Here is a 279,500-nt window from a genome sequence, read left to right as displayed (position 1 = left end):
CAAAACCTCCCAAAAAATCCCCCAAAAAATCCCAAAAAAATCCCAAAAAAATCCCAAAAAATTCCCCAACCCCCCTAAAATCCCCCCCAAAAATCCCCAAAAATTCCCCAAAAAATCCAAAAAATTCCCCAACCCCCCTAAAATCCCCCCCAAAAATCCCAAAAAATTCCCCAAAAAAATCCCAAAATTTCCCAACCCCCCCCAAATTCCCCCAAAACTCCCCCAAATCGCCCAAAAATCCCCCAAAAATTCCTCCAAATCCAACATAGAGCCCCCAAAACCCCTCCAAAAAATCCCCCAAAAATCCCCAAAAATCCCCAAAAATTCCCAAAAATCCCCAAAATCCCCAAAAAATCCCCAAGACCCCCCAAATCTCACCTGGGCCTCCCCCTTTGTTGCCTCCTGGTGTCCTCGGGGTGCCTCCCCCGGGAGGGGGACCTGGCCCGGGCCCCCAAATACCCCCAGACCCCCCAAAAATCCCCCAAAATTCCTGCAAAATTTACCTGGGCCACCCCTGGGCTCCTCCAGGTGCCTTTTCTGGGGGTCCCAGCCCCACAAATCCCAAAAAATCCCCAAAAATCCCCCCAAATCTCCCCCAAACCCCCCAAAATTCCCCCCAAATCCTCCAAAATCCAACCTAGACCCCCCAAACCCCCCAAATGACCCCAAGATCCCCCCAAATCTCCCTTAATCACCCCCTAAACCCCCCAAAATCCAACCTGGACTCCCCCAAACCTTCAAAAATCCCCAAAAAATCCCCCCCCAAAAAATCCCAAAAAATTCCCCAAAAAATCCCAAAAAATTCCCAAACCCCCCCAAATCCCCCCAAATCCTCCAAAATCCCCCCAAAAACTCCACCAAAATCCCCCCAATTCTCCATCAAACTCCCCCCAAAAATCCCCCAATATCCAACAGAGACCCCCCAAAACCTCCCAAAAAATCCCCCAAAAAATCCCAAAAAAATCCCAAAAAAATCCCCAAAAATTCCCCAACCCCCCTAAAATCCCCCCCAAAAATCCCAAAAAATTCCCCAAAAAAATCCCAAAAATTCCCAACCCCCCAAATTCCCCCAAAACTCCCCCAAATCGCCCAAAAATCCCCCAAAAATTCCTCCAAATCCAACATAGAGCCCCCAAAAACCCCTCCAAAAATCCCCAAAAAATCCCCAAAAATCCCCAAAAATTCCCAAAAATCCCCAAAATCCCCAAAAAATCCCCAAGACCCCCCAGATCTCACCTGGGCCTCCCCCTTTGTTGTCTCCGGGTGTCCTCGGGGTGCCTCCCCCGGGAGGGGGACCTGGCCCGGGCCCCCCGGGGGGAGCTGGAGCTCCGCAGGGTCCCCGAGGGGGGTCTGGGGGGTCCCGGGGGGGCTCCGGGGGGGCCCCGCAGGAGCCACTCGGGGAGCGCCCCCCCCGCCCCTCCCCCCCCCCCGCTGTCGCTGTTGGCCCGGAGGAGGCGCTGGGGGGGGAGGGGCAGCCCCCGGAGGGGCTCCCGCCGCCGACCCGCGAACTGGGGGCTCTCCTGGAACGGCACTGGGGGGGGAAAATTTGGGGTTTTTTGGGGTTTTGGGGATTTGGGAAGGTTTGAGGGGGTTGGGGATTTTTTGGGAATTTTTTGGGATTTTTTTGGGATTTTTTTGGGATTTTTTGAGGATTTTTTGGGGATTTTTTGAGATTTTTTAGGAATTTTTTGGGTATTTTTGGAGGATTTTTTTGGGGTTTTTTTGGAATTTTTGGGGAGGGTTTGGTGGGGATTTGGGGGATTTTTTGGGGGGGTTTTGGGGTATTTGGGGTGTCTGGGGGGGGAGGGGCAGCCCCCGGAGGGGCTCCCGCCGCCGACCCGCGAACTGGGGGCTCTCCTGGAACGGGACTGGGGGGGAAAATTGAGAGAAAATTGGGGTTTTTGGGGTTTTTTGGGGTTTTTGGAGGTGTTTGGGATTTTTGGGATTTTTTTTGGGATTTTTTGGGGGGGGGGGTTGGGGGGTTTTGGGGGATTTTTTGGGGGGTTTGGGGGGGTTTTGGGGGGTGTTTGGGGATTTTTTTTGGGGGGATTTTTTAGGGATTTTTTGGGATTTATTTGAGATTTTTTGGGAATTTTTTGGGGATTTATTTGGGATTTTTTGGGGAATTTTTTGGGGATTTTGGGGGGGTTTTGGGATTTTTTTTGAGATTTTTTGGGGATTTTTGGGGATTTTTTGAGGATTTTTTAGGAATTTTTTGGGGATTTATTTGAGATTTTTTGGGGAATTTTTTGGGGATTTTGGGGTTTTTTTGGGATTTTTTTTTGAGATTTTTTGGGGATTTTTTGGGATTTTTTTGGGATTTTTTGGGGATTTTTTAGGAAATTTTTTGGATTTTTTGGGGATTTTTTTAGGATTTTTTGGGGATCTTTTGGGGATCTTTTGAGGGTTTTTTGGGATTTTTGGGGAATTTTTGGGGATTTTTTGAGGATTTTTTGGTGATTTTTGGGGGATTTTTTGGGAATTTTTTGGAGGGGTTGGGGGTCATTTGTGGGGATTTTTGGGAATTTTTTTGTGATTTTTTGGGGATTTTTTTGGGGATTTTTTTGGGGGGATTTGGGTGGGATTTTGGGGATTTTTTGGGGGATTTTTGAGGATGATTTTAGTGTGTTGGGGGATTTTTTGGGGGGGTTTGGTGGGGATTTGGGGGATTTTTGAGGAGATTTTTGGGGGGATTTGGGGTATTTGGGGCATCTGGGGGGGGAGGGGCAGCCCCCGGAGGGGCTCCCGCCGCCGACCCGCGAACTGGGGGCTCTCCTGGAACGGGACTGGGAAAAAAATTTGGGGTTTTTTGGGGTTTTGGGGATTTGGGAAGGTTTGAGGGGGTTGGGGATTTTTTGGGAATTTTTTGGGATTTTTTTGGGATTTTTTGAGGATTTTTTGGGGATTTTTTGAGATTTTTTTTGGGATTTTTTAGGAATTTTTTGGGTATTTTTGGGGGATTTTTTTGGGGTTTTTTTGGAATTTTTTGGGAGGGTTTGGTGGGGATTTGGGGGATTTTTTGGGGGGATTTGGGGTATTTGGGGTGTCTGGGGGGGGAGGGGCAGCCCCCGGAGGGGCTCCCGCCGCCGACCCGCGAACTGGGGGCTCTCCTGGAAAGGGACTGGGGGAGAAAATTGAGAGAAAATTGGGGTTTTTGGGGTTTTTTGGGGTTTTTGGAGGTGTTTGGGATTTTTGGGATTTTTTGGGGGGGGGTTGGGGGGTTTTGGGGGATTTTTTGGGGGGTTTGGGGGGGGTTTGGGGGGTGTTTGGGGATTTTTTTGGGGGGATTTTTTAGGGATTTTTTGGGATTTATTTGAGATTTTTTGGGAATTTTTTGGGGATTTTGGGGTTTTTTTGGGATTTTTTTTTTTTGAGATTTTTTGGGGATTTTTTGGGATTTTTTTGGGATTTTTGGGGGATTTTTAGGAATTTTTTTGGGTTTTTTGGGGATTTTTTTAGGATTTTTTGGGGATCTTTTGGGGATCTTTTGAGGGTTTTTTGGGATTTTTGGGGAATTTTTGGGGATTTTTTGAGGATTTTTTGGTGATTTTTGGGGGATTTTTTGGGAATTTTTTGGAGGGGTTGGGGCTCATTTGTGGGGATTTTTGGGAATTTTTTTGTGATTTTTTGGGGATTTTTTGGGGATTTTTTGGGGGGGATTTGGGTGGGATTTTGGGGATTTTTTTGGGGATTTTTGAGGATGATTTTAGTGTGTTGGGGGATTTTTTGGGGGGTTTGGTGGGGATTTGGGGGATTTTTGAGGAGATTTTTGGGGGGATTTGGGGTATTTGGGGTGTCTGGGGGGGGAGGGGCAGCCCCCGGAGGGGCTCCCGGCGCCGACCCGCGAACTGGGGGCTCTCCTGGAATGGGACTGGGGGGGAAAATTGAGAGAAAATTGGGGGTTTTTGGGGTTTTTTGGGGTTTTTGGAGGTGTTTGGGATTTTTGGGATTTTTTTTGGGATTTTTTGGGGGGGGGTTGGGGGGTTTTGGGGGATTTTTTGGGGGGTTTGGGGGGGTTTTGGGGGGTGTTTGGGGATTTTTTTGGGGGGATTTTTTAGGGATTTTTTGGGATTTATTTGAGATTTTTTGGGAATTTTTTGGGGATTTATTTGGGATTTTTTTGGGGAATTTTTTGGGGATTTTGGGGTTTTTTTGGGATTTTTTTTTTGAGATTTTTTGGGGATTTTTTGGGATTTTTTTGGGATTTTTTGGGGATTTTTTAGGAATTTTTTTGGGGATTTTTTGGGGATTTTTTGGGTTTTTTTGGGATTTTGGGGGGATTTTTTTTTTTTTTTTGAGGATTTCTTAGGGGATTTTTGGGGGTGTTTGCGATGATTTTGGGGGGATTCTTTGGGGAATTTGGTGGGGATTTGGGGGGATTTTTTGGGGGGCTCTGGGGGGATTTTGGGGTATTTCGGGTGTCTGGGGGGGGAGGGGCAGCCCCCGGAGGGGCTCCCGCCGCCGACCCGCGAACTGGGGGCTCTCCTGGAACGGCACTGGGGGAGAAATTGGGGATAAAAATGGGTTTTTTGGGGTTTTGGGGTCTGGGAACGTTGCGAGGGGTTGGGGATTTTTTTTTTGGAATTTTTTGGGGATTTTTTTTTAGATTTTTCAGGGATTTTGGGGGGATTTTTTGGGATATTTTTAGGGGGGATTTAGAGGGAATTTGGGAGATTTTTGGGATTTTTATGGGACTTTTTTGGAATTTTTTTGGAAGGTTTTTGGGGATTTTTTGGAGATTTATTTGGGATTTTTGGGGGGATTTTTGGGGTGATTGGGAGGGATTTTGGGGTCTGGGGGCATTTAGGGAGGATTTGGAGAAAGGAGGGGCCAGACCCCACCCCCAATTTCCTCACATTCCCCCGCCCCCGGTGTCCCCAATGTCCCCTCAGTGTCCCCAATGTCCCCAATGTCCCCCCAGGTGTCCCCAGTGTCCCCAATGTCCCCCCAGTGTCCCCCCAGTGTCCCCAATGCCCCCAATGTCCCCAATGTCCCCAGTGTCCCCTCAATGTCCCCAGTGTCCCCAACGTCCCTCCCCAATGTCCCCAGTGTCCCCAGTGTCCCCAGTGTCCCCAATGTCCCCAGTGTCCCCAGTGTCCCCAATGTCCCCATTAATGTCCCCAGTGTCCCCAATGTCCCCCCAGTGTCCCCAGTGTCCCCTCAATGTCCCCAGTGTCCCCAATGTCCCCAGTGTCCCCAATGTCCCCAATGTCCCCATTAATGTCCCCAATGTCCCCGATGTCCCCAGTGTCCCCAGTGTCCCCAGTGTCCCCAGTGTCCCCATTAATGTCCCCAGTGTCCCCAGGCTCACCCACGTCACTGTCCCGGTGGTTCTTGATGAGCTCCCCCAGCTCGAAGTTCCCGGCGATGACGGCGACCTGTGACAGGGACAGGGGACATTGGGGACAGCCAGGGGACAGTGAGGGACATTGGGGACATTGAGAGTATTGTGGACATTGGGGACATCAGGGACATTGGGGACATTGGAGACAGAGGGGACAGAGGGGACAGAGGGGACAGAGGAAACAATGAAGAGACATTGGGGACAGAAGAGACATTGGGGACATTGGGGACAGTGACAGAGAGGGTAGAGTGACAGGAAAGGACAAGGGACAGAGGGGACAGAGGGGGACAGTGAGGGGACAGCAGGGACAGGAGGGGACAGTCACATGGGGATCACCCCCACCACAGTGTCCCCAGTGTCCCCCAGTGTCCCCCTACTGTCCCCAATGTTCCCAATGTCCCCAGTGTCCCCATTGTCACCTGGAACGGGGTCTGTCCCCATTGTCCCCGTGTCCCCAATGTCCCCAATCCTCTCAATCCCCCAATGTCCCCCCAGTGTCCCCCCAGTGTCCCCTGTGTCCCTAGTGTCCTCAATTCCCCCAATGTCTCCAATGTCCCCATGTCCCCAGTGTCCCCAATCCCCCCAATCCCCCCAGTCCCCCCAGTGTCCCCAATCCCCCCAGTGTCCCCCCAGTCCCCCCAGTCCCCCCAGTGTCCCCATGTCCCCATGTCACCTGGAAGGGGGTCTGCCCCCAGTGTCCCCAATCCCCCAGTGTCCCCAGTCCCCCCAGTGTCCCCAGTCCCCCCAGTGTCCCCATGTCCCCATGTCACCTGGAAGGGGGTCTGCCCCCAGTGTCCCCAATCCCCCCAGTGTCCTCAGTGTCCCCAGTGTCCCCATGTCCCCTCAGTGTCCCCGTGTCACCTGGAAGGGGGTCTGCCCCCAGTGTCCCCAATGTCCCCCCAATGTCCCCCCAATCCCCCCAGTCCCCCCAGTGTCCCCAGTGTCCCCTCAGTGTCCCCGTGTCACCTGGAAGGGGGTCTGCCCGCTGTTGTTCTTCACCTCCTTGTTGGCCCTCGGTACAGGAGGATGCGGGCGCAGCTCTCCTGGGGACACCCACGGCACTGATGTCACCCAGGTGGCACCCGGGTGGCACCGAGGTCCCCACGGCATCACCAAATCCATCAGACCCTCACTGTCCCCACAATGTCACCGTAATGTCACCGATGTCCCCATTGTCCCCAATCCCCCCCGATGTCCCCATAGCCCCTATTGTCCCCATAATGTCTCTACAATTGTCCCCAATATCCCCGTAATGTCCCCAAATCCCCCACAGTCCCCATAATGTCCCCATAATGTCACCAATGTCCCCATTGTCCCACTAATGGCCCCAAATCTCCCATAGTCCCCATAATGTCCCCACAATGTCCCCATTGTCCCCATAATGTCACCAATATCCCCATTGTCCCCATAATGTCCCCGCAATGTCCCCATAATATCACCAAGGTCCCCACTGTCCCCATAACATGCCCATGATGTTCCCAAATTCCCCATTGTCCTTGTAATGTCCCCAAGCTCAGATGTTCTTGATGCCCCCAATGTCCCCACTGTCCCCAATGTCCCCAATCCCCTCAATCCCCCAATGTCCCCATAATGTCCCCAATGACTTCAATGTCCCCGATGTCCCCAATGCCCCCGATGCCTCCGATGTCCTCCATGTCCCCAGTGTCTCCATTGTCCCCAATGTCCCCATTGTCCCCAATGCCCCAATGTCCCCAATGTCCCCACTGTCCCCATGTCACCTTGTTGTAGAGGGCACAGATGTGCAGGGCCGTGTTGCCAGATGCGTTCTGAGCCCCCAATGTCCCCATGTCCCCACTGTCCCCAATGTCCCCCAATATCCCCACTGTCCCCAATGTCCCCATTGTCCCCAATCCCCCAATGTCCCCGCTGTCCCCAATGTCACCTTGTTGTAGAGGGCACAGATGTGCAGGGCCGTGTTGCCCGACGCGTTCTGAGCCCCCAATGTCCCCATTGTCCCCACTGTCCCCAATGTCCCCCAATATCCCCACTGTCCCCAATGTCCCCAATGTCCCCATTGTCCCCAATCCCCCCAATGTCCCCGCTGTCCCCATGTCACCTTGTTGTAGAGGGCACAGATGTGCAGGGCCGTGTTGCCCGACGCGTTTCTGAGCCGCCGCCTCGGCCCCGTAGAACAGCAAATGCTCCAAGTGCTGCGAGTGCCCGTGCTGGCAGGCCTGGGGACAGCGGGGACGCGGGGACAGCGCGCGGTGTTGGGGACAGTGGGGGGACATTGGGGGCATTGGGGACATTGGGAGCATTGGGGACTCTGGGGACATTGTGGGGACATTGGGAACATTGGGGGCATTGGGGACATTGGGGGTGTTGAGGACATTGTGGGGACATTGAGGGTGTTGGGGTCATTGGGGGTGTTGGGGACATTGGGGATGTTGTCAGGATATTGGGGACATCGGGAGCGTTGGGGCTTTGAGGACATTGTGGGGACATTGGGGACATTGTTGGTGTTGGGGACATTGGGGGTGTTGGGGACATTGTGGGGACATTGGAGGTGTTGGGGACATTGTGGGGACTTTCAGTGTGTTGGCAGCATTGGGGGCATTGGGGACATTGGGGACGTTGGGGACATTGGGAACATTGTGGGGACATTGGAGGCATTGGGGACATTGGAGGCGTTGGGGACATTGGGGACATTGTGGGGACATTGGAGGCGTTGGGGACATTGGGGACATTGTGGGGACATTGGAGGTGTTGGGGGCATTGGGGACATCGAGGACTTTGGGGGCATTGGGAGCATTGGGGACATTGGGGGACATCGGGGACATTGAGGGCATTGGGGACATTGGGGACGTTGGGGACGTTGGGGGTGTTGGGGACATTGTGTGGACATTGTGTGTGTTGGGGACATTGGGGGTGTTGGGGACATTGTAGGTGTTGAGGACATTGGGGACGTTGAGGGTGTTGGGGACATTGTGAGGACATTGGGGACATTGTGGGGATGTTGGGGGCATTGGGAGTGTTGGGGACATTGTGGGGACATTGAGGGTGTTGGGGCTGTTTGGGACATTTCGGACATTGTGGGGACTTTGAGTGTCTCAGGGGCGTTGGGGCTGTTGGGGACATTGGGGACGTTGGGGCCATTGGGGTGTTGGGGACACTGTGGACATCTGGGATATTGGGGGCACTGGTGCCATGTAGGGCTGATGGGGTGACACGGTGACACAGCAGAGTGACACAGTGACACGGTGACAGGTGTGAGCACAGAAGCAGTTGGGTGACAGCATGACAGGGTGACACGGTGGCACTGCTCCTGTCACCCAGGGGGTGATGTGGTGACAACCGGATCAAACAGCAACAGGGTGAACACAGGTGACAGAGGTGACACAGGTGACACAGGTGAGTCACCCGCTGGATCTCCTGCCACCCGTTCTCATCGGCCGTCCCGATGTGGGCGCGGTTGTGACACAGTGACACAGGGACACAGGGTGACAATGGGATGACACAATGATGAGATGATGGGGTCACACAGGTGACACAGTGACACAGGTGACACAGGTGACTCACCTGGTGTATCTCCTGCCACCCGTTCTCATCGGCCGTCCCGATGTGGGCGCGGTTGTGACACAGTGACACAGTGATAACAGGATGATGGGGTGACACAATGATGAGGTAACACAGGTGACACAGTGACACAGGTGACACAGGTGACTCACCTGGTGTATCTCCTGCCAGCCGTTCTCGTCCGCAGTCCCGACGTGTGCGCGGTTGTGACACAGGGACACAGGGTGACAATGGGATGACACAATGATGGGGTCACACAATGATGGGATGATGGGGTCACACAGGTGACACAGTGACACAGGTGACACAGGTGACTCACCTGGTGTATCTCCTGCCATCCGTTCTCGTCGGCCGTCCCGATGTGTGCGCAGTTGTGACACAGGGACACAGGGTGACAATGGGATGACACAATGATGAGATGATGGGGTCACACAGGTGACACAGGTGACACAGGTCACACAGGTGACTCACCTGGTGGATCTCCTGCCAGCCGTTCTCGTCCGCCGTCCCGATGTGTGCGCGGTTGTGACACAGGGACACGGGGACACAGGGACACAATGATAACAGGATGATGGGCTCACACAGGTGACACAGGTGACACAGTGACACAGGTGGCACAGTGACACAGGTGGCACAGGTGACTCGCCTGGTGGATCTCCTGCCATCCGTTCTCGTCGGCCGTCCCGATGTGTGCGCGGTTGTGACACGGGGATAAGATGATAACGGGATGATGGGGTCACACAGTGATGGGATGATGAGATGATGGGGTCACACAGGTGACACAGGTGACACAGGTGACACAGGTGACTCACCTGGTGGATCTCCTGCCATCCGTTCTCATCCGCCGTCCCGATGTGTGCGCGGTTGTGACACAGGGACACAGGGACACAGGGACACAGGGTGACAATGGGGTAACACAGTGATGGGATGATGGGGTCACACAGGTGACACAGGTGGCACAGGTGACACAGTGACACAGGTGGCACAGGTGACTCACCTGGTGGATCTCCTGCCATCCATTCTCATTGGCTGTCCCGACGTGTGCGCAGTTGTGACACAGGGATAAGATGATAACGGGATGATGAGCTCACACAATGATGGGATGATGAGATGATGGGCTCACACAGGTGACACAGGTGACACAGTGACACAGGTGACTTACCTGGTGTATCTCCTGCCAGCCGTTCTCGTCCGCCGTCCCGATGTGTGCGCGGTTGTGACACAGGGACACAGGGACACAGGGACACAATGATAACAGGATGATGGGCTCACACAGGTGACACAGGTGACACAGTGACACAGGTGACACAGGTGACTCACCTGGTGGATCTCCTGCCAGCCGTTCTCGTCGGCCGTCCCGATGTGTGCGCGGTTGTGACACAGGGTGACAATGGGATGACACAGTGATGGGATGATGGGGTCACACAGGTGACACAGGTGACACAGTGACACAGGTGGCACAGGTGACTCACCTGGTGGATCTCCTGCCAGCCGTTCTCGTCGGCCGTCCCGATGTGTGCGCGGTTGTGACACGGGGATAAGATGATAACGGGATGATGGGGTCACACAGTGATGGGATGATGGGGTCACACAGGTGACACAGGTGACACAGGTGACACAGTGACCCAGGTGACACAGGTGACTCACCTGGTGGATCTCCTGCCAGCCGTTCTCATCCGCCGTCCCGATGTGTGCGCGGTTGTAGAGCAGCAGCTCGCAGCACCGCGGGTCCCCCCCCACCATGGCCGTGTGGTACAGGGGGGTCAGACCCCGACGGTCCTTGTAGTTCGGGGACCCCCCCAGGTCCAGCAGCGCCTGCGGGGGGGGACAGAGGTGACATCCCTGTGACATCCATGGGACAACCATGGGACATCCCTGTGACACTCCCAGGCCCTCCATGGGGTGCCACTCTCTTAATTTGGGGACGCCCCCAGGTCCAGCAGCGCCTGTGGGTGGGGGACAGTGATGACACCCCTGTGACACCCATGGGGACATCCCCGTGACACCCATGGGACCTCCTGTGACACCCATGGGACACACAGAGGTGTCACCCCAACTTGTCCCCTTGGTTTGGGGACCCCTCCAGGTCCAGCAGTGCCTGTGGGGGGGGGGACAGAGGTGACATCCCTGTGACACCCATGTGACAACCACAGGGTGTTGTCCCCAGGTGTCCCCAGGTGTCCCCAGGTGTCCCTAGGTGCGTCCAGGTGTGTCTCGAGGTGTCCCCAGGTGTGTCCCAGGTGTGTCCCAGGTGTGTCCCCAGGTGTGCCCAGGTGTCCCCAGGTGTGTGTTTAACCCTTCCCAGGTGTGTCCCCAGGTGTGTCCCAGGTGTGTCCCAGGTGTGTCCCCAGGTGTGTCCCAGGTGTGTTCCCAGGTGTGTCCCAGGTGTCCCCAGGTGTGTCCCCAGGTGTGTCCCCAGGTGTGTCCCCAGGTGTGTCCCAGGTGTGTCCCCAGGTGTGTCCCAGGTGTGTCCCAGGTGTGTCCCCAGGTGTGTCCCCAGGTGTGTCCCAGGTGTGTCCCAGGTGTGTCCCCAGGTGTCCCCTGGTGTGTCCCCAGGTGTGTCCCAGGTGTGTCCCCAGGTGTCCCCGGGTGTCCCAGGTGTGTGTTTAACCCCTCCCAGGTGTACCCAGGTGTGTCCCCAGGTGTCCCAGGTGTGTCCCCAGGTGTCCCAGGTGTGCTCACCAGCAGAGCCGGGTACCTCCAGGTGCACACGGCGCGGTGCAGGGCGGTGTCCCCATGTCCCCAGGTGTGCCCAGGTGTCCCAGGTGTGTCCCAGGTGTGCCCAGGTGTGCCCAGGTGTCCCCAGATGTCCCAGGTGTCCCCAGGTGTGTCCCCAGGTGTGTCCCAGGTGTGTCCCCAGGTGTGTCCCCAGGTGTGTCCCAGGTGTCCCCAGGTGTGCCCAGGTGTCCCCAGGTGTGTCCCCAGGTGTGTCCCAGGTGTGTCCCAGCTGTCCCCAGGTGTCCCCAGGTGTCCCCAGGTGTGTCCCCAGGTGTCCCAGGTGTGCTCACCAGCAGGGCGGGGTACCGGCGGGTGCACACGGCGCGGTGCAGGGCGGTGTCCCCATGTCCCCAGGTGTGCCCAGGTGTGTGTTTAACCCCTCACAGGTGTCCCCAGGTGTACCCCCATGTCCCCAGGTGTCCCCAGGTGTCCCAGGTGTCCCCAGGTGTCCCCAGGTGTCCCCAGGTGTCCCAGGTGTGCTCACCAGCAGGGCGGGGTACCGGCGGGTGCACACGGCGCGGTGCAGGGCGGTGGCCCCGTCGCGGGCCCGGAAATCCAGGTGGGCCCCGCCCAGGCAGAGCAGGCGGATGATCTCCACCTCACCTGGGCCCTCGCGCTGCGCCGCCAGCGTCAGCGGGGTCTCTGCGCAAAGGGGACAACGGCGACAACGGGGATGTCACCGGGGACATGGGGACAGTGGGGACATTGGGAGAGATTGGGGACATTGGGGACATTGGGGACATTTGGGATTTTGAGGATGCTGGGGACACTGGGGACATTGGGGACATTGGGGACATTGAGGACATTGGGGGATTGGGGACACTGGGGACACTGGGGACACTGGGGACATTGGGGCGTTGGGGAGATTTGGGACATCGGGTACGTTGGGGACATTGGGGACATTGGGGACGTTGGGGACATTGGGGGCGTTGGGGACACTGTGGGGATTGGAGACATTGGGGAGATTTGGGGGATTTTGGAGTATTTGGGGACATTGGGATATTGGGGACATCGGGGGTGTTGGGGATATTGGGGACATTGAGGGCGTTGGGGACACTGGGGAGATTTGGGGGATTTGAGGATATTTAGGGACATTCGGATATTGGGGACATTGGGGACATTGAGGGGATTGGGGGAATTTGAGGCATTGGGGGGTTTGGGATATTGGGGACATTGGGGACATTGGGGGGGGGTTGGGATATTGGGGACATTGGGGACATTGTGGGCATTGGGGAGATTTGGGGGATTTTGGGATATTTGGGGACACTGGGGACAACAGGGACGTTGGAGACATCAGGGGTCCTTGGGGACATTGGGGACATCTGGGGACATTGAGGGGATTGGGGGCATTTGAGGCATTGGAGGGTTTGGGGACACTGGGGGGACTCTGCAGGGACTTGGTGACATTGGGGGACATGAGAACACTGTGGGGACATTGCCAATATCCCCAAGGATTTTGGGGGTGTCCTGGTGGGGGATTTGGGGGGTCCCAGGGGATATTTTTTGGGATCCCAGAGGAATTTTTGGGGTCCCAGGGGATATTTTTGGGGTGTCCCAGGGATATTTTGGGTCTATTTTCGGGGTCCCAGGGGTATTTTTGGGGGTCCCTGTGGGATATTTTAGGGGTGTCCCAGGGATATTTTGGGGTGTTTTTTTGGGGGTCCCAGGGGGTATTTTTGGGGGTCCCTGTGGGGTATTTTTTGGATTTATTTTTGGCGTGTCCCAGGGATATTTTGGGGTGTTTTTTTGGGGGTCCCAGGAGATATTTTTGGATTTATTTTTGGCGTGTCCCAGGGATATTTTGGGGTGTTTTTTTGGGGGTCCCAGGAGATATTTTTGGGATCCCTGTGGAAAATTTTTGGGGTGTATTTTTGGGGTCCCAGGGGATACTTTTGGGGTCCCTGTGGGATATTTTTGGGGTGTCCCTGTGGATATTTTTGGGGTGTCCCAGGAATATTTTTGGGGTTTTTTGGGGTATCCCAGAGATATTTTTGGGTTTATTTTTGGGGTGTCCCAGGAGATATTTTTGGGGTGTCCCAGGGATATTTTGGGGTGTTTTTTGGGGGTCCCAGGGGGTATTTTTGGGGTGTCCCAGGCATATTTTGGGGTGTATTTTTGGGATCCCAGGAGATATTTTTGGGATCCCTGTGGAATATTTTGGGGTGTATTTTTGGGATCCCAGGGGATACTTTTGGGGTCCCTGTGGATATTTTTGGGGTGTCCCAGGAGATATTTTTGGGGTTTTTGGGGTATCCCAGGAATATTTTTGGGAGTCCCAGGGAATATTTTGGGGTATTTTTGGGGTGTCCCTGTGGGGTATTTTTGGGGTCCCCCAGGAATATTTTTGGGGTGTCCCAGGAATGTTTTTGGGTTTTTTTGGGGTATCCCAGAGATATTTTTGGGTTTATTTTTGGGGTGTCCCAGGTGATATTTTTGGATTTATTTTTGGCGTGTCCCAGGGATATTTTGGGGTGTTTTTTTGGGGGTTCCAGGAGATATTTTTGGGATCCCTGTGGAGTATTTTTGGGGTGTATTTTTGGGATCCCAGGGGATATTTTTGGGGTTCCCGTAGGGTAATTTTGGGGTGCCCCAGGGGATATTTTTGGGGTATCCCAGGAATATTTTTGGGGGTCCCAGGGGATATTTTGGGCTCTTTTTGGGGTGTCCCAGGGGTATTTTTGGGGTATTTTTGGGGTATTTTTGGGATGTCCCAGGGATAGTTTTGAGGTTATTTTTGGGGTCCCTGTGGGATATTTTGGGGTGCATTTTGGAGTGCCTCAGTGGATATTTTTAGGGTGTCCCAGCAGATATTTTTGGGGTGTCCCAGGGATATTTTGAGGTTCATTTTCGGGCTCTCAGGGTGTATTTTGGGGGTATTTTGGGGGTATTTTTGGGGTCCCTGTGGGATATTTTTGGGGTGTATTTTTGGGGTGTCCCAGGGATATTTTTAGGGTGTCCCAGGAGATATTTTTGGGGTGTCCCAGGGGTATTTTGAGGTTTATTTTGGGGGTCCCAGGGTGTATTTTGGGGGTATTTTGGGGGTATTTTGGGGTCCCTCACCGCCCGAGTCGGAGTCGTGGTAGTTGGGGTCCAGCCCCCGCTCCAGCAGCCGCGCCACCTTCTCTGCAGAGCCGTGCTGGACGTAATCCAGAAACTTCCGCAGCCCCGTCTGGGGACAGGGGACAGTGGGGACACATTGGGGACACATGGAGGACATTGGGGGACACTGGGGACAGTGGGGACACTGGGGACAGCCAGGGGACATTGGGGACATTGGGGGCAATGGGGGGATTGGGGGACATTGGGGACATTTTGGACATTGGGGACATGGGGGACATTGGGGACAGTGGTGACATTGGGGACATTGGGGACATTGGGGACACTGGGGACAACCAGGAGACAGCCAGGGGACATTGCAGACACTGGGGACATTGAGGTGACACTGGGGACATTTGGGACATTGGGGACATTGGGGACACATTGGGGACACCAGAGAGGGGCGTGGCCATGCAGGGTTTGGGGGGGGCGTGGCCTCAGAGCAGAGAGGCGTGGCCAGGTGAATGGGCGTGGCCAAAGGGAAGGGGCCTTGTGATAGTGTAGGGGGCGTGGCCACCATAAAGGGGGCGTGGCCAGGGCGGGCATGGCTGCGAACAAATGGGCGTGGCCAAAACACAGGGGGCGTGGCCTGCACATGGGGGCGTGGCCAGTGGGTGGGCAAGGCCAGGGGGGTTGTGTGGTTTAGGGGGCGTGGCCAGAAAATCAGGGGGCGTGGCCACAGGGACCAGGAGGCGTGTCCAATGGATGAGGGCGTGGTCATCGTGAAAAGGGGGCGTGGCCACTGCGGGGTGCCACAGGTGAGTTGTTGGGAGGAAGGGGCGTGGCCAGACCATGCAGGGGGCGTGGTCAGTGCACAAAGGGGGCGTGGCCAGGGCCGGGGGGCGTGTCCCACCCACCTTGGTGTGGAGCTTGGCCAGTTGTTTCTCGTCCAGGTTGGTTTGTTTGTACACCCGGGTCTTGTACCGGAACTGGGGGCGGGGTCAGCACGGGGACACGCCCCCCACACGGGGGACACGCCCCGCGCCCTGCCCAGACCACGCCCACCCCACTGGACACACCCCAGAGCTGTCCCTGGCCACGCCCACCCCACGGGACACACCCCAGAGCTGTCCCTGGCCACGCCCACCCCACTGGACACACCCAGGGCTGTCCCTGGCCACGCCCACCCCACTGGACACACCCCAGAGCTGTCTCTGGCCACGCCCACCCCACTGGACACACCCCAGAGCTGTCCCTGGCCACGCCCACCCCACTGGACACACCCAGGGCTGTCCCTGGCCACGCCCACCCCACTGGACACACCCCAGAGCTGTCTCTGGCCACGCCCACCCTACTGGACACACCCCAGAGCTGTCTCTGGCCACGCCCACCCTACTGGACACACCCCAGAGCTGTCTCTGGCCATGCCCACCCCACTGGACACACCCAGAGCTGTCCCTGGCCACGCCCACCCCACTGGACACACCCCAGAGCTGTCCCTGGCCACGCCCACCCCACTGGACACACCCCAGAGCTGTCCCTGGCCACGCCCACCCCACTGGACACACCCCACACCTGTCCCTGGCCACGCCCACCCTGGGGGACACACCCCAGAGATGTCCCTGGCCACGCCCACCCCACAGAACCTGCCTTAGGCCACACCCACCCTTAGGGACACGCCCTAAAGCTGATTAAGGCCACGCCCACTGTGACCACACCCCCAGAGCCACACCCACGCCCTGACTACGCCCACTCAATCATAATTTTAACCCCCAAATTGCCAGTTTAGCCCAATCCCTGCCCAGCTAACCCCACCCCCAAATATAATCCACGCCCACTGTGGCCACGCCCACTGTGACCACGCCCCCAATGGCCACACCCAAACTCTGACCACACCCACTCACCATCATTTTAACCCCATATTTACCATTTTAACCCAATTTTTTCCCCCTCAAGCCCATCTTGAATCAATACCATGCCCCCTGTGACCACACCCACTGTGACCACACCCACTGTGACCACACCCACTGTGACCACACCCACCAAATCCCATTTTTAACCCCAATTTTGCCATTCCACATCAAATCCCCCACTTTTAATTTAAATTTTTTTCCCTCCAACCCCACCCCAAACTAACACCACACCCTCCCCACATCCCACCACGCCCATTCTGACCACGCCCACTATGACCACGCCCCCAATGACCACACCCACTGTGACCACACCCACCAAATCCCATTTTTGACCCTGAATTTCCCATTTCAACCCAAATTTCCCCATCAAACCCACCCCAAACTGACACCACACCCCACCCCACATCCCACCACGCCCATTCTGACCACGCCCACCATGACCACACCCCCAATGGCCACACCCATACACTGACCACACCCATCCACCATCATTTTAACCCCATATTTACCATTTTAACCCAAAATTTTCCCCCTCAACCTCATCTTGAATCGATACCACGCCCCCTGTGACCACACCCACTGTGACCACGCCCCCAAGACCACACCCAAACCTCACTTAACATCATTTTAACCCCAAATTTTCCCACTTTAACCCAAATTTCTCCCCTCAACCCCACCCCAAACTGACACCACACCCTCATATGACCACACCCATACTCTGACCACGCCCCATGACCACACCCACTCTGACCACACCCACCAAATACCAATTTTATCCCTGAATTTCCCACTTTAACCCAATTTTTCCACCTCAACCCCACCCCAAACGAACACCACACCCCACCCCACATCCCACCACACCCCCTGTGACCACGCCCACCATGACCACGCCCCTTTTTAGCCCCGCCCACCTCGAGGTAGGGCACGCCCTGGTCGAAGCTCTGGGGGTAGTCGCGCAGGGGCCGCTCCTCGTCCAGGAATTTGGCGTCGCGCCCGGCGGCCGCGGGCTGGAAGAGGCCGTAGTTGAGGCCGTCGTGGAGCCCCTCGGTCAGCGCACACAGCAGCTGCTGCTTGGCCGCCCACACCGCCGCCGCGGGGTCGAAACGCAGGCACTTCTGGGGTGGGGGGACAGAAAAATGGGGGGTCAGAATGAGGGGAGCCCCCCCAAAAAAAATAGAGATTAAAAAATCCCCGGATTTGGGGGGTCCAGGGTGAAAAAATGGCTTAAAATGTTCTCAAAATTGGCCCAAAATTGATGGGAGCAGCCCCAAAAAATCACTTTTTGGAGGGAAAAATGGGGGGGTCAGGGTGGGGGGAGTCATGAAAATTAAATTCCAGAAATTTTGGGATAAGGGGACCCAAAAAAATCCCAATTTTGAGGGAGATCGAGTGAAAAAATTGACCCAAATGTGCTGTAAATGACCCAAAATTGATGGGACGAGTCTCAAAAAATTGGTTTTGGGGGTAAAAATGGGGAGTCAGGATGGGGGGAGACACCAAAATTAAATTTGGGAGAGTTTGGGGTGAGGGGACCCAAAAAAATCCCGAGTTTGAAGGAGGTCGGTTGAAGGAATTGACCCAAATTTCCTGAAAATGCCCCAAAATTGATGGGATGAGACCCCAAAAATGGGAGTCACAAAGATTTTTTGGGGGGTCAGAATGAGGGAAACCCCAAAAAGGGAATTTGGGAGGTTTGGGATATGGGGGGTCAAAAAAATCCCAATTTTGGGGAGTTTGGGGTGAAGAAACGGCTTCAAATGTGTCAAAAATGCCCCAAAATTGATGGGATGAGTCTTAAAAATGGGATCCCCAAAAGTTCTGGGGGGATCAGAATGGGGGGGACCCCAAAAATGGAATTTGGGAGGTTTGGGATAAAGAGAGAAAAAAAAATCCCGATTTTGAAGGAGATCGAGTGAAGGAATTGACCAGAATCTCATCAAAACGCCCCAAAGTTGATGGGATCAGTCCCAAAAAATCACTTTTGGATGGAAAAATGGGGAGTCAGGATTGGGGGAGACACCAAAATTAAAACTGGGATGTTTGGGAAGAGGGGAGTAAAAAAATTCCCAATTTTGGGGTGTCTAAGGTGGGGAAATTGTCCTCAAAATGGCCCAAAATTGATGGGATGGGACCCCAAAAAATCCCTTTTTGGATGGAGAAAAGGAGGTTGGAATGGGGGGAAACCCTGAAAATGGAATTTTGGGAGGTTTGGGATGAGGAGAGCCAAAAATTCCCAGATTTGGGGAGCCCTGGGTGAAAAAATGGCTTAAAATGTCCTCAAAATTGGCCCAAAATTGATGGGATGAGCCCCAAAAAATCCATTTTTGGAGGGAAAAAAGGGGGATTAGAACGGGGGGACTCCAGAAATTAAATTCAAGAAGTTTTGGGATGAGGGGAGTCAAAAAAAATCCCAATTTTGGGGTGTCTGGGGTGAAGAAACGGCTTCAAATGTGTTAAAAATGTCCTAAAATTGATGGGATGAGTCTTAAAAATGGGATCCCCAAAAGTTCTGGGGGGTCAGAATGAGGGGAACCCCAAAAATGGAATTTGGGAGGTTTGGGATAAAGAGAGAAAAAAAAATCCCAATTTTGAGGGAGATCGAGTGAAGGAATTGACCAGAATCTCATCAAAACGCCCCAAAGTTGATGGGATGAGACCCCAAAAAATCACTTTTGGATGAAAAAATGGGGAGTCAGGATTGGGGGAGACACCAAAATTAAAACTGGGATGTTTGGGAAGAGAGGAGTAAAAAAAATCCCAATTTTGGGGTGTCTAAGGTGGGGAAATTGTCCTCAAAATGGCCCAAAATTGATGGGATGGGCCCCAAAAAATCCATTTTTGGAGGGAAAAATGGGGGATTAGAACGGGGGGACTCCAGAAATTAAATTCAAGAAGTTTTGGGATGAGGGGAGTCAAAAAAAATCCCAATTTTGGGGTGTCTGGGGTGAAGAAACGGTTTAAAATGTGTTAAAAATGGCCCAAAATTGATGGGATGGGACCCAAAAAATCCATTTTTGGATGGAGAAAAGGAGGTTGGAATGGGGGGAACCACGAGAATTAAATTCAGGAGGTTTGGGATGAGGAGAGTCAAAAAAATTCCCAATTTTGGGGTGTCTGGGGTGAAGAAATTGCCCCAAAATCTCCTGAAAATGCCCCAAAATTGATCCCCAAAAATGGAGGATTTTTGGGAATTTTTTTTGAATATTTTTGGGTTTTTTTTGGGGGGTTGAGAAATATTTTTGGGAATATTTTCAGGAATATTTTTGGGATTTTTTTTTTGGGAATATTTTTGGGATATTTTGGGGAAAATTTTTGGGGTTTTTTTTGGGAAGATTTTATTTTTTTTAAATTTATTTTTGGAGGGGATTTTTTCTGGATTTTTTGGGGGGAATTTTTTTGGAATTTTTTTTGGGGGGTTGGGAATATTTTTGGGATTTTTTTGGGAATATTTTTGGGAATATTTTTGGGATTTTTGGGGAATTTTTGGGTTTTTTTTTTTATATTTTGGGGAATTTTTTGGGGTTTTTTTTAATATTTTTGGGATATTTTGGGGAATTTTTGGGGTTTTTTTTGGAATATTTTTGGGGATTTTATGGAATATTTTTTTTATTTTTTTGGAATTTTTTGGGGAATATTTTTGTGATTTTTTTGGGAATATTTTTGGGAATTTTTTGGGGGATTTTGGAAAATTTTTTAAAATATTTTTGGGATTTTTTTGGGGAAGATTTTTAGGAATATTTTTGGGATATTTTTGGGAATATTTTTGGGAATTTTTTGGGAATATTTTTGGGATTTTTTGGGAGTATTTTTGGAATACTTTTGGAATATTTTTAGGAATATTTTTGGGATTTTTGGGGGGATTTTTGGGGGTTTTTTTAATATTTTTGGGATTTTGGGGGGCAATTTTTTGGGATTTTTTGGGGAATTTTTGGGGTGATTTTTTTGGGAATATTTTTGGGATTTTTGGGGGATTTTTGGGGGGATTTTTTGGGAATATTTTTCGGGATTTTTTGGGGATTTTTGGGGGGATTTTTTGGGGAATATTTTCAGGAATATTTTTGGGATTTTTGGGGGAATTTTTTTTGGAAGGGGAATATTTTTGGGAATATATTTGGGATTTTTGGGAGTATTTTTGGGATTTTTTTGGAATATTTTTAGGAATATTTTTGGAATATTTTCAGGAATATTTTTGGGATTTTTGGGGGAATTTTTTTTATTATTTTTTGGGAATTTTTTTGGGAATTTTTGGGGGAATATTTTTTGAGATTTTGGGGGGAATTTTTTGGGATTTTTGGGAGTATTTTGGGGATTTTTTTGGAATATTTTTAGGAATATTTTTGGGATTTTTTGGGAATATTTTTGGGAATTTTTGGGGAGATTTTGGAATTTTTTTTTAATATTTTTGGGATTTTTGGGGGGATTTTTTGGGGAATACTTTTGTGATTTTTTTGGGAATATTTTTGGGATTTTTGGGGGGTTTTGGATTTTTTTTTTTTTTTTTTTGAATATTTTTGGGATTTTTTGGGGAATTTTTTTTTGAGGGGGAATATTTTTGGGAATATTTTTGGGGGAATTTTTTTTGGAATTTTTTTTTTGAAGGGCACATTTTTGGGAATATTTTCAGGAATATTTTTGGGATTTTTTTGAGAATATTTTTAGGAATTTTTTTGGGATTTTTTGGGGGGAATATTTCTGGGGAGAATTTTGGGATTTTTGGGGGCAATTTTTTGGGATTTTTTGGGAGTATTTTTGGGATTTTTTAATGGAATTTTTTTTTTGATTTTTTGGGAATTTTTTGGGGAAATTTTTTGGAATATTTTTAGGAATATTTTTGGGATTTTTTTGAATATTTTTAGGAATATTTTTGGGATTTTTGGGGGATTTTTTTTGGAAATTTTTTTTTTGAATGGGACATTTTTGGGAATATTTTCAGGAATATTTTTGGGATTTTTTGGGGATTTTTGGGGCATTTTTTGGGGAATATTTTTGGGAATTATTTTGTAATTTTTTCTGGGGGAGGGGAATATTTATGGGATTTTTGCAGGGGTTTTTTTAATATATTTTTGGGATTTTTGGGGGTTTTTTTTAGGAATATATTTGGGAATATTTTTGGGATTTTTTTTGTAATATTTTCAGGAATATTTTTGGGGGAATATTTTTGGGATTTTTTTGGAATGTTTTTGGGGGAATTTTTTTTGGAGGGGGAATATTTTCAGGAATATTTTTGGGGGGGATTTTTTTGGAATTTTTTTTTTTTTGCAAGGGAATATTTTTTTGATTTTTCGGTTGAAAATCCCCCTTTATTCCCCCTTTTCTCACCGTCTGGTGCAGGTTGGGGATCCCGATCCTGAAGACCATCCTGCTGAACTGAGAATATTCTGGGGATTTTTGGAAACTTTTGGGGATTTTTTGGGGGGATTTTTTTTGGGTGGGAGGAATATTTTGGGGAATATTTTTGGGAATATTTTTAGGGATAATTTTGGGATTTTTTGGGGATTTTTTGGGGGGGAATTTTATTATGGGGGGGAATATTTTAGGGAATATTCTTGGGATTTTTGGGGGGTTATTTTGGGGATTTTTGGGAGTATTTTTGGGATTTTTTGGGAATATTTTTGGAATATTTTGGGATTTTTTTTGGGGGGGGGGTTTTTTGAATATTTTTGGGACTTTTGGGGAGATTTTGGAATATTTTTTTGGAAATTTTTTTTTGGAATATTTTTGGTATTTTTGGGGGGATTTTTGGGGTTTTTTTTGGGAATATTTTCAGGAATATTTTTTTGATTTTTTTGGGTGAAAATCCCCTTTATTCCTCCCTTTTCTCACCGTCTGGTGCAGATCAGGAATCCCGATCCTGAAGATCATCCTGCTGAACTGAGAATATTCTGGGGATTTTTTAGGGGAAATTTTTGGGATTTTTCGGTAATATTTTTTTGAATATTTTGGGATTTTTGGGGGGATTTTGGTTTGTTTTTTTTTTAATATTTTTGGGGGCAATTTTTTGGGACTTTTTGGGGAAATTTTTTGGAATATTTTTAGGAATATTTTTGGGATTTTTTTGGAGAATATTTTTAGGAATATTTTTGGGATTTTTGGGGTGATTTTTTGGGGTGATTTTTTTGGGAATATTTTTGGGATTTTTTGGGGGATTTTTGGGGGGATTTTTTTGGGAATATTTTCAGGAATATTTTTGGGATTTTTGGGGGAATTTTTTTTGGAAGGGGAATATTTTTGGGATTTTTTTTTAATATTTTTGGGATTTTTGGGGAATATTTTTATGAATATTTTTTTGCTTTTTTTTGTGAAAATCCCCCCTTTTCTGACCGTCTGGTGCAGGTCGGGGATGCCGATCCTGAAGACCATCCTGCTGAACTGCGCGTCCTCGGGGGGTCTCTTGGGGCCCCGGGGGGGTCCTGGGGGTCCGTCCCGGGAACTCCCCGAGTCCGAATCCCCCTCGGGGAACTCGGGGCCCCCCCGGGGACCCTCCGACTCCTCCTCGCTGGAGCCCACGGAGCGACGCATCCCCTCGGCATCACAGGCTGGGGAAAAACAGAGAAAAAATTACAAAATTAATGAAATTCAGAGTGAAATATTGAAATTCAGAGCGACGCATCCCCTCGGCATCACAGGCTGGGAAAACAGAGAGAAAAAATTACAAAATTAATGAAATTCTGAGTGAAATTACAGAAATTCAGAGCGACGCATCCCCAGAGCATCACAGGCTGGAAAAAAATACAGAATTCATTAAATTCTCAGTGAAATTAAAGAAATTCAGAGTGAAATATTGAAATTCAGAGCAAAATTCCCAAAATTCGGAGTGAAATTCGCAAATTCGGAGCAAAATTCCCAAAATTCTGAGCAAAATTCAGAGTGAAAGTCACTAAATTCATGAGATTCGGAGTGAAATTCACGAAATTCACAAAGTTCAGAGGGAAATTCCAGAAATTCAGATTTAAATTAATGAAATTCAGAGCGACGCATCCCCAGAGCATCACAGGCTGGGGAAAAAATAGAGAAAAAAATTACAAAATTCATTAAATTCTCAGTGAAATTACAGAAATTCAGAGCAACGCATCCCCTCGGCATCACAGGCTGGAAAAAGAGAGAGAAAAAAGGGGAAATTACACAATTCTGAGTGAAATTAATGAAATTCTGAGGGAAATTACAGAAATTCAGAGTGAAATTCGCAAATTCAGAGCAAAACTCGCAAAATTTGCACCAAAATTCCTGAAATTCGGAGTGAAATTCCCAAAATTCGGAGCAAAATTCACAAAATTTGCACCAAAATTCCTGAAATTCGGAGTGAAATTCACAAAATTCGGAGCAAAAATTCGCAAAATTCCTGAAATTTGGAGCGAAATTCATGAACTTCCCAAAATTCAAAGCGAAATTCAGAGTAAAAATTCACAAAGTTCAGAGGGAAATTCATGAAATTCGGAGTGAAATTACAGAAATTCAGAGTGAAATTCATGAAATTCCCAAAACTCTGAGGGGAAATTCCCAAAATTCCCAAAATTTGGAGCAAAATTTGGGAAATTCAGAGCAAAATTCACAAAATTCTGAGGGGAATTAATGAAATTCGGAGTGAAATTTGCAAATTTGGAGCAAAATTCACGTAATTTGGAGTGAAATTTTGAAATTCAGAGTGAAATTCATGAAATTCCCAAAATTCGGAGCGAAAGTCACGAAATTTGGAGTGAAATTCCTGAAATTCGGAGCAAAATTCACAAAATCTGGAATGAAATTCCCAAAGATCCCAAAATTCGGAGCGAAATTCATGAAATTCAGAGCGAAATTCCCAAAATTTGGAGCAAAATTCCCAAAATTCGGAGTGAAATTCATGAAATTCACAAAGTTCAGAGTGAAATAATTTTGAAATTCAGAGCAAAATTCACAAAATTCGGAGCAAAGTTCACAAAATTTGGAGTGAAATTCACAAAATTCATGAAATTCAGAGTGAATTTCACAAAATTCAGAACAAAATTCCCAGAATTTGGAGTGAAATTCACAAAATTCGGAGCAAAATTCAGAGTGAAAGTCACTAAATTCCCAAAATTCAGAGTGAAATTCATGAAATTCACAAAGTTCAGAGGGAAATCCGTGAAATTCAAAGTGAAATCCATGAAATTCAGATTGAAATTCATGAAATTCGGAGTGAAATTCCCAAAATTTGGAGCAAAATTCACAAAATTTGCACCAAAATCCCTGAAATTCAGAGCGAAATTCAGAGTCAAAGTCACTAAATTCACAAAATCCGGAGCAAAATTCAGAGTGAAATTCAAGAAATTCAGAGCGAAATTCGCAAAATTCCCAAAATTCGGAGTGAAATTCCCAAATTTGGAGCAAAATTCACAAAATTCTGAACAAAATTCAGAATGAAATTCATTAAATTCATGAAATTCACGAAATTCAGAGTGAAATTCACAAAATTTGGGGTGAAATTCCAGAAATTCGGAGCAAAATTCACAGAATTCGGAGTGAAATTAATGAAATTCATGAAATTCCCAAAATTCAGAGCAAAATTCACGAAATTCGGAGTGAAATTAATGAAATTCAGAGTGAAATATTGAAATTCAGAGCGACGCATCCCCTCGGCATCACAGGCTGAAAAAAACCCAGAAAATTCATTAATTCAGAGTGAAATTCATGAAATTCACAAAATTTGGAGCGAAATTCCCAAAGTTCCTGAAATTCAGAGCGAAATTCCCAAAATTCGGAGCAAAGTTCACAAAATTTGGAGCAAAATTCACAAAATTCATGAAATTCAGAGTGAATTTCACAAAATTCAGAACAAAATTCCCAGAATTTGGAGTGAAATTCACAAAATTCGGAGCAAAATTCAGAGTGAAAGTCACTAAATTCACAAAATTCAGAGTGAAATTCATGAAATTCACAAAGTTCAGAGTGAAATTCCCAAAATTTGCACCAAAATCCCTGAAATTCAGAGCGAAATTCAGAGTCAAAGTCACTAAATTCACAAAATCCGGAGCAAAATTCAGAGTGAAATTCAAGAAATTCAGAGCGAAATTCAGAAAATTCCCAAAATTCAGAGTGAAATTCCCAAATTTGGAGCAAAATTCACAAAATTCTGAACAAAATTCAGAATGAAATTCATTAAATTCATGAAATTCATGAAATTCAGAGTGAAATTCACAAAATTCGGAGCGAAATTCACAAAATTTGGGGTGAAATTCCAGAAATTCGGAGCAAAATTCACAAAATTCGGAGTGAAATTCATGAAATTCCCAAAATTCGGAGCAAAATTCACGAAATTTGGAGTGAAATTCCTGAAATTCGGAGCAAAATTCACAAAATCTGGAATGAAATTCCCAAAGATCCCAAAATTCGGAGCGAAATTCATGAAATTCAGAGCGAAATTCCCAAAATTTGGAGCAAAATTCCCAAAATTCAGAGTGAAATTCATGAAATTCACAAAGTTCAGAGGGAAATTCCAGAAATTCAGATTTAAATTAATGAAATTCAGAGCGACGCATCCCCTCGGCATCACAGGCTGGGAAAAGAGAGAGAAAAAAGGGGAAATTACACAATTCTGAGTGAAATTAATGAAATTCTGAGGGAAATTACAGAAATTCAGAGTGAAATTCGCAAATTCAGAGCAAAACTCACAAAATTTGCACCAAAATTCCTGAACTTCGGAGTGAAATTCCCAAAATTCGGAGCAAAAATTCCTGAAATTTGCACCAAAATTCCTGAAATTCGGAGTGAAATTCACAAAATTCGGAGCAAAAATTCGCAAAATTCCTGAAATTTGGAGCGAAATTCATGAACTTCCCAAAATTCAAAGCGAAATTCAGAGTAAAAATTCACAAAGTTCAGAGGGAAATTCATGAAATTCTGAGTGAAATTCCAGAAATTCAGAGTGAAATTCATGAAATTCGCAAAATTTGGAGCAAAATTCCCAAAGTTTGCACCAAAATTCCTGAAATTCGGTGTGAAATTACAGAAACTCGCAGTGAAAGTGATGAAATTCAGAGTGAAATTCATGAAATTCCCAAAACTCTGAGGGAAATTCCCAAAATTCCCAAAATTTGGAGCAAAATTTGTGAAATTCAGAGCAAAATTCACAAAATTCTGAGGGAAATTAATGAAATTCGGAGTGAAATTTGCAAATTTGGAGCAAAATTCACGTAATTTGGAGTGAAATTTTGAAATTCAGAGTGAAATTAATGAAATTCCCGAAATTTGGAGCAAAATTCACAAAATTCGGAGCAAAATTCAGAGTGAAATTCATGAAATTCCTGAAATTCGGAGCGAAATTCCCAAAATTCAGAGTGAAATTCATGAAATTCACAAAGTTCAGAGGGAAATCCGTGAAATTCAAAGTGAAATTCCCGAAATTCGGAGTGAAATTCATGAAATTTGGAGCAAAATTCCTGAAATTCGGAGTGAAATTCCCAAAATTTGGAGCAAAATTCACAAAATTTGCACCAAAATCCCTGAAATTCGGAGCGAAATTCAGAGTCAAAGTCACTAAATTCCCAAAATCCGGAGCGAAATTCAGAGTGAAATTCAAGAAATTCAGAGCAAAATTCACAAAATTCCCAAAATTCGGAGTGAAATTCGCAAATTTGGAGCAAAATTCACAAAATTCTGAACAAAATTCAGAATGAAATTCATTAAATTCATGAAATTCATGAAATTCAGAGCAAAATTCACAAAATTTGGAGTGAAATTCCAGAAATTCGGAGCAAAATTCCCAAAATTCAGAGCAAAATTCACGAAATTCAGAGTGAAATTCATGAAATTCACAAAATTTGGAGCGAAATTCCCAAAGTTCCTGAAATTCAGAGCGAAATTCCCAAAATTCGGAGCAAAGTTCCCAAAATTCGGAGCGAAATTCATGAAATTCACAAAGTTCAGAGTGAAATAATTTTGAAATTCAGAGCAAAATTCCCAAACTTCGGAGCAAAGTTCCCAAAATTTGGAGTGAAATTCACAAAATTCATGAAATTCAGAGTGAATTCCACAAAATTCAGAGCAAAATTCCCAAAATTTGGAGTGAAATTCACAAAATTCGGAGCAAAATTCAGAGTGAAAGTCACTAAATTCCCAAAATTCAGAGTGAAATTCATGAAATTCACAAAGTTCAGAGGGAAATCCGTGAAATTCAAAGTGAAATTCATGAAATTCAGATTGAAATTCATGAAATTTGGAGCAAAATTCACAAAATTCGGAGTGAAATTCCCAAATTTGGAGCAAAATTCACAAAATTCTGAACAAAATTCAGAATGAAATTCATTAAATTCATGAAATTCACGAAATTCAGAGCGAAATTCACAAAATTCAGGTTGAAATTCATGAAATTCGGAGCAAAATTCACAAAATTCGGAGTGAAATTCCCAAAATTTGGAGCAAAATTCACAAAATTTGCACCAAAATCCCTGAAATTCAGAGCGAAATTCAGAGTCAAAGTCACTAAATTCACAAAATCCGGAGCAAAATTCAGAGTGAAATTCAAGAAATTCAGAGCAAAATTCACAAAATTCCCAAAATTCGGAGTGAAATTCCCAAATTTGGAGCAAAAATTCACAAAATTCTGAACAAAATTCAGAATGAAATTCATTAAATTCATGAAATTCACGAAATTCAGAGCGAAATTCACAAAATTTGGAGTGAAATTCCAGAAATTCGGAGCAAAATTCCCAAAATTCAGAGCAAAATTCATGAAATTCTGAGTGAAATTCATGAAATTCCCAAAATTTGGAGCGAAATTCCCAAAGTTCCTGAAATTCAGAGCGAAATTCCCAAAATTCGGAGCAAAATTCCCAAAATTCGGAGTGAAATTCCCAAAATTCGGAGTGAAATTCATGAAATTTGGAGCAAATTCCCAAAATTCTGAGCAAAAGTCACGAAATTCGGAGCAAAATTCAGAGTGAAATTCATTAAATTCACGAAATTCGGAGTGAAATTTACAACATTTGGAGTAAAATTCCCAAAATTCCTGAAAATTCAGAGGAAAATTCACAAAATTTGGAGCGAAATTCACAAAATTTCTGAAATTCGGAGCAAAAAATCGCAAAATTCAGAACAAAATTCCCAAAATTTGGAGTGAAATTCGTCAATTTGGAGCAAAATTCACAACATTTGTGCCAAAATTCCCAAAATTCATGAAATTCAAGAAATTCAGAGGAAAATTCCCGAAATTCAGAGTGAAATTCATGAAATTCAGAGCGAAATTCACGGAATTCGGAGTGAAAGTCACAAAATTTGGAGCAAAATTCACAAAATTCGGAGTGAAATTCATGAAATTCACAAAATTTGGAGCAAAATTCATGAAATTCGGAGCAAAATTCATAAAATTCTGAGTGAAATTCCCAAAATTCAGAATGAAAATCACAAAATTCGGAGCAAAATTCATGAAATTCGGATTAAAATCCCCAAATCTGGCCCCAAATCCCCAAAATCGGCACCAAATCCCTCAAATTTTTGCACGAAATCCCCAAATCAGGCCCCAAACCCCCAAAATTCAGCTCAAAATCCCCAAAATTTTGCACGAAATCCCCAAATCCGGCTCCAAATCCCTGAAATTCGTCTTGAAATCCCCAAAATCAGCCTCGAAATGCCAAAATTTGGCTCAAAATCCTCCAAATCTGGTTCAAATTTGCACAAAAACTTCTCAAAATCCTCCCAAAATGTCCCTAAAACCACCCAAAGCTCCTCAAAATCCCCCAAATTCCTCAAAATCCCCCAAAATTCCTCAAAAATCCCCAAAAATCGCCTCAAAATTTGCACAAAATTCCCCAAAATCTCATTAGAATCCCCCAAAAACCTCCATAAAATCCCCCAAAACGCCCAAATCCCCCAAAATCTCCTCAAAACTTCCCCAAATCTCCTTAAAATCCCCAAAAAATCCCTGAAAAAATCCCCCAAAATTCCCAAAATCCCCCAAATCTCATTAAAATCCCCCAAAAACCTCCATAAAATCCCCCAAAATCACCAAATCCCCACAAATCTCCTCAAAATGTGCCCAAAGCTCCTCAAAATCCCCCAAATCCCTCCAATAATCCCCCAAAATCCCCCAAATTTCCCCAAAACTCTCCAAAATCCCCTCAAAGCTCCTCAAAATCCACAAAAACCTCCTTAAAATCCCCCAAAATCTCCTTAAAATCCCCCAAATCTCCCTGAAACCTCCTCAAAATCCCCCCAAAGCTCCTCCAGATCCTCCAAATGATCAAAATCCCCCCAAATTCCTCAAAAATCCTCCAAAATCCCCCAAAATCTCCTCAAAACGTCCCCAAATTTCGTCAAAATCCCGCAAAATCCTTGAAAAAAATCCCCCAAAAATCACCAAATCCCCAGAAATCTCAAAATGTGCCCAAAGCTCCTCAAAAATCCCCAAAATCTCATCAAAAACTTCCCCAAAATCCCCCAAAATCTCCTCAAATCTCATTAAAATCCTCCCAAATCTCCCCAAAATCCCCCAAAAATTCTCAAAATCCCCAAAAATCGACTCAAAATTTGCACAAACTTCCCCAAAATCTCCTCAAAATCCCCCCAAATCCCCTCAAAGCTCCTCAAAATCCCCCCAAAAATCCCCCAAAATCTCCTCAAATCTCATTAAAATCCCCCAAATCTCACCAAAATCCCCCAAAATCACCCAAAATTCCCAAAAAAATTCCCCCAAATCCCCCAAAATTCCTCAAAATCCCCCTCAAAACCCCCAGACCCATTTTGGGAACGGGATTTGGGGTGAGGCTGTGGGGACACTGAGGGTGACATTGGGGTGACATTGGGGGTGACACTGAGGGTGACATTGGGGTGACATTGAGGTGACATTGGGGGTGACACTGGGGGTGACATTGGGGGTGACACTGGGGGTGACATTGGGGGTGACATTGGGGGTGACATTGGGGTGACACTGAGGTGACACTGTGGGTGACACCGGGACCCCCATATGACACCAGGGGTGACACTGGGGGTGACCCTGTGGGTGACACAGGGGGTGACACTGGGGGTGACACCGGGATCCCCGTGTGACTCTGGAGGTGACACTGGGACCCTCATGTGACACTGGGGGTGACACCAAGAATGACATTGGGGTGACACTGGTGATGACATTGGGGGTGACACTGGGGGTGACACTGGAGGTGACGTTGGGGTGACACTGGGACCCCTGTGTGACACCAGGAGTGACACTGGGGGTGACACTGAGAGTGACACCAAGAATGACATTGGGGTGACCCTGGGGGTGACATTGGGAGTGGCAACAGGACCCCCTGTGTGACACCAGAGGTGACACTGGGACCCTCGTGTGACACCGGGAGTGACACCAGAGGTGACACTGGGGGTGACATTGAAGGTGACACTGAGAGTGACATGGGTGTGACACCAAGAATGACATTGGGGTGACACTGGGGGTGGCACCGAGACCCCTGTGTGACCCTGGGGGTGACACTGGGGGTGACACTGGGGGTGACACCGAGACCCTGTGAGTGACACCAGAGGTGACACTAGGGGTGACACTGGGGGTGACACTGGGAGTGACACCAAGCCCCTGGTGTGACACAGGTGACCCTGTGGGTGACACTGAGGTGACACCAGAGGTGACACTGGGACCCTTGTGTGACACCAGAGGTGACACTGTGGGTGACACTGGGGGTGACACCAGGGTGACATTGGGACCTCTCGTGTCACACCAGAGGTGACACCAAGAATGACATTGGGATGACACTGGGACCCCTCGTGTGACAGCACAGGTGACACTGGGGGTGACACTGAGAGTGACACCAAGAATGACATTGGGGTGACACCGGAGGTGACACTGAGAGTGACACAGGTGTGACACTGGGTGACACTGGGTGACACTGGGTGACATTGGGAGTGGCACTGGAGGTGACACTGGGACCTCTCATGTGACATCAGAGGTGACACTGAGGGTGACACTGAGGGTGACACTGGGGGTGACATTTGGGATGACACTGGGGGTGACATCTGGGGGTGGCACTGGGACCCCTGTGTGACACCACAGGTGACACCAGAGGTGACACAAGAGGTGACACTGTGGGTGACACTGGGGGTGACATTGGGGTGACCATGGGAGTGACACTGAGGTGACACTGGGGGTGACACTGGGGGTGACATTGGGGTGACCATGGGAGTGACACTGAGGTGACGCTGGGGGTGACACTGGGGGTGACATTGGGGTGACCATGGGAGTGACACTGAGGTGACGCTGGGGGTGACACCAGGGGTGACACTGGGACCCTTGTGTGACACCAGGGGACCCTGTGGGTGACACCAGGGGTGACACCGAGCCCCCGGGGTGACACAGGTGACCCTGGTGTGACACTGAGGTGACACCAGGACCTCGGCATGACACTGAAGTGACACAGGTGACCCTGTGTGTGACCCCAGAGGTGACACCAGTGCCACCAGGATCCTGATGTGACACCGGTGTGACACAGGTGACCCCGTGTGTGACACGGGTGTGACACTGAGCACCTCCAGCCTCATGTGTGACACTGAGGGGACACAGGTGACACCAGAGGTGACATCAAGCTCCCTGTGTGACACAGGTGACCCTGTGGGTGACACTGAGGTGACACCAGGAATGACATTGGGGTGACACTGAGAGTGACACTGAGGTGACACTGGCGGTGACACTGAGAGTGACACAGGTGTGACACCAAGAATTACATTGGGTGACACCGGAGGTGACATTTGGGGTGGCACTGGGGGTGACACAGGTGTGACACTGGGGGTGACACCGGGACCCCCTTGTGACACCAGGGGACCCTGTGGGTGACACCAGAGGTGACACTGAGCCCCCGGGGTGACACAGGTGACCCTGGTGTGACACTGAGGGTGATATTAGAGGTGACACTGGGGGTGACAGTGTGACACCAGGGGACCGTGTGGGTGACACCAGAGGTGACACCAAGCCCCTGCTGTGACTCTGTGTGTGACACTGAGGTGACACAGGTGACCCTGCGGGTGACACTGAGGTGACACTGAGGGTGACACCAAGAATGACATTGGGGTGACACCAGAGGTGACTGTGGGGGTGACACTGGGACCCTTGTGTGACACTGGGGGGTGACACAAGAGGTGACACTGGGGGTGACATTGAGGGTGACACTGGGACCCCTGTGTGACATCAGAGGTGACACTGGGGGTGACCTTGGGAATGGCACCGGGACCCTCGTGTGACATCAGAGGTGACACTCTGGGTGATACTGGGGGTGACACTGGGGGTGACACCAGGGGTGGCACCAGGACCTCTCGTGTGACATTGAGAGTGACACTGGGGGTGACACCAAGAATGACATTGGGGTGACACTGGGGGTGACACTGGGACCTCTCTTGTGACATCAGAGGGGACACTGTGGGTGACCCTGGAGGTGACACTGAGGTGACGCTGGTGACACCAGAGGTGACACTGGGGTGACACAGGTGACCCTGTGTGTGACACTGAGGTGACACCGGAGGTGACATCGCCCCCTGTGTGACACAGGTGACCCCATGTGTGACACCTGAGGTGACACAGGTGACCCTGGGGGTGACACTGAGGTGACACCAGGACCCCATAGGTGACACTGAGGGGACACTGAGGTGACACAGGTGACCCTGGGGGTGACACCAGAGGTGACACTGAGGTGCCACCAGGATCCCAATGTGACACTGAGGTGACACAGGTGACACTGAGGTGACACTGAGGTGATACAGGTGACCCCAGAGGTGACACCAGTGCCACCAGGATCTCAATGTGACACTGTGGTGACCCTGGGGGTGACACAGGTGACACCAGAGGTGACACTGAGGTGACACTGGTGTGACACTGAGGTGACACAGGTGACCCCACAGGTGACCCCAGCTGCCCCCAGGCCACGCCCCCTCCGTTGCCATGACAACAACCGGCCGCTCCCATTGGACCCAACCTGGGGGGGGTCCCATACAGCCCCTCCCCCCTCCCAAAAACTGTCCCCAAAGTGTCCCCAAAGTGTCCCCAGGGTGTCCCCAATAATGACCCCAAACTGACCAAAAACTGACTCAAAACTGACCCCAGAGTGTCCCCAGGTGTCACCAGGTGTGTCCCCAGGTGTGTCCCCAGGTGTCCCCAGGTGTGTCCCAGGTGTGTCCCAGGTGTCCCCAGGTGTCCCAGGTGTCCCCAGGTGTGTCCCAGGTGTGTCCCCAGGTGTGTCCCAGGTGTGTCCCCAGGTGTGTCCCCAGGTGTGTCCCAGGTGTGTCCCAGGTGTGTCCCCAGGTGTCCCCAGGTGTGTCCCAGGTGTCCCCAGGTGTGTCCCCAGGTGTGACCCCAGGTGTCCCCAGGTGTCCCAGGTGTCCCAGGTGTGTCCCCAGGTGTGTCCCAGGTGCCCCCAGCTGTCCCCAGGTGTGTCCCAGGTGTGTCCCAGGTGTGTCCCAGGTGTGTCCCCAGGGGTGTCCCCAGGTGTCCCCAGGTGTGTCCCCAGGTGTGTCCCCAGGTGTGTCCCCTGTGTGTCCCAGGTGTGTCCCCAGGTGTGTCCCAGGTGTGTCCCAGGTGTGTCCCCAGGTGTGTCCCCAGGGGTGTCCCCAGCTGTCCCCAGGTGTGTCCCAGGTGTGTCCCAGGTGTCCCAGGTATCCCAGGTATCCCCAGGTGTGTCCCAGGTGTCCCCAGGTGTCCCCAGGTGTCTCCAGGTGTCCCAGGTGTCCCAGGTGTCCCCTCAATGTCACCCCTGTCCCCAATCGAGGCCGCACGAGGCAGAACGAGGCCGCGGGTCCCGCCTGGCCCGGCCCAGATATGGGACTGGGGTAATTAACACTGGGCTAATTAACACTGGGCTAATTAAGGATGGGGGGGGGAAATTAACGCTCTAATGCCCGGGGTTAATTAGCGATGGGGGGGTAATTAATGCCCAGTTAATTAGGGATGGGGGGGGGAATTAACACTGGGGTTAATTAGGGATGGGGGGAATTAACACTGGGGTTAATTAGGGATGGGGGGAATTAACACTGGGGTTAATTAGGGATGGGGGGGTAATTAATGCCCAGTTAATTAGGGATGGGGGGGGAATTAACACTGGGGTTAATTAGGGATGGGGGGGAATTAACACTGGGGTTAATTAGGGATGGGGGGAAATTAACACTGGGGTTAATTAGGGATGGGGGGAATTAACACTGGGTTAATTAGGGATGAGGGGAATTAACACTGGGTTAATTAGGGATGGGGGGAATTAACACTGGGGTTAATTAGGGATGGGGGGAATTAACACTGGGGTTAATTAGGGATGGAGGGGTAATTAATGCCCAGTTAATTAGGGATGGGGGGGAATTAACACTGGGGTTAATTAGGGATGGGGGGGATTAACACTGGGTTAATTAGGGATGGGGGTAATTAATGCCCAGTTAATTAGGGATGGGGGGAATTAACACTGGGGTTAATTAGGGATGGGGGGGAATTAACACTGGGGTTAATTAGGGATGGGGGGAATTAACACTGGGGTTAATTAGGGATGGGGGGGGAATTAACACTGGGGTTAATTAGGGATGGGGGGAATTAACACTGGGGTTAATTAGGGATGGGGGGAATTAACACTGGGGTTAATTAGGGATGGGAGGGGAATTAACACTGGGGTTAATTAGGGATGGGGAGGAATTAACACTGGGGTTAATTAGGGATGGGGGGGAATTAACACTGGGGTTAATTAGGGATGGGGGGGAATTAACACTGGGGTTAATTAGGGATGGGGGAGGTAATTAGGGACTGGGGGGGGAATGAAGATCAGGGGTTTAATTAGGGAGGGGGCGGTTAATTAGGGAGGGGTTCCTGAAATTGGGGAGGGGGCACTTAATTGGGATGAGGGGTCACTTAATTAGGGAAGGGGACATTAATTAGCATGGGGTCTTTAATTAGGAACAAGTGTCTTAATTAGGGAGGGGGTCCTGAAATTGAGGAGGGGACGCTTAATTAGGGAGGGGGAATTAATTGGGGAGGGGGTCACTTAATTAGGGAAGAGGGTGTTTAATTGGGGAGAGAATTTAATTGGGGAGGGGGTCCTGAAATTGGGGAGGGGGCGCTTAATTAGGGTGGGATGGTTAATTAGGGAGAGGTGTCTTAATTAGGGAGGGGGTGGTTAATTAGGGAGGGGGTCCCTTAATTAGGAGGAGGTTAATTGGGGAGAGGGGCGTTTAATTAAGGAGGGGGGGGTCACTTAATTAGGGAGAGGGTCCAGAAATTGGGGAGGGGGCGCTTAATTAGGGAAAGAGTCTTTAATTAGGGTGGGATGGTTAATTAGGGAAAGGCGTCTTAATTAGGGAGGGGGGTAATTAGGATGAGGGCTTTAATTGGGGAGGGGGTCACTTAATTAGTGAGGGGGTGTTAATTGGGATGGGGGGTTTGATTAGGGAGGGGGTCCTGAAATTGGGGAGGGGGCGCTTAATTAGGGAGGGGGTGGTTAATTGGGATGAGGGGTCACTTAATTAGGGAAGGGGACATTAATTAGGATGGGGTCCTTAATTAGCGACAAGTGTCTTAATTAGGGAGGGGCCCCTAATTAGGGAGGGGGTCCTGAAATTGGGGAGGGGGCGCTTAATTAGGAAAGGGGTCACTTAATTTGGGTGGGGGCTTAATTAGGGAGGGGGTGTTTAATTAGGGGAGGGGCCTTAATTAGGGAGGGGGACAATTAGGGGGAGTTTAATTGGGGAGGGGGTCACTTAATTGGGGAGGAGTCCTGAAATTGGGGAGGGGCGCTTAATTAGGAAAGGGGCCATTAATTAGGAAAGGGGCTATTAATTAGGAGAGGGGTCATTAATTAGGGAGGGGGTCCTGAAATAGGGCAGGGGGTCATTAATTAGGGAGGGGTCCCTTAATTAGAGAATGGGACCCTAAAGTGGGGAGGGGTCTCTTAATTGGGCGGGGTCCTTAATTAGGGAGGCGTCCTTAATTAGAGAGGGGTCCTTAATTAGGGAGGGGTCTGTAATTAGAGAGAGGGTCCTTAATTAGAGGGGAGGTCCTTAATTAGGGGTGGGGGTCTCTTAATTGAGAAGGGGTCTCTTAATTAGGGCTGGGGCCCTTAATTGGGGCGGGGTCCTTTAATTGGGCTGGGTCTCTTAATTGGGGAGGAGTCTTTAATTAGGGAGGGGTCGTTAATTAGGGGTGGGTTAATGAGGGGGGTTAATGAGGGGTGGGTTAATGAGGGGGGTTAATGAGGGGGGTTAATGGGGGGGTTAATGAGGGGGGGTTAATGAGGGGGGTTAATGAGGGGGGTTAATGAGGGGTGGGGTTAATGAGGGGGGTTAATGAGGGGGGTTAATGAGGGGGGTTAATGAGGGGGGTTAATGAGGGGGGTTAATGAGGGGTGGGTTAATGAGGGGGGTTAATGAGGGGTGGGTTAATGAGGGGGGTTAATGAGGGGGGTTAATGAGGGGGGTTAATGAGGGGGGTTAATGAGGGGGGGGTTAATGAGGGGGGGTTAATGAGGGGGGTTAATGAGGGGGGTTAATGAGGGGGGGTTAATGAGGGGGGTTAATGGGGGGGGTTAATGAGGGGGGGTTAATGAGGGGGGTTAATGAGGGGGGTTAATGAGGGGGGGTTAATGGGGGGGTTAATGAGGGGGGTTAATGAGGGGGGTTAATGAGGGGGGGTTAATGGGGGGGTTAATGGGGGGGGTTAATGAGGGGGGTTAATGAGGGGGGGTTAATGAGGGGGGTTAATGAGGGGGGTTAATGAGGGGGGGTTAATGAGGAGGGTTAATGAGGGGGTTAATGGGGGGGGTTAATGGGGGGGGTTAATGAGGGGGGGTTAATGAGGGGGGTTAATGAGGGGCGGGTTAATGAGGGGAGGGTTAATGAGGGGGGTTAATGAGGGGGGTTAATGAGGGGGGTTAATGAGGGGGGTTAATGTTAGAGGGGGGGTTAATGAGGGGAGGGTTACATAGGGGGGGTTAATGGGGGCGGGTTAATTAATGAAAAGGGGGGAGGGGTCCCTGTTTGGAGACCAAAGGGGGCGTGGCCTCTCCCTCCCCCCGCCCCTCCCCCCCCCACGTGTCACTGCAGGGACCCCTCCCCTCCCCCTCCCCCTCCCCCTCCCCCTTTTTGCACGCCCACCCCTCCCCCCCCCAAAAAACGGGCGCACGCCGCGACCCCTCCCCCATTTTTGCACGCCCACCCCCCATTTTTTTACACTCCCACCCCCCATTTTTACACTCCTACCCCTCCATTTTTTTTACACGCCCACCCCCCAAATTTAATTTTTTTTTCCCACGCCCCCTCCCCCCCCCCCCACCTTGCACACCCCTCCCCCCCCCCTCAATCCACGCGGCCCCGTTCCGCCCCTCCCCCACCCCCCTCCCTCCCTCCCCCGGCGCGCGGCCCCGATTCCACCACCCCTCCCCCCACCCCAAAAAAAAAACCCCCCACGAGGCGGCGGCGGCGACCCCTCCCCAAATTCCCCCCTCCCCCCGCCCCCACCTCATCTCCTCACGCCGCTTTTCCCCTCCCCCACCCTCCACACGCCTCCCCTCCCCCCTCAGACCGGGGGGCTCAGCCCCTCCCCCGCCCCCCAGGTGAGGTGGGACCCCCCCCCAGGTGAGCGGAGACCCCTCCCCCCCCCCCAGGTGTGGTACCTGCCCGGGGGCTCCGCCAGCGCCGGGGGCGGCCGGAGAGACCCGCCGAGATGGAGCGGATGGAGCCGGGACACGCCCACCCCGCCCCGGACACGCCCACACCGCCCGGGACACGCCCAAACCACGCCCACACCCGGCAAAGACACGCCCACCCCGCCCACAGCCAATGGGAAAAGGCGCTGCCCACTCGGAGGACACGCCCAAGGACACGCCCAGTGGAGGGGGGGAAGGGGGGGAAGGGGGGGAAGAGAAGCCACGCCCACTCAGGGAAAGACACGCCCCCCGAGGCGTGGCAGACACGCCCAGAATGGGACAGTAAGGCCACGCCCACCCAGGGAAAACCACGCCCCCCAGTGGTGGAGAGTACCCCCAGAATGGGGCTGTGAGGCCACGCCCACCCAGGGAAAACCACGCCCCCCGAGTGGTGGAGGGGAAGCCCAGAAAGGAGTGGAGAAGCCACGCCCACCCAGGGAAAGACACGCCCCCCGCCGGGGACACGCCCACCCGCCCACCGCCAATGGGAAAAAGCGCTGCCCCCTCGGAGGACACGCCCAATGGAACGGGGGGAAGGGGAGGCCACGCCCACAAGGGGAAAGACACGCCCCCTGAGTGGTGGAGGGCACGCCCAGAATGAGGACACTGAAGCCACGCCCACCCGGCAAAAGACACGCCCCCAGAGTGGTGGAGGGCACGCCCAGAACGGGGAGGAGTAGCCACGCCCACCCAGCAAAATACACGCCCACAATGGGGCAGTGAGGCCACGCCCACCCAGTGAAATACACGTCCAGAATAGGGGGCTGTGAGGCCACGCCCACTCAGGGAAAACCACGCCCACCGAGTAGTGGAGGGGAAGCCCAGAATGGGGACAGTGAGGCCACGCCCACCCGGCAAAAGACACGCCCCCCGCCGAGGACACGCCCACCCGGCCACAGCCAATGGGAAAAGGCGCTGCCCACTCGGAGGACACGCCCAGGGGAAGGGGGGAAGGGGGGAGGCCACGCCCACCCAGTGAAAACCACGCCCCCAAGTGGTGGAGGATACACCCAGAATGGGGGCACTGAGGCCACGCCCACTCAGGGAAAGACACGCCCCCAGTGGAGTGGCGGACATGCACAGAATGGGACAGTGAGGCCACGCCCACCCAGCAAAATACACGCCCAGAATGGGGGCAGTGAGGCCACGCCCACTGGGGAAAGACACGCCCCCATAGTAGTGGAGGGCAGGACCAGAATTGGGCCTTGAGGCCACGCCCACCCCAATGAAACCACGCCCCCAAATGGCTCAGACCACGCCCACCCCACTAAAGCCAAGCCCCACCTGAATGGATGAGGACACGCCCAGAATGGGGTGTGGAAGCCACGCCCACTGGCCAAAGCCACGCCCCCAAAATGGTTGAAATATGTCATGGAAGCCACGCCCACCCAGGAAAAGCCACGCCCACCACGCACCTGAGGATTGGCTCAGAATGATGTGGTAAAGCCACGCCCACACTGCGAGACACACCCCCTCTGTGCGGCTGAGGACACGCCCACTGCACCAAGCCACGCCCTCCAAACGTGAGGCCACGCCCATCCCACAAAGCCACGCCCCCAAAACTACAAAGGACACGCCCAGAATAAGGTGGTGACGCCACGCCCACCCCTCAAAGCCACGCCCATCTGTGGCAGGTGCCACGCCCATAATTGCAGTGCTACCATATAAGGACAAGCCACACCCACTACCACATAATTTGCATATACCACGCCTACCACATCCCAGACCACGCCCACTTTAACACAACCCCCCCCTGTTATATCAGACCACGCCCACTCCAGCCGGGACACGCCCCTTCCATCAGGCCACGCCCCCAAACTTAATGAGCGCCTGAGCCATATGAACATTAATTAGCAACACTTAAATGAGCTTTGTCTCATTAAGACTATTAACATCCTCTCATTAATATTCATAACTTGTTTTCCAATAAGACCCGGCCTATATTAAGAAAAGGAGGCCTGTGGCTCCGCCCCCTCATTAATATTAATGAGGGACAGCGCATGGGTGAGTGAAGTGGGTGGGCGGGGTCAGAGAAGGGGCGGGGTCTGTGGAATGGGCGGGGCTTCGTTGACCAATAGCGGCGTTGAATGGGCGGGGCTTTGTGGGCGAGGGCCAATGAAGGGGCGTGGTTTGAGTGAGGGGGCGTGGCCTGAGCGAGGGGGCGTGGCCTGAGCCAGGGGCGGTTCCCGCTGTTGGCGCCATCTGGCGGCGAGGCGGCGCCATTTTGCGCAGGCGCAGTGGCGCCGCTGCCCCCCGGGCCGCCAGGGGGCGCTGCCGGGTAGTGCCCTCCCCAAAAAAACCCCAAAATTTCCCAAAAATACCCCAAAAATACCCCTCCAAAATACCTCAATAATTCCAAAAAAATTCCCCAAAAATAAGAATAAAAAATCCTCTCAAAATTAAAACAAATCTCCAAAACGTTCCCCCCAAAAATCACCAAAATATCCCCCAAAATGCCAAAAATTTCCCCCAAAAAAACCTCAAAATAAAAAAAAATCCAAAAAAATTCCCCCAAAATCCCCCTGGATCCCCCAAATCCCCCCAAAAAACACCCGAGGACCCAATTTAGGACCCCCCACTCAAAAATCCACCCAGGACCCTTCCCCAAAATCCCCCCAAAATTCCCCTGGGACCCCCCAGTGCTCCCAGTTCACACCAGTGACCCCCCAGTTCACACCAGTGACCCCCCAGTGCCCCCAGTTCACACCAGTGACCCCCCAGTTCACACCAGTGCCCCCAGTTCACACCAGTGACCCCCCAGTGCCCCCAGTTCACACCAGTGCCCCCCCAGTGCCCTCCCAGTTCACACCAGTGACCCCCCAGTTCACACCAGTGACCCCCCAGTGCCCCCAGTTCACACCAGTGACCCCCCAGTTCACACCAGTGACCCCCCAATGCTCCCAGTTCACACCAGTGACCCCCCAGGGCCCCCCCAGTTCACACCAGTAACACCAGTAACCCAAATCCTGGTGGGTTCCAATGACTTTAATGCAGCACAAAAAAGGGGGGACAAAACCAGTCTGGGCTCCCAGTTTGGGGCTCCCAAACCAGTCTGGGCTCCCAATCCCAGTCTGGGCTCCCAGTTTGGGGCTCCCAGTCCCAGTTTGGGTTCCCAGTTTGAGCTCCCAGTCCCAGTTTAGGTCTGTCCCAATTCCCAGTTCAGGTTCCCAGTTCAGGTTCCCAGTCCCAGTTTGGGTTTCCATTCCCAGTTTAGATTCTCAGTCCCTGTCCCAGTCCCAGTTCCCAACCCCAGTCCAGGTTCCCATTCCCAGTTTAGATTCCCAGTCCCAGTTCAGGTTCCCAGTTCAAGTTCCCAGTCCCAATTTGGGTTCCCAGTCCCAGTTCAGGTTCCCATTCCCAGTCCAGGTTTCCATTCCCAGTCCAGGTTCCCAGTTCAGGTTCCCAGTCCCAGTTCAGGTTCCCAGTTTGGGTTTCCATTCCCAGCAGGTTCCCAGTTCAGGTTCCCAGTTCGGGGTCCCAGTCCCAGTTCAGGTTCCCATTCCCAGTTCAGGTTCCCAGTCCCAGTTTGGGTTCCCAGTTTAGATTTCCATTCCCAGCAGGTTCCCAGTTTGGGTTCCGAGTTCAGGTTCCCAGTTTGGGTTCAGGGTCCCAGTTTGGGGTCCCAGTTCAGGTTTGGGGTCTCAGTTCAGGTCTGGGATCCCAGTTTGGGGTCCCAGTTTGTGCTCCATTCCCAGTTCAGGTTCCCAGTTCGGGTCTGGGGTCCCAGTCTGGGGTCCCAGTTTGGGTCCAGTCCCAGTTCAGGTTCCCAGTCTCAGTTCAGGTTCCCAGTTTGGGGTCCATTCCCAGTCCAGTTTGGGGGTTGGTGTCGGGGGGCGGCTCCGGGGCCCCCCCCAGTCCCAGCAGCTCCTGCAGGGCCGGGGGCACGTCCTGGGGAGACATGGGTCAGTTATGGGGCAGTTATGGGGTCACTGTGGGGTCAGTTATGGGGCAGTTATGGGGCAGTTATGGGGCACGTCCTGGGGAGAACAGGGGCACTTATGGGGCAGTTATGGGGTCACTGTGGGGCACGTCCTGGGGAGAACAGGGGCAGCTATGGGGTCACCGTGGGGTCACTTGTGGGGTCACTTATGGGGTCAGTCACTTATGGAGTCAGCTGTGGGGCAGTTATGGGGTCACTTGTGGGGTCAGTTATGGGGTCAGTGGGGGGTCAGTTATGGGGCAGTTATGGGGTGAGTTATGGGGTCACTGTGGGGTCACTTATGGGGCAGGTCCTGGGGGAGGTGTGGGGTCACTGTAGGGTCAGTTATGGGGTCAGTTATGGGGTCAGTTATGGGTCAGTTATGGGGCACTCCTGGGGGAGGTCTGGGGTCAGTTGTGGGGTCACTGTGGGGTCACTAACGGGGTCACTTTGGGGAGACTTTTGGGGTCAGTTTGGGGTCATTTTTTGGGGTCACCTTGGGGTCACTCTGGGGACATCTTGAGGACACTTTAGGGACACTTCTGGGTTCACTTTGGGGACATTCTAGGGTTGCTCCGGGGACACTCTGGGGTCACTCTGGGGACACTTGGGGACACTCTGGGGACACTCTGGTGACACTTTGGGGACACTTGGGGACACTTTGGGGTCAGTTTTTGGGTCAGTTTTTGGTCAGTTTGGGGTCATTTCTGGGGACATCCTGCGGACACTTTGGGGACACCCTGGTGACACTTGGGGACACTTTGGGGACACTCTGGGGACAATTTGGGGACATTGGGGACTCACGGTGGCGGCCGCCAGCTGCAGGAACATCCCCTCGGCCCTGCTGAGAACATCCCCCACCTCCAGAGACACCGGGGACACCTGGGGACACACAGGGGACATTGGGGACACTGGGGACACAGGGGACACTGGGGACACTGGGGACACTGGGGACACAGGGGACACTGGGGACACTGGGGACACACCTGGGGACACTGGGGACACCTGGGACACACAGGGGACACTGGGGACACTGGGGACACTGGGGACACAGGGGACACTGGGGACACTGGGGACACTGGGGACACAGGGGACACTGGGGACACTGGGGACACTGGGGACACAGGGGACACTGGGGACACTGGGGACACCTGGGGACACTGGGGACATTGGGGACACTGGGGACACTGGGGACACTGGGGACATTGGGGACATTGGGGACACTGGGGACACTGGGGACACCTGGGACACACAGGGGACACTGGGGACACTGGGGACACCTGGGGACACTGGGGACACCTGGGACACACAGGGGACACTGGGGACACTGGGGACACCTGGGGACACCTGGGGACACTGGGGACACACAGGGGACACTGGGGACACACAGGGGACATTGGGGACACCTGGGGACACCTGGGGACACACAGGGGACACTGGGGACACTGGGGACACCTGGGGACACACAGGGGACATTGGGGACACTGGGGACACCTGGGGACACACAGGGGACATTGGGGACACTGGAGACACCTGGGGACACACAGGGGACATTGGGGACACTGGAGACACCTGGGGACACACAGGGGACATTGGGGACACCTGGGGACACCGGGGACACACAGGGGACATTGGGGACACTGGAGACACCTGGGGACACACAGGGGACATTGGGGACACTGGAGACACCTGGGGACACACAGGGGACATTGGGGACACCTGGGGACACCGGGGACAGCTGGGGACACACAGGAGACATTGGGGACATTGGGGACACAACGCCATCACAGGGTCCCCAACACTGTCTCCAACCCTATCCTGGTGTCCCCAGCCCGGTCCCCATGTCCCCAGTGCCCCCAGTGTCCCCAATCCCATCCCAATGTCCCCAAGCCCTGTCCCCGGTGTCCCCATCCCAATGTCCCCAGCCCTGTCCCCAATGTCCCCAGCCCTGTCCCCAGTGTCCCCAAGTCCCCAGTCCCATCCCAATGTCCCCCAATCCTGTCCTCAGTGTCCCCAGCCATGTCCCCAATGTCCCCAGTCCCATCCCCAAAGTCCCAGTCCTGTCCTCAACTTGTCCCCAAACCCATCCCAATGTCCCCAATGATGTCCCCAACCCTGTCCCCACCTTGTCCCCAAGTCCCTGATCCTATCCCAATGTCCCCAATGTCTCCAAACCTGTCCCCAATGTCCCCAATCCCATTCCAATGTCCCCAGTCCCATCCCCATGTCCCCAGTGTCCCAAACCCTGTCCCCATCCTGGTGTCCCCACTGTCCCCAATGTCCCCAGCCCTGTCCCCAATGTCCCCAGTCCCATGCCAATGTCCCCAATGACCCCAACCCTGTCCCCAATGTCCCCAATGTCCACAATGTCCTCGGCCGTGTCCTCACCTTGTCCCCAATGTCCCCAACCCCATCCCAATGTCTCCAGCCCTGTCCCCAATGTCCCCAGTCCAATCCCAGTGTCCCCAATGTCCCCAAGCCCATCCTGATGTCCCTATCCTTGTCCCCAAGTCCCCAATCCTATCCCAGTGTCCCCAATGTCCCCACTGTCCCCAATGTCCCCAAGCCCATCTCAATGTCCCCAATGTTCCTCAGTCCTGTCCCCACCTTGTCCCCACTGTCCCCAGTGTCCCCAGTGTCCCCAGCCCTGTCCCCAATGTCCCAAACCCTGTCCCCGCCTTGTCCCAGTGTCCCCAGTCCCATCCCAGTGTCCCCAGCCATGTCCCCAATGTCCCCAACCTCATCCCAGTGTCCCCAACCCTGTCTCTGGTGTCCCCAATGTCCCCACTGTCCCCAACTCTGTCTCCAAGTCCCCAATCCTATCCCAGTGTCCCCAATGTCCCCAACCCTGTCCCCAGCATCCCCAGTGTCCCCATTGTCCCCAGTGTCCCCACTGTCCCCAACCCCACCCCAGTGTCCCCAGTGTCCCCGGCCGTGTCCTCACCTTGTCCCCGTCGCTGTCCTCGCTGTCGCTGTCCCCGTCGCTGTCACTGTCCCCAATGGTGTCCCCAAAGGTGTCCCCGGGGCTGTCACTGTCCCCAGGGCTGTCACTGTCCCCAAAGGTGTCCCCGAGCAGCTCCAGGAGGGCACAGGTGACCAAGAGGTGGAAATTGGGGCAGGGGAGCCCCGTCCAGAGCACCTGGGGACACACAGGGGACACCTGGGGACACCTGGGGACACACCTGGGGACACACAGGGGACACCTGGGGACACCTGGGGACATACCTGGGACACACCTGGGACACACCTGGGGACACCTGGGGACACCTGGGACACCTGGGGACACCTGGGGACACCTGGGACACCTGGGGACACACCTGGGGACACCTGGGGACACACCTGGGGACACCTGGGGACAGGTGTGACACACCTGGGGACACACCTGGGGACACACCTGGGGACACACCTGGGGACACCTGGGGACACACCTGGGACACACCTGGGACACACCTGGGACACACCTGGGGACACACCTGGGGACACACCTGGGGACACCTGGGACACACCTGGGACACACCTGGGGACACCTGGGACACACCTGGGACACACCTGGGACACCTGGGGACACACCTGGGGACACCTGGGGACACCTGGGGGACACCTGGGGACACCTGGGGACACACCTGGGGACACACCTGGGACACACCTGGGGACACCTGGGGGACACCTGGGGACACCTGGGACACCTGGGGACACACCTGGGGACACACCTGGGGACACTTTGGTGACCATCTGGGGCCATTTTGTGCCATTTGGGGTCATTTAGGGGCATTTCGGTGACACTTGGTGACATTTTTTAGCCATTTTGTGACATTTTTGTGACAATTTGGGACATTTTGGGGTCATTTTGAGCCATTTCGGTGACATTTTGAGGCCATTTAGGGAAAATTTGTGACATTTTGGGTCCTTTTTGGCCATTTTTGGCCATTTTGTGCCATTTTTGGGGCCATTTGGTGACACTTTAGGGACAATTTGTGACAATTAGGGCCAATTTTTTGCCATTTTGTGCCATTTGGTAACACTTTTGGGGCCATTTTGAGCCATTTTTGGCCCATTTGGGTCCATTTTGGTGACACTTGGTGACATTTTTGAGGCATTTTGTGACATTTTTGTGACATTTTTGGCCCAATTTTGATCCATTTTGAACCATTTTTGTGCCATTTTTGTGATATTTTGGTACCTCCAGGAGTCGCCGCGTCCCCTCGAGCCCCAAATCTCGCAGGAACCTGAACTGGAGCCACCTGGAGACACACCTGAGAGCCCGGGGCACACCTGGACAGGTGAGACACGACAGGTGAGACACAACAGGGGACAGGTGGGACAGGTGGGGACAGGTGAGACAGGTGAGACAGGTGAGAGACAGGTGAGGACAAAGGGACAGGTGGGGACAGGTGAGACAGGTGGGGACAGGTGGGGACAGGTGGGACAGGTGGGGACAGGTGAGAGACAGGTGAGACAGGTGGGGACAGGTGAGATACAGGTGAGGACAGGTGGGGACAGGTGGGACAGGTGGGGACAGGTGAGAGACAGGTGAGACAGGTGGGGACAGGTGAGACAGGTGGGGACAAAGGGACAGGTGGGGACAGGTGAGGACAGGTGGGGACAGGTGGGGACAGGTGAGACAGGTGGGGACAAAGGGACAGGTGGGGACAGGTGGGGACAGGTGGGGACAGGTGAGACAGGTGGGGACAGGTGAGACAGGTGGGGACAGGTGGGGACAGGTGGGGACAGGTGAGACAGGTGGGGACAGGTGGGGACAAAGGGACAGGTGGGGACAGGTGAGGGACAACGGGACAGGTGGGGACAAAGGGACAGGTGGGGACAGGTGGGACAGGTGGGGACAGGTGGGGACAAAGGGACAGGTGGGGACAGGTGGGGACAGGTGGGGACAGGTGGGGACAGGTGAGGGACAGGTGGGGACAAAGGGACAGGTGGGACAGGTGGGACAGGTGGGGACAGGTGGGGACAGGTGGGGACAAAGGGACAGGTGGGGACAGGTGGGGACAGGTGGGGACAGGTGGGGACAGGTGAGGGACAGGTGGGGACAAAGGGACAGGTGGGACAGGTGAGGGACAGGTGGGGACAAAGGGACAGGTGGGGACAGGTGGGACAGGTGGGGACAGGTGGGGACAGGTGGGGACAGGTGAGGACAGGTGAGACAGGTGAGACAGGTGGGGACAAAGAGACAGGTGGGGACAGGTGGGGACAGGTGGGGACAGGTAGGGGACAGGTGGGGACAAAGGGACAGGTGGGGACAAAGGGACAGGTGGGGACAAAGGGACAGGTGGGGACAGGTGGGGACAGGTGGGGACAGGTGGGGACAGGTGGGACAGGTGGGGACAGGTGAGGAAAACGCCACCTTCAAACCCAATTTTTTGAGGGATTTTCCCAATTTTAGTTGATTTTTTTCCCCCCAATTTTTAATTTTTTTTGCCCAAATTTTTCATTTTTTTTATTTTTTCCCAATGTTTTATTTTTTCCCAAATTTATTTTTCTTTTTTTTCATATTTTTTAATTTTTTTTCCCAAATTTAATTTTTTTCACAATTTTTTAAATTTTTTCCCCAATTTTATTTTTTTAATTTTTTCACATTTTTTTAATTTTTTCCCAATTTTGTTTTTTTTTTAATTTTTTCACATTTTTTTTTATTTTTCCCATTTTTTTAAAATTTTTTCCCAATTGTTTTCAGGCATTTTCCCAATTTCGGGTGATTTTTTTCCCCCAATTTTTAATTTTTCTTCACCCAAATTTTATTTTTGATTTTTTTTTAATTTTTTCCCTTTTTTAAATTTTTTTTTTCCCAAATTTTTTTTTTAATTTTTTCACAATATTTTGATTTTTCCCCAATTTTTTTAAAAAATTTTTTCACAATCTTTTGATTTTTTCCCAATATTTTTCTTAATTTTTTTTCACAATTTTTTTGATTTTTCCCCAATTTTATTTTTAGTTTTTTCCCCAATTTTTTTATTTTTTCAGTTTTTCATTTTTAATTTTTCCACATTTTTTTGATTTTTTCCCATTTTTTTTACTTTTAATTTTTTCACAATTTTTTTATTCTTTCCCAATTTTTTAATAAATTTTTTCACAATTTTTTTGATTTTTTTCACAATTTTATTTTTAAATTTTCCACAATTTTTTTATTTTTTTCCAAAATTTTTTAAAAAATCTTTTCACAATTTTTTGGATTTTTTTCCCAAATTTATTTTTAATTTTTTCACATTTTCAAATTTTTTTCCCAAATTTAATTTTTTCACAATTTTTTTTGGTTTTTCCCAATTCTTTTTTTTTTTTTCACAATTTTTAAAATTTTTTCACATTTTTTTTTCCCAATTTTTTTATTTTTAATTTTTTCACAATTTTTTTTTTATTTTTCCTCCCAAATTTTGACTTTTTTCCCCAATTTTTTTTTAAATTTCTCCCCAAATTTCATATTTTCTCCCCCAAATTTCAGATTTTTCCCCCAAATTTTGATTTCTCCCCAAATTTTTTTATTTTTCCCCCAATTTTTGACGTTTTTTTCCCCAATTTTTTTATTTTCACCCAGTTTTTTTAAAATTTTTCCCCAAATTTTGTATTTTTCTCCCAAATTTTTGCATTTTCCCCCCAAATATTTTGATTTTTTCCCCAATTTTTGCATTTTCTCCCTGAAATTTTGATTTTCCTCCCACATTTTGATTTTTTTCCCCCAAATTTTTTGGATTTTTCCCCCAAATTTTTTGGATTTTTCCCCCAAAATTTTTAATTTTTCCTCAATTCTTTTTGCTTTTTTTTCCCCCAATTTTTGATTTTTCCCCCAAAATTTTTTTTGACTTTTCCCCCAATTTTTTTAATTTTTCCCCCAGTTTTTGACATTTTCCCTCCAATTTTTAAATTTTTTTCCCAATTTTTTTTTTATTTTTCCCCCAATTTTGATTTTTTTTGTCAAATTTTCACGCTTTTTCCCCCCAATTTTTTTTCCCCCCCAAATTTCATATTTTTCTCCCCAAATTTTTTTTATTTTTGCCCCCAAAATGTCATTTTTTCCCCCCGAATTTTTGATTTCTCACCGAGTGTGTTTGGTGTTGTTGTGGTGAGGATTTTCCCCAGCGCCCCCAGTTCTCCCAGTTTCCTCTTCAGCCCCGCCCGGCCCGGCCCAAAACTGCCCCCCTGCAACAAAAAAATCAAAATATTCATCAAATTCCACCCAAAAAATCAAATTTCCCAAAAAATTTCCGCCCAAAAAAATCAAATTTCCCAAAAAATTCCACCCGAAAAAATCAAATTTTCAAAAAATTCCGCCCAAAAAACCCCAAAATGCACAAAAATTCCGCCCAAAAAAATCATATTTCCAAAAAAATCCACCCAAAAAAATCAAAATTCACAAAAATTCCACCCAAAAAATCAAATTTCCCAAAAAATTCCACCCAAAAAAATCAAATTTTCAAAAAATTCCGCCCAAAAAATCCCAAAATGCACAAAAATTCCGCCCAAAAAAATCAAATTTCAAAAAAATTTCCACCTAAAAAACCCAAAATTCACAAAATTCTGCCGAAAAAACCCCAAAATTGACAAAAATTCCGCCCAAAAAATCAAATTTCCAAAATTCCACCCAAAAAATCAAATTTCAAAAAAATTTCCGCCCAAAAAAATCAAAATTCACAAAAATTCCACACAAAAAAATCAAGTTTTCCAAAAAAATCCACCCAAAAAAATCAAATTTCAAAAAAATTTCCGCCCAAAAAAATCAAATTTTCAAAAAATTCCGCCCAAAAAACCCCAAAATTCACAAAAATTTCCGCCCAAAAAAATCAAATTTCCAAAAAAATCCACCAAAAAAACCCCAAAATTCACAAAATTCCGCCCCAAAACCCGCAAAATTCACAAAAATTCTGCCCCAAAAAATCCAAAATTCACAAAATTCCACCAAAAAAATCAAATTTCAAAAAAATTCTGCCCAAAAAACCCCAAAATTCACAAAAATTCCACCCAAAAAATCAAATTTCCCAAAAAAATCCACCCAAAAAAATCAAATTTCAAAAAATTCCACCCAAAAAATCAAATTTCAAAAAAATTTCCGCCCAAAAAAATCAAATTTCCAAAATTCCACCCAAAAAATCAAAATTTCCAAAAAAAATTCCACCAAAAAAATTAAATTTCAAAAAAATTTCTGCCCAAAAAATCCAAAATTCACAAAAATTCCACCCAAAAAAATCAAATTCCCAAAAAATTCTGCCCAAAAAAATCAAATTCCCAAAAAATTCCGCCCAAAAAACCCCAAAATGCACAAAAATTCCACCCAAAAAATCAAATTTCAAAAAAATTTCCGCCCAAAAAAATCAAATTTTCAAAAAATTCCGCCCAAAAAACCCCAAAATTCACAAAAATTCCACCCAAAAAATCAAATTTCCAAAAAATTCTGCCCAAAAAATCCCAAAATGCACAAAAATTCCACCCAAAAAAATCATATTTCCAAAAAAATCCACCCAAAAAAATCAAAATTCACAAAAATTCCACCCAAAAAATCAAATTTCCCAAAAAATTCCACCAAAAAAATCAAATTTTCAAAAAATTCCGCCCAAAAAACCCAAAATTCACAAAATTCCGCCCAAAAAACCCCAAAATGCACAAAAATTCCACCCAAAAAAATCAAATTTCCAAAAAATTTCCACCTAAAAAACCCAAAATTCACAGAATTCTGCCGAAAAAACCCCAAAATTGACAAAAATTCCGCCCAAAAAATCAAATTCACAAAAATTCCACCAAAAAAATCAAATTTCAAAAAAAAATTCCGCCCCAAAAAAATCAAAATTCACAAAAATTCCACCCAAAAAATCAAATTTCCCAAAAAAATCCACCAAAAAAACCCAAAATTCACAAAAATTCTGCCCCAAAAAATCCAAAATTCACAAAATTCCACCAAAAAAATCAAATTTTCCAAAAAATTCTGCCCAAAAAAATCAAATTTCCAAAAAATTCCACCCAAAAAACCCCAAAATTCACAGAAATTCCACCCAAACCCCCAAAATTCACAAAAATTCCGCCAAAAATAACCCAAAATCCACAAAAATTCTGCCCAAAAAATCAAATTTCCAAAAAATTCCACTCAAAAAAATCAAAATTCACAAAAATTCCACCAAAAAAATCAAATTTCAAAAAAATTCCACTCAAAAAAATCAAAATTCACAAAAATTCTGCCCAAAAAATCAAATTTCAAAAAAATTTCTGCCCAAAAAATCCAAAATTCACAAAAATTCCACCCAAAAAAATCAAATTTCAAAAAAATTCTGCCCAAAAAAAAATCAAAATTCACAAAAATTCCACCCAAAAAATCAAATTTTCCAAAAAATTCCACCCAAAAAAATCAAATTTCAAAAAAATTTCCGCCCAAAAAAATCAAATTTCAAAAAAATTTCCGCCCAAAAAAATCAAATTTTCAAAAAATTCCGCCCAAAAAATCCAAAATTCACAAAAATTCCACCCAAAAAAATCAAATTCCCAAAAAATTCCGCCCAAAAAAAATCAAATTTTCCAAAAAATTCCACCCCAAAAAAATCAAAATTCACAAAAATTCTGCCCAAAAAAATCAAATTTCCAAAAAATTTCCACCCAAAAAACCCCCAAAATTCACAAAATTTCCCCAAATTTCCTCCCCAAAATCCCCCCAAAATTCCGATTTTTTTCTCCAAACTTTCAATTTTTTCCCCCAAATTCAATTTTTCCCAAATTTTCAAATTTTCCCCCCAATTTTTCCATCTTTTCTCCAAATTTCTGATTTTTCCCCAAAAATTCAATTTTTTCCCTCCAAAATTTCCTTTTTTTCCCCAAAATCTTCATTTTTCCTCAAAATCTTCATTTTTCCCCCAAAATTCCAATTTTTTCCCCCAAAATCTCCATTTTTCTCCAAAAATTCAAATTTTTTCCCCCAAAATCCAATTTCTCTCCAAAAAAATTCAAAATTTCTCCCCAAAAATTCAAATTTTTCGCCCCAAAATTTCAATTTTTCCCCAAAAATGCCCATTTTTTCTCCCAAAATTCCAGGTTTTTTCCCCCAAAATTAAATTTTTCCCCAAAAATTCAATTTCCCCTCAAAAATTCAAAATTTCTCCCCAAAAAAAATCAAAATTTCTCCCAAAAAAAATCAAAATTTCTCCCTAAAAATTCAAAATTTTCCCCCAAAATCCCAATTTTTCCCCCAAAATTTCCATTTTTTTCTCCAAATTTTGAGTTTTTTCCCTCCAAATTTTCCATTTTTTTCCTCCTCAAAATTTCTATTTTTTTTCCCCAAAAAATTCAAAATTTTCCCCAAAAAATTCAATTTTTTCCCCAAAAAATTCAATTTTTTCCCCCAAATTTCGAGATTTTCACCCCATTTTTTTTTATATTTTCCCCCCAAAATTCCCATTTTTTTCCCCAAATGTCGATTTTTTTCCCCAAAACCCCCCAAAATTCAGATTATTTTTGATTTTCTCACCACTTTTTCCATGACTCTGCAAAAGGCCCAAAAGGCCTCGACCTCCCCGGGGGTGACGGAGACGAGCGGGGCCAGCACCTCCCACATCCCCCCTACATAGCCTGAAAAATTAAAATTTTTAGGTCAAAAAATTAATTTAAGGGGTCAAAAAAATCCCAGTCAAAAATTCCCCAAAATTCCCAAAAAAATCCCCACGAAATTCCCCCAAAAAATCCAAAATTTCCAACCAAAAATCCCAAATTTCGCCCCAAAAATCCCAATTTTTTACCCAAAATCTCCCCGTGACCCACAAAAATCCCAAATATCTCCCCAAAATACCCCCACAACCCCAAAATCCCAAATTTCTCCCCAAAATTTACAAAAGAAATCCCAAAAAAAATCCCTCAAAAATCCCCCAAAATTCCCAAAAAATCCCCAAAAATTCCCAAAAAATCCCCCCAAAAATCCCCCAAAATTCCCAAAAAATCCCCAAAAATTCCCCCCAAAAAATCCCCCAAAATTCCCAAAAAATCCCCCCAAAAATCCCCCAAAATTCCCAAAAAATCCCCCCAAAAATCCCCCAAAATTCCCAAAAAATTCCCCCAAAAATCCCCCAAAAATCTCAAAAAATCCCCAAAAATTCCCCCCAAAAATCCCCCAAAATCCCCAAAAAATCCCCCCAAAAATCCCAAAAATCCCCTAAAATTCCCAAAAAATCCCCCCAAAATCCCCAAAAATTCCCCCCAAAAAAATCCCTCAAAATTCCCAAAAAATCCCCCCAAAAATCCCCCCAAAAATCCCCCAAAATTCCCAAAAAATCCCCAAAAATTCCCCCCAAAAAATCCCCCAAAATTCCCAAAAAATCCCCCCAAAAATCCCCCAAAATTCCCAAAAATCCCCTAAAATTCCCAAAAAATCCCCCAAAATCCCCAAAAATTCCCCCCAAAAAATCCCTCAAAATTCCCAAAAAATCACCCCAAAAATCCCCCAAAATTCCCAAAAAATTCCCCCAAAAATCCCCCAAAAATCTCAAAAAATCCCCAAAAATTCCCCCCAAAAATCCCCCAAAATCCCCAAAAATTCCCCCCAAAAATCCCCCAAAATCCCCAAAAAATCCCCCCAAAAATCCCCCCAAAATTCCCAAAAATCCCCTAAAATTCCCAAAAAATCCCCCCAAAATCCCCAAAAATTCCCCCCAAAAAAATCCCTCAAAATTCCCAAAAAATCACCCCAAAAATCCCCCCAAAAATCCCCAAAATTCCCAAAAAATCCCCCCAAAAATCCCCCCAAAATTCCCTCCAAAATTCCAAAATTTCCCCCCAGAATGGCCCATCCCCCACACGTAGCCTGGAAATTCAAATTTATGGGTCAAAAAATTAATTCAGGGGGTCAAAAAAAAGTCCCAAAATTCCTCAAAAAATCCCCCCAAAAATCCCAATAAAATCCCCCCAAAAATCCCAAAAAAATTTCAAAAAAAATTTAAAAAAAATTAAAAAAAATTCCCAAAAAATCCCCAAAAAATCCCAAAAATATCCCACCAAAAATCCCAAAAAATGCCCTCAAAAATCCCAAAAAATCTCCCAAAAATCTCCCAAAAATCCCCCAAAAAATCCCCCCCAAAATTCCAAAAAAAATCCAAAAAATCCCCCAAAAATCCCCCCAAAAATTCCAAAAAAATTCCAAAAAATTAAAAAAAAAATCCCCAAAAAAATTCCTAAAAAATCCCAAAAAATCCCCCAAAAAATCCCAAAAAATTCCAAAAAAATTCCAAAAAATCCCAAAAAAATCCCTAAAAAATCCCTAAAAAATTCCAAAAAAATTCCAAAAAAATTCTAAAAATATTCCAAAAAAATCCCAAAAAATCCAAAATTTCCCCAAAAAACTCCCCAAATTTCCAAATAAAAATTGAAAAAAATCCCAAAAAATCCCCAAAAAATCCCCCAAAAATCCCCAAAAAAATTCCAAAAAAATTCCAAAAAATTCCTAAAAATTCCCCAACCCCCCTAGAATCCCCAAAATTCCCAAATTTTCCCAAAATCCCTAATTTTTTACCCAAATCGAAGTGGAACATGCAGTGGGTCATGAGCACGTCCCGCAGCAGCTCCGGGGACACCCAGGGGGGGACTCGCCTCAGGTCACGATCTGGGAAAAAATTTGGGAATTTTCGGGAAAATTTGGGATTTTTGGGAAAATTTGGGGATTTTGGGGGAATTTGGGGATTTTTTTGGGATTTTTTGGGGGATTTTGGGGGATTTTTTGGGAATTTTTTTAGATTATTTTGGGGATTTTTAGGGATTTTTTGGGGAATTTTTTAGGGATATTTTGGGGATTTTTTGGGAATTTGGGTGATTTTGGTGTCGGTTTTTTGGTGATTTTGGGACATTTTTGGGGACATTTTTGGGGTCTATTTTTTGGTGGTTTTGGGGTTATTTTTGGGGTGATTTTGGGATATTTTTGGGGTGATTTTGGTGTCGGTTTTTTGGTGATTTTAGGCCATTTTTGGGGGGATTTTGGGGTTATTTTGGGCCATTTTGGGGGGATTTTGGGCCATTTTTGGGGTCAGTTTTTGGGCCATTTTTGAGGTGATTTTGGGCCATTTTTGGGGTGATTTCGGGGGATTTTTTGTGGGATTTTGGGGTTATTTTGCTCCATTTTTGGGGTGATTTTGGGCCATTTTTGGGGTCAGTTTTTGGGTGATTTTTGGGTGATTTTGGGCCATTTTTGGGGTCAGTTTTTGGGTGATTTTTGGGGTGATTTTGGGGGATTTTTGGGGTGATTTTGGGGGATTTTGGGGCTCTCACCCATCCTCTCCTGGTAGCCCCTGAGGGTTTTGTTCCTGCGGAGCTGCCCCGGGCTCAGCGAGCGCCACTGCAGCTTCATCCGGAAATAATCGTCCCTGCCACACAAAAACAGAACAAATCAGACCAAAAACACCCCAAAATCAGCCCAAATCAGCCCAAAACCACGACTGGCACCCAAAAAACACCCCAAAATCACACTTTGGCCCCCCCAAACCCCACCCCAAACCCACCCCTGATACCCCAAACCACCCCAAAACCAGATTCTGGCCCCCCAAACTCACCCCAAAACAACCCCTGACACCCCAAACCCACGTTTTGGGATCCCAACCCCCCCTCCCCCCAAACCCACCCCTGTCACTCCCAAAAAATGCCACAGTCCCAAAATCCATCCCTAAAACCACCCCTGGCATCCCAAAAACACCCTAAACTCACCCTAAACCCCCCAAACCATCCCCAAAACCACATTTTGGAGCCTCAAATCTGCTCCCGGCACCCCAAACCCACCCCTGACACCCCAGAAACACATTTTGGCCCCCTAAACCACCCCAGGCACCCCAAAATCACATTTTGGGACCCCAAACCCACCCCTGACACCCCAAACCCACATTTTGGCCCCCTAAACCACCCCAGGCATCCCAAAATCACATTTTGGGACCCCAAACCCACCCCTGACACCCCAAACCCACATTTTGGCCCCCTAACCCATCCCAGGCATCCCAAAAACACATTTAGAGACCCCCAAACCCACCCAAAACCATCCCAAAATCAGATTTTGTGACCCCAAACCCACCCCTGACACCCCAAACCCAGATTCTGGCACCCCAAAAACATCCCAAAAACACATTTTGAGACCCCAAATCCACTCCTGGCACCCCAAACTCAGATTTTGGGACCCCAAACCCACCCCTGGCACCCCAAAAACACATTTTGGCACCCCAAAACCACCCCAACCCCACCCCAAATCACCCCAAAATCACATTTTGAGACCCCAAACCCTCCCAAAACCAGATTTTAAGACCCCAGGCACCCCAAAAACACATTTTGAGACCCCCAAATCCTCCCCAAACCACCCCAAAATCAGATTTTGGCACCCCCAAAGGCCCCCAAACAACCCCAAAAACCACCTCAAACAACCCCAAAATCACATTTGGGCCCCCCAAATTTTCACCTCAGGCCCTTGGGGGTGTCCAGGGGGGTCTCTGGGGTGTCCAGGGGGGTCTCTGGGGTGTCCAGGGGGGTCTCTGGGGTGTCCAGGGGGGTCCCAGGGGTGCCCTGGGGGTCCCCCCAGTCCCCCAGCCCCAGCAGGAAACGCCAGCCCCGGGCCCGGAGCTCAGGGCTCAGACCCTGCGGGGGAAAACGGGACATTTTTGGGTCATTGAGAAAATATTTGGGGACATTTGGAGACATTTAGGAATGTTTGGGGGAGATTTGGGGACAATTGGGGACATTTTGGGGACATTGAGAGAAGATTTAGGGACAACTGGGGACATTTGGGGACACCTGGAGACATTTTGGGGACATTTTTGGGACATTGGGGACATTTGGGGACACTTAGGGGACGTTCAGGGGAGATTTGGGGAGATTTTTGGGACATTTTTGGGACATTGGGGACATTTGAGGACAATTAGGGGCAACTGGGGAGATTTGGGGAGATTTTGGGGACACCTGGAGACATTTTGGGGACATTTTTGGGACATTAAGGACATTTTGGGGACAATTAGGGGACAATTGGGGAGGTTTTTGGGACAATTGGGGAGGTTTGGGGGAGGTTTGGGGGACATTTGGGGACATTTGGGGACGTTTGGGGACATTTTGGGGAAATTTGGGAGCACTTGGGGACATTGGGGCACAATTAGAAGACAATTGGGGAGATTTCGGGGACATTTAAGGGAGATTCGGGGACATTAAAGAAACATTTGGGGACATTTTGGGGACATTTGGGGGAGATTTGGGGGAGATTTGGGACATTTGGGGACATTTTTGGGACATTTTGGGGATGCTTGGGGACATTTGGGGGACATTTGGAATGTTTTGGGGACAACTGGGGACATTTGGGGACATTTGGGGACATTTGGGGACATTTGGGGAGGTTTGAGGGAGATTTGGGGACAATTGGGGACATTTTGGAGACGTTTAGGGGAGATTTGGGGAGATTTTATGGGACAATTGGGGAGCTATTGGGGACATTTGGGGACATTTGGAGAGATTTGGGGACATTTGGGGACAATTGGGGAGGCTTGGGGGAGATTTGGGGACAATTGGGGACATTTTGGGGACATTTGAGGGAGATTTGGGGCCATTTGGGGACATTTTGGCGACATTTGGGGGACATTGGGGATGTTTGGGGACATTTTTGGGACATTTTGGTGATGCTTGGGGACATTTGGGGGACATTTGGAATGTTTTGGGGACAACTGGGGACATTTGGGGACATTTGGGGACATTTGGGGGACATTGGGGATGTTTGGGGATATTTTGGGGGTGTTTGGGGGATATTTAGGGACGTTTTGGGGACATTTGGGGACATTTAGAAAAGATTTGGGGACATTTGGGAACAATTGGGGACATTTTGGGGACATCTGGGGAAGTTTGGGGGAGATTTGGGGACATTTTGGGGACATTTGGGGACATTTTGGGGAGATTTAGGGATATTTGGGGACACTTTGGAAACATTTTGGAGACATTTCGAGAACATTTGGGGGCTCCACCCTCTGGCCACGCCCACTCAGGCCACGCCCCCTGGCCACGCCCCTCACCCCTCTGAAGATCCTCTCCCGCAGCTCCTCAGGGCTCAGGCCACGCCCCCAATCGGCTCCAGCCAATGGCGGCCCCCGGGCGGGGCAGGGACGGGGCCCCAGGCGCACCTGGAAAGGGGCGGGGTCAATCAGGCCCCTCCCTATTAAGCCCCACCCACTCCTGGCCCCATCACTGTCAATCACCCCGTTAGCTCCGCCCAATCAGCATCACCCCATTAAAGCCCCGCCCCCTTTCTGGCCCCCCATGTGCCCCACCCCGTTAAGCCCCGCCCACATTGACTCCTGCTAAGCCCCGCCCACTCCATCACCCACCCAAACCCCGCCCCTCCAGCTCCACCCCATCAAGCTCCGCCCACATTGACATCACCATCCACTAAGCCCCGCCCCTTTCCTGACCCCGCCCACCCAAACCTCGCCCCACCCACCCCATTAAGCCCCACCTCCTTTTCTGCCACACCCACCCAAAGCCCCGCCCCTCCAGCCCCTCCCTATTAAGCTCTTCCCACATTGACACCCCCACTAAGCCCCGCCCACTCAAACCACACCCCACCCATCCCATTAAGCTCCGCCCACATCTCCATCACCCACTAAGCCCCGCCCCTTTTCTGACCCCGCCCACCCACATTGACCCACTAAGCCCCGCCCACACCTCCATCATCCATACTAAGCCCCGCCCCTTTTATGACCCCACCCACTCAAACCCCGCCCATTTCTGACCCATCCCAGCTAAGCCCCGCCCAGGTCTCCATCACCTGTCCCACCCAAACCCCGCCCATTCCCAGCCCATCCCCTTTAAGCCCCGCCCACATTGACTCCCCCACTAAGCCCCGCCCACCCAACCCCGCCCCTCCACCCCACCCCATTAAGCTCCGCCCACACTGACCCGTCCCAGTTAAACCACGCCCCCTTTCTGACCCCGCCCACCCAAACTGGGCCCATTTCTGACCCATCCCAGCTAAGCCACGCCCACATCTCCATCACTCACTAAGCCCCGCCCCTTTCCTGACCACGCCCCATTAAGCTCCGCCCACATTGACATCCCCACTAAGCCCCGCCCACTCCTCAACCCACCCAAGCCCCGCCCCGCCCATCCCATTAAGCTCCGCCCACATCAACACATTTTCCCATTCTAAGCCCCGCCCCTTTTCTGCTCTACCCCACTAAGCCCCGCCCAGTCCCCCATCCATCCAATCCCCGGCCCACCCAGTTAAGCTCCGCCCACATCTCCATCACCCACACTTAGCCCCGCCCACACCCTATTCCACCCCATTAAGCTCCGCCCACATTGAGTCCCCTACTCTAAGCCCCGCCCACTCCTCCATCCAGCCAATCCCCGGCCCACCCTGTTAAGCTCCGCCCACATCTCCATCACCCACGCTAAGCCCCGCCCCCTTTTCTGACTCCGCCCGTTCCCATTTAAGCCACGCCCATTCACGCCTCATTGGTTTAAGCCCCGCCCATTTAAGCCCCGCCCATTCGATTTAAGCCCCGCCCACTCACGCAGGTGAGGAGCTCGAAGGGCGGTTCCGGTTCCGGTTCCGGTTCCGGGTCGGGGGGAGCCCCCCGGGGACCCCCCAGGAGGCGGCCCAGACCCCCCAGGGGGGCCCAGGGACCCGCCAGGAGCCGCTGGGTGGACAAAAACACACCTGAGATACCTGGGAACGCACCTGGGACAGCCCAAAATACCCCAAAATACCCCAAAATTTCCCCCAAAATTCCCGAAAAAAATCCCAAAAAAATTCCCCCAAAAATCCCCCCCAAATTCCCAAAAATTCCCCAAATATCCCCCCAAAATTCCCCCAAAAATTCCCAACAATTCCCCCAAAAATTCCCAAAAAATTCCCCCACAAATCCCCCCAAAAATCCCCCCCCAAATTCCCAAAAATGCCCCCAAAAAATCCCCAAAAAATCCCCCCAAAATTCCCCAAATATCCCCCCAAAAAACCCTAAAAAATTCCCAAAAATTCCCCCAAAAAATCCCCCAAAAATCCCCCCAAAAATTCTCAAAAATTCCCCAAAAATCCCCTAAAAAATCTCCAAAAAACCCCCCAAGAAATTCCAAAAAAATCCCCAAAATCCCAATAAAAATCCCAAAAAATCCCAAAAAAATCCCCTAAAAAATCCCCAAAAAACCCCAAAAAATCCAAAAAAAATCCAAAAAATCCCAAAAAAATCCCCCAAAATCCCCCCCAAAAAAACTCCCAAAAAAATCTCAAAAAATTCCAAAAAAAATCCCAAAAAATTCCCCAAAAAACCCCAAAAAATTAAAAAAAAAATCCAAAAAAATTCCCCAAACTCCCCCATATTTTGAGACCCCCCCTCCCATATTTTGGGACCCCCCCTCTCAATTTTGGGGTCCCCCGTCCCGTTTTCGGGGTGACTCACAGTGACCAGGCCGGGCTCGGGGGGCTCCGGGGGGTCCTCGGGCCTCACCACCAACAGCAGCCGCCGGTCCCGGGGACACCTGGGGGACAATTTGGGGAGGGGGCTCTGGGACACCTGGGGGGACAATTTGGGGAGGGGGCTCTGGGACACCTGGGGGGACAATTTGGGGAGGGGGCTCTGGGACACTTGGGGGACAATTTGGGGAGGGGGCTCTGGGACACTTGGGGGACAATTTGGGGAGGGGGCTCTGGGACACCTGGGGGGACAATTTGGGGAGGGGGCTCTGGGACACCTGGGGGGACAATTTGGGGAGGGGGCTCTGGGACACCTGGGGGACAATTTGGGGAGGGGGCTCTGGGACACCTGGGGGACAATTTGGGGAGGGGGACACCAAAATATGGGGAAGGGGATCCCAAAATATGGGGTGGGGGGGGCATAAGAATTTGGGGAGGGGGACACCAAAATTTGGGGGCAGAGGAATTTGGGGAGGGGTCCCAGGGAGATTTTGGGGGGGAATTTGGGGAGCAGTCCCCTAAAATTTGGGGAGAGAGGAATTTGGGGAGGGGTCTCAAAGGCATTTGGGAGAGGGGGGGTCCCAAAATTTGGGATGGGGGGCAGAATTTGGGGAGGGGTCCCCCAAAATTTGGGGGGAAGTGGGATTTGAGGGAGAGTCTCTGGAATTTGGAGTGAGGGGGCAGCAGATTTTGGGGAGGGGGATGCCAAAATTTGGGGGGAGAGGAATTTGGGGAGGGGTCTCAGAGATTTGGGGGGGGAGAATTTGGGGAGGGGGACACCAAAATTTGGGGGGGAGGGGGGAATTTGGGGAGGGGTCTCAGAGAGATTTTGGGGGGGGAATTTGGGGAGGGGTCCCCCAAAATTTGGGGGTGGAGGAATTTGGGGAGGGGTCTCAAAGGCATTTTGGGGAGGGGGGGTCCCAAAATTTGGGGTGGGGGTGGAATTTGGGGAGGGGTCTCGGGGACACCTGGGGGGCACAATTTGGGGAGGGGGACACCAAAATTTGGGTAGGGGGCTCCCAAAATTCGGAGTGGGGGGGGCAGCAGAATTTGGGGAGGGGGACACCAAAATTTGGGGGGGGGGGGAGGAATTTGGGGAGGGGTCTCATGGAGATTTTGGGGGTGGAATTTGGGGAGGGGTCCCCCAAAATTTGGGGGTGGAGGAATTTGGGGAGGGGTCTCATGGAGATTTTGGGGGGGAATCTGGGGAGGGGTCCCCCAAAATTTGGAGGGTGGAATTTGGGGAGGGGTCTCATGGAGATTTTGGGGTGGCAGAATTTGGGGAGGGGTCCCCCAAAATTTGGGGATGGAGGAATTTGGGGAGGGGTCTCAAAGGCATTTTGGGGAGGGGGGCCCCAAAATTGGAGTGGGGGAGGAATTTGGGGAGGGGTCTCATGAAGAATTTGGGGGGGAATTTGGGGAGGGGTCCCCCAAAATTTGGGGGTGGAGGAATTTGGGGAGGGGTCTCAAAGGCATTTTGGGGAGGGAGATTTTTAGGGGGATTTTTGGGATTTCAGGGTGAAGTTTTTGGGATTTTGGGGAGATTTTTTGGGGGATTTTGGGATTTTTTCAGGAGGAATTTTAGGAGAAATTTTTGGGATTTTTGGGGTTATTTCAGGAGGGATTTTTGGGGTGATTTTGGGGAGATTTTTGGGATTTTTGGGGTGATTTTTGGGGAGATTTTTGGGATATTTTTAGGGATTTTTGGGGTGATTTTTGGGGTGATTTTGGGGGAGATTTTTGGGATTTTTGGGGTGATTTTGGGGTGATTTTTGGGATTTTTGGGGTGATTTTGGGGGAGATTTTTGGGATTTTTGGGGTCATTTATGGGAAGATTTTCGGGATTTTTGGGGTGATTTTTGGGGTGATTTTGGGGAGATTTTTGGGATATTTTTAGGGATTTTTGGGATGATTTTTGGGGTGATTTTTGGGGTTATTTCGGGGGGGATCTATAGGATTTTTTGTGTGATTTTTGGGGGGATTTTTGGAATTTTTGGGGTGATTTTGGGGAGATTTTTGGGATTTTTGGGGTGATTTTTGGGGTTATTTCGGGGGGGATTTATAGGATTTTTTGTGTGATTTTTGGGGGGATTTTTGGGATTTTTGGGGTGATTTTTGGGATTTTTTTGGGGGTGATTTTTGGGGCATTTTCGGGATTTTTGGGGTGATTTTTGAGGTGATTTTTGGGGTGATTTTCGGGATTTTTGGGGGGATTTTTGGGGTGATTTTTGAGGTGATTTTTGGGTCGATTTTTGGGGTGATTTTTGGGTCGATTTTTGGGGTGATTTTTGGGGTGATTTTTGGTGTGATTTTTGGGGTGATTTTCGGGATTTTTGGGGTGATTTTTGTGGGATTTTTGGGGTGATTTTTGGGGAGATTTTTGGGATTTTTTTTGGTTATTTCGGAGGGGATTTTTGGGGTGATTTTTGGGGTGATTTTGGGGGAGATTTTTGGGATTTTTGGGGTGATTTTGGGGTGATTTTTGGGATTTTTGGGGTGATTTTGGGGGAGATTTTTGGGATTTTTGGGGTCATTTATGGGAAGATTTTCGGGATTTTTGGGGTGATTTTTGGGGTGATTTTTGGGGAGATTTTTGGGATTTTTGGGGGGGATTTTTGGGGTGATTTTTGGGATTTTTTGGGGTGATTTTTGGGGCATTTTCGGGATTTTTGGGGTGATTTTTGAGGTGATTTTTGGGGTGATTTTCGGGATTTTTGGGGTGATTTTTGGGGTGATTTTTGGGGCATTTTCGGGATTTTTGGGTCGATTTTTGGGGTGATTTTTGGGGTGATTTTCGGGGAGATTTTTGGGTCGATTTTTGGGGTGATTTTTGGGGCATTTTCGGGATTTTTGGGTCGATTTTTGGGGTGATTTTCGGGATTTTGGGAGGGATTTTTAGGGTGATTTTTGGGGTATTTTTGGGGTGACTTTTTGTGATTTTTGGGGTGATTTTTGGGGGGATTTTTGGAGGGATTTTTGGGATTTTGGGAGGAATTTTTGGGATTATTTTGGGGGGATTTTTAGGGGAACTTTTGGGATTTCAGGGTGTGATTCTTGTGATTTCGGGAGGAATTTTTGGGGTTATTCTGGGGGAGATTTTTGGGATTTGGGGAGGAATTTTAGGGGAAATTTTGGGGATTTTTGGGGTGATTTTTGGGGTATTTTTGGGGTGATTTTTGGGATACTTTTAGGGGATATTTTTGGGATTTTTGGGATGATTTTTGGGCTTTTTGGGGTTATTTTGGGAGGGATATTTGGGGCATTTTTGGGGTGATTTTTGGGATTTTGGGAGGGATTTTTGGGGTGATTTTTGGGGTGATTTTGGGGGGATTTTTAGGATTTTTGGGGTGATTTTTTGGGGGATTTTTTGGGAGGGATTTTTGGGGTGATTTTTGGGATTTTTGGGGTGATTTTTGGTGTGATTTTTGTGTGATTTTTGGGGTGATTTTCGGGATTTTTGGGGTGATTTTTGGGGTGATTTTTGGGATTTTTGGGGTGATTTTTGTGTGATTTTTGGGGTGATTTTTGGGATTTTTGGGGTGATTTTTGGGGTGATTTTTGGGATTTTTGGGGTGATTTTTGGGGTGATTTTCGGGATTTTTGGGGTGATTTTTGGGGTGATTTTTGTGTGATTTTTGGGGTGATTTTGGGGTGATTTTTGGGATTTTTGGGGTGATTTTTGGGGTGATTTTTGGGATTTTTGGTGTGATTTTTGTGTGATTTTTGGAGTGATTTTGGGGTGATTTTCGGGATTTTTGGTGTGATTTTTGGTGTGATTTTCGGGATTTTTGGGGTGATTTTTGGGGTGATTTTTGGGATTTTTGGGGTGATTTTTGGGGAGATTTTTGGGATTTTTTTTGGTTATTTCGGAGGGGATTTTTGGGATTTTTGGGGTGATTTTTGGTGTGATTTTTGGGTTTATTTTTGGGGAATTTTGGGGTGACTCACGGCCTGAGGTGGGAGCCCAGAACCCGCCGCAGTTTGCGGAGCCCCCCCCGGGGCAGGAGCAGGGGGGGAGGGGAGGGCGCCCCCCAGCGGGGCAGCAAAACCACCGGGGGGGGGCCCAGCCCGGGGGGGCCCCGGCGCAGCCCCCGGAGCTCAGACAGCGAGATGGAGAATCCCCCCGCCCAGCCTGGGAATAAACGCACCAAAAACATCCAAAATTAACCCAAAAATCACCCAAAAATCAGCAAAAAATTCCCCTAAAAATCCGCCCTGAAATGGCCCAAAAATCACCCAAAAATCACCCAAAAATAACCCAAAACTGACCCAAAAAACACTCCAAAATCACAGAAAATAAACCCCAAAATCACCCAAAATAGACCCCAAATAAACCCCAAATAAACCCCAAAATCACCCAAAATTACCCGAAAAATCATCCAAAATATCCCCAAAAATCACCCAAAAAACACCCCCAAAATCACCCAAAATGAACCCCCAAAATCACCAAAAACTACCCCAAAAATCACCCAAAATCCAGCAGAAATCCCCCGAAAAATCCCCCCTTAAACCACCCAAAATAAACCCCAAAATCACCCAAAATTAACCCAAAAATCACCCAGAAAGTCTCCAGAAATTCCCCTAAAAATCTGCACTAAAATAGCCCAAAAATCACCCCAAAAATAACTCAAAATTAACCCAAAATTAACCCCAAAATAATCCAAAATAAACCCCAAAATCGCCCAAAATAAATCCCAAAATCGCCCAAAAAAAAAATCACCCAAAAATCGCCCAAAGTCCCCCAAAAATCCCCAAAAAATCCCCAAATTTCCCCAAAATCCCCCCAAATTTCTCCAAAAATCGCCAAAAAATCCCCAAATTTTCCCCAATATCCCCAAAATCCCCAAATCCCCCCAATATCCCCAAAACTCCCCCAAATTTCTCCAAAAATCTCCCAAAATCCCCCCAAATTTCCCCCAAATTTCTCCAAAAATCCTCAAAAAAATCTCCAAATTTCCCCCAAATCCCCCAAAATCCCCCCCAAAATTCCCCCAAACTCCCCCCAAATTTCTCCAAAAATCCCCAAAAAATCCCCAAAAATCCCCCAAATCCCCCTAAAATCCCCCAAAAATCCCAATTTCCCCAAAAAATCCCCCAAATTTCTTCCAAAATCTCCAAAATCCCCAAATTTCCCCCCAAAATCCCCAAAATCCCCCCCAAATTTCCCCAAATTTCTCCAAAAATCCCCTCAAAATCCCCCAAATTTCCCCAAAAATCCCCCAAATCCCCCCAAATTTTCCCCAATATCCCCAAATTTCCACAAAAATTCCCCCAAATTTCTCAAAAAAATCCCAAAAAAATCCCCAAATTTTCCCCAAATCCCCCTAAAATCCCCCCAATATCCCCAAATTTCCCCAAAAATCCCCCCAAATCCCCCCAAAAACCCCCAAAATCCCCCAAATTTCTCCAAAAATCACCGAAAAATCCCCAAATTTCCCCCAATCCCCACAAAATCCCCTAAAATCCCCCAAAATCCCCCAAATTTCTCCAAAAATCCCCAAAAAATCCCCAAATCCCCCCAAATTTCCCCAATTTCCCCAAAATCCCCAAAATTTCTCCAAAAATCAAAAAAAAAAATCCCCAAATTTCCCCCAAAAATCCCCCAAATTTCTCCAAAAATCCCCCAAATCCCCCCCAAAAATTCCCCCAATCCCCCCAAATTTCCCAAAAATTCCCCCAATTTCCCCCCAAATCCCCAAAATTCCTCCAAAAATCCCCCAAAAATCCCCCAAATCCCCCCAAAAATCCTCAAAAATCCCCCCAAATTCCCCAAAACTCCTCCCAAAATTTCCGAAATTCCCCCAGACCCCCCAGAATTCCCTAAATTCCCCAAAAAATCCCCCAAATCCCCCCAAAAATCCCCCAAAATCCCCCCAAATTTCTCCAAAATCTCCCAAATTTCCCAAATTCTCCCAAATCCCCAAAATTCTCCCGAAAATCCCCCAAAATCCTCCAAAATATCCCCAAATTTCCCCAAAATTCCCCCAAATCCCCCCAAAAATCCTCAAAAGTCCCCCCGAACTCTCCCAAATCCCCCCAAATTTCTCCAAAAAATCCCCAAAATTCCCCCCAAAATCCCACGAAACTCTCCCCAAATTTCCCCAAAAATCCCCCAAATCCCCCAAAAATCCCCCAAATTTTCCCCAAAATCCCCCCAAATTTCCCCAAAAATCCCCCAAATCCCCCCAATATCCCCAAATTTCCCCCAAATCCCCCAAATCTCCCCCCAAATTCCCCAAAACTCCTCCCAAAATTTCCCAAACCCCCCGAAATCCCCCCAAATTTCCCCCAAAATCTGCCCCAAATCCCCCCAATTTCCCTCAAACTCCCCCAAATTTCTCCCAAAAATCCCCCAAATCCCCCCAAAATTCCCTAAATTTCCCAAAAATTCCCCAAAATGCCCCAAATTTGGTACCTGTTTGTGGCCGTGCCCGGGGCGGGCTCAGCACGGCCCAGTCGGGCTCGAACCCGGGGTCAGGGGGGTCCTGGGGGGAATTTTGGGGGTTTTTAGGAAATTTGGGGGATTTTTTGGGACTTTTGGGGATTTTTGGAGAAATTTTGGGGATTTTTGGAGAAATTTGGGGGATTTTGGGAGGAAATTGGGGGGATTTTGGGGGGATTTTTGGGGGTTTTGGGGAGATTTTGGGGGGATTTCAGGGGGATTTCAGGGGGATTTTGGGGAGATTTTGGAGAATTTTTTGGAGATTTGGGGGATTTGGGGGGATTTTTGGGAAATTTTGGGAGAATTGGGGGAATTTGGGGGGAATTTGGGGGGATTTTGGGGACTTTTGGAGAAATTTTGGGGATTTTGGGGAGAAATTGGGGGGGATTTGGGGGAGATTTTTTTGAGATTTGGGGGATTTGGGGGAAATTTGGGGAAATTTTCGGGAATTGATGGTTTTGGGGGAATTTTGGGGGGTTTGGGGGAATTTGGGGGAAATTTGGGGGGATTTTGGGGATTTTTGGAGAAAATTTGGGGGATTTTGGGAGGAAATTGGGGGGATTTGGGGGGATTTTGTGGGGGATTTGGGTTATTTTGGGGGAATTTGGGATTTTGGGGGGATTTGGGGGAAATTGGGGGAATTTTTGGGGAGATTTTGGGGGAAATTCGGGGGATTTTGGGGATTTTTGGAAAAATTGGGGGAATTTTTGGAGAAATTTGGGAGATTTTGGGGGGATTTTGGGGGGATTTTAGGGGGATTTTGGGAGATTTTTGGGGCATTTGGGGAGATTTTGGGGGGATTTGGGATATGGGGGGATTTTAGGGGGATTTAGGGGGGTTTGGGGGAAATTTGGGAGATTTGGGGGGATTTTTTGGGGGATTTTTGGGAAATTTGGGGGATTTTTGGGAAATTTGGGGGATATGTTGGAGAATTTTTTGGAGATTTGGGGGAAGTTTGGGGGATTTTGAGGGATTTGGGGGGATTTTGGGTTATTTCAGGGCGATTTGGGAGGATTTTTGGGGGGATTTGGGGCTATTTTGGGTAATTTTGGGTAATTTTGGGTTATTTTTGGGTATTTTTTGGGTGTTTTGGGCTCTCACCGTGTCCTCGGGGGGGTCCCAGGGCCCCTCCAGGGGTTCCCATTGCAGCACCAGGTCCTGCGGCTGCACACACCAGTATGGACCAGTATGGACCAGTACGGACCAGTATAAACCAGTATGGACCAGTATGGACCAGTATGGACCAGTATGGACCAGTATGGACCAGTATGGCCCAGTATAAACCAGTATGGACCAGTATGGACCAGTATAAACCAGTATGGACCAGTATGGACCAGTATGGACCAGCAGTGACCTCCTAGTCCATCCCAGTCCCCTCCCAGTATAACCCAGTTCCCTCCCAGTTTATCCCAGTATAACCCAGTCCCTCCCATTCCCCTCCCAGTTCATCCCAGTATATCCCAGTTTGATCCCAGTCCCTCCCAGCCCCTCCCAGTCCCCTCCAGTATAACCCAGTCCTCTCCCAGTTTATCCCAGTATATCCCAGTATAACCCAGTTCCCTCCCAATCTATCCCAGTATGTCCCAGTATAACCCAGTCCCTCCCAGTTCCCTCCCAGTATAACCCAGTGCCTCCCAGTCCCCCCCAGTCCCCCCCAGTCTCTCCCAGTATCACGCACAGTCTCCAGCAGTTGGAGCCGTCCCGGCAGCCGCCGCGGGGGGAGGGACACGGGGACAGAGACCCCGGACAGGGCCAGCAGCACCTGGGGACAGGACAGTGACACCTGGGACACCTGGGACACACCTGGGACACACCTGGGACACACCTGGGGACACACCTGGGGACACCTGGGGACACACCTGGGGACACACCTGGGGACACACCTGGGACACACCTGGGACACACCTGGGGACACCTGGGGACACACCTGGGGACACCTGGGACACACCTGGGGACACCTGGGGACACGGACAGTGACACCTGGGACACCTGGGGACAGGGACAGGGACATTGTCACCTGGGGACAGCTGGGGACACACCTGGGACACACCTGGGGACACACCTGGGGACACCTGGGGACACACCTGGGGACACTCACTGTCACCTCGGGGGCACCTGGGGGTCACTTCAGTGTCACCTCAGCGTCACTGTGTCACTGTCACCTGAAGTGTCACCACCACCGTCACAGTGTCACTGTCACCATTGCGTCATTGTCATCGTCATCTCATTGTCACTGTCACCGTGTCACCGTCACTGTCACTGTGTCACTGTCACTGTCACCGTGTCACTGTCACTGCCATTGTCACCACTGTGCCACTGTCACCAAAAGTGTCACCATCGTTGTCACCATTGTCATTGTCACTGTCACCGTGTCACTGTCACTGTCACCGTGTCATTGTCACTGCCATTGTCACCACTGTGCCACTGTCACCAAAAGTGTCATCATCATTGTCACCGTTGTCATTGTCACCACATCATTGACATTGTCACTGTGTCACTGTGTCACCATCATTGTCACTGTCGTTGTCACCATCGCTGTGTCTCCATCATTGTCACTGTCACTGTCACCAACACTGTCACCAACACCATCACCATTGTCATTGTCACCATGTCATAGACATTGTCACTGTGTCACTGTGTCACCATCCCTGCCACTGTCACTGTCACCATCACTGTCACCATAGTGTCACTGTCACCATGTCACTGTCACTCTGTCACTCTCATTGTCACCACGTCACTGTCACCAAAAGTGTCACCAACACTGTCACCACTGTGTCATCGTCACCATGTCATTGACACTGTCGCTGTCACTGTCACTGTCACCATCAGTCGCTGTCACCGTCACTGTCACCAACACTGTCACCATTGTGTCATTGTCACCATGCCATTGACATTGTCACTGTGTCACTGTGTCACCATCATTGTCACTGTCATTGTCACCATCACTGTGTCACCATCATTGTCACTGTCACCACCGCTGCCACCATCACTGTCACCATCACTGTCACCATCACTGTCACTGTGCCACCGTTGTGTCACTGACACTGTCACCTGTCACTTGTCACTGTGTCACTGTCCCTGCCACCCTCGTCACTGCCACCTGTTATTGTCACCTGTCCCTGTCTCTGTGCCCCTGTCCCTGTCACTGTCACCTGTCCCTGTCCCTGTGTCACTGTCACTGTGCCACTGTTACTGTCACTATCACTGCCACCCCCGTGCCACCCCTGTCACTGCCACTGTCATCCCTATGCCACCCTCATCACTGTCCCTGTCACCGTCACCGTGTCACTGTCACTGTCACCGTCATTGTGTCACTGTCACCTGTCCCTGTCATTGTCACTGTCATTGTCACTGTATCACTGTCACTGTCACTGCCATGCCACCCTCGTCACTGTCCCTTCCATTGTCACTGTCATTGTGTCACCTGTCCCTGTCACTGTTATTGTGTCACTGTCACTACCACCTGTCCCTGCCATTGTCACTGTCACTGCCATTGTCACTGTATCACTGTCACTGTCACCGCCATGCCACCCTCGTAACTGCCACTGTGTCACTGTGTCACTGTCACTACAACCCCTCTGCCACCCCTGTCACTGTCACTGTGTCACCGTCACTGTCACTGTGTCACCGTCACTGTCACTGTGTCACTGTGTCCCTGTCCCCCTGTCACTGTCACTGTGTCACTGTCACTACAACCCCTCTGCCACCCCTGTCACTGTGTCACCGTCACTGTCCTTGTCAATGTGCCACTGTCACCCCCCTGCCACCCTCGTCACTGTCACTGTCACTGTGCCACTGTCACTGTCACTGTCACTGCCACCCCTGTCACTGCCAGCTGTCCCTGTCCCTGTCACTGTGTCACTGTCACCGTGTCAGTGTCCCTGTCATTGTCACCACACTGTCCCCATCCCTGTGTCACTGTCCCTGTGTCACTGTCACCTGTCACTGCCACCCCCGTCACCCTCGTCACTGTCCCTTCCATTGTCACTGTCATTGTGTCACCTGTCCCTGTCACTGTGACACTGCCACTACCACCTGTCCCTGTCCCTTTCACTGCCACCTGTCACTGTCCCTGTCACTGTCCCTGTCACTGTGTCACTGCCACCTCCTGCCACCCTCGTCACTGTCACCTGTCATTGTCACCTCCCTGCCACCCCTGTCACTGTCCCTGTCACTGTGTCGCTGCCACTGTGTCCCTGTCTCCCCCGCGCTGTCCCCTCTGTCCCCCCCTCCCGCCTCCCGCGCTGTCCCCCCCTCACGGTGACACCCGGGGGTGGGGGAAGGTGACAATGGGGGAGGGAGGTGACATTGGGGGGGTCCCGGGGGGCGTGGGGGAGGGGCGGCCTCACCCTCCCTCCCGCCGCCTCCTCCATTGCCGCTCCCTCCGCTTCCGCTTCCGCCCGCGCGGCCACGCCCCTTCCGGCGCCTCCCCAGCGCCGCCGACTAATGAGAACCGCGGAAACGCGCGCACCGCCCCTCAAAAAACCCCGCCCATTCCGCTGAGTTTAGCCACGCCCACTCCGCCCCGCTGACCAATGGGAGTAGAGGGATTCACGTCATTCATGTATAAACCACGCCCCTTTCTTGACACGCCCCTCGTGTTGCTCGCGTTCCTATTGGTTGTTTTCTGGCTTTGGCCCCGCCTCTTCCGGCGCCGCCATCTTGGGGTGGCCCCGGGGCCGCCGAGCGGTTCCGGTGGTGCCGCGACCCCCAAAATCCGCCCCGGGACCCCCAAAAACTGCCCCGGGACCCCCAAAATCCGCCTCGGGACCCCCGAAATCCGCTCCGGGACCCCCCAAAACTCCCCGGGACCCTCGAAATCTGCCCCGGGACCCCCGAAATCCGCTCCGGGACCCCCAAAAACTCCCCCAAATCCCCCCCAAACCCTCCTAACCCCACCCAGGACCCCCCAAATCGCCCCTGAATCCTCCCAAACCCCCTTTAAACCCCCCAAATCCTGCCCAGGACCCCCCAAATTCTCCCCAAACCCCTTTAAATCCCCCCCAAATCTCTCCCAATCCCTTCCGGGACCCCCCCCAAGCCCTTTCCAAGATCCCCCAAATCTCCCCCAATCCGCTCCAGGACTCCGCAAACCCCCCAAATCTCCCTCAATCCCTTCTACGGCCTCCCAAATCTCCTCAAATCCCCTTTAAACCCTTCCAAGACCCCCTAAACCGCCTTTAACCTCCCCAAATCCCCCCGAAACGCCCCCAGGACCCCCCCAAATCCCCCCTGAATCCCCTTTAAGTCCCCCCAAGACCCCCCAAAACCCCTCCAGGACCCCCCCAGACCCCTTTAACTCTCCCTAAACCTTTTCCAGGATCCCCCAAATCCCCTTTAAACCCCCTTTAACCTCCCCAAACCCCCCCAAATCCCCTCCAGGACCCCCCAAGACCCCTCAACTCCCCTCAAATCTTCTCCAGGACCCCCCAAACCTCATTTAACCTCCCCAAATCCCCCCCAGATCCTTCCAGGACCCCCAAATTCCCCTTGAATCCCTCCCAAGCCCCTTTAACTCCCCCAAATCCCCTTTAAACCTCTCCAGCACCCCCAAACCCCCCTTTAACCCCCCCAAATTCCCCCCAGGACCCCCCAAATCCCCCCAACCCCCCCCCCCAATCCCCTTTAACCCCTTCAAACCTTCCCAAATCCCCTCCAGGACCCCCAACCCCCCCAGGACCCCCCAAATCCCCTTTAACCTCCCTAAATCCCCTTTAAACCCCCCAAATCCCTCCAATCCCCCCCAGGACCCCCCAAATCCCCTTTAAACCCCTCCAGGACCCCCCCCACCCCCTTTAACCCCCCCAAATCTCCCTCAATCCCCTCCAGGACCCCCCAAATCCTCCCCAAATCCCCTTTAACCCCCAAACCCCACCCAGGACCCCCCAAATCCCCTTTAACCTCCCCAAATCCCCTTTAAACCCCCCCAAATCCCCTCCAGGACCCCCCAAATCCCCCTGAAAACCCCTCAAATCCCCTCCAGAACCCCCAAACCCTTTCCAAGACCCCCCAAACCTCCCCAAATCTCCTTTAACCCCCCCTCCCCAATCCTCTCCAGGACCCCCCAAACTCCCTTTAAATCCCCCCAGGACCCCCCAGGCCCCCCCAATGTCAGTCCCCCCTCTCCCCCCGGGCTGGGGGTCTCTGCTGGCGGCGGCCGAGGGGCTCCGGGGGGGTCCCGGGGGTCCCGACGTGGCGATTTTGGGTTTTTTTGGGGCTCCCGGGGGGGTCCCCACCCTGCTGGAGCACGGCCCGGGACCCCTGGGGGCGGCCACGCGGAAATTCCTGCCCCAGATCGCGGCTGCGCACCGGGAGATGCTCCAGAATGGGCAGAATTGGGCTCAAAATCTGCCCCAAAATGGGGAAAATTTGACCCAAAATTTGGCACAAAATGAGCAAAATTTGGCCCAAAATGTGACCCAAAATCTGCCTGAAAATACTCAAAATTTGACCCAAAATTTGCCTGAAAATACTCAAAATTTGACCCAAAATTTGTCTCAAAATGGGGAAAATTTGACCCAAAATTTGTCTCAAAATGGGGAAAATTTGGCCGAAAATTTGACCCAAAACACGCGAAATTTGGCCCAAAATTTGCCTCAAAATTTGACCCAGAATCTGCCTCCAAATGAACAAAATTTGGCCCAAAATTTGCCTGAAAATACTCAAAATTTCAACCAAAATGGGCAAAATTTGGCCCAAAATTTGTCTCAAAATGGGCAAAATTTGACCCAAAATTTGTCACGAGACGCACAAAATTTGACCCAAAATTTGCCTGAAAAAGGTCAAAATTTGACCCAAAATTTGCCTCAAAATTTGCCACAAAATTTGTCTCAAAATGGGCAAAATTTGGCCCAAAATCTGCCTGAAAATACCCAAAAATTGGCCCAAAATTTGCCTGAAAATGGGCAAAATTTGACCCAAAATGCTCCAGATTTGACGCAAAATTTGACCCAAAATTTGACCCAAAATTTGACCCAAAATTTGACCCAAAATTTGACCCAAAATCCTCCAAGTTTGACTCAAAATTTACCTGAAAAAGGTCAAAATTTGACCCAAAATTTGACCCAAAATCCACCTCGGGACCCCCCAAACCCCCAAATTTCCCAAATTTTGCCCCAAATCCCCCAAAATCTTCCCCAAATTCCCCAAAACCTCCCCCAAAATCCCCAAATTTTCTCCCAAAATCTCCCCTGGGACTCCCCAAAATCCTTTAAAATCCCCCAAATTTCCCAAAGTTTGCCCCAAAATCCCCAAATTTCCCAATTTTCCCCCCAAATCTCCCAAATTTTGCCCCAAAATCCCCAAAATTTGCCCCCAAATCCCCAATTTTTGCCCCAAAATCCCCAAATTTTGCCCCCAAATCCCCAATTTTTGCCCCAAAATCCCCAAATTTTGCCCCCAAATCCCCAATTTTTGCCCCAAAATCCCCAATTTTTACCCCAAAATCCCCAATTTTTGCCCCAAAATCCCCAAAATTTGCCCCCAAATTTGGGGACCCCCCCCCAGAGGAGGAGGGGTGGGGGAGGGGCGGCTCCCAGTGAGGAAACAGGTGAGATTTTGGGTTTTTTTGGGGAAATTTTGGGGTTTTTTGGGGAAAATTTGGGGGTTTTTGGGGAAATTTTGGGGGTTTTGGGGAAAATTTGGGGTTTGGGGGAAAATTTTGGGGGAATTTTGGGGTTTGAGTGAAAAATTTTGGGGTTTTGGGGGGTTTTTTTGGGGAAATTTGGGGGGGAATTTGATGGTTTTGGGGGGAAATTGAAGAAATTTGGGGTTTTGGGTGGAAATTTTGGTGGAATTTTTGGGGTTTTGGGGGGAATTTTGTATTTTGGGGGAAATTTGGGGGTATTTGGAGGGAATTTTTGATTTTGGGGGATTTTGGGAGAATTTTGGGGTTCTGGGGGGAAATTTTGGGGGTTTTGGGTGGAATTTTGGGGGGATTTTGGGGAAAATTGGGGAATTTTTGGTCGAATTTTGGGAAGATTTGGGGGAATTTCAGGGTTTGGATGGAAATTTTGGTGGTTTGGGTGGATTTTTTAGGGAAATTTTGGGGGGATTTTTGATATTTGGGTGGAAATTTTGGGGGTTTGGGGGAAAATTTGGGGGTTTTGGGGAAAATTTGGGGGTTTCGGGGGAAAATTTTTGGAAAATTTTTGGGTTTTTGGGGGAAAAAATGGGGGAAACTTGGGAATTTGGGTGGAAATTTTGGGGGAATTTGGGAATTTTGGGGTGTTGGGGGTATTTGGTGGAAAATTTTGGGGGCATTTGGGGGGAAATTTTGGGGTTTGGGGGAAAATTTTGGGGTTTGGGAGGAAAATTGGGAAATTTTGGGGGAATTTGGGGAAAATTTTGGGGTTTGGGGAAAAACTTGGGGGTTTTGGGGAAAATTTTGGGAAAATTTTGCGGATTTGGGGGGAAATTTGGGGAATTTTGGGGGGTTTGGGTGGAAATTTTGGGGAAATTTGGGGGTTTGGGGGAGAAATTTTGGGGGGGAAAATTTGGGAATTTTGGGGGAATTTTGTGGGGGAATTTTGGTTTTCGGGTGGATTTTTTTTGGGGGGGAAATTTTTTTGGGGTAAAATTTTTGGGGGTTTTGACCCCCCTGAGCCTTTTGTGCCCCTCCCCCCCCCAGGGCTGTTCCTGATGGACGAGGAGTGGGGGAGGGGCCCCGAGGAGGAGCCGCCGTCGGACCCCGAGAGCCCCGACGGTGAATTGGGGGGTTTGGGGGAAATTTGGGGAAATTTGGGGGAAATTTGGGAAATTTGGAGGGTTTGGGGGGGATTTGGTGAGTTTTGGGGGAAATTTTGGGGGAATTTGGGGAAATTTGGGGGGTTTTGGGGGCTTGGGGGGCAAAAATTTGGGGTTTGGGGAGTAAAATTTGGGGGAATTTTGGGGAATTTTAGGGAGTTTTGGGGGAAATTTGGGAGAAATTTGGGGGATTTTGGGGAGTTTTGGGGGAATTTGGGGAGTTTTGGGGGAAATTTTGGGGGAATTCGGGGGGAAATTGGGGGAATTTGGGGGAAATTTGGAGAATTTGGGGGAAATTTGGGGGAAATTTGGGGTTAGGGAGTGAAATTTGGGGGGAAATTGTGGAAATTTGGAGGAAATTTGGGAATTTGGGGAAAATTTGGGGAATTTTGGGGAAAACTGGGGAAAATTTGGGAGAAATTTGGGGGATTTGGGGGAAATTGGGGGGATTTGGGGAAATTTGGGGAAAATTTGGAGGGAAATGGTGAATTTTGGGTCCCTGGGGGGGGAATTTGGGAGAAACTTGGAGGAATTTGGGGAAATTTGGGGAATTTTGTGGGAATTTGAGGAAATTTGGGGGAAATTTGAGGGAATTTGGGGAAATTTGGGAGAAATTTGGGGAAATTTGGGGAATTTGGGTGAATTTTGGGGAAATTTGAGGGAATTTTGGGGGGATTGTGGGGAAAATTGGGTGAATTTTGGGGAATTTGGGGAATTTTGGGGGGAATTTGTGGAAATTTGGGGAAATTTGGGAGAAACTTGGGGAATTTTGGGGGGAATTTGTGGAAATTTGGGGGATTTGGGGAGTTTTGGGGGAAATTTGGGGAAATTTGGGGGAATTTGGGGGAAATATGGGGAATTTGGGAGAAACTTGGGAGAATTTGGGGAAATTTGGGGGGTTTTGGGGCTTGGGGGGCAAAAATTTGGGGTTGGAGGGCAAAATTTGGGGTTTGGGGAGTAAAATTTGGGGAATTTTGGGAGGAATTTTGGGGAAATTTGGGAAACTTGAGGAATTTTGGGAAAATTTTGGGGGAAATTTGGGGGAATTTGGGGAATTTTTGGAAATTTCAGGGAATTTGGGAGAAATCTGGGGAAATTTTGGGGAAATTTGGGGGAATTTGGGGGAAAATTGAGGAGATTTGGGTGGAATTTTTCTGGAATTTCAGTGTTTTGGACCCTCCCCCCATTTTGGGGGTCCCTGATCTCGTTTTTCCCCCCAGAAACGCCCCCCGAGGGGGATTTGGGGCCCCCCCAGAGCCCCCCCGGGCCCCCCCTGGGCCGGTCCCTGCCCGTGGCCGTTCCCAGCTGGGCCCTGAGAGACCCCCCGGGACCCCCCACCCCGGGGGGGCAGCACAAGGTCAGAGTTTGGGGATTTTGGGGAGAAAATTGGGGATTTTTTGGGATTTTTGGGGGGTTTGGGGGGGATTTTGGGGGGTTTTGAGGGGGGGTTGGGGGATTTTGGGGAGTTTTGGGGAGGTTGAGGGGCATTTTTGGGGGGGCATTTTTGGATTTTGGGGGGATATTGGGGATTTTGGGTGGATTTGGGGGGATTTTGGGGAAATTTGGGGGATTTGGGGAGGTTTGGGTGATTCTGAGGGGTTTTAGGGGGGATTGTTGGGGGGTTTTAAGGGGGGTTTGAGGGGAACTTATGGGGGATTTTTGGATTTGGGGGGATTTAGGGGGGGGTTGGGGGAATTTTGGGGGGATTTGGGGGGATTTTTTAGGAATTTTGGAGGATTTGAGGGGAATTTTGGCGGATTTGGGGAGGTTTTAGGGGGATTTGGGGGGACTTTTGGGGGGTTTGGGGTGAAATTGGGGGATTTTGGGGGGATTTAGGGGGGATTGGGGGAGGTTTAGGGGGGATTTTGAGCCTCCCCCGGGAACCCCCACCCGGGAGAGCAGGAAAAGGTCAGAGTTTGGGGGAAATTTGGGATTTTTGGGGGATTTTTTGGGATTTTTTTGGGATTTTTGGGGGGTTTGGGGGGATTTAGAGGGGATTTGGGGGGAATTGGGGAGGATTTGGGGGGATTTTGGGGAAACTTGGGGGGATTTTGGGGGGCTTAGGGAAATTTTGGGGTTTTTTGGGGGATTGGGGAGGTTAGAGGGGGATTTTGGGGAGGATTTTGGAGGTTTTGGGGGATTTTCAGGGGGTTTGGGGGATTTTGGAGGGGGTTTAGGGGATTTGGGGGGATTTAGGAGGGTTTGGGGGAATTTTTGGGGGAGTTTGGGAAATTTTGGGGGATTTTTTTGGGGGGTTGGGGAGGTTTGAGGGGGATTTTTGAAGGATTTTTGGGGGGGGGGGATTTGGGTGGTTTTGGGGTGATTTTTGGGGGGGGTTGGAGAGGTTTGTGGGGGGATTTTGGGGGGTTTTAGGGGGATTTGGGGGGGATTTTGAGCCCCCGCGGGCCCCCTCACCCCGGGGCACCAGGAAAAGGTCAGAGCTGGGGGGAAATTTGGGATTTTGGGGAGAAAATTTGGGATTTTGGGAGGGTTTGGGGGGGTTTGGGAAATTTTGGGGGGTTTTTTGGGGAGGATTTTTTGATTTAGGGGGGAAATTGGGGGCAATTTTTAGGGGGATTTGGGGGGAAATTTGGGGGGGGTTGGGGGGGGTTTAGATTTTAGGGGGGTTGGGGGGGATTTTGAAGGGATTTAGGGGGGATTTTGGATTTTGGGGGGTTTTTTTGGGAGGGGTTTGGGTGGTTTTGGGGGGTTTTTGGGGGGTTTGGGGGAAATTGAGGGAATTTGGGGGGGTTTGGGGGATTTTTGGGGAGCTTTGTGGGAGAATTTTGGGGATTTGGGAGGATTTGGGGGGGTTTGGGGAGGATTTAGGGGGATTTGGGGGATTTTTGGGGGGTTTGGGGTGAAGCTGGGGGATTTTGGGGGGATTGGGGGAGGTTTTAGGGGGATTTGGGGGATTTTTGGGGGGTTTGGGGGGATTTTGGGGGATTTGGGGGGATTTTGGGGGGATTGGGGGAGGTTTAAGGGGGATTTTGAGGCCCCCCGGGACCCCCCACCCCAGGAGAGCAGGAAAAGGTCAGAGTTGGGGGGAAATTTGGAAATTTTGGGTGGTTTTGAGGGGTTTGGGAAATTTTGGGAGGTTTTAGGGCAGTTTTGGGGGGTTTTGGGGGATTTTTGGGGGTTTTTAGGGGAGGTTTTGGGGGGATTTTTGGGGGGTCTGGAGAGAATTTTGGGAGGATTTAGGGGGGGATTTTTTGAGGATTTTTGGGGGAATTTTTAGGGGGGGTTTGGGGGGAAATTTGGAGAATTTTTGGGGGGATTTGGGGAGGATTTGGGGGGATTTTGGGGATTTGGGGAGGTTTGAGGGGGATTTGGGGGGATTTTTGGGGGGTTTGGGGCATTTTTTGGGGGGATTTTTGGATTTTCGGGGGGTTTGGGGAGGTTTATAGGGGGATTTTGGGAGGATTTTGGTGGAATTTTCGGGGGATTTTGAGCCCTCCTGGGACCCCCCACCCCTGGACACCAGGAAAAGCCCCCCCTAAAACTCCAAATTTTGTTTATTTTTTTCCCTCCCAGGCCCCCCCAGACCTGGATTGCCCTGACTGCCCCAAAAACACCCCAAAAATCCCCAAAAAAAACCCCAATTCCCTCCAGAAAAATCCCCCCAAAACTGAAAAAAAAACCCTGTAAAAAACCCCAAAAAATTATAAAAAAAAAAAATTCCCCAAAACCCCCTAAAAATCCCAAAAAACTCCCCGAAAGAAAACCCAAAAAAGTCCCGAAAAAAAAAAAAAAAAAAAAAAGAACCCCAAAAATAAAAAAAAAACCCAAAACCTCCCCAAAAATTACTTAAAAATTCCCAAAAAATCCCAAAAAAACCCTCAAAAAATCCCCCAAAAATCCCCCATAAAATCCCAAAAACCTTCAAAAAAAAACCCCAAAAAAGCCCCTAAAAACCCCTAAACCCCCCCCCCAAAAAAAAAATTAAAACCCCCCCAAATAATCCCAAAAACCCTTCCCAAAACCTGCCTAAAAAGCCACAAAAAAATCCCCAAAAAATCCAAAATAATCCCATAAAAACCCCCAAAACCCCCTAAAAACCCCCTGAAAAAAACCCCAAAAAATCCCCAAAAATCCCCAAATCCCCCAAAACCCAAAAAACCCCAAATTTTTTGTATTTTTTCCCTCCCAGGCCCCCCCAGACCTGGATCGGATCGCGGCGTCGATGGGGGCCCTGACCCCTGAGACCCCCCTAAAAATACCCAAAAAACCTCCCAAAAAATCCTAAAAACCCCCTATAAAAACCCCATGTAAACTCTCAAAAACCTCCCTAAAAACCCATTAAAAAACCCAAAAAATCCCCCCCAAAACTCCTAAATTTCCCATAAAACTCCCTGAGGAAACCCCAGAAAAAGCCCCAAAAAATCCCCAAAAAATCCCAAACCTCCACCAAAAAAATTAAAAAAAAAAAACCATAAAAATCCCCAAAAAACCTCCAAAAAACCCACCAAAATCCAAAAAAAAATCCCAAATAACCCCTAAACCCCCCCCCAAAAAATTTAAAACCCCCCAAATAATCCCAAAAAACCCTCCCAAAACCTGCCCAAAAATCCCCCCAAAAAATCCAAAAATATCCCATAAAAACCCCCCAAAATTCAAAATAAACCTCAAAAAAAGCCCCCAAAAAACCCCAAAAAATTCCCAAAAAATTCCCAAAAATCCCCAAACCCTCCAAGAACCAAAAAACCCCCCAAACCCCCAAAAAATTCTGTATTTTTTCCCGTCCCAGGCCCCCCCAGACCTGGATCGGATCGCGGCGTCGATGGGGGCCCTGACCCCTGACAGCCCCAAAAACACCCCAAAAATCCCCAAAAAACCCCCAATAAAACCCCAAAATCCCCCCATAAAAATCCCCCCAGACCCCAAAAAACTCCATAAAAAATCCCAAGAAAATCCCCCCCAAAAATCCCCAAAAAAATCCCAAAAACACCCTCAAAAAAAAATCCCTAAAACTACCCAAATTCCTCCCAAAAAACTCCCAAAAAACCTGCCAAAAATCCTAAAAAAATCCTAAAAAATCCCAAAACCCCCCCCTAAAAATTCTTAAAAATTTCCCTAAAAAATCCCAAAAAAACCCCCAAAAAATCCCCCAAAATTCAAAAAAAATCCCATAAAAACCCCCCAAAAAATCCCAAAAAATCCCAAAAAATTCCTAAAAATCCCCAACACCCCAAATTCTCCCCAAAATAAAAAAAAACCCCAAAATTCTTTATTTTTTTCCCTCCCAGGCCCCCCCAGACCTGGAGCGGATCGCGGCGTCGATGCGCGCCCTGACCCTTCGCCGCGACAGCAGCGACACCTTTGGGGACCTTCCCCGGCCCCGAGTCCTGAGCGGGGACCCCCCGTGACCCCCAAAAAATCCCCCAAAAAATCAGGAATATCCCAAAAAAAACCCCGTCAAAATCCGCCCAAAAATAACCCCAAAAATGGGATTTTTGGGGGGTTAAAATGGGATTTTTTGGGGGGTTTTTTGGAGGCTGAAAATGGAAATTTTGGAGATTTAAAATGGGATTTTTCGGAGGTTTTTGGAATCCTTAAAATGGAATTTTTTGGGGTGGTTTTGGAGACTGAAAATGGAAATTTTGGGGGTTTTTCAAAGCCTTAAAATGGGATTTTTTGGGGTTTTTTCCAAGACTGAAAATGGAAATTTTGGAGATTTAAAATGGAATTTTTTTGGAGCCTTAAAATGGAATTTTTGGGGGGTTTTTTTGGAGCCTTAAAATGGGATTTTTGGGGGTTTTTTTTAAAGATTAAAATGGGATTTTTGGGGGGTTTTTTTGAAGCCTGAAAATGGAAATTTTGGAGATTTAAAATGGAATTTTTTTGGAGCCTTAAAATGGAATTTTTGGGGGTTTTTTGGAAGCCTTAAAATGGAAATTTTGGAGATTTAAAATGGAGTTTTTTTAGAGCCTTAAAATGGAATTTTTGGGGGTTTTTTGAAGCCTTAAAATGGAATTTTTGGGGTGTTTTTGAAGCCTGAAAATGGAAATTTTGGAGACTTAAAATGGAATTTTTTTGGAGCCTTAAAATGGAATTTTTTGGGGTTTTTTTGGAGCCTTAAAATTGGATTTTTTGAGCCTTAAAATGGATTTTTTGCAGGTTTTTTAAGCCTTAAAATGGGGTTTTTTTACTCCACGAAAATCGCCCCCAAAAAACCAAAAAAAATGGAATTTTTGGAGCCTTAAAATGGAATTTTTGGGTTTTTTTCGAAGCCTTAAAATGGAAATTTTTTGGGGTTTTTTGACCCCATGAAAATCACCCCCAAAAAACCCCAAAAAATCGAATTTTTGGAGCCTTAAAATGGAATTTTTGGGGGGTTTTTGACCCCAAGAAAATCACCACCAAAAAACCCCAAAAAATGGAATTTTTGAAGCCTTAAAATGGAATTTTTTGGCTTTTTTTGAGCCTTAAAATGGAATTTTTGGGGGGTTTTTGACCCCACAAAAATCACCCCCAAAAAAACCCAAAAAAATGGAATTTTTGGAGCCTTAAAATGGAATTTTTTGGCTTTTTTTGAAGCCTTAAAATGGAAATTTTTGGGGTTTTTCTGCTCTGAAAAATTGGGGTTTTTTTCCCTTAAAATCTGAGGATTTCCCCCCAAATTTTCAGTTTTCCCCAAAATTTGGGGGTTTCCTCCTAAAATTTGAGGCTTTTCAGCCCAAATTTGGGTTTTTTTCTGTAAAATTTGTGATTTTTTCCCCCTAAAATTTAGGGTTTTGAGGTTTTGGGTCCCCCCAAAAATCCCAAAGGGGATTTGGGGACCCCAAAAGGGGCGTGGCCTCCACAAGGGGGCGGAGCCACCGAAATTTGATTGACAGCCCCTCGTTTTGTACCAGAGTGGGCGGGGCCTCGAGAAAACCCCGCCCTCTTTATTTTTCTCCGAAGCTGATTGGGCGCCGCCCGCCGAGGGCACGCCCCCTTCGCCAATAAAACTGACGTTTGCGCTCTGAGCGTTGATTGGTTGGGGAGCAAAGGGGGCGTGGTTTGATCCTCTTAAAGCGGCAACGCGCGGGTGGGGCCCGCTGGGGGGGGGGGGGTTAAAAGGGCAACGCCGCCCCCCAAAAAATCCCAAATTTTGGGGAATTTTGGGGCGTCCCGAAAACTTCGGAGGGTTCAGAGAGTGAAGAGAAGTTTGTTTTTGGGGTGAAAACGGTTTATTTGGGGAGGGAAATGAGGTTTGGGGGGGATTAAAGGGAATTTTGGGGGGATAAAGGGGATTTTGGGGGGAATAAAGGGAATTTTGGGGTTTTTTTGGGGTCCGCCCTAGGCCTGCATGACCGGCCGGGATTTCTTGGCCTCCAGGGAGACCCCGGCCCCGGCAAAGCCCGTCCCGCCCTGGGGGGAGAGAGGGGTCAGGGGTACCCCAAATACACCCAAAACCCCCCAAATTTCCCTCCCCCGAGCCCCCAAAACCCCCCAAATCCTTCCCAAGGCCCCCAAATCCCCCCAGACCCCCCAAAATTCCCCCAAATTGCCCCAAAATCATCCAAACGTACCCCCAAACCCCTCCCAAAGTCCCTCCAGACCCCCGAAAATCCCCCAAAATCCACCCCAAATCCTCCCAAACCCCCCAAAATCCACCCCAAATCCCCCCCAGACCCTCCCAAACCTCCCCCAAATCCCCCCATGCCCCCCAAAATCCCCTCAAACCCCCCCAATATCCCCCCAGACCCCCCAAATTGCCCTCCCAGACTTCCCAAATGCCCCCAAAATCCAGCCCAGACCCCCCAAAATCCTCCCCAAAATCCCCCCAAACTCCCAAATATCCCCCAGATTCCCCAAAATCCCTCCCAGACCCCCCAAAATCCCCCCAAATCCTCTCAAATTGCCCTAAAATCCCCCAAATTTCCTCCCAAACTCCCCAAATATCCCCCAGACCCCCCAAACCCTCCCCAAATCCCCCAAATTTCCCCCCAGACCCCCCAAAACCCCCCAGACCCCTCCTGTACTCCCCCCAAATTGCCCTAAAACCCCCCAAATTTCCCCCCAAAATTCCCCCAAATCCCCCCCAGACCCCCCAAATCCCCGCCAAACCCCCCAAATTTGCCCCCAGACCCCCCAAATCCCCCCGAGCCCCCCGTACCCTCTGCAGGACGATGATGTCGGCCTCGCTCAGGGGGTCCCCGGTCAGGGGGTCCTTCATGTCCTTCCTGATGAGCCGCTCCACACAGGCCAGAGTGACCACTGAGCCCCTGCCGAGTGACCAGAGTGACCACAGTGACCACTGAGTGACCACTGAGCCCCTGCCGAGTGACCACAGTGACCACAGTGACCACTGAGTGACCACTGAGCCCCTGCCGAGTGACCACAGTGACCACAGTGACCACTGAGTGACCACAGTGACCACTGAGCCCCTGCCGAGTGACCACAGTGACCACAGTGACCACTGACCCCCTGCGGAGTGACCAGAGTGACCACTGAGCCCCCAGAGTGACCACAGTGACCACTGAGTGACCACTGACCCCCTGCCGAGTGACCAGAGTGACCACAGTGACCACTGACCCCCTGCCGAGTGACCACAGTGACCACAGTGACCACTGAGTGACCACTGAGCCCCTGCCGAGTGACCACAGTGACCACAGTGACCACTGAGTGACCACTGACCCCCTGCCGAGTGACCACAGTGACCACAGTGACCACTGACCCCCTGCAGAGTGACCACATTGACCACAGTGACCACTGAGCCCCCAGAGTGACCACAGTGGCCACTGACCCCCTGAAGAGTGACCACAGTGACCACTGAGTGACCACAGTGACCACTGACCCCCTGGACAGAGTGACCACAGAGACCACTGAGCCCCAGAGTGACCACTGACCCCCTGGACAGAGTGACCAGTGACCAGTGAGCCCTGGACAGAGTGACCACTGTGACCACAGTGACCACTGTGAGACCCCAGAGTGACCCCAGAGTGATCACTGACCCCCTGCAGAGTGACCACAGTGACCACTGAGCCCCCAGAGTGACCACTGTGCCCCTGAACACTGAGCCCCCCCCCCGGACATAGTGACCACTGTGAGCCCCCAGAGTGACCACAGTGACCACTGACCCCCTGCACAGAGTGACCAGAGTGACCAGAGTGACCACTGAGCCCCCCCCTGGACAGAGTGACCACTGTGAGCCCCAGAGGGACCACAGTGACCACTGAGCCCCTGCACAGAGTGACCAGAGTGACCAGTGAGACCTCAGTGACCCCAGAGTGACCACTGACCCCCTGCGGAGTGACCAGTGACCAGTGAGACCCCAGAGTGACCACAGTGGCCACTGACCCCCTGAAGAGTGACCACAGTGACCACTGAGTGACCACAGTGACCACTGACCCCCTGCAGAGTGACCACAGAGACCACTGAGCCCCAGAGTGACCACTGACCCCCTGGACAGAGTGACCACAGAGACCACTGAGCCCCAGAGTGACCACTGACCCCCTGGACAGAGTGACCAGTGACCAGTGAGCCCTGGACAGAGTGACCACTGTGACCACAGTGACCACTGTGAGACCCCAGAGTGACCCCAGAGTGATCACTGACCCCCTGCAGAGTGACCAGAGTGACCACTGAGCCCCCAGAGTGACCACTGTGCCCCTGAACACTGAGCCCCCCCCCCGGACATAGTGACCACTGTGAGCCCCCAGAGTGACCACAGTGACCACTGACCCCCTGCACAGAGTGACCAGAGTGACCAGTGAGCCCCCAGAGTGACCACTGCCCCCCTGGAAAGTGACCACAGTGACCAGTGAGCCCCCAGAGTGACCACTGTGAGCCCCCAGAGTGACCACAGTGACCACTGACCCCCTGCACAGAGTGACCAGAGTGACCAGTGAGACCCCAGAGTGACCACTGCCCCCCTGGAGAGTGACCACAGTGACCAGTGAGACCCCAGAGTGACCACTGTGAGCCCCAGAGGGACCACAGTGACCACTGCCCCCCTGCAGAATGACCACAGTGACCAGTGAGACCCCAGAGTGACCACTGACCCCCTGGAGAGTGACCACAGTGACCACTGAGCCCCTGCACAGAGTGACCAGAGTGACCAGTGAGACCCCAGTGACCCCAGAGTGACCACTGACCCCCTGCAGAGTGACCAGTGACCAGTGAGACCCCAGAGTGACCAGAGTGACCACTGACCCCCTGGACAGAGTGACCACAGTGACCACTGACCCCCTGGACAGAGTGACCACTGACCCCCTGCAGAGTGACCAGAGTGACCACAGTGACCACTGCCCCCCTGCAGAGTGACCACAGTGAGACCCCAGAGTGACCAGAGTGACCACTGCACCCCTGGACAGAATGACCAGTGACCACTGACCCCCGGACAGAGTGACCACTGAGCCCCTGGACATGGGGCGGGGGTCACCCAGGGGTCACTGAGGGGTCACTCATTAGTCACTGGTCACTCATTGGTCACTGGTCAGTCAGGGATCAGTCGGGTCAGTCAGGGGTCAGTCAGAGGTCACTGGTCACTCAGTGGTCACTCACGATGGCCGCAGCACAGCACAGGGCGTGGCGTTGCCCAGCGGGTCAGGGGTCACTCAGTGGTCAGGGGTCACTCAGAGGTCAGTGGTCAGTCAGTGGTCACTCAGTGGTCAGTGGTCACTCAGGGGTCACTCAGGGGTCACTCACGATGGCCGGAGCACGGCGCAGGGCGTGGCGTTGCCCAGCGGGTCAGGGGTCACTCAGGGGTCAGTGGTCACTCAGGGGTCACTCACGATGGCCGGAGCACGGCGCAGGGCGTGGCGTTGCCCAGCGGGTCGCGGGTCACGGCGCACACGTAGCGGTCACTCGGCTCTCGGGCCAGCAGCTGCCCGGGGCTCAGGCCGGGCTCGGCCGGAGTGAAGTGGACACTGACCAGCTGGGCCAGGCGCAGCTTCCGGCCGGACATCGGGCACCGGACACTGCTGTCCTGGGGGGAGGGACAGAACACACCCCAAATCAGCCAAAATAACCAAAAATAGACAAAAAATACACAAAATCCCACAAAAAATAACCCAAAATACACAAAATCCCCTTAAACTGACCCAAAATACCCCCAAAATACCCAAAAAATACCCCAAAATCACCCAAAAAATACCCCAGAAACAGCCCAAAAATACCCAAAATTCCACAGAAACACAAATATACCCAAAAAATGCCCCGAAATACACAAAAAATACCCCCAAAATACACAAAATCCCACAAAAAAATCCCAAAATACACAAAATCCCCTTAAACTGACCCAAAATACCCCAAAAATACCCCAAAATACCCCAAAATAGACAAAAAATACCCCAAAACCAGCCCAAAAATACCCAAAATTCCACAGAAACCCCCTAAAAACACCCCCAAAATACCTCCAAAACACCCAAAAAAATATCCCCAAAACACCCCAAAAATATCCCAAAACCAGCCCAAAACCACCCAAAATTCCACAAAAAACAACCCAAAACCACCCCAAAAATACCCAAAATTCCACAGAAACAGCCCCAAAATTCCCCAAAAACACCCAAAAAATACCCCAAATACCCCAAAATCCCAGAAAAAAACCCCAAAATTCCACAGAAACAACCCAAAACCACCCCAAAAATACCCAAAATTCCACAGAAACAGCTCAAAAATACCCCAAAAATGCCCCAAAATACCCCAAATTCCACAGAAACCCAAAAATACCCCAAGACCACCCCAAAAATACCCCAAAATCCCACAAAACTCCCCAAAATTCCACAGAAACAACAACAAAAAAATACCCCCAAATATCCCCCAAAACACCCCCAAAAATATCCCCAAAAATATCCCCAAAAATACCCCAAAAAATTCCCCAAAAATACCTCAAAAATATCCCCAAAAACACCCCAAAAATACCCCAAAAATATCCCCAAAAATACCCCAAAAATATCCCCAAAAATACCCCAAAAATATCCCCCACAAACACCCCAAAAATATCCCCAAAAATTTCCCCAAAAATACCCCAAAAATATCCCCAAAAACACCCCAAAAATACCCCAAAAACACCCCAAAAATACCCCAAAAATACCCCAAAAATATCCCCAAAAACACCCAAAAATATCCCCAAAAACACCCCAAAAATACCCCAAAAACACCCCAAAAATACCCCAAAAATACCCCAAAAATACCCCAAAAACACCCAAAAATATCCCCAAAAACACCCCAAAAATACCCCAAAAACACCCAAAATTCCACAGAAACCCCAAAATATCCCAAAATCAGCCCAAAAATACCAAAAATCCCACAAAACTCCCCAAAATTCCACAGAAACCTCCCCAAAACACCCCAAAAACACCCCAAAAACACCCCAAAAATACCCCAAAAATACCCCAAAAACACCCCAAAAATACCAAAAAATATCCCCAAAACACCCCAAAAATACCCCAAACCAGCCCAAAAATATCCCAAAAACACCCCAAAAATATCCCCAAAAACATCCAAAAATATCCCCAAACACCCAAAAAATACCCCCAAAAATACCCCAAAAATACCCCAAAAATATCCCCAAAAACACCCCAAAAATATCCCAAAACATCCAAAAAATACCCCAAAAACACCCAAAATTCCACAGAAACCCCCAAATATCCCAAAATCAGCCCAAAAATACCAAAAATCCCACAAAACTCCCGAAAATTCCACAGAAACCTCCCCAAAACACCCCAAAAACACCCCAAAAACACCCCAAAAATACCCCAAAAATACCCCAAAAATACCCCAAAAACACCAAAAAATATCCCCAAAACACCCCAAAAACACCCCAAAACCACCCAAAATACCCAAAATTCCACAGAAACCCAAAAATGCCCCAAAATCCCCCAAATCCCCCCGAAATTGCCGAAATCCCGTTAAAATGCCCCAAAATGCCCCAAAAGCTCCAACCCCGCCCCAAACCCAGCCCAGAGCCCCCGTCGTGGTCAGTTGGTCACTCAGTGGTCACTCAGCGGTCAGTCAGTGGTCACTCAGCGGTCAGTGGTCAATCATGGGTCACTCAGTGGTCAGTGGTCAGTGGTCACTCATTGGTCAGTGGTCAGCGGTCAGTGGTCACTCATTGGTCAGTGGTCAGCAGTCAGTGGTCAGTGGTCACTCAGTGGTCAGTGGTCACTCATTGGTCACTCATTGGTCAGTGGTCAGTGGTCACTCATTGGTCACTCAGTGGTCAGTGGTCACTCATCGGTCACTCATTGGTCACTCATTGGTCAGTGGTCACTCATTGGTCACACATTGGTCAGTGGTCACTCATTGGTCACACATTGGTCACTCATTGGTCAGTGGTCACTCATCGGTCACTCATTGGTCACACATTGGTCACTCATTGGTCAGTGGTCACTCAGCGGTCACTCATTGGTCACTCAGTGGTCAGTGGTCACTCATCGGTCACTCATTGGTCACTCATTGGTCAGTGGTCACTCATTGGTCACACATTGGTCAGTGGTCACTCATTGGTCACACATTGGTCACTCATTGGTCAGTGGTCACTCATTGGTCACACATTGGTCACTCATTGGTCAGTGGTCACTCAGCGGTCACTCAGTGGTCAGCGGTCACTCATTGGTCACTCATTGGTCAGTGGTCACTCATTGGTCAGTGGTCACTCATTGGTCAGTTGGTCACTCATTGGTCAGTGGTCACTCATTGGTCACACATTGGTCACTCATTGGTCAGTGGTCAGTGGTCAGTCAGTGGTCAGTGGTCAGCAGTCAGTGGTCAGTGGTCACTCAGTGGTCAGTGGTCACTCATCGGTCACTCATTGGTCACTCATCGGTCACTGGTCAGTGGTCACTCAGTGGTCAGTGGTCACTCATCGGTCACTCATTGGTCACTCATCGGTCAGTGGTCACTCAGCAGTCACTCAGTGGTCAGCGGTCACTCATTGGTCACTCATTGGTCAGTTGGTCACTCATTGGTCAGTGGTCACTCATTGGTCACACATTGGTCACTCATTGGTCAGTGGTCACTCAGCGGTCACTCAGTGGTCAGTGGTCACTCATTGGTCAGTGGTCATTCAGTGGTCACTCAGTGGTCACTCAGCGGTCACTCAGTGGTCACTCATTGGTCAGTGGTCACTCATTGGTCAGTGGTCAGCGGTCAGTGGTCAGCAGTCAGTGGTCAGTGGTCACTCATTGGTCAGTTGGTTACTCATCGGTCAGTGGTCAGTGGTCAGTCATTGGTCAGTGGTCAGCAGTCAGTGGTCAGTGGTCACTCATTGGTCAGTTGGTCACTCGTCGGTCAGTGGTCACTGACCCGAGTGACCAACTGACCACTGAGTGACCAATGAGTGACCACTGACCACTGACTGCTGTGGTCACTCATTGGTCAGTGGTCAGCGGTCAGTGGTCAGCAGTCAGTGGTCAGTGGTCACTCATTGGTCACTCAGTGGTCAGTTGGTCACTCGGTCAGTGGTCACTCAGCGGTCAGTGGTCAGCAGTCAGTGGTCAGTGGTCACTCATTGGTCACTCAGCGGTCAGTGGTCAGCAGTCAGTGGTCACTCAGCGGTCAGTTGGTCACTCAGTGGTCAGTGGTCACTCAGTGGTCAGTGGTCACTCATTGGTCACTCATTGGTCAGTGGTCAGCAGTCAGTGGTCAGTTGGTCACTCATTGGTCACTCATCGGTCAGTGGTCACTCATTGGTCAGTGGTCAGCAGTCAGTGGTCAGTTGGTCACTCGTTGGTCAGTGGTCACTCAGTGGTCAGTTGGTCACTCAGCGGTCACTCACGGGCCGGCTCAGTCTCTCGGCTCCGGCCTCGGGGGTCAGTGACGGGATCCAGAAACTGGGGAGGGGCCCCGGGGGGGAACCTGGGGGGGGACACGGTGAGACCCCTCCCCAAATACACAAAATACCCCAAAATAGCCCAAAATACCCCAAAATCTGCCCCAAAATCCACCCCAAAATCCACCAAAACCACCCAAAATAGCCCAAAATAACCCAAAATATCCCAAGATCTGCCCAAAATTCACCCCCAAACACCCAAAAATATCCTCAAATCCCCCCCAAACCCCCTCAAAATCCCCCCAAACCCCCCAAATTTCTCCCAAAATCCCCCTCAAACTCCCCAAAACCCCCCCAGACATCCCAAAATCTCCCAAATTTCCCCCCAAATCCCAACCCCCCTCAAAATCCCCCCCAATCCCGTAAAATCCCCTAAACACCCCTCCAGACCCCCCCCAAATTACCCCCAAATCCCCCCAAAATCTCCCCCAATCCCCCCAACCTCCCCCAGACCCCCCAAAATCCCCCTCAAACCACCAAAATCTCCCAAATTTCCCCCAAATCCCCCTCACCCCCCTCAAAATCCCCTAAACACCCTTAAATACCTCCAAAATCCCCCTCAATTCTCCAAAATCCCCCCAGAGTCCCCCAAAATCCCCTCAAATCCCCCAAAATACCCCCTCAATTTGCCCTAATTTCTCCCCAAATACCCCCAACCTTCCCAAAATATCCCCTAATCCCCCCAAAATCCCCCTCAAACCTCCCAAATTCACCCCAAACCTCCCTCAATCCCCCCAAACCACCCCAAAATCCTCCCAAATCTCCCCCAAACCCCCAAAATTTCCCCCCAAATCCCCAAATTTCCACCAAAATTCCCCCCAAAATCCCCCAAATTTTCCCCCCAACCCCCCTAAAATCCCCCCAAATCCCCCTCAAACCTCCCAAATCCCCTCCAAACTTCCCCCAAAATCCCCCAAATCCCATCCAAACCTCTCCGAGACACTCCAAACTCCCCCCAAATTCCCCACAAACCCCCAACATTTCCCCCAATTCCCCAAAATCTCCCAAATTTCCCTTCAAAACCCCCAAAATCCCCCCAAACTTTACCCAAATCCCCCAAATTTCCCCCCAAATCCCCCCCAAAATCCCCCTCAAACTTCCCAAAATCCCTTCCAGACCCCCCCAAAATCCCCAAATTCCTCCCAAACCCTCCAAAATCCCCCAAATTTCCTCACAACTCCCCCAAACCCCCCAAATTTCCCCCATACTCCTCCCAAATCCTTCTCAAACCCCCCAAATCCCCCTCAAACTCCTCCCAAATGCCCCAAATTTCACCCCGATTCCCCAAATTCCCCCCAAAATTCCCCCCAAAATCCCCCTCAAGCCTCCCAAATCCCCCAAATTTCCCCCAAACTCCCTCCAAATCCCCCCAAACTTCCCCCTAAATCCCCTCCAGACCCCCCAAAATCCTCCCAAACCCCCCCCAGCCCCCCTCAAACGCCTCCCAAATCCCCCAAATTTCCCCCTAAATCCCCTCCAGACCCCCCAAAATCCTCCCAAACCCCCCCCCAAAATCCCCTTCAAGCCCAAAATCCCCTCCAGACCCCCCGAAATCCCCAAATTTTCCCCCAAATCCCCCCCACACTCACTCAAACCCCCCAAAATCCTCCCAACCCCCCCAAATTTCCCTCAAACTCCCCCAGAATCCTCCAAAATCCCCCTCAAACCTCCCAAAACCCCTCCAGACCCCCCAAAATCCCCCTCAAACTTCCCAAAATCCCCAAATTTCTCCAAAATCCCCACATTTCCCCCCAAACCCACCCAAAATCCCCCAAATTTCCCCGAAATCCCCCCAACCACCCCAAAATCCCCCCCAAATCCCCCTCAAACCCCCCAAAATCCCCCCAATACCCCTCGAATCTCCCCAAAATCCCCTCCAGACCCCCCAAAATCCCCAAATTTCCCCCAAATCCCCCTCAAACTCCTCCCAAATCCCCCAAAATCCCCCTCAAACCTCCCAAAACCCCCCCAAAATCCCCCAAATCCCATCCAAACCTCTCCTAGACCCTCCAAACTCCCCCCAAATTCCCCACAAACCCCCAACATTTCCCCCAATTCCCCAAAATCTCCCAAATTTCCCTTCAAAACCCCCCAAACTTTACCCAAATCCCCCAAATTTCCCCCCAAATCCCCCCCAAAATCCCCCTCAAACTTCCCAAAATCCCCTCCAGACCCCCCAAAATCCCCAAATTCCTCCCAAACCCCCCAAAATCCCCCAAATTTCCTCACAACTCCCCCAAACCCCCCAAATTTCCCCCATACTCCTCCCAAATCCTTCTCAAACCCCCCAAATCCCCCTCAAACTCCTCCCAAATCCCCCAAATTTCCCCCAAACTCCCTCCAAATCCCCCCAAACTTCCCCCAAATCCCCTCAAATCCACGCAAAATCCCCCCAAAACCCCCCCCAGCCCCCCTCAAACGCCTCCCAAATCCCCCAAATTTCCCCCTAAATCCCCTCCAGACCCCCCAAAATCCTCCCAACCCCCCCCCAAAATCCCCTTCAAGCCCAAAATCCCTTCCAGACCCCCCGAAATCCCCAAATTTTCCCCCAAATCCCCCCCACACTCACTCAAACCCCCCAAAATCCCCCCAAACTTTCCCCAAATCCCCCAAATTTCCCCCCAAATCCTCCCCAAAATCCCCCTCAAACTTCCCAAAATCCCCTCCAGACCCCCCAAAATCCCCAAATTCCCCCCAAAATCCCCCAAATCCCCAAATTTCTCCCGCTGTCTCACCGCTGCTCCCGGGGGTCTCCCCCTTGCCCAGGGGGGTCTCGGCCTCCAGGAACCCCTTGAGGGCTTTGGCCGCCCCCTCCCCGCGCTGCTGCTGCTGCTCCCGGCGCTGCTGGGCCCTCTGCCGCTGCCAGGCCTGGCCCAGAGACACCCCAAAACATCAGAGACCCCAAATCCCACCCCTGAGACCCCAAATCCTGCAAAAAACCCGGAGTTTTTACCCCAAAATTTGGGGTTTTTACACCAAAATATGGAAATTTTACCCCAAATTCTTGAGGTCGCTGCAGTGCCCGGTGCCAGAACTGAGCCTCAAATTATTGGGGGACCCCAAAATATGGGGGACCCCAAATCCCACCCCTGAGACCCCAAATCCTGCAAAAAACCCGGAGTTTTTACCCCAAAATTTGGGTTTTTTACACCAAAATACGGAGATTTTATCCCAAATTCTTGGGCTCCCTGCAACGATCATTGCCAAGGCTGAACCCCAAAAACATCTCGGGACCCCAAAATATGGGGGACCCCAAATCCCACCCCTGAGACCCCAAATCCTGCAAAAAATTTGGGGTTTTTATACCAAAATACGGAGATTTTACCCCAAATTCTTGAGGTCGCTGCAGTGCCCGGTGCCAGAACTGAGCCTCAAATTATTGGGGGACCCCAAAATCCAGGGGGACCCCAAAACTCACCCCTGAGACCCCAAATCCTGCAAAAAACCCAGAGTTTTTACACCAAAATTTGGGTTTTTTACACCAAAATATGGAGGTTTTACCCCCAGGTTTTACTCTGACGCCTCTGGTGCTGCCAGGGCTGAACCCCAAAAATATTGGGGGACCCCAAAACATGGGGGACCCCAAATCCCACCCCTGAGACCCCAAATCCTGCAAAAAACCCGGAGTTTTTACCCCAAAATTTGGGGTTTTTACACCAAAATACGGAGATTTTATCCCAAATTCTTGAGGTCCCGGCTGTGCCTGGTGCCAGAACTGAGCCTCAAATTATTGGGGGACCCCAAAATATGGGGGACCCCAAATCCCACCCCTGAGACCCCAAATCCCACAAAAAACCCGGAGTTTTTACCCAAAAATTTGGGTTTTTTACACCAAAATACGGAGATTTTACCCCAAATTCTTGAGGTCCCGGCTGTGCCTGGTGCCAGATCTGAACCCCAAAAACATCAGAGACACCCCAAAATATGGGGGACCCCAAAACTCACCCCTGAGACCCCAAATCCTACAAAAAATTTGGGGTTTTTATACCAAAATTTGGGTTTTTTACACCAAAATTGTGGTTTTTATCCCAAATTCCTGAGTTTTATCCCAAATTCTTGAGCCCCCTGCAACAATCATTGCCGGGGTTGAGCCCCAAAATATTGGGGGACCCCAAAATATGGGGGATCCCAAATCCCACCCCTGAGACCCCAAATCCCACAAAAAATTTGGGGTTTTTACCCCAAAATTTGGGGGTTTTACCCCAAAATTCTCATTTTTTTTACACCAAAAATCCCCTAAAACTCCCTAAAAATTATAAAAAAAAAAAATCCTCAGAAAAATTTCCTGAAAAAAAAAAAAAAATCTCCTGAAAATCCTTTAAAAATAATAATAAAAAAAATCCCCCCAAAATTTCCAAAAATCTCCTAAAAATCCCTTAAAATCTCCCTAAAATCCCCCAAAAATTCCCTAAAAAAAAATCTCCTAAAACCCCTCGAAAAAAATCCCAAAAAATCTCTTTAAAATCCATAAAAAAACCCCAAAAATCCTCTAAAAAGCCTCTAAAAATCTCTTCAAAATAATAAAAAAATCCCCAAAAAATCCCCTAAAAATCACCCAAAACCTCCAAAAAATCCCTTAAAAATCCTCTAAAAACCTCTTTAAAATCCCTCAAAAAATCCCCTAAAAAAGTCCCAAAAAACCCTAAAAATCCCTTTAAAAATTCCCTAAAAATCCCCCCCCAAAAATCCCTAAAATTCCCAAAAAAACCCCCTAAAAATTCCCTAAAAAATCTCTAAAAATTCCTCAAAAAAAAAAATCACTAAAAATGTCCCAAAAATCCCCCCAAAAAATCCCCTAAAAAACCCCAAAAAATCTTCAAAAAAATCCCCCCAAAATCCCTCCCAAACCCCTGAAAAATCCCATTAAAAATCTTCTAAAAATATCCCAAAAAATGCTCAAAAATCTCAAAAAATCCCCTAAAAACCTCTAAAAAATCCCCAAAAATCCTGAAAAAAAACTTTAAAAAATCCCCTAAAAAAACCCCAAAAACCCTAAAAAATCCTTTAAAAATCCTCTAAAAACCTCTTTTAAATCCAGAAAAATTCCCCTAAAAATTCCCTAAGAATCCAAAAAAAACAAACCCAAAAAAATCTCAAAAAAATCCTCAAAAAATCAATTTAAAACCCTCAAAAATCCTCTTTCTTCCCTCAGCCTCACACAAATTTCAGGGGAATTTTTTGGGGTAAATTTTGGGATTTTTTTGGGGTAAATTTTGGGTTTTTTTGGGGGTAAATTTTAGGATTTTTTGGGGTAAATTTTAGGATTTTTTTGGGGTAAATTTTGGGATTTTTTGGGGTAAATTTTGGGATTTTTTTGGGACAAATTTTGGGATTTTTGGGGTAAATTTTGGGATTTTTTTGGGACAAATTTTGGGTTTTTTTGGGATGTCCCACCTTGGTTTCTCAGGCGAAAAATCCCAATAAATCCCCTGAAAAAAATCCTCTAAAAACCCCCTAAACCCCCCAAAAAACTCCCCTAAAAATCCCCCCAAATGCCAAAAAAATGTCCCAAAACCCCTGAAAAAATCACTTAAAATCCCCTTAAAATCCTGTTAAAAATCTTCCAAAAATATCCCTAAAAATCCCCAAAAATCCTCTAAAAACTCTCAAAAAATCCCCCCAAAAAAACCCAAAAAATCCCCCCAAATTCCCCTAAAAATCAAATTTAAAAAAAACCCCAAAATATCCCCCAAAAATCAAATTTGAAACAAAAAAAATCCCCCCAAAATCCCCCAAAATCCACCAAAAATCATCAAAAAAAACCCTAAAATTCCCCCCAAAAAACCCCAAAAATCCTCTTTTTTCCCTTTGCCCCCCCAAATTTTGAGATGATTTTTTGGGGTAAATTTTGGGGGTTTTTTTGGGATTTTTTGGGGTAAATTTTGGGATTTTTTTGGGGTAAATTTTGGGATTTTTTGGGGGTAAATTTTGGGATTTTTTTGGGATAAAATTTGGGATTTTTTTGGGATAAATTTGGGATTTTTTTGGATAAATTTGGGATTTTTTTGGGATAAATTTTGGGATTTTTTGGGGGTAAATTTTGGGATTTTTTTGGGGTAAATTTTGGGATTTTTTTGGGGTGAATTTTGGGATTTTTTTGGGGTAAATTTTGGGATTTTTTTGGGGTAAATTTTGGGATTTTTGGGATAAATTTTGGGATTTTTCGGGGATCCCACCTTGGTCTCTCGGGCGATTTTGGTTTTCTGGTGCAGCAGGTACCCCACGATGGCCTCGCGCTCATACAGGAACCCCTCGGGCCTGGGGGGAGAAATTTGGGGGATTTGGGGAAAATTTGGGAATTTTGGGGAAATTTGGGGAAATTTTGGGGATTCTGGGGTTTTTTGGGGCTGTTTTTTGGGGTTTTGGGGCCATTTTTGGGGTAATTTTTGGGGTGGTTTGGGACTATTTTGGGGGGATTTGGAGCTGGTTTTGGGGTTTTTTTGGGGGTCCTGGGGGGGTTTTGGGGAAATTTTGGGGGTTTTAGGGAAAATTTGGGGGTTTTAGGGAAATTTTGGGGGTTTTTTGGGGCTGTTTTGGGGGTTTTGGGGCCATTTTTAGGTAATTTTGAGCTGATCTTTGGGGTGGTTTTGGGTTTTTTTGGGGGTCCTGGGGGGGGGGGGGTTGGGGACAATTTGGGGGAATTTGGGGGTTTTGGGAACAATTAGGGGATTTTAGGGAAATTTGGGGGATTTTAGGGAAATTTTGGGAGTTTTTTTGGGGCTGTTTTTGGGGTTTTGGGGCCATTTTTGGGGTAATTTTTGGGGTAATTTTGGGCTGATTTTGGGGGTGGTTTTGGGGGTCCTGGGGGGGTTTTGGGGACAATTTGGGGGATTTTGGGGAAATTTTGGGGTTTTTTTTGGGGCTGTTTTGGGGGTTTTGGGGCCATTTTTGGGGTAATTTTTGGGGTAATTTTGGGCTGATTTTGGGCTGATTTTGGGGGTATTTTTGAGGTATTTTGGGACTGGTTTGGGGGTGATTTTTTGGGATTTTTTTTGGTATTTTGGGGCTGGTTTTGGAGGTTTTTTGGGCTGTTTTTAACACGATTTTTGGGGTGTTTTAGGGCTGGTTTTGAGGTGCTTTGGGAGCTGTTTTTGGGGCAGTTTTGGGCTATTTTGGGGCCGTTTTGGGGGTGGTTTTGAGATGCTTTTGAGAGGTTTTTGGGGTATTTTGGGGTAGTTTTGAGGCTGTTTTTGGGGTGATTTGGGGCTGGTTTTGGGACTATTCAGGGACAGTTTTTGGCGCTGTTTCTGGACTATTTTCGGGCCGGTTTTAGGGTATTTTGGGGCTGTTTTTACGGCAGTTTGAGGCTGGTTTTGGGACTATCCAGGACCAGGTTTTGCCACTATTCCCGGACTATTTTCGGGCTGATTTTGGGGTATTTTTCAGGCTATTTCCGGATTATTTCTGGGGTGATTTGGTGGCTGATTTGGGACCATCCAGGTCCACTTTTCGCCACTATTCCCAGACTATTTTTGGGCTGGTTTTGAGGAATTTTCGGGCTGGTTCTGGGCTATTTTGGGGCTGATTTGGGGCTATTTTGGGGTGATTTAGGACAATTTTTGGGGTTGATTTGGCACTATCCAGAGCAAATTTTTGCCACTATTTCCTGACTATTTTCGGGCTGGATTTTGGGGTATTTTTCAGGCTATTCCCAGACTATTTTTGGGGCAGATTTGGGGCAGTTTTGGGGCTATTTTTAGGACGGTTTGGGGCTATTTTTGGGACTATCCAGGACCACTTTTTGCCACTATTCCCGGAATATTTTTGGGGTAATTTGGGGCTCTTTTTGGGGCTGTTTCGTGCCTGTTTTGGGAGATTTTTGGGGCAGTTTTGAGGCTGTTTTAGAACAGTTTGGGGCTGATTTTGGGGCGATCCAGAGGCAGTTTTTGGCGCTGTTTCCGTAGTATTTTGGGGTGGTTTTGAGGCTGTTTTTATGACGGTTTTGAAGCTTTTTTAGGGGTGGTTTGGGACACTTTTGGGAGTTTTTTGAGGTTGTTTTTGAGGCTGTTTTTAGGGCGGTTTGGGAGGATTTTGGGAGTTTTTTGGGGCAGTTTTGAAGCTGATTTTAGGGCAGTTTGGGGCTGGGTTTGGGGCTATCCAGGGGCAGTTTTTGACACTGTTTCCGGAGTATTTTTGGGGTAGTTTTGGAGTGGTTTGGGGGCACTTTTAGAAGATTTTTGGGGTGTTGGGGCTGATTTTGGGGCTGCTTTTTAGGGCAGTTTTGGGGCTGTTTTGGGACGGTTTTGAGGTTGGTTTTGAGGTGCTGTGGGAGTTTTTTTGGAGGTGATTTAGAGGTTATTTTTAGGGCGGTTTGGGGCTGTTTTTGAGACTATCCAGGGCCACTCTTTGCCACTATTCCCGGGCTATTTTTGGGGCTGATTTGAGGCTGTTTTTAGGACAGTTTGGGCTGTTTTTGGGACTATCCAAAGCCAATTTTTAGCGCTTTTCCTGACTATTTTCAGGCTGATTTTGGGGGTATTTTGGGGCCGTTTTCGGGCTATTTCTGGGCCATTTTCGGGCTGATTTTTGGGGTATTTTTGGGGCTGTTCCCGGATTATTTTCGGGCTATTTTCGGGCTGGTTCCGGGCTATTTTCAGGCTGGTTTTTGCGGTATTTTCGGGCTGGTTTTTGGGGTATTTTGGGGGCTATTCCCGGACTATTTTTGGGGTGATTTGGGGCTGGTTTTGGGGCTGATTTAGGACTATCCAGGGGCAATTTTTGCCGCTATTCCCGGACTATTTTCGGGCTGGTTTTTGGGGTATTTTTGGGGCTGTTCCTGGGCTATTTTCGGGGTATTTTCGGGCTGGTTTCGGGCTATTTTCGGGCTGGTTCCGGGCTATTTTTCGCGCTATTTTTGGGGCTATTTTCGGGCTCACTCACGTCACCACGGGGTCCCGGCAGGGCTGCAGGGAGAGACAACAACAATCGAAATCCTTGATGGCATCTCGGCCAACCCTCACCCGCTGCGTCCCGTAACCCGAGGCGGCTGCAAAGAAGGGACAAAACGGAAAATTATTATTATTATTATTGGTGTCCTCCGTGTCCCCAAAGCGCCGGGACCGGCCCCACCTGTGTCCTTTTTCCGCTCGTGGTAACTGTAAACCGCCCCCGCCGTGCAGTTCTTGCCGTGCCGGGTCATGGCCGCAGGGAGGAGGCGCCGGGAAGGTCCTGGAAGGGATTTGAGAGGAAATCGAGGGGGTTTAGGGGGATTTTGGGGGGTTTTAGGGGGTTTTTTGGGGGTTTTGGGGTCGCCCCTCACGAGCGGCGGCGGCGCCTCAGCGGAACCCGGAAGTGGCGGGAGGAAGCGCGAGGAGGGAAAAGGGTCCGGGGGGGAAATGGGGCACGGCGTTTTGGTTCCGGGGTGGGGAAGGGTTTTAGTGATGCACCTGGTTGTTACCGGTGTCCACCAGTTCGTCCCAGTATCGACCAGTTCATCCCAATGTCCACCAGTCCATCCCAGTATCCCCCAGTCCATCCCAGTATATACCAGTCCATCCACCAGTTCATCCCAGTATCGACCAGTTCATCCACCAGTCCATCCCAGTGTCCACCAGTTGCTCCCAGTTCATCCACCGGTCCATCCCAGTATCCACCAGTTCATCCCAATGTCCACCGGTTCATCCACCAGTCCATCCCAGTATCCCCCAGTTCATCCCCCAGTCCATCCCAGTATCCACCAGTCCATCCACCAGTCCATCCCAATATCCACCAGTCCATCCCAGTATATACTAGTTGCTCCCAGTATCCACCAATCCATTCCAGTATCCATCAGTCCATCCCAGTATCCCCCAGTCCATCCCAGTGCCTCCCAGTTCAACCCAGTATCCACCAGTTCATCCCAGTGTCCACCAGTTCATCCACAAGTGCACCCCAGTATCCACCAGTTCATCCACCAGTCCATCCCAGTATCCCCCAGTCCACCCCAGTATCCCCCAGTCCACCCCAGTATCCCCCAGTCCATCCCAGTATCCCCCAGTTCATCCCCCAGTCCATCCCAGTATCCCCCAGTCCACCCCAGTATCCCCCAGTCCATCCCAGTATCCCCCAGTTCATCCCCCAGTCCATCCCAGTATCCCCCAGCCCACCCCAGTCTCCCTCAGCCCCTCCCGGCTCTCAGTTGCCCCGCCCCTATAGGAGAAAACCCCGCCTACTTTTTCCTTATATGGGCACAGCCGAGCCACACCCTTACCCCGCCCCTTCCCTAAGTTGCCATAACTTGCCCCGCCCCTTCCCCTATAGAAAACGCTTGACCACGCCCCTTTCCCACATATAGACAGCGCCAGGCCACGCCCCCAGGGCTCCCGCCACGGTCTGACCACGCCCCATTTCCATATAGGGACGATATTAGCTCCGCCCCTTATTGCATATAGACAGTGTCTGGCCACGCCCCCTCAGCGCTACCGCCACGGTCTGGCCACGCCCCTTTCCCATATACGGATGAATTTGGCTCCGCCCCTTATCATATAGAGACAACGCTTGGCCACGCCCCCTCAGCGCTCCCGCCACAGTTTAACCACGCCCCCTTTCCATATACGGCCGCACTTAGCCCCGCCCGCTTATGGCCTATAGACAACGCTTGGCCACGCCCCTTTAGGGCTCCCGCTACAGTCTGACCACGCCCCATTCCCATATATGGAGACGTTTGGCTCCGCCCCTTTATAGTTTATAGACACCGCTTGGCCACGCCCCTCAGCGCTCCCGCCACAGCGTGACCACGCCCCCTTTCCATATACGGCCGCCTTAGCCCCGCCCCTCCTCGCCTGTGGACATTGTCTGTCCCCGCCGCTCGCCCCTCCCCTTTTCCCTTTTACGGCCGCGCTTTGACCCCGCCCCTCTCCTCCTATTGGCCCGCCCCCGGCCCCGCCCCTCCGGCCGCGCTCCCGCCGCCGCGCGGTGCAGTGTGGGAGGAAGCGGCGGCGCGCGGCCCCGCTCCATCATGGCGGCTCCGTGAGCGCCCCCCGCCCGGCCGCCCCCCGGCCCCCCCGGACCCCCCGGCCCCCCCGGCCCTCCCGCCCCGCCCGGCCCCGGGGGGCGCCGCCCCCATGGACAGGAACTACCCGGCCGCCGGGTTCGGGGACCCGCTCAGCGCCGGGCCCGGCTGGAGCTACGAGCGCTCGGCCAAGGCCAGGTGAGGGGGGGGCTCTGAGGGGCGGCGGGGCCCTGAGGGGAGAAGCGGCTCCGGGAGGGGCCCTGAGGGGACAACCGGTGAATAGAGGGGGTTCGGGGGTTCGTGAGGGATTGAGGGGATTTTGGGGTGCGGTGAGGGGGGAGGTATCGAAATTTGGGGGGTTTGGGGTTCGTTTTGAGGGGGATTGAGGGGAGCGCTGGGCTGGGAGTTGGGGTGTCCCTGCAGTGCTGGGGTGCTGGGATTCTGTTACACGGGGAATTGGGGTGATGGGAGTTTGTTAGAGCGAGATTTGGGGTGTCCCAGCAGTGTTGGGGTGATGGGAGCCCGTTACACCGGGAATTTTGGGGTGTCCCTGGATTACTGGGGTGCTGCTATTCTGTTACACTGGGATTTGGGGTGCTGGGATCTTGTTAGACCAGGATTTGGGGTGCTGGAATCCCATTTCACCAGGAATTTTGGGGTGTCCATGGATTATTGAGTGGCTGGGATCTTGTTAGACCAGGATTTGGGGTGCTGGGATTTTGCTCCATGGAGAATTGAGGTGTCCCAGCAGTGTTGGGGTGCTGGAATCCCTTTACACTGGGAAATTTGGGGTGCTGGGATCCCATTAGACTGGGACTTGGGGTGTCCCTGGATTATTGGGGTGCTGTGATTCTGTCACACTGGGAATTGGAATGCAGCGATCTCATTACATCAGGAATTTTGGGGTGCTGGGATCCTGTTGCACTGAGATTTGGGATCTCCCTGGAGTATTGGGGTGCTGGAATCCCTTTACACCGGGAATTGGGGTGCTGGGATCCTGTTAGATCAGGATTTGGGGTGTCCCAGCAGTGTTGGGGTACTGGAATCCCGTTACACCTGGATTTAGGGATATGGGATCCCATTATACTGGGATTTGGGGTGCTGGGATCTCACCACAGCAGGAATTTTGGGGTGCTGAGGGGAGAGCTGGGCTGGGAATTGGGGTGTCCCTGGAGTGTTGGGGTGCTGGGATCCCATTAAACCAGGAATTTTGGGGTGTCTCAGCTGTGTTGGGGTGCTGGGATTCTGGCATACTGGGAATTAAGATGCTGGAATCCCTTTACACCAGGAATTTTGGGGGGCTGGGACTCCGTTGTATTGGATTTTGGGTCCAGCAAGATTTGAGGTGTCCCAGGATTTGGGATGCTCTGGGTTTTGGGGTGCTGAGGTCCCATTGTATTGGATTTTGGGTCCAGCAGGATTTGGGGTGTCCCAGGATTTGGGGTGTCCCAGGATTTGGGGTGTCCCAGGGTCCCGTTGTGCTGGATTTTGGGGTGCAGCAGGATTTGGGATGTCCCAGGATTTGGGATGCTGGGATCCTGTTGTATTGGATTTTGGGGTGCTGAGGTCTCGTTGTAGCAGGATTTGGGGTGGAGAAAGATTTGGGGTGGAGCAGGATTTGGGGTCCAGGGATCATGTTGTATCAGATTTTAGGGTGCTTCAGATTTGGGGCGTTCCGGAATTTGGGGTGTTCCAGGATTTGGGATGCTCTGGGGTTTGGGGTGTCCCAGGGTCCCGTTGTGCTGGTTTTTGGGGTGCAGCAGGATTTGGGATGTCCCAGGATTTGGGGTGCTGAGGTCCCGTTGTATTGGATTTTGGGTGCAGCAGGATTTGGGGTGTCCCAGGATTTGGGGTGCCCCAGGATTTGGGGTGCTGGGATCCCATTGTATTGGGTTTTGAGTCCAGTAGGATTTGGGGTGTTCCTGCATTTGAGCTGCAGCAGGATTTGGGGTGCTGGGGTCACATTGTGTCTGATTTTGGGGTGCAGGAGGATTTGAGACGCTCCAGGATTTGGGGTGCAGGAGGATGTGAGATGTCTCAGGATTTGGGGTGTCCCATGATTTGGGGTGCTGTGATCCCGTTACACCAGGATTTGGGGTGCTGTGATCCCGTTACACCAGGATTTGGGGTGTCCCAGCAGTGTTGGGGTGCTGCAATTCTGTCATACTGCCATTTGGGTCACTGGGATCCCATTACACCAGGAATTTTGGGGTGCTGGGATCCTGTCACACCAGGAATTTTGGGGTGTCCCAGCAGTGTTGGGGTGCTGCAATTCTGTCATACTGGCATTTGGGTCACTGGGATCCCATTACACCAGGAATTTTGGGGTGCTGGGATCCTGTTAGACCAGGATTTCACGTGTCTCTGGATTATTGGGGTGCTGGGATCCCGTTTCACTGGGATTTGGGGTGTCCCAGCAGTGTCGGGGTGCTGGGATCCCTTTACACCGGGAGTTTTGGGGTGCTGCTATCCCATTGCACCAGAAATTTTGGGGTGTCCCAGGATTATTGGAGTGCTGGGATCCCATTAGACTGGGATTTGGGGTGCTGGGGTCCCATTAGATTGAGATTTGGGATCTCAGGGTGACACCCCTGTAGTGGGGGCAGCAGGATTTGGGGTGCAGGGATCCTGCTGTACCAGGTTTTGGGGTGTCCCAGGTTTTGGGGTGTCCCAGGTTTTGGGGTGTCCCAGGGTTTGGGGTGCTGGGCTCCTGTTGTATCAGATTTTGGGTGCTGCAGGATTTGGGGTGCTGGGGTCCCATTGTAGCAGGATTTGAGGTGGAGAAAGATTTGGGGTGTCCAGGATTTGGGGTGCAGGAGGATTTGGGGTGCAGGGCTCCCGCTGTACCAGGGTTTGGGGTGCAGCAGGATTTGGGGTTTGGGGGTGCAGGGGTCCCATTGTAACAGATTTTGGGCTGCAGCAGGATTTGGAGTCTTCCAGGGTTTGGGATGCTCTGGGGTTTGGGGTGTCCCAGGGTCCCGTTGTGCTGGATTTTGGGGCGTCCCAGGATTTGGGATGCTCTGGGGTTTGGGGTGCTGGGATCCCGTTGTATTGGATTTTAAGTCCAGCAGGATTTGGGGTGTCCCAGGATTTGGGATGTTCCAGGATTTGGGGTGCTGGGGTCACATTGTGTCTGATTTTGGGGTGCAGCAGGATTTGAGATGCTCCAGGATTTGGGGTGCAGGAGGATGTGAGATGTCACAGGATTTGGGGTGTCCCAGGATTGGGAGTGTCGCAGCATTTGGGGCGCTGGGGTCCCGTTGTATTGGATTTTGGATGCAGGAGGATTTGGGGTGCTGCAGGATTTGGGGTGTCCCACAATTTGGGGTGTTGGGATCCTGTTGTATTGGATTTGGGGTGTCCCGGGATTTGGGGCGTTCCAGGGTTTGGGGTGTCGCATGATTTGGGGTGCTGGGGTCCCGTTGTGCTGGATTTTGGGGTGTTCCAGGATTTGGGGTGCTCTGGGATTTGGGGTGCTCTGGGATTTGGGGTGCTGGGCTCCCATTGTATTGGAATTTGGGGTGTTCCAGGATTTGGGGTGCTCTGGGGTTTGGGATGGTGGGGTCCCGTTGTATCGGATTTGGGGTCCAGCAGGATTTGGGGTGTTCCAGGATTTGGGGTCCAGCAGGATTTGGGGTGTTCCAGGACTTGGGGTGTCCCAGGATTTGGGGTGTTGGGATCCCGTTGTATCAGATTTTGGGGTGCAGCAGGATTTGGGGTGCTGGGGTCACATTGTGTCCTATTTTGGGGTGCAGCAGGATTTGAGGTGCTCCAGGATTTGGGCTGGAGGAGGGTTTGGGGTGCTGGGCTGCAGCAGGTTTTGGGGTGCAGCAGGATTTGAGGTGCCCTGGGATTTGGGGTGTCCCAGGATTTGGGGTGTTGGGGTCCTGTTGTATCAGATTTTTGGGGTGTCCCAGGAGGATTTGGGGTGTCCCAGGAGGGTTTGGGGTGTCCCAGGAGGATTTGGGGTGTCCCAGGAGGGTTTGGGGTGCTGCCCCCCATTCTCTGGGATTGGAGGGGGTTGGGACACCCCAAGGGTGAGATTTGGGGTCCCCGGGGCGAGGGGACATTGGGGTGCCCCACACAGGTCTGGGTGTGTCACACCTGTGCGTGAGTGTGACACCTGTGTGTGTGTGTGTGCATGTGTCACACCTCTGTGTGTGTGTGTCACACCTGTGTGTGTGTGTGTGCATGTGTCACACCTCTGTGTGTGTGTGTCACACCTGTGTGTGTGTCGCACCTGTGTGTGTCACACCTGTGCGTGTGCATGTCACACCTGTATATGTGTCGCACTTGTGCATATATGTGTCACTCCTGTGCGTGTGTCACACACCTGTGCGTGTCACACCTGTGCGTGTATGTATCACACACCTGTGCGTGTATGTATCACACACCTGTGTGTGTGTCACACCTGTGTGTGTCACACCTATGTCTGTCCCACCTGTGCGTGTGTGTGTCACACACCTGTGTGTGTCACACCTCTGTGCGTGTGTGCATGTGTCACACCTGTGGCTGTGTCACGCCTGTTTCACACGTTTGTGTGCGTGTGTCACACCTGTGTGTCACTGCCTGGCACACCTGTGTGCATGCGTGTCACACCTGTGCATGGCTGTGTCACACCTGTATGTGTGTGTCACACCTGTGTGTGTCACATCTGTGTGTGGCTGTGTCACACCTGTATGTGTGTGTCACACCTGTGTGTGTCACATCTGTGTGTGGCTGTGTCACACCTGTGTGTGTGTGTGTGTGTCACACCTGTGTGTGTCACATCTGTGTGTGGCTGTGTCACACCTGTGTGTGTGCCACCTGTGTGTGCCACACCTGTCACACCTGCGGCTGTGTCACACCTGTGTCCCACATGCCACACCTGCGTGTCACACACCTGTGGGTGTCACACCTGTCCTCAACACGTGTATAAGGTGGGGGGTGGGGGGGGGTTGCGAGGGCCGTGGATGTGACACCTGTGTCACCTGTGTGTCCCCATCCTGTGACACGGAGGGGCTCTGTGAGGGAGGAGGGTGTGACAATGTGTGACACCTGTGACACTGCTGTCCCCAGCCTGGTGTGCGGGGGCTCTGTGAGGGTGTGACACTGCTGTGTGACACCTCTGACACCTGTGTCCCCTCTGTGTCCCCAGCCTGGTGTACGGCGGGGCTCTGTGAGGGAGGGGGGATGTGACAATGTGTGACACTGTGTGACACTGTGACATTGCTGTCCCCAGCCTGGTGTACGGGGGCTCTGTGAGGGTGGGGGGATGTTTCAGAGGGGGAGATGTGACACTGTGTGACATTGTTGTCCCTGTCCCCAGCCTGGTGTACGAGGGGGCTCTGTGAGGGTGTGACAATGGTGTGTGACACTGTGTGACACTGTGGCATTGCTGTCCCCAGCCTGGTGTACAGGGGGCTCTGTTAGGGAGGGGGGGATGTGACACTGTGTGACACTGTGACATTGCTGTCCCTGTCCCCAGCCTGGTGTACGGGGGCTCTGTGAGGGAGGAGGGATCTGTCAGAGGGGGGGATGTGACACTGTGTGACACCTGTGACATTGTTGTCCCTGTCCCCAGCCTGGTGTACGGGGGCTCGCGGGGGTCTCACCCTGACCCCGACCTGCTGCACCGACAGCCCTACGGAGCCCCCCACCCGCTGCAGGGCTATGCGGCCAACCACCACCCGCCAGGTACGGCCTGTGTCACTGTGTCACCTCATTGTCACCTGTGTCACCTACTGTCACCTGCTATAACCCCACTATCACCTACTGTTATCTGTTGTCACCTACTGTCACCTTACTGTCATCTGTTTTCATTTTATTGTCACTTACTGTTACCTCACTGTCACCTACTGCCATCCCACATCCCACTGTCACCCTACTGTCATCTCACTGTCACCTGCTGTCATCTACTCTCACCTCACTGTCACCTGATGGCACCTGTGTCACCTGATGGCACCAATGTCACCTGTGTCACCTACTGTCACCCACTATCACCTACTGTTGTCTATTCTCACCCCACTGTCACCTGCTGTCACCTACTGGCACCTGCTGTCACCTACTGTCACCTACTGCTACCTGTCACTGTCACCTCATTGTCACCTTACTGTTACCTGTGTCACCTGATGTCATGCCATTGTCAGCCTATTGTCGCCTGCTGTCACCTGTGTCACCTGATGTCACCTGATGTCATTTACTGTCACCCAATTGTCACCTTGCTGTCACCTGATGTCACTTACTGTCACCTACTGTAACCCCACTCTCAACTACTGTCACCTAATGTCACCCTACTGTCACCCATTGTCACCTACTGTCATCTACTGTCACCCTGTTGTCACCTGCTGTCACCCTATTGTCACTCCATTGTCACCTACTGTCACTTACTGTCACGTATTGTCACCTCCTGTCACTCCCATTGTCACCCTATTGTCACCCATTGTCACCCCACTGTCATGGACTGTCACCCACTGTCACCCATTTTCCCCCTCAAGTTTCCTGCCCTTTCTTCCCTCATGTTTCCCTCCATTTCTCCCCTCACATTTCCCGCCATATTTCCCCTCATGTTTCTCACTCTTTCTTCCCTTACATTTGCCATTTCTCTTCTCACATTTCCCACCATTTTTCCCCTCACTTTTCCTGCCCTTTTCCCCTCACTTTTCTCACCATTTTCCCCCCACGTTTTCCTCCCTTTAACCCCTCACGTTTCCCGCCATTTTTGTCCCCTCATGTTTCCCACTCTTTCTTCCCTTACACTTCCCATTTTTTCCCTCACGTTTCTCTCCCTTTAACCCCTCACGTTTCCTGCCTTTTCTTCCCTTATATTTCCCATTTTTCCCATCATGTTTCTGCCTTTTTCCCCTCACATTTCATGTAGTTTTTCCCCTCACATTTTCCACCTTTTTCCCCTCATGTTTCCTGCCCATTTCTCCTCTCACGTTTCTTACCATTTCTTCCCTCATGTTTCCCTCCATTTTTCCCCTCACGTTTCTTGCCCTTTCTTTCCTTATATTTCCTGTTTTTCACGTTGTGTTTCTGCCCATTTTCCCTCACATTTCCCGCTCTTTTTCCCCTCACGTTTCCTGCCTTTTTCCCTCTCTCATTTCCTGCTTTTTTCCCCTCAGGTTTCCCACTCTTTTTTTCCCTCACGTTTCCCGCCCTTTTCTCCCCTCACGTTTCCCGCCCTTTTTCCCCCTCACGTTTCCCGCCCTTTTCTCCCCTCACGTTTCCCGCCCTTTTCTCCCCTCACGTTTCCCGCCCTTTTCTCCCCTCACGTTTCCCGCCCTTTTCTCCCCTCACGTTTCCCGCCCTTTTCTCCCCTCACGTTTCCCGCCCTTTTTCCCCTCACATTTCCCCCCATGTTTCTCACTCTTTCTTCCCTTATGTTTCCCATTTTCTCCCCTCACATTCCCACCCTTTTCCCCCTCAGTGTTCCCGCCCTTTTCTCCCCTTACATTTCTTGCCTTTTCTTCCCTTACATTTGCTGTTTTTCCCCTCACATTTCCCACCATTTTTCCCATCATGTTCCTCACCATTTTTGTCCCCTCAAGTTTCCTGCCCTTTTTCCCCTCACGTTTCTCACCCTTTCTTCCCTTATATTTCCCGTTTTTCCCGTAGTGTTTCTGCCCTTTTTCCCCTCACATTTTCCACCTTTTTCCCCTCATGTCTCCCGCCATTTTTCCCCTCAGGGTTCCCGCCATTTTCTTCCCTCATGTTTCCCGCCCTTTTCCCCCTCACATTTCTCACTATTTTCCCCCTCATGTTTCCTGCCTTTTCTCCCCTCACATTTCCCCTTTTCCCCTCACATTTCCCACCTTTTTCCCTCTCACATTTCCCCACTTTTCCCCCTCACATTTCCCACCTTTTCTCCCCTCACATTTCCCACCATTTTTTCCTCCTTCTCCCCCATTTTTGTCACCTCCTTTTGCCCTCCGCTCACCCCAAAACCTCCCCAAAATCCCAGCCCCGTGTCCCCATGTCCCTGTGTCACCCCGACCTCGTGTCACCCCAACCCTTTGTGGCACTTTGTCATCACATCCCCAAAGTCTCTGGGTCCCTTTTGTCACTGTGTCACCACCGAGTGTCTGTGCATTACCCAAGGTGTCCCCAGGGTGTCCCCAAGGTGTCCCCGTGTCCCCAGGGCTCTGGGGTCACCCTGAACTGTCCCTAAGGGGGGTGGGTCACAGCTCTGGTGTCCCCAGGGTGTCCCCCAGGTGTCCCCGAGGTGTCCCCAGGTGTCCCCAGGGTGTCCCCATGTCCCCAGGGCTCTGGGGTCACCCTAAACTGTTCCCTCCATGAGATCCCCTGTTCCTGGAGGTGGCCGAGGTGTCCCCAGGGTGTCCCCAAGGTGTCCCTGTGTCCCCAGGTGTCCCCACGGTGTCCCGTGTCCCCAGGGCTCTGGGGTCACCCCAAACTGTTCTCTCCATGACATCCCCTGTCCCTGGAGGTGGCTGAGGTGTCCCTGAGGTGTCCCCAGGTGTCCCCAGTTGTCCCCAAGGTGTCCCCGTGTCCCCGGGGCTCTGGGGTCACCCCGAACTGTTCTCTCCATGACATCCCCTGTCCCTGGAGGGGACCAAGGTGTCCCTAAGGTGTCCCCAAGTGTCCCCACAGTGTCCTCAAGGTGTCCCTGTGTCCCCAGGTGTCCCCACGGTGTCCCCAGTGTCCCCAGGGCTGTCGGGGCTCTTCGAGACGGGGCTGCACCACTCGGGGTCACCCAGAAGTGTCCCCTCCATGACACCCCCTGTCCCTGGAGGGGGCCAAGGTGTCCCCAGGGTGTCCCCAGGTGTCCCCCAGTTGTCCCCATGGTGTCCCCAGGGCTGTCGGGGCTCTTTGAGACGGGGCTGCACCACTCGGGGTCACCCAGAAGTGTCCCCTCCATGACATCCACTGTCCCTGGAGGTGGCCGAGGTGGCCCTGAGGTGTCCCCAGGTGTCCCCAAAGTGTCCCTGTGTCCCCAGTGCTGTCAGGGTCACCCCGAACTGTTCCCTCCATGACATCCCCTGTCTCTGGAGGTGGCCGAGATGTCCCTAAGGTGTCCCCAAGGTGTCCCCATGTCCCCAGGGCTCTGGGGTCACCCCAAACTGTTCCCTCCATGACATCCCCTGTCCCTGGAGGGGGCCAAGGTGTCCCCAGGGTGTCCCCAGGTGTCCCCCAGTTGTCCCCAAGGTGTCCCCAGGGCTGTCGGGGCTCTTTGAGACGGGGCTGCACCACTCGGGGTCACCCAGAAGTGTCCCCTCCATGACACCCCCTGTCCCTGGAGGGGGCCAAGGTTTCCCCCAGGGTGTCCCCAAGGTGTCCCCAGGTGTCCCCAGGTGTCCCCACAGTGTCCCCACGGTGTCCCCTGTCCCCAGGGCTGTCGGGGCTCTTCGAGACGGGGCTGCACCACGCGGGGGGCGCGGCCCCCGACGCCTCGGTGATGAACCTGATCTCGGCGCTGGAGTCGCGGGGCCCCCAGCCCGGCCCCTCGGCCTCCTCCCTGCTCTCGCAGTTCCGCACGCCCTCCTGGCAGACCGGTGCGTCTGGGGGGTCTTGGGGGGGTCTGGGGGCTCTGGGGAGGTCTGGGGGCGGGTTTTGTTTTGTTTTGGGGTGGGGAAGGGGATATTGTAATTTTGTCCTGCTGGGGGTTTGTGCTGCACTGGGAGGGTCCCAATGTACCCCAGGCACCTTTGAGTTGTCCCAGGGGGTCCCCACTTAACCCCAGGGGTGTCCCCATTTATTCCAGAGGGTCCTCATTTATTCCAGGGAGTCCCCATTTATTCCGGGGGGTCCCCATTTATCACAGAGGGTCCCCATTTATTCCAAAGGGTCCCTATTTATTCTCGGGGAGGTCCCCATTTATCACAGGGGGTCCCCATTTATTCCAGGGGGTCCCCATTTACCTGACAGGTGTCCCCATTTATTCCAAGGGGTCCCCATTTATCCCAGATGGGTCCCATTTCCCCCAGGGGTGTCCCCATTATCCCAGGAACCCTCTGCCCACCCCGGGGGTGTCCCCACTTACTCCATGAGTGTCCCCACCTTCCCTAATAGGCTCCCCACTTATCCCAGGGGGGTCCCCACATACCCCAGGGTGTCCCCACCTACCCCAGGGTGGTCCCCATTTATCCCAGGTAGTTTCTGCCCACCCCAGGGGTGTCCCCACCTCCCCTACTGGGCTCTCCACTTACCCTAGGGGGTCCCCATTTATTCCAAGAGGGGTCCCATTTCTTCCAGGGGTCCCCATTTATTCCAAGGGGGGTCTCATTTATCCCAGAGGGTCCCCATTTACCCCAGGGAGTCCCCACTTATCCCAGGGGGTCCCTACATACCCCAGGGTGGTCCTCACTATCTCAGGGTGTCTCCATGCACCCCAGGGTCATCCCCACATTCCCCAGGGTGGTCCCCATTTATCCCAAAAGTGTCTCCACCTTCCCTCATGGGCTCCCCATTTACCCCAGGGTGTCCACATTTACTCCAAAGGGTCCCGATTTACCCCAGGGTGGTCCCCACTTATCCCAGGGGGTCCCCACGTTCCCCAGGGCAGTCCCCACTCCCCCCATCCCCTCTGACCTCAGTGTCCCCCCTCCCCAGCCATGCACACTCCAGCTCCGGCCGAACTCTTCATCTCGGGAGCCCTCCCCGGCTCGGGCACCTTCCCGTCCTCCTCGGCGCTGGGCCCCTACCAGCACCCCGCCTCCTTCGGGGGCCGCAGCTTCCCGGTGGGGTCCCCCCTGAGCCTCCCCGAGGCCGCCTTCAGCCCCGGCTCCAACGGGCTGCTGTCCCCGCACGACCCTCTGCTGCACATCAAGCCCGCCCAGCCCGCCGTGCCCTCCTCGCTGGGCTTCGACCGCCTGGGCTCCGCCGTGCTGGGCTCGGCGCTGCCGGCGCAGACCCCTCCGTACCGCCCCGCGCCCGGCTCGTCGCAGTTCAACCTGCTCTCTGCTCCTCTCCCCGCGCCCTCCGAGCAGCCGCCGCAGCTCTACAACGCTCCCGTCTTCGGCGGAGGAGCCGCAGGAGGAGGAGGCGGCGGCGGAGGCGGCGGGGGCGGCGGCGATCGCGCCATATCGCGACAGGACAGCGTGATCAAGCACTACCAGCGGCCCGGCGGGGCTCAGGCTCAGCTGGCGCCGGCCCCGGCCCACAGCCTGCAGCATTACCTGAGCTGCGGCGGTTCATACCAGCAGGTGCCGCACCGCGCCCCGCTGTCCTGCAGCCCGCTGGGCGAGCAGTCCCCGGCCAGCTCCGAGGGCTCGCAGCAGCCCCCCAAACCCGCCGCCGCGGCCCCTCGCCCCGAGCCCGGCTACCGGCCCATCATCCAGTCCCCGGCCTACAGCGCGGCCAGCGCGGCCGGCAGCGGCGGGGCCGGCGGGGCCGGCGGCAAATCCAAGAGCTTCTCGGCCTCCCGGCAGCCGCCGCCGCGCTCCACCAACACGCCCAAGTGCCAGAGCAGCTACACGCCCAGCACGCCCAAGGCCAGCTCGGTGATCGCCAGCCAGTCGCCCGCCTACTCGCCGGGACAGCCCCCGCAGAGCCTGCTGGCCATGGGGGCAGCGCCCGGAGGATACAACACCCCCGGAGCCCCCCAGAGCCTCGGGGGAGCGGCGCAGCCCTCGGGGGGCTTCAGCGGGGCGCAGGGAGCGGAGCTGGGCGCGAAGAGCGGCGGGTACCAGAGCGGGGCGCAGGGCGGAGCGCAGGGGGGGCTCCAGCCCTGCGTCAGCGCCGGCGGCACCTACTCCCCCGAGCAGCTGCAGGCGCTGCCCTACGGCGTGCAGCCCGAGGGGGCTCAGCCCGGGGGGTACGGCCCGCCCGCCCCCTCACAAGGATTACCTACAGCCAGCCCTTCGCTGAGCTACAGCACCGGGCACTCCCCGGCCATGCCCGGCCCGCCGCTGCCCTACGCCGGCCTGGGGGGCTCCAGCCCCTCGCCCATCATCCGCCCGCTGCAGTCGCCGCCCGCCGCCCGCCCGCAGAGCGGACAGTCCCCGGGGCAGTCGCAGAAATACCTGGGCTCCGTGCTGTCCCCGTCCTTCATGGCCCCGCAGGGCTACGGAGGGGGTCCCGGGGGATTGGACAGGCAGCCGCCGCCCCCCGCGCCCGGAGCGCCGCCGAGTTTCGGCAAAGGAGGCAAAGGAGACTCGGCCGAGCAGCTGCTGGCGGCGGAGCGCAGCGAGGACGAGGATTTCCTGATCCAGCACCTGCTGCAGGCGCCCAGCCCGCCCCGCGAGGGGCTGGGGGGCTGCGAGGAGCGGCCCAAGGCCTTGGGGGGCTACGGCGGGGCGCTGGGCAAGGAGGAGCGCTACCAGCTGCAGAGCGTCATCCGCCCCAACTCCAACCTGGAGGCGCCGCTGGAGCTGGCGCTGCTCAAGGAGAAGAAGAAGCCGGAGCGAGGCAAGGGCGGCGGCGGCGAGGGGCTGGCGGCCACCTCGGTGGTCCACTACGGCCACCAGCCGCCCCCGCCGGCGCTGGACTCGTACGAGCTGAAAAAGCCGCCTGAACACCTGGGCGGCGGCAAAGAGCTGGGGCAGCCGCCCCCTCCTCACTCGTACCTGCCCAAAACCCCCGAGCACGGGCGGCTGGTGGGCGAGGGGCCGCCGCTGGAGCCGCACAACCTCCTGCTGGAGCCGCCCCCGGAGCTGGGGGGGTCCCTGCTGCCCTCGGTGCTGACCCACACGGCGCAGAGCCAGCTGCACCCGCGCCCCAAAGGCCGCGCCCCGCTGGACGTGCACCTGCTGGAGCAGCAGAGGATGCCTCCCCCTCCTCCTCCTCCGCCGCCTCCTCCTCCTCCCGCCGCCCCTCCGGCCGCTCCGGCCGCTCCGGCCGCTCCGTCCCCGCAGCTGCTGCTGGAGGCTCACCTGCACCAGGTGCGCCAGCAAGGCCTGGACCCGCCGCCGCCGCCGCTGCCGCCGGACTCCATGGAGGTGCTGCCGGCGCCTCAGGAGATCCAGGATTTCCTGGAGCCCCCTCTGGGGCTGGAATCCCACCTGGGGCAGGGCGCGGGGGTGCAGGGACCCCCGGGACACCTGCTGGACCCCGAGGGGGGCGTCCCGGCCGTGCCCGCCGAGGCCAAGGACCAGTTTTCGGAGAGCGGGAGCCCCGCGGGGGGCAAGGGGCGCTTCGTGCCGCTGACCTCCATCTGCTTCCCCGACGCGCTGCTGCAGGACGAGGACCGCGGCTTCTTCCCCGGCATGGAGGACATGTTCGGCCCCCCGCCCGAGGATTTCCCCAAGGCGCAGGAGGAGGAGGAGGAGGAGGATGGAAACGCCAACGCCGGGCTGGAGGCGCGGGGAGCAGAGGGGTTAAAGCCGCCCCCTCCCTACGACATGGGGCAGAGCTACCCCTCGTTCTGCCCCCAGGACGGGGGTCCCGCGGGGGGTGAGCCCCCCCAGCTGGGCAGCCTGGAGCCCCCCAAACACGAGCTGCCCTCCACGGTGAACGCGGAGCCGCTGGGGCTGATCCAGAGCACGGGCGAGGGCGGCCCCAAGCCCCCTCCTCCTCTCAGCACCCCGCTCTTCTGCTCCTCCAAACCCAAAAAGCTGCTCAAAACCTCCTCCTTCCACCTGCTGCGCAAGCGGGACCCTTTCCCCCCTCCCAAGAAGACCTACGCGCAGGAATACGAGTTCGAGGACGACGAGGACAAGGCGGACGTGCCCGCCGACATCAGATTGAACTCCCGGCGCCTCCCCGACCTCCTGCCCGACCTCATCTCCAGCTGCCGCCGCGCCCCGCTCACCCCCATGGGCGACATCGACTTCTGCCCGCACCCCGGCGCCCACCCCGCGCCCAAGAAACGCGGCAGGAAACCCACCAAGCCCAAGAGGGAAGGGCCCCCCCGGCCCCGGGGCAGACCCCGCATCCGGCCCCTGGAGCCCCCCGGGTTCCCCGACGGCGCCAAGAGGCCGCGGGGCAGAGGGAGAGGCCGCGGCAGGAAGGGGGGAGAGGACGGCGACGGCCTGGAGCCGCTCAAGCCGCTCAAGGTGAGGGGTTTGGGGCTCCTAAAGTGACCTAAACTGGCCTAAAATGACCCTAAATTGGGCATTAAGGGGTTAATAATGGTTGTCAATTGGGTTATCGGTGACCTGGAGGTGGTTGAGGTGAGGAGTTGGGAGTTGGAGGGGTTTGAGGGGTTCCAAAGAGTCCTAAAGTCACCCAAAATTTGGGTTATTGATGACCTGGAGGTGGTCGAGATGAGGAGTTGGGGGTTTGGGGGCTCCAAAGGGTCTTAAAATGGCCCAAAATTGGGCATTAAGGGGTTAATAATGGCTATCAATTGGGTTATTGGTGACCTGGAGGTGGTTGAGGTGAGGAGTTGGGGGTTTGGAGGGTTTCCTGGGCTCCAGACTGTCCCAAAATGACCCAAAAATGGGGTATTAATGGTTATTAATGTTATTAATTGGTCTATTAGTGATTATTAATGGTTAATAATTGGGTTATTGGTGACCTGGAGGGGGTTGAGGTGAGGAGTTTGGGGGTTTTGGGGGGTTTGAGGGGTTCCAAACTGTCCCAAAATGACCCCAAATTGGGCATTAAGGGGTTAATAATGGTTATCAATTGGGTTATTGGTGACCTGGAGGTGGTCAAAGTGAGGAGTTGGGGGGTTTGAGGAGTTTGCTGGGGCTGAAATGGTCCTGAAATGACCCGAAATTTGGGTTATTGGTGACCTGGAGGTTGAGGTGAGGAGTTTGAGGGTCTTCCTGGGCTCCAAACTGTCCCAAAATGACCCCAAATTGGGCATTAAGGGGTTAATAATGGTTGTTAATTGAGTTATTGGTGACCTGGAGGTGGTTGAGGTGAGGAGTTGGGGGGTTTGGGGGGTTTACTGGGCTCTAAATGGTCCTAAAATGACCCAGAATTGGGTATTAATGGTTATTAATTGGGTTATTGGTGACCTGGAGGATGTTGAGATAAGGAGTGGAGGTTGTTGAGGTGAGGAGTTTGGGTCCTCAGTGGGATTGGAGGTGAAGGTGCTGCGAAAAAGGGGTTTTGAGGAGGTTTTGAGGGATTTTGGGGAGGTTTTGAGGTGGTTTTGAGGGATTTTGGGGAGGTTTTGGGGATGTTTTGAGGGTCTGAGGCCCCCAGAGCCCCCCGGGTTCCCCGACGGCGCCAAGAGGCCGCGGGGCAGAGGGAGAGGCCGCGGCAGGAAGGGGGGAGACGACGGCGACGGCCTGGAGCCGCTCAAGCCGCTCAAGGTGAGGGGTTTGGGGCTCCTAAAGTGACCTAAACTGGCCTAAAATACCCAAAAATGGGCATTAAGGGGTTAATAATGGTTGTCAATTGGGTTATCGGTGACCTGGAGGTGGTTGAGGTGAGGAGTTGGGAGTTGGAGGGGTTTGAGGGGTTCCAAAGAGTCCTAAAGTCACCCAGAATTTGGGTTATTGATGACCTGGAGGTGGTCGAGATGAGGAGTTGGGGGTTTGGGGGCTCCAAAGGGTCTTAAAATGGCCCAAAATTGGGCATTAAGGGGTTAATAATGGCTATCAATTGGGTTATTGGTGATCTGGAGGTGGTTGAGGTGAGGAGTTGGGGGTTTGGAGGGTTTCCTGGGCTCCAAACTGTCCCAAAATGACCCAAAAATGGGGTATTAATGGTTATTAATGTTATTAATTGGTCTATTAGTGATTATTAATGGTTAATAATTGGGTTATTGGTGACCTGGAGGTGGTTGAGGTGAGGAGTTTGGGGGTTTTGGGGGGTTTGAGGGGTTCCAAACTGTCCCAAAATGACCCCAAATTGGGCATTAAGGGGTTAATAATGGTTATCAATTGGGTTATTGGTGACCTGGAGGTGGTCAAAGTGAGGAGTTGGGGGGTTTGAGGAGTTTGCTGGGGCTGAAATGGTCCTGAAATGACCCGAAATTTGGGTTATTGGTGACCTGGAGGTTGAGGTGAGGAGTTTGAGGGTCTTCCTGGGCTCCAAACTGTCCCAAAATTATCCGAAATTGGGCATTAAGGGGTTAATGATGGTTGTTAATTGGGTTATTGGTGACCTGGAGGTGGTTGAGGTGAGGAGTTGGGGGTTTGGGGGGTTTACTGGGCTCTAAATGGTCCTAAAATGACCCAGAATTGGGTATTAATGGTTATTAATTGGGTTATTGGTGACCTGGAGGATGTTGAGATAAGGAGTGGAGGTTGTTGAGGTGAGGAGTTTGGGTTCTCAGTGGGATTGGAGGTGAAGGTGCTGCGAAAAAGGGGTTTTGAGGAGGTTTTGAGGGATTTTGAGGTGGTTTTGAGGGATTTTGGGGAGGTTTTGGGGATGTTTTGAGGGTCTGAGGCCCCCAGAGCCCCCCGGGTTCCCCGACGGCGCCAAGAGGCCGCGGGGCAGAGGGAGAGGCCGCGGCAGGAAGGGGGGAGACGACGGCGACGGCCTGGAGCCGCTCAAGCCGCTCAAGGTGAGGAGTTTGGGGGTCCTAAAGTGACCTAAACTGGCCTAAAATACCCAAAAATGGGCATTAAGGGGTTAATAGTGGTTGTCATTTGGGTTATTGGTGACCTGGAGGTGGTTGAGGTGAGGAGTTTGGGGGTTTGAGGGTCTTGCTGGACTCCAAACTGTCCCAAAATGACCCCAAATTGGGCATTAAGGGGTTAATGATGGTTGTTAATTGGGTTATTGGTGACCTGGAGGTGGTCAAAGTGAGGAGTTGGGGGGTTTGAGGAGTTTGCTGGGGCTGAAATGGTCCTGAAATGACCCGAAATTTGGGTTATTGGTGACCTGGAGTTTGAGGGTCTTCCTGGGCTCCAAACTGTCCCAAAATTATCCGAAATTGGGCATTAAGGGGTTAATGATGGTTGTTAATTGGGTTATTGGTGACCTGGAGGTGGTTGAGGTGAGGAGTTGGGGGTTTGGGGGGTTTACTGGGCTGCAAACTGTCCCAAATAACCCAAAATTTGGGGTTTTTTCTCCCAAAATGACCCAAAATTGGGGGTTTTTCCCCCAAATGATCCCAAAGTGACCCAAAATTGGGGTTTTTTTCCCCAAATGGTCCCAAAATGACCCAAAATTTGGGTTTTTCCCCCGAAATGGTCCCAAAGTGACCCAAAATTGGGGTTTTTTTCCCCAAATGGTCCCAAAATGACCCAAAATTTGGGGGTTTTTCCCCCAAATGGTCCCAAAATCATCCAAAATTTGGGTTTTTTCTGTCCCCCAGATCAAACTGGGGCTCCCAGTATAAACCAGTGACCCCAGTTTGTGTCCCCCAGATCAAACTGAGGCTCCCAGTATAAACCAGTGACCCCAGTCTCTGTCCACAGATAAAACCGGTTATGCCTGGGGGGTTCATGAGAGGTTCAGCCATTCCCAGTACAAACCAGTAACCCCCCAGGTCAAACTGGGGGTGTCCAGGGATGATTCATGGGGGGGGTTATGAGTTCCCAGTATAAACCAGTAACACCCCAGGTCAAACTGGCTGTGCCTGGGGGGTTCATGGATGGTTCAACCATTCCCAGTACAAACCAGTAACCCCAGTTTCTCCCTCTCTCCCCACAGATCAAACTGGCCGTGCTGGGGGGGTCAGGGGCAGGTCAGAAGTTCCCAGTACAAACCAGTAACCCCAGTCTCTCTCTCTCCCCCCACAGATCAAACTGGCCGTGCCTGGGGGGGTTAGTGGATGATTCCATCATTCCCAGTACAAACCAGTAACCCCAGTTTCTCCCTCTCTCCCCACAGATCAAACTGGCTGTACCTGGGGGGGTTCATGGATGGGTCAAAGGCTCCCAGTACAAACCAGTAACCCCCTTTTCTCTCCCCACAGATCAAACTGGCCGTCTCCAAACCCGACTCCGCCCCTCCCCCTCCCTCCTCCGCCCCTCCCCCCGCGCCCCTCCCCTCCCTGCCCCCCCCCTCGGCCCCCCCAGCCCCCCCTGCAGCCCCCCCCGCCCCATTCCCGGTGCCCCCCGAGGGGGTCTCCCCGGCAGAGCCCCCCCAGGCGCGGCTGCGGCAGCGGCTCCGCGAGGCCGAGGAGAAGCAGCCGGAGGTGAAATCCGGGTTCATGGCCTCCTTCCTGGACTTCCTCAAATCCGGGAAGCGCCAGCAGCCCCCGCTGCCCCCCAGCCCCTCCCCAAAGCCCCCCAAAGCCCCCGCGGGACCCCCCAGCTTCCCCCCGGCCGTGCTGGGGGGGTCCCTGGAGGGAGGAGCGGCGGCGGGAGGGGACGGCGAGGGGCTGGTGATGGCCTGTCCCTCGCCCTGCAAGCGCCTGGACGAGGAGCTCAAGAGGAACCTGGAGACGCTGCCCTCCTTCTCCTCGGACGAGGAGGACTCCGTCAGCAAGAACCAGGACCTGCAGAAGAGCATCAGCTCCGCCATCTCCGCCCTGGACGAGCCCCCCGAGCGCAGGGAGCCCCCCGAGGCCCACGGTGAGAGGGGTACACAGCTGACAGGACCTGGGGGAGATGATGGGGACGGGTACACAGCTGACAGGACCTGGGGGAGCTGCTGAGGGGGAGCAGGAACCTGCCAGGGGGTCATAGAGACCTTCTAGGGCTTCACAAGGACCTTGCAGAAGTTTATAGGGACCTTCCAGGACCTGTCAGGGGTTAATAGAAACCTTCAAGGACCTGTCCAGACTTGTAGTGACCTTCCAGGAGTTCATAGGGAATCTTTCAGGAGTTCATAGAGACCTGTAAGGAGTTCATAGAGACCTTTCAGGGGTTAATAGAGACCTGTCAGCAGTTTATAGGGACCTTCCAGGACCTGTCCAGGACCTGTAGAGACCTTCCAGGAGTTCATGGAGACCTTCCAGAATCCATAGATACCTTCCAGGAGTTCATAGAGACCTTTCAAGAGTTCATAGAGACCTTCCAGGACCTTTCAGGACCTGTAGAGACCTTTCAGGGGTTTATAGGGACCTGCCAGGACCTGTCAGGGGTGTGTAGGGCCCTCCTTCTCCTCGGACGAGGAGGACTCTGTCAGCAAGAACCAGGACCTGCAGAAGAGCATCAGCTCCGCCATCTCCGCCCTGGACGAGCCCCCCGAGCGCAGGGAGCCCCCCGAGGCGCACGGTGAGAGGGGTACACACCTGACAGGACCTGGGGGAGATGATGGGGACGGGTACACAGCTGGCAGGACCTGCCACGGCTTCATAGGGACCTGACAGGACCTTCAAAGAGTTCATAGGGACTGCCAGGATCTGCTGGGAGGGCACAGGAACCTGCCAGGGGTTCATAGAGACCTATCAGGGCGTTATAGGGACCTTCCAGGACCTTCCAGGAGTTCATAGAGACCTTCCAGAGGTTTGTAGAGACCTTCCAGGACCTGTCCAGACCTGTAGAGACCTTCCAGAACCCATAGAGACCTTCCAAGGCTTCATAGAGACCTGTCAGGGGTTTATAGGGACCTTCCAGGACCTGTCCAGGATCTGTAGAGACCTTCCAGGACCTGTAGAGACCTTCCAGGGGTTCATAGAGACTTTACATGAGTTCATAGAGAACTGCCAGAGGTTCATAGAGACCTGTCAGGAGTTCATAGAGACCTTCCAGGACCTGTTAGGGTTCATAGGGACCTTTCAGGGGTTTATAGGGACCTGCCAGGACCTGTCAGGGGTGTGTAGGGCCCTCCTTCTCCTCGGACGAGGAGGACTCTGTCAGCAAGAACCAGGACCTGCAGAAGAGCATCAGCTCCGCCATCTCCGCCCTGGACGAGCCCCCCGAGCGCAGGGAGCCCCCCGAGGCGCACGGTGAGAGGGGTACACACCTGACAGGACCTGGGGGAGCTGACAGGACCTGCCAGGGGTTCATAGGGACCTGACAGGACCTGGGGGGAGATGCTGAGGGGGAGCAGGAACCTGCCAGGAGTTCATAGAGACCTTCCAGAACCCATAGAGACCTTCCAGAACCCATAGAGACCTTCCAGGACCCATAGAGACCTTCCAGGACCCATAGAGACCTTCCAGAACCCATAGAGACCTTCCAGGACCCATAGAGACCTTCCAGGGCTTCATAGAGACCTGTCAGGGGTTCATAGAGACCTGTCAGGGGGTTATAGGGACCTTCAAGGACCTTTTAGGGCTCGTAGAGACCTTCCAGGAGTTCATAGGGATTTTCCAGGAGTTCATGGAGACCTTCCAGGACCTGTCAGGAGTTCATGGAGACCTTCCAGGACTCACAGAGACCTTCCAGGGGTGGTTCATAGGGACCTGTCAGAGGTTCATAGGGACCTTCCAGGACCTGTCAGGAGTTCATAGGGACCTCCCAGGGGTTCATAGAGACCTTCCAGGGCTCACAGAGACTTTCCAGGGGTTCACAGGGACCTGCCAGGAATTCATAGGGACCTTCCAGATGTTTATAGGGATCTTTGAGGACCTGCCAGGGGTTCATAGAGACCTGCCAGGACCTTCCTGGACCTGTAGAGACCTTCCAGGGGTTCATAGAGACCTTCCAGAGGTTTATAGGGACCTTCCAGGACCTGCCAGGGGTTCATAGAGACCTTCCAGGGCTTCACAGGGATCTGCCAGGACCTTCCAGGACCTTCCATTGGTTCTCATGGTCCTTCCAGGACCTTCCATTGGTTCCCATGGCCCTTCCAGGACCTTCCATTGGTTCCCATGGCCCTTCCAGGACCTTCCATTGGTTCCTATGGTCCTTCCATTGGTTCCTATGGTCCTTCCAGGACCTTCCATTGGTTCCTATGGCCCTTCCATTGGCTCCTATGGCCCTTCCAGGACCTTCCATTGGTTCCCATGGCCCTTCCAGGACCTTCCATTGGTTCCTATGGCCCTTCCAGGACCTTCCATTGTTTCCCATGGTCCTTCCATTGGTTCCCATGGTCCTTCCATTGGCTCCTATGGCCCTTCCAGGACCTTCCATTGGTTCCTATGGTCCTTCCATTGGTTCCTATGGACCTTCCATTGGTTCCCATGGCCCTTCCAGGACCTTCCATTGGCTCCTATGGCCCTTCCAGGACCTTCCATTGGCTCCTATGGCCCTTCCAGGACCTTCCATTGGTTCCCATGGTCCTTCCATTGGTTCCCATGGTCCTTCCATTGGCTCCTATGGCCCTTCCAGGACCTTCCATTTGTTCCTATGGCCCTTCCAGGACCTTCCATTGGCTCCTATGGCCCTTCCAGGACCTTCCATTGGCTCCTATGGCCCTTCCAGGACCTTTACCCCCCTAACGGATGTTTTTCTCTCCCCACAGCCGCCCCCCCGCCGGAGGCCCCTCCCCCCAGCCCTCCCCCCCCTCCCCCCGACCCCCCCCAGGGTGACGCCCCCGGCCCCTCCCCCCCCCTCCCCGCGGGGTCCCCTCCCCCTCCCCCCGGTGGGCTCCCGGCCCGGGGGGGCTCCCCCAGCCCGGTGGGGGCGGGGGGGGGCGGGGAGGGGTCCCCAGAGCCCCCCGAGCCCCCCGACAGCCGGGCCCTGCACCTGGCCCAGAAACAGGGCACGGCCGCCGTCTGCGGGGACACCAGCGACGAGGAGGAGAGCGGGGGAGAGGGGATCTTCAGGGAGAGGGACGAGTTCGTCGTCAGGGTGGAGGACATCCCTGCCCTCAGGGTGAGACTGGGGGTCACTGGGGTATACTGGGGGGCACTGGGTTATACTGGGGGGCAGTACAGGGCACTGGGAGAGGGGATCTTCAGGGAGAGGGACGAGTTCGTCGTCAGGGTGGAGGACATCCCTGCCCTCAGGGTGAGGCACTGGGATATACTGGGAGTCACTGGAAGGGAGTGGGAGTCAGTATATGGCACTGAGGGGCACTGGGATTCACTGGGAATTACTGGGAAAGGCACTGGGGGGCACTGGGAGTCACTGGGGGGCACTGGGAGGGACTGGGAAAGGCACTGGGAGGGACTGGGTTATACTGGGAGTCACTGGGAGTCAGGACAAGGCACTGGGAGTCACTGGGAGAACTGGGGGAGACTCCACACCAGGAACTGGTTTTTAACTGGTTCTGACTGGAAGATTTTGGGGACCTTTGGGGGTCCCTGGGGGGATTTGGGGGATTTCTGTGACTCTCAATGAGTCTGGGGGATTTTGGGGGGGATTTTTGAGGTCCAGGACCTCCCTGACCCCCCAAATTTCCCCCAACTGGTGCTGCAGAGGGGCCTGGGACCCATTTTTGGTGGAATTTGGGGGGATTTTGGGGAGTTTTGGGGATCCCTGGGGGGGATTTGGGGGATTTCTGTGACTGTGGATGAATCTGGGGAATTTTGGGGGAGATTTTGGGGGTCCAGGACCCCCCTGACCCCCCTGAATTTGCCCCATCTGGTGCTGCAGATGAGCCTGAACCCCATTTTTGGTAGAATTTTGGGGGATTTGGGGGGTCCCTGGGGGGATTTGGGGGATTTCTGTGACTCTCGATGAGTCTGGGGGATTTTGGGGGAGATTTTGGGGGTCCAGGACCCCCCTGACCCCCCATTTTCCCCCCAGCTCACACTGCAGACAAGCCTGAACCCCCTTTTTGGTGGAATTTTGAGGGATTTTGGTGGAATTTTGGTGGATTTTAGAGGATTTTGGGGATCCCCGTTTCTCTGGATGGCTCTGGATGAATCTGGGGGATTTGGGGTGGATTTTGGGGGACCTGACCCCCCTGAGCCCCCAAATTTCCCCCCAGCTGGTGCTGCAGATGAGCCTCAGCCCCGTTTTTGGTGGAATTTTGGGGAACTTTAGGGGATTTTGGGGGTCCCTGTTTCTCTGGCTGGGTCTGGGGGATTTGGGGGATTTTGGGGAGATTTGGGGTGGATTTTTGGGGTCCAGGACCCCCCTGACCCCCAGAATTTGCCCCATCTGGTGCTGCAGATGAGCCTGAACCCCATTTTTGGTAGAATTTTTGGGGATTTTAGAGGATTTTGGGGTTTCCTTTGACTGTGGATGGATCTGGGGGGTCTGGGGTGGGTTTGGGGTGTATTTTTGGGGGTCCTGACCCCCATTTTTCCCCCCAGCTGGCGCTGCAGACGGGCCGGGAGCCGCCCCCCATCTGGAGGGTGCAGAAAGCTCTGCTGCAGAAATTCACCCCCGAGATCAAGGACGGGCAGCGGCAGTTCTGCGCCACCAGCAACGTGAGTGTGCCACAAAACCACCAAAATCAGCACAAAATGGCCCAAAACCGGCCCCAAATGGCCAAAACCAGCCCAAAAACGGCCCAAAACACCCTAAAAATGGCTAAAAACACCCCAAAAACGGCCAAAACCAGCCCCAAACTGGCCCAAAACACCCTAAAAATGGCCCAAAATGGCCCAAAACCAGCCCAAAACCAGCACAAAAAGGCCCAAAACACCCCAAAACTGGCCCCAAAAACACCCCAAAAATGGCCCAAAACACCCCAAAAATGGCCCAAAAATAGCACAAAAATGGCCCAAAACAGCGCAAACCAGCCCAAAAACAGCCCAAAAATGGCCCAAAAGATCCCCAAAATGGCCCAAAACACCCAAAACCAGCCCGAAAACAGCACAAAATGGCCCAAAACAGCCCAAAATGGCCCAAACCAGCCCAAAATGGGCCAAAACACCCAAAACCAGCCCGAAAATAGCACAAAAATGGCCCAAAAATGGTCCAAAACATCCCAAAAATAGCCCAAAACAGCTCAAAAACAGCACAAAAACAGCCCAAAAAAGCCCCAAAACAGCAAAAAACAGCTCAAAACCCCTCAAAACCAGCCCAAACCAGCCCAAAATGCCTCAAAAACAACCCAAAACACCCTCAAGAACTACCCAGAGCACCCAAAACCAGCCCGAAACAACCAGCCCAAAAACATCCCAGGTGTTTTTGGGTCTCTGGGGTATTTTGGGGGGAATTTTCGGGTATTTTTGGGGTGCCCCTGACCCCCATTTTCCCCCCTTTTCCCCTCAGTATTTGGGGTATTTTGGGGACGCCAAACACCAAAACCTGGGATGATTTTGGGTATATTTTGTGCTATTTTGGGGCTATTTGGGGATATTTTTGGGGGGATTTTTTTGGCGATTTTGGGGTGATTTTGGATGATTTTGGGGTGCCCCTGACCCCCGATTTTGTGCCCCCTCCTCAGTATTTGGGGTACTTTGGGGACGCCAAGCACCGCTACCAGCGGCTCTACGTGAAGTTCCTGGAGAACGTCAACAAGAAGGATTATGTGAGAGTTTGCTCCAGGAAACCCTGGCACCGGCCCCTGGCCCTCAGGTGGGACACCTGCCGCACCTGGGGACACCTGGGGACAGCTGGGGACACCTGGGGACACACCTGGGGACACCTGGGGGCAGCTGGGACACACCTGGGACACACCTGGGGACAGCTGGGGACACCTGGGGACAGCTGGGGACACACCTGGGACACACCTGGGACACTTGGACACACCTGGAATGACTTGAGGACACATGTGGACACACCTGGGGGCACTTGAGGACACCTGGGGACAGCTGAGACACACCTGGGACACACCTGGGGACACCTGGGGACACCTGGGACACACCTGGGGACACCTGGGACACCTGGGACACACCTGGGGACACACCTGGGGACACCTGGGGACACCTGGGGACACACCTGGGACACACCTGGGGACACCTGGGGACACACCTGGGGACACACCTGGGGACACCTGGGGACACACCTGGGGACACACCTGGGGACACACCTGAGGACACACCTGGGGACACCTGGGGACACACCTGGGGACACCTGGGACACCTGGGGACACACCTGGGACACACCTGGGGGACACCTGGGGGCACCTGGGGACACCTGGGACACACCTGGGGACACACCTGGGGACACCTGGGACACACCTGGGGACACACCTGGGGACACACCTGGGGACACACCTGAGGACACACCTGGGGACACCTGGGGACACACCTGGGGACACACCTGGGACACACCTGGGGACACACCTGGGGACACCTGGGACACACCTGGGGACACACCTGGGGACACACCTGGGGACACACCTGGGGACACCTGGGACACACCTGGGGCTCTCTATGGACACACCTGGGGACACCTGGGGACACACCTGGGGGACACCTGGGACACCTGGGGACACCTGGGACACCTGGGGACACCTGGGGCAGCTGGGGACACACCTGGGGACACCTGGGACACCTGGGGACACCTGGGGACACACCTGGGGACACCTGGGACACCTGGGGACACACCTGGGGACACCTGGGACACCTGGGACACACCTGGGACACACCTGGCCCCACCCTCTCTAACCCCGCCCATTTCCCCCTCTCTCCCCAGGAGACAACCCCACCCCAAGCCCAGCGCCCCCAAACCCCCTCCCCCCCCCAAAAACCCGGAGCCCCCCGAGAAAAACCCCCCGAAACCCGAGAAAACGCCCCAAAAACCCGAAAAACCCCCGAAAAACGAGAAAAACCCCCCGAAAGCTGAAAAAGCCGCCAAGAGCGAGGCCCCGCCCCCCCCGCGGGAGGCCCCGCCCCCCCCGCCCCGCCCCCCCGCGCCCCCCAAGGCCAAGGCCAGACCCCCCAAGGTGAAGGCGGAGCCGCCCCCCAAAAAGAGGAAAAAGTGGCTCAAGGAGGCGGCGACGACATCGGAGAGCGAGTCCAGCCCCGACCCCCAGAGCGAGGAGGGTGAGGGACCCAGATTTGGGGAGGGGATTCTGGAATTTGGGAGAGAATTCCGAAATTTGGGAGAGAATTCTGGAATTTGGGGAGAGAATTCTGGGATTTGGGGAGAGAATTCCGAAATTTGGGAGAGAATTCTGAAATTTGGGGAGGGGAGGATGAAATTTGGGAGGGAAACCCAAAAATCTGGGGAGGGAAACCCAAATTTGGGGAAGGGGAGACCGGAATTGGGGAGAGAACCCTGAAATTTGGGGAGGAGAGCCCCGAATTTGGGGAGAGGAGCCTCAGATTTGAGGAGAGAATTCCAAAATTTGGGGAAAGAATTTCAAAATCTGGGGAGAGAATTCCAAAATTTGGGGAGGGGAGGGCGGGATTTGGGGGGAGAACCCCAAAATCTGGGGAGGGAAACCCAAAATTCAGGGAGAGAACTCTGAAATTTGGGGAGAGAATTCCAAAACTTGTGGAGAGGAGCCCGAAATTTAGGAGGGAGCACTGAAATTTGGGGAGGGGACCCCGAAATTTGGGATGAGAATTCCAAAATTTGGGGAGGGGAGGACAGAATTTGAGGAGAGAAATCTGAAATTTGGGGAGGGAAACCCTAAATGGAGGAGGGAACCCTGAAATTTGGGAAGGGAAACCTCAAAATTTGGGGAGGGGAACTCCAAAATTTAGGGAGAGAAATCCGGAAATTTGGGGAGAGAATTCTGGAATTTGGGGGAGAATTCTGGGATTTGGGGAGAGAATTCCGAAATTTGGGGAGAGAATTCCGGAATTGGGGAGAGAATTCTGAAATTTGGGGAGAGAATTCTGAAATTTGGGGAGAGAATCCTGGGATTTGGGGAGAGAATTCTGGAATTTGGGGAGAGAATTCCGGAATTTGGGGAGAGAATTCCGAAATTTGGGGAGAGAATTCCGGAATTGGGGAGAGAATTCTGAAATTTGGGGAGAGAATTCTGAAATTTGGGGAGAGAATCCTGGGATTTGGGGAGAGAATTCTGGAATTTGGGGAGAGAATTCCGGAATTTGGGGAGAGAATTCCGAAATTTGGGGAGAGAATTCTGGAATTTGGGGAGGGGAGGGCAGAATTTGGGATGGGGGGATGTTTTTAGGTATATTGGAGTGATTTTGGGAGGAATTTTGACTCCCTGGAGTGGTTTCAGGGGATATTTTGGGGTGATTTTCAGGTTTTAGAGGGGGATCTTGGGGGGATATTTTTGGGCAATTTTGAGGTGATTTTGGGGGGGTCCTTGAGGTGATTTTGGGGGATATTTGGGGGTAATTTTCAGGTTTCAGATGGGGGATTGGGGGAGGATATTTTTAGGTATTTTGGGGTCATTTTGAGGATCAATGTAGTGGTTTTGGGAGGATAATTTTGGGTGATTTTGGGGTCCCTGGGATAGATTTTGGGGGTGATTTCAGATAGTTTAGGTGGGCGATTTTGGAGTCCCTGGGTTGATTTTGGGGGATATTTTGGGGTAATTTTTGGGGATCTCTGGGATAGTTATTTTGGGGTGGTTTTGGGGATCCCTGGAGTGGGTTTGGGGGGAGATTTTGGAGTTCCTGATATAGTTTTTTGAGGTGATTTTGGGGTTTTGGGTGGGGGGATTTTGACATCCCTGGGGTGATTTTGGGGGGATATTTTTAGGTATTTTCGGGTAATTTTCAGATTTTAGGGGGGGATTAGGGAGAGATATTTTTTGGTATTTTGGGGTGATTTTGGGGCAATATTTTAAGGTAATTTAGAGGTGCCCCTGCCCCTCTGGGTTTTGCTCCACCTGGGGGGAGCAGTGGGCGTGTCCCCCTTTAGGCCCCGCCCCTTAAAGCCCCCATCCCCATTCCAGAGCGGGCCCCCCCGGGGCGGGTGCTGAACACCCAGAGCTCCTGGGGGTGGTTTGGGGAGATTTTGGGGATATTTTGGGGAGATTTTGGGGTCTGTGGGCGTGTCCCCCTCAGGCCCCGCCCCTTAAAGCCCCCATCCCCATTCCAGAGCGGGCCCCCCCGGGGCGGGTGCTGAACACTCGGGCCATGAAGGAAATGTACCGGAGCTACGTGGAGATGTTGGTCAGCACCGCCCTGGACCCCGACATGATCCAGGCCCTGGAGGACACCAACGGTGAGCCCTGAGACCCCCGGGACCCCCTGAGACCCCCAGGGACCTTTCTGAGCCCCCCAGGGACCCTCTGAGCCCCCCAGGGACCCCCTGAGCCCCCCAGGGACCCCCTGAGACCCCCGGGACCCCCCTGAGACCCCCGGGACCCCCCTGAGACCCCCTGAACCCCCCCAGGACCCCCTGAGCCCCCCAGGACCCCCCAGGACCCCCCCCGAACCTCCAGGACCCCCCTGAGCCCCCCCAGGACCCCCTGAGCCCCCCAGGACCCCCTGAGACCCCCAGGGACCCCCTGAGCCTCCCCAGGACCCCCTGAGACCCCCTGAACCCCCCCAGGACCCCCCTGAGCTCCCCCAGGGACCGCCTGAGACCCCCCAGGAGCCCCCTGAGCCCCCCAGGACCCCCCAGGACCCCCCTGAGCCCCCCCAGGGACCCCCTGAGACCCCCAGGACCCCCCTAAACCCCCAAGGACCCCCTGAGCTCCCCCAGGATCCCCCTGAACCCCCCAGGGACCTTTCTGAGCCCCCCAGGACCCCCCTGGGCCCCCCAGGGACCTTTCTGAGCCCCCCAGGACCCCCCTGAGCCCCCCAGGACCCCCCTGAGTCCCCCCAGGACCCCCCTGAGCCCCCCAGGACCCCCCTAAACCCCCAGGACCCCCCTGAGCCCCCCAGGACCCCCCTAAACCCCCAGGATCCCCCTGAGGCCCCCCAGGGACCTTTCTGAGCCCCCCAGGACCCCCCTGAGACCCCCCAGGGACCGCCTGAGACCCCCCAGGACCCCCCTGAGCCCCCCAGGACCCCCTGAGCCCCCCAGGACCCCCCTGAGCCCCCCATCTCCCCCTCCCCAGACGAGCTGTACCTGCCCCCCATGAGGAAAATCGACGGGATCCTCAACGACCACAAGAAGAAGGTGCTGAAGAGGGTGACCCTCAACCCCAGCCTGCAGGTGGGTCTGGGGGGGGTCTATGGGGCTGGGAGCGGTCCCAGGAGGGGATCTGGGGGGGTTTGGGGTGTTTTGGGGGGGTTACAGAAGGGATTTGTGGGGTTGGGAAGGGTTCTGGGGGGTTTTCAGGGATTATGGAAGGGGTTTGGGGGGTTATGGGGGGGATCTGTGGGGCTGGGGGAGGATCTGGAGGGGATTTATGGGGTTGGGAGGGGATCTGTGGGGTTTTGGGGAGGTTATGGAAGGGATTTGTGGGGTTGGGAAGGGATCTGTGGGGTTGGGTGGATCTATGGGGGCTGTTGTGGGGTTTGGGGGGCACTGGAAGGGATCTGTGGGAGTTTGGGGGGGATCTGGGGGGGTTTGGGGGGGTTATGGAAGGGATTTATGGGGTTGGGAAGGGATCTGTGGGGTTTGGGGGGTGCTGGGAGGGGTTTGGGGGGTTATGGAAGGGATTTGTGGGGTTGGGGAGGGGATCTGTGGGGCTGGGGGGGTATATGGGAGGGATCTGTGGGGCTGGGGGGTTTATGGGAGGGATCTGTGGGGTTTGGGGGTCGCTCTGGGGTTGGGGGGCTCTCAGGGGCTGTTGTGGGGCCCTCAGGGGGGATCTGTGGGGCTGAGCTGACCCCTCAATGACCCCTCAGTGACCTGAGGTGGCTCAGGTGACCCCTCAGTGACCCCTCTGGGCTGAGGTGACCCCTCAGTGACCCCTCAGTGATCCTGTGGGGCTCAGGTGACCCCTCAGTGACCCCTCTGGGCTGAGGTGACGCCTCAGTGACCCCTCAGTGACCCTGTGGGGCTCAGGTGACCCCTCAGTGACCCCTCTGGGCTGAGGTGACCTGAGGTGGCTCAGGTGACCCCTCAGTGATCCCTCAATGACCCTCTGGTGACCCCTCAGTCACCTCTGGGGCTGAGGTGACCCTTCAGTGACCCCTTAGTGCCCTCCAGTGACCCCGTGAGGCTCAGGTGACCCTGCAGTGACCCCTCTGGGCTGAGGTGACCCCTCAGTGACCCCTCTGGGCTGAGGTGACCTGAGGTGGCTCAGGTGACCCCTCAGTGCCCCTTGGTGACCCTTCACTGCCCCCTCAGTGACCTGAGGTGGCTCAGTGACCCCTCTGCTGACCCTCTAGTGACCTTAGGGGCTGAAGTGACCCCTCAGTGACCCCTGGGGCTGAGATGACCCCTCAATGACCCCTCAGTGACCCCTCAGTGACCTGAGAGTGGCTCTGGTGACCCCTGAGGTGACTGAGGTGGCTCAGTGACCCCTCAGTGACCCAGGGGTGGCTGAGGTGACCCCGCAGTGACCCCTCTGGGCTGAAGTGACCCCACAGTGACCCGAGGTGTCTCAGTGACCCCCAGTGCCCCTCAGGTGACCCCTGGTGTCCCCTGGTGACCCGAGGTGTCTCAGTGACCCTCAGTGACCCCTCAGTGACCTGAGGGTGGTTCAGGTGACACCAGGGCCTGAGGTGACCCCTCAATGACCCCTCAGTGACCCTCAGGTGTTCTCTGGTGAACTCAGGTGTCTCTCAGGTGACCCAAGGTGGCTCAGTGACCCTCAGGTGACCCCTGAGTGACCTGAGGGTGGTTCAGGTGACCCCAAGGCCTGAGGTGACCCCTCAGTGACCCCTCAGTGACCCTCAGATGTCCCCTGGTGACCCTTGGTGTCTTTTTGGTGACCCGAGGTGTCTCAGTGACCCTCAGGTGACCCCTCAGTGACCCTCAGATGACCCCTGGTGACCCCTGGTGACCCGAGGTGTTTCAGTGACCCCCAGGTGACCCCCAGGTGACCCTCAGGTGCCCCCAGGTGACCCCGCTGTCCCCTTTCCCCCGCCCAGGAGGCCCTGCACACGTTCCCCCAGCTGCACGCCGAGCCCGCCGAGTCCCTGGTGAGGCTGCGCCCGGGGGGAGACCCCTACAACAGGAAAACCCTCAGCAAGGTCAAGAGGAGCGTGGGGAAACCACAGGTACGGGGGGTTTGGGGGTCACAGAGGGGTTTGGGGGGTCACAGAGGGGTCCCAGGTGGGTTTGGGGGTCCATGGAGACCCCTACAACAGGAAAACCCTCAGCAAAGTGAAGAGGAGCGTGGGGAAACCACAGGTACAAGGGGTTTGGGGGGTCCTGGGGGGTCACAGAGGGGTTTGGGGGGTCCCAGATGGGTCTGGGGGGTCCATGCAGACCCCTACAACAGGAAAACCCTCAGCAAGGTCAAGAGGAGCGTGGGGAAACCACAGGTACGGGGGGTTTGGGGGGTCCTGGGGGGTCACAGAGGGGTTTGGGGGGTCCCAGATGGGTCTGGGGGGTCCATGCAGACCCCTACAACAGGAAAACCCTCAGCAAGGTCAAGAGGAGCGTGGGGAAACCACAGGTACGGGGGGCACAGGTGGGATTTGGAGGGTCACAGGGGGGTTTGGGGGTCACAGAGGGGTCACAGGTGGGGTTTGGAATGTTCTTGAGGAGTTACAGGTGAGTTTTAGGAGTCCTAGAAGGGTCACAGGGGGCTTTGGAGGGTCACAGGTGGGTTTTGGGGGTCACAGAGGAGTCACAGGTGAGTTTTGGGGGTCACAGGTGGGTTTGGGGCTCCCAGAGGGTTTTAGGGGTCTCTAGAGGGGTCACAGGTGAGTTTTGGGGAGTCCCAGTGGCGTCACAGGTGAGTTTTGGAGGTTATAGGTGGGTTTTGGGGATCGCTAGGGGGGTCCCAGGTGAGTTTTGGGGTGTTACAGGTGGGTTTGGGGGGTCACAAAGGGGTCACAGAGGGTCTTGAGGGGTCCCAGAGGGATCACAGGTGAATTTTGGGGGTCCCAAAGGGATCACAGGTAAGTTTTGGGGGTCCCAGAGGAATTTCAGGGTCACCAGAAGAGTCACAGGTGAGTTTGGGGGGGGTCTCAGGTGAATTTGGAGGATCCTTGGGGATCCCAGGTGGGTTTGGGGGTTCCCAGGTGAATTTGGGGGTTCCAGGTGGGTTTGGGGGGCCACAAGTGGGTTGGGGGGTCACAGGTGAGTTTTGGGAGGTCACAGGTGGGTTCAGGGAGTCCCTGGGGATCCCAGGTGAGTTTGGGGGTCCCAAGTGGGTTTGGGGGTCCCTGGGGGTCTCAGGTGGGTCTGGGGGGTTCCCAGGTGGGTCTGGGGGGTCCCTGAGCCCAGGTGTCCCCGCAGGAGTTCAAGGTGGAGGTGGAGAAGTCGTTCCTGTACACGCTGTACCACTCCCTGCACCACTACAAGTACCACACCTTCCTGCGCTGCAAGGACGAGGTGAGCGCACCTGGGACACGCCCCTTTGTCACCTGGGACACGCCCCCGACACCTGGGACACGCCCCTGTGACACCTGGGACATGGCCCTGACACCTGGGACACGCCCCTGTCACCTGGGACACGCCCCCCTCACCTGGGACACGCCCCCCTCACCTGGGACACGCCCCGTGTCATCTGTCCCTCCCTCTCGCTGACCCCTCCCCATCCCTGTGGCCACCACGTCCACCCCGCTGACCACTCCCTATCCCAGTGGCCACTGTGGCCACCCCGCTGACCACACCTGTGTCCTATTGACCATCGCCTTCATGCTGACCATGTCACTGACCACCCTTATCACTGTGGCCACGCCCTGCCCCTCCCATCCCTCCCGCTGACCATTCCCCATCCCTGTGGCCACCCCTGACCACCCCGCTGACCACTCCCCATCCCTGTGGCCACCACGGCCACCCCGCTGACCACTCCCCATCCCTGTGGCCACCACGACCACCCTGCTGACCACTCCCTATCCCTGTGGCCACCACGACCACCCTGCTGACCACACCTGTGTCCTATTGACCATCCCCTTCATGCTGACCGTGTCACTGACCACCCTTATCACTGTGGCCACGCCCTGCCCCTCCCATCCCTCCCGCTGACCACTCCCCATCCCTGTGGCCACCACGGCCACCCCGCTGACCACTCCCTGCCCCTCCTCTCCCTCCTACTGACCACTCCCCATCCCTGTGGCCACCCCTGACCACCCCGCTGACCATTCCCCATCCCTGTGGCCACCCCTGACCACCCCGCTGACCATTCCCCATCCCTGTGGCCACCACGGCCACCCCGCTGACCAGTCCCCATCCCTGTGGCCACCACGGCCACCCTGCTGACCACTCCCCATCCCTGTGGCCACCACGGCCACCCTGCTGACCACTCCCCATCCCTGTGGCCACCATGGCCACCCCGCTGACCACTCCCCCTCCCCGCTGACCCCGCTGCCCACTCCCCGTCCCCACCCTGACCCTGCGGTGTCCCCTCAGACGACGGCGATCGAGGGCCGTGCGGAGGACCTGGGGCAGGAGGAGGTGGTGCAGCGCTGCATGCGCAACCAGCCCTGGCTCGAGCGGCTCTTCGACTCCTTCAGTGACCTGCTGGCCCAGGCCCGGGCCAAGTGCGCCTGACCCCTCCCCAAAATACAGCCGGGACCCCCCCGGGGAGTGACCACAGCCCCCCCGGACAGCACTGACCAGGACTGACCCTCCCGCCGAGGGGACGGGACACACGGCTGGAGCCCCTCTCTGAAATACGGGGGGATTCCTCTGTCCCAAAAATGGGGGTGGTCCTAAAGACCCTCAAAATGGGGGGGACAGGTGGGGACACACCTGAGACTCTCCTCCCCTGTCAGGGCACCCCAAAATGATTGGGGGGATTATCCCCCCCAAAATTCTCCCAAAGGAGGGGGATGGGGTGAACCCCCCACTCCTGAGCTGGGGGGGCTCCCCTGGGGCTGGGGGGGCTCCCCAAAAGTGGGGACACCCCAAAAATGGGGATAAATCCCCTCCTGGCAGGGTTGGGGACCCTCCCCCAAGAGATGGGGACACCTCCCATAGGGACAAGGGGACACCCCCTAAAATTGGGGGGCACCTGCCCTGAAGGAACAGGGCTGCCCCCTCCCCAAAAAAATGGGGACCCACACGGTTTTTTGGGGACCCCCCCTCCTCCCTCTTTGGGCACAGCACCCGTTTAGTAGGGACACCCCCCTCCCCAAAATCACCCCACAGGGTCGGTGTGTTCCCCCTCCCCGTTTTTATTTGGGGTGGGGGGCTCTGGACATTGAACCCCCCCAAAAAATTAAACCAGAGGGGTGTCCCGACCCCCCAAAAAAGGGAGGTCCCCCCAAAAACTCCCCCCCGGCGGAGCCCCCCCGTATTTATATATATGTATAAATGTCTATTAGCAGCCCCCCACTCTCCGCCCCGGGGGGGCCCATTTTGAGGAGGGGGTCCCTAATTTTGGGGAGGGGGGATCACCCAACACCTGAGTCCCTTTGGGGGTCTCCCCTCAACCCCCAGGCAGCCAACAGGGTTTATTTTTAGGGGGGGGGGTCCCAAAATTTGCCACTCCCCCCCATTGGGACCACCCCTCATTCCCCCCTCCCTTGAGGGGAACCTGTATATAAATTTTGGGGGGGGGGGGAGGGGGGTTAAAGTGAGGGGGGGTCCTGCCAAGGGATGGGGAGGGGTCCCCAAAATCACCATCAGCCCCCCCAAACCCCCCCACCGAGCTATTTATTGCCAAGTTACCCCCCCCTCCTCCCTCCTCGGATAAATTTGGGGGTGGGGGGGTTAAAAGGGAGGGGACACGCCCCTCCCCCCTCCCCCAGGAGGATTTTGGGGGGTGGGTGGGGGGTCCCCCTTTATCCCCCTCCCCTCCCCCAGGATTTTGGGGGCCCGGGGGGGGCTGTAAATAGTGTATATGGTCAAAGTCTCTATGTATCATATTGTATTTGCCCCCCCCCACCCCGGGGGTCGCATTTGCCCCCCCCCGGGGCAGTTCTCCCCCTCCCCCCCGGGGCATTTATACCCCCCCAGGGGTACATTTACCCCCCTCCCCCCTCCTCAATTTACCCCCCCTGGGTGGGGTCGAATTTACCCCTCCCCCACCCGGGTATCCAAACACAGCCCCTCCCCCACCCTGGGGGGGGGGGGTTATTTGCCCCTCCCCCCGCACCCCCTTTCTCCAATTTTAGGGGGGGAGGGGCTTCTCTTCTTCCCCCCTCACCCTCCCCACCCTTCCCCATTTTTTTTTTTGTTCATTTCGGGGTTTTTTTTAATTATTATTATAATTATTATTATATATATTGGGGGCTCTCCCCCCCTCCCCTCCCCTCCCCCTGGAGCTTCCCTCCCTTCCCCTCCCCCCTTGGGGGGGTTTTTGGGGGGATTTGGGGGGGGGTTTGAGGGGTCCTCCCCCAGCCCCGGTACCCTCCTCCCCCTTTTCTACGGTGTATCGTGACGGGCGTGTCGTGGGTGTTGCCGAGACCTTTTTATCGTTCCCCAGGCTCCGAGAGTTTTTTTGGGGCAATTTTCGGGGAGGTTTTGGGTGGGGGGATAACACGGTTTTGGGGTGGGGGGGTCAGATTTTGGGGGATGAGGTTTGAGGGTCCCATAATGGAGGTTTTATTTTTGGGGAGGGGTCAGATTTGGGGGGGGTCACTCAAGTTTGGGGGATGAGGTTTGAGGGTCCCAAAATGGGGATTTTATTTTAGGGGAGGGGTCAAATTTGGGGGAGTCACTCAAATTTGGGGGGCAGATTTGAGGGTCTCATAATGAAGGTTTTATTTTTGGGGGGGTTTCAAATTTGGGGGAGTCACTAAAATTTGGGGGATGAGGTTTGAGGGTCCCATAATGGGGATTTTATTTTTGGGGGGGTTTCAAATTTGAGGGAGTCACTCAAATTTGAGGGTCCCATAATGGGGGTTTTATTTTTGGGGGGGTGTCAAATTTGGGGGAGTCACTAAAATTTGGGGGGCCGATTTGAGGGTCTCAGAGGTTTTATTTTAGGGGAAGGTCAGATTTGGGGGGGTCAGTCAGATTTTGGGGAGCAGGTTTGAGGGTCCCATAATGGGGATTTTATTTTAGGGGAGGGGTCAAATTTGGGGGAGTCACTCAAATTTGGGGGGCAGATTTGAGGGTCCCATAATGAGGGTTTTATTTTTGGGGGGGTTTCAAATTTGGGGGGGTCACTCAAATTTGGGGGGCAGATTTGAGGGTCCCATAATGGGGATTTTATTTTTGGGGGGGTTTCAAATTTGGGGGGTCACTCAGATTTGGGGGATGAGGTTTGAGGGTCCCAAAATGGTATTTTTGGGGGGGGTTTCAAATTTGGGGGGGGTCACTCAAGTTTGGGGGATGAAGTTTGAGGGTCCCATAATGGGGGTTTCATTTTTTTGGGGGATTGTCAAATTTGGGGGAGTCACAAAATTTTGGGGGAGCAGATTTGAGGGTCCCATAATGGGGATTTCATTTTTAAAGGAGGAAAAAACCTGGATTTCAGGGGTCCAAATTTGGAGAGATGGTGAGAATAGGGTTCAGATTTTGGGGGGGGGGGGGGGGCTCAATCTTGGAGCTTTAATTTTTTGGGGAGTTCAGATTTCAAGGCTCAAAATTTGGAGAGTTTGTGAGGATGGGGTTCAGATTTTGGGGGGGCTCAGTTTTGGAGCTTTAATTTTTTGGGGAGTTCAGATTTCAAGGCTCAAAATTTGGAGAATTTTCTGAGAATGGAGTTCAGATTTGGGGGGGGGTTATATGAGTTGGGGGAGCTCAATTTTGGAGCTTTAATTTTTTGGGGGGAGGGTCTCATTTTAGGGCTCACAATTTGGAGTTTGTAAGGGTGGGGTTCAGATTTGGGAGGGGGCTCAGTTTTGGGGCTTTAATATTTTTCAGGGGGGTTCATATTTCCCACCCTTTTCCCCTCACGTTTCTCACTTTTCCCTCTCACACTTCCCGCCCTTCTGTCCCCTCACATTTCCCATCATTTTTGGCCTCGTGTTGCCTGGTTTTTTCCCCCTTTATCTTTTACACCCATTTTTCCTCCCGTTTCCTGTATTTTCCCCCTCATTTCCCACCCTTCTTACCCCTCATGTCTTCTGCTCTTTTTCCCTCACGTTTCCCACCCTTTTCCTCCTCACATTTCCCACCCTTTTCTCCCCTCCTGTTTCATACCTTTTCTTCCTCTCATATCCCATCTTTTTTGCTCATTTTCTGTCCTTTTTTGCCTTCCATTTCTCTCCATTTTCTCTCCTCACGCTTCTCACTCCTTTCTCCTTTCACGTTTCCCGCCCTTTTCTCCCCTCACGTTTCCCGCCCTTTTTCTCCCCTCACGTTTCCCGCCCTTTTCTCCCCTCACGTTTCCCGCCCTTTTTCTCCCCTCACGTTTCCCGCCCTTTTCTCCCCTCACGTTTCCCGCCCTTTTTCTCCCCTCACGTTTCCCGCCCTTTCTCCCCTCACGTTTCCCGCCCTTTTTCTCCCCTCACGTTTCCCGCCCTTTTTCCCCTCACGTTTCCCGCCCTTTTTCTCCCCTCACGTTTCCCGCTCCTTTTCTCCCCTCACGTTTCCCGCCCTTTTCTCCCCTCACGTTTCCCGCCCTTTTCTCCCCTCACGTTTCCCGCCCTTTTCTCCCCTCACGTTTCCCGCCCTTTTTCTCCCTTCACGTTTCCCGCCCTTTTTGTCCTTCCCACCTTTCTCCCACTCCCCCTGCCCTCGGCTCTGTGGCTGGATAAAGGAGAGAACTGCAGGCAGAAAAAGTGAACAGTCACAGGTTGAATTAAGAACAATGTACTAAAAACAGCAACGAGACAAAGCAAGAGTTCTGAGCTGCCAAAGCTTATGGATGACAAAGGAAACCCTGTGATGACAACAAGGTGGATGGACATGGAAACACCCAGCAGGAATGGATGACTTGAGAGGAAAAGTAAAACTTGCAGGAGGGAAAAATGAGGGAACGAAAGTGCAGCATCAGGAGGGGAGAAAATGAGGGAAATGTGAGGGGAAAAGGGTGGAAAACGTGAGGTAAAAAATTTGGGAAATGTAAGGGGAAAAAAGGGCGGGAAACAAAAGGTAAAAACTGGGAAATAGAAGGGGAAAAAAAACAGGAAATGTGAGGGGGAAAGGGTGGAAAATGTGAAATAAAAAATGGGAAATGCCAGGAAAAAAAGGGTGGGAAATGTGAGGTAAAAAATTGGGAAATGTAAGGGGGAAAAAGGTGGGAAATGTGAGGAGGAAAAGGGCAGAAACTAAAGGTAAAAAATGGGAAATATAAGGGAAAAAAGGGTGGGAAATGTGAGGGGGAGAAAAAAGAGAGAAATGGAAGGCAAAAAAGGACAGAAAATGAGCAGAAGAGATGGGACATGAGAGCAAGAAAAGGTATGAAACAGAAGGGGAGAAAAGGTGGGGAAATGTGAGGGGAGAAAAAGGTGGGAAATATGAGGGGGAAAAGGGTGGGAAACATGAGATAAAAAAGGGGAAATGTAAGGGAAAAAAGGGTGGGAAATATGAGGGAGGAAAAGAGCAAGAAACAAAAGGTAAAAAATGGGAAATACAAGGGGAAAAAGACTGGAAACATGAGGGGACGAAAAGGGCGGGAAACGTGAGGGGGAAAATGGCGGGAAACGTGAGGGGGGAAAAGGGCGGGAAATGTGAGGGGAGAAAAGGGCGGGAAACGTGAGGGGGAAAAAGGCGGGAACGTGAGGGGAGAAAAGGGCGGGAAACGTGAGGGGGAAAAAAGGGCGGGAAACGTGAGGGGAAAAAGGGCGGGAAACGTGAGGGGAGAAAAGGGCGGGAAATGTGAGGGGAGAAAAGGGTGGGAAACGTGAGGGGGAAAAAGGGCAGGAAACGTGAGGGGAAAATGGAAAATTGCCGCACAAACAACACAAGCTCAGGGTCCTGCTCAGATTCAGCAGCTCAGAATATTTAGTTCACCATGAATAAACGACTTTGTGGAAAGAAGAATTTTGAGAGACTTCGGGAAAGGTGAGGAAAAAACCTCATCCTGACCAGGAGAATCCCAAAGTCGTGTCACATTCCCACCACCTTTTAATCCCATGGAAGGGAATTTATCTCTTGGTGAGGTGGGAGGGAAACAAATTAACCCAAGAGATGGAAAATTGAAACAGTTTTATCCTTGGAAAGGGATTTTTTGGGGGGATATTTTGGGGTGATTTTCAGTTTTTTTCAGGAAGGATTTTGGGGAGATATTTTTAGATATTTTGAGGTGATTTTGGACTTGTTGTGGGGGGATTTTGGGGATCTCTGGGATAGTTTTTGAGGGGATATTTTGTGGTCCCTGGGGTAGTTTTGGGAATATTTTGGGTGATTTTGGGGATATTTTGGGTATTTTTGGGTTTTTAGGGGGGCATGTTGGGGGGATTTTTTTGGGTTATTTTGAGGTCCCTGGTGTAGTTTTTTGGGGTGATTTTGGGGGTCCCTGGGATAATTTTATTTGAGGTGATTTTGGTGTCACTGAGGTGATTGCAGGAGGTTAATTTGGGGTAATTCTGAGGTCCTTGGGAGGGTTTTGGGGGATATTTTTAGGTCTTTTGGGGTAATTTTGGGGCTTTGAGAGGAATTTTGGAAGTTGAGGTGCACTCAGATGGTGGCGGGGCCCGGGTGGGGATCGGGGTGGGTTTGGGAGGTGCTGAGGGGATTTTGGGGGGTCCTGAAGGGATTTTGGGGGGTCCTGAGGGAATTTCAGGAGGTCCCGAGAAGATTTCAGAGAGTTCCAAGGAATTTTGGGGGTCTCAAGAGGATTTGGGGGGTCCTGAAGGGATTTTGGGAGGTTTCAGGTGCATTTTGGGAGGTCCTGAAAGGATTTGGGGGATCCCGAGGGAATTTTGGGGGTCCTGAGGGAATTTTGGGGTGTCCCAGGTGCATTTTCAGAGGTCCCGAGTGGATTTTGGAGGGTTCTGAGGGGTCGAGAGGAGTTCTGAGGGGGAGGAGAAAAGGAAAGGGGGGCGTGGGGGATGATTTTGGGGCAGAAACACCAAAATTTGGGGGTTTTAGTGGATGGGGCGAGGGAGGGGAGGGGACATTGAGGGGATTTGTGGGAATGGGGAGGAATTTGGGGTGTGAACGGGGGATTTTTGGGGTGAGAAGGGGAAATTGGTGTCCAGGGAGGGTTTGGGAGCAGATTTGGGGTTCAAAAGGAGCCCCTTGAGGCCAAAAACGCCAAAAAAGTGGAAAATTTGGATTGAGGACGAAAAAGAAGGTGGAGGAGCTCTTGAAACACACTCGGGGACCCCCAAGATCCCCTCAGGACCCTCCAAAATCCGTCTGGTACCCCCCAAAATCCCCTCTGGATCTTCCCAAACCCACCCGGGACCCCCAAAATCCCTTCAGGACCCCCCAAAACCCACTCGGGACCCCCAAACCCACATGGGACCCCCCAAACTCACCCAGAACCCCCCAAAATCCCCTCCGGACCTCCCAAAACCCACCTGGGACCCTCAAAATCCACTTGCAACCCCCTAAACCCACCCGGGACCCCCCCAAATCCTCTCAGGACCCCCCAAAATCCCCTCGGAACCTCCCAAACCCCACCCGGGACCCCCAAAATCCCCTTGAGACCCCCCCCCAAAACGCACCCGGGACCCCCAAAACCCACCCAGGACACCCCCAAATCCCTTCGTGACCTCCCCAAACCCTCCTAGAACGCCCCAAAATCCCTTCAAGACTTCCCAAAACCCACCCGGGACCCCCCAAATCCTCTCCAGACCCCTTAAAATCCACTCGGGATCCCCCAAAACCCACCCGGGACCCCCAAAACCCACCCGAGAGCCCCCCATATCCTTAAGGAACCTCCCAAAACCCATCCAGGACCCCCAAATCCTCTCAAGACCCCCCAAAATCTCTTCGAGACCTCCCCAAACCCGCCCGGGACCCCCCAAATCCCCTCCCGATTCCCCAAATCCTCCTCCGCTTTCCAAGGGGGCGTGGTCTCACTTAATATATGCAAGCCACGCCCCCTTTCGCTGACGCAGCATCTCAAAAACTCAGAAAGGGGCGTAGCCAAAAGAAGGCGCGGCCAATAGGATTGGGCGTGGTTCCCGCCGAAGGGGGCGTGGCCACGCCCGGCGGCGTCTCCCTGGTAACGGCGCGCGGCGCCGGGTCCTCCCCCCCGGTAGGCGGCGCCACCCGTCGTGCCCCGCGCGGCGCCGCCCCCAGCGGAGGGAGCGGAGCAGCCGCGGTAAAATGGCGGCGGGGCCCGGGCGGGGGGTCCGGGGGGGACCGGGGCGGCTTTTGGGGGGTCCCGGGAGGGTCTGGGGTCCCGCCGGGGGTCCTGAGGGGAAATTCGGGGTCGGGGGAAAGGAGAACCGGGGGGTCCGCGGTGGGTTCGGGGCGGGAACGGCGCCGATCGGGGGGCGGGAGGGGGCGGGGGGTGCTGAGGGAGGGGGGCGGGAGGGGAGGGCGGGTCGGGGAAGCTTTTGGGGTGAAAATTTGGGATTTAGGGAAAATTAAAGGGTTTGAGGATGGGCAGAGGGGGGTGAGGGGTGAGGGGAGGGGGAATGAAGGATTTTGGGGTTAAAAATGGTGATTTTGGGGGTATAACGATGAGGTTTGGGGGTCCTGAGGGGGGATTTGGGGGTCCTGAGGGGGGATTGGGGATGGCAGCGGGAATTGGGGGCGGGATCGCGGAATTTGGGTTTTTTTTAGGGAATAAAGGAAAGATTTGGGGGTGCGGGGAGAGAAATGAAGGGTTTTAGATCCGGGGAGAGGATTTTGGGCTAAAAAAAGGCACATTTGGGATCCAGAGGCGGCGTTTGAGGGAGGGAGGGGATTTTGGGGTCAGATCAGGGGGTTTGGGGTTTCGGGGGGGAAAAAGAGGGTTTGGGAGGGAATTCCTGGGGAAAAATAAAGATTTGGGGAAAAATAGAGAATTTGGGGTACGGGGAAGAGTTTGGGGAGAAATTGGAGGGGTTTGGGTAAATTTTTGGGGATTTTTGAGGCGGGATTTGGGGTGTTTTGGGGGGGTTTGGGACAGAGAGGAGGATTTTGGGGCAGAATTGGGGATTTGAGAGGGAAAAAAGGGGATTTGGAGGGTAAAAAGGAGAGAAGGAAATGGGGAAAAAAGGAAAAAAAAAGGAAATTGGGAAAAAAGAAAAATGGGACAAAAAGGGAAAATGGGGGAAAATAGGAAAAGAAATGGGAAAAATAGGGAAAATGGGAGAGTGGGGGAAAATGAGGAAAAAATGGAAAAAAGGGGGAAATAAGTGGGAAAAGAGGGAGGGAATGGGAAAAAAAGGTAAAAAGAAAAAAGGGAAAATGAGAAAAATGGAAAAATAGGGAAAAATAGGGAAAAAATAGGGTAAAAGGGGACAAAGTGGGGAAAAATGGGAGAAAATTGGGAAAAAAGGGGGAAAAATAGGGAAAATGTAAAAAAAGGGGGAAATGGGGAATAAAAGGGGAAAAATGAGGAATAAAAGGGGGGGAAATGGGAAAAAAACAGGGAAAAGGAGAATAAAAAGGGGGGAAATGGGATAAAAAGGGAAGAAAGGTGAGATAAAAAGGGGGAAATGGGGGAAAATGGGAAAAAACAGGAAAAAAACTGAGATAAAAAGAGAAAAATGGGGGAAAGGGGGAAGAAAGTGCAAAAAAAGGGATAAATGGGGGAAAATGGGGAAAAGAAATGGGAGAAAAGGGGGAAAAGAGGAAAAATGGGGAAGAAATAGGAAAAAATGGGATAAAAAGGGGAGGAAAAAGGGGGGAAATGAGGAAGAAATGGGGGAAAACAGGAAAAAGGGGGAAAATGGGAAAAAAAGCAGGGGAAAAGCAAAAAAGGGGAAAAAAGTGGGAAAAATAGGGAAAAATGGGAAGAAATGGGGAAAAATAGGAAAAAAAGGGGATAAAAATAGGGGGAAATAGAAAAAGAATGGGATAAGGGAAAAGGGGGGAAGAATAGGAAAAAATAGGGTAAAAAGGGGAGAATAGGGAAAAAAAAGCAAAAAAAGTGAGAAAATCAGGAAAAAAGTGGAAAAATGGGGGAAAAGTGGGGGAAAAATGGGGGAAAAGTGGGGGAAAAGGGAGAAAAATGGGAAATAAAGTGGCAAAAAGGGGGAAAAATGGAAAAAAATTGGGAGAAATGGGGAAAAAAGTGGGAAAGATGGGGAAAAAATAGCAAAAAATTGGGAAAAATGGGGAAAAGAGGGGAAATGGGGGGAAAGGGGGAAAAATGGAAGAGAAATGGGGGGAAAGTGGGAAAAATGGCGAAAAAGTGCGGAAAATGGGAAAAAAGTGGGGAAAATGGGGAAAAAAGTGGGAAAACTGGAAAAAGGGGAAAAGTAGGGGGGAAAAGGGAAGAATGGGAAAAATGGGGAAAGGATTGTGAAAAATGGGAAAAAAGTGGGAAAAACGGGGGGAAAAGTGCGAAAAATGGGGAAAAAATTGGGAAAAAATTAGGAAAAATGGGAAAAAAGTGGAAAAAAAAAAAAAAGGAAAAAAACAGGGAAAAATGGGAAACTCTTAGGAAGGGCTAAACTGGGGTGAAAAACATCAATTTTGGTATTTCTAACCCCTTTTTTTCCCCCTGTCCAGGTTGTCCCATGGAGGAGGAGGAGAAGCCCCCCCGGGGGGGGGAGGAGCCGGCCCAGGATGGGGGAGGGGCAGCCGGGGGGGCCCCCCCGGAGCCTGAGGGGGCCCTGGGGCCCAGCCAGAGCTTACTGGTCAGACTGGGACACACTGGGGGGACTGGGAGGGGCTGGGACCCCCATGAGGGGGTCTGGGGGGGATTTAGGGGGAGATCTGGGGGGCTGGGACCCCCCTGAGGGGGATTTTGGGGGCATTGGGAGGTCCCTGAAGGGGGTTTGGGAGGATTTGGGGGAAGATTTGGGGGGGCTGGGATCCCCCTGAGGGGGTTTGGGGGGGATTTGGGGACCTTGGGGGACCCCTTAGAGGGATCTGGGGGAGATTGGGGGGGCTGGGACCCCCCTGACGGGGTTTGGGGGGGATTTGGGGGGTTTTGAGAGGATTTGGGGGGCTGGGATCCCCCTGAGGGGGTTTGGGGGGGATTTGGGGGCCTTGGGGGACCCCTTAGAGGGATTTGGGGGAGATTTGGGGGGGCTGTGACCTCCTTGATGGGATTTTGGGGGGATTTGGGGGAGATTTGGGGGGGCTGGGACCCCCGTGAAGGGATTTTGGGGGTGTTTTGGGGGTCTGGGACCCCCCTGAAGGGATTTTGGGGGGAGATTTGGGGGACTGAGACCCCCTTGCGTGGGTTTGGGAGGATTTGGGGGGACTGGGACCCTCCTGAGAGGATTTTGGGGGGATTTAGGGGGGCTGGGACCTCCCGGAGGGGATTTTGTGGTGTTTTTGGGGGTGTTTTGGGATGTTTTGGGGTGTTTTGGGGTATGTTTGGGGTCTGTGCCCCCCTGAGGTGTGTGTTGGGGTCTCCCCCCACAGAAGGCCCTGCAGCGCCTGGTCAGTGGTGGCCTCCTCTGGGGACAAGGTGAGACTGGCCCCGCGTCACCTGGGGGTCCCTGTGTCACCTGGGGGTCCCTGTGTCACCTGGGGGGTCCTGGTGTCACTTGGGGGATCCTGGTGTCACCTGGGGAGTGTCCCAATGTCACCTGGGGGGGTCTTAATGTCACCTGGCGTGTCTCCAGTGTCACCTGTGGGGTCCTGATGTCACCTGGGGGGTCCTGGTGTCACCTGTGGGGTCCTGATGTCACCTGGGGGGTCTTAATGTCACCTGGAGGGAGGGGTAGTGTCACCTGAGGGGGTTCTGATGTCACCTGGGAGGGTCCTGATGTCACCTGGGGGTGCTCAGTGTCACCTGGGGGTGCTCAGTGTCACCTGGGGGGTCCCCAATGTCACCTGTGGGGTCCCTGTGTCACTTGGAGGGCGGGATGGTGTCACCTGGGAGGGTCCCAATATCACCTGGAGGTCCCTCAGGGTCGCCTGGGGTCACCTGGGGGGGCCTCAATGTCACCTGGGGGGTTCTGATGTCCCCTGGGTCAGCTGGGGGGGTCCTCGTGTCACCTGGGGAGGTCCTCATGTCCCCAGGTGTGTCCCCGGGTGTCCCAGGTGTGTCCCCAGGTGTGTCCCCAGGTGTCCCCAGGTGTGTCCCCAATGTCCCCAGGTGTGTCACTGTCCCCTCTGTCCCCAGAGTCCCCCCGGCCTCGTTGGTGTTGGGGACCCCGACCTGAGGGCGGCCCGGTGAGTCACCAGTGTGCACCAGTATGGACCAGTACAGACCAGTGAATCCCAGTTCAGCCCAGTACAGACCAGTGAATCCCAGTTCACACCAGTTCAGACCAGTTCCCTTCCCAGTTCACACCAGTTCAGCCCAGTACAGACCAGTGAATCCCATTTCCCTTCCCAGTCCAGCCCAGTGAATCCCAATTCAGCCCAGTACAGACCAGTAAATCCCAGTTCCCTTCCCAGTTCAGCCCAGTGAATCCCAGTTCACACCAGTTCAGCCCAGTACAACCCAGTGAATCCCAGTTCCCTTCCCAGTTACCCCAGTACAGCCCAATTCCCTTCCCAGTTCAGCCCAGTGCTCCCAGTATGGCCCAGTTCCCTTCCCAGTTCAACACAGTCCATCCCAGTTCAGCCCAGTGAATCCCAGTTCAGCCCAGTATAGACCAGTGAATCCCAGTTCCCTTTCCAGTCCAGCCCAGTTCACCTGCTGGTGCATCCCAGTCTGTCCCGTCGCTCCCAGTATATCCCAGTATACCCCAGTTCCATACGAGTTCCTCCCAGTATAACCCAATTTCCTCCCAGTCCATCCCAGTCCCATCCCAGTATCCCCAGTAACCCCTCCCATCCCCTCCCAGTCCATCCCAGTCACTCCCAATCCCCTCCCAGTCTAACCCAGTCTAACCCAGTCCCTCCCAGTATAAACCAGTCCCATCTCAGTCCATCTCAGTCCGTTCCAGTCCCTCCCAGTCCATCCCAGTATAACCCAGTTCCTTCCCAGTCCATCCCAATCCTTCTCAGTATAAACCAGTTCCTTCCCAGTCCCTCCCAGTTCCCTCCCAGTTCCCTCCCAGTTCCCTCCCAGTCCCTCCCAGTTCCCTCCCAGTTCCCTCCCAGTCCCCTCCCAGTCCCTCCCAGTCCATCCCAGTATAACCCAGTCCCCTCCCAGTCCATCCCAGTCCCTCCCAGTCCCTCCCAGTATAACCCAGTCCCCCCCACTCCCCCCTGCCCCAAATCTGGGGTTTTTCACCCCAAATTTCCTCCCCCAGGTCTGGGAGGCCTCGGGGGGCCCGGGGGGGGCCCTGGAGCAGCTGCAGCTCAGCAGGTGAGACCCCCAAATTTGGGGAGGGGGGACCCCAAAATACACCCCCAAATTTGGGGAGGGGGGACCCCAAAATACACCCCAAAACCTGGGGGCACCCCAAAATGGGGGGAGGGACCCCAAAATTTGGGGGATGAGACCCCAAAATAGGACCCAAAATTTGGGGAGGGGGGATCCCAAAATAGGACCCAAAATTTGGGGGAGGACCTGAAAATCTGGGGGGGGTCCCAAATTTGGAGAGGAGGGAGACCAAAATACACCCCAAAATATGGGGAGGGGGGACCCCAAAATTTGGGGGATGAGACCCCAAAATAGAACCCAAAAATTGGGGGTGAAACTCCAAAATTTGGGGAGGGGGGGAAGACCCAAAATTTGGGGGAGATCCTAAAATGTGGGAGGGGGATCCCAAAGTATGAGGGGGAGATCCCAAAATCTGGGGGGGGACCCCAAAATAGACCCCAAAATTTGGGGGGGGAAGCCCAAAAATTGGAGGGGGAGGGGGGGGATTCTAAAATGTGGGCCGGTCCCAAATTTGGGGTGGGTGGACCCCAAAATAGACCCCAAAATGTGAGGAGGGGACTCCAAAATTTGGGAGCAGATCCCCTGTGCCCATTTTTGGGGTCCCTGTGTCGGTTTTTGGGGTTCAGGGGGGTCCCAGTGCCCATTTTTGGGGTCCCTGTCCCCATTTTTGGGGTCCCAGTTCCCATTTTTGGGGTCTCAGTGCCCATTTTTGGGGTCCAGGGTGGTCCCAATACCCATTTTTGGGGTCCCTGTCCCCATTTTCGGGGTCCCAGTGCCCATTTTTGGGGTCCCTGTCCCCATTTTCGGGGTCCCAGTTCCCATTTTTGGGGTCCCTGTCCCCATTTTTGGGGTCCCAGTTCCCATTTTTGGGGTCTCAGTGCCCATTTTTGGGGTCCAGGGTGGTCCCAATACCCATTTTTTGTGTCCCTGTGCCCATTTTCATGGTCCCAATGCAGGTTTTTGGGGTCCAGGGTGGTCCCAATACCCATTTTTGGGGTTCCAGTTCCCATTTTCGGGATCCCAGTGCCCATTTTTGGGGTTCAGGGGGGTCCCAATACCCATTTTTGGAGTTCAGGGGGGTCCCAATACCCATTTTTGGGGTTCCAGTGCCCATTTTCGGGGTCCCAGTGCCCATTTTTGGGGTCCAGGGTGGTCTCAATACCCATTTTTTGGGTCCCAGTGCCCATTTTTGGGGTCCCAGTTCCCATTTTTGGGGTCCCAGTGCCCATTTTTGGGGTCCAGAGTGGTCCCAGTGCTGGTTTTTGGGGTCCCAGTGCCCATTTCTGTCTCTGACCCCTGTCCCTGTCCCCATTTTTGGGGTCTCAGTTCCCATTTTGGGGGTCCAGAGGGTCCCAGTTCCCATTTTTGGAGTCCCAATACCCATTTTTGGGGAACTCTGTACCCATTTTTGGGGTCCCAATGCCATTTTTGGACTCCAGGGTGGTCCCAATACCCATTTTTGGGGTCCCAGTTCACATTTTCGGGGTCCCAGTCCCCATTTTTGGGGTCCCAGTCCCCATTTTGGGATCCCAGTGTTGGTTTTTGGGGTCCCAGTGCCTGTTTTGGGTTCCCAGTCCCTGTTTCTGTCCCTGACCCCCTGTCCCAGTCCCCATTTTGGGATCCCAGTGCAGGTTTTTGGGGGTCCCAGTCCCCATTTTGGGATCCCAGTGTGGGTTTTTGGGGGTCCCTGTCCCCATTTTGGGGTCCCAGTGCTGGTTTTTGGGGTCCCAGTCCCCATTTTGGGGTCCCAGTCCCCATTTTGGGGTCCCAGTGTGGGTTTTTGGGGGTCCCAGTCCCCATTTTGGGATCCCAGTGCAGGTTTTTGGGGGTCCCAGTCCCCATTTTGGGATCCCAGTGTGGGTTTTTGGGGGTCCCAGTCCCCATTTTGGGGTCCCAGTGCAGGTTTTTGGGGGTCCCAGTCCCCATTTTGGGGTCCCAGTGTGGGTTTTTGGGGGTCCCTGTCCCCATTTTGGGGTCCCAGTGTGGGTTTTGGGGGTCCCAGTCCCCATTTCTGTCCCTAACCCCTGTCCCTGTCCGTGTCCCCAGCGGGGAGGGCTCCCCCGAGGACGAGGAGCTCGAGGTGGTGGCCGAAGTTCGTCTGGGGGCCCTGGGGGGGCTGGGGGGCACCTCGGGGCTCCTCCTGCGCAGGGACCGGCCCTGGAGGGGCCCAAAAGGAGGTGGGACACAACTCTGGGGGAAATTTGGGGAGTTTGGGAGAATTTTGGGGGGCATTGGAGGGATTTGGGGAGGATTTTTGGGGATTTGGTGGGATTTTGGGAGATTTTTGGGTAGATTTGGGGAGGGTTTGGGGGGATTTGGGGGTATTTTGGAGGGATTTGGGGGTGCTGGTGGGATTTGGGGAAGATTTGGGGGCATTTGGAGAGATTTTGGGGAAATTGTGGGGCAGTTTGAGGGAATTTGGGGAGATTTTTGGGGATGTTTTGGAGGATTTTGGGGGGCCCTGGGGGGGCTGGGGGGCACCTCGGGGCTCCTCCTGCGCAGGGACCGGCCCTGGAGGGGCCCAAAAGGAGGTGGGACACAATTCTGGGGAGATTTGGGGGAAATTTGGGGGGATTTGGGGAGGTTTGAGGGGATTTGGGGGGAATTTTGGGGCGTTTTTGGGATGTCGGGGGGGATTTCGGGGAGTTTTTTGGGCTGTTGGGGGGATTTTGGGATGATTTTGGGGCAGTTTGAGGAGATTTTGGGGGGATTTTTTGGGATTTGGGAGGATTTTGGGGATGTTTGAATGGATTTTGGGGAGGTTTGGGGAGGTTTGAGGGGATTTTGGGGGGTTTTTTGGGCTGTTGGGGGGATTTGGGGATGATTTTGGGGCAGTTTGAGGAGATTTTGGGAGGAGTTTGGTGGGTTGGGGAAGATTTGGGAGGATTTTGAGGAGATTTTGGGGGGTTGGGGGGAATTTTGGGGCAGTTTGGGGGGATTTTGACGTAGGTTGGGGGTGATTTGAGGAGGATTTGGGGGGGATTTGGTGAGATTTTGGGAGATTGGGGGGGATTTGGGGGGATTTTAGGAGGGTTTAGGTGGGTTGGGGAAGATTTGGGAGGATTTGGGGGAGTTTGGGGACATTTTGGGCAATTTTGGGAGAATTCTGGGAGTATTTGGGGGGATTTTCAGGGCATTTGGGGAGGATTTGGTGGGATTTTGGGAGATTTGGGGGGGTTTGGGGGATTATGGGGGGATTTTGGTGGGTTAGGGAAGATTTGGGAGGATTTTGGGCAGGTTTGGGGGGATTTGGGGGAATTTTGGGGAGGTTCAGGGGGATTTGGGGGAATGTTCAGGGTGTTTCGAGAGATTTTGGGGAGATTTTGGGACATTTGGGGGATTGGAGGAAATTTTGGGATATTTGGGAGGAGTTCTGGGAGTATTTGGTGGGATTTTCAGGGCGTTTGGGGAGATTTTGGGGGGATTTTTGGGGATTTGGAGAGGATTTGGGGGGATTTTGGGAGATTGGGGGGGATTTGGGGGGATTTTGGGAGTGTTTTGGTGGGTTGGTGAAGATTTGGGAGGATTTTGGGGGGTTTGGGGACATTTTGGGCAGTTTGGGGGAATTCTGGGAGTATTTGGTGGGATTTGGGGAGGTTTGGTGGGATTTTGGGGGGATTTTTTGCGATTTGGAGAGGATCTTCTGGGATTTTGGGAGGGGTTTGGTGGGTTGGGGAAGATTTGGGAGGATTTTGGGGGGTTTGGGGACATTTTGGGATATTTGGGGGGAGTTCTGGGAGTATTTGGTGGGATTTTCAGGGTGTTTGGGAAGGTTTTGGGGGGATTTTGGGGATTTGGGGAGGACTTTGGGGGGATTTTGGGAGTGTTTTGGTGGCTTGGTGAAGAATTGGGAAGATTTTGGGGATGTTTGAGTGGATTTTGGGGGATTTGGGGAGGTTTGGGGTAATTTTGGGGGATTTTGGGGCTGTTCAGGAGGATTTGGGAGGATTTCGAGGAGATTTGGGGAAGGTTTGGGGGCATTGGGGGAGATTTCGGGGGAGTTTTGGGGGGTTTTGGGGAGATTTTGGTGAGTTTGGGGGGATTTGAGGGGATTTGGGGAGGATTTTTGGGGGTTTGAGGGGGATTGGGCAGAATTGGGGGATTTGGGGCAGAAATGGGGGATTTTGGGGTGGAAATGAGGGAATTGAGGGTGCAAATGGGAAATTTTGGGTGCAAATGGGGGATTTTGGGGTGGAAATGAGAGATTCAGAGGAGAAATGATTTTTTAGGGTGGAAATGAGGAACTTTTGGTTGGAAATGGGGGAATTTTGTGTGCAAATGAGGAAATTTAGAGCGGAAATGGGGAAATTTGGGGCAGAAATGGGGGAATTTGGGGCAGAAATGGGGAAATTTAGGGTGGAAATTGGGGAATTCAGGGCGGGAATGGGAAATTCAGGATGGAAATGGGGGAATTTTGGGTGGAAATGGGGGGATTTTGGGTGGAAATGGGGGGATTTTGGGTGGAAATGGGGGGATTTTGGGTACAAATGAGGGAATTTTTTTGTGCCAACTGTTAATTCCGGATGGATCTTTCTAGAATCCAACACCTCAATTTTTCACATTATTTTTTCCCCCTTTTTCCCAGGTCACCTCCCCGGCTCCTCCTGGCGGCGCTGGCGCCTCCCGGGGGGTCCCCTGTCCCCTCCCCTCCCCCCCCTGGGGCCGCCCCCGGCCCCTCCCCTCCCCCACCGGCCCCGCCGTGCCCCTCCCCCTCCCCCCGCCCGGCCCCGCCGGCCCCGGGGACCCCGAGCTGCCGCCCCGGGGGGTCCCGGGGGTCCCCAAAACCAGCAGAGACCCCCCCAGCCCCCTCCTCCTCCTCCCCGCGACGAGCCCGGCCGCGCCCACCCGGAAAAAGCCGATTCTTCCTCCTCTTCTTCATCATCATCATCATCGTCTTCATCATCCTCTCGCTCTTCCTCGTCGTCGGCCTCGTCCTCCTCGTCGTCCTCGGGCCCCCCGCCCGCCTCGGCGCGGCCCCGCTCGCCCTCCCTGGATATTTATGATCCTTTCCACCCCACGGACGAGGAGAACCCGGCGCTGGGGGGTCCCGCCGCCCCCCAGGAGTTCGGCTTCGGCGGCGGCTCCTCGGCCTCGCCCCCCAAAGACCCCCAGGGGGGGCGGCAGGACCAGAAATACGACCCCTTCGACCCCACGGGCTCCAACCCCAGCTCCTCCCCCAGCAGCCCCGAGGAGGAGGAGGAGGAGGAAGAAGAAGAGGAAGAAGAAGAGGAGGAGGAGGAGGAGGATGAAGAGGAGGATGAGGAGGAGGAGGAAGAGGCGCGGGCGCTGCCGGACGTTTCCCACAGCATCAGCCGCATCTCGGAGACCTTGGCCGGGATCTACGACGACAACAGCCTGAGCCAGGACTGCGAGAAGGACCCTGAGCCCGGACCCCCCAAAACGCCCCCAAACCCGCCGGGAGCCGATTCCACTCTGCCCGAGGAGGAGGAGGAGGATGAGGAGGAGGAGGAGAGGGAGGAAGGCTCATCCCCACCCGAGGGAGCCGCGCCGGAGCCGCGCCGCCGCGTCTTCGTGGTGGATTTGGGCGGCAAGAACCGCGCCGAGAGCGAGGCCCACCCCAAATTCGACGGGGGAAAGCTCAGCCTGGAGGTGGTGACGGCAGGGAACCCCAAAGCTCCTCAGATTTCACCGGGCCCACCCCAAAACCGCGCCGGGAACGCGCCGAAACCCTCCCGGCACCACCGCGGCGGCGGCTCCCGGCGGGAATGGGGCACGGCCGGCGACTCGGAGATTGAGGAGGGGGAGATCGTCCAGCCCGAGGAGGAGAGATTCAGCCCCGTGAGGATTTTCCGCGCCGGAGGCACCAGCAGCAGCAATAACGGCGCTGGGAACGGCGGCCCCGGCCGCAGCCGCGCCGTGCCGGACCCCCCCCGAGCCCCCCGGCTCCCCGAGGGGGGGGACGATTTCCTCTCCCTCCACGCCGACTCCGACGAGGAGGCCGATTTCGGCGCCGAATCCCAGCCCGAGACGCGTTGGAAAAGCGGCTCCGGCGGCGCCGGATCCGGGTCGGATTTACGGCGTAAAATCCTCTCGCAGCGCCGGCTCCGCGCGCCGCCCTCGCCGCCTCCTCCTCCTCCTCCTCCTCCTCCTCCTCCGCCGCCGCCGCGCTCTCCATCCTCATCCTCATCCCGAAAAAAGCCCAAACGCTCCCGGGAGCGCGGGGGATCCGCCGGCACGACGTGGAAAGCCCCGGAGGCGGCGTCGGGGAAATCCAAGGAGCGGCAGCACCGGCGTCGCGGGTCCCGCTCGCGCTCCCGGCGCCGCTCGTGGTCCCGGCGCTCCCGATCCCGGGAGAAACGGCGCGGCCGGCGGAGATCCGGCAGCTCGGGGCGGTCCCGCCACAAGGACAAACACCGCGGGGACAAAAAGAAGAAAAAACAAAGATCCAGGTCGAGGGAGAGGCGAGGATCGCGCCGGGACGGCGACGGGAAATCGGACAAATCGGAGCCGTCGCGGCGGCGCGGGGCCGTGGTGCCGCCCTCGGTGCAGGAGCTCAACGATTCCGATTTATTCGCCATCAAAAGGACCATCACGGTGAGCCGGCGCGCCGCCAGCCCCGAGCCAAAACGGGAGGTGCTCTACGACTCCGAGGGGTTGAGCTTCGAGGGGTTCTCCGACCGAGAACACGCCGAGTTCCCGGCCAGGAAGAGCGAGACGCGCCCCGCGCCGGAGCCGGGAAAAAAGGATAAAGAGAGGAAACGGAGTCGCGGAGAGGAGAGGCCGCCACCCAGGGAGAAATACAAGAAAAAATTCAAGGAATACGCCGAGCCCGCCCCGGCCGAACCCGCCAAAACCAAGGAGAAACAGCGGGAAAAATCCGGCCGGAAAACCAAAAGCGGCGCCGGGCACAAGGAAACGGAGGGAACGGCCCCGAAAACGGCGTCGAGGAAGGTGAAGCTGCAGTCCAAGGTGTCGGTGCTGATCAGGGAAGGCGTCAGCTCCACCACGGCCACGCCGGGCAAGGACGGAGGCGCCGGCATCGGGGTGAAATTCGCCCGCGACGCCGAGAGCCGCGCGGCGTTCCTCAAACCCGACGAGAAAGCCGATAAAACCGCCCCGAAATCCGATTTGCAGCCCCGGGATGGAGCCACCACCAAACCCCGCAAGGCCAAAGGCGCCAAGAGCAGCAAAGGGGCGGCGGTGAAGAAGGTGAAGGCCAAGAGCAAAGGCGAGGCGCGCAAGAAGAGGAAGGGCAAGGCCAAGAACGTGCTGAAGAAATCCAAAGCCGACAGCTGCAGCCAGAGCGGCGCCGCCTCCCCTCCCCTCCGCCTGCCCCAAAAAACGGACCCCGCCTGGTCCGGCTCCGAAAAATCCGACCTGGGAACCCCAAAAAAATCTCAGAGTCCCGTGAAAACGCCCAAAATGGCCGCGGGGGCGACGGCGGCGACGGCGGCGGCGGAGAGAGAGCTGACCCCCGACTCGCAAACCGTGGACAGCAGCTGCAAGACCCCCGACGTGTCCTTCCTGCCCGAGGGGGACGGCGGGGGACACCCCCAGGGCGAGGGGACACCGGGGACGGCCCCGGGGGACATCCCCCAGGGCGCTGAGGCCGAGGCCGACAGCCGCAGCGAGGGCAAGGACGAGGTGACGGCCGGAGGGGGGACACAGGGGACAGCGGGGACAGCGACGGGGACGGCGACGGGGACGGCCACGGCCACAGCGTGGAGCCTGCAGGGAGGGGTGGACTGCGCCACCAGCGGCGTGCTGGCATGTAGGTGACATGGGGACACACCTGGGGACACCTGGGACACACCTGGGACACACCTGGGGACACACCTGGGGACACCTGGGGACACCTGGGGACACACCTGGGGACACACCTGGGCACACCTGGGGACACACCTGGGGACACACCTGAGGACACTCTGGGGACACACCTGGGGACACCTGGGGACACCTGGGGACACACCTGGGGATACCTGGGGACACCTGGGACACACCTGGGGACACCTGGGGACACCTGGGGACACTCTGGGGACACACCTGGGACACACCTGGGGACACCCTGGGGACACCCTGGGGATACCTGGGGACACCTGGGGACACACCTGGGGACACTGGGGGGACACTCTGGGGACACTTGGGGACTCTGGGGACACACCTGGGGACACACCTGGGGACACTCTGGGGACACCTGGGACACACCTGGACACACCTGGGGACACTCTGGGGACACCTGGGGACACCTGGGTGGTGGCACTTTGGGGACAGTTTGGGTGGTGGCAGTTGGGGAAAGGGGTTGGGGGCAGGGGTTGGGTGGTGGCACTTGGGGGCAGTTTGGTGTCACTTCAGGGACAGTTTGGGGACACAGTTTGGGTGGTGGCACTTCCTGAGGACAATTTGGGGACAGTTTTGGGTGGGGGGAAAATGGGAAAAAATGGGGGAAAAATGGGAGAAAAAAACAGGAGAAAATGGGGGAGAAAATGAGAGAAAAAAGGGGGAAAAATGGGAAAAAATGGGGGGAAATGGGAAAAAATGAGGGAAAAACCCGGAGAAATGGGGAAAAATGGAGAAAATTGGAGGAAATGGGAAAAAATGGGGATACATGGAAAAAAAAGGGAAAAATTGGGGGGAAATGGGGAAAAAATTTGGTAGAAAATGGGAAAAAATAGGGGAAAAAAAGAGGAAAATGGGAAAAAATTGGTAAAAAATCGGGAAAAAATGGGGAAAAAACGGGGGAAATGGGAAAATGGGGAAAAATGGGGGAAAATGAGGAAAAAACCTGGAGAAATGGGAAAAAATGGAGAAAATGGGAGGAAGTGGGAAAAAATGGGAAAAAAATTGGTAGAAAATGGGAAAAAATAGGGGAAAAAATCGGTAAAAAATGAGGAAAATGGGAAAAAATTGGTTAAAAAATGGGGAAAAATTGGTTAAAAAATTGGGAAAAATGGGGAAAAATCAGTAAAATGGGAAAAAAATGGGAAAAAAGGATAAAAAAGGATAAAAAAGGGATTTTTTTAACCGTTTGTGTGCCGCAGTGACGGCGCTGCTGTTCAAGATGGAGGAGGCAAACCTGGCCAGCAGAGCCAAGGCCCAGGAGCTCATCCAGGCCACCAACCAGGTGGGGACACAAAAATGGGGTTGGGGACACCAAAATGGGGATGGGGGACCCAAAATGGGGCTGGGGGACCCTAAAATGGGACAGGGGGACCCAAAATGGGGATGGGGACCCCAAAATGGGGATGAGGGGCCCTAAAATGTGACACAGGGACCCTAAAATGGGGACAGGAGACCCTAAAATGAGGGTTGAGACCCCCAAAAAGGGGACAGGGACACCCCAGAAAGGAGATGGGGACACCAAAATGGGGGTGGAGACCCCAAAGTGGGGATGGGGGACCCCGAAATTGGGGTGGGGACCCCAAAAAAGGGGATGGGGACCCCAAAATGGGACAGGGGACCCCAAAATGGGGTGGGGACCCCAAAAAAGGGGATGAGGACCCCAAAATGGAGATGGAGACCCCAAAATGGGACAGGGGGACCCCAAAAGAGACAGAGAGATCCCAAAATGGGGATGGGGGACCCCAAAATGGGGCAAGGGGACCCTAAAATGGGACAGGGGGACACCGAAATGGGGCAGGGGGACCCTGAAATGGGACTGGGGGACACCGAAATGGGGATGGGGGACCCTGAAATGGGACAGGGGGACACCGAAATGGGGATGGGGGACCCTGAAATGGGACAGGGGGACACCGAAATGGGGATGGGGGACACTGAAATGGGACAGGGGGACACCGAAATGGGGATGGGGTCCCAAAATGGGGATGGGGGACCCTGAAATGGGACAGGGGGACACCGAAATGGGGATGGGGGACCCAAAATGGGGCTGGGGGGCCCCAAAATGGGGGTTGAGACCCCCAAAAAGGGGACAGGGACACCCCAGAAAGGAGATGGGGACACCAAAATGGGGGTGGAGACCCCAAAGTGGGGATGGGGGACCCCGAAATTGGGGTGGGGACCCCAAAAAAGGGGATGAGGACCCCAAAATGGGGATGGAGACCCCAAAGTGGGGATGGGGGACCCCAAAATGGGACAGGGGGACCCCAAAAGAGACAGAGAGATCCCAAAATGGGGATGGGGATCCCAAAATAAGGGTTGGGACCCCCAAAGAGGGGACAGGGACACCTGAAAATGGAGGTGGAGACCCCAAAATGGGGATGAGGGGCCCTGAAATAGGGACAGGAGACCCTGAAATGAGACTGGGGACCCTAAAATGGGGCTGGGGGACACCGAAATGGGGATGGGGGACCCAAAATGGGGCTGGGGGGCCCCAAAATGGGACAGGTGGACCCAAAAATGGGGCAGGGGGACCCTAAAATGGAGGTGGGGGGCCCAAAATGAGGGTTGGGACCCCCAAAAAGGGGACAGGGACACCCCAGAAAGGAGATGGGGACCCCAAAATTGGGGATGGGGGACCCCAGAATGGGACAGGGGGACCCGAAAATGGGACAGGGGGACTCCAAAAGAGACAGAGAGATCCCAAAATGGGGATGGGGGACCCCAAAATGGGGCAAGGGGACTCTAAAATGGGGGTGGGGACCCTAAAATGGGATTAGAATCCTAAAAATGAGGGTAGGAACCCCCCAAAATGGGGATTGGGGACCCCAAAATGGGGTTGGGGACACCCCAAAATGGGACGGGGAGACCCCAAAATGGGGTTGGGGACCCCAAAACAGGGGATGGGGACCCCTAAAAGGGGTCAAGGACATCCCAAAATGGGAGTGGGGAACACAAAAAAGGGGATGGAGACCCCCAAAAGGGACCCCAAAATGGGGGTGAGGATCCCAAATAGGGGATGGAGACCCCCCAAAGGGACAAGGAGACCCCAAAATGGGACAGGGAGACCCCAAAATGGGGGTGGGGGCCCCAAAAAAGGGGATGGGGACCCCTAAAAGGGGTCAAGGACATCCCAAAATGGGGGTGGGGAACACAAAAAAGGGGAGGGGGACCCCAAAAAGGGCCCCCAAATGGGGGTGGGGACCCCGAAATGGGGATGGGGACCCCCCAAAAGGATCAGGGACATCCCCAAAGGTGCCCCCCACCCATTTTCCTCCCCCCATTTTATGTTTTGGCAGATCCTGAGTCACAGCAAGGCCGCCCCTCCCCCCCTGGGCCCCGCCCAGCCCCCCCCGGGGCCCCCCCAGGTGCCCCCCCCGTACCTGCTGCCCCTCCCCCCCAGCGGCCCCTCCCCCGCCCTGCCCGGCCTGGGGGGCCCGGGGGGGCCTGGGGGGGGCCCGGGGGGGCAGGGACCCCCCCCCAGCCTGTTCCCCACCCCTGGGGACAGGAGGGACAGCGAGGGACAGCGAGGGGACAGTGACAAGGTATGGGGGGACATTGGGGACAGTGGGGACATCGAGAGGTTTGGGGACAGTGGGGACAGTGGGGACATTGGGGGAGATTGGGGGATTGGGGACATGGGGACATTGGGGGAATTGGGGACAGGAGGGACAGTGGGGACAGCGAGGGGACAGTGACAAGGTCAGTGACACTGGGGACATGGGGACATTGAGGACATTGGGGACACCAGGGACAGCGAGGGGACAGTGACAAGGTGAGACATTGGGGACACTGGGGGGACTGGGGACAATGGGGACATTGGGGAACAGTGGGGACAGCGAGGGGGCAGTTGACAAGGTCAGTGACATTGGGGACAGTGGGGACAGTGGGGGCATTGGGGACAGTGGGGACAGCGAGGGGACAGTGACAAGGTCAGTGACATTGGGGACAGTGGGGGCATTGGGGACATTGGGGGGATTGGGGACATTGGGGACATTGGGGACAGCGAGGAGACAGTTGACAAGGCAGTGACAGTGGGGACAGTGGAGGACATTGGGGGACATTGGGGACATTGAGGGGACTGGGGACACCAGGGACAGTGAGGGGACAGTGACAAGGTATGGGGGGACATTGGGGGGGATTGGGGACATTGGGGGGACATTGGGGACATCAAGGGGTTTGGGGACATTGGGGACAGTGGGAACATTGGGGACAGGAGGGACAGCGAGGGCCGAGGGGACAGTGACAAGGTCAGTGACAGTGGGGACACTGTGGGACATTGGGGGGATTGGGGACATTGAGGACATTGGGGGGACATTGGGGGGATTGGGGACATTGAGGACATTGGGGGGACATTGGGGGGATTGGGGACATTGAGGACATTGGGGGGACATTGGGGGGATTGGGGACATTGGGGACACTGGGGGACACGGGGCAGTGACAGGGGACACGGGGACGGGGGGGCACAGGGGGGTGGGATGTGGGGGGACACGGGGGACACCCCACACTGGCTCTGATGACCACAGGGGGTTGTGGTCACCCCAAATCAGTCCAATTTTGGGAACCTTGACCCTGTGTGACCTCTGTGACCCCTGTGTGACCCTGGTGACCCCCTATGACCTCTGTGACCCCTCTATGACCTCTGTGACCCCTGTATGACCCTGGTGTGACCCCTGTATGACCTCTGTGACCCCTCTATGACCTCTGTGACCCCTGTATGACCCCGCTGACCCCCTATGACCCTGTGTGACTCCTATGACCCCCATATGACCCCTGTGACCCCTCTGTGACCCCTATGACCCCTGTATGACCCTGTACGACCCTGGGTGACTCTGGTGACCCCAATGACCTCTCTGTGACCCCTGTGTGACCCCAATAACCCCTGTGTGACCCTGTGTGACCCTGTATGACCCCTGTATGACCCTTGAGTGACCCCAGTGACCCCTGTATGACCCCTGTGTGACCCTGATGTGACCCCATATTACTTCTATGACCCCTGTATGACCCCTATGACCCCTATATGACCCTGATGTGACCCCATATGACCCCGCTGACTCCTGTGTGACCCCTGAGTGACCCCTGAGTGACCCCTGTATGACCACGCTGACCCCTGAGTGACCCCTGTGATCCCTGTATGACCCTGATGTGACCCCTATATGACCATGCTGACCCCTGAGTGACCCCCTATGACCCGGCTGACCCCTGGGTGACCCCGCTGACCCCTGTATGACCCGAGTGACCCCAGTGACCCCTGTATGACCCCCGAGTGACCCCTGTGACCCCTGTATGACCTCTGAGTGACCCCTGTGACCCCTGAGTGACCCCAATGACCCCTGTATGACCCCGTGTGACCCCTGTGACCTCTGAGTGACCCCTGTGACCCCTGAGTGACCCCAATGACCCCTGTATGACCCTGTGTGACCCCTGTGACCCCTGTATGACCTCTGTGACCCTGAGTGACCCCTGAGTGACCCCTGTGACCCCTGTATGACCCCTGTGACCCTGAGTGACCCCTGAGTGACCCCTGAGTGACCCCTGAGTGACCGCAGTGACCCGTGTCCATCCCCCGCAGTACCTGAAGAAGCTGCACACGCAGGAACGGGCGGTCGAGGAGGTCAAACTGGCCATCAAACCCTTCTACCAGCGCAAGGACATCACCAAGGACGAGTACAAGGACATCCTCCGCAAGGCCGTGCACAAGGTCAGGCCAAAACTCCCACAAAAATGGCAAAAATCCCCATAAAAACGGGAAAAATCCCCATAAAAATAGAAAAAATCCCCATAAAAATAGCCAAAAATGGCCAAAATTGGGGGGAAATATCCAAGGACATCCCCAAGGACGAGACAAGGACATCCTGAGCAAGGCCCTGCACAAGGTCAGGCCAGAATGGGAGAAATCCCCACAAAAACAGGACAAAATTCCCACAAAAATAGAAAAAATCCCCATAAAAATAGGAAAAATCCCCATAAAAATGGCCAAAAATGGCCAAAATTCCGATAAAAATGGCCAAAATCGGGGGGAAATATCCAAGGACGAGTACAAGGACATCCTGAGCAAGGCCCTGCACAAGGTCAGACAGAAATTCCCACAAAAATGGCAAAAATCCCCATAAAAATAGAAAAAATCCCCATAAAAATAGAAAAAATCCTCATAAAAATAGAAAAAATCCTCATAAAAATAGCAAAAAATCCTCATAAAAATAGCCCAAAATGGCCAAAATTCCAATAAAAATGGCCAAAATTCTGATTTAAATGGCCAAAATAGGGGGGAAATATCCAAGGACATCCCCAAGGACGAGACAAGGACATCCTGAGCAAGGCCCTGCACAAGGTCAGACACAAATGGGCAAAAATCCCCATAAAAATAGGAAAAATTCCCATAAAAATAGCCAAAAATGGCCAAAATTTACACAAATATGGCCAAAATTGGGGGGAAATATCCAAGGACGAGCACAAGGACATCCTGAGCAAGGCCCTGCACAAGGTCAGGCCAGAATGGGAGAAATCCCCACAAAAACAGGACAAAATTCCCACAAAAATAGAAAAAATCCCCATAAAAATAGGAAAAATCCCCATAAAAATGGCCAAAAATGGCCAAAATTCTGATTAAAATGGCCAAAATTGGGGGGAAATATCCAAGGACATCCCCAAGGACGAGACAAGGACATCCTGAGCAAGGCCCTGCACAAGGTCAGGCCAAAATTCCCACAAAAATGGCAAAAATCCCCATAAAAATAGCAAAAAATAGCCAAAATTCCGATAAAAATGGCCAAAATTCCAATAAAAATGGCCAAAATTCCGATAAAAATGGCCAAAATTGGGGGGAAATATCCAAGGACATCCCCAAGGACGAGACAAGGACATCCTGAGCAAGGCCCTGCACAAGGTCAGACAGAAATCCCCACAAAAATGGCAAAAATCCCCATAAAAATAGAAAAAATCCCCATAAAAATAGAAAAAATCCCATAAAAATAGAAAAAATCCCATAAAAATAGAAAAAATCCCCACAAAAATGGCCAAAATTCTGATTAAAATGGCCAAAATTTGGAGGAAATATCCAAGGACCTCCCCAAGGACAAGACAAGGACATCCTGAGCAAGGCCCTGCACAAGGTCAGACACAAATGGGCAAAAATCCCCATAAAAATAGAAAAAATCCTCATAAAAATAGCAAAAAATGCCCAAAATTTACACAAAAATGGCCAAAATTGGGGGGAAATATCCAAGGACGAGCACAAGGACATCCTCCGCAAGGCCCTGCACAAGGTCAGGCCAAAACTCCCACAAAAATGGCAAAAATTCCCATAAAAACGGGAAAAATCCCCATAAAAATAGAAAAAATCCTCATAAAAATGGCCAAAAATGGCCAAAATTGGGGGGAAATATCCAAGGCCATCCCCAAGGATGGGGCCAAGGACATCCTGAGCAAGGCCCTGCACAAGGTCAGACAGAAATTCCCACAAAAATGGCAAAAATCCCCATAAAAATAGAAAAAATCCTCATAAAAATAGAAAAAATCCTCATAAAAATAGAAAAAATCCTCATAAAAATAGCAAAAAATCCTCATAAAAATAGCCAAAAATGGCCAAAATTCTAATAAAAATGGCCAAAATTCCGATAAAAATGGCCAAAATTGGGGGGGAATATCCAAGGACATCCCCAAGGACGAGACAAGGACATCCTGAGCAAGGCCCTGCACAAGGTCAGACACAAATGGGCAAAAATCCCCATAAAAATAGAAAAAATCCTCATAAAAATAGCAAAAAATGGCCAAAATTTACACAAATATGGCCAAAATTGGGGGGAAATATCCAAGGACGAGCACAAGGACATCCTCCGCAAGGCCCTGCACAAGGTCAGGCCAAAACTCCCACAAAAATGGCAAAAATTCCCATAAAAACGGGAAAAATCCCCATAAAAATAGAAAAAATCCTCATAAAAATGGCCAAAAATGGCCAAAATTGGGGGGAAATATCCAAGGACATCCCCAAGGACGAGACAAGGACATCCTGAGCAAGGCCCTGCACAAGGTGACACCAGAATCAAAAAATCCTAAAAAATCCCTAAAAAAAACCAAAACAAAACAAAACAAAAAAAAAAAAATCCAAAAAAATCCCTAAAAATTAAAAAAAAAACCCCTAAAATTCTCCAAAAAAACCCCAAAAAATCCCTAAAAAACCCCCAAAAAATCTTTAAAAAAAATAAAAAAAGCCTCCAAAAAATTCCAGAAAAATCCCCAAAAAATCTCCAAAAAATTCTCTTAAAAATACTAAAAAAATCCCAAAAAATCCCCAAAAAATCCAGAAAAAAATCCAAAAAAATCCCCCAAAAATCCAGAAAAGATCCAAAAAAAAATCCCAATAAAAATCCAGAAAATATCCCAAAAAATTCCCAAAAAAATCCCAGAAAAATCCCCAAAAAATCCAGAAATAAATCCCAAAAATCCCCCCAAAAAATCCAGAAAAATCCCTCAAAAAATTCTTTAAAAATCCCAAAAAAATCCCAAAAAATCAAAAAAAACCCCAAAAAATTCCTAAAAAAATTCTTTAAAAATCCCTAAAAATCTCCCAAAAAACCCCCAAAAATCCAAAAAAAAAAAAAAAAAAAAAATCCCCCAAAAAAATCCCAAAAAATTAAAAAAAAAAAATCCCTTAAAAATCCTAAAAAAAAAAAAAAAAAAAAAAAATTAAAAAATTAAAAATAATTTTAATTATTTTTATTTTTTTTTTCTCAAGATCTGCCCCAGCCGCAGCGGGGAGATCAACCCCGTCAGGGTGAACAGTCTGGTGTTCACCTAAAATATTATAGAGAATCCCCCAAAAAATCCCCCAAAAAATCCCCCCAAAAAAATTCCAAAAAATCCCTAAAAAATCCCTAAAAAATCAAAAAAAAAATTCCAAAAAATCCCCCAAAAATCCCCAAAAAATCAAAAAAAACTTCCAAAAAATCCCTAAAAAATCCTTTAAAATCCCCTCAAAAAATCCCTAAAAACTCCAAAAAAATCCCCCAAAAATCCCCAAAAAAATCCCTAAAAGAATTCTTTAAAAACCCGCTAAAATATCCCAAAAAATCCCAAAAAACCCCCCAAAAAATCCCAAAAAACCCCCCAAAAAATCCCAAAAAACCCCCCAAAAAACCCAAAAAATCTCCAAAAAATTCCTCAAAAAGTCCCAAAAAATCCAAAAAAAATCCCAAAAAACCCCCCAAAAAAATCCCTAAAAACCCCAAAAAATCCCTAAAAAAATCCCTAAAAACCCCAAAAAATCCCTAAAAAAATCCCTAAAAAAATCCCAAAAAATCTCCAAAAAAATTCTTTAAAAACCCGCTAAAAAAATCCAAAAAAATCCCCAAAAAAATCCCCAAAAAATCCCCTAAAAATTCCAAAAAAAACCGCTAAAAAAATAAAAAAAACATTCCAAAAAATCCCAAAAAATCCCAAAAAATTCCCTAAAAAATAATTTTTAATTTTATTTTCCTTTCTCAGATCTGCCCCAGCCGCAGCGGGGAGATCAACCCCGTCAGGGTGAACAGTCTGGTGTTCACCTAAAAAATTATAGAGAATCCTCCAAAAAATCCCTAAAAAATCCCTAAAAAATCCTTTAAAAATCCCCAAAAAATCTAGAAAAATCCTCAATAAAATCCCTCAAAAAATCCTTTAAAACCCCCTAAAAAATCAAAAAAAATTCCTTAAAAAATGCAAAAAAAATCCCTAAAAAATCCCAAAAAATCCCTAAAAAAATTCTTAAAAAATCTCTAAAAATTCCAAAAAAACACCAAAAAAAAAAAAAAATCTCCAAAAATTACTAAAAAATCCCTAAAATACCCCTAAAAATCCCTCAAAGAATCCTCAAAAATTATTAAAAAAACCCTACAAAAACCCCAAAAAATAAAAATCTCTAAAAACCCCCCAAAAATCAAAAAAAATTCCCCAAAAAATCCTTTAAAAAAACCCCAAAAAATCTCCAAAAAATTCCCAAAAAAAACCTTAAAATATCCCTAAAAATTCCCCCAAAAATTCCCAAAAAATCCCCAAAAAATCCCCAAAAATAATAAAAAAAAATCCCAAAAAATCCAAAAAATCCCCTAAAAATTCCCAAAAAACCCCAAAAAATTAAAAAAAAAAAACCCTTAAAAATCCTAAAAAAAAAAAAAACCACTCAAAAATAATTTTAATTTTTATTTTTATTTTCTCTTCCCCAGATCTGCCCCAGCCGCAGCGGGGAGATCAACCCCGTCAGGGTGAACAGTCTGGTGTTCACCTAAAAAATTATAGAAAATCCAAAAAAAGTCCCCTCAAAAATCCCCCCAAAAAACTTCAAAAATCCCCAAAAATTCCAAAAAATTCCCTAAAAAATCCTGAAAAAAATCCCCAAAAAATCCCCGAAAAATCCAGAAAAGAAAATCCAAAAAAATCCCCAAAAAATCCAGAAAAAAAATCCAGGAAAAAAAAATCAGACAAATCCCCAAAAAAAATCCAGAAAAAATCCAAAAAAAAATCCCCAAAAAATCCAAAAAAATTCCCCAAGAATCCAGAAAAAAAACCCCAAAAAAATCCCTAAAAAATCCTTAAAATATCCCAAAAAAATCCCCAAAAAATCCCTAAAAAATTCCTAAAAATCCCCCAAAAAAACCCCAAAAAATCCATTTAAAAATCAAAAAAATCCCCAAAAAAATCCAGAAAAAATCCAAAAAAATCCAGAAAAAAAATCCAGAAAAAATCCCCCCCCCAAATTTTAATTTTTATTTTTATTTTCCTTTCTCAGATCTGCCACAGCCGCAGCGGGGAGATCAACCCGGTGAAGGTGAACAATCTCGTCTGCGCTTACGTCCAACGTTACAAATATTTCCGTCGGCGCGGCCGCAAAGGGGCCCCCCCCGAGGAGCCCCCGGGACCCCCCAAAGATCCGGGGGAAAAACCCCTCCCCGGCCTCCCCCTGCCCCCCGTGTAAATAATTCACATTTTTCCCTTTTTTTCCCCGTAAAAAAACAAAAAAAAAATTGATTTTTTCGCCCTTTGTTTAGCATGGATTTGGTAAAAAAAAAAAATTACGTGTTCCTTCCTTAAAATTTATTTTAATTTTTGTTTTGTTTTTTTTCTTTAAAATGTTTCCCCAAATTTTATTCTATTTTTTTTTTTTCCCTCAAAATTTATTTTATTTTTTTTTTGTTTTATTTTTCTCCTTTAAAACATCCCCCCAAAATTTATTTTATTATTTTTTTTCTCCCCCAAAATTTATTTTATTTTTTTTGTTTTATTTTTCTCCTTTAAAACATCCCTCAAAATTTATTTTTTTTTTTTTCCTTTTTTTGTTTTATTTTTCTCCCTTAAAATTTTTTTTTTTTTTTTTGTTTTATGTTCTTCCTTTAAAACATCCCCTCAAAATTTATTTTATTATTTTTTTCTCCCCCAAATTTTTTTTTCTTTTTATTTTCTTCCTTTAAAACATCCCCTCAAAATTTATTTTATTATTTTTTTTCTCCCCCAAAATTTATTTTATTTTTTTTATTTTTCTCCTTTAAAACATCCCCCCAAAATTTATTTTATTATTTTTTTTCTCCCCCAAAATTTATTTTATTTTTTTTTCTCCTTTAAAACATCCCCCCAAAATTTATTTTATTTTATTTTTTTTGTTTTATTTCTTCCTTTAAAACATCCCCTCAAAATTTATTTTATTTTTTTTCTCCCCCAAAATTTATTTTATTTTTTTTCTTTTATTTCTTCCCTTAAAACACCCCCCCAAAATTTATTTTATTTTATTTTTTTTATTTTATTTTCCTCCTTTAAAACATCCCCCCAAAAATTTTTTTTTGTTTTATTTTTCTCCTTTAAAACATCCCCTCAAAATTTATTTTATTATTTTTTTTCTCCCCCAAAATTTATTTTATTTTTTTGTTTTATTTTCCTCCTTTAAAACAACGCCCCAAAAATTTATTTTATTATTTTTTCCCCTTTTGTTTTATTCTCCCTTAAAAGAAAAATTTCTTTGCCCAAAATCTTGAGGTGTAATCCTAAAAAAAAAAAAAAAAATACAATGAAATAGATAAAAAATTAAAAAATAAATGGTGTAAATGGAGTTTGGAGATGGGAATTGGTGGGTTGGGGGTTTTTTTGGGGGGTTAAAATTTAAGGGGGAAAAATAAAAAAAAAAATTAAAATATTGGGGTGGGAAATCCTAAAAAAACTGGGGAAAAATCTCCTAAAAATTGAGGAAAAATCCCATTAAAATTGGGGGAAAATCTCCTAAAAATTGGGGGAAAATTCTCTAAAAAATTGGCGAAAAATCTCCTAAAAATTGGGGGAAAATCCCCTAAAAAATTGGGGGAAAATCCCCTAAAAAATTGGGGGAAAATCCCCTAAAAAATTGTGGAAAAATCCCCTAAAAATTGGAGAAAAATCTCCTAAAAATTGGGGAAAATTCCCTAAAAATTGGGGAAAAAATCCACTAAAAATTGGGGAAAAATCCACTAAAAATTGTGGAAAAATCCTCTAAAAATTGGAGAAAAATCTCCTAAAAATTGGGGAAAATCCACTAAAAACTGGGGGAAAATTCCCTAAAAATTGGGGAAAAATCCGTAAAAAATTGGAGAAAAATCTCCTAAAAATTGGGGGAAAATCCCTTAAAAATTGCGGGAAAATCCCCTAAAAATTGGGGGGAAATCCCCTAAAAAATTGGGGAAAAATCCCCAAAAAATTTGTGGGAAAATTCCCTAAAAATTGGAGAAAAATCTCCTAAAAATTGGGGAAAATCCACTAAAAACTGGGGGAAAATTCCCTAAAAATTGCGGGAAAATCCCCTAAAAATTGCGGGAAAATCCACTAAAAATTGGGGAAAAATCCACTAAAAATTGGAGAAAATTCCCTTAAAATTGGGGGAAAATCCCCTAAAAATTGGGGAAAAATCCCCAAAAAAATTGTGGAAAAATCCCCTAAAAATTGGCGAAAAATCTCCTAAAAATTGGCGGGAAATCCCCTAAAAAATTGGGGAAAAATCCCCAAAAAAATTGTGGAAAAATCCCCTAAAAATTGGAGAAAAATCCCCTAAAAATTGGGGAAAAATCCCTAAAAATTGAGGTGAGAACCCCCAAAAATTTCAGGGAAAACCCCAAAAAATTGAGGTGGGAACCCCCAAAAAATTCAGGGAGAAGATTTCAAACCCTCCTAAACTTGAAACTCCCCAAAATTTAGGAAAAAAACCCCAAAAATTCAGGGTGGGAGGAGCTGAAAACCCAAAAAAAAAAAAGAAATAAAAATTAATTTGGGGACCTTATTACTGAAAGGGGGCGTGGCCTCGGTGTGGGGGCGTGGCTTAAATGGGGGCGTGGCTTAAAGTGGGGTGTGTAGTTCGAATTGGGGGTGTGGCTTAAATTTGGGGGCGTGGCTAAATTGAGAGTAAGAGCAGAGTGGGCGTGGCTTTGTTTGATGAACATGGCTTAAATTGGGGGCGTGGCCTAATTGGAAGCGCGATCTGATTGGACGAGTTTGATGTGGGCGTGGCTTATTTATGTGGGCGCGGTTTATTATGTGGGCGCGGCCATTGAATGAGTAGTTATAATGAGGCGGTCAATGTGGGCGTGGCTTATTTTTGTGGGTGTGGCCAAAGAATGCGTTGATAAAATGGGGTTGTTCGGTGTGGGCGTGGCTTAGTTGTGTGGGCGTGGCCAATGAATGAGTAGGTATATATGAGATATGTGGATTGTGGGCGTGGCTTATCTCTGTGGGCGTGGCCAATGACTGAGTGGTGTCTGCGGTGTGGGCGTGGCTTATCCGTGTGGGCGGGGCCTGTGTGGGCGGGGCGGGTTTAAAAGGCCCCGCCCAGGGGGCGGAGCGTCACTCGAGGCCGCCCCGTGGAGCCGCCGCCATGCCCGAGGCTAAAGCCGGTAAGGCACTCATTAATTTAATTAATTAATTTAATTAATTTAATGAATTAATTTAGCAGCCGCGGGGGGGTTAATTGGATTGGGGGGGGGTTAATTTAATTTGTTTCGTTTAGTTAATTCTTTGAATTTGTTTGAATTTGTTGAAATATTTTATTTTATTTTATTTTATTTTATTTTATTTTAATTTGATTTGATTTAATATTTTTCTTTTATTTCATTTTATTTATTTTATTTTAATTTATTTTAATTTATTATTTTTATTTTATTTCATTTTATTCATTTTATTTTATTTTAATTTAATTTGATTTAATATTTTTATTTTATTTCATTTTATTTATTTTATTTTATTTTAATTTAATTTAATTTAATTTTTTTTTTTATTTCATTTTATTTATTTTATTTTATTTTAATTTAATTTAATATTTTTATTTTATTTCATTTTATTAATTTTATTTTATTTTAATTTGATTTAATATTTTTATTTTATTTCATTTTATTTATTTTATTTTATTTTAATTTAATTTGATTTAATATTTTTATTTTATTTCATTTTATTTATTTTATTTTAATTTATTTCAATTTATTATTTTTATTTTATTTCATTTTATCTATTTTAATTTTTTTCTTTTATTTTATTTGAATTATTTTAAACATTTAATGCATTGAAATTATTTTTATCGAATTATTTGAATTTATTTTATTTTAATTTAATTTAATTTAATTTAATTTATTATTTTTATTTCATTTTATTTTGTTTTATTTTATTTTATCTGAATTATTTAAAATATTTAATGCATTGAAATTATTTTTTTATCGAATTATTTTATTTTATTTTATTTTATTTTAACTAATTTAATTTAATTTATTAGTTTTATTTCATTTTATTTTATTTATTTTGTTTTGTTTTGTTTTATTTTATTTTATCTGAATTATTTAAAATATTTAATGCATTGAAATTTTATTTTTTAATCTAATAATTTGAATTTATTTGAATTTATTTTATTTTTAATTTTTTTATATTTCTTGAAATTTATTTTTTAAACGATTTGAATTTATTGAAATTATTTTATTTCATTTTTAAATTGAGTTTATTGAATTTATGTCGCTTATTTAATTGAATTTATTGAATTTGTTGAAATTTTTGAAATTTTTATTGAATTTATTGACTTTTTAAATTCTATTTATAGAATTTATTGAACTAATTGAATTTATTGAATTTATCGAATGACTTGAATTGATCAAAATAATTTTATTTATTTAATTATTTGAATTCATCTCCTTTTAAAATTTGAATTTATTGAATTTCTTGAATTAATTAACGGGTGTTAATTAATTAATTAACGAGCTGATTAATTAATGGAGGGAAATTAATTATTCCAGGGGAGGAGAATTAATGGGAGTAATTAATAATTAATTAATTAATAATTCTTAATATTTCTGCCTCAAAAAACCCCAAAAAAATCCTCAAAAAATTTCCAAAATAATCCCCCAAAAATAAAAAAAAAAATTTTAAAAATCCAAAAAAAATTCCCCAAAAATTCCAAAAAAATTCCAAAAAATCCCAAAAAAATCCAAAAAAACACAAAAAAAAAAATCTCCAAAAAATAAAAAAATAAATCCCACAAAAAATCCTCAAAAAAATTCCAAAATTATTTTTTTAAATTCCTCAAATGAGTCAATTAATTAATGGGGGTTCATTAATTAACGGGGGAGGAAAATGGGAATTTTGGGTTGGAAAAATTGGGAATTTGGGGTGGAAATTTGGGAATTTTGGGGTTGAAATTTGGGGATTTCGGAGTGGAAAAAAATGGGAATTTTGGGTGGAAATTTGGGGTAAAAAATTGGAATTTTCGGGTAGAAAATTGGGAATTTTGGGATGGAAAAAAAGTGGGAATTTTGGGTTGAAAAATTGGGAATTTGGGGGTGAAAATATGGAAATTTTGGGGGTAAAAATTCGGGATTTTTGGGGTGAAAATTTGGGACTTTTGGGATAAAAATCTGGGAATTTTGGGGTGAAAATTTGGGAATTTTGGGATAAAAATCTGGGAATTTTGGGATAAAAAATTGGGATTTTTTGGATGAAAGTTTGGGATCTTTTAAATGAAAATTTGGGAATTTTGCAATAAAAAATTGGGATTTTTGGGGTGCAAATTTGGAATTTTTGGGAAAAAAATTGGGAATTTTGGGATGAAAATTTGGGGATTTGGGGGATGAAAATTCGGGAATTTTGGGATGAAAATTTGGGAATTTTGGAATGAAAAATTGGGATTTTTGGGATGAAAATTTGGGAATTTTTGGGACAAAAAATTGGGATGAAAATTTGAGAATTTTTGGGGTGAAAATTTGGGAATTTTGGGACAAAAAATTGGGATTTTTGGGGTTGAAAATCTGAGATTTTTGGGATGAAAACTTAGGAATTTCAGGATACAAAAAAAAAGGGAATTTCTGATGGAAAATTGGGATTTTGGGGATGAAAATTTGAGATTTTTTGGGATAAAAATTTGGGAATTTTGGAATAAAAATCTGGGAATTTTGGGGTGAAAATTGGGATTTTTGGGGTGAAAATTTGGAATTTTTTGGGATAAAAAATCAAGATTTTTGGCCTACAAAAAAAAAGTGATTTTCAGCTGAAAAATTAAGATTTTTTCCACAAAAATCTCTGAGTTTTGAGCCAAAAAATTGGGATTTTTGGGGTGAAAATTCGGAATTTTGGGGGGTTAAAAACTGAAATTTTGGGGGTACAAAAAAACCCAGAATTTCTGATGGAAAATTGGGATTTTTGGGACAAAAATTTGGGATTTTTTGGGTGAAAAATTGTGATTTTTGGGATGAAAATTTGGGATTTTTTCGGATGGAAATTTGAGGGTTTTGGGGATGAAAATTCGGGAATTCTGGGACAAAAATTTGGGATTTTTGGGGTGAAAAATTGGGAATTTTGGGGTACAAAAAAAAGGGAATTTCAGATGGAAAATTAGGATTTTTTGGACAAAAATTGGGAAATTGGGGACGAAAATTTAGGAATTTTGGGACAAAAATTTGGGATTTTTGGGGTGAAAATTTGGAATTTTTTGGGATAAAAAATTGAAATTTTTGGCCTACAAAAAAACCAGAATTTCAGCTGAAAAATTAAGATTTTTTTCCACAAAAATCTCTGAATTTTGAGCCAAAAAATTGGGATTTTTGGGGTGAAAATTCGGAATTTTGGGGGGTAAAAAACTGAAATTTTGGGGGTACAAAAAAACCAGAATTTCAGATGGAAAATTGGGATTTTTGGGACAAAAATTTGGGATTTTTTTGGATGAAAATTGAGGAATTTTGAACCAAAATATTGAGAATTTTTGGGGCGTTCCCTGTCCCGGCTGCAGGTGCTGAGTCAGCGCTTTGGGGGGGGGGGGAGGGGACACTCAGGTGACACTCACGTGACACTCAGGTGACATTTGACCCCCCGCTAAATCCGGACCCGGGGGGGGGGAGGGGACGAGATTTGGGGGGGTCGTGACATTTTGGGGGGACAAATTTAGAGGGTGACAAATTTTTTTTGGGGGGGGGAGGTGACAATTTTTTGGGGGATTTTGACAATTTTTGGGGGGTTTGGGGACAATTTTTTTGGGGTTTTGTGACGTTTTTGGGGTGACAATTTTTGGGGGTGACAATTTTTGGGGTGACAATTTTTTGGGGGGTTTGGGACAATTTTTGGGGGTGACAATTTTAGGAGGGTTGTGACACTATTAAAAACTTTTAAAGTTTTTTTTTAAGTTTCGTTTGATTATTTATTATTTATTATTTATTATTTATTAATTTTTTTTATTTTAATTTTAATTTTAATTTCATTTTCTTATTATTTATTATTTATTATTTATCATTTTCATTTTCATTTCCATATCTTTTATTATTTATTATTTATTATTATTTATTTTTTATCTTTTTTATTTTCATTTCCATATCTTTTATTATTTTTTTAATTTATTATTTTCATTTTCATATCTTTTCTTATTTATTATTTATTATTTATCAGTTATTATTTATAATTTTCATCTTCATATATTTTATTATTTATTATTTATTATTTTTTCATTTTCATTTTCATATCTTTTCTTATTTATTATTTATTATTTATTATTTATTATTATTTATTATTTATTATTTATTATTTATTACTTATCATTTTAATTTTAATTTTCCTTTTAATATCATTTATTATTTATTATTTATTATTTATTATTTTATTTTTAATTTGTTTCATATATTTTATTATTTATTATGTATTATTATTAATAATTTTCATTTTCATTTTTTCATATATTTTCTTATTTATTATTTTTATTTTTATTTTTATTTTCATTTTATTTTTATTTTCATTTTCATATATTTTATTATTTATTATTTATTATTTTATTTTCATTTTCACTTTCATATATTTTATTATTTATTATTCATTATTTATTATTTATTCTTTTCATTTATTATTTTCATTTTTATTTTCATTTTCATATTTATTTATTATTTATTATTTATTATTTTCATTTCACATATTTTATTATTATTTAATTTTTATTTTTTATTTTTTTCATTTTCATATATTTTATTCTTTTTATTTTAATTTATTTTATAATTTTTATTTTTATTTATTTATTGTTTTCATTTTTATTTTCATTTTCATTTTCATATATTTTATTATTTATTATTTATTATTTTCATTTTTATTTTCATTTTCATTTTCATTTTTTTCATATCTTTTATTACTTTTATTTTTATTTATTTTATTATTTTTATTTTCACTTTTATTTTCATTTTCATATATTTTATTATTTATTATTCTCATTTTCATTTTCATATATTTTATTATTTCTTATTTCTTATTTCTTATTTTTATTTTAATATCTTTTATAATTTATTTCTTTATTATTTATTATTTATAATTTTCATTTTCATTTTCATATCTTTTATTATTTATTATTTATTATTTATAATTTTCATTTTCATTTATTTTCATATATTTTATTATTTTTATTTAATTAATTATTTTTATTTTTATTTATTTTATTATTTATATTTTCACTTTTTTTTATTTTCATTTTCATATATTTTATTATTTCTTATTTTCATTTTCATTTTCATATCTTTTATTATTTCTTATTTCTTATTTCTTATTTTTATTTTAATATCTTTTATAATTTATTTCTTTATTATTTATTATTTATTATTTATTATTTTCATTTTCATATCTTTTATTATTTATTATTTATTATTTATAATTTTCATTTTTATTTATTTTCATATATTTTATTATTTTTATTTATTTTATTATTTTTATTTTCACTTTTTTTTATTTTCATTTTCATATATTTTATTATTTCTTATTTCTTATTTATTATTTTTATTTTAATATCTTTTATAATTTATTTCTTTATTATTTATTATTTATTATTTTCATTTTCATATATTTTATTATTTATTATTTATTATTTATAATTTTCATTTTCATTTATTTTCATATATATTATTATTTTTTTTTATTTATTTATTTTTTTAATTTTATTTTATTTTTTTTATTTTAATTTCTTTTATTATTTTCCTTTCCCTGGGTCTGTCACTTGATCCGGGGGTGTCACTTGAGCCTGGCCTGACCCTGCCCCGGGTTATTTTTAATTTTTTATTATTTTTGGGGGGATCAAAACCCACATTTGACCCCCCGGGAATTTGTCACCCAAGCCCGGGGAAAGCGAAATTTATTTTTAGGGGATGGAGAATTTAAAGGGATTTTTTGGGGGTTTTTTTGGGAGTTAATTTGGATTTTTAAAGGACTTTTTAGGGATTTTTTAGGAATTTATTTGGGATTTTTTAGGGATTTATTTTGGATTTTTTAGGGATTTTTTAGGGATTTGTTTGGAATTTTTTGGGATTTTTTTGGGATTTTCGGGATTTATTTGGATTTTTTAGGGATTTATTTGGATTTTTTAGGGATTTATTTGGGATTTATTTGGGAAATTTTTAGGGATTTATTTGGGAATTTTTTAGGGATTTATTTGGGAATTTTTAGGGATTTATTTGGGAATTTTTGGGGATTTATTTGGGATTTTTTAGGGATTTATTTTGGAATTTTTTGGGATTTATTTTGGATTTTGGAGGATTTTTTTGGGGATTTATTTGGGAATTTTTGGGGATTTATTTTGGAATTTTGGGGGATTTATTTGGGAATTTTTAGGGATTTATTTGGGATTTTTAAAGGATTTTTTAGGGATTTATTTGGGAATTTTTTGAGATTTAGTTTGGATTTTTTAGGGATTTATTTTGAATTTTGAGGGGATTTTTTAGAGATTTATTTTGGGTTTTTTAGGGATTTGTTTGGGATTTTTGGGGATTTATTTTGGATTTTGGGGGATTTTTTAGGGATTTATTTTGGAATTTTGGGGGATTTATTTGGGATTTTTTTGGATTTTTTAGGGAATTTTTAGGGATTTGTTTTGGATTCTTTGGGGGTTTATTTTGGATTTTTTAGAGATTTATTTTGGAATTTTTGGGGATTTATTTGGGAATTTTTAGGGATTTGTTTTTGATTTTTTAGGGATTTATTTTGGAATTTTGGGGGATTTATTTGGGAATTTTTTGAGATTTATTTTGGATTTTTTTAAGGATTTTTAAAGGGATTTATTTGGGATTTTTTAGGGATTTATTTGGGATTTTTTAAGGATTTATTTTGGATTTTTTGGGGATTTTTTAGGGATTTTTTGGGGATTTATTTGGGATTTTTTAGGGATTTATTTTGGAATTTTGGGGGATTTTTTAGGGATTTTTTGGGATTTTTTTTATTATTTTTTAGGGATTTTGGGGGAATTTTTTAGGGATTTATTTGGGATTTATTTTGGATTTTTAGGGATTTTTTAGGGATTTATTTGGGATTCTTTGGGGATGTTTTTGAGATTTTTTAGGGATTTATTTGGGATTTTTTTGGGATTTTGGGGGGATTTTTTAGGGATTTTTTTGGGATTTTTTGGGGGATTTTTAAGGGATTTTTTAGGGGTTTTTTTATTTTTTAGGGATTTGTTTTGGATTTGGGGGGATTTTTTAGGGATTTATTTGGATTTTTAAAGGATTTTTTAGGGATTTGTTTTGGATTTTTTGGGGATTCTGAAAGGATTTATTTTGGATTTTTTAGGGATTTATTTGGGATTTTTAGGGATTTATTTTGGAATTTTGGAGGATTTATTTGGGAATTTGGGGGATTTTTTAGGGATTTATTTTGGATTTTTGGGAATTAATTTGGATTTTTGGGGGATATTGCAGGGATTTATTTGAGATTTTTGGGGGGATTTTTTTAGGGGATTTTTGGGGCTTTTTAAAGGAATTTGGGGGTATTTTTTTGAGGATTTGGGGGGATTTTGGGGGGATTTATGAGGGAATTTTTGAGGATTTTTGAGGGAATTTTTGGGGGGATTATTTTAGGATTTGGAGAGGATTTAGGGGGGATTTTTTGGGATTTTTTTGAATTTTGGGGGGATTTTAGGGGGAATTTTGGGGGAATTTTTTGAGAATTTTCAAGGGATTTTTAAGGGATTTTTAAGGGATTTTTGGGAAACTTTTTTTGGAAATTATTTTGGATTTTTGGGGGGATTATTTGGAGAATTTTTGGGGATTTTGGGGGATTATTTTAGGATTTGGGGGAATTTTGGGAGGATTTTTTGAGGAAATTTGGAGGGGATTTTTTTGAGGAAACTTTTGGAATTTTTGGGGAATTTTGGGGGGATTTTTTGAGGATTTGGGGTGATTTTTGAGGATTTTTGAGCGAATTTTGGGGATTTTTTAGGGGGATTTTTTAGGGGGGATTTTTTTAGGGAGAAATTTTTTATGGGGTTTTTTTAGGGGAATTTTTAGGGGAATTTTTTGGGTGAATTTTTAGGGGGGAATTTTTAGGGTGAATTTTTTGGGTTTATTTTTTAGGAGGAATTTTTTAGGGGAATTTTTTTAGGGGGAATTTTTTAGGGGAAATTTTTTAGGGGAAATTTTTTAGGGGAAATTTTTTATGGGGATTTTTTAGGGGAAATTTTTTAGGGAGAATTTTTAGGGTGAATTTTTTATGGGGATTTTTTAGGGGAATTTTTAGGGGTTTTTTTTTCGGGAAAATTTTTTTGGGGGATTTTTTGGGGGAATTTTTTTAGGGGGGATTTTTTTGGGAAAATTTTTTTAGATGAATTAATTCAGGATTCAATCCCACCAATCCTTTTTTTAATCCCCAAAAGCCGCCAAAAAAGACGTGAAAAAGGACAAAAAAGAGGCGAAAAAAGAAGAGAAAAAAGAAGAGAAAAAGGAGGAGAAAAAGGAAGAGAAAAAAGAGGAAAAACCAGAGGAGAAAAAAGAGGAAAATGGACAAAAAGAAGGAGAGGAGACACCAAAAGGTGACGGGGGTGGGGGGAAATTTTGGGGAAAAATTCGGATTTTTTCGGGGATTTTTGGGAATTTTGGAGGGAATTTTTTTCAGATTTTTAGGGGAATTTTTAGGGGATTTTTCGGATTTTTTTCGGATTTTTTAGGGGATTTTTTAGGGAATTTTTTCAGATTTTTAGGGAATTTTTTAGGGAATTTTTTTTAATTTTGGGGGGAATTTTTTCGGATTTTTTAGAGGATTTTTGGGGGGATTTTTTGGAATTTTGGAGGGAATTTTTTCGGATTTTTTTCGGGGATTTTTTAGGGAATTTTTGGGAATTTTTTCGGATTTTTTAGGGGATTTTTTAGGGAATTTTTTTGAATTTTGGGGGGAATTTTTTCAGATTTTTAGGGAATTTTTTAGGGAATTTTTGGGAATTTTGGGGGGAATTTTTTCGGATTTTTAGGGGAATTTTTAGGGGATTTTTTGGAATTTTGGGGGGAATTTTTTCGGACTTTTTAGGGGATTTTTTAGGGAATTTTTTGGAATTTTGGAGGGAATTTTTTCGGATTTTTTAGGGAATTTTTTGGGAATTTTGGAGGGAATTTTTTCGGATTTTTTAGGGGATTTTTTAGGGGATTTTTGGGAATTTTTGGGGGGCATTTTTTCGGATTTTTAGGGGATTTTTTGGGGAATTTTTTGGAATTTTGGGGGGAATTTTTTCAGATTTTTTAGGGGATTTTTTCGGGGATTTTTGGGAATTTTGGGGGATTTTGGGGAATTTTGGCGGGAATTTTTTCAGATTTTTTAGGAGATTTTTGGGGGGATTTTGGGGAGAATTTTGTGGGAATTTTGGGAGGATTTTTAAGAAATTTAGGGGAGGAATTTGGGGGTTTTGGGCCCCTCCCCCCCCTAATCCCCCCCCTCATTTCCTTCCAGAACCCAAAGACGATTTAGGTGAGTTTTTTCCCCCCTCCCCAAAATCTCTGCGACCCCTCCCCGAATTTGGGGACCCCCCTGACCCCTCCCTGACCCCTGTGACCCCACTGACCCCTCTGACCCCTCTGTGACCCCTGTGACCCCCCTGTGACCCCCCTGACCCCCCTTGACCCCATTGACCCCACTGACCCCTCCTTGACCCCCCTGACTTCCCTTGACCCCTGTGACCCCTCTGACCCCTCTGTGACCCCTGTGACCCCTGTGACCCCCCAGACGATCTGAACCCCCCCGAGCCCCGAGACCCCGACGGGCTTTTCATCAGCAAACCCCAAAATGTTCTCGTGGAGAGCGGTGAGAGGAGCTGGGGGGGCTGGGGGGATTTGGGGGGTCCTTGGTGGGTTTGGGGGAGACTTTGGGGGGTTTGGAGGGTCCTGAAGGGATTTGGGGGGGGGTCCTGGGGGGATTTGGGGGGGAATTTTGGGGGATTTTGGGGGTTTGGGGAGGGGTTGGGGTGGATCTGAGGGTCCTGGGAGGGTTTTGGGGAGGATTTGGGGACATTTTGGAGGGTCCTGGGCGGGTTGGGGGGGGGTTGGGGGGAATTTGGGGGGATTTCGGGGTTTCTGGGGGGAGATTTGGGGGGATTTGGGTGGATTTGGGGGGGATTTTGGGGGCATTTGGGAGGTCTTGGGTGGGTTCTGGAGGGGTTTGGGGGGTCTTGGGGGATTTTGGGGGGTCCTGGGGGGATTTGGGGGGTCCTGGGTGGGGTTTGGGGGGATTTTGAGGGGGTTTGGGGGGTTGGAAGGGATTTGGGGGGATTTTGGGGGTCCTGGGTGGGTTTGGGGAGGGATTTCAGAGGTTTGGGGGCGATTTTGGGGGGGATTTTTAGGGGGGTCCTGGGGGGATTTGGGGGGATTTGGGGGTGTTGGGGGGATTTTGAAGGATCCTGGGGGAGATTTTGGGGGTCTTGAATGGTTTAGGGGGGATTTTGGGGGATTTGGGGGATCCTGGGAGGGGTTTTGGGGGGTCCTGGGGAGGATCTGGGGGGGGTTGGGGGGATTTTGGGGGATTTTTAGGGAGGAAATTTTGGGAGATTTTTTTTTAAATTTTGGGGGGATTTTGGGGGGGGGAAATTTTGGGGAATTTTTTTTTTTTAATTTGGGGGGGATTTTTTTAGAAATTTTGGAGGATTTTTGGAAACTTTTGGGATTATTTTGGGGTGTCCCCAGGGGGGGACATTCAGGTCTCGGCCCGCGTGGACGGCTCCCAGCTCCCGGCCAAACCCAGCGTCAAATGGTTCAAGGGCAAATGGGTGGAACTGGGAGCCAAAAGTGGGGCCCGGTTCCAGTTCAAGGAGAGCCTCGACAAGGAGACAAAGGTGCCAACTGGGAGCGACTGGGTTATACTGGGAGGGACTGGGAGGGGACTGGGATAAACTGGGAGAGGTAAAAAGGAGATTTGGGGGGACTGGTTTATACTGGGATGGACTGGGATAAACTGGGAAGGACTGGGAGAGGACTGGGAGGGGACTGGGAGGGAACTGGGTTATACTGGGAGAGACTGGGAGGGACTAGGAGGGACTGGGATGGACTGGGAGGGACTGGAAGTGACTGGGAGAGGTAAAAAGGGGATTTGGGGGCACTGGTTTATACTGGGAGGGACTGGGAGTGTTACTGGGAGCACTGGGAGTTCTCCACTGCCACCCTTGTTTGTGTCCCCGATGTCTCACCTGTCCCAGGTGTTCATGGTCTGTCACCTGTTCTCGCCTGTCTCACTCGTCCAGGATTTCATGTTCTCACCTGTCCCTGTCTCACCTGTCCCAGGTGTCCCCAATGATGTCCCACTTGTCTCACCTGTCCATCTCACCTGCCCAGGTGTACACCTTCGAGCTCTCCATCCCCAGTCTCCCCTGTCTCACCTGTTCTCACCTGTCCAGGTGTCCCATTCTCACCTGTCTCATGTCTCACCAGTCCCAATGTCTCACCTGTGCAGATGTTCATGGCCTCTCACCTGTCCATCTCACCTGTCCCAGGTGTTCACCTTCAAGCTGTCCATCTCCAATGTCTCACCTGTCCCCATGTCTCACCTGTGCAGGTGTCCCAGTCTCACCTGTTCTCACCTGTCCAGGTGTACACCTTCGAGCTGTCCATCCCCAATGATGTCTCACCTGTCCCATTCTCACCTGCCCCACCTGTCTCAGGTGTCCCATTCTCACCTGTCTCACCTGTCCCAGGTGTTCATGTTCTCTCACCTGTCCCCATGTCTCACCTGCGCAGGTGTACACCTTTGAGCTGTCCATCCCCAATGTCTCACCTGTTCTCACCTGTCCCATTCTCACCTGTTCTCACCTGTCCATCTCACCTGCCCAGGTGTACACCTTCGAGCTCTCCATCTCCAATGTCTCACCTGTCTCACCTGTCCCATTGTTACCTGTCCCACCTGTCCCAGGTGTCCCCAATGATGTCTCACCTGTCCATCTCACCTGTCCCAGGTGTACACCTTCGAGCTGTCCATCCCCAGTGTCTCACCTGTCCAGGTGTCCCATTCTCACCTGTCCCAGTCTCACCTGTCCCACCTGTCTCACCTGCCCAGGTGTACACCTTCGAGCTGTCCATCCCCAATGTCTCCCCTGTCTCACCTGTCCCACCTGTCTCACCTGCCCAGGTGTACACCTTCGAGCTCTCCATCTCCAAGGTGGTCCCGGGTGACCGGGGCGATTATCGCTGTGAGGTCACGGCCAAGGACAAGAAGGACAGTTGTTCCTTCAACATCGACGTCGAGGGTGAGAAACACCAAAACCACCCCAAAACATCCCAAAAACACCCCAAAACACCCCAAAAATATCCAAAACACCCCAAAATACCCCAAAATTACCCGGAGCACCCCAAAAAAACCCCAAATCTCTGGTGTCCCCCCAGCCGGGCGTCCCTCGGGGTCGGAGAACGTCCTGCAGGCCTTCAAGAGAACGTGAGTGTGGGACCCCAAAAACTGACCTGGGACCGCAAAAACACCCCGGAACACCCCAAAAACACAACTGGGACCCCAAAAAACTGATCTGGGAACCCAAAAAACCCACCCAGGACCCCAAAAATCCCCCATGGGACCCCAAGAATCCACCTGGGAACCCAGAAATCCACCCAGGACCCCAAAAAACTGATCTGGGAACTCAAAAACTCACCTGGGACCCCAAAAATCCACCTGGGAACCCAAAAATCCACCTGGGACCCCAAAAAACTGATCTGGGATTCCAAAAAACTCACCTGGGACCCCAAAAACACACCTGGGACACCCCAAAAATTGACATGGGAACCCAAAAATCCACCTGGGACCCTAAAAACACACCTGGGAACCCAAAAAATCCCCCTGGGACCCCAAAAATCCACCTGGGACCCTAAAAACACACCTGGGAACCCAAAAAATCCCCCTGGGACCCCAAAAATCCACCTGGGACCCCAAAATACCCCTGAGAACCCACCCTGGGAACCCAAAAATCCACGTGGGACCCCAAAAAATCCACCTGGGAACCGAAACATCCACCTGGGACCCCAAAAAACTGATCTGGGAGCCCAAAAATCCACCCAGGACCACCCAAAAACTCATCTGGGAACCCAAAAACTTACCTGAGACACCCCAAAACTGACCTGGGAACCCAAAAATCCACCCAGGATCCCAAAAAATCCATCTGGGAACCCAAAAACTGACCCAGGACCCCCCAAAAACTGACCTGGGACCCCAAAAAACTGATCTGGGAACCCAAAACCCCACTCAGGACCCCAAAAATGCCCCATGGGACCCCTAAAATCCACCTGGGAACCCAGAAATCCACCCAGAATCCCCCAAAAAATCCACCCAGGCCCCCCAAAGACTGACCCAGGCCCCCCAAATACCCCTGGGAACCCAAAAACCCACCCTGGACTCCAAAATCCCCCCGGATACCTCAAAAATCCTCCCAAATTTCCTCAAAATTCCCCCCAAAATACCCCCAAATCCCAACAATTTTATCAAAATTTCCTATATTTTCCAAAGTTCCCCCCAAAATTCCCCAAAAATCCTCAAAAATCCCCCCAATTTTCCCCAAATTCCCCAAAACTCCCCCAAAATCCCTAAAATCCCCCACACCCCCCAAAATCCCCAAAAATCCTCAAAAATGCCCCCAATTTTCTCCAAATTTTCCCCCAAATCCCCGAATTTTACCCCAAATTTACCAAAATCCCCCGATTTTCCCCTGAAATCCCCGCAGGGGCGACGCCAAGGATGAGGCGGCCGGAGAACTCGACTTCAGCGGCCTCCTGAAAAAAAGGTGACGGCAGGAGGAGGAAGACGACAATGATGACGATGATGACTTTGGGATGAAGATGAGGATGAGGATGACGACAATGACAATGACTTTGGGATGAAGATGAGGATGACGATGACAATGATGATGATGATGACGACAATGACTTCGGGATGAGGACGAGGATGAAGATGATGACGATGACAATGATGACAATGACTTGAGGATGAGGATGATGACTTTGGGATGAAGATGAGGATGATGATGATGATGACTTGGATGAGGATGAGGATGAGGATGAAGATGAGGATGGTGACAGTGACAATGACTTTGGGATGACGATGATGATAACAATGATGATGAGGATGAGGATGAGGATGATGATGACGACAATGACTTTGGGATGAGGACGAGGATGAAGATGAGGATGACAACAATGACAGTGACTTTGGGATGAGGATGACGATGACAATGATGAGGATGACGATGATCGTGACGATGACAACGACAACAATGACTTTTGGGATGAGGATGAGGATGAGGATGACTTTGGGATGAGGATGAGGATGAGGATGACGACAATAACCATGACTGGGATGAGGATGATGATGACAATGATGATGATGACTTTGGGATGAGGATGACAATGACACTGATGGTGATGATGATGAGGATGACAGTGACTTTGGGATGAAGATGAGGATGACAACGACAATGATGATGACAAGGACTTTGGGATGAGGATGAGGATGAGGATGAAGATGAGGATGACGACAATGACCATGACTGGGATGAGGATGAAGATGACGATGATGATGACAGTGATAATGATGACGATGACTTGGATGAGGATGAAGACAAGGATGAAGATGAGGATGACGATGACAATGACAATGACTTTGGGCTGAGGATGACGATGGCAATGATGGTGATGATGATGACGATGACGATGATGACTTTGGGATGGGGATGAGGATGAACACGAGGATGATGATGAGTTTGGGATGAGGATGAAGACAAGGATGAAGATGAGGATGACGATGACAATGACAATGACTTTGGGCTGAGGATGACAATGACAATGATGGTGATGATGATGATGATGATGATGATGACATTGGGATGAAGATGAGGATGAAGATGAGGATGATGACAGTGACAATGACTTTGGGATGAGGATGACGATGGCAATGATGATGATGATGATGATGATGATGATGATGATGACAATGACTTTGGGATGGGGATGAGGATGACAATGGCAATGAGGATGAAGATGAGGACAGGAACGGGGATGGAATGAGGACAAAGATAACTTTGGGATGAAGACCAGGGTGAGGATAACTGCGGGGTGAAGATGACAACGATGATGATGACGACGATGACTTTGGGATGAAGATGAGGATGACAACGACAATGATAACGATGAAGATGATGATGACGATGATGAAGATGATGAAGATGACGATGCCTCTGCCCCCAGGGAGGAGCAGGTGAAGGAGATGAAGAAGAAGAAGAAGAAGAAGAAGGACGATGAGGAAGACTTTGGGATGAGGAATAGAAATAGAAATAGAAATAGAAATAGAAATAGGAATAATGACAATGATGATGACAATGACGATGACGATGACAATGACAATGACAACTCTGTCCCCCAGGGAGGAGGAGGCCGAGGAGACGAAGAAGAAGAAGAAGAAGGACGACGAGGAGGACTTTGGGTTGATGATGACGATGACGATGACGATGACCATAACTCAATGACGATGACGATGACGATGACAACGACGACAATGATGACAATGACAATGACAATGACAACAATGACAACTCTGTCCCCCAGGGAGGAGGAGGCCGAGGAGACGAAGAAGAAGAACAACAACAACAACAACAAGGAGGACTTTGGGTTGAGGATGACAATGACAATGACAATGACAATGACCATAACCCAATGACGATGACGATGACAATGACAGTGATGACAATGACAATGACGATGACAACTCTGTCCCCCAGGGAGGAGGAGGCCGAGGAGACGAAGAAGAAGAAGAAGAAGGACGACGAGGAGGACCTGATCCCCCCCGAGATCTGGGAGCTGCTCAAGGGCGTCACCAAGAAGAGCGAGTACGAGCGCATCGCCTTCCAGTACGGCATCACCGACCTGCGCGGCATGCTCAAGAGACTCAAGAAAATCAAGGTCGAGCCCAAAAAGAGCGAAGGTCAGGAAATTTGGGATTTTTGGGGATTTTTTTGGGAAAAAAAATGGGGTTTTTTGTGAATTTTTTGGAGTTTTTGGGGGATTTTTGGGGATTTTTTTGTGAATTTTATACAGATTTTGAGGTGGTTTTTAGGGGTATTTTTGGGGATAGAGGATCTAGGTGAGAAATTTGGGAATTTTTGGGAAATTTGGGATTTTTTGAGATTTTTTGGTGATTTTGGGGACTTTTTGGGGATTTTTTGGGATTTTTTGGAAGATTTTTTGGGGGATTGTTGGGGGATTGTTGGGGGGATCTGTGGGAGATTCCGGGAGTGGCAGCAGCTCAAGAGACTCAAGAAAATCAAGGTCGAGCCCAAAAAGAGCGAAGGTCAGGAAATTTGGGGGGGATTTGGGAAAATTTGGAAAAATTAGGGGATTTTTTTTGGTAAAAAATTGGGATTTTGGGGGATTTTTTTGGATTTTTTAAGGAAATTTTTTGCAATTTTTGGGTGATTTTTAAGCGATTTTTTGGCCATTTTTTGGACGTTTTTTGGATGGTTTTTGGTGGTTTTTTCACAATTTTTTTGCCATTATTTGGGATTTTTTTGGCCATTTTTGGCCTTTTTTGGTGATTTTTTTTGTATTTTTTTGCAATTTTTCGGGATTTTTGGGGGGATTTTCCTCAGAATTTGGGATTTTTGGGGGGGGGGGGAATTTTGGGGGATATATTGGGGATTTTTTTGAGGGTTTTTTTGGGGAAATTTGGGGGGATTTTGGGGGGCGAATTTCCTCAGAATTCGGGACTTTTGGGGGGGATTTTTTGGGGGAATTCTTTAGGGATTTTTGGGGGGAATTCCCTGAAAATTTGGGATTTTTTTGGTGGATTTTTCTGGGGATTTTTTGGGGATATTTTAGGGGATATTTTTGGGGGATTTTTTTGGATTTTTTTTTTAATTTGGGATTTTTGGGGAATTTGGGGGGATTTTTTTTTTTGTTTCAGTTTGGTTTGGGGTTTTTTTGTTTGTTTGTTTTTGGTTTTTTTCTCTTGCGGGGGGGGGGGAGAATTTCCTGAAAATTTGGGATTTTTTGGGGAAATTTTGGGGGGATTTTTGGAGATTTTTTTGGGAATTTTGGGGGGATTTTTGGAGAATTTTTTTGGGAATTTTTGCGGGATTTTTGGGAACTTTGGGAGGATTTTTTGGGATTTTTTGAGGCTCACCTGAGCTCACCTGTGCTCAGCCTTCATCCGGAAGCTGGACCCCGCCTACCAGGTGGACAAAGGGAACAAGATCCGGCTGATGGTGGAGCTCAGCAACCCCGACCTGCCCCTCAAGTGGTACAAGAACGGGCAGCTCATCAAACCCAGCAACAAGTGAGTGCAGGTGTGCCAGGTGTGCCAGGTGTGCCCAGGTGTGTCCCCAGGTGTGCCCAGGTGTGCCCAGGTGTGTCCCCAGGTGTGTCCCCAGGTGTGTCCCAGGTGTGCCCAGGTGTGTCCCCAGGTGTGTCCCCAGGTGTGTCCCCAGGTGTGCCCAGGTGTCCCCAGGTGTGTCCCCAGGTGTGTCCCCAGGTGTGCCCAGGTGTGTCCCAGGTGTCCCCAGGTGTGCCCAGGTGTGTCCCAGGTGTGTCCCCAGGTGTGTCCCAGGTGTCCCCAGGTGTGTCCCCAGGTGTGTCCCCAGGTGTGCCCAGGTGTGTCCCCAGGTGTGTCCCCAGGTGTGTCCCCAGGTGTGTCCAGGTGTGTCCCCAGGTGTGTCCCCAGGTGTGTCCCCAGGTGTGTCCCAGGTGTGTCCAGGTGTGTCCCCAGGTGTCCCCAGGTGTGTCCCCAGGTGTGTCCCCAGGTGTGTCCCCAGGTGTCCCCAGGTGTGTCCCCAGGTGTGTCCCCAGGTAATTCAGGCGTGTCCCAGGTCCCCCAGGTAACTCAGATGTGCCCCAGGTGTGTCCCAGGTGTGTCCCCAGGTGTGTCCCCAGGTGTGACTCAGGTGTGTCCCCAGCTGAGTCCCCAGGTGTGTCCCCAGGTAACTCAGGTGTGTCCCCAGGTGACTCAGGTGTCCCAGGTAACTCAGGTGTGTCCCCAGGTGACTCAGGTGTGCCCAGGTGACTCAGGTGTGTCCCCAGGTGACTCAGGTGTGCCCAGGTAACTCAGGTGTGTCCCAGGTGACTCAGGTGTCCCAGGTAACTCAGGTGTCCCCAGGTGTGTCCCCAGGTGACTCAGGTGTCTGCAGGTAACTCAGGTGTGTCCCAGGTGACTCAGGTGTCCCCAGGTAACTCAGGTGTGTCCCAGGTACGTGTTTGAGAACGTGGGGCTGAAGCGAATCCTGACCATCAATAAATGTTCCCTGGCCGATGACGCCGCCTACGAGTGTCGGGTCAACGACGAGAAGAGTTTCACCGAGGTGTTTGTCAAAGGTGAGACACCACCTGTGTCACCTGTGTGTCCTCACCTGTGTCACCTGTGTCACCTGTGTGTGTCACCTGTGTCACCTCACCTGTGTGTGTCACCTGTGTGTCCTCACCTGTGTCACCTGTGTGTCCTCACCTGTGTCACCTGTGTCACCTGTGTGTGTCACTTCACCTGTGTCACCTGTGTCACCTGTGTGTGTCATTGAGTGTCAGGTCAACGACGAGAAGAGTTTCACCGAGGTGTTTGTCACAGGTGAGACCTCACCTGTGTCACCTGCGTGTCCTCACCTGTGTCACCTCACCTGTGTGTGTCACCTGTGTCACCTCACCTGTATGACCTCACCTGTGTCACCTGTGTGTCCTCACCTGTGTCACCTGTGTCACCTCACCTGTGTCACCTGTGTGTGTCACCTGTGTCACCTCTGTATGTCATCGAGTGTCAGGTCAATGACAAGAAGTCCTTCACTGAGGTGTTTGTTAAAGGTGAGACATCTGTTCTCACCTGTGTGTCCTCACCTGTCCCACCTGTATCTCACCTGTGTCTCACCTGTCCCCAGAGCCCCCAGTGACGATCGTGAAGGGCCCCGAGGACCAGCAGGTGGTGGTGTCACCTGTCACTGTCACCTGTGTCTCACCTGTCTCACCTGTCTCACCTGTCCCACCTGTGTCTCACCTGTCCCACCTGTGTCTCACCTGTGTCTCACCTGTCCCACCTGTGTCTCACCTGTCTCACCTGTCTCACCTGTCCCACCTGTGTCTCACCTGCACAGAGCCCCCGGTGACGATCGTGAAGGGCCCCGAGGACCAGCAGGTGGTGGTGTCACCTGTCACTGTCACCTGTGTCTCACCTGTCTCATCTGTCTCACCTGTCCCACCTGTGTCTCACCTGTGTCTCACCTGTCTCACCTGTCTCACCTGTCTCACCTGTGTCTCACCTGTCCCCAGAGCCCCCGGTGACGATCGTGAAGGGCCCCGAGGACCAGCAGGTGGTGGTGTCACCTGTCACTGTCACCTGTGTCTCACCTGTCTCATCTGTCTCACCTGTCCCACCTGTGTCTCACCTGTGTCTCACCTGTCTCACCTGTCTCACCTGTCTCACCTGTGTCTCACCTGTCCCCAGAGCCCCCGGTGACGATCGTGAAGGGCCCCGAGGACCAGCAGGTGGTGGTGTCACCTGTCACTGTCACCTGTGTCTCACCTGTGTCTCACCTGTGTCTCACCTGTCCCACCTGTGTCTCACCTGCACAGAGCCCCCGGTGACGATCGTGAAGGGCCCCGAGGACCAGCAGGTGGTGGTGGGGGAGCGCGTGGTGCTGGAGGCCGAGGTGTCCGAGGAGGGCGCGCAGGTCATGTGGTGAGCACGGGGACAGGAGGGGCTGTCGGGACGTCTGTCCGTCTGTCCGTCTGTCCGTCTGTCCGTCTGTCCGTCTGTCCGTCTGTCCGTCTGTCCATCTGTCAGTCCACCCTGTGTCCACCCCACGTCCATCTCCACGTCCATCTCCACACCCGTCCTGTGTCCACTCCGTGTCCACCCCAAATCCACCCCGTGTCCACCCTGTGGCCACCCCGTGTCCACCTCAAATCCACTCTCTGTCCACTCCCTGTCCACCTCGTGTCCATCTCTAAATCCATCCAACGTCCATCTCCACACCCACCCCATGTCCATCACCATGTCCACCTCGTGTCCACCTCATGTCCACCCCAAATCCACCCTGTGTCCACCTTAAATCCACCCCTGTCCACCTTGTGTCCACCTCCACATCCATCTCCATCCCCACGTCCATCTCCACGTCCATCTCCACATCCATCTCCACGTCCACCCATGTCCACCCCGTGTCCATCTCCACGTCCACCCATGTCCACCCCGTGTCCATCTCTAAATCCATCCAATGTCCATCTCCACACCCACCCCATGTCCACCTTGTGTCCACCCCATGTCCACCCCATCTCCATCTCCATGTCCACCCTGTGTCCACCCCGTGTCCACCCCATGTCCACTCCTGTCCACCCCGTGTCCACCCCATGTCCACCCATGTCCACCCATGTCCACCCCGTGTCCACTCCCGCCCACGCCGTGTCCCCCCCAGGACGAAGGACGGCGTGGAGCTGACCCGCGAGGAGGCCTTCAAGTACCGCTTCAAGAAGGACGGCAAGAAACACTTCCTGATCCTCAACGAGGCCACCAAGGAGGACACCGGGCGCTACCGCATCATGACCAACGGCGGAGAGGCCGAGGCCGAGGTCATCGTCGAGGGTGAGGGGGCATGGAAGGTCATGGAAGGTCCAGGAGAGGTCTGGGCAGAAGGTTCTGGAGATCCCAGGAGGTCCCGGGAGGTTCTGGAGATGTTTGAGAGAAGGTTCTGGAGATCCCAGGAGGTTCTGGGGGGTTCTGGAGATGTTTGAGAGAAGGTTCTGGAGATCTCAGGAGGTTCTGGGGGGTTCTGGAGATGTTTGAGGAGAAAGTTCTGGAGATCTCAGAAGGGTCTGGAGATCCCAGAAGGTTCTGGAAGGTCCTGGAAGGTTCTGGAGATGTTTGGGGAGAAGGTTCTGGAGATCCCAGAAGGTCCTGGAGGGTCCTGGAGATGTTGAGGGTCATTTTGGAGAAGGTTCTGGAGATCCCAGGAGGTTCTGGAGATGTTTGAGGGTCACCTCATGGAAGGTTCTGGAGATCTCAGAAGGTTCTGGGAGGTTCTGGAGATGTTTGAGAGAAGGTTCTGGAGATCTCAGGAGGTTCTGGAGATCCCAGAAGGTCCTGGAAGGTTCTGGAAGGTCCTGGGAGGTTCTGGAGATGTTTGGGGAGAAGGTTCTGGAGATCCCAGGAGGTTCTGGAGATCCCAAAAGGTCCTGGAGGGTCCAGGAGATGTTGAGGGTCATTTTGGAGAAGGTTCTGGAAGGTCCAGGAGGGTCCTGGAGGGTCCTGGAGATGTTTAAGGGTCATCTTGGAGAAGGTTCTGGAGATCCCAGAAGGTCCTGGAAGGTTCTGGAGATGTTTGAGGGTCACCTCAGGGAAGGTTCTGGAGATGTCAGGAGGTCCCAGAAGGTTCTGGAGATGTTTCAGGGTCACCTCATGGAAAGTTCTGGAGATCTCAGGAGGTCCTGGAAGGTTCTGGGAGGTCCTGGGGGGTTCTGGAGGGTCCTGGGGGGTTCTGGAGATGTTTGAGCAGCAGGTTCTGGAAGGTTCTTGAAGGTCCTGGGGGTTGTGGAGGGTGATGGAAGGTTCTGGAGATGTTTCAGGGTCACTTTGGAGAAGGTTCTGGAGATCCCAGAAGGTCCAGGAGGGTCCAGGAGATGTTTGGGGTGTGGGCTCCAGGTGGATTTTAGGATCTCCAGGTGGATTTTGGGGGTCCCCAAACCCCTCAAAGGTTCTCCAGAAGGTTCTCCAGATGTTCCTCACGGGCTCCTCACGGGTTCTCCATGAATTTAAAGGACATTTATGGGATTCTGAAAACTTTTATGGTGTCCAGATGTATTTTGTGATCTCCAGGTGGATTTTGGGATCTCCAAGTGAATTTTTTGCCCCTCAAACCCCATTTTTTTCCCCCAAACCCCATTTTTTTGTCCCCCCAGAGAAGCAGCTGGAGGTTCTCCAGATGTTCCTCACGGGTTCTCCATGGATTTAAATCCCATTTATGGGGTTTTAAGGACATTTATGGGCTCCAGGTGTATTTTGAGATCTCCAGGTGGATTTTGGGGTGTCCCAATCTCATTTTTTGCCCCCCAAACCCCATTTTTTTCCCCCCAATCCCCATTTTTTTTCCACCCCAGAGAAGCAGCTGGAGGTTCTCCAGATGTTCCTCAGATGTTCCTCGTGGACTTAAATGACATTTATGGGGTTTTAAGGACATTTATGGGCTCCAGGTGTATATTGGGATCTCCAGGTGTATTTTGGGGTGTCCCAATCTCATTTTTTGCCCCTCAAACCCCATTTTTTTCCCCCCAATCCCCATTTTTTTCCACCCCAGAGAAGCAGCTGGAGGTTCTCCAGATGTTCCTCAGATGTTCCTCGTGGACTTAAATGACATTTATGGGGTTTTAAGGACATTTATGGTGTCCAGGTGTATTTTGGGATCTCCAGGTGTATTTTGAGGTGCCCCAATCTCATTTTTTGCCCCTCAAACCCCATTTTTTTCCCCCCAATCCCCATTTTTTGGTGCCCCCAGAGAAGCAGCTGGAGGTGCTCCAGGGCATCGCGGACCTGACGGTGCAGGCCACGGAACAGGCCGTGTTCAAGTGCGAGGTGTCGGACGAGAAGGTCACCGGGAGGTGGTTCAAGAACGGGGTGGAGGTTCGGCCCAGCAAACGCATCCACATCTCACACACCGGCAGGTCAGGGGGGGAAAAAAACGGGAAAAAAAAAAAAAGGGGGAAAATGAAAAAAAAAAAAAAAGGGGAAAAAAAAGGTTCTAAAAGTTTAAAAAGTCAAAAATTTAAAAATTTTTAAAAAGAGAAAAAAAGACTCAAAAAACACACCAAAAAAAAAAAAAAAAAAACCCCCACAAAAAAAACCCCAAAAATGAGGAAATTTGGGGATTTTTGGGTGGGATTTTTGGGTTTTTTTGGGGAATTCTGGGACACTTGGGTGGGATTTTTTTAGGGATTTGGGAATTTTTTGAATTTTGGGGATTTTTGGGACACCTGAGTGGGGTTTTCTGGGGGTATTTGGAGGGGGTTTTTTTTGGGGATTTTTAGATACCTGGGTGCGATTTTTTTGGGGAATTTTGGGATTTTTTTGGAATTTTTGGGATTTTGAGCCTCCCAATCCCTCCAGGATCCACAAGCTGCTGATCGATGACGTGCGGCCCGAGGACGAGGGAATTTGGGGATTTTTATGGGTTTTTTGGGGATTTTTTGGGGAAATTTGTGATATTTTGGGATTTTGAACCCCCAGGATCCACAAGCTGCTGATCGATGACGTGCGGCCCGAGGACGAGGAAATTTGGGGATTTTTATGGGTTTTTTTGGGATTTTTGGGGGGAAATTTGTGATTTTTTGGGGGATTTTTTTTGGGAAATTTGTGATATTTTGGGATTTTGAACCCCCAGGATCCACAAGCTGGTGATCGATGACGTGCGGCCCGAGGACGAGGGCGATTACACTTTTGTCCCCGACGGCTTCGCCCTCACGCTCTCGGCAAAACTCAACTTCCTCGGTGCGCCGGGGGCACTTGGGGGGCACTTGGGGGGCTGGGGGGGAACTTATGGGTCTGAGGGGCCTGGGGTGGGTATTTATGGGGCACTTGGGGGGCACTTGTGGGGCGAGGGGGTCATTTATGGGGTGGGGAGGGTCATTTGTGGGGCTGAAGGGTCATTTATGGGGCTGGGGGAGCACTTATGGGGCTGGGGAGGCACTTGTGGGGCTGGGGGTCAGTTATGGGGCTGAGGGTCATTTGTGGGGCTAAAGGGTCCTTTATGGGGCTGGGAGGGTTATTTATGGGGCACTTGGGGGGTCAGTTATGGGTCTGGGGGTCACTTATGGGTCTGGGGGGTCAGTTATGGGGCTGGGGGTCACTTATGGGTCTAGGGGGTCAGTTATGGGGCTGGGAGGGTTATTTATGGGGCACTTGGGGGGTCAGTTATGGGGCTGGGGGGTCGGTTAAGGGGGTAGAGAGGGTCAGTTATGGGTCTGAGGGTCATTTGTGGGGCTGGGGAGAGTCAGTTATGGGGCTGGGGAGGGACATTTATGGGGCACTTGGGGGGTAATTTATGGGGCTGGGGGTCACTTATGGGTCTGGGGGGTCAGTTATGGGGCTGAGGGTCATTTGTGGGTCTGGGGGTGTCACTTATGGGGTGGGAAGGTCAGTTATGGGGTGGGGGGTCACTTGTGGGTCCGGGGGTCACTTGTGGGTCACTGGGGATTCGTCACACTTGTGACGTCATCAGTGATTGGGGTCTGTGACGTCATTAACTCCGCCCCTCTCCCCACAGAGATCAAGGTGGAGTACGTGCCCAAACAAGGTGAGCGCACCTGGGGGGGGACAGGGCACACCTGAGGTGACACCTGAGGGGACAGGGGACACCTGGGGGGGGACAGGCCACATCTGAGGTGACACCTGAGGGGACAGGGCACACCTGGGGGGGGACAGGCCACACCTGGGGGGGGACAGGGCACACCTGAGGTGACACCTGAGGGGACAGGACACACCTGGGGGGAGACAGGGCACACCTGGGGGGGGACAGGGCACACCTGAGGTGACACCTGAGGGGACAGGGCACACCTGGGGGGGACAGGTGACACCTGAGAGGACACCTGAGGGGACAAGTGACACCTGAAGGGACAAGTGACACCTGGAGGGGACACCTGAGGGGACAGAGTTGACCTGAGGGCACACCTGAGGGGACAGGGCACACCTGGAGGGGACACCTGAGGGGACACCTGAGGGCACAAGTGACACCTGAGGAGGGACAGAGGTGACCTGGGGTGGGAGGGGACACCTGAGGGGACAAAGCACACCTGGGAGGACAGGTGACACCTGAGGTGACACCTGAGGCCACAGGTGACACCTTGAGGGGACAGAAAACACCTGGGAGAGGACAGAGGACACCTGAGAGGACACCTGTGGGGACAGAGCACACCTGGGGGGGGACAGGTGACACCTGAGGGGACACCTGAGGGGACAGGGGACACCTGAGGTGACACCTGAGGGGACAGACGACACCTGAGGGGACACCTGAGGGGACAGAGGTGACCTGGGGTGGGAGGTGACACCTGAGGCCACAGGTGACACCTGGAGGGGACAGAGGACACCTGAGGGGACACCTGAGGGGACACCTGTGTGTGTGTGTGTGTGTGTGACCCCTGAGTGTCACCTGTGTCACTGGGTGACACCTGAGGTGGGGAGGGGGGACAAAGGACACCTGAGGGGACAGGGCACACCTGAGGGGACAGGGCACACCTGAGGTGACACCTGAGGCCACAGGTGACACCTGGGGGGGACAGATGACACCTGAGGTGACACCTGAGGGGACAGAGGACACTTGAGGGGACACCTGAGGGGACAGGTGACACCTGGAGGGGACAGAGGTCACCTGGGAGGGAGAGGTGACACCTGTGGAGACACCTGAGAGGACACCTGTCTCACCTGTCCCCACCTGTCCTCACCTGTCCCTCACCTGTCCCCACCTGTCCCCACCTGTCTCTCACCTGTCCTCACCTGTCCCCACCTGTCCTCACCTGTCCTCACCTGTCCCCACCTGTCCTCACCTGTCCTCACCTGTCCTCACCTGTCCCCACCTGTCCCCACCTGTCCTCACCTGTCCTCACCTGTCCCAGAGCCCCCCAAGATCCACCTGGACTGTTCCGGGCGGGACACGGAGAACACGCTCGTGGTGGTGGCCGGGAACAAACTGCGCCTGGACGTGCCCATTTCCGGGGAGCCCCTGCCCACCGTCACCTGGAGCAAGGACGGCCAGGTGAGAACACCTGAGTGTCACCTGTGTGTCACCTGTGTCACACCTGTGTCACCTGCGTCACCTGTGTCACACCTGTGTGTCCCCATCTCCGGGGAGCCCCTGCCCACCGTCACCTGGAGCAAGGACGGCCAGGTGAGAACACCTGAGTGTCACCTGTGTCACCTGTGTCATCTGTGTGTCACCTGTGTCACTGTCACACCTGTGTGTCACCTGTGTGTCACCTGTGTGTCCCCATCTCCGGGGAGCCCCTCCCCACCGTCACCTGGAGCAAGGATGGACAGGTGAGAACACCTGAGTGTCACCTGAGTGTCACCTGTGTCACCTCCTGTGTCACCTGTGTCACTGTCATACCTGAGTGTCACCTGTGTCACCTGTGTGTCACCTGTGTGTCCCCATCTCCGGGGAGCCCCTGCCCACCGTCACCTGGAGCAAGGACGGCCAGGTGAGAACACCTGAGTGTCACCTGAGTGTCACCTGTGTCACTGTCCCCATGTCCCTGTGTCACCTGTGTCACACCTGGAGTCCTGAGACTGCTCTGTCCTCACCTGTCCCCAGGTGTTCTCACCTGTCCCGTGTCCCCTCACCTGTCCCAGGTGTTCTCGCCTATCCCTGCTGTGTCCCCAGGTGTGCTCACCTGTCTCACCTGTCCCTGGCTCTTCTCACCTGTCCAATGTCCCCTCACCTGTCCCAGGTGTTCTCACCTGTCTCACCTGTCCCAGGAGTTCTCAGGGCACGAGGGCCGTGTCCGGCTGGAGGAGAAGCACGGCCTCACCTGTCCTGTGTCCCCTCACCTGTCCTGTGTGTCCTCACCTGTCCCGTGTGCCCTCACCTGTCCCCTCACCTGTCTCACCTGTCCCAGGAGTTCTCAGGGCACGAGGGCCGTGTGCGGCTGGAGGAGAAGCACGGCCTCACCTGTCCTGTGTCCCCTCACCTGTCCCAGGTGTTCTCACCTGTCTCACCTGTCGCAGGAGTTCTCAGGGCGCGAGGGCCGTGTGCGGCTGGAGGAGAAGCACGGCCTCACCTGTCCTGTGTGCCCTCACCTGTCCCAGGTGTTCTCACCTGTCTCACCTGTCGCAGGAGTTCTCGGGGCGCGAGGGCCGTGTGCGGCTGGAGGAGAAGCACGGCCTGAGCAGTTTTGTCATCGAGAGCGCCGAGCGCGGGGACGAGGGGCGGTACCTGATCAAGGTGATCAACCCCGCGGGAGAGGACACGGCCTCCATCAGCATCCGCGTCGTGGGTACGGCACACCTGGGGCACCTGGGACACACCTGGGGCACACCTGGGGCACCTGGGGCACCTGAGGACACCTGGGGACACCTGGGGACACCTGGACACACCTGGGGACACACCTGGGGCACCTGGGGCACCTGAGGACACCTGGGGACAGCTGGGGACACACCTGGGGATACACCTGGGATACACCTGGGATACACCTGGGGACACACCTGGGACACACCTGGGGACAGCTGGGGGCACCTGGGACACCTGGGACACACCTGGGGACACACCTGGGGACACACCTGGGGGCACCTGGGGACACCTGGGGACACCTGGGACACATCTAGAGGGAGATACAGGGTCACCTGTGCACACCTGAGCACACCTGGAGGGACATTAACACACCTGGGGACACACCTGGGACATCTGGGGACACCTGGGACACCTGGGGGCAGCTGGGGACACCTGGGACACACCTGAGCTCACCTGTGACACACCTGGGACACACACCTGTCCCCAGGTGAGCTCACCTGTGCTCACCTGTCCCCACAGACGTCCCTGACCCCCCCGAGGCCGTGCGGGTCACCTCGGTGGGCGAGGACTGGGCTCACCTGGTGTGGGAACCGCCCAAGTACGACGGGGGACAGCCCGTGACAGGTGAGGGACACCTGGGGACACCTGGGGACACCTGGGGACACCTGTCCCCCCTATATCCCATCTCTGTCTCACCTTTCTAACCTGTCCCCACCTGTCCCTCACCTGTCCCACTTTTCCAACCTCTCCCACCCCTTTCCCTCACCTGTCCCTCACCTTTTTCCCCCATATCCCTCACCTGTCCCTCACCTGTCTCACACCTCTCCCACACCTTTTCCCCCCCATATCCCTCACCTGTCCCTCACCCATCCCTCACCTGTCACTCACCTTTCCCCACCTTTCCCGCCCCGTCTCACCTGTCCTCACCTGTCCCTCCTCATATCCCTCACCTGTCCCCACCTGTCTCACCCATCTCACCTCTCCCTCATCTCTCATTTACCTGCCCTCACCTGTTCCTCACCTGTCCCTCACCCATCCCTCACCTGCCTCTCACCTTTTCCTCCCCATATCCCTCACCTGTCCCCACCTCATCCCTCACCTGTCTTCACCTGTCCCCTCACCCGTCCCTCACCTCTCCTTTACCTGTCCCTCACCTGTCCCACACCTGTCTCACACCTCTCCCTCACTTTTCCCCTCCATATCCCTCACTTGTCCCTCACCTTTCCTCACCTGTCCCTCACCTGTCCCTCACTATTCCTCATCTCTCCCTCCCTTCTCACCTGCCCTCACCTGCCCTCACCTGTCCATCACCTGTCCCTCACCTGTCCCTCACCTCTCTCTCTCACCTGTCCCACACCTTTTCCTCCCTATATCCCTCACCTGTCCCTCACCTCCCCCTCACCTGTCCTCACCCATCCCTCATCCATCCCTCACTATCCCTCACCTGTCCCTCACCTTTCCCCCCCCATATCCCTCACCTGTCCCACCCTTCTCCCTCACCTTTCCCCCCCATGTCCCTCACCTGTCCCCACCTGTCTCACCTGTCCCCACCTGTGCCCACCTGTCTCACCTGCCTCACCTGTGCCCACCTGTCTCCCCTGTCTCACCTGTCTCACCTGTCCCCACCTGTCTCCCCTGTCCCACCTGTCTCACCTGTCCCTCCTGTGTCTCACCTGTCTCACCTGTCTCACCTGTCCCTCACTATCTCTCCCCTGTCTCCCCTGTCTCACCTGTGCCCACCTGTCTCCCCTGTCTCACCTGTCTCACCTGTCCCTCCTGTGCCCACCTGTCTCACCTGTCCCCACCTGTCCCCACCTGTCTCACCTGTCCCCACCTGTCTCACCTGTCCCTCCTGTGCCCACCTGTCTCACCTGTCCCCACCTGTCCCCACCTGTCTCACCTGTCCCCACCTGTCTCACCTGTCCCTCCTGTGCCCACCTGTCTCACCTGTCCCCACCTGTCCCCACCTGTCTCACCTGTCTCACCTGTCTCACCTGTCCCCCCTGTCTCACCTGTCTCACCTGTCCCCCCTGTCCCCTCACCTGCGCAGGTTACCTGGTGGAGCGGAAGAAGAAGGGCTCCATGCGCTGGATGAAGCTGAACTTTGAGGTGCTGCCGGGGCTCAGCTTCGAGTCCACGCGGATGATCGAGGGGGTCCTGTACGAGATGAGGGTCTTCGCCGTCAACGCCATCGGGGTCTCGGCCCCCAGCCTCAACACCCCCCCCTTCATGCCCATCGGTGGGTCTGGGGTCCTCAATTGGGTCTGGGGGCTTCTAGAAGGGGTTTGGGGAGGATTTTGGGGGTCCTGGATGGGATTTGGGGAGGATTGAGGGGTCCTGGATTGAGTCAGTGGTCACTTGGATTGGGTCTGGGGGCTCCTGAATTGGGTCTGGGGGCTCCCAGGGTGACTTAAGGAGTCCTGGATGGGATCTGAGGAGGATTTGGGGGTCCTGAATTGGGTCTGGGGGCTCCCAGGGGGGATTTGGGGGGGTCCTGTATGAGATGAGGGTCTTCGCCGTCAACGCCATCGGGGTCTCGGCCCCCAGCCTCAACACCCCCCCCTTCATGCCCATCGGTGGGTCTGGGGGCTCCCAGGGGGGATTTGGGGGGGATTTGGGGGGTCCTGGAGGGGGGTTGAGGGGAGTTTGGTGGTCCCTGGGGGATTTCAGGGGCATTTAGAGGGTCCTGAGTTGGGTCTGGGGGCTCCAATGGGGCTTTTGGGGCTCCTGAATTGAGTCTGGGGACTCGAAGGAGGATTTGGGGCTCCTGAATTGGGTCTGGGGGCTCCTGGATTGGGTCTGGGGGCTCCAATGGGGATTTGGGGGGTCCCAGAGGATTTGAGGAGAATTTGAGGCTCCTGGATTGGGTCTGGGGGCTCCTGGATTGGGTCTGGGGGCTTCTAGGGGGGATTTTGGGGGTCCCAGAGGATTTGAGGAGGTTTTGGAGGGTCCTGGATTGAGTCTGGGAGGTCTTGGTTTGGGTCTGGGGGCTCCCAGAGGGATTTGGGGAGGATTTTGGGGGTCCTGGGGGAGATTTGAGGAGGATTTGGTAATTTTGGGCCAATTTTGGGCCAATTTTGGGCCCATTTTGGGCCAATTTTGGGCAATTTTTGTCTCCCCGCAGCCCCCACGAGCGAGCCCACCCACCTGACCCTGGAGGACGTGACGGACACGACGGCCACGCTCAAGTGGAGACCCCCGGAGCGCCTGGGGGCGGGGGGCATCGACGGCTACCTGGTGGAGTGGTGCAAGGAGGGGGGTGAGTCACTGAAATCCTGGAAATTTGGGGTGAAAAAGGCAAAATTTGGGAAAAAATGCAAAAAATTTGGGGAAAAAAGGTCAAAATTTGGGGAAAAACTCCCATTTTTGGGGGAATTCCTGAAATTTGGGGTGGGGGCATCAATGCGGTGTTGCTGGGAGAGGGTGAGTGAGAAAATCCCAAAATATTTGGGGTGAAAAAGGCAAAATTTGGGAAAAAACGCAAAAAATTTGGGGAAAAAAGGTCAAAATTTGGGGAAAAAAGGTCAAAATTTGGGGAAAAAAGGTCAAAATTTGGGGAAAAACTCCAATTTTTGAGGGAATTCCTGAAATTTGGGGTGGGGGCATCAATGGAGTGGTGCCAGGAGGGGGATGAGAGACAGAAACAACAAAAGTTTGGGCCCCATAACCCCAACCCCAGCCCCATAACCCCAACCCCAGCCCCATAACCCCAACCCCAGCCCCATAACCCCAATCCCAGCCCCATAACCCCAATCCCGGCCCCATAACCCCAACCCCAGCCCCATAACCCCAACCCCAGCCCCATAACCCCAATCCCAGCCCCATAACCCCAATCCCGGCCCCATAACCCCAACCCCAGCCCCATAACCCCAACCCCAGCCCCATAACCCCAATCCCGGCCCCATAACCCCAATCCCGGCCCCGTAACCCCAACCCCGGCCCCATAACCCCAATCCCAGCCCCATAACCCCCCATAACCCCAATCCCGGCCCCATAACCCCAATCCCGGCCCCATAACCCCAATCCCGGCCCCATAACCCCAATCCCAGCCCCATAACCCCAACCCCTGCCCCATAACCCCATTTTTTCCCCCAAACCCCAGACACGGAGTGGCACCCCGCGAACACGGAGCTGGTGGAGCCCCATAACCCCAATCCCGGCCCCATAACCCCAATCCCGGCCCCATAACCCCAATCCCGGCCCCATAACCCCAATCCCAGCCCCATAACTCCCCTAATTCCCATTTTTCCCCAGACACGGAGTGGCACCCCGCGAACACGGAGCCGGTGGAGCCCCATAACCCCAATCCCGGCCCCATAACCCCAACCCCAGCCCCATAACCCCAATCCCGGCCCCATAACCCCAACCCCAGCCCCATAACCCCAATCCCGGCCCCATAACCCCAACCCCTGCCCCATAACCCCAATCCCAGCCCCATAACCCCATTTCTCCCCAGACTCGGAGTGGCACCCCGCGAACACGGAGCCGGTGGAGCGCTGCGGCCTCACGGTTCGGGGTTTGCCCACCGGGGAGAAGCTGCTCTTCAGGGTGGTCGGGGTGAACATCGCGGGCCGCAGCCCCCCGGCCACCATGGCCCAGCCCGTCACCATCAGGGAGATCGTCGGTGGGTCCCCAAAAAATCCCCCTGGGAGAGCCCAAAATCCTCTGGGGGGACCCCGAAATTATGGGGGATTTTAAGTTATAGGGGGGTCAAAAAAATCCCCGTGGAAATCCGAAATCCCAGGGTGGAAATCTGAAATTATGGCGGAAAATCTCAAAATCCTGGGGGGAAAAAATCTCAAAATTCTGGGGGAAAAATTCCCAAAATCCTGGGGGGAAAGATCTCAAAATCGTGGGGAGAAAATCCCCAAATCTGGAGGAAGAGATCCCCGAAATTATGGGGAGAAAATCTGAAATTCTGCCCCAAATCGGGGGTTCTGCCCCATAGATCCCCCCAAGGCCGTCCCCGCCCCACAAACGGGGGGTTCTGCCCCATAGATCCCCCCAAAGGGGGGCTCTGCCTCATAGATCCCCCCACCCCGGGGTCTCTGCCCCATAGATCCCCCCAAACCGGGGTCTCTGCCCCATAGATCCCCCCCTAAGGCCGTCCCCGCCCCACAAACGGGGGTTCTGCCCCATAGATCCCCCCACCCCGGGGTCTCTGCCCCATAGATCCCCCCAAACCGGGGTCTCTGCCCCATAGATCACCACCTAAGCCCGTCCCCGCCCCACAAACGGGGGGTTCTGCCCCATAGATGGGGGCCCTGCCCCACAGACCCCCCTAAGGCCGCCCCCGCCCCACAGAGCGGCCCAAGATCCGGCTGCCGCGGCACCTCCGGCAGACCTACGTCAGGAAGGTCGGGGAGCAGGTGAACCTCGTCATCCCCTTCCAGGTGAGCGCTGGGGCCGAGCTGTGGGGCCGGGACCTATGGGGGGAGAGGGGACCTGTAGGGGGACTCAGCCCCATAGGGGGAACTTAGTCCCACAGATCCAATGGGGGGGACTCAGCCCCATAGGGGGAGCTGGGACCAATAGAGCATAGGGGGAACTCGGCCCCATAGAGAAGACTGAGCCCCATAGATCCATTGGGGAAACTCAGCCCCATAGACCCCATAGGGACACATGAACCCCACAGCCCTACAGGGACATCCCATCCGCATAGACCCCATAGATCCCATAGGGACACCTCAGCCCCATAGATCCCATAGGAACCCCACAACCCCACAGACCCCATCGGGACACCTCAGTCCCACAGCCCCACAACCCCACAACCCCACAGCCCCATAGGGACACCTCAACCCCACAGACCCCATAGGAACACCTCAGCCCCATAGGGGTAACTCAACCCCACAGACCCCACAGCCCCATAGGGACAACTGAACCCCACAGCCCCGTAGGAATAACCCCATAGATCCCATAGACCCCATAGGGACACCTCAACCCCATAGACCCCATAGGAACCCCACAGACCCCATAGGAACACCTCAGCCCCATAGATCCCATAGGGGTAACTGAACCCTACAAACCCCATAGACCCCATAGGAACACCCCACAGACCCCACAGACCCCACCCCCCTGACGAAGCCCCGCCCCCCGGCAGGGCAAGCCCCGCCCCCAGGTGACGTGGACGAAGGAGGGCGGGGCCCTGGGCGAGGACGTGCACGTGCGCACGTCGGACCGGGACACGGTGTTCTTCATCCGCGCCGCCGCCAGGGGGCACTCGGGGCGCTACGGGCTCAGCGTGCGCATCGAGGGCATGGAGGACACGGCCGAGATGCGCCTGCGCATCGTCGGTAAACTGGGACCACTGGGGGGGACTGGGAGGGGACTGGGATTGACTGGGAGTCAATGGATGGGGAGATCTGAGGCACTGGGATTGGAAACTGGGAGTGACTGGGATTGACTGGGGGGGACTAGGACACGTAGGGGAACCAGGGCTGGGCACTGGGAGTGACTGGGATTGACTGGGAGTGACTGGGAGTGACTGGAAGTGACTGGGAGTCAATGGATGGGGAGATTTGAGGCACTGGGGTTGGGCACTGGGAGCACTGGGGGACACTGGGGTTGACTGCAGTTGACTGGGGTTGACTGGAATTGACTGGGATTGGACACTGGGAGCACTGGGAGACACTGAGAGTGACTGGGGTTGACTGGGAGTCAGTGGATGGGGAGATTTGGGACACTGGGAGCACTGGGATTGGTAACTGGGAGCACTGGGAGTGACTGGGATTGACTGGGAGTGACTGGGAGTCAGTGGATGGGGAGATTTGGGACACTGGGAGCACTGGGATTGGGCACTGGGAGTACTGGCAGTGACTGGGATTGACTGTGATTGACTGGGAGTAATGGAACTTACTGGGAGTCAATGGATGGAGAGATTTGAGGCACTGGGGTTGGGAACTGGGAGCATTGGGAGGGACTGGAATTGACTGGGAGTCACTGGGGTTGACTGGGCTTGGTGACTGGGAGTCACTGGGGGCACTGGGGGCACTGGGGGCACTGGGGGCACTGGGATTGGGAACTGGGGGAGCACTGGGGGCACTGGGGGCGCTACGGGCTCAGCGTGCGCATCGAGGGCATGGAGGACACGGCCGAGATGCGCCTGCGCATCGTCGGTAAACTGGGGGGACTGGGAGGGACTCGGAGGGGATTGGGAGGGACTGGGAGGGAATTGGGATGGACTAGGAGGGACTGGGAGGGGATTGGGAGGGACTGGGAGTGACTGGGAGTGACTGGGAGTCAATGGATGGGGAGATTTGAGGCACTGGGATTGGGCACTGGGAGCACTGGGAGTGACTGGGGTTGGCTAGGGTTGACAGGGGTTGACTGACATTGGGAGCTGGGGGCACTGGGAGTGACTGGGAGTCAATGGATGGGGAGATTTGAGGCACTGGGATTGGGCACTGGGAGTGACTGGGAGGGACTGGGAGTTACATGGGTGTCAATGGATGGGGAGATTTGGAACACTGGGAATGACTGGGATTGACTGGGAGTCACTGGCGTTGACTGGGATTGGGAATTGGGAGCACTGGGAGTCACTGGGAGTGGGCACTGAGAGCACTGGGAGTGACTGGGATTGACTGTGATTGACTGGGAGTAATGGAACTTACTGGGAGTCAATGGATGGAGAGATTTGAGGCACTGGGGTTGGGAACTGGGAGCACTGGGAGGGACTGGAATTGACTGGGAGTCACTGGGGTTGACTGGGATTGGTGACTGGGGGCACTGGGTTGACTGGGATTGGTAACTGGGAGCACTGGGAGCACTGGGAGTACTGGGATTGGGAACTGGGAGTGACTGGGAGTGACTGGGAGTGACTGAGTTGGGCACTGGGATTGACTGGGGTTGACTGGCAGTTACTGGGAGTCAATGGATGTGGAGAGTTGGGAGCACTGGGAGTGGCTGGGGTTGACTGCAATTGACCGGGGTTGGCTGGGATTGACTGAGTTGGGCACTGGGATTGGTAACTGGGAGCACTGGGAGACACTAGGACTGACTGGAGTTGACTGCAGTTGACTGGGGTTGACTGGGGTTGACTGAGTTGGGCACTGGGATTGGTAACTGGGAGCACTGGGAGGGACTGGGAGTGACTGGGAGTCAAAGGGTGGGGAGATCTGAGGCACTGGGATTGGGAACTGGGAGCACTGGGAGACACTGGGAGTGACTGGAGTTGACTGCAGTTGACTGGGGTTGACTGGGGTTGGGCACTGGGAGGGCACTGGGAGCACTGGGAGCACTGGGATTGGGCACTGGGATTGAGCACTGGGAGCACTGGGAGCACTGGGAGCACTGGGATTGGGCACTGGGATTGAGCACTGGGAGCACTGGGATTGGGCACTGGGAGCACTGGGAGCACTGGGATTGGGCACTGGGATTGAGCACTGGGAGCACTGGGATTGAGCACTGGGAGCACTGGGAGCACTGGGAGCACTGGGATTGGGCACTGGGAGCACTGGGATTGGGCACTGGGAGCACTGGGATTGAGCACTGGGAGCACTGGGATTGGGCACTGGGAGCACTGGGATTGGGCACTGGGAGCACTGGGATTGAGCACTGGGAGCACTGGGATTGGGCACTGGGAGCACTGGGAGCACTGGGATTGGGCACTGGGATTGAGCACTGGGAGCACTGGGATTGAGCACTGGGAGCACTGGGAGCACTGGGAGCACTGGGATTGGGCACTGGGAGCACTGGGATTGGGCACTGGGAGCACTGGGATTGGGCACTGGGAGCACTGGGATTGAGCACTGGGAGCACTGGGATTGGGCACTGGGAGCACTGGGATTGAGCACTGGGAGCACTGGGATTGAGCACTGGGAGCACTGGGGACACTGGGATTGGACTCTGGTCTTTTGAAGGTGATTTTGGGGCAATTTTGGGGTGTTTTGGGGCTGTTTTTCGGGTGTTTTGGGGCAATTTTCTGGGTGTTTTGGGGTGTTTCAGATTGATTTTTTGGGCTGGTTTTTAGGGTCTTTTTGGGCTGTTTTGGGGGCAGTTTTGGGGCTGTTTTGGGAGTATTTTGGGGCAGGTTTTTGGGGTGTTTCGGGTTTGTTTTTGGGCCGATTTTTTTGGGTTTTTTTGGGCCGAATTTTTGGTGGTTTTGGGGCATTTTTTTGGTATTTTGGGGCAGTTTTTTTGGGGGATCCCTGAGGTTTTCGTGCCCCCCCAGAGCGGCCCGGGCCCCCCCGGAACGTGCAGGTGAAGGAGGTTTGGGGGTTCAATGCCCTGGTGGAGTGGGAGCCCCCCGAGGACGACGGCAACGCCGAGATCACCGGCTACACCATCATGAAGGCCGACAAGAGAACCATGGTGAGGGACCCCAAAATCCTCAAAGGACACCCATGGACCCCCAAAGGACACCCCAAATCTTTAACAGACCCTTGGGACCCCTAAAGAACCCCCCAGGACCTCCAAAGGACACCCCAAAATTGTTATATGGGCCCTCAAATCTTTAACTGGGACCCTGGACCCCCAAATGACACCTAGGACCCCAAAGGACACCCCAAAATCATCATCTGGACCCCAAAATCCTCAATTGATCACCAGGACCCACAAAGAACACCCCAAAATTGTTATTGGGACCCCAAAATCTTTATATGAGACCCTAGACCCCCAAAAGACACCCCAGGACCCCCAAAGGACACCCCAAATCTTTAACAGAGACCCCGGACCCCCAGAAAAACCCCAGGACCCCCAAAGGACACCCCAAAATCATCATCAGGACCCCAAAATTCTCAAATGACAACCCTGGACCCACAAAGGACACCCCAAAATTGTTATTGGGACCCCAAATCTTTAAATGAGACCCTGGACCCACAAAGGACACCCAGGATACCCAAAGGACACCCCAAAACCATCATCTGGACCCCAAAATCCTCAATTGATCACCAGGACCCACAAAGAACACCCCAAAATTGTTATTGGGACCCCAAAATCTTTATATGAGACCCTGGACCCCCAAATTACCCCCAGGACCCCAAAGGACACCCCAAAATTCTCAAAGGACACCCCAGAACCCCCAAAGGACGCCTTAAAATCATCATTGGGGCCCCCAAATCTTTATCTGGGACCCTGTACCCCCAGATGACCCCCAGGACCCCCAAAGGACACCCCAAATCCTGAAATGACACCCCTGGACCCACAAAAGAACCCCCAAAATCATCATTGGGATCGCCAAATCTTTAACTGAGACCTGGGACCCACAAATGACACCCCCAAATCTTTAAATGACCCCCCCAAATCCTCACCCGAACCCCAAAATCCTCAACTAAGACCCAGGAGCAACAAATGACCCCCAGGACCTGCAAAGGACACCCCAAATTCTCGTCTGGATCCCCAGATCTTTAACTGAGACCCTGGACCCCTAAAGGACACCCCAAATCATCATTGGGACCCCCAAATCTTTAACTGACCCCCCAAATCCCCCCCAAACCCCCAGGAGTGGTTCAGCGTGGATGAGCACGACTGTCCCTTAAAACCCCCCTCATTTAGACCCCCTAAACTCCCTCAGGATCCCCCAAAACCCCTCAAAACCCCCTCACGACCCCCTAAAACTCCTCACAACCCCTAAACTCACTCACAGCCCCTCACTACACCCCAAAAACCTCTCAAAATCCCCCCAAAATCCCCTCAAAACCCCCCAAAAGCCCCTCAGGCTCACCCCTCACGACCTCTCAGACCCCTCAAACCCCCTTAAAACCGCCTCAGAACCCCCAAATCCCCCCAAAACCCCCTCATAGCCCCCCAAAACCCCTCAGAACCCCCTCAAAACCTCCTCACAATCCCCTCAAACCCCCCAAAACTCTCTCAAAACCCCTCAGAACCCCCTCATGACCCCCAAAAAGCCCTTCACAGGCCCCCAAACCCCCTCACAGCCCCCCAAAATCCACCCAGCTGCCTCTAAACTGCCCCAAAAACCCCCTCGTGACCCCCAAAACCCCCTCAAAACCCTTTCCCTACCCCCTCATAACCCCCTAAATCCTCTCATAGCCCCCAAAACCCCCTCAAACCCCCTCAAAATCCCCTCAGGACCCCCAAGACCCCCTCACAGCCCCTCATAGCCCCCCAAACCTACCCATAGCCCCCCCCAAACCCCTCACGACCCTCCAAAACCCCTCATAACCTCCCAAAACCCCCTCAAAACCCCTCAAAACCCTTTCCCAACCCCCTCGCGACCCCCTAAACACCCCAGAACCCCCTCACAACCTCCTCACAAGCCCCTCAAACCCCCCCAAAAAAACCCTCAAAACCCCCAAAATCCACTCAGCTACCTCTAAACCCCCTAAAACCCCCTCACGACCCCCCAAACTCCCTCAGGACCCCCCAAATCCCCCTCAAACCCCCTCAGGACCCCCCAAACTCCCTCAGGACCCCCCAAATCCCCCTCAAACCCCCCTCACGACCCTCCAAAAACCACTCACAGCCCCCCAAACCCCTTCATGGCTCCCTAAAAACCCCTCAACCCCCCCTCACGACCCCCCAATCCCCCCCAAACTCCCCAGGAGTGGTTCACGGTGTACGAGCACAACCGTCCCCTGCGCTCAGCTCACCCCAAACCCCCTCACAGCCCCCCACTACACCCCAAAAACCTCTCAAAACCCCCCAAAATCCCCTCACAATCCCCCAAAAACCCCTCAACCCCCCAAAAAAAAACACTCAACCCCCCCAAAAACTTCTTAAAACCCCCTCACTGCCCTCAAAACACCCCAAAAACCCCTCAAACCCCCTCAAAACCCCCTCACGACCCCAAAAGAAACCCCTCAGAACCCCCTCGCAACTTCCAAAACCCCCTCACAACCCCTCAAACCCCCTCATACCCCCCATAAACCCCTAATGACCCCCCAAAACCACTCGTAGCCCCCCAAACCCCCCTCAAAACCCCCTCAAAACCCCTCAAAACCCCTCATAGCCCCCCAAACCCCCTCAAAACCCTTTCCCAACCCCCTCACAACCCCCAAAAACCCCCCCAAACCTCTCAAGACCCCCCAAAAGCCCCTCAGGCTCACCCGTCATGACCTCTCAGACCCCTCAAAACCCCCTCAAAACCCCCTCATAGCCCTCCAAATCCCCCCAAAACCCCCTCATAGCCCCCCAAACCCCCTCAGAACCCCCTCAAAACCCTTTCCCAACCCCCTCACAACCCCCAAACCCTCTCAGGATCCCCCAAATCCCCCTCAAACCCCCTCACGACCCCCCAAATCCCCCCCAAACTCCCCAGGAGTGGTTCACGGTGTACGAGCACAACCGTCCCCTGCGCTGCACGGCCTCGGAGCTGGTGATGGGCAACGAGTACCTGTTCAAGGTGTTCAGTGAGAACCTGTGCGGGCTCAGCGAGAAACCCGGCCTGTCCTGCAACTCTGCTGTCATCCCCAAAGCTGGTACCTGAAATTTGGGGGGGTTTGGGGTGGGTTTGGGGGGGTTTGGGGGCTGTTCTGCAACTCTGCTGTCATCCCCAAAGCTGGTACCCGAAACTTGGGGGGTTTAGGGGGGTCTTGAGAGGGTTTGAGGGGGTTTTGGGGGAATTTTGGGGCTGTCCTGCAACTCAGCTGTCATCCCCAAAGCTGGTACCCGAAATTTGGGGGGTTTGGGGGGTTTTTGGGGGGGTTCGAGGGGGTTTGGGGGGGGTTTGGGGGCTGTCCTGCAACTCAGCTGTCATCCCCAAAGCTGGTAACCTGAAATTTGGGGGGTTTGGGGGGGTTTTTGGGGGGGTTTGAGGGGTTTTTGGGGGGGTTTTGGGGCTGTCCTGCAACTCTGCCGTCATCCCCAAAGCTGGTAACCTGAAATCTGGGGGATTTGGGGAGTTTTTGGGGGGATGTGAGGGGGTTTTGGGGGGATTTTGGGGCTGTCCTGCAACTCTGCTGTCATCCCCAAAGCTGGTAACCTGAAATTTGGGGGGTTTGGGGTAGGTTTGGGGGGGTTCGAGGGGGTTTTGGGGAAGATTGAAGAGATTTGGGGGGCTTTGAGGAAGGTTTGAAGGGAGACTGAAGGGATTTGGGGGATTTGAGGTGATTTTAGGGGAGGTTTTGGGAGAGATTGAAGGGATTTGGGGAGGTTTGAGGAGGTTTTGAGGGGTTTGAGGTGTGTTTGAGGGGGTTTTTAGGGGGTTTGAGGTGGCTTTGGGGGGTTTGAGGGGATTTGGGGGGGGTTGGGGCTGTCCTGCAACTCTGCTGTCATCCCCAAAGCTGGTAGCTGAAATTTGGGGGGTTTGAGGGGTTTTTTGGGGGGTTTGGGGTTGTTTGGGGGTAGGATTGAAGGGATTTGGGGGGTTTTGAGAGGATTTGGGAGAGATTTGAAGGGATTTGGGGGGGGGGTTGAGGGGGTTTGAGGTGGTTTTGGGGGAGTTCAAGTTCAAGGGGATTTAGGGGAGGTTTTGGGGGAGATTGAAGGGATTTAGGGAGGTTTGGGGTGGTTTTGAAGGGTATTGAGGTGGTTTTGGGAGGTTTTAGGGGAGATTGAAGGGATTTGGGAGGGATTTGAAGGGGTTTTGGGGGGGTTTGGGGTTGTCCCCCAACCCTGCTGTCATCCCTAAAGCTGGTAGCTGAAATTTGGGGGGTTTGGGGAGTTTTTGGGGGGCTTTGAGGGGGTTTTGGGGGGGTTTTGGGGCTGTTCTGCAACTCTGCTGTCATCCCCAAAGCTGGTACCTGAAATTTGGGGGGTTTTGGATGTTTTTAGGGTGTTTTTGGGTGTTTTTTGGGCTGTTTTGAGGGTGGTTTTGGGCATGTTTTGGGGTGTTTGGGGGTATTATTTGGGGTGTTTTGGGGGTGATTTTGAGGTGTTTTTTGGGGTGTTTTTGGGGTGATTTTGGAGTGTTTTGAGGGTTTTTGGGGGTGTTTTGGGGTGATTTTGGGATGTTTTGAGGGTATTTTTGGATGTTTTGAGGGTGTTTTAGGGTGTTTTGGTGTGATTTTGGGGTGTTTCGGGCTGTTTTCAGGGTGTTTTGAGGGTGATTTTGGGGTGTTTTTAGGGTGTTTTTTTGGGCTGTTTTGTGGTGTTTTTGGATGTTTTTGGGGGCACCCAAACCTCGCCCTTTCCCCCCTCATTATTTCGGGCCTTTCGAGGCCATCGAGACACCCCTAATTAGTTTTGGGGTCCCCCCAGAGCTGCGCCTGAAGCCCCCCCAGTACCAGGAGCACGATTTCCGCTCGGCCCCGCAGTTCCTGACCCCGCTGGTGGATCGCAGCGCCGTGGCCGGCTACTCCACCGCCCTCAACTGCGCCGTCCGCGGCCACCCCAAGGTCCTGACACGGGGTTTGGGGGGGTTTGGGGGGTCCTCGGGGGGTTTTGGGGGGTCCTGAGGGGGGTTTGGGGCATCCTGAGGGGGTTTTGAGGGACCCCTGAGTCTTCTTTCCCCAAAATTAAGGGGATGTCGGGTGGAGATTTGGGGTCCTGGAGGGAAGTTTAGGGGTCCTGGAGGGAAGTTTGGGGGTCCTAAGGGGGTTTGGGGGGTCTTGAGGGGGTTTAGGGGGGTCCTCAGGGGGTTTGGGGGGTCCCGGGGGAGTTTTGAGTCTTTGTTCCCCAAAATAAGGGGATTTGGGGTGGAGATTTGGGGTCCTGAGGGGGGTTTGGGGGTCCTTGGGGAGATTTAGGAGGTCCTTGAAGGGGTTTGGTGGATGCTGAGGGGGGTTTGGGGGGTCCCGAGAAGGTTTGAGGGGTCCTGAGGGGATTTCGGGGGGTCCTGAGGGAGTTTGGGGGGTCCTGTGGGGGGTTTAGGGGTCTTAAGGGGGGTTTGGGGGTCTTAAGGGGGGTTTGGGGGCTCCTGAGAGGGTTTTGAGTCTTTGTTTCCTAAAGTAAGGGGGTGTTGGGTGGAGATTTGGGGTCCTGAGGGGGTTTTGGGGGTCCTGAGGGGGTTTTGGGGGGTGCTGAGAGGGTTTTGAGGGACCCCTGAGTCTTTGTTCCCCAAAATAAGGAGTCTGGGGGAGATTTGGGGTCTTGACATGGTTTTGGGAGAGCCCTGAGTCTTCTCTCCCCAAAATAAGGGAAGGTTGGGTGGAGATTTGGGGTCCTGAGGGGAGATTTGGGGCGTCCTGGGGAGGTTTTGGGGATGCTGAGCAGGTTTTGGGGGTCCTTGAGGAGGTTTGGGAGTCCTGAGGAGATTTTGGGCATCCTTGAGGGGGTTTGGGGGGTCCTTGGGGAAGTTTGGGGGGTCCTGACAGGGGTTTTGGGGTCCTGTGGGGGATTGGGGGTCCCCAATATAAGGGGGGCTTGGTTGTAGATTTGGGGGATCTTGTAGGAATTTAGGGGTGAATATAGGATGGATTTGGCTCCAGGTGTGGGTATTTGGGTGATTTTGGGGTGTTTTTTTGGGGTGTTTTTGAGGTGTTTCAGGGTGTTTTGAGGGTGGTTTGGGGGTGTTTTTTTGGGATGCTTTAGGGTGTTTTGAGGGTGTTTTTGGGGTGTTTTAGGGGTATTTTGGGGTGTTTTGAGGGTATTTTGGGGTGATTTAATGGAGATATTAAATGGAGATATTAAATCTGTTGTTTTGGGGGTGTTTTGGGTGTTTTTGGGGTGGTTTTGGGGATGTTTTTAGGGTGTTTTGGGTTGTTTTTGGGCTGGTTTTGGGCTGGTTTTTGGGGGACTCACCCATCCAGGTGTGTCTCTCACAGCCCAAGGTGGTGTGGCTGAAGAACCAGGTGTGGGGTTCACCTGTGAGCAGAGGTTTTGGGGTGTTTTTGGGCTGGTTTTTGGTGGACTCACCTGTCCAGGTGTGTCCCTCACAGCCCAAGGTGGTGTGGCTGAAGAACCAGGTGTGGGATTCACCTGAGGGCAGAGGTTTTGGGGTGTTTTGGGGGTGTTTTTGGGCTGTTTTGGGGCTGGTTTTGGGCTGGTTTTTTGGAGACTCACCTGTCCAGGTGTGTCCCTTTTGCAGCCCAAGGTGGTGTGGCTGAAGAACCAGGTGGCCATCGGGGAGGACCCCAAGTTCCTGGCCCGGCACAGCCAGGGGGTGCTGACGCTGCTGATCCGCAAGCCGGGGCCCTTCGATGGCGGCACCTACACCTGCCGGGCCGTCAACGAGCTGGGGGAGGCCCTCACCGAGTGTCGCCTCGAGATACGCGGTCAGGGGCTCCCCGAAACCCCCAACATCTGGGGAGGGTGGTCCCCAAAATATGGGGAGGGAGGTCCTCAAAATATGGGAAGGGTGGTTCCCAAAATCTGGGAACAGTCCTTGAAATAGGGGGAGGGAGGTCCCCAAAATTTGGGGAGGGTGGTCCCCAAAATATGGGGAATTGGTTCTCAAAATTTGGGGGGATTGGTTCCCAAAATCTGGGGGGATTGGTTCCCAAAATTTGGAGGGTTGGTCCTCAAAATCTGGAAATGGTACCCGAAATTTGGGAGAAGTGGTCCTCAAAATCTAAGGGATTGGTTCTCAAAATTTGGGGAGGGTGGTCCTCAAAATTTGGGGAGGGTGGTCCTCAAAATTTGGGGGTTGGTTCCCAAAATTTGGGGAGGGAAGTCCTCAAAATATGGGGAATTGGTTCTAAAAATTTGGGGAGGAAGGTCCTCAAAATTTGGGAAGGGTGGTTCCCAAAATCTGGGAATGGTCCCTGAAATAGGAGGAGGGAGGTCCCCAAAATTTGGGGAGGGAGGTCCTCAAAATCTGGAAATGGTACCCGAAATTTGGGAGGAGTGGTCCTCAAAATCTGAGGGATTGGTTCTCAAAATTTGGGGAGGGTGGTTCCCAAAATCTGGGGTGGTGGTCCCCAAAATTTGGGCGGTTGATCCCTGAAATTTGGGGAGGGGTGATCCTTGAAATCTGAGGGATTGGTTCTCAAAATTTGGGGAGGGGAGGTCCTCAAAATTTGGGGGGTTGGTTCCCAAAATCTGGGGAGGGTGGTCCCCAAAATTTGGGAAGGGTCCCTGAAATAGGGGGGAGGGAGGTCCCCAAAATTTGGGGAGGGTGGTCCACAAAATCTGGAAATGGTACCCGAAATTTGGGAGGAGTGGTCCTCAAAATCTGGGGTGGTGGTCCCCAAAATTTGGGGGGTTGATCCCTGAAATTTGGGGAGGGGTGATCCTTGAAATCTGAGGGATTGGTTCTCAAAATTTGGGGAGGGTGGTCCCCAAAATATGGGGGATTGGTCCCCAAAATTTGGGGAGGGTGGTCCTCAAAATCTGGGGGGTTGGTTCCCAAAATTTGGGGAGGGAGGTCCTCAAAATATGGGGAGGGTGGTTCCCAAAATCTAGGAACGGTCCCCGAAATTTGGGGGTTTGGTCTTCAAAATCTTGGGGTGGGAGGTTGTGAGTGTCTGGATGGAGGGTTGTGGTTCCTGGAGGAGATGATGGATGGAGAAATAGCCAGGGAAAGGGAGAAGGGGCACCCCAAATTCTGGGGGTTCTCCTCATGTTTCCTGTTCTTTTCCCCCTCACGTTTCCTGCCATTTTGTGCCCTCACATTTCCCACCCTTTTCTCCCCCCACTTTTCCCACATTTTCCCCTCACATTTCTCAACCTTTTCTCCCCTCACATTTCCCTCCATTTTTCCCCCTCACATTTCCTGCTCTTTTTATCCCCTCATGTTTCCCTCCCTTTTTCCCCTCTCACATTTTCTGCCTTTTTCCTCCTCACTTTTCCCACTTTTTCCCCTCATGTTTCCTCCCTTTTCCCCTCACATTTCCTGCCTTTTTTTCCCCTCACATTTCCTGCCTTTTTTTTCCCCTCACGTTTCCCGCCCTTTTCTCCCCTCACATTTCCCGCCCTTTTCTCCCCTCACGTTTCCCGCCCTTTTCTTCCCTCTCTTTTCCCACTTTTTCCCCTCACGTTTCCCTCCATTTTCTCCCCTCACGTTTCCCACCATCTTTCTTCCCTCACATTTTCCTCCATTTTTCTCCCTTGCATTTCCCTCCCTTTTTCTCCCCTCACATTTCGCACTGTTTTATCCCCTCACATTTGCTACCATTTTTCCCCCCCTCACATTTCTCTCCATTTTTCCCCTCACCTTTCCCACCTTTTCTCCCCTCACATTTCCCACCCTTTTCCCCCTCACGTTTCCCCCCTTTTCCCCTCACATCTCCCTCCATTTCTCCTCTTGTTTCCCACCATTTCCCCCCCCCTCAGGTTTCCTGCCATTTTCTCCCCTCACATTTCCCACCATTTTCTCTCCTCACGTATCTTGTCCTTTCCTCCCCTCATTTTTCTCACATTTTCCCCTCACATTTCTTGACCTTTTCTCCCTCATGTTTCCCTCCCTTTTTCCCCTCACATTTTCTGCCTTTTTTCTCCTCACATTTCCCACTTTTTCCCGTCATGTTTCCCCCCTTTTCCCCTCACATTTCCTGCCATTTTTTCCCCTCACATTTCCCTCCATTTCTCCCCTCACATTTCCCTCCATTTCTCCCCTCACGTTTCCTGCCCTTTTCTCCCCTCACGTTTCCCGCCCTTTTCTCCCCTCACGTTTCCCGCCCTTTTCTCCCCTCACGTTTCCCGCCCTTTTCTCCCCTCACGTTTCCCGCCCTTTTCTCCCCTCACGTTTCCTGCCCTTTTCTCCCCTCACGTTTCCCGCCCTTTTCTCCCCTCACGTTTCCCGCCCTTTTCTCCCCTCACGTTTCCCGCCCTTTTCTCCCCTCATGTTTCCCACCCTTTTCTTCCCTCGCTTTTCCCACTTTTTCCCCTCACATTTCCCTCCATTTTCTCTCCTCGCGTTTCCCTCCATTTTTCTTCCCTCACGTTTCCTGCCTTTTTCTCCCCTCACGTTTCCCGCCCTTTTCTCCCCTCACGTTTCCTGCCATTTTCCCCCCTCACGTTTCCCTCCATTTTCTCCCCTCACCTTTGCCATCTTTTTGTCCTCTTACTTTTCCCACTATTTTTCCCCCTCACGTTTCCCACCCTTTTCCCATGAGAACTGTTTTAATTATCTGTCAATAACAGCCATAACTTCTCCCCTTATATACAATTTTTTGTCACGTATAAAAGGCTCAAATCGTTAAGTCAAAGCGACTTGAATTTAGTTTTAGTCCAGGTTTAATCAGGCATTGCAAAAATCAAAAAAAAATTACAAATCACATTATTAAGTGTCTAACACATTTTTCCTCCTTCCACAGTTCCCCAGTGATGGCGACACAGAATGGTGAGGAGGGGGTTAATTTGGGGAGGGGGATGTTAATTAAAGCGGTTTTAATTGGAGAATTTTATTGGGAAGTTGAATTGGGGTGTCTTTAGTTGGGGGGTTTGATTGGGAGGATTAATTGGGGGGGGTTTATTTGGGGGGAGTTAATTGGGGGGGTTAACTGAGGGGTCTTTGCGGGGGTTAAGTGGAAGGTCTTGGGTTTAGTTTGGGGCAGTTTAATTGAGGGTTTTAAATGGTGGGTTTAATTTGGGGGGTCTTTAGTTGGGTTAAATGGAGATATTAAATCTGGGGTCTCATTAAGGTTATTAATTGGAGGATCTTTAATTGAGGGAATTAACTGGGAATTAATCTTTGAGGCCATGTCTGGGGGCCTTGAATTGGGGAGGTTTAATTGGGAGGTCTTTAATTAGGGGGGCATTTAATGGGCAGGGGGTGTTTAATTGGTGGGGTGTGTTTTGGGGTGGTCACATTTGAGGGTTCCCTGTTACTTTTGGAATTTTGACCCCTATTTTTGTCCCCTGCACAACCAGAAGCTGATGGTGGTGAGGAAGAAGAGGACACGGGTGACCAAGGCCCCGTGAGCTCCATTAGAAATAAAATGTCTGAGCAATCCTCCAGAGTCTGCGCTTCATTTTGGGGAGGGGGCACCTGAGGGAGTGGGGAGAATGTTTTCTAAGTTTATCATGTCGTGTTTTCTTCTCTTTTCCCTTCATGTTTCTTGGCTCTTTTTCCATTCAGGGTTTTTGCCTTTTCTCCCCTCACGTTTCCCGCCTTTTTTTCCCCTCACGTTTCCCGCCCTTTTTCTCCCCTCACGTTTCCCGCCCTTTTCCCCCCTCACGTTTCCCGCCCTTTTTCTCCCCTCACGTTTCCCGCCCTTTTTCTCCCCTCACGTTTCCCGCCCTTTTTCTCCCCTCACGTTTCCCGCCCTTTTCTCCCCTCACGTTTCCCGCCCTTTTTTATTCCCTCACGTTTCCCGCCCTTTTTCTCCCCTCACATTTCCCGCCCTTTTCCCCTCACCTTCCTCCTCTTCCCCTTTCCATTTCCTCTCCCTTTCCCCCTCATTTCCCCTACCATTTCCCCCCTCACATTGCCCCAGAACGAGCCTCATAGATCCAACACCTTTATTCTCCAGGTCAGAGAATTCTCTCAGGGGGTGGGTTTTTGGGGGGTTTTTTTGGGGGTCTCAGGCACAGCTCAAGGCACTCAGGGCTCTCAGAGCCGTGGGGTGCAGGGGGTCCCGGGGGATCCCGGGGGGCAGCAGCAGCAGCAGCAGAAGGTCAGGACGAAGGAGGCAACACCCCGTGTGGGTGGGCAGCGCCATGTAACAGAGTCTGGCTCCTGTCAGGGGTCCTGGGGGCACCCCAAAATCATTTTGACCCCCTTCAGAGCCCCCACAATTCCCCCAGACCCCCAATTGACCCCCCTGACCCTGTTGTGGGGGTCTTGGGGGTCACCCCAAAATCATTTCACCCCCCAAAATGACCCCCCAGACCCCAAATTCACCCCCCTGTGCCCTCCACAACCTCCCTCACCTCAGAGTGACCCACAAATGACCCCCCAAACGACCCCATTTGAGCACCCCCAGCCCCCCAAGTGCCCCCCAAAAGTATATTTGGGGTCCTCAGCCCCCATTTTCCCCCCGTAACTCACCTTTGCCCCCCAACTCGGGGCAATACTGGGGGGCCAGGAGGGTGTAGAGGTGTCTGAGGGCGTCAGCTCGGAGCTGGGGGGGCAACGACCCACCTGGGGGGGCATTTTGGGGGTCTCAAAAGGGGTTTGGGGGGATTTTGGGGGTCTCAAAGGGGGTTGAGGGGATTTTGGGGGTCTCAAAAGGGGTTTGGGGGGCATTTTGGGGGTCTCAAAAGGGGTTTGAGGCATTTTGGGGGTCTCAAAGGGGTTTGGGGGGAAATTGGGGGTCCCAAAGGGGGTTTGAGAGGATTTTGGGGAAATTTGGGGTCTCAAAAGGGGTTTGAGGGGATTTTGGAGGTCTCAAAAGGGGTTTGAGGCATTTTGGGGGAAAATTGGGGGTCTCGAAGGGGGTTTGAGGGGATTTTGGGGGAATTTAGGGGTCTCAAAAGGGGCTTGAGGGGAAATTGGAAATCCAGGGGGGTTTGGGGGTTAAATAAGAGGATTTGGGGTGTTTTGGGGTGTGTTAAAGGGAGAATTAATTATTTTGGGGCAGGAATTGGGGGAGTCTCGGGTGTTTTAGGGTTTGGGGGGCCCTGGTGGGGCAGTGGGGGGGTCAGGGGTCAGATTTTGGGGTTCAGGGGGGTCACACACCCTGCCCTGCCCCCTTGACAATCCCGCTGTGGGTCCGGCCCTGACGGATCAGGAGGTACCTGGGGGGAAAAAGAGTTTGGGGACCCCCCCCAGACCCCCCCAAACCTCCCAGACACCCCCCAAAATCCCCCCCCAGGTCTTCAGGGCTCCCCCAGATCCCCAAAAAAGGGTTCAGGGCTCCCCCAAATCCCCCCCAGACCCCCAAAAAGGGTTCAGGGTTCCTCTCAAATCCCCAAAAGAGTTCAGGGCTCCCCCAGATCCCCCCAGACTCCAAAAAGAGTTCAGGGCTCCCCCAGATCCTCCCTCAGACCCCCCCAAAAAGGGTTCAGAGCTCCCCAGACCCCCAAAAAAAGGGTTCAGGGTCCCTCCAGACCCTCAAAAAGGGTTCAGGTCTCCCCCAAATCCCCCCCAGATCCCCCCCAGACCCTCAAAAATTATTCAGGACTCCCCCAGACCCTCCAAAAAGGGTTCAGAGCTCCCCCAGATCCCCCCCAGACCCCCAAAAAGGGTTCAGGACCCCCCTAAATCCCCCCCAGACCCCCAAAAAGGTTTCAGGGCTCACCCAAGACCCTCCCAAAACTTCAGACCCCTCCCCAATTTGGGGGGACCCCTCCCCAAAACTCACCCCAACACCTCGGGGGGCAGCGGGGGGGGGCGGGGCCGGGCACAGCCCCGCAGCTGCTCCAGGACGGGACCCCAAAATTGGGGGACGAGCTGAGGGGGGATTGGGGGATCCAGTGGGGTTAATGAGAGGGGGAGACCCCCAAAAAAACCCCCCAAGACCCCCCAAAAGCCTCACCTGTGTGAGCAGGTGCTGCAGGGAGGGGCGGGGCCCGCAGAGCAAAGCCACGCCCAGCCCCGGGACCAGCCCCAGCAGCAGCAGCCGGTGCGGGACCTGGGCGGGGAGAATTGGGGGGTCTGGGGTCGCTTTGGGGGTGGTTTGGGGTCGGGTTAGGGTTTGGGGTCAGTTCTGGGTTTGGGGGACAGATTTGGGGGCAGTTTGGGGGCAGTTACAGGTCATTTTGGGGTCATTTTGGGGTAATTTTGGGGTCGGTTTTGGTCGATTTGAGTCATTTTAGACTCGGTTTAGGGGTCAGATTTGGGGTAATTTTGGGGTCAGATTTGGGTTTGAGGGTCAGTTCTGGGCTTGGGGGACAGATTTGGGGTCATTTTGAGGGCAGTTTAGGTCATTTTGGGGTCGGTTTGGGTTGGCTTGGGGCGGTTTAGGGGTCAGATTTGGGGTCATTTTGGGGTCAGATTTGGGTTTGGGGTCAGTTCTGGGTTTGGGGTCATTTTGGGGGCAGTTTAGGGACAGTTTGGGGTTGGTTTGGGTCAGTTTGGGGCAGATTTGGGTCAGTTTGGGGCAGTTTGGGGTCAGTTGGGGTCAGTTTGGGTCCTTTTTGGGGCAGTTTTGGGTCAGATTTGGGGTCAGTTTGGGGTAATTTATAGGTCCATTTGTGTCAGTTTGGGTCAGTTTGGGGACAGATTTGGGTTTGGGGTCAGTTCTGGGTTTGGGGTCGTTTTGGGGGCAGTTTAGGGACGGTTTGGGGTCGGTTTGGGGTCAGTTTGGGGTCAGTTTGGGGCAATTTATAGGTCCATTTGTGTCAGTTTGTGTCAGTTTGGGGACAGATTTGGGTTTGTGGGTCAGTGATGGGTTTGGGGGACAGATTTGGGTCAGTTTGGAGTCAGTTTGGCATCATTTCTGGGTTTGGGGGTCAGTTTGGGGTCACATTTGGGGTCACATTCAGGGTCAATCACCTGACCTCACCTTGGGGCTGCTATTGGGCAGGAACACGGGGTGGGGTCAGTTCTGGGGTCAGTTTGGGGTCACATTCGGGGTCACTCACCTTAGGGCTGCTATTGGGCAGGAACACGGGCACGTCCCGCGCGGCCGGCCCCGCCCCTCGGGCGCCCCCTGGCGGAGGCGGCGCCGCCAGCAGCGCGCGCAGGGGGGCGGAGTCAGCGGGGGACAGCGCCCCCCAGCGGGGGGTCCCCAGCACCGCGCCGCCCCCTCCCCAAAAAACGCAGCCCAAATCCGTGTGCGCCGCCCCCGCGAAACGCTGCAGCCGCTCCTGGGGAGGGGGGAATAACCCAGGGGGGTCATCCTGAAACTTGGGGACTTCCCTGGGGTATCCCTGAGTCTGGGGGATGTGGTCAAACTATGGGGACCCCGCCCCAAATCGGGGGGAACACCTCCCCTCCCAGGACCGCCCCAAATCATGGGGATCACCCCCTAAACTTTGGGGACCCCACCCCAAATCGGTGGGAACACCCCTAGGACCACCCCCCAAATCTTGGGGACCCCACCCCAAATTGTGGGAACCACCCCAAAGCCCTGGAGACCCCACCCCAAATCATGGGGACCATCCATAAACCCTGGGGACCCCACCCCAAATCATAGGAACCACCCCCAAAACCCAGGAGACCCCGCCCCAAATTATGGGAACCACCCCCTAAACCTTGGGGACCCCACCTCAAAACCCTGGAGACCCTGCCCCAAATCATGGGGACCATCCCAAGAAGGGTCCTGGGGAGAATCTGGGGGTCCCAGGGGTGGATTTGAGGTTTTTGGGGGTCTCAGGGTTGATTTGGGGTCCAGGGTGGGTTTTTGGGGGTCCCAGGGGTGGATTTGGGGTTTTGGGTGGTCCCAGGGGTGGATTTGGGGTTTTTGGGAGTCCCAGGGGCAGATTTGGGGTCCAGGGGTGGGTTTTTGGGGGTCCCAGGGGTGGATTTGGGGTTTTGGGGGGTCCCAGGGATGGATTTGGGGTTTTAGGGGGTGCCAGGGGTGGATTTGGGGGTTTTTGGGGTCCCGGGGGCAGATTTGGGGTTTCGGGGTGGGTTTTTGGGGGTGCCAGGGGTGGATTTGGGGGTTTTTGGGGTCCCAGGGTGGGTTTTGGGGGTCCCTCACCAGCAGGGCGTCGCGGGGGGTCGCTGGGGGGAGGGGGCAGCAGGGGGGGCCCAGCCCCCACCCCCCCTTGGGCTTCAGGAGGGCGTCAATGAGCCCGAAACAGCTCTGGGGGGGCAAAAATGGGGAGGGGTCACCGGCTGGGACCCCCCAGTGCCCCCCAAACCACCCCCAGTACACCCCCCGACCTCCAGGACCCCCCAAACCCCCCCAGGCTCCCCCCAGGCTCCCCCAAATACCCCCAGAACCCTTTTTGTCCCTCCCAGAACCCCCCAAAACCCCTCCAGGACCCCCCAAAACCCCCGTCAGGTTCCATTAATGCCTCCCCCAGCCTCAAATTTCCCCCCTAAACCTTCTGAGGACCCCCCAAAATCCCCCCAGACCCCTCCAGGACCCCCCAGGACCCCTCAGGACCCTTTTTGACCCTCCCAGGGCCCCTCGGGACCCCCCAAATCCCCCCCCCTCACCCTGAGGTCCCGTTTGAGTCTCTCCACGTTGCGGACGGGCACCAGTTCATCCAAGCCCAGCACCAGCACCTGCGGGACTGGGATGGACTGGGAGCACTGGGAACGGGGGTGGGGGGCACTGGGAGGGACTGGGATGGACTGGGAGGGACTGGGAGAGACTGGGAGGCAATTGGGATGGACTGGGAGCACTGGGAACGGGGCTGGGGGGCACTGGGAGGGACTGGGAGCACTGGGAATTGGGGTGGGGGGCACTGGGATGGACTGGGATGGACTGGGAGCACTGGGAACGGGGCTGGGGGCACTGGGAGGGACTGGGAGCACTGGGAATTGGGGTGGGGGGCACTGGGATGGACTGGGATGGACTGGGAGCACTGGGAACGGGGCTGGGGGCACTGGGAGGGACTGGGAAGGGAATGGGGACCACTGGGAGGGGAAGTCAGATGGACTGGGAGGGACTGTGATGGACTGTGATGGACTGGGATGGACTGGGAGGGACTGGGATGAACTGGGAGAGGAGCTGAAGCACCAAGATCAACTGGGAGGCCCATGGGGGTTCATGGTGAGGGGCACAATCCCTTACTGGTCTATACTGGTCCATACTGGGATGGCTCAAATGGCCCCACGGGAGGGGGTGGGACCATACTGGGCCATACTGGGATGGGTCAAATGGCCTGGGGTGAGGGGTGGGGCTATAATGGGCCATACTGGGGGCCATACTGGTCCATACTGGGCCATACTGGTCGGGGACTCACCATGGCACCGAAGGCGGAGTCGAGGATCCGGGCGAGGGCGGGGCCGGGGGGGCCGGGGGCGGGGCTGAGCGCGATCAGGGTGATGCTGGAGGGGACAGTGATGTCATGACCCCCCAATGACCCCCCCAGACCCCAAAATGTCCCCAAATGTCCCCCAGGTCCCCAGGTGACCCCACCTGTTCCCGTAGCCGGCCCAGGCCAGGTGTGCAGTGGGCGTGGCCGCCTCCCGAAGCTCCGCCCCCGCCGCCGTCCCAAACAGGTGAACCCCGTGCAGGGCTCCGACCAATGAAAACGGCACCTGGGGGGGCCCAAAAAATCACAGGTCAAAGGTCATATAGAGGGGGAGGAGTCTCAGCTGTGGGCGGAGTCACAATGTGGGTGTGGCCCCAAAAAGGGGCGTGGCCTCACCTGTGGGCGGGGCGGGCGGCAGAACAGGGGGAGCCCGCTGGCCGTGGCCAGGCACAGCAGGCAGAGGGCGCCCTCCTCCTCGGGCATGGACACGCCCCTTTTGTCCAGTACACGCCCACTTCACTCAGGACACGCCCACTCGCTTCCTGACCACGCCCCTTTCTACTCTAAGCCCCGCCCCTGAAGCATCACCCAGTCAAGCCCCGCCCCTGCACATCAAGCACCGCCCACTTTTTGTGACCACGCCCCTTTTACACACATGATAAGTCCGCCCCACGGCCACACCCAAACCACCACGTCCCTCACTCCAGGCCACGCCCCAAAAAGGCCACACCCAGCCCACCTGCCCCGCCCTCTTGTGGGCCACACCCTTTTAAACCCCACCCCTTTTAAACCCCGCCCCTTAACCGGCCCCGCCCCTCCCCGCCCGCCGCGGCCTCCGCTCAGCTCCCGCCGTTCGCCGCCATGTCCCGCGCGGGGCGCGCCGGGAACGCCGCGGTTGCCGTGGCAACGGCAGGAAGGGGCGTGGCTTTCTCTTGTAAAGCGATTGGTTGAGGAGCGGTTGCCCCGGCAACGTCTGCTGGGGGCGTGGCTTTCTCTTGCGAAGCGATTGGTTGAGGAGTTGTTGCCCCGGCAACGGCTGCTGGGGGCGTGGCTTTCTCTTTCGACGCGATTGGTCCGGCAACGGCTGCTGGGGGCGTGGCTTTCTCTTGCGATGCCATTGTTTGAGGAGCGGTTGCCGCGGCAACAGCCGAGGCGGGAGGGGGCGTGGCCCGCGCTCCTCGCCGCTGATTGGCTCTCTCTGGCCGTTGCCGCGGCAACGCGAGTTTCCCGCCCTTTGACGCGCAGGCGCAGCTGGGTGGTCACATGAGGAGGAGAGCGGACGCGAAGGGAAGCACTTCCGGCGAGCCAGCGGCACTTCCGGTCCGGCGGGAGCTGCGGCCGGTACCGGCGGGGGGAGGGTCCCGGGGGGGTTTTGGGGCGTCCTGAGGAGGAATTTGGGGGTTTCTGAGGGGGGAAATTGAAAATCTGAGGGAAACCCAGGGGTGAACTCGCGGTGTGGGCGGGAACGGGGCGCGGGGGTGACGGCGCTGTGTCCCCGCAGCCGCCCCGGAGCCCCCGGAGCCCCCCGAGGGGCGATGGTGGTGCCGGCGCTGGAGCCGCCCGCGCCCCCCGCCATGGTGGCCGACGTGGTGTTCGTCATCGAGGGCACCGCCAACCTCGGGCCCTACTTCGAGTCCCTGCGGAAACATTACCTGCTGCCCGCCATCGAGTGAGACCCCCGGGACCCCCCAAAAATACCCCAAAAATCCCCGCGGGACCCCCCCAAAATCCCCGGAATCCCACCAAAAATACTCGGGATCTTCCCCCCAAATTCTCTCCAGACCCCCCCAAACCCCCTCAGACCCCCCAAACCTCGCTGAGACCCCCCAAATCCCTCAAAGACCCTCCCAAAACCACTCAAGACCCCCTCAAGACCCTTCAGGACCCCTCAAAACCCTTCAGACCCCCCAAAACCCCTTCAGGACCCCCAAACCCCTTCAACAACCCCCCTAACCCTTTCAGACCCCCCCAAAAACCCTTCAGATTCTCCCAAACCCCCTCAAGCCCACCCCAAACCCTTCAAGACCCCCCAAGATCCCCCCAAAAACCCCTCAGGACCCCCAAAACCCCTCAAGACCCTCCCAAAAACCCTCAAAGTCCCCTCTAAAACCCCTCAAGGCCCCTCAGGACCCGCCCAAAAACGCTTCAGACCTTCCCAAACCCTTCAAGACCCCCCAAGATCCCCCCAAACCCCCTCAATAACCCCCCAAACCCTTCAGGACCCCCCCGAAACCCATCAATATCCCCCCAAAGTCCCTTAACACCCCCCCAAAACCCCCTAAAGTCCCCCCCAAACCCCTCAAGACCCCCTAAACCCCTCAAACCCCCCCCAAAACCCATCAATATCCCCCCAAAGTCCCTTAACACGCCCCCAAAACCCCTCAAGACCCCCCAAAAACCCCTTAAGACCCCCAAAACCCCTCAAAAACTTCCCCAAACCCCCTCAATAACTCCCCAAAAACCCTTCAGGACCCTCCCAAAACTCCTCAAAGTCCCCCCAAAACTCCTCAAGACCCCTCAGGACTCCCCAAAAAACTCTTCAGACCCTCCCAAACCCTTCAAGACCCCCCAAGATCCCCCCAAACCCCCTCAGTAACTCCCCAAACCCTTCAGGACCCCCCAAAACCCTCAAAGTCACCCCAAAACCTCTCAAAGTCACCCCAAAACCCCTCAAAGACCCCCCAAACCCCTCAAAGCCCCCCCAAAACCCCCAAAAACCTCCTTCTCCCTCCCCTCCAGATACTTCAACGGGGGTCCCCCGGCCGAGACCGACTTCGGTGGTGACGTGAGTTGGGTCTGGGGGCTCTGGGTGGCTCTGGGCGGTCTCCCCTCACCTCGAGGGGGGTTTTGGGGTGGCCCTGACCCCCTGGTGGCCCCAGTTTGGGGGTACCCAGTACAGCCTGGTGGTTTTCAACACGGTGGATTGCGCCCCGGAGTCGTACGTGCAGTGCCACGCCCCAACCAGCAGCGCCTACGAGTTCCTCACCTGGCTGGACAGCATCCAGTGAGGGGGAAAATGGGAGATTTGGGGGGTTTTGGGGGTTTGGGGGGGATTTGGGGGGTTTGGGGTGTCAGGGAAAAAATTTGGGGTATGAGGGTTGAAATTTGGGGGAAATTTCAGGGGAATTTGGGGTGTGAGAGTCGAAATTTGGGGGAAATTCGGGGGATTTTGGGGTATTGGGGTGGAAATTTGGGGGGATTTTGGAGGAAATTTGGGGGAATTTAGGGGAATTTCGGGGGATTCAGGGGAAATTGGGGGAATTTGGGAGGAATTGGGGGGGATTGGGGGAGATTTGAGGTATTGGGGTGGAAATTTGGGGGAAATTTGGGGGATTTTGGGGGGGTTGGGGGGGAATTTGAGGGGGATTTGGGGGTAATTTGGGGAAAATTTGGGGGAAATTGGGGAAATTTGGGGGAAATTGGGGGAATTTGGGAGGAATTGGGGGGGATTGGGGGAGATTTGAGGTATTGGGGTGGAAATTTGGGGGAAATTTGGGGGATTTTGGGGGGGTTGGGGGGGAATTTGAGGGGGATTTGGGGGTAATTTGGGGAAAATTTGGGGGAAATTGGGGAAATTTGAGGGAATTTGGGGGGATTTGGGTTGTGGAGGTGGGAATTTGGGGTATTGGGGTGGAAATTTGGGGGAAATTTGGGGTGGGAGGGAAAAAATTTGGGGTATGGGGTGGAAATTTGGGGTTTGAGGGTGAAGTTTGGGGAAATTTGGGGGGAATTTGGGGGAAATTCGGAAGAATTTGGAAGAAACTTGGGGGATTTGGGGTATTGGGGTGGAAATTTGGGGGAATTTGGAGTGCTGGGGTGGAGATTTGGGGTGGGAGCGAAAAATTTGGGGTACTGGGGTGGAAATTCGGGGGCATTTGGGGGAAATTTGGGGGATTTGGGGGGAATTTGGAGTTTTGGGGTGGAAATTTGGGGTGTGAGGCAAAATTTTTGGGGTCTAGGGGTGGAAATTTGGGGTATTGGGAGGAGATTTGGGGTATGAGGGTCAAAATTTGGGGGATTTTGGGAGGATTTGGGGTGGGAAGGAAAAAAATTGGGGTATTGGGTGGAAGTTTGGGGGAAATTTGGGGGGATTTGGGGGATTCAGGGGAAATTGGGTGAATTTGGGAGGAATTGGGGGGGATTTGGGGGGATTTGACGGGGTTTGGGGGAAATTTGGGGGAATTTAGGGGAGTTTGAGGGGATTTTGGGGAAATTTGGGGGAATTGGGGGATTTTGGGAGGGATTTGAGGGGGATTTGGGGGGATTTGGGGTGTTGGAGTGAGAAATTGGGGTATTGGGTGGAAATTTGGGGGAATTTGGAGGGATTTGGGGGAATTTTGGGGGTGTGGGGGTGGAAATTTGGGGTGCAGGGACAAAATCTTGGGGCACGAGGCAAAAATTTTGAAGTTTGGGGCCAAAATGTGAAGTAGGAGGGTGAAAATTTGGGGTAATGGGGCAAATTTTTTTTTGGGGGGGGGGGGTTAAACTTTGGGGTAAATTTTGGGATAAATTTTGGGGTAAATTTTGGGATAAATTTTGGGATAAATTTTGGGGGGCGTCAATTCCCAAAATTCATCAAAAATCAAAACTCAGGGTGAGAATATCACAACAAAACCGGATTTTTTTGGGGAAAGAAGGATGAGAGAACATCAAGGTGGGATCTGAGGGTCTGACTGACTCCCCCACCCCTTAAAAACCCCCAAAAAACCCCCCAAAAAATCAAAGATTTGTAGGAGGAGGCGGCGAGAGCTGCAGCCTGATCGCCGAGGGGCTCAGCACGGCCCTGCAGCTCTTTGACGACTTCAAAAAGATGAGAGAACAAATGTGAGTAGATTTTTTTCACCTCCTAAAAGCGTTTTTAGGATTTTTTTGGGGGTTTTTTTAACCCCTCCGTGCCCGGATTTTTGCAGAGGACAGACCCACAAAGTTTGTGTGTTGATTTGTAACTCGCCCCCTTATTTGCTGCCTGCCGTGGAGAGCACGACTTATTCTGGGTACAGCACCGAGAGCCTGGTGCAGAGGATTGCTGAGGTGACATTTGGGGGTTTTTTGGGGATTTTTTGGGGTTTTTTGGGGATTTTTTAGGGGTTTTTTGGGATTTTTTTGGGTTTTTTGGGGGGGTTTTTTTGGGGGGGCTGGAAACCCCCCCAAGTACTGGAGGGACTGAGGATTTTGGGGGGGTTTTGGGGGTCCCACATGAAGAATTCAGGGTACAGCACCAAGAGTCTGGTGCAGAGGATTGCTGAGGTGAGATTTGGGGATTTTTTTGGAATTTTTGGGGTTTTTTTTGGGGTTTTTTAGGGGGCTGGAAACTCCTCCGAGGGCTGGAGGGACTGGGGGTTTTGGGGGGGTTTTGGGGGTCCAATATGAAAAATTTGGGGTACAGCACTGAGAGCCTGGTGCAGAGGATTGCTGAGGTGAGATTTGGGGATTTTCTTGGGATTTTTTTGGGATTTTTTTTGGGATTTTTTTGGGGTTTTTTGGGGGTTTTTTTTGGGGGGCTGGAAACCCCCCCAAGGACTGGAGGGACTGAGGATTTTGGGGGGGTTTTGGGGGTCCCACATGGAGAATTCAGGGTACAGCACTGAAAGCCTGGTGCAGAGGATTGCTGAGGTGAGATTTGGGGATTTTTTTGGGATTTTTTGGGATTTTTTTGGGATTTTTTGGGGGTTTTTTGGGGGTTTTTTTGGGGGGGCTGGAAACCCCCCCAAGGACTGGAGGGACTGAGGATTTTGGGGGGGTTTTGGGGGTCCCACATGAAGAATTCAGGGTGCAGCATTGAAAGCCTGGGGCAGAGGATTGCTGAGGTGAGATTTGGGGATTTTTTTGGATTTTTTTGGGATTTTTTAGGGTTTTTTAAGGGTTTTTTTTAGGGTTTTTTTGGGGTTTTTTGAGGGGCTGGAAACTCCTCCGAGGGCTGGAGGGACTGGGGGATTTGGGGGGCTTTTGGGGGTCCAATATGAAGAATTCAGGGTACAGCACCAAGAGTCTGGTGCAGAGGATTGCTGAGGTGAGATTTGGGGATTTTTTTGGGATTTTTTGGGGGGGTTTTTGGGGGGCTGGAACCCCCCTGAGGAGCTGGAAAAATTGAGGGGTTTATGGGGGGGAAATGGGGTTCTCACCAAAAGGACTCAGGGTAGAGCAGTGAGACTCTGGTGCAGAGAATTGCTGAGGTGGGAGGGATTTTGGGGGGGGTTTGGGGTCTCACTGGTGACTTTGGGGTCTCACTGGTGATTTTGGGGTGTTCCCTTCCCTAATTTTGGGGTCCATTCTCCACGTTGACACCTGGGAACTGCAGGGATTTTTCAGCCAGGGAGGGGTTGGGTTTGGGGGCTTCCCCAGGGGGTTTTGGGGTCTCAGTGGTGATTTCAGGGTCTCAGTGGAGATTTTTGGGAGTTCTATTCCCTAATTTCGGGTTCCATTCTCAGCACTGACTCCCAGGGATTTTTCATCCAGGGATGGGTCAGATCTGGGGAGTTCCCCGGGGGGGGATTTTGGGGTCTCAGTGGTGATTTTGGGGTCTCAGTGGAGATTTTTGGGAGTTCTATTCCCTAATTTCGGGTTCCATTCTCCACACTGACCCCTGGGAACCGCGGGGATTTTTCAGCCAGGGAGGGCTCAAGTTTGGGGAGGTTCCTTGGGGTTATTTTGGGGTCTCAGGGGTGACATTGGGGTGTCACTGGTGACATTGGGGTGTCACTGATGGTTTTGGGGTGTCTCTCCCAGCGAGGGATCCATTTCTCGGTGGTGGCCCCCCGGAAGCTGCCGGCTCTTCGGGCTCTGTTCGAGAAAGGAGCCCCCCCCGGGGCCCTGGAGCCCCCCCAGGGCAAAGAGTGCGGGCAGGACCCCCGACACATGGTGCTGGTCAGGGGAGTGGCACTGCCAGGTATGGGGGGACACTGGGGACATTGGGGGGATTTGGGGACACTGGGGACAATGGGGACAATGGGGGGATTGGGGACATTGGGGGGCTTTGGGGACAGTGGGGACATGGAGGGGGCAGGACCCCCGACGCATGGTGCTGGTCAGGGGGGTGGCACTGCCAGGTATGGGGGGACAACGGGGACAATGGGGGGAATGGGGACACTGGAGGGGATTGAGGACATTGGGGACATTGGGGGGATTGAGGGCATTGGGGGAATTGGGGACAGTGGGGACAATGAGGGGATTGGGGACAATGGGGGATTGGGGACATTGGGGGGAATTGGGGGACATTGGGGTGATTGGGGACAGTGGGGACATTTGGGACATTGGGGAGAATTGGGGGGATTGGGGACACTGGGGGGACTGGGGACACTGGGGGAATTTGGGACATTGGGGAGAATGGGGACAGTGGGGACATTGGGGACATTGGGAATGCTTGAGCTTGGGGACACTGGAGGGGTTGGGGACAACGGGGACATTGCAGACATTGTGTGACATTGAGGACATCGTATGACATTGGGGACACTGTGGGGAGTTGGGGACATTGGGAGGTTTGGGGACAGTGGGGGACATTTTGGGGAATTGGGGAGAATTGGGGGGAATTGGGGACCCTATAGGGACACAGAACATTTTGGGGACATTCTCAGGCCCCCCCTGTGACAATTTGGGGACTCTGGGGGTACCGGGGGTGTCCCCATCACCCCCTCTGTGTCCCCCCCCCCAGCAGGCAGCACCAGCGGCTCCTCCTCGCTCCCCCCCAAACCCACCGTGGCTCCCCCCCAGCTGCCCCCCAGCGCCCCCCAACTGCCCCCCGCCCCTCCACAGCCGCCTCCACCCGGACCTCAACCTTACCAGGTAACCCACTGATTTTTTTGGGATTTTTTGGGGGGTTCAGGGGGTCCCCAAACCCTCTGTGACACCCCCCCGGACCCTCCCCAAGGTGCCGCCCCCGGGGGCTCTGAACGCAGCCCAGGCCGCGGCACAATCGGCCGTGGAGGCCGCCAAGAACCAGAAAAGCCTCGCGGGGCGATGTGAGTTTTTTGGGGACCCCCTTTTCCCACCCTCAGGACCCCCAAAATATGGGAAAAGGACCCCCAAAATTTGGGGAGGGGGCGCAGGGAGGAGGGAGAAGTGCTGCCACCTAGAGGCGGTTATGGGTATTGCAAGAGGGGGGATTTGGGGGGGGATTTTGGGGGTCCCGAATTGGGAGGGAGGGATTTTGGGGGGTCCCAACCTCATTTTGGGGGGTCTCAATCCCATTCCAGATATTGAGGTGGGTTTTGGGGGGGTCCCAACCTCATTTGAGGGGGGTCTCAGCCCCATTGCAGATATTGGGGAGGATTTTGGGGGGTCCCAGCCCCACTTGAGGGGGGTCTCAGCCCCATTGGGGTGGATTTTCAGGGGTCCCAACCTCATTTAAGGGAATTTTGGGTGGTTCCAACCCCATTTGAGGAGGGTCTCAGCCCCATTGGGGTGGATTTTGAGGGGTCCCAACCTCATTTTGGGGGGGTCTCAGCCCCATTTTGGGGGGTCCAAGCCCCATTTGAGGGGGGTCTCAGCCCCATTGGGGGTATTGGGGAGGATTTGGGGGGGGTCCAAGCCCCATTTGAGGAGGGTCTCAGCCCCATTCCAGATATTGGGGAGGATTTTGGGGGGTCCCAACCTCATTTAGGGTTTTTCTGGGGGGGTCCAAGCCCCATTTGAGGGGGGTCTCAGCCTCATTATGGATATTGGGGTGGATTTTGGGGGGTCCCAACCTCATTTAGGGATTTTGGGGGATCCCAGTCCCATTTGAGAGGGGTCTCAGCCCCATTTTGGGGGGTCCAAGCCCCATTTGAGGGGGGTCTCAGCCCCATTTTGGGGGGTCCAAGCCCCATTTGAGGGGGGTCTCAGCCCCATTGTGGGTATTGGGGAGGATTTGGGGGGGGGGTCCCAACCTCATTTTGGGGGTGTCAGCCCCATTCCAGATATTGGGGGGGATATTGGGGGGTCCCAACCTCATTTAGGTTTTTTTGGGGGGTCCCAGTCCCATTTGAGGGGGGTCTCAGCCCCATTGGGGGTATTGGGGAGGATTTAGGGGGGTCCCAACCCAACTGGGGTTTTCTGGGAGGGTCCCAACCTCATTTGAGGGGGGTCTCAACCCCACTGGGGTTTTTTCAGAGGGTCCGAACCTCATTTTGGGGGGTCCCAACCTCATTTAGGGTTTTCTGGGGGGGGTCCCAATCCCATTTGGGGAGGGGTCCCACCACATGGGAAATATTCTAATAAACATAAAGTGAAATTAGGGATGAATTTAAACTGATTTTGGGGTACTGACCCCCTCCCCTTTTATTTTATCTCCCCCCTCCCCAGTCCCGTCCCTGCCCCCCCTGCAGCCCCCCTTCAGCCAGACCCCTCCCCAGCCCCTCCCCCCCGGCCCCATGGCCCCCCTGCCCCCCAAACTGCCCCCCCAGGGCCAGCCCGGAGCCCCCCCCAGCGCGGGGCTGCTGCCCCCCACCCCCGGGCCCGGAGCCCCCCAGCCCGGCCCCGCCCCACTGGTGAGTGGGGGGGCTTTGTTTGGGGGGTGGGATGGGGATTTGGGGGGGTTAAATGGGATTTTGGGGGGCTTAAAATCCCATTTTTGGAGGGTTAAATGCCCCCCACCCCCGGGCCCGGAGCCCCCCAGCCCGGCCCCGCCCCACTGGTGAGTGGGGGGCTCCAAAACCCCTTTTTTTGTCTTTATTTGGGGGGTGGGATGTGGATTTTGGGGGGTTAAATGGGATTTTGGGGGGTTAAATCCCATATTGGGAGGGTTAAATCTGATTTTAGGAGGGTTAAATCTCATTTTGGGGGGGTTAAATCTCATTTTTGGGGGGGTTAAATGTGATTTTGGGAGGGTCAAATGTGATTTTGAGAGGGTTAAATCCCATTTTGGGGGGGTAAAATGTGATTTTTGGGGGGAATTAAATCTCATTTTGGGAGGGTTAAATCTGATTTTTGGGGTCAGAGCCTATTTTGGGAGGGTTAAATGTGATTTGGGGGGGGGTTAAATCCCATTTTTGGAGTGTTAAATGCTCCATGGTGAGTCAGGGGGCTCCAAAACATCTTTGGGGGGTTTATTTGGGGGGTGGGATGTGGATTTTGGGGGGTTAAATGGGATTTTGGGGGGGTTAAATCTGATTTTTGGGTTCAGAGCCCATTTTGGGAGGTTTTAATTCCATTTTAAGGGGGTTAAATCTGATTTTGGGAGGGTTAAATCACATTTTGTGGGGTCAGAGCCCATTTTGGGAGGGTTAAATCCCATTTTGGGGGGATTAAATCTCATTTTGGGGGGTTAAATCTGATTTTGGGGGGGTTAAATCACATTTTGTGGGGTCAGATCCCATTTTAGGAGGGTTAAATCCCATTTTGGGGGGTTAAATGTGATTTTGGAGGGGTTAAATCCCATTTTTGGAGCGTTAAATGCCCCGTGGTGAGTCGGGGGGCTCCAAAAGCCCTTTTTTTTGTCTTTATTTGGGGGGTGGGATGTGAATTTTGGGGGTTTTAGGTTTCATTTTATGGGTTAAATCTGATTTTTGGAGGGATTAAATGTGTTTTGGGGGGGAGTTAAATCTCGTTCTGGGAGGTTTTAATTCCATTTTTGGGGTTTTAATCTCGTTTTGGGGGGTTTAAATCTCATTTTGGGAGAATTAAATCTTGTTTTATGGGTTAAATCCCATTTTGAGGAGGTTTTAATCCCATTTTGGGGAGGTTTTAGTCCCATTTTGGGGTTTTAATCCCATTTTGGGGTTTTAATCCCATTTTGGGCCAGTTTTAATCCCATTTTTGGGGTTTTAATCCCATTTTTTGGGGTTTTAATCCCATTTTTTGGGGTTTTAATCCCATTTTGAAGGGGTTTAAGTCCATTTTGGGTCAATTAAATCCCATTTCGGTGAAACTTAACCCCATTTTGGGGAGGTTTTAATCCCATTTTGGTATTTTAATCCCATTTTGGGAGGATTTCGGGTCAATTAAACCCCATTTAGGTAAAACTTAACCCCATTTTGAACCTCCCACCCCTCAATTTTCACCCATTTTGGGGATTTTTAGGATTATTTTTATTTAACAAGGAGAGGTTTTATAGCAAAACCTTAAATTTTAGGGGTCTCTCTATGGTTTGGGGGGTCTGGATTTTTTTGGGGGTCCCTCTGAGACCCTTTTTTCCCCCCCCAGGCCAGTGGGGGCCCCCCCAGTTCTGTCCCCCCCCAAAGTGCTGCCCCACAACTGGGGGGGCCCCCCTTGGCCGGACCCCAACAGTCGGTGGGGAACAAAGTCCTGGCCTGGAGTGGGGTCCTGGAGTGGCAGGAGGTGAGGAGGGGGATTTTGGGGGGGTCCTGGGGGGATTTTGGGGGGTCCTGGAGTGGCAGGAGGTGAGGAGGGGGGGATTTGGGGGGGTCCTGGGGGGATTTTGGGGGGGTCCTGGAGTGGCAGGAGGTGAGGAGGGGGATTTTGGGGGGGTCCTGGGGGGATTTTGGGGGGTCCTGGAGTGGCAGGAGGTGAGTTTGGGGGGTCCTGGGGGAATTTTGGGGGGATTTTGGGGGGTCCTGGAGTGGCAGGAGGTGAGGAGGGGGATTTTGGGGGGGTCCTGGGGGGATTTTGGGGGGTCCTGGAGTGGCAGGAGGTGAGGAGGGGGGGATTTGGGGGGGTCCTGGGGGGATTTTGGGGGGGTCCTGGAGTGGCAGGAGGTGAGGAGGGGGATTTTGGGGGGGTCCTGGGGGGATTTTGGGGGGTCCTGGAGTGGCAGGAGGTGAGTTTGGGGGGTCCTGGGGGAATTTTGGGGGGATTTTGGGGGGTCCTGGAGTGGCAGGAGGTGAGGAGGGGGATTTTGGGGGGGTCCTGGGGGGATTTTGGGGGGTCCTGGAGTGGCAGGAGGTGAGGAGGGGGATTTTGGGGGGTCCTGGAGTGGCAGGAGGTGAGATGGGGGAATTTGGGGGGATTTGGGGGGTCCTGGGGGGATTTTGTGGGGATTTGGGGGGATTTTGGGGTGTTGGGAGTGAATTAGGAGGGTCCGGGGGGGGGGGTTGGGGGGATCTGGGGGTTCCTGGGAGGATTTTGGGGGGATTTGGGGGGTCCTGGGGGGATTTTGGGGGGTCCTGGAGTGGCAGGAAGTGAGGAGGGGATTTTGGGGGGTCCTGGGGGGGTTTTGGGGGGTCCTGGGGGGATTTGGGGGCTGTTTGGGGTGAATTAGGGGGGTCTGGAGGGATTTGGGGGGTCCTGGGGGGATTTTGGGAGGATTTTTGAGTGTTTGGGATAAATTAAGGAGGTCCTGGGGGGATTTTGGGGTGAATTTGGGGGGTCCTGGAGTAACAGGAAGTGAGGAGGGGGATTTTGGGGGGTCCTGGGGGGATTTGGGGGGTCCTGGGGAGATTTTGGGAGGTCCTGGAGTGGCAGGAGGTGAGGAGGGGGAATTTGGGGGGTCCTGGGGGGATTTGGGGGGGGTTTGGGGGGTCCTGGGGGGATTTTGGAGATCTGGGGGGTCTTTGGGATTAATTGTGGGGATTTTGGGGGATTTTAGGGGGATTTTGGGGTGCTGGGAGTGGTCTGGGGAGGGCTGGAACAGCAAATAATCCTTGAGGGGGATAAAAAGAACAATTTTGGGGTCAAAACTGTTTTGCGTCCCCCCAAAATCCCTCATGGGACCCAAAATTCTGTCTCTGACCCCCCAAATTCTCTCTCTGGCCCCCCAAATCCCCTCAGGGACCCCAAATCCTCTCTCTGACCCCCCAAATTCTTTCTCTGACCCCCTTAATCCTCTCTCTGACCCCCCAAATCCCCTCATGGGACCCCAAATCCTCTCTCTGACCCTCCAAATTCTTTCTCTGAGCCCCCAAAATCCCCTTAGGGACCCCAAATTCTCTCTCTGATCCCCAAATTCTTTCTCTGACCCCCCAAAATCCCTCATGAGGACCCTGAATTCTCTCTCTGACCCCCCAAATCCTCTCTCTGACCCCCCAAATTCTCTCCCTGACCCCCCAAAATCCCAAATTTTGCCCCCCCAGAAACCCAAACCAGCCTTGGTGGACTCGAGCACAAAGTTGACCCGGTCCCTGCCCTGCCAGGTCTACGTCAATGCCGGGGAGAACCTGTGAGTTTTGGGGTTTTTTGGGATTTTTGGGGGAAATTTTGGGGTTTTTGGGGGTCCTGAGGAGCTCATGGGGGTCTTTGGGATAAATTAGGGGGGTCCTGAGGGGTTTTTAGGGCCATTTTTTGGTGGTAAAAATTCACTGTGGTGGAGTTTGAGGGGATTTGGGGGGGATTTTTGGGGGATTTGGGGGGATTTTGGGGTTTTTGGGGGTCCTGAGGAGCTCATGGGGGTCTTTGGGATAAATTTGGGGGGTCCTGGGGGGCTTTTAGGGCCATTTTTGGGTGGTAAAAAGGGGTAAAAATTGACTGTGGTGGAGTTTGAGGGGATTTTGGGGGATTATTGGGGGGATTTGGGGGGATTTTGGGGGTTTTGGGGGTCCTGAGGAGCTCATGGGGGTCTTTGGGATAAATTTGGGGGGTCCTGGGAGGTTTTTAGGGTCATTTTTTGGGGGTAAAAATTGACTGTGATGGAGTTTGAGGGGATTTGGGGAGATTTTTGGGGGGTCCCACTTGATTTTTGGGGTCGAGGTGGAATTTTGGGGTGCAGGAATGGGGGGAACCCTCAGTTCATCCCCTTTTTTTCTCTTTTTCTCAGGAAAACAGACCAGTGGCCCCAAAAGCTGATCATGCAACTCATCCCACAGCAGCTCCTGGTGGGGTTTTGGGGTGGTTTTTGTGGGATTTGGGGTGTTTTTGTGGGATTTGGGGGTTTGTGGCTTTTGGGAGGGAGTTTTTTGGGGATTTGGGGTGGTTTTTGGTGGGATTTGGGGTGGGTTTTGTGGGATTTCAGTGGGGTTTTGTGAGTTTTGGGGTGGGTTTTGTGGGATTTGGGGTGTTTTTTTGGGGTTTGGGGTGGGTTTTGTGAAATTTGGGGTGGTTTTGGTGGGATTTGGGGTGGATTTTATGGAATTTGGGATGGTTTTGTGGGTTTTGGGGTGGTTTTTATGGGATTCAGGGTGGTTTTTGTGGGATTTGGGGTGGGTTTTGTGAGATTTGGGTGAGGTTTGGGGAGATTTTGGGTGGTTTTGTGAGATTTGGGTGTTTTTTTGTGGGATTTGGAGTGTTTTTTAATGGAATTTAGGGGTTTGTGGGTTTTGTGAGGCAGTTTTGTGGGATTTGGGGGTTCCTGACCCCCTTTTTTTGGCCCCCCCAGACCACCCTGGGCCCCCTTTTCCGCAATTCCCGGATGGTTCAGTTCCATTTCACCAACAAGGACCTGGAGTCGCTCAAGGGGCTCTACAGGATCATGGGGAACGGCTTTGTAAGGACCCAAAACTGCCCCAGGGACCCCAAAACAGCCCCAGAGACCCCAAACAGCCCCAGGGAACCCAAAAAACACCTGGAGGGACCCCAAAAACTGCCCTCAGGACCCCAAAACATCCCCAGGGACCCCAAAATGATTCTCAGAGACCCCAAAATCACCTGGAGAGAGGCCAAAACATCCCCAGGGACCCCGAACAGCCCCAGGGACCTCAAAAACATCAACAGGGAATCCAAAACATCCCCAGGGACCCCAAAATCACCCTCAGGGTCCCGAAAACATCCCCAGAGACCCCAAAAAACACCCTCAGGGACCCCAAAAATCACCTGGAGAGAGGCCAAAACATCCCCCGGGATTCTAAAATAGCCTGGAGAGACCCCAAAACATCCCCATGGACCCCAAAACCACCCTCAGGACCCCAAAACATCCAAAGGGACCCCAAAAATCATCTGGAGAGACCCTGAAACATCCAAAGGGACCCCAAACATCCCCAGGGAACCCAAAACATCCCCAGAGACCCCAAAACACCCACAGGGACCCTGAAATCCCCTGGAGAAACCCCCAAAATGTTCCCAGAGACCCCAAAATCACTTGGAGAGACCCCAAAAACACCCTCAAAGACCCCAAATAATTCTCAGGGACCCCAAAACACCCTCAGGGACTCCAAAATGGCCTGGAGAGACCCCAAATGACCCAATGACGTTCTGGTGCCACTCTGGGGACACTCTGGTGACATTCCTGTGACACTCTGGGAACACTCTGGTGCCACTCTGGGGACACTCTGGTGACATTCCTGTGACACTCTGGGAACACTCTGGTGCCACTCTGGGGACACTCTGGGAACACTCTGGGGACACTCTGGTGACATTCCTGTGACACTCTGGTGCCACTCTGGTGCCACTCTGGGGCCACTCTGGGGCCACTCTGGTGCCACTCTGGGGACACTCTGGTGACATTACGGTGACACTCTGGTGACACTCTGGTGCCACTCTGGGGACACTCTGGTGACATTACGGTGACACTCTGGTGACACTCTGGGGACACTCTGGTGCCACTCTGGTGCCACTCTGGTGCCACTCTGGGGCCACTCTGGGGCCACTCTGGTGCCACTCTGGGGACACTCTGGTGACATTACGGTGACACTCTGGTGACACTCTGGTGCCACTCTGGGGACACTCTGGTGACATTACGGTGACACTCTGGTGACACTCTGGTGCCACTCTGGGGACACTCTGGTGACATTCCTGTGACACTCTGGGGCCACTCTGGGGACACTCTGGTGACACTCTGGGGACACTCTGGGGCCACTCTGGGGCCACTCTGGTGCCACTCTGGGGACACTCTGGGGACACTCTGGGGACACTCTGGGGACACTCTGGTGCCACTCTGGGGACACTCTGGGGACACTCTGGGAACACTCTGGTGCCACTCTGGGAACACTCTGGTGCCACTCTGGGGACACTCTGGTGCCATTCCTGTGACACTCTGGTGCCACTCTGGGGACACTCTGGGGCCACTCTGGGGCCACTCTGGTGACATTACGGTGACACTCTGGTGCCACTCTGGTGCCACTCTGGTGACACTCTGGGGCCACTCTGGTGCCACTCTGGTGCCACTCTGGGGACACTCTGGTGACACTCTGGTGCCATTCCTGTGACACTCTGGGGACACTCTGGTGACACTCTGGTGCCACTCTGGGGCCACTCTGGGGACACTCTGGTGACACTCTGGTGCCATTCCTGTGACACTCTGGGGACACTCTGGTGACACTCTGGTGACACTCTGGGGACACTCTGGTGACATTCTGGTGCCACCCTGGTGCCACCCTGGTGCCACTCTGGTGCCACTCTGGGGACACTCTGGTGACACTCTGGGGACACTCTGGGGACACTCTGGTGACACTCTGGGGACACGCTGGGGACACTCTGGTGACACTCTGGGGACACTCTGGGGACACTCTGGTGACATTCTGGTGCCACCCTGGTGCCACCCTGGTGCCACTCTGGTGCCACTCTGGGGACACTCTGGTGACACTCTGGGGACACTCTGGTGACACTCTGGGGACACGCTGGGGACACTCTGGTGACACTCTGGGGACACTCTGGGGACACTCTGGTGACACTCCGGTGACACTCTGGGAACACTCTGGGGACACTCTGGTGCCACTCTGGGGACACTCTGGTGACACTCTGGTGCCACTCTGGGGACACTCTGGGGACACTCTGGGGACACTCTGGGGACACTCAGGTGACACTCTGGTGCCACTCTGGTGACACTCTGGGGACACTCTGGGGACACTCTGGGGACACTCAGGTGACACTCTGGTGCCACTCTGGTGACACTCTGGGGACACTCTGGTGACACTCTGGGGCCACTCTGGGGACACTCTGGTGCCACTCTGGTGCCACTCTGGTGACACTCTGGGGACACTCTGGTGACACTCTGGGGACACTCTGGTGCCACTCTGGGGACACTCTGGTGACACTCTGGTGCCACTCTGGTGCCACTCTGGGGACACTCTGGTGACACTCTGGTGCCACTCTGGGGACACTCTGGTGACACTCTGGGGACACTCTGGGGACACTCTAGGAACACCCTGGTGACCCTCTGGGGACACTCTGGTGACATTTCCGTGCCATCCCAGGCGGGCTGCGTGCACTTCCCGCACACGGCCCCGTGCGAGGTGCGGGTGCTGATGCTGCTCTACTCGTCCAAGAAGAAAATCTTCATGGGGCTCATCCCCAACGACCAGAGCGGCTTCGTCAACGGCATCCGGCAGGTCATCACCAACCACAAGCAGGTGCAGCAGCACAAGATGGACCAGCAGCGAGGGGTGAGGCCCAAAAATGCCCCAAAATACCCCAGAAATGCCCCAAAATACCCAAAAATGCCTCAGAAATGCCCCAAAATACCCCAGAAACACCCCAAAATATCCCAGGAAAGCTCCAAAAATGCCCCAAAATACCCCAAAACACTCCAGAAACACCCCTGACACACCCCAGAATACCCCAGAAACACCCTAAATACCCCAGAAACAGCCAAAAATACACAGGAACACCCAAAATGCCCCAGAAACGACCCAAAATATTCCTGAAATGCCCCAAAATACCCCTGAAACATCCCAAAATACCCCAGAAATGCCCCAAAATATCCTTGAAATGCCCCAAAATATCCCTGAAATGCCCCAAATTATCCCAGAAATGCCCCAAATTATCCCAGAAATGCCCCAAAATTCCCCTGAAATGCCCCAAAATCCACATAAATTTCTTCCAGATCCCTATTTGGGGGTGTTTTTTGCCCCCCAAATGCCCCCAACTCTTTATGGGGTGTCTTTGCTCCCCCAGATTGTCCCCAAACTAATTTTTGGGGTGTTTTTGATACCCCCAGCCCCATTTTTTGGTTTTTTTTCTCCCCCCAAATCCCTCCCATCCCGTTCATAGGGCTCATTTCTGCTCCTCATTATTTTTTGGGGTGTCTTTGATACCCTCAGCCTCATTTTTTGGGTTTTTTTTTCTCCCCCCAGATCCCTTTATCTCTTTCTTGGGGGGTTATTCTTACTCCCCATTATTTTTGGGGTGTCTTTAACACCCCCAGCCCCATTTTTGGGTTTTTTTTCTCCCCCCAAATTCTACCATCCCTTTCTTAGGGCTCATTTCTGCTCCCCATTATTTTTGGGGTGTCTTTAACACCCCCAGCCTCATTTTTGGGTTTTTTTTCTCCCCCCAAATTCTACCATCCCTTTCTTAGGGCTCATTTCTGCTCCCCATTATTTTTTGGGGTGTCTTTGATACCCCCAGCCCCATTTTTTGGTTTTTTTTCTCCCCCCAGATCCCTTTATCTCTTTCTTGGGGGTTATTCTTACTCCCCATTATTTTTGGGGTGTCTTTGACACCCCCAGCCTCATTTTATGGGTTTTTTTTCTCCCCCCAAATGCCTCCCATCCCTTTCTTAGGGCTCATTTCTGCTCCCCATTATTTTTTGGGGTGTCTTTGATACCCTCAGCCTCATTTTTTGGGTTTTTTTTCTCCCCCCAGATCCCTTTATCTCTTTCTTGGGGGGTTATTCTTACTCCCCATTATTTTTGGGGTGTCTTTGATGCCCCCAGCCCCATTTTTGGGGTCTTTTCTCCCCCCAAATCCCTCCCATCCCTTTCTTAGGGCTCATTTCTGCTCCCCATTATTTTTTGGGGTGTCTTTGATACCCTCAGCCCCATTTTTGGGGTCTTTTCTCCCCCCAAATGCCCCCAACCCTTTATGGGGTGTTTAGGGGCGTGTCTTTGCTCCCCCCAAGTGCCTCCAAACTAATTTTTGGGATGTCTTTGATTCCCCCAACCCATTTTATGGGTTTTTTTCTCCCCCAAATCCCTCCCATCCCTTTCTTAGGGCTCATTTCTGCTCCCCATTATTTTTTGGGGTGTTTTTGATACCCCCAGCCTCATTTTTTGGGTTTTTTTTTCTCTCCCCAGATCCCTTTATCTCTTTCTTGGGGGGTTATTCTTACTCCCCATTATTTTTGGGGTGTCTTTAACACCCCCAGCCCCATTTTTTGTTTTTTTTTTTTCTCCCCCCAAATTCTACCATCCCTTTCTTAGGGCTCATTTCTGCTCCCCATTATTTTTTGGGGTGTCTTTAATACCCTCAGCCCCATTTTTTGGGGTTTTTTTCTCTCCCCAGATCCCTTTATCTCTTTCTTGGGGGGTTATTCTTACTCCCCATAATTTTTGGGGTGTCTTTGATACCCCCAACCTCATTTTATGGGTTTTTTTCTCCCTCCAAATGCCCCCAACCCTTTATGGGGTGTTTAGGGGCGTGTCTTTGCTCACCCCAAGTGCCCCAAAACTAATTTTTGGGGTGTCTTTGATGCCCCCAGCCCCATTTTTTGTTTTTTTTTTCTCCCCCCAAATTCTACCATCCCTTTCTTAGGGCTCATTTCTGCTCCCCATTATTTTTTGGGGTGTCTTTGATACCCCCAGCCCCATTTTTGGGTTTTTTTTCTCCCCCCAAATGCCTCCCATCCCTTTCTTAGGGCTCATTTCTGCTCCCTATTATTTTTTGGGGTGTTTTTGATACCCCCAGCCTCATTTTTTGGGTTTTTTTTTCTCTCCCCAGATCCCTTTATCTCTTTCTTGGGGGGTTATTCTTACTCCCCATTATTTTTGGGGTGTCTTTAACACCCCCAGCCCCATTTTTTGTTTTTTTTTTCTCCCCCCAAATTCTACCATCCCTTTCTTAGGGCTCATTTCTGCTCCCCATTATTTTTTGGGGTGTCTTTGATACCCCCAGCCCCATTTTTGGGTTTTTTTTCTCCCCCCAAATGCCTCCCATCCCTTTCTTAGGGCTCATTTCTGCTCCCCATTATTTTTTGGGGTGTCTTTGATACCCCCAGCCTCATTTTTTGGTTTTTTTTCCTCCCCCCAGATCTCTTTATCTCTTTCTTGGGGGGTTATTCTTACTCCCCATTATTTTTGGGGATGTCTTTAACAACCCCAACCTAATTTTTTGGGGGGATTTTGGGGTCTCTTCTGCCCCTAATTTTCCCTGTCCCCACAGTTGGGGGGCTCAGCCCCCGTTCCCGGGGCCCCCCCGTTCCTGCCCAAACAGCCGGGGACCCTCCCCGTCACCTCGGGGGTCCAGCCACAGGTAAAAGGGGATTTTGGGGGGAATTTGTGGGATTTGGGGTGGTTTTTGTGGGATTTCGGTTGGGTTTTATGGAATTTGGGGTGTTTTTTGTGGGATTTGGGGTGGATTTGGTGGGACTTGGGTGGGATTTTGTGGGATCCGGGGTGGGTTTTATGGGATTTGGGTTTTTTTTTTGGGGATTAGGGGTGGGTTTTGTTGGATTTGGGGTGTTTTTTATGGGATTTGGGGTGGTTTTGGTGGGACTTGGGTGGGATTTTGTGGGATCTGGGGTGGGTTTTATGGGATTTGGGTTTGGTTTTTTTTTTGGGGATTTGGGGTGGGTTTTGTTGGATTTCAGGTGGGGTTTTTTGTGGGATTTGGGTTTGGTTTTTTTTTTTTGGGATTTGGGGTGGGTTTTATGGGATTTGGGGTGATTTTAGGGGATTTGTGGTGTTTTTTGTGGGATTTTGGGTGTTTTTGTGGGATTTGGGGAGGGGTTTGTGGGATTTTGGGTGTTTTTGTAGGATTTGGGGAGGGGTTTGTGGGGTTTGGGGTGATTTTGGTGGGATTTGGGGTGTTTTTTGTGGGATTTGCGGTGGGTTTTGTGGGATTTGGGTTGTTTTTTGTGGGAAAAACCCTGGATTGGTTTTTCCATATCTCTCTCCTTTTTGTCCCCTCAAGTTTCCTCCTTTCTTTCTCCTCTTATATTTTCAGTTCTTTTTCCTGCTCTTTTCTTCTCATGTTTCCTGCTCTTTTTCTCCTCATATTTATCATTTTCCCGCCTCACGTTTCCTGCCCTTTTCTCCCCTTCTGTTTCGTACCTCTTCTTTAATTTCCTGATCTTTTTGCTTATTTACTGTCCTTTTTTATCTTCCATTTCCCACCTTTTTTCCCCTCCTGTTTCCCGCCCTTTCTCCCCTCACGTTTCCCGCCCTTTTTCCCCCTCACGTTTCCCGCCCTTTTCTCCCTCACGTTTCCCGCCCTTTTCCCCCCTCACGTTTCCCGCCTTTTTCTCCCCTCACGTTTCCCGCCCTTTTTCCCCCTCACGTTTCCCGCCCTTTTCTCCCCTCACGTTTCCCGCCCTTTTCTCCCCTCACGTTTCCCGCCCTTTTCCCCCCTCACGTTTCCCGCCCTTTTCTCCCCTCACGTTTCCCGCCCTTTTCTCCCCTCACGTTTCCCGCCCTTTTCTCCCCTCACGTTTCCCGCCCTTTTCTCCCCTCACATTTCCCGCCCTTTTCCCCCCTCACGTTTCCCGCCCTTTTCCCCCCTCACGTTTCCCGCCCTTTTCTCCCCTCACGTTTCCCGCCCTTTTCTCCCCTCACGTTTCCCGCCCTTTTCTCCCCTCACGTTTCCCGCCATTTTTCCCCCTCACGTTTCTCTCCCTTTTTCCCCTCACGTTTCCATTTGAGGTGGTTTTTGTGGGATTTGAGGTGGAATTGTGGGATTTGTGGGGATCATCCTTTGAGCCCCCCCTGACCCTCCCTGTTTCCTCACCCAGGTGAGCCCAGGCCTGGCTCAGGTCGGGATCATGGAGGAGCAGCAGCGACAGCAGAGCCTGGTCTGGGGGAGCTTGGGGAGGATTTGGGGGGTTTTTGGGGATATTTGAGGGGTTTGGTGTGTGGGACAATCCTGGGTGGGTCAGGGGGAAGAGTTGGAGGGGGTTTGGGGGGATTCAGGGGGGTCCTGAATGGGTTTGGGGGATCTGGGAAGGGTTTTAAAAGGGTTTTGGGGGGACCCTGGTTGGATTTGGATTATTCCAAGGGGATCTTGTTTGGGTTTGAGGGGGATTTTGGGGTGTCTTGGAGGGGAGCCTGATTTTGGGCCAAAAAAACCCCTGAATTTTGGGGTTTTTTGTACAAACCTAAAACATTTCAGTGGGGGATCCTTTTACCATGTGGGATTTTTTGGGAACTTTTCCCCCCTTTTTCCCCAGTTACAGCTCCGGGCACAACAACAACAACAGCAGCAGCAACAACCACAACCTCCCCCAGCTCCTCCTGCAGCCCCCCAGGCCCCCCAAGCCCCCCAAAATCCTGGACCCCCCCAGGCTGGACCCCCCCAGCCCACCCAGGCCGGGGGGGGGTCCCTGCTGCGCCCCCAAAACCCGGGGGCCAACCCCCAACTGAGGAGCCTCCTGCTCAGCCAGCAGCCGGTGAGTCACCCCAAAAAAAACCAAAAATACACCCCAAAAACAATGGGGGTCAGCCAAAAAACGGACTCCCAAAAAAAGGGACTCCCAAAAATCAGGGGATCTCCAAAATCCACCCAAAAATCAGGGGATCACCCAAAAAAAGGACTCCCAAAAATCAGGGGATCCCCAAAAAAAAGACTCAAAAAAATCAGGGGATCCCCCAAAATCCACCCAAAAATCAGGGGATCACCCAAAAAGGGACTCCCAAAAATCAGGGGATCCCCAAAATCCACCCAAAAATCCGGGGATCCCCAAAAATGTTTTTTGTTTTGGGGAGGGTCTAAAAATTGGGGGAATTTTAGGGCATTTCCTTGAGAAAATTTGGGGCTGAAATTTTAGGGGGAGTCCTAAAAAATTGGGGGAATTTTAGGAGTTTTTCTGGAAGAATTTGAGGCTGGAATTTTTTTTTTAATTTTTTTTTTTTTTTGAGGGGTCTAAAAATTGGGGATGAGGGGGAATTTTAGGGGTTTATTGGAGGAATTTGGGGCTCAAAGTTTTTTTTGGAGGGGGGGTCTAAAAATTGGGGATGAGAGGGAATTTTAGAATTTTAGGGGGAATTTTTCCTGGAAGAATTTGCCATATGGGGTTGGGGGGGCTCTAAAAATTTGAGGGAGGGGGGAAAAAACTGAATGTTTTGATTTGAGGAGAACACCGAGGGGTCTGGGGGAGTTTTTGGGGTACCCCCCTGACCCCCCCGTGTCCCCCCAGCCCCAGGGCGGGGTCCCCCCCCCGGCGCAGCCCCTGCACCACCTGCAGCCCCCCCCGGGGCCCCCCCAGGCCCAGTCCCTGCTGCCCCCTCCCCACCAGGCCCTGGGGGCGGGCGGGGGGCAACTGCCCCTCCTGCACCCCCCCCCGGGGCAGCCCTGGCCGGGGCAGCTGGGGGGGCCCCGCGCCCCCATCCCAGGTGAGTGAACCCCCAAAAAACGTCCCAAAAATCGGCTGGGGAACCACAAAAATCCCCTGAGAACCCCATTCCCTGGGAACCCCAAAAATCTGCTGGGAAGCCCCAAAAGTTACTGGGACCCCATCCCTAGGAACCCCAAAAATCCACTGGGAGCCCCAAAATCCCCTGAGACTCCACCCCTGGGAACCCCAAAAATACACTGGGAAATCCCCCAAATTTTCCTGGGAACCCCAAAAGCTGCTGGGAGCCCCAAAATCTCCCGAGAGCCCACCCCTAGGACCCCCAAAAATCTGCTGGGAACCCAAAATCCCCAGAGAACCCACCCCCAGGAACCCCAAAAATCCTCTGGGACCCCCAAAATCAGCTGAGAACCCACTCCTGGGAACCCCCCCCAAATTTTTCTGGGAATCCAAAATCCCCTGAGAACCCACCCCCAGGAACCCCAAAACCCAAGCCCAGAACCCCAAACCCACCCTGGGAATCCCAAAACTGATCCTGGAACCCCCAAAAAACAACCCTGAGAACCCCAAAGTGCAGCTGGGACCCCCCCAAACCTCCCCTGGGACCCCCCTAGTTTATGTTGGGAACCCCCAAATGCTCCCAGGAACCCCCAAAACCACCCTTAGGATGCCCCAAAACACCCCTGGGATGCCCCAAAACAACTCTGGGACCCCAAAACAACCCCTGGGACCCCAAAACCACCGCTGGGACCCCCCAAACCACCCCTGGGATGCCCCAAACCACCCCTGGGACCTCAAACCACCAATGAGACCCCAAAACAAACCCTGGGATGCCCCAAAACACCTCTGGGACCCCAAAACAACCCCTGGGACCCCAAAACCACCCTTGGGATGCCCCAAACCACTCCTGGGACCCCAAAACCACCCTTGGGACCCCAAAACCACCCCTGGGATGCCCCAAAACACCCCTGGGATGCCCCAAACCACCCCTGGGACCCCAAAATCCACCCCTGGGACCCCAAAATCCACCCCTGGGACCCCAAAACACCCCCTGGGACCCCAAAACCACCCCTGGGATGCCCCAAACCACCAATGGGATGTCCCAAAACCCCTCTGGGACCCCCCAAAAACAACCCCTGGGACCCCAAAACCGCCCCTGGAACCCCCCAGCCCCTCTGGGGGTGTTTTTGGGGTCCCCCCTGACCCCGCTGTGCCCCCCCAGGGCAGATGCTGCTGCCCCCCGGCCCTCGGGGCCCCGTCCCCCCGGGGGGGCTCCAGCCCGTGCAGACCCCCAGCGTGATGGAGGAGGACATCCTGATGGACCTCATCTAGGGGGGACCCCAAAATTCGGGGCTGGGAACCCCAAAATACCCCTGAGATCCCAAAATATCCCTCAAAAAATCCCAAAAGACCCCAAAAACACCAAGGGAAACCCAAAATCAAGGGTCTGGAGACCCCCAGCGTGATGCAGGAGGACATCCTGATGGACATCATCTAGGGGAGACCCCAAAATTTGGGGGTGTTAACCCCAAAACACCCCCCCAAGACCCCAAAACACCTCCAGAAACCCTTAAAATATGCCCAGAACCCCCCAAAACACAGAGGGAACCCCCAAATCAGGGGTCTGCAGACCCTCAAGTGATGGAGGGAGAGACCTGGATAAACCTTATTGGGGGGGTCCCCAAAATTTGGGGAGATCCCCCCTTGGAAACCCCAAAATAACACCCCAAGACCCCAAAACATCCCCAGAATTCCCCCAAAGACCCTCAGAACACCAAGGGACCCCCCTCAAATCAGGCATTTGCTGACCCCCAGAGCAATGGAGGGGGAGACTCCCATGGGGGATAATCCCCAAAATTTGGGGACATGCCCCCAGGACCCCCAAACCACCCCCAGAGACCCCAACCCTGGCCCCCCTCCCCTTTTCTCTTTTTGCTTTGCTGAATAAAACAGGAATTTTTGCACTTGATCCATGTGGTGAAAAACTGGGAATTTTGGGGTCTTGGAGGGTTTGGGAGGAGGGGGAGATTTGGGATGTGAGGGGGAGGGATTTGGGGGGGTTTTTGGGGTGGGAGAAGGGATTTGGGGGGATTTTTGGGATAAGGAGGAGGATTCCAGGAACCAGGAAGGAATGTAGGATCAGGACAGGGGCAGAGTTTGGGATCTGGAGTGGAAAATGGGGACAGGGGATGCAGGAGGATATTTGGGATTTATGGGGGGATTTGAGATGAGATTTGTGGGGGGAGTGGGATCCTTGTCATCCATTAATTTTTGAATCCTACGGGAATAGACTCAAAGTTCTCCTGGATTTGGTGCATCTCTGAAGTCACCGATCCCAGGATGTCCCTGGCTTGGGAGGGACACACCTGGTGCAGGTACCTGAGGTCACACCTGCAGACCCCCCCAATCCCAAATACCTCCCCCCAATCCCAAATACCCCCCCAATCCCTGAACCCCCCACAGATCCCAGATTATGTTTCCCAGATCCAGGGTCCATCTCCCACGAAATCCCCACCCCAGCCCCCACCTCTAATCCCAATTCCCACCTCCACCCCAATCCCAAATTTGTCCACCCCCACCCTCCGATTCCAGACTCTTCCAGATCCCAAATCCCAGTTTCCAACTCTGTGGATCCAAAATCTCAGTTTTATTGAGCAAATCAAAGCAAGGGCTGAGAGAGGTCGGGGTGGGGACCCGAAAACCAGAGTGGGGCAACAGGACACCCCAACCTCGGGGTCTCCATGAGGGTCCAGGTGTGTCTAGAAGGTTCCGATGATTTCTTGAAGGCTCTCCTGGTGCCCAGGAGGTTCTGCTGGAGGTCTCTCAGGTGTGTGAGGGGTTCTAAAGGGGTCTGTGGGCTTCTAGATGCAGGTATGGGATTCTAGAACCTACAGGGCTCTAGAGATGTCTACTGGGTTCTAAAGGCACTTACGGGGTTCTAGAGGTTTCTACAGAACTGTAAAGGCATTTATGGGATTCTAGAAGTGTCTATGAAGTTCTAGAAGTCTATAGGGTTCTACAGGGGTCTACTAGGTTCTAAATGCATCTATGGTGGTCTAGATGTGTCTATTGAATTCTAGAGTTGTCTGTTGGGTTCTTCACGTCCCTATGGGGTTCTAGATGTATCTACTAGCTTCTAGAGGTGTCTCTTGCATTACAAAGGCATCTGTGGGGTTCTAGATGTGCCCATGGTGTTCTAGATGTGTTTACAACCTTTTAGAGGTGTCTATGGCTTTCTGGGAATGTCTGCAGGGATTTCAGGCCGTCCATGTGGTTCCAGGGCTATCCATGAGGTCTCAAAGAAGGCCCTGTGTGTTCTCACTTCTCCAGGACATGTCTCCTTTGACAGGGGTTCTCTATCCCAGCTTCCTCCTCCTACTGGCCCTGTTCCTCCAGCACCACCCTGAGGATGGAGTCGGTGTCGTTGGACATGGTGGCCGTCACCTTGACGGGACCATCGCTCACCTGGACCGTCCCGTGTGTCCTGTCCACGATGATGCGGTGGAATTTGATGTCTGGATGGGAGCTGGAGTAGGTGCCATTGGCCATGCGGGTGTAGGTGTCCTCCAGCCTGCCCAGGTGGGCCTTGCCTGGGGACAGCTCCAGGCCCAGCTTCTTGGAAAGCTTTTTGTAGTCGATGGAGTTGGAGAAGTGGATGGCCAAGGTGAATGAACTGGCCTCATAAACCAGGATCCCTGCCACACCCCAGAACATGAAACTGCTTGGAAAGTTGCAGGTGTCGCTGGAGCCAGGGGACAGCTCTGCCTTGGGGAGAACTGAGCAGTGGCCACAGTCGAAGTAGGTCCTGGGGGGAGAAATGGGGTGGGATCAGCAGGAGATGCTGGAGGGACCAGCAGGGAATGGAACAACTCCTGGAGATGATCCCAGCCCAAGGTGGAGATCCCACCCAGAGCTGCCCCCCTTGCACCCCGAGGGTCCTCCCTGATGTCCCCAAGGCCTCACATGGGGTTCCTCAGGGTGATGTTCCTGGTCCTGTTGAAGATCTGGATCACCACAATATGGCTCGATGATGACCCCATCCTGGCTCGGAATCTCAGTTCCAGAATCACCACAGCTCCAAGATCTCCTCAGCTCTGGAATCTCTTCCTCAGCTGTGGACTCTCCTTGGCTCCAGATCCTTTTCCCCCCCACTCCCGGGTCTTCACCTTGGCACAGCCGGGGCCGTTTTCCCCCTCAAAAACAACAAATTCGAGATAGAAGTGACCGAAACCAGCAGCTGATTTCTCAGAAAACGAGAGCTTTCAGTTTCACTGGGGACTTTACCCACCCAGCCCCTTCCTCCACCTTGAACTTTGTCGCCATTACAAAATTCCATGTGCAGAGAAACTTCCTGGTATTTTCTGCATCCCTGAAGTCCCAGGGTGTCCCTGGCTCAAGATGGACACACCTGGGGCAGGTAGATGGGGGCAGGTCTAGGGTCCCTCTAAGGGGCACGGAATGGAACCCCCCCAGAAATGGAGGGACCATTGACATCTCTTGAGGGGGGTTAGAACTGGAAATGTCAAAAGCAGGAAGAGTGGAAGGTCTTTGTGACTTACCTGGTTCAACTGGTGTAACTGGTTTGACTGGTTTAATTCTCCAATTAAATGGTTTGACTCCATTCATTCCCTAATGTAACAAGGTCAATTGGTGTAACTGGTACTGCTGGTTTGACTCCACAGTGTGACTGATCTAAGCCCGTGGTGGGGAGGAAGAAGAGGGTGAGGGTGACAAATGCCCCATGAGCCCCTCAGACATGAAGAGAATCAGCAACTTCCACAGTCTGCCCTTCATTGTGGGGAGGAGGCACCTGAGGAATTGGGATGCACATTTCCCCCATTGTTACCCCCACATTTCTCACCCTTTTGTCCTCTCATGTTTTCTGCCATTTTTACCCGCAAGTTTCCCACCCCTTTTTCCTCAGGTTTCCTGCCTTTTTTCCTTGGATTTTCCGCCCTTTTCTCCCCTCATGTTTCCCGCCCTTTTTCTCCCCTCACGTTTCCCGCCCTTTTCTCCCCTCACATTTCCTGCCCTTATTCCCCTAATCTTTTCTATTTGAGGTGGTTTTTGTGGGATTCCAGTTGGAATTGTGGGATTTGGGGGGATCATTCCCCCAAACATCCTCAAAACACCAAGGGACCCCCCCAAATCAGGCATATGGTGACCTCCAGAGTGATGGAGGGGGAGACCCCCATGGGGGATAATCCACAAAATTTGGGGAGACCCCTTGGGACCCCCAAACCACCCCCAAGGACCCCAACCCTGGCCCCCCTCCCCTTTTTTCTTTTTGCTTTGCTGAATAAAACAGGAAATTTTTCACTTCATCCAGATAGTGAAAAACTGTGAATTTTGGGGTCTGGGATGTCATGGAGGCAGGAGAGATTTGGGATGGGGGGTGGAGGGATTTGTGGGGAGATTTTTGGGATGTGGGGGGAGATATTTGTGGGGATATTTGGTATAAGGAGGAGGATCTCTGGATCCAGGAATGAATCTGGGAGTGAGAGTGGGAAGAATTTGGGATCTGGGGTGGAAAATATGTGGGTGGGATACAGGGGGATATTTAGGATTGAGTGGGGGGGATTTGGGATGAGATTTGCAAGGGGAGCAGGATCCTGGCACTCCATGAATTTTTGACAGAATCCCACTGAAGTAGACCCAAAATTCTCCTGGATTTGATGCATCCGTAAAGTTGCCGATCACAGGATGTCCCTGGCTTAGGAGGGACATACCTGGTGCAGGTACCTGAGGTGACACCTGCAGACCCCCCCAGTCTCAAATATCCCCCCCAATCCCAAATATCCCCCCAATCCCTGAACCCCTGCAGATTCCAGATTGGTTTTCCCACATCCTGGGTCCATCCCCCCAAATCCTCACCCTAGCCTCAAGCTCTAATCCCAATCCCCAGATTCACCCCAATCCCAAATTTCCTTACCCCCACCCTCCCATCCCAGACCCCTCCAGATCCCAAATCCCAATTTCCAACTCCGTGGATCCAAAATCCTGGTTTTATTGGGCAAAGCAAAGCAAGGGCTGAGAGAGGTCGGGGTGGGGATCCGAAAACCAGAGAGGGCCACCAGGACACCCTGACCTCGGTGTGTCCATTAAGGGTCCAGGAATGTCCAGAAGGTTTCTTCGAGGTTCTCCTGGTGCCCAGGAGGTTCTGCTGGAGGTTCCTCAGGTGTGTGAGGGGTTCTGGAGGTGCCCATGGAGTTCTAGATGCATGTATGGGGTTCTAGAGTTTTCTATTGTGTTCTAAAGGCACCTATGGGGTTCTAGAGCTGTCCATGGGGGTTCTACATGTGTTTACAATTTTCTAGAGGTGTCTATGGCGTTCTTGGGATGTCTGTGGGGATCTCAGGCCATCCATGCAGTTCCAGGGCTGTCCACAATGTCTCAAAGAAGGTCCTGTGGGTTCTCACTTCTCCAGGTAGTGTCTCGCTCTATGGGGGTACTCTGTCCCAGCTTGCCCCCTTGATCCCTCGTGTTCCTCCACCACCACCCTGAGGATGGAGTTGGTGGTGTCGGACATGGTGGCTGTCACCTTGACAGGGCAATCGCTCACCTGGACCATCCCGTGGGTCTTGCCCACGACTATGCGGTTGCATTTGATGTCTGGATGGGAGCTGGAGTAGGTGCCATTGGCCATGCGGGTGTAGGTGTCCTCCAGCCTGCCCAGGTGGGCCTTACCTGGGAACAGCTCCAGGCCCAGCTCCATGGGAAACCTGTGGTCTATGGTGTTGGAGAAGCGGATGGCCAAGGTGAAGGACTTGGCCTCATAAACCAGGATCCCCACCACGCCCCAGAACGGGGAGCTGCCTGGGAAGTGACAGGTGCCACTGGAGCCAGGGAACAGCTCTGGCAGAGGGGGAGCATAACAGTGGCTGCAGTACAAGTATGTCCTGGGGGGAGAAATGGGGTGGGATCAGCAGGAGAACAACCCCAGGGAGCTGATCCCTCCATGGGATGGAAATCCCACCCAGAGCTGCCCATCCTGCACCCTGAGGGTCCCCCTGATGCACCCCCCAGCCTCACATGGTATTCTTCAGGGTGATGCTCCAGGTCTTGTTGGAGATCTGGATCACCACAGTGTGGCTCAGTAATGACCCCATCCTGGCTCAGGATCTCAGTTCTGAAATATCCTCAGCTCTGGAATCTCTTCCTCAGCTCTGGGATCTCCTCCTCAGCTTTGGGATCTCTTCAGCTCCAAGCTCTAACTGGCTCAGACCCTTCTCCCCCCACTCCAGGGTCTCCTCCTCAGAACAGCCAGGGCTATTTTGCCCCACGAAAACAACAAATTTGGGATTGAAGTGACCAAGACCAGCAGCTGATTTTCCAGAAAACAAGAGGTTTCAGTTTCACTGGGGACTTTACCCAGCCAGCTCCTTCCTTTGCATCAAACCTTGTCACAATTACAGAATTCCATGTGCAGAGAAATGTCCTGGAATTATGTGCATCCCTGAAGTCGCCAGTTCCAGGATGTCCCTGGCTCGGGAGGGACACACCTGGGGGTGCTCAGGGGGTGGGTCTAGAGTCCCTCTAAGGGCCACTGAAAGGGGTGTTAATTGGTTTAACTGGTTTCACTGGTTTCATTCTCTTGTATAACTTGCCTAACTGGTTCAATCCTCTAACGTCAGTTTCACTGGTGTAACTGGTATTGCTGGTTTAACTCTGCAATGTAACTGATTTAACTGGTTAAACTCTCCATTGGAACTGGTTTAACTGGTTAAACTCTCTAGTGGAACTGGTTTAGCTGGGTAAAATCTCCTGTGGAACTGGTTTAACTGGGTAAAATCCCCAGTGGAACTGGTTTAACTGGGTAAAATCTCCTATGGAACTGGTTTAACTAGTCTCATTCTCCAGTGGAACTCATTTATCCCATTACACATCCCAGGGTCACTCCCACCCCACAGTGTCCCCCAGTTAGACCAGTTCTCCCACTGGTCCCAAGCCCTTAGAGAGGACAAGGATCAGCCCCACTCCCACCATTCCTACCCTTTTCCACTCATTTTTGCCCAAATTTTCCCCATTCCAGCCCAGTGTTGCACTCCCAGGTACCTGTGCCAGGTGTGTCCCTCCTAAACCAGGGACAATCCCAGGATTGGCAACTTCAGGGATGCTCCACATCCAGATGGGGCTTTGGGTCTGTTTAGTCATGATCCTGTCACAAACATTCATCGACCCGTGGGAAGGAAGTGGCTGAATTTGGGAAGTTTCAGGGCGAAACCTGAAGTTGTGATTGTGAGACTGTGAGAAGGGGGAATTGAGGTTCCACATGACTCCAAACGGGGTGGGACTGTCAGGGCACGGCCCTGTCTGTGCTGAGAATAGTGGGAGGAGGCCCCAGAGTGGAGGGAGAAGGGTCTGGAGTGAGGGAGAGCCCAGAGCTGAGGAGATTTTGCAGCTGAGGAGATCCTGAGCCAGGATGGGGTCGAAAGTCAGCCGCTCTGTGGAGATCTATATCGCCAACAACACCCAAAACATCACTCTCAAGAACCCCAGGTGAGGCTGCGGGGGCACTGGGGGGACCCTCAGCGTGCAGGGAGTGGCAGCTCTGGGTGGAATCTCCATCCTGGACTGGTATCGTCTCTGGGTTGGGATCATCTCCCAGGTCTCAGCACCTCCCAGTGGTGGTGGGGCAACTTCTCTGTTCTCCCACTGCCCTTCTATGACCAATTCTCTCCAGGACCTACTTCTACAGTGGCCACAGCCTCAGGATCCCCCAGGCTTCAGTGCCCCCCGGCTCCTCCAGCACCGGCAAGTTCATGAACAACTCCTGGTTCTGGGGCTGTAACGGGGTCCTGGCCTTCGAGGCCGAGTCCTTCACCTTGGCCATCTACTTCTCCAACCCCATCTACCGCAGCTTATTTTCTGTGGAGATGGGCCTGGAGCTGTCCCTGGACAGGGTTCACAGGGTGGACCTGGAGGAGGCCTACAAACGCCTGGTCAGCAACTCCTGTGCCTCCTCCAAGCAAAACTTCATGTTCCCCTTCGTCATCCTCAAGGAATACCAGGAGCAAGCTCAGCTGAGCACTGGCCCTGTCAAGGTGATGGCCACCATGTGCAGAGCCCGAAATTTTGTTATCACAGTGGAGGTGGAGGACCGGAGGAACTCAGGGAATGAAGACTGTATAGAGAGCCTTTGCTGAGCAAGACACGTCCAGGAGTGAGAACCTGTGGGTCCTTTGGGACTTCGTGGATGACCCAAGAACCCTGCAGGCATCCCCCAGAAACCCACAGGCACATGTAGAACCCCACAGACACTTGTAGAAACTTGTTGCCACCTCTGGAAACCTGTAGGCACCTCTGGAACACTGCAGACTCTGCAGAAGAACCTCCAGCAGAACCTCTTGTGCACCAGAAGAAACACAGGGACTGTCTGTACATTCCTGGACCCTCATGAATGTCCCAGGGTTGGGATGTCCCTCTCCTTCTTTTGATGTGTCCCCCCCAACCTCACTTTTCCCCTTTTTGGTTCACTCAATAAAAGGAGAATTCTAGAACTTGATCTGTGGAGTAAAGAACCCGCGATTTGGGATCTGGAGCGGTCTTGGGATTTGGGATCAGGGGGAAATCTGGGAATGGGAAGGTCCAAGGTTAGGAAGGGCTTGTGAGGGGAATTTGGAAGGGGGAGATGTGGGATTGAGGGGGGAAAACTGGAAGAGACCCCAGAATTTGGGGGAAAGGGTTCTGAAACATAGCAAGGGATCCAGAGCTTTGTGAGGCCCTTATAACCTGACAGGAGTCCTGGAAGAAGCCCACCAAAAGTGGAGCAACCCTTGAAATCTCTTGAGAGCCCTTAAACCTGGAAATCCCAAAAGCAGGGAGAGTGGAAGATCTATGTGACCCCCACGGAACCTGGACAAGGGTCCTCAAAACTGGGGGTGCTCCACAAACTTACACTGGGTGTTCAGAGGGATAACTGAGAGTGTGAGCCCACTCCACATTCAAAGGTTTCCTGTTAGTTTTGGGGTGCTGACCCCTATTTTTGTCCCCTCTAGGTTGCTCTGCCCTGGGCCAGCGCCATCAGCACAGCCAGAGGCCCGTGGTGGGGAGGAAGAAGAGGGTGAGGGTGACAAATGCCCCATGAGCCCCTCAGACATGAAGAGTCTCAGCAACTTCCACAGTCTGCCCTTCATTGTGGAGAGGAGGCACCTGAGGAATTGGGATGCACATTTCCCCCATTTTTACCCGCAGGTTTTCCGCCCCTTTTTCCTCAGCTTTCCTGCCTTTTTTTCCTTGGATTTCTCCCCTTTTCTCCCCTCACATTTCCCGCCCTTTTTCCCCCTCACGTTTCCCGCCCTTTTCTCCCCTCACGTTTCCCGCCCTTTTCTCCCCTCACGTTTCCCGCCCTTTTTCTCCCTCACGTTCCCGCCCTTTTTCTCCCTCACGTTTCCCGCCCTTTTCCCCCTCATGTTTCCCGCCCTTTTCTCCCCTCACGTTTCCCGCCCTTTTCTCCCCTCACGTTCCCGCCCTTTTCTCCCCTCACGTTCCCGCCCTTTTTCCCCCTCACATTTCCCACCCTTTTCCCCTCCTGTTTCCCGCCCTTTTCTCCCCTCACGTTTCCCGCCCTTTTCTCCCCTCACGTTTCCCGCCCTTTTTCTCCCCTCACGTTTCCCGCCCTTTTTCTCCCCTCACGTTTCCCGCCCTTTTTCTCCCCTCACGTTCCCGCCCTTTTTCCCCCTCATGTTTCCCAGTCTTTCCCCATCATGTTTCCATTTGAGGTGGTTTTCGTGGGATTTGAGGTGGAATTGTGGGATTGTGGGGGGATCATTCCCCCAAAGTCTCTCAAAACACCGAGGGACAACCCAAAATTATGTATTTGCTGACCCCCAGAGTGATGGAGGGGGGAGATCCCCATTGTTGGAAAGAGGGAGACTGACTCAACCGATGTTGATCAATCAGGCTCAATTTTATTTGTTTCCTCGCTTACATTTATATTCTAAGTAATCAGCTCATACATATTGCAAAAGTCAAGTTCCTGATTGGTGGTGACTAAACAATAGCTTACTTCATGTTATACCAACATATTGCAAAAGTCATATTGCCTTGTAGTGTTCAGTTCCTTTTTTCTCACGGTCTCAGTTTCTCTCCCTCATCCTGTTCTTTTCTAACAGTTCTGCCAGGAACATGCTGGCCTTGTCCTAGCTTCTAATTACAAGATTAATCTGAGAGCTATTGTGTCCCTTATCCTCTAACCATTCCTCAGCCATCTTCTCCACACCCCATGGGGGATAGTCCCCAAAATTTGGGGAGATCCCCTCCATTTGAGGTGGTTTTTGTGGGATTTGAGGTGGAATTGTGGGATTTGGGGGGATCATTCCCTCAAAGATCCTCAAAACACCAAGGGACCCAAAATCAGGCATTTGCTGACCCCCAGAGTGATGGAGGGGGGAGACCCTCATGGGGGAAAATCCCCAACATTTGAGGAGACCCCCCGGGACCCCCAAACCACCCCCAAGGACCCCAACCCTGGCTCCCTCCCCTTTTGTCTTTCTGCTTTGCTGAATAAAACAGGAATTTTTGCACTTGATCCATGTGGTGAAAAACTGGGAATTTTGGGGTCTGGGAGGGTTGGGGAAGAGGGAGAGATTTGGGATGTGAGGGGGAGGGCTTTGGGGGGATTTTTGGGAAAATAGGGAGGATTTCTGGACCCAGGAAAGAATCCGGGAATGGGAGTGAGGAGAATTTGGGATCTGGGGTGGAAAATGGGGACAGGGGATGCAGGGGGATATTTGGGATTTATGGGGGGCATTTGGGATGAGATTTGTGAGGGGAGTGGGATCATTGTGCTCTGTGAATTTTTGATGGAATCCTACGGGATTAGACTCAAAATTCTCCTGGATTTGGTGCATCCCTGAAGTTGCCAATCCTAGGATGTCCCTGGCTCAGGAGGGACACATCTGGTGTAGGCACCTGAGGTGACACCTGCAGACCCCCCAATCCCAAATACCTACCCCCAGTCTCAAATACCACCCCAATCCCTGAACCCCTCCAGATCACAGATTTTTTTTTCCAGATCAGAGTCCATTCCCCAAAATCCCCAGCCCCCACCTCTAATCCCAATTCCCACCTCCACCCCAATCCCAAATTTCCCCATCCCAGAACCCTCCAGATCCCAAATCCCAATTTCCAACTCCGTGGATACAAAATCCTGGTTTTATTGAGCAAAGCAAAGCAAGGGCTGAGAGAGGTCGGGGTGGGGACCCAAAAACCAGAGAGAGGCAACAGGACACCCTGACCTCGGGATGTCCATGAGGGTCCAGGTGAGTCCAGAAGGTTCCGGTGGTTTCTCTTTTTCTGGTGAGGTTCTCTGGTGCCCAGGAGGTTCTGCTGGAGGTTCCTCAGGTGTGTGAGGGGTTCTGGAGGTGCCTGTGGGGTTCTAAATACGCTTATGAGGTTCTAGAAGTCTACGAGGCTCTAGAGGTGTCTATGAAGTTCTAGAAGTCTATGGGTTTCTAGAGGTGTCTACTGGGTTCTAAAGGCACCCATGGGGTTCTAGAAGTGTCTGTGGGGTTCTACAGTTGTCTGTTGGGTTCTAAATGAACTTATGGGGCTTTAGAGGTGTCTGTGGAGTCCTAGATGTGGTTAGAATATTCTAGAGGTGTCTATGGCATTCTGGGGATGTCCGCAGGGTTTTCAAGCCATCCATGCAGTTCCAGGGCTGTCCATGACGTCTCCCTGAAGGTCTTGCGGGTTCTCACTTCTCCTGGTAGTGTCTCGTTCGACAGCGGTTTTTCGTCCCAGTTTCCTCCACTGATCCCTCCTGTTCCTCCAGCGCCACCTTGAGGAGGGAGTGGGTGGCACTGGACATGGTGGCCGTCACCTTGACGGGGCCATCGCTCACCTGGACCGTCCCGTAGCTCCTTCCCACCACTCCACGGTCGAATTTGATGTCCAGGAGGGAACTGGAGTAAATGCCATTGGCCATGCGGGTGTAGGTGTCCTCCAGCCTGCCCAGGTGGGCCTTACCTGGGGACAGCTCCAGGCCCAGCTCCATGGGAAGCTTGTTGTAGTCGATAGGATTGGAGAAGTGGATGGCCAAGGTGAAGGACTCGGTCTCATAGACCAGGATCCCCGCCACGCCCCAGAATGGGAAGCCACCCGGGAAGTGGCAGTTGCCACTGGAGCCAGGGGAGAGCTCTGGTGTGGGGAAAACAGAGCAGAGGCAGCAGTCGAAGTATGTCCTGGGGGGAGAAATGGAGTGGGATCAGCAGGAGAACAACCCCAGGGAGCTGTTCCCTCCATGGGATGGAGATCCCACCCAGAGCTGCCCATCCTGCACCCTGAGCATCCCCCCGATGCCCCCCCAGCCTCACATGGGTGATGCTCCAGGTCTTGTTGGAGATCTGGATCACCACGGTGTGGCTCAGTAATGACCCCATCCTGGCTCAGGATCTCCTCAGCTCTGGGATCTCTTCAGCTCCAGAATCTCCTCCTCAGCTCTGGGCTCTCACTGGCTCCAGACCCTTCTCCCCCCACACCGGGGTTTCCTCCTGGTCTTCTCAGCACAGCCAGGGCTGTTTTCTTCCTCAAAACAATCAACTTCAGCTCAAACTGACCAAAAACAGCAGTCATTTCTCAGAAAATGAGAGCTTCTGCTTTTTTCAGGGACTTCCTAAACCCAGCTCCTTACTTCCCCACCAAATCTTGGCACCCTTACAGAATTCTGTGTGGATAAACACAAAACATCCTGATATTTTGTGCATCCTTGAAGTCGCCAGTCCCAGGATGTCCCTGGCTCGGAAGAGACACACCTGGGGCAGGTACATGGGGGTGCTCAGGGAGTGGGTCTAGAGTCCCTCTACGGGGCACTGGTTTAACTGGTGTAACTGGTTTAACTGGTGTAACTGGTTTCATTCGCCTGTATAGCTCACTTAACTGGTTTAATCCTCTAATGTAACACATTTAACTGGTGTAACTGGTATTGCTGGTTTAACTCTGCAATGTAACTGATTTAACTGGTTAAACTCTCCATTGGAACTGGTTTAACTGGTTAAACTCTCCAGAGGAACTGGTTTAACTGGTCTAATCCCCAGTGGAACTGGTTTAACTGGGTAAAATCCCTAGGGGAACTGGTTTAACTGGTTCATTTCTCCAGTGGAACTCATTTATCCCATTACACATCCCAGGGTCATTCCCACCCCACAGTGTCCTTCAGTTAGACCAGTTCTGCCAGCAGTCCCAACCCCTTAGAAAGGCCAAGGATCTGCCCCACTCCCACCATTCCTACCCTTTTCTGCTCATTTTTGCCCAAATTTCCCTGTTCCAGCCCAGTGTTGCACCCCCAGGTATCTGTGCCAGGTGTGTCCCTCCTAAACCAGGGACAATCCCAGGACTGGCAACTTCAGGGATGCTCCACATCCAGATGGGGCTTTGGGTCTGTTTAGTCATGATCCTGTCACAAACATTCATCGACCCGTGAGAAGGAAGTTGCTGAATTTGGGAAGTTTCAGAGTGAAACACGAAGTTGTGATTGTGATACCATGAGAAGGGGGAATTGAGGATCCACATGACTCCAAACGGGGTGGGACCGTCAGGGCACGTCCTTGTTTGTTCTGAGAACACTGAGAGGAGACCTCGGAGTAGGGGGAGAAGGGTCTGGAGCGAGGGAGAGCCCAGAGCTGAGGAGATCCCAGAGCTGAGGAGATCCCAGAGCTGAGGAGATCCCGGAGCTGATCCTGTGCCAGGATGGGGTTGAACTCCAGCCGCTCTGTTGAGATCGAGATCTCCAACAACACCCAGAAGATCACCCTGAAGAACCCCAGGTGAGGCTGGGGGGGCATCAAGGGGACCCTCAGGTTTCAGGGAGGGGCAGCTCTGGGTGGGATCTCCATCCTGGGCTGGGATCATCTCTGGGTTGGGATCATCTCTGGGTTGGGATCATCTCCCAGGTCCCAGCACCTCCCAATGGCAGTGGGGCAACGTCTCTGCGCTCCCACTGCCCCTCTATGACCAATTCCTCTCTCCAGGATCTATCTCTACAGCGGCCACAGCCTCAAGTTCCCTCAGCCTTTGGTGTTCCCTGGCTCCTCCAGCTCATGGAAGTTCATGAACAACTCCTCGTTCTGGGGTTGTAACGGGGTCCTGGCCTTCGAGGCTGAGTCCTTCACCTTGGCCATCTACTTCTCCAACCCCATCGACCACAACAGATTTCCCATGGAGATGGGCCTGGAGCTGTCCCTGGACAGGGTTCACAGGGGGCACCTGGAGGCAGCCTATGACCGCCTGGTCAGCATCTCCTGTGCCTCCTCCAAGCAAAACTTCATGTTCCCCTTCGTCATCCTCAAGGAATCCCAGAAGCAAGCCCAGCTGAGCACTGGCCCTGTCAAGGTGATGGCCACCGTATCCAGAGGCCAAAATGCTGTTGTCAGAGTGGAGGTGGAGGACCAGAGCAACTCAGGGAGTGAAGACAGGACGGAGACCCTTTTCCAGGCAAGAATGTCCAAAAGTGAGAACCTGCCGGTCCTTTGGGAATTCGTGGACAGCCGTTGAACCACAAGGATTGCCTGAGAACCCTGCAGACACCCCCAGAAACCCACAGACACTTGTAGAAACTTGTTGCCACCTCTGGAAACCCGTAGGCACCTCTGGAACGCTGCAGACTTTCCACAAGAACCTCCAGCAGAACCTCTTGGGCACCAGAAAAACCACAGGGACTGTTTGTACACTCCCAGACTGTCACAAACGTCCCAGAGTTGGGATGTCCCAGACCCTCTTCTGGAGTGTCCCCCGCAACTTCTCTTTTCCCCTTTTTGGTTTACTCAATAAAAGGAGAATTCTAGAACTTGATCTGTGGAGTAAAGAACCTGGGATTTGGGATCTGGAGGAGTCTTGGGATTTGGGATCAGGGGGAAATCTGCGAATGGAAAGGTCTAAGGTTATGGGGGGCTTGTGAGGGGGATTTGTGAGGGGGAGATCCGGAATTGAGGGGGGAACTCTAGATCTTGGGGGATCTGGGATTGGGGGAGCAGGGGATGGACACACGGGATATGGGGGAAACCTCAGAATCACTGGGTGGATAAACCAGTTACACCAGTTACTCCAGTTCTGTTGGAGAGATAAACCAGTTAAACCAATTCTGGGAGACAAATAAGCCAGTTACACCAGTTACAGCCAGACGGGGAGAGTACAGTGACCCTGGGGGTCCCCAAAAGTCTCGGTGGTGACCCTAAAACTGGGGAAGAACCCAAAAACCTGTGAGACCCCAGAATTTGGGGGAAAGGGTTCTAAAACGTAGCAAGGGATCCAGAGCTTTGTGAGGGTTTTAGACCCTGACAGGAGTCCTGGAAATACCCCCCGAAAATGGAGGGACCCATGAAATCTCTTGAGGGCTATTAGAACTGGAAATCCCAAAAGCAGGGAGAGTGGAAGGTCTTTGTGACCCCCATGGAACCTGGACAAGGGTCCTCAAAACTGGGGGTGCTCCACAATCTTACACTGGGTGCTCAGAGGGAAGAAGAGGGTGAGGGTGACAAAGGCCCCATGAGCCCCTCAGACATGAAGAGTCTCAGCAACTTCCACAGTCTGCCCTCCATTGTGGGGAGGAGGCACCTGAGGAATTGGGATGCACATTTCCCCCACTGTTCCCCCCACATTTCTCACCCTTTTGTCCTCTCATGATTTCTGCAATTTTTACACGCAGGTTTTCCTCCTCTTTTTCCTCAGGTTTCCTGCCTTTTTTCCTTGGATTTCTCCCCTTTTCTCCCCTCACGTTTCCTGCCCTTTTCTCCCCTCACGTTTCCATTTGAGGTGGTTTTTGTGGGATTTGAGGTGGAATTGTGGGTTTTGGGGGGATCATTCCCCCAAAGTCTCTGAAAACACCAAGGGACAACCCCAAATCAGGCATTTGCTGACCCCCAGAGTGATGGAGGGGGGAGACCCTCATGGGAAACAGTCACCAAAATTTGGGGAGACCCCACTGGGACCCCCAAACCACCCCCAGGTACCCCAACCCTGGCCCCCCTCTCCTTGTTTCTTTTTGCTTTGCTGAATAAAACAGGAATTTTTGCACTTGATCCATGTGGTGAAAAACTGGGAATTTTGGGGTCTGGGAGGGTTGGGGAAGAGGGGGAGATTTGGGATGTGGGGAGGGATTTGGGGGGATTTTTGGGAAAATAGGGAGGATTTCTGGACCCAGAAAAGAATCCGGGATTGGGAGTGAGGAGAATTTGGGATCTGAGGTGGAAAACAGGAGGATATTTGGGATTTAGGAGGAGAATTTGGGATTAGATTTGTGAGGGGAGTGGGATCATTGTGCTCTGTGAATTTTTGATGGAATCCTACGGGATTAGACCCAAAATTCTCCTGGATTTGGTGCATCCCTGAAGTTGCCAATCCCAGGATGTCCCTGGGTCAGGAGGGACACACCTGGTGCAGGTACCTGAGGTGACACCTGCAGACCCCTCCAATCCCAAATATCCCCCTAATCCCAAATACCTCTCCAATCCGTGAACCCCTCCAGATCCCAGATTGGTTTTTCCACACCCAGGGTCCATCCCCCCAAAATCCCCACTCCAGCCCCCACCTCTAATCTCAATTCCCAGATTCACCCCGATCCCAAATTTCCCCACCCCCACCTTCCCATCCCAGACCCCTCCACATCTCAAATCCTGTTTTCCAACTCCGTGGATCCAAAATCCCGGTTTTATTGAGCAAAGAAAAGAAAGTGCTGAGAGAGGTCAGGGTGGGGACCCGAAAACTAGAGAGAGGCACTGGGACACCCCAGCCTTGGGATGTCCATGAGGGTCCAGGAATGTCCAGAAGGTTCCGGTGGTTTCTTGGAGGATCTCCTGGTGCCCAGGAGGTTCTCCTGGAGGTTCCTCAGATGTGTGAGGGGATTCAAGAGGTGCCTATGGAGTTCTAGATGCACCTATGGGGTGCTTGAAATCTTTGGGGTTCTAGAGGTTTCTACTGGGTTCTAAATGCAGCTACAGAACTCTAGAGGTGTCTATGGAGTTATAAAGGTATCTACTGGTTCTAGAGGAGTCTGCTGGGTTCTAAATACATCTATTGTCTTCTCGATGTGGTCACAATGTTCTAGAGGTGTCCATGGGGTCCTGGGGATGTCTGCAGGGTTCTCAAGCCATCCATGTGGTTCCAGGGCTGTCCACGAGGTCCCAAAGAAGTTCCTGCAGGTTCTCGTTTCTCCAAGACATGTCACTCTCGACAGGGGTTCTCTGTCCCAGCTTCCTCCCTTGATCCCTCCTGTTCCTCCATCATCACCCTGAGGATGGAGTCAGTGGCACCAGACATGGTGGCCGTCACCTTGATGGGGCCATCACTCACCTGGACGGTCGCACAGCTGTTGGCCACAATGATGCCACGGTCGAATTTGACGTCTGGGCAGGAGGTGGTGTAGGTGCCATTGGCCATGCGGGTGTAGGTGTCCTCCAGCCTGTCCAGGTGGGCTTTACCTGGGGACAGCTCCAGGCCCAGCTGCATGGGAAACTTGTAGTCGATGGGGTTGGAGAAGTAGATGGCCAAGGTGAAGGACTCGGCCTCATAGACCAGGATCCCCGCCACACCCCAGGATGGGTAACTGTCCAAGAAGCAACAGGGGTCACTGGAGCCAGGGTCCAGCTCTGGCATGGGGGAAACAGAGCGCCGGCCACAGTCCAAGTAGGTCCTGGGGGGAGAAATGGGGTGGGATCAGTGGGAGATGCTGGTGGGAACAGTACAGGATGGAACATGGAGTTGATCCCTCCATGGCATGGAGATCCCACCTGGAGCAGCCACTCCCTGCACTCTGAGGTTCCCCCAGTGCCCCCCCGGCCTCACCTGGGGTTCTTCAGGGTGATGTTCTGGGTGTTGTTGGAGATCCAGATCTCCACAGAGTGGCTCAGTAACGACCCTGTCATCCTCGGGTCGTTGCTGGAGGATGGGAACGCTATGGGAACAGGAGCAAAGTGGCTGACATTCAACCCCATCCTGCCTCTGGATCTCCTCAACTGCAGAATCTCCTCAGCTCTTGGCTCTTCCCAGCTCCAGACCCTTCTTCCCCCACTCCAGGGTCTCTTCCTGGTGTTCTCAGCACAGTTGGAGCTGTTTCTCCAACAGAAACAACCAGCTTGAGATCAAAGGGAGCAAAACCAGTAGCTGATTTCTCAGAAAACGAGTGCTTTCGGTTTCAGTGGGGACTTTATCCACCCAGCCTCCCCCTTCGCATGGAATTTTGTGCACCATTACGCAATTCTGTGTGATTAGAACTAAAACTTCCTTACATTCTGTGCCTCCTTGTAGTTGCCAGTCCCAGGATGTCCCTGGCCTGGGAGCGGCACACCTGGGGCAGGTACCTGAGGTGACACCTGCAGATCCTGCCAATCTCAAATACCCCCTCAATCCCTGAACCCCTGTAGATCCCAGATTGATTTTCCCACATTCAGGACCCATCTGCCGAAATTCCACCCCTTACCGTCACCTCTGAATCCCAATCCCCAGATTCATCCCAAATTTCCCCATCCCAGACCCTTCCACATCCCAAATCCTGATTCCCAACTCTGTGGACCAAAAATCCCAGTTTTTTGGGCAAAGCAAAGGAAGGGCTGAGAAAGTTTGGAGTGGGGACCTGAAAACCAGAGAGGGGCACCGGGACACCCCAACCTCAGGGTGTCCATGAGGATCCAGGTGTGTCCAGAAGGTTCTGGTGTTTTTTCAGAGGTTCTCCTGGTGCCCAGGAGGTTCTGCTGGAGGTTCCTTAGGTGTGTGAGGAGTTCTCGAGGTGCCTGTGGGGTTCTACATGCACCTATGTCGTTCTAGAAGACTATGGGGCTCTAGCAGTGTCAACTGAGTTCTACAGAAATGTACAGTGTTCTAGATGTGGCTATGGGGCTTCTAGGGGTGTCTGAGGGGTTCTAGATACACTTATGGGGTTCTAATTGTGTCTGTGGGGGTTCTAGAGGTATCTGCTGGGTTCTGAAGGTGTCTATGAGTTTTGAGAAATGCCCGTGAGGTTCTAGATGGATCTATGGGGTTCTGGGGATGTCTGCAGGGATCTCAGGCCGTCCATATGATTCCAGGGCTGTCCACGAGGCCCCAAAGAAGGTCCTGCATGTTCTCACTTCTCCTGGTAGTGTCTCCTTCAACGGGAGTTTTCTGTCCCGGCTTCCTCCGCCTATCCTTCCTGTTCCTCCAGCACCACCTTGAGGACAGAGTGGCTGGTGCTGGACATGGTGGCCGTCACCTTGATGGGGCCATCGCTCACCTGGACGATCCTGTGTCTCTTGCCCACGACGACGCGGCTGAATTTAATGTCTGGACAGGAGCTGGAGTAGGTGCCATTGGCGATGAGGGTGTAGGTGTCCTCCAGCCTGCCCGGGTGGGCCTTACCTGGGGACAGCTCCAGGCCCAGATCCATGGGAAATCTGTTGTAGTTGACAGGGTTGGAGAAGTGGATGGCCACGGTGAAGGACTCGGGTTCATAGACCAGGATCCCCACCACGCCCCAGAACGGGTAACTGCCTGGGAACTTGCAGGTGTCACTGGAGCCAGGGGACTTGGGGGAAACAGAGCAGTGGCCGCAGTTGAAGTAGGTCCTGGGGGGAGAAATGGGGTGGAATCAGTGGGAGATGCTGGTGGGACCAGTAGGGGATGGAACAACCCCTGGGAGTCAATCCCTCCATGGGATGGAGATCCCACTCAGAGCTGCACCCTGAGGGTTCCCCCAATGCCCCACCAGCCTCACCTGGGGTTCTTCAGGGCGATGTTCCGGGTGTTGTTGGAGATCTGGACCTCCACAAAGCGACTGAAATTCAAGCCCATCCTGGCACAGGATCTTCTCAGCTCCAGAATCTCCTCAGCTCTGGGCTCTCCCTGGCTCCAGACACTTCTCTCCCCACTCCAGCATCTTCTCCTCGGCACAGCCAGGGCCGTTTTCCTCCACCAAAACGACCAACTTCAGATCGAAGTGATCAAAATCAGCAGCTGATTTCTCTGATAAGAGCTTTTGATTTCACTGGGGATTTTACCCACCCAGACCCTTCCTTCACTTTGAACTTTGTCACCATTACAGAATTCCGTATGGAGAGAAACATCCTGGAATTTTGTGCATCCCTGAAGTTGCCAGTTCTGGGATGTCCCTGGCTGGGGATGGACACACCTGGGGCAGGTACCTGGGGGTGCTCTGGAGACAGGTCTAGGGTCCCTCTAAGGGGCACTGAATGGAACTCCCCCAGAAATGGAGTGACGGTTGAAGTCTGTGGAGGGGGCTTAGAACTGGAAATGTCAAGAGCAGGAAGAGTGGATGATCATTGTGACTTAACTGGTTAAATTGGTGTAGCTGGTTTGACTGGTTTAATTCTCCAATAGAACTAGTTTAACTGGTATGATTCTCTAATGTAACAAAGTCAACTGGTACTGCTGGTTTGACTCCTCAATGTAGCTGATTTAAGCCCATGGTGGTGAGGAAGAAGATGGCACGGGCGACAAAGGCCCCATGAGCCCCTCAGAAATGAAGAGTCACAGCAACTTCCCCAGTCTGCCCTTCATTGTGGAGAGGAGGCACCTTGGGAATTGGGATGCACATTTCCCGCATTATTACTTTACCCCCACATTTCTCACCCTTTTGTCCTCTCATGATTTCTGCAATTTTTACACACAGGTTTCCCGCCCTTTTCTCCCTCACGTTTCCCGCCCTTTTCTCCCTCACGTTTCCCGCCCTTTTCTCCCCTCACGTTTCCCGCCCTTTTCTCCCCTCACGTTTCCCGCCCTTTTCTCCCTCACGTTTCCCGCCCTTTTCTCCCCTCACGTTTCCCGCCCTTTTCTCCCTCACGTTTCCCGCCCTTTTCTCCCTCACGTTTCCCGCCCTTTTCTCCCCTCACATTTCCTGCCCTTATTCCCCTCACGTTTCCATTTGAGGTGGTTTTTGTGGAATTTGAGGTGGAATTGTAGGATTTGGGGGGATCATTCCCTCGAAGATCCTCAAAACACCAAGGGACAACCCCAAATCAGGCATTTGGTGACCCCCAGAGTGATGGAGGGGGAGATCCCCATGGGGGACAGTCACCAAAATTTGGGGAGACCCCACTGGGACCCCCAAACCACCCCCAGGTACCCCAACCCTGGCCCCCCTCCCCTTGTTTCTTTTTGCTTTGCTGAATAAAACAGGAATTTTTGCACTTGATCCATGTGGTGAAAAACTGGGAATTTTGGGGTCTGGGAGGGTTGGGGAAGAGGGGGAGATTTGGGATGTGGGGAGGGATTTGGGGGGATTTTTGGGAAAATAGGGAGGATTTCTGGATCCAGGAAAGAATCCGGGATTGGGAGTGAGGAGAATTTGGGATCTGGAGTGGAAAATGGGGACAGGGGATGCAGGGGGATATTTGGGATTTAGGAGTGGGATTTGGGATTAGATTTGTGGGAGGAGTGGGATCCTTGTCCTCCATTAATTATTTGATGGAATCCTATGGGATTAGACCCAAAATTCTCCTGGATTTGGTGCATCCCTGAAGTCGTCGATCCCGGGATATCCCTGGCTCAGGAGGGACACACCTGGGGCAGGTACCTGAGGTGACACCTGCAGACCCCCCCAACCCCAAATACCTTCCCCAATCCCAAATACCACCCCAATCCCTGAACACCTCCAGATCCCAGATTGTTTTTCCCACATCCAGGGTCTATCCCCCAAAACCCCAAGCCTCTCACCTCCAACACCAATTCCCAGATTCACCCAGATCCCAAGGTTTCCCACCCTCACGCTCCCATCCCAGACCCTTCCAGATCCCAAATCCTGATTTTCAACTCTGTGGATCAAAAATCACACTTTTATTGAGCAAAGCAAAGAAAGGTCAGCCATGCAGTTCCAGCGCTGTCCACAAGATGCCCTTGAAGGTCCTGTGGGTTCTCACTTCTCCTGGTAGCGTGTCTTGAGGCAGAGTTTCATCATAGTTATATCTAGACACAGGTCCTCAATCCCAGCTTCCTTCACTGATCCCCCCTTTTCCTCCACCAACATCTCAAGCTGGCATTTGCAGGCGTAGGACATGGTGGCCCTCACCTTGATGGGGCCGCGGCTCACCTGGACGGTCCCTTGCCTCGGGCTCACAACGACACGATTGAATTTGATGTCTGGGCTGCAGGTGGTGTAGTTGTTATTGGCCATGCGGATGTAGGTTTCCACCAGCCTGTCCAGGTGGGCCTTACCTAAGGACAGCTCCAGGCCCAGCACCAGGGAAGATTTCTCATCGGTGGGGTTGGAGAAGTAGACGGCCAAGGTGAAGGACTCGGCCTCATAGACCAGGACCCCCTTCACACCCGAGGATGAGGAGTTGTCCGAGAAGAGGCAGATGCCTCTGGAGCCAGGGGACAGCTCTGGCAGGGAGGAATGACTGCACTGGCCCCTTACAAAGTGGGTCCTGGGGGGAGAAATGGGGTGGGATCAGTGGGAGATGCTGGTGGGACCAGTAGGGGATGGAACAACCCCTGGAGTTGATCCCTCCATGGGATGGAGATCCCACCCCGAGCTGCACCCCAAGGATCCCCCCAGTCCCTCCTCAGCCTCACCTGGGGTTCTTCAGGGTGAAGTTCCGGGTCCTGTTGGAGATATGCATCTCCACAGAGCGGCTCGGCGATGCCCCCATCCTGGTTCAAGATCTCCTCAGCTCCAGAATCTTTTCTTCAGCTGCAGAATCTCTTTCTCAGCTCTGGGCTCTCCCTGGCTCCAGCCCCTTCTCCCCTCACTCTGGGGTCTCCTCCTCAGCACAGCCAGGGCCGTTTTCCCCCTCAGAAACAATCAACTTCAACTCTAACTCACCAACAGCAGCTGATTTCTCAGAAATGAATGCTTTCGGTTTGGTCAGGGACTTCACAAACCCAGCCCCCTCCTGCCCATCAAATTTTGGCACCGTTAGAAAATTCCATGTGGATTAACTCAAAACTTCCTGGAATTTTGTGCATCCCTGAAGTCGCCAGTCCCGAGATGTCCCTGGCTCAGGAGGGACACACCTGGGGCAGGTACATGGGGGTGCTCTGGGGGGGTGGGTCAGAGTCCCTCTAAGGGGCACTAAATGGGGTGTTAACTGGTTTATCTGGTGTAACTGGTTTGACTGGTTTCATTCTCCAATATAACTGCCTTAGCTGGTTTAATCCTCTAATGTAGCACATTTAACTGGTGTAACTGGTATTGCTGGTTTAACTCTGCAATATAACTGGTTTAACTGATTTATTTCTCCAACTGAACTGGTTTAACTGGTTTAAAAAAATCTCCACTCAAAATGGTTTAACTGGTCTAATCTCCAGTCAAAATGGTTTAACTGGGTAAAATCCCTAGGGGAACTGGTTTAACTGGTTCATTTCTCCAGTGGAACTGGTTTAACTGGTCTCATTCTTCAACTGAACTGGAGTAACTGGTTTATCCCATTCCACATCCCAGCAGTCACTCCTACCCTGTTGGGAAAGATGAATCAGGGAAACCTTATAAATATGATTGCTTAGCAAAAGATTCTGAAAATGTGAAACCTGTAATTGAAATGAAAGCGTACTTTGAGTTGTAGGATACCAAGTCTTAGTTACTATATAACCTGAAGAGAATAGCCTGGCCAGCTGAAAGAAAATCCCTTCTGATTGAACAAGACCTTTCTGCTGGCTGAGGGATCCAAAGGTCAATGTAGCAAAACAGAAAAGTCTAAAGAGTAGTTTTTAGAGTTTAAAATATAACACATGGTAATGTAGTAGTTCTTATAGGCTGTATGTAGATTCTACAGGGTTTTGTGTCTTGTATTGGTTGGTCACTGTAAATTAGAATATTCATCACAAAAGGAGATATAATGTATTGTAACCTGGACCTCGCTCTCTTCTCTTCACGCTCTGGTCCCTGCTCCCTTGTCTTGGCTCTCCTACCTTTCGCTTCTCTTCTCTTCTCTTCTCTTCTCTTCTCTTCTCTCTTTGCCCTCTTCACCCTCTTGGTATTCCCTAGCTCTGCTCTCTTGGTTTTCCTCTTCGCCCTGTCCCCTCTTCTCTTCTCTCTTCCCCCTGCACTCTGACTCCTGCCATGTTTCTCGAGCTCTCTCCCCTCTTCTTGCCAGCTTACGCTCTTGCTCTCTCTCTCGTTCTCTCTCTCTGGAACTTCCCTTCAGCCGAGGCTGGGGGCTGAAGGGAAGGCCCTTTCTACCCACGACCCTTGCAATAAATCCACGTATTCTAGAATATCTCAGGTTTGCAGAGTCCCTTGTCCCTGTAAGTCTCGGATGCTTCTACACCTGGAGCTGAGGAGATCCTGGAGCTGAGGAGATCCTGGAGCTGAGGAGATCCCAGAGCTGATCCCGAGCCAGGATGGGATTGAACATCAGCCGCACTGTGGAGATCGAGATCTCCAACAAGACCCGGAACATCACCCTGACTAACCCCAGGTGAGGCTGGGGGACAGCGGGGGGACCCTCGGGGTTCAGGGAGAGGCAGCTCTATGTGTGATTTCCATCCCGGGCTGGGATCGTCTCTGGGTTGGGATCATCTCCAAGGTCCCAGCACCTCCCAGTGGTGGTGGAGGAACTTCCCTGTGCTCCCACTGCCCTTCTATGACCAATTCCTCTTTCCAGGACCTACTTCTACAGCGGCCACAGCCTCAAGTCCTCTCAGCCTTCGGTGCCCCCCGGCTCCTCCAGCACCTACAAGTTCATGAACAACTCCTGGTTCTGGGGCTGTAACGGGGTCCTGGCCTTTGAGGCCGAGTCCTTCACCATGGCCATCTACTTCTCCAACCCCATCGATTACAACAGATTTTCCGTGGAGATGGGCCTGGAGCTGTCTGTGGACAAGGTTCACAAGGGGGACCTGGAGGCAGCCTATGACCGCCTGGTCACCATCTCCCGCGCCTCCTCCAAGCAAAACTTCGGGTTCCCCTTCATCATCCTCAAGGAATCCCAGGAGCAAGGCCAGCTGATCACCGGCCCTGTCAAGGTGACGGCCACCTTGTCCAGAGCCCGACATGCTGCTATCACAGTGGAGGTGGAGGACCAGAGGAACTCAGGCAATGAAGACAGGACAGCGACGTCCTGCCGAGCAAGACACTTCCAGGAGAAGTGAGAACGCGTGAGACCTTCAGTGGGACCTCATGGACAGCCCTCAAACCACAAGGATTGCCTGAGAACCCTGCAGACATCCCCAGAAACCCATAGACACATGTAGAACCCCACAGACACATCTAGAAACTTGTTGCCACCTCTGGAAACCTGTAGGCACCTCTGGAACGCTGCAGACTCTCCACAAGAAACTTCAGCAGAACCTCTTGGGCACCAGAAGAACCTTGGAGAGACCTCTGGACCCTCACAAACGTCCCAGGCTTGGGATGTCCCAGTCTCTCTTTTGGAGTGCCCTTCCCACAACCTCTTTTTCCCCCTTTTTGCTTTCGCTCAATAACAGCCGCCCAGATCTTTTTTCTCAGCAAATTCCACAGTCTGGACTTTATTTTCAGGACCTGAGGAACTGAGATGCACATTTCTCCCATTTTTACCCCCACATTTCCTGCTCTTTTTTCCCCCTTGTGTTTTCTGCCATTTTTACCCACAGGTTTCCTCCCCTTTTTCCCTCCTGTTTCCTGTTTTTTTTCCTTATAATTTCCTCCCTATTACTCCCCTCACATTTCCTGTCATTTTTTCCCTTCACGTTTCCCGCCCTTTTCTCCCCTCACATTTCCCGCCCTTTTCTCCCCTCACGTTTCCCGCCCTTTTCTCCCTCACGTTTCCCGCCCTTTTCTCCCCTCACGTTTCCCGCCCTTTTCTCCCCTCACGTTTCCCGCCCTTTTCTCCCCTCACGTTTCCCGCCCTTTTTCTCCCCTCATGTTTCCCGCCCTTTTTCTCCCCTCATGTTTCCCGCTCTTTTTCCCCTCACATTTCTCACTACTTTTCCCCTCACATTTTGTGCCCTTTTCCCCCTCGTGTTGCCCATCATTTTCCTCTCACATTTCCCCTCCTCATTGCCCCGTCACAGACACTCAGCAGCTCATTAAGAAGCAGAAATATTCCTTTAATGACAACACATCTCCATCCCTCAAATTAAGGCCTCAGTGGTGTCCCCCCTCCCCAAGACCCCCTTATGATCCCAACATCCCTCCAGGAAGGATCCCTCAGGCACTTCATCCCAGACCCCCACAGGCACCAGATCCTGCCCCATAGAGGCCCCAGAACCCATTTAGGCACCCAATCCCACCCTGGTGGGGACCCCAGACCCCTATCAAGGGCTAAATCCCACCCCATAAAAGAACCAGGATCCCCATTAGGGTCCCAGTATCATCCCAAAGGGGACCCTGATCTTGATAAGGGCCAGATTCTACCCCAGAGAGGATCCAGACTCCCATTAGGGGCTTGATCTCATCCCAAGAGGAGACCCCAGACCTCCATTAGCATCCCAATCCCACCCTGGGGTGACCCCTGGACCACCATTAGGGCTCAATCCTGCTCTATAGAGAATCCAGGACTCCTGTTAGGAGACTGATCCCCCCGCAGGAGAGGACCCCAGACCCCCAAAGAAGCTGGAACCCTCCCTGGGGTGAGCCCAGACCCCCATCAGGATCCCAATACCCTCCCAGGCCCCAAACCTGCCCCACAGAATGATCCTTTGGGAGCCTGATCCCACCCCAGGAGAGCACCCAGACCCCCATCAAGGCCCTGATCCCTACCTGTGGCAGACCCCAGACCCCCCTTAAACTTCTGACTCCCCCAGGATCCCCCCCCCACTCACCCCGGAGTGCCCCCTCAGGCCCTCAACAGCACCAACCTGCCCGTCTGCCCCAAATCCACCCCGAACGCCACTAAATTGAGGCCGGTGAGCACAGCCACCAGCACCTTCCTGTCCCAGGCGCAGGTGGCGGGGCACCCGTAGGGTCTCCGTGGCTGGCCCCCCAAGTCTTCCGAGAAGCTGTAGAGCGCCCACAGCACCGTGGCCGCCCCGTAGGCCACCACCCCCAGCCCCGTGTAGATCCCCAGCCCCCAGCGCATCCCCTCGGGGTCCCGCATCCACCCGCACCAGCCCCAGCCCAGCAGGCAGCTCCCGACCAGCAGCACCCCCAGCACGAAGGACACGCAGTAAATGCCCAGGCACCAGCGCAAGGCCTCAGGCCCCGACGCCGCGCCCAGCTCGGCCGACATCCCGAGGAGGACGAGGGCCAGGAAGGCTTCGGCCACCTTGAGCAGCCCCGAGGGGGTGGCCAGGTACGGGGCGGCCTCTCCGGGTCGCGCCCGGTCGCGGGCCACCTCGGCGGCGTAGGCCAGCGTGGCGATGACCGAAGCGGCCGTGGCGGTGGCGCGGAGGGCGCGGGGGCGGCCGTGCCAACCCTCCTGTCCCCGCAGGTGACCCAGCGGCCACAGGATGGTGGCGGTGGCGCAAGCCATGGCGGCGGCCATGGCCAGGGTCAGCGGGAGGTCGCGGCGGGGCAGCGGGCGGTTGAAGGCGTCGTTGAGGAGGAGGAGGGTGGTGAAGATGAAGGACAAGGCCCAGGCGGACAAGCAGCCGTCGCCCTCGCCTGGGTTCCAATAGCCGGGGGCCGCTGCCAGTGCCAGCGCCAGGAGGGCACTGAAGGCCTGGACGCAGCGGAGAATGGACTGGGGGCGGCACGGAGGGGGCATCCTGGGGGCTGTGGAGAGATGGGGCAGTCAGGGGGATTGGGAGTGTTGGGGCTGGAGGGGGTCTTCAGGGTTATTGGGGTGCTGGGTGGGTATTCAGGGTATTGGGGGATATGGGGGGTTGGAGGTATTGAAGCTGCCGGGGTACCCGGGATATCAGGGGTTAATGGGGTTGGGGGGTATCAGGAATAAATTTTTACCCTCAGGTATTGAGGGGCTGAGAGTCTGCACACAGCAGAGAGGGAACAGGGGCTGTGGAGAGATGAGGGGCTCAGGGGGGTATTGGGGATATCGGGGGGCTGGAAGGGTTTGGGGAGCATCAATAGGATTTGAGGAGACTGGGGGTGGAATTAAGGACTGGAGAGCAGTCGGAGATTTTGGTACTGGGGATACTGGAGGATGCTGGAGGATATTGGAAGCTGGAGAGGGCGGGGAAGTATCAGGTAACTGAGAAGCTTTTGGGAATTTGGGGGATTGAGGGGGACATTCCCCGCGTTCGGGGGATCTCAGGAATCCCGAGGGTCACCCTGGAGGTCCGGGGGGTCCCGGACACGCGGGGCCGTGGGGGCGGTCAGGGCTGTGCCCATATAAGGCCTGGGAGAATCTCCTTCCTTTCCCCCCTCCCGCCTCATCCCGGGGTCGCCCCGCCCCAGCGGGCGCTGGCCGCATCCTGTGGGTGATTGGGGGGGGTCCCAGGAGCCTGGGGGAGACCCCAGAGGGGCACAGGAGACCCCCAAAGGGGAGGGGGCTGAGCTGGGGAAAGGCACCCCGGGATCCCCCTCATTGTGTCACCTCCCCTTCCCCTCAAGACCCCAGGGTGGGTCCCGGCACTCACCCGAGTGGGTTCGGGTTGTTCCGGAGGAGTTTGGGGGGTCCGGTTCGGGTCCTTACGGTGCCGGGTGCGGTGCCTTTGGGCGGTTTCGGGTCGTTACGGACGGGACGGTCCCGTTGCGGTAATTCGGGACGGTTGGGGTTTGTAACGAGCGGTTCGGGCTCCCTCAGGCGGGTTCGGGTTCCCTCAGGCTCGAGTTCGGGTTCCCTGGGCTCGGGTTCGGGTCTCTCCAAAGAGCTTCGGGTGCCCCCGGTCCGGGTCTCTCTGGAGTTGAGGTCCCGGTGCGGGTCCCCTCAGGCACCTTCGGGTCCCCTCAGACAGTTCGGGTCCCTCCGGGAGTGTTCGGCTCCCCTCCGAGTCCCAGTTCGGGTCTCTCCGGAGCGGTTCGGCTCCTGTCGGTTCGGCTTCCCTCGGGCGGGCTCGGGTCTCCCTCGGGCGGGTTCGGGTCTCCTCGGGCGGGTTCGGGTCTCCCTCGGGCGGGCTCGGGTCCCTCCGCCCGGCCGGTCCCAGTCGTGTCACTCCGGGCGGTGCCCACCGGGGCGTGGCCGGGGCAGTGACGTCAGGGGGTCCCGGGGAGTGACGTCAGGGCCTCGCCACCCCCGGGGGGGCTCTGGGGGTCCCTGGGGTGTCCCCAGAGTGGGGGGGGGGGGGCACCCACGTGTGTCCCCAGCCCGTGGGGGGGTGACACGGGGGACAAAGGGCGGCGCCCCCGCCCCTCCCTGCCCCACTTCCCCCTCCCTCTCAGGCTCGTTTTGGGCCGTTTTGGGCTGTTTTGGGAAGTTTGGCCGTTGCCAGGGGCAACGAAACCGCGACCGCAGCAAATATTTATTTGGTTTCCGCGGGAACGGGGTGGGGGGACAGGGACACGCGTGGGGGGGACCCCGACGTCCGGTGGGGCGGGTCAGGGCTGGGGGGGGTCCCGGGGCCCCCCCAAATCCAGCCGGGGCGTGGGGAGGGGTCCCTCGCGGCTCAGCACCTGTGGGAGGAGGGGGCTTAGGGGGGACTCAGGTGTCCAGGACCCCCACCCACGGATCTGGGACCCCCCCCGGGACTCTGTCATGGTCCCGGGACCCCACCCATGGATCTGAGACCCCACCCATGGCCCTGGGACCCCCACCCATGGATCTGGGACCCCACCCACGCATCTGGGATCCCACCCATGGCCCCGGGACCCCCACCCATGGACCCAGGACCCCACCCATGGCTCTGGGACCCCCCCTGGGACTCTGTCATGGTCCCAGGACCCCACCCATGGATCTGGGACCCCCACCCATGTCTCAGGACCCCACCCATGGCCCTGGGACCACCCAGCCATAGCTCCAGACCTCCACCCATGGACCCAGACCCCCACCCATGGCCCTGGGACCCCCGCCCATAGCTCCAGACCCCCACTCATGGCCCCAGGACCCCCACCCATGAGTCTGGGACCCCCAACCATGGACCCAGGAGCTCCATCCGTGAGCTTGGGACCCCCCACCCATCTCTCAGGACCCCACCCACGGCCCTGGGACCACCCACCCATGTCTCAGGACCCCACCCATGGGTCCCTGTCCCCCCCACCTCTTTTAGGACCCTCTCCCGCAGCTCGCCGGGGCTCAGGGGTCTCTCCTCGTCCTCCTCCTCCTCCCTGGGGGGATGTGGGGACACCCATGGGTGCTGTGACAGGGGGGGAACCCCCCTCACTGCCAGGGTGGGGTTGGGGGTCCTGGGGGTCTCACCTGGGGCTGGGGGGCCGTGGAGGGGGGGGCCGACCCCGCATGGGCTCGTTCCCAGCTGGACCCTGGAGATGGGGACAGTGAGGGGGGGACCCCAAAAATCTCCCCAAACTCCCCCCCAAGCCCCCATTTTCCCCCCCATAATTCCCACCACAGACCCCCAAATTTCTCCCCCAAATTCTCCCGCTGCCAAACCCAAAATTGCCCCCCCAGAACCTCCCCAAACCCCCCCAGAGCCCCCCAGTTTCCCCCCCAGCCCCTCACCCGCAGCAGCAGCCGGGTCACCCCAAATTCCAGACGCCGGAGCTGCTCCCACAGGGGGTCCGAGTTCTCTGGGGGGTCCCAAGGAGGGTCCCAAAGGGGGTCCTGGGTGGAGTCGGGGTCCCCCTGTCCCTCCTCCAGCTGGGCCAGCAGCTCTGCCAGCCCTGGGTGGGCACAACACACACATGGGACCCCCAAAATCAGGGGGCACACCAAAACCTGGGGGTCCCCTCAGAGTCACAGACCCCTCCCCAAGACCCAAATTACACCCCTCAGCCCTTAACTGCTCCTCAGGACCCCCCAAACCCCAAATAAACCCTCCAGAGCCACCCCAAATACCCCTGCAGGACCCCAAATTGCCACTTCAGGACCCCAAATTGCTCCCCCAGATCCCAAATTGCTGCCTCAGGATCCCGAATTTCCCCCCTAGACCCCAAATTTCCCCCTCAGGACCCCAAACTTCCTCCCCAGACCCCAAATAACTCCTCCAGGACCCCAAATTTCCCCCTCAGGACCCCAAACTGCCTCCTCAGACCCCAATAACTCCTCCAGGACCCCGAATTTCTCCCTCACAACCCCAAATTTCCCCCTCAGGACCCCAAATATCTCCATCCAGACCCCAAATTTCTCCCCCAGACCCCAAATTTCCCCCTCAGGACCCCAAACTGCCTCCCCAGACCCCAAATAACTCCTTCAGAACCCCGAATTTCTCCCTCACAACCCCAAATTTCCCCCTCAGGACCCCAAATTTCCCCACCCAGACCCCAAATTTCCCCTTCAGGACCTAAAATTGCCTCCCCAGGACCCCAGATTTCCCCCCCACCCCCAAATTTCTCCCCCCAGACCCCAAATTTCCCCCCCAGGAATCAAATTAACCCCTTCAACACCCTCCAATCACCCTCCCCAAACCTCTGTGCTCCCCCAAAATCCTGGATCCCCCTCTAGATTTGGGGTTCCCCTCCCTGTACCTGCCCTCAGCTCCTCCAGCTGTTCCCTCCCCTGCCTTTCCTGCTCCCGCAGCTCCTGGAGCTCAAATTCGGGGTCCCCCGGGGGTCCCCCCGGCTCCTCGGGGGTCTCTGCTGCTGCCACTGCTGCCCGGAGCTGGGGAGGGGGATTTTGGGGGGTTTGGGGGGGCTCTAAGGGGGATATTGGGGTCCCTGAGGGAATGGGGATGGGTCTGGGTGGTGTCTTGGGGGGACATTTGGGGTGTCTGGGGGGAGTTTTGGGGTTCCAGGGGGAATTCAGGGTGGTTCTGGGGGATTTTGGGGTGTTGGGAGAAGGTTTTGGGGGGATTTGGGGGGATTTTGGGGGGTTTAAGGGGGATATTGGGGTCCCTGAGAGGATGAACTGGGGGGATTTGGGGGGTCTGGGTGGTTGTTGGTGTCTTGGGGGGACATTTGGGGTGTCTGGCGGGGGGGTGGGGTTCCAGGGGGAGTTTGGGGTGGCTCTGGGGGGTTTTGGGGTGTTGGGAGGGGGTTTTGGGGGGATTTTGGGGGTTTTGGGGGGGTCCCACCTGCTCCACCTGCTGCTGCAGCTCCTGGAGCTCCCGGTGCTGCTCCGTCAGCAGCAGGAACTGGGAGAAGGTCTGTGCCTCCCCTGCACCCCAAAAATCAACTTGGGACCCCCCTGAGACACCCCTGAACCCCAAAATCCATCCTGGGAACCCCCTGAGACCCCCCTGAACCCCAAAATCCATCCTGGGAACCCCCTGAGACCCCCCGAACCCCAAAATCCATCCTGGGAACCCCCTGAGACCCCCCGAACCCCAAAATCCATCCTGGGAACCCCCTGAGACCCCCCTGAACCCCAAAATCCATCCTGGGAATGCCAAAAATTAACATGGGATCCCCTGAACCCCCAAATCCATCCTGAGAACCCCCTGAGACCCCCCTGAACCCCAAAATCCATCCTGGGAACCCCAAAATTCAACATGGGACCCCTCTGAGACCCCCCTGAACCCCAAAACCCACCATGAGAACCCCAAAAATCAACATGGAACCCCCCTGAGACTCCCCTGAACCCCAAAATTCAACATGGGAACCCCCTGAGACCTTTCTGTACCCCAAAACCCACCCTGGGACCCCTCCAAATCCCCTCAGAGCCACCCAGGACCCCCCAAACCTCTCTGGTGACCCCCCAGAACTCCCAAAGTCACCCTTGGGGACCCCCCCAAGCCCCTTTGGGACCCCCCCAAACTGCCCTAGGACACCCCCCCACCCCCCCAAACCCATCCTGAGCCCCCCAAATCCCCCCTGTCCCTCCTCACCGTCCATCCAGGACTCTTCCTCCTCCTCCTCCTCCTTGGGGGGCTCCAGCTCTTCTTCCATCCCCTCAGGGGGGTCCTGGGGGGCTTCTGGGGGGGCTGGGGGCTTCAGGCGGGGCCGTGCTGGGGGGACACGGCCATGAGCCAGGTCTGGGGGGCACCCGGGGACCCCCAAATATCCAAACCACGGTACCCAAAGACCCCCAAACCCCCGTCAAGGCACTCAGGGACCCCCAAATCCCCAAATCAGGGTACCCAAAGACCCCCAAACTCCCCCCCCAGGTGCCCCCCAGGTACCCCCAAGGTACCCAGGGACCCCCAAACCCCCCTGAAGGCACAAAGGGGTCTGGGGAGAGACACCCAGGGACCCCAAATCCCCAACCCAGGTGCCCCCAGGGCACCCAAAGACCCCCAAACTCCCCCCCAGGTGCCCCCAAGGTACCCAAGGACCCCCAAACTCCCCCCCAGGTGCCCCAGGCTACCCAAGGACCCCCAAACTCCCCCCAGGTGCCCCCAGGCTCCCCAAAGACCCCCAAACTCCCCCCCAGGTGCCCTCAGGGCACCCAAAGACCCCCAAATCCCCAACCCAGGGCACTCAAAGACCCCCAAACTCCCCCCCAGGTGTCCCCCAGGTGCCCCCCAGGAGCCCCCCGGTACCGGGGCGGGGCCGGGGTCTCTCCTTGGCCGCCAGGAAGCTCCGCAGGCGCCTCTGCTGCTCCCGGCGCCGGCCCCGCTCCCGCTCGGCCTCGTCCTGAGCCCACCGGGACCCCCGGGACCCCCGGGACACCGGCGGAACCCTGGGGGGGACACGGGGGTTTGGGGGGTTCAGGGGGGACACCAAAGGTTTTGGGGAGTTTGAGGATTTTTAGGGGGGGATTTTGGGGTGTCAAGGGGGGTTTGGGGGGATTTTGGCTTTAGGGGTGTCAAGGGGGGGTTTTGGGGGGGGCTCTGGGGGGGATTTTGGGGCTCTAAGGGGGGTTTGGGGGTGTTGAAATTTGAGGGTGTTGGGTTTAGGGGTGTCAGGGTTTTTTGGGGGGGGATTTTGGGGTTCCAGGGGGGTTTTGGGGTGTCAGGGGGTTTTGGGGGATCAAGATTTGGGGGTGTCAGGTTTAGGGGTGTCAGGGGATTTTGGGGTCCCCACTTGTGACTCTGGGCCTTCGCCGCTCGCTCCAGCTCAGCCTCGATCTCCCGCTGGGTCTCCTCCAGCTCCTGCAGCCAATCAGAGCCCCTCGTCACCTCAGGATCCATTCCTCAGCCAATCAGAACCTTCCATTAACCTGGGATCCACTCTCCAGCCAACCAGAGCCCCCCATCACCCAGGGATCCATTTTCCAGCCAATCAGAGTTCCCCATCACCCCTGGATCCTTTTTCAAGCCAATCAGAGCTCTCTGCCACCCCAGGATCCACTCCCCAACCAATCAGAGCCCTCCTTCTCTTCTGGGATCCATTTCCCAGCCAATCAGAGGCTTCCATCACCCCAGGATCCATTCTCCAACCAATCAGAGCCCGCCATCACCCCGGGATCCACTCACAGCCAATCAGAGCTCTATGTAACCCCACAATCCATTTCCCCAGCCAATCAGAACTCTCCATCACCCTGGAATCCATTCCCCAGCCAATCAGAACTCTCCATCACCCCAAGATCCCCATCTTGGCCAACCAATCAGAGCCTTCCACTCTGATGATGTCACCAGGGGGAATCCCTCTCCTGACCAATCAGATCCCTCCCATTCCCACAGGGGTCTGGGGGTGTCCCAGGGGTTTGGGGGGGGGTCTCCAATGGATTTTGGGGGTCTCACCCCGGATTTGGGGGGGGGGTCTCTCACCTGGAGCCGCCGCCTCAGGAGGCGCCGCAGCCGCCGCCGCTCCCCCCGCAGCCCCTCCAGCTCCTGCCGCAGGCGGGGCAGGACCCCCAGGGACCCCCCGAGCGCTGCCCCGGCCTGGGGACCCCCAGAGTGGGTCAGGGACCCCCAGGGACCCCCAGGGACCCCCAGGGACCCCCCGAGCGCTGCCCCGGCCTGAGGACCCCCAGAGTGGGTCAGGGACCCCCAGGGACCCCCAGGGACCCCCCGAGCGCTGCCCCGGCCTGGGGACCCCC

The 279,500-nt window shown here is 52.3% G+C and overlaps 16 protein-coding genes and 1 long non-coding RNA gene across 18 annotated transcripts in view; 10 read left to right on the top strand and 7 right to left on the bottom strand.

Moving 5' to 3' along the window:
* The window catches only part of SHANK1 (SH3 and multiple ankyrin repeat domains 1), a gene marked incomplete at both ends in the record, with an annotated part of 67,479 nt that extends 44,412 nt beyond the window's left edge, over positions 1 to 23,067 (bottom strand). Inside the window, 14 exon segments of the mRNA XM_083882148.1 lie at positions 1,237 to 1,531; positions 5,312 to 5,378; positions 6,311 to 6,354; positions 6,357 to 6,387; positions 7,248 to 7,295; positions 7,471 to 7,539; positions 9,353 to 9,376; positions 10,553 to 10,696; positions 12,084 to 12,241; positions 14,660 to 14,768; positions 15,553 to 15,624; positions 17,460 to 17,663; positions 21,868 to 21,915; positions 22,870 to 23,067. Of these exon segments, the coding sequence (XP_083738274.1) occupies positions 1,237 to 1,531; positions 5,312 to 5,378; positions 6,311 to 6,354; positions 6,357 to 6,387; positions 7,248 to 7,295; positions 7,471 to 7,539; positions 9,353 to 9,376; positions 10,553 to 10,696; positions 12,084 to 12,241; positions 14,660 to 14,768; positions 15,553 to 15,624; positions 17,460 to 17,663; positions 21,868 to 21,915; positions 22,870 to 23,067 (1,511 nt within the window).
* An 18,222-nt stretch (positions 23,068 to 41,289) lies between these two features.
* On the top strand, positions 41,290 to 41,783 carry LOC310921840. The gene is made up of 4 exons (XR_014592220.1): positions 41,290 to 41,346; positions 41,397 to 41,485; positions 41,599 to 41,643; positions 41,725 to 41,783. It is a non-coding gene; the product is annotated as an uncharacterized lncRNA (long non-coding RNA).
* A 132-nt stretch (positions 41,784 to 41,915) lies between these two features.
* On the bottom strand, positions 41,916 to 71,278 carry LOC310921886 (TBC1 domain family member 17-like; the record flags this gene model as incomplete). The annotated part of the gene is made up of 17 exons (XM_083882147.1): positions 71,234 to 71,278; positions 68,563 to 68,646; positions 67,986 to 68,048; positions 66,858 to 66,927; positions 64,391 to 64,574; positions 60,429 to 60,507; positions 59,544 to 59,669; positions 58,044 to 58,151; positions 56,456 to 56,631; positions 55,288 to 55,382; positions 54,539 to 54,628; positions 52,508 to 52,608; positions 49,104 to 49,203; positions 46,238 to 46,329; positions 45,002 to 45,196; positions 42,862 to 42,939; positions 41,916 to 42,026 (listed from the first exon to the last, which is right to left on the bottom strand). Exons 1-17 carry the CDS (start codon positions 71,255 to 71,257, stop codon positions 41,916 to 41,918), a joined length of 1,776 nt encoding a protein of 591 aa, XP_083738273.1. The 5' UTR covers positions 71,258 to 71,278.
* Positions 71,279 to 74,325: 3,047 nt separating this feature from the next.
* On the top strand, positions 74,326 to 81,157 carry AKT1S1 (AKT1 substrate 1). The gene is made up of 4 exons (XM_083882098.1): positions 74,326 to 74,433; positions 75,514 to 75,588; positions 76,850 to 76,986; positions 80,876 to 81,157. The coding sequence occupies exons 2-4, from the start codon at positions 75,525 to 75,527 to the stop codon at positions 80,993 to 80,995; spliced, it is 321 nt and encodes a 106-aa protein (XP_083738224.1). The 5' UTR covers positions 74,326 to 74,433; positions 75,514 to 75,524; the 3' UTR covers positions 80,996 to 81,157.
* A 1,687-nt stretch (positions 81,158 to 82,844) lies between these two features.
* Positions 82,845 to 99,689, bottom strand: NOSIP (nitric oxide synthase interacting protein). Its single transcript, XM_083882089.1, has 9 exons — positions 99,650 to 99,689; positions 99,460 to 99,558; positions 99,271 to 99,376; positions 96,567 to 96,648; positions 93,126 to 93,258; positions 90,337 to 90,416; positions 86,351 to 86,544; positions 83,731 to 83,839; positions 82,845 to 82,982 (listed from the first exon to the last, which is right to left on the bottom strand). Exons 2-9 carry the CDS (start codon positions 99,527 to 99,529, stop codon positions 82,911 to 82,913), a joined length of 846 nt encoding a protein of 281 aa, XP_083738215.1. The 5' UTR covers positions 99,530 to 99,558; positions 99,650 to 99,689; the 3' UTR covers positions 82,845 to 82,910.
* Positions 99,690 to 101,432: 1,743 nt separating this feature from the next.
* PRR12 (proline rich 12) lies at positions 101,433 to 135,202 on the top strand (the record flags this gene model as incomplete). Its single annotated transcript, XM_083882146.1, is given in 18 exon segments — positions 101,433 to 101,518; positions 106,884 to 106,996; positions 110,653 to 110,814; positions 111,872 to 115,254; positions 119,025 to 119,591; positions 119,593 to 119,625; positions 120,168 to 120,270; positions 120,819 to 120,944; positions 122,405 to 122,467; positions 122,591 to 122,757; positions 124,146 to 124,262; positions 125,228 to 125,358; positions 126,421 to 126,770; positions 128,752 to 128,877; positions 129,719 to 129,816; positions 131,646 to 131,774; positions 132,964 to 133,059; positions 134,080 to 135,202. Coding segments are annotated over 18 exon segments (5,991 nt in total). The 3' UTR covers positions 134,221 to 135,202.
* Positions 135,203 to 141,753: 6,551 nt separating this feature from the next.
* Positions 141,754 to 149,263, top strand: LOC310921884 (uncharacterized protein; the record flags this gene model as incomplete). The annotated part of the gene is made up of 7 exons (XM_083882145.1): positions 141,754 to 141,781; positions 144,127 to 144,254; positions 144,991 to 145,036; positions 145,697 to 145,746; positions 146,778 to 146,833; positions 148,898 to 149,028; positions 149,259 to 149,263. Exons 2-7 carry the CDS (start codon positions 144,135 to 144,137, stop codon positions 149,261 to 149,263), a joined length of 408 nt encoding a protein of 135 aa, XP_083738271.1. The 5' UTR covers positions 141,754 to 141,781; positions 144,127 to 144,134.
* Positions 149,264 to 151,633: 2,370 nt separating this feature from the next.
* SCAF1 (SR-related CTD associated factor 1) lies at positions 151,634 to 166,682 on the top strand (the record flags this gene model as incomplete). The annotated part of the gene is made up of 6 exons (XM_083882144.1): positions 151,634 to 154,583; positions 155,851 to 155,933; positions 157,945 to 158,010; positions 158,062 to 158,190; positions 160,218 to 160,346; positions 165,408 to 166,682. Coding segments are annotated over 6 exons (3,543 nt in total), but the record flags the coding sequence as incomplete, so codon positions are not given.
* Positions 166,683 to 168,339: 1,657 nt separating this feature from the next.
* MYBPC2 (myosin binding protein C2) lies at positions 168,340 to 215,019 on the top strand. Its single transcript, XM_083882094.1, has 30 exons — positions 168,340 to 168,522; positions 176,760 to 176,915; positions 177,824 to 177,841; positions 178,097 to 178,174; positions 179,050 to 179,198; positions 180,485 to 180,602; positions 180,739 to 180,787; positions 182,061 to 182,120; positions 184,110 to 184,312; positions 185,530 to 185,662; positions 186,569 to 186,693; positions 187,936 to 188,041; positions 188,775 to 188,941; positions 190,848 to 191,013; positions 191,730 to 191,836; positions 192,612 to 192,641; positions 193,957 to 194,096; positions 195,174 to 195,333; positions 195,867 to 195,971; positions 197,398 to 197,586; positions 198,472 to 198,606; positions 199,804 to 199,971; positions 200,652 to 200,740; positions 201,448 to 201,640; positions 204,517 to 204,656; positions 207,565 to 207,724; positions 209,445 to 209,581; positions 211,213 to 211,399; positions 214,382 to 214,407; positions 214,938 to 215,019. The coding sequence occupies exons 1-29, from the start codon at positions 168,504 to 168,506 to the stop codon at positions 214,390 to 214,392; spliced, it is 3,498 nt and encodes a 1,165-aa protein (XP_083738220.1). The 5' UTR covers positions 168,340 to 168,503; the 3' UTR covers positions 214,393 to 214,407; positions 214,938 to 215,019.
* On the top strand, positions 199,805 to 259,585 carry LOC310921832 (uncharacterized protein). The gene is made up of 3 exons (XM_083882090.1): positions 199,805 to 199,814; positions 258,370 to 258,548; positions 258,753 to 259,585. The coding sequence occupies exons 2-3, from the start codon at positions 258,472 to 258,474 to the stop codon at positions 259,273 to 259,275; spliced, it is 600 nt and encodes a 199-aa protein (XP_083738216.1). The 5' UTR covers positions 199,805 to 199,814; positions 258,370 to 258,471; the 3' UTR covers positions 259,276 to 259,585.
* On the bottom strand, positions 215,581 to 221,333 carry FUZ (fuzzy planar cell polarity protein). The gene is made up of 11 exons (XM_083882143.1): positions 221,220 to 221,333; positions 220,988 to 221,109; positions 220,812 to 220,896; positions 220,060 to 220,128; positions 219,596 to 219,700; positions 218,535 to 218,759; positions 217,487 to 217,582; positions 217,313 to 217,401; positions 216,688 to 216,746; positions 216,058 to 216,150; positions 215,581 to 215,757 (listed from the first exon to the last, which is right to left on the bottom strand). Exons 1-11 carry the CDS (start codon positions 221,304 to 221,306, stop codon positions 215,591 to 215,593), a joined length of 1,197 nt encoding a protein of 398 aa, XP_083738269.1. The 5' UTR covers positions 221,307 to 221,333; the 3' UTR covers positions 215,581 to 215,590.
* MED25 (mediator complex subunit 25) lies at positions 222,359 to 245,201 on the top strand (the record flags this gene model as incomplete). Its single annotated transcript, XM_083882142.1, has 19 exons — positions 222,359 to 222,492; positions 223,563 to 223,608; positions 223,703 to 223,827; positions 225,549 to 225,647; positions 225,734 to 225,854; positions 227,550 to 227,709; positions 228,472 to 228,602; positions 228,688 to 228,778; positions 230,100 to 230,284; positions 231,939 to 232,073; positions 233,765 to 233,850; positions 234,445 to 234,502; positions 235,003 to 235,110; positions 237,755 to 237,943; positions 240,660 to 240,749; positions 242,227 to 242,286; positions 242,662 to 242,880; positions 243,628 to 243,823; positions 245,006 to 245,201. The coding sequence occupies 19 exons, from the start codon at positions 222,359 to 222,361 to the stop codon at positions 245,113 to 245,115; spliced, it is 2,343 nt and encodes a 780-aa protein (XP_083738268.1). The 3' UTR covers positions 245,116 to 245,201.
* Positions 250,199 to 251,154, bottom strand: LOC310921880 (uncharacterized protein; the record flags this gene model as incomplete). The annotated part of the gene is made up of 2 exons (XM_083882141.1): positions 250,816 to 251,154; positions 250,199 to 250,682 (listed from the first exon to the last, which is right to left on the bottom strand). Exons 1-2 carry the CDS (start codon positions 250,890 to 250,892, stop codon positions 250,199 to 250,201), a joined length of 561 nt encoding a protein of 186 aa, XP_083738267.1. The 5' UTR covers positions 250,893 to 251,154.
* On the top strand, positions 251,280 to 253,254 carry LOC310921834 (uncharacterized protein). Its single transcript, XM_083882093.1, has 2 exons — positions 251,280 to 252,282; positions 252,467 to 253,254. The coding sequence occupies exons 1-2, from the start codon at positions 252,206 to 252,208 to the stop codon at positions 252,927 to 252,929; spliced, it is 540 nt and encodes a 179-aa protein (XP_083738219.1). The 5' UTR covers positions 251,280 to 252,205; the 3' UTR covers positions 252,930 to 253,254.
* Positions 259,586 to 268,978: 9,393 nt separating the features above from the next.
* Positions 268,979 to 269,796, top strand: LOC310921879 (uncharacterized protein; the record flags this gene model as incomplete). Its single annotated transcript, XM_083882140.1, has 2 exons — positions 268,979 to 269,123; positions 269,310 to 269,796. The coding sequence occupies exons 1-2, from the start codon at positions 269,047 to 269,049 to the stop codon at positions 269,794 to 269,796; spliced, it is 564 nt and encodes a 187-aa protein (XP_083738266.1). The 5' UTR covers positions 268,979 to 269,046.
* Positions 269,797 to 270,727: 931 nt separating this feature from the next.
* Positions 270,728 to 273,686, bottom strand: LOC310921900 (myeloid-associated differentiation marker-like). Of its 2 annotated transcripts, none has more exons than XM_083882161.1 (2): positions 273,166 to 273,686; positions 270,728 to 272,341 (listed from the first exon to the last, which is right to left on the bottom strand). In XM_083882161.1, exon 2 carries the CDS (start codon positions 272,331 to 272,333, stop codon positions 271,464 to 271,466), a length of 870 nt encoding a protein of 289 aa, XP_083738287.1. In that variant the 5' UTR covers positions 272,334 to 272,341; positions 273,166 to 273,686; the 3' UTR covers positions 270,728 to 271,463. The 2 variants fall into 2 exon arrangements, with proteins under 2 accessions (XP_083738287.1, XP_083738288.1); XM_083882162.1 differs by having other exon boundaries at positions 273,222 to 273,686.
* Positions 273,687 to 273,910: 224 nt separating this feature from the next.
* LOC310921850 (uncharacterized protein) lies at positions 273,911 to 277,471 on the bottom strand. The gene is made up of 7 exons (XM_083882103.1): positions 277,405 to 277,471; positions 276,652 to 276,734; positions 276,107 to 276,239; positions 275,142 to 275,302; positions 274,881 to 274,942; positions 274,723 to 274,789; positions 273,911 to 274,138 (listed from the first exon to the last, which is right to left on the bottom strand). Exons 1-7 carry the CDS (start codon positions 277,463 to 277,465, stop codon positions 274,064 to 274,066), a joined length of 642 nt encoding a protein of 213 aa, XP_083738229.1. The 5' UTR covers positions 277,466 to 277,471; the 3' UTR covers positions 273,911 to 274,063.
* Positions 277,472 to 279,500: the final 2,029 nt, after the last annotated feature.

Source organism: Zosterops lateralis, assembly GCF_965231275.1.
Source record: "Zosterops lateralis genome assembly, chromosome: 37".
NCBI lineage: Eukaryota > Metazoa > Chordata > Aves > Passeriformes > Zosteropidae > Zosterops > Zosterops lateralis.
This window is presented reverse-complemented; position numbering and strand designations above follow the sequence as displayed.

Coding starts and splice junctions, on each gene's coding strand:
- LOC310921834 (XM_083882093.1), top strand. CDS start 252,206: ATGGGGTCGAAAGTCAGCCGCTCTGTGGAGATCTATATCGCCAACAAC. Junction 252,283..252,466: donor ATCACTCTCAAGAACCCCAG/GTGAGGCTGCGG, acceptor AATTCTCTCCAG/GACCTACTTCTACAGTGGCC.
- MYBPC2 (XM_083882094.1), top strand. Junction 188,042..188,774: donor GAGGGCGCGCAGGTCATGTG/GTGAGCACGGGG, acceptor TGTCCCCCCCAG/GACGAAGGACGGCGTGGAGC. Junction 197,587..198,471: donor CCCCCCCTTCATGCCCATCG/GTGGGTCTGGGG, acceptor GTCTCCCCGCAG/CCCCCACGAGCGAGCCCACC.
- LOC310921832 (XM_083882090.1), top strand. CDS start 258,472: ATGGGGTTGAACTCCAGCCGCTCTGTTGAGATCGAGATCTCCAACAAC. Junction 258,549..258,752: donor ATCACCCTGAAGAACCCCAG/GTGAGGCTGGGG, acceptor TCCTCTCTCCAG/GATCTATCTCTACAGCGGCC.
- FUZ (XM_083882143.1), bottom strand. CDS start 221,306: ATGCCCGAGGAGGAGGGCGCCCTCTGCCTGCTGTGCCTGGCCACGGCC. Junction 221,110..221,219: donor GCCGCCCGCCCCGCCCACAG/GTGAGGCCACGC, acceptor GGGCCCCCCCAG/GTGCCGTTTTCATTGGTCGG. Junction 218,760..219,595: donor CCCCCCGCGACGCCCTGCTG/GTGAGGGACCCC, acceptor CCCCCTCCCCAG/GAGCGGCTGCAGCGTTTCGC.
- LOC310921900 (XM_083882161.1), bottom strand. CDS start 272,333: ATGCCCCCTCCGTGCCGCCCCCAGTCCATTCTCCGCTGCGTCCAGGCC.
- LOC310921850 (XM_083882103.1), bottom strand. CDS start 277,465: ATGGAAGAAGAGCTGGAGCCCCCCAAGGAGGAGGAGGAGGAGGAAGAG. Junction 276,240..276,651: donor TGCAGCAGCAGGTGGAGCAG/GTGGGACCCCCC, acceptor CCCCCTCCCCAG/CTCCGGGCAGCAGTGGCAGC. Junction 274,790..274,880: donor CCACGGCCCCCCAGCCCCAG/GTGAGACCCCCA, acceptor ACATCCCCCCAG/GGAGGAGGAGGAGGACGAGG.
- AKT1S1 (XM_083882098.1), top strand. CDS start 75,525: ATGGACGAGGAGTGGGGGAGGGGCCCCGAGGAGGAGCCGCCGTCGGAC. Junction 75,589..76,849: donor GGACCCCGAGAGCCCCGACG/GTGAATTGGGGG, acceptor TTTTCCCCCCAG/AAACGCCCCCCGAGGGGGAT. Junction 76,987..80,875: donor CCCCGGGGGGGCAGCACAAG/GTCAGAGTTTGG, acceptor TTTCCCTCCCAG/GCCCCCCCAGACCTGGAGCG.
- NOSIP (XM_083882089.1), bottom strand. CDS start 99,529: ATGACCCGGCACGGCAAGAACTGCACGGCGGGGGCGGTTTACAGTTAC. Junction 90,417..93,125: donor GGAGACCCCCGGGAGCAGCG/GTGAGACAGCGG, acceptor GTCCCCCCCCAG/GTTCCCCCCCGGGGCCCCTC. Junction 82,983..83,730: donor ACATCATCGTCCTGCAGAGG/GTACGGGGGGCT, acceptor CTCTCCCCCCAG/GGCGGGACGGGCTTTGCCGG.